This window comes from Pleurodeles waltl, chromosome 6 (genome assembly GCF_031143425.1).
Source record: "Pleurodeles waltl isolate 20211129_DDA chromosome 6, aPleWal1.hap1.20221129, whole genome shotgun sequence".
NCBI lineage: Eukaryota > Metazoa > Chordata > Amphibia > Caudata > Salamandridae > Pleurodeles > Pleurodeles waltl.
The window spans coordinates 1,026,315,321-1,026,603,678 of NC_090445.1; positions in this window are offsets into that span (position 1 = coordinate 1,026,315,321).

A 288,358-nucleotide genomic window follows, 5' to 3' on the forward strand; every position below is an offset into this window, starting at 1 on the left:
ACCACCCAGGTGGCGCCACCAGCAGCTGGGACTGTTGCGGGACCATCTACAGCAACTGCTCCTGGCTCAAGCACAGCACCACATACAGGGCAGCCCACAGCCATGGACACTACACGGCCCCATACTTCCTCGGCTGGCACCCAGACAACCCTTGCTGCAGCCATTGACCCTGCTGCTTTTGGCCAAATGCAATGGAAATTGGACAGTGTCCTTAGGAAGATGAGCCGACTGAGGCAGGGGGTGTGACAGGTCAACCGGTGGGTGCGTTCGATCAAGAGGACTCTCTGGAGGGCCAACCTGTAGACATGATTCCCTCCCCTCCCTCATCTTTCCTGGTTCTTATACTTTGTGGGTTTAGGGGGCTTAGTGTTAGGTTAGTATAGGCTGTTAGTTTAGTTAGTATTAGTTAGTGGGGGGGGTCCCTGAATATTTCTACTGTTTATTTGAAAGTGTGTCTGGGGGGCAATGTTGGTGTTCTTGTGTGTTTACAAAAAAATATATATATATATATATATTTGTTTAGTATAGGATAGGATGTGTTTAGGTTAGTATCTGTTGTCCTCCATGTGTCCCGTCTGATAAGGGGAGTGGGGGGTTGATGTTTAGAACGTTTCGTTAAATGTGATAAGTAAGTTTAGCTTAGTTTTGTTAGGGACAGTTGTGGGTAATGAGTAGTTAGAATAGATTAGTGTAAGTAAGGCTTTTCCCCGAGTTTTCACTTCTGTTTTTACTGTTTAATAAATATGTAGGGAACCTTTTACAGTATGTGTCACATGCTTGTAGATCAGGACCTTGGCATGGGTGTACAGTGTCTCTTTTGTATTACATTTTGTGTCCCATGCTGCAAACAAATCCCAACTGAGCTGTAACATTGGCAGCTACCCCAAAGCTACTTAGCTAAGATTCGGCCATTCATTGCAACCACCAATCACAGTTACTATGGATCCCAAAGTGTTGTGATGTATGTTTCAATGTCACATACTGTGCTTCCAGATTAGTATTGGGGACACTGTGTTATGTCTGACTGCAGTCTCATGTCCAAGGAAACCCTTATAAGGGGGGTGGTAGTATGCGCTCTTGTAGTATAGTGTACATAACTCACATAGATCATTTGTTTCACTGTTCAGCATGATAACTTATTTTGATGTAAACTCATACACCTCCATTCATGCAGTTGTGTGTGTGTTAGCTTATATTTGTGGGCAATGTTACATACGTTAGTTTTGCATTGAAGCAACATTTTGAAGGCACTTTTTTCTGGTTTTGACATCCCTTGAGGAAGCGTTAATCTGTCCAACACAGCATTATGGTGTATAGTTTCTCTTTTGCTCAGAAATTACCCTCAGGAAGGGCAGAGTATGGTAGAATCCAGGCCACTGTGCATAGTTATCAGCCCACATTATTTCAGGACAGTTGTATTGACAATCTATGATAATTGACAGAAGGCAAAATTCACTGATCTACTGCACAGTTGATGTGTCACATTACACAGAGACAAAGTGGTTGTGTAAGGTTATTGAAAAGTGCTGTAGTGCTATATGTACATTGTCCATGATTGTGAGTCCATTATAGTGACATTTTTTATTGTGATCCTACACAAGTGCAGAAGGACATGTCATTGGACATGCTGGGGTGAAGTGTCAGACAGTGCAGAGGACAGGACTTGCCAATGAGTTAGAGACAGACAATCACTGGGCAGGCTGACAAGATAAACAGTGGTTTGAAGAACAGTGCATGAGTACAGTTGTTGCAAGACTGGCATGTTACAAAGCGCAGGCCCTTGGTAATAGGTGGCCATGTGGCAGGGACTAGTGCTACCGGGTACTTTTATGTGTAAAGGTGATCTGTTCCTGGTCTTCATCTTCTGATGTGTGTGTTGCTTCCTCTGCCCTTGGTGGTGGTGGTTGTGAAGGGGCAACACACACCTCAGTGTGTGTAGACGTGGAGTCAGACATCCCGGTAGCTGCTACCTGTGGGGGTCTTAAGGGCAGTACTGCTGCAAGGAGGATCTGCTGGTTCTTAAGAATAGCAGCCACATCACGATGGTAGGCAGCCAGGTCGGCCCTGAGGGGTTCAATATTGCATTTGTGCACGTGTTGACAGGATTGCTGTTGTAGGTGTTGGGTCAACTGTATTACAGCTGTGCTGATTTCCTTCAGCCTTTTTTCTACTTCGGGCAAGATAATTATTCGCCCTTGCATAGCTGCTGCCTGTTCTTCAGTTGACATCATGCACGAACGCACCCCTCTATGCTGGCTGCCATATTTTGCATCCCCACCTGCACCTCCTTGGCCAGCTCCCGCTGTACTCCGACTACAGTTTTCTCAAAGCTGGTGCCAGTGTCGTCAGAGTCCTCAGCAGTATTGGAGCTGGCAGGTCGTACAATTGGGGTGGTGGGTGGATCCTCTGCGATGTCTGCTGTATCTGTGCTCCTCCTTGTGACTGAAGGTGGGGTCTGTAGGTTTCCAAGGACATCTTGGAGGGTCTGTTGGCTGATGTTTGTCAGCTCGTCATCAATGTCATCAGGGTAGTCCTGGACAGGCATATCCGCAGGAGATCCATGGTCCTCTGCAATGAAATACGATACAATTAGTGTGTCTGTGTTGTGGCATTTATGATGTGACATGCCTGCCTTGTGATGATTTTCACATTGTGATCTTGTTTCATGTTCATTGCTACAGTCTTTCAGATGGGCATTCTCCCGGGCCTATGCCCCACCTGCATGTCACATGTATTGTGGTCAGTTTGTGGACTTGTCAGCATCATCTCCTCTAGGTGTTGATTCTGGCCAAATAGTGAATTGCCACCTTCTTGTCCTACTCAACCCTCCGTCTACTTCCATTCTCATGGTGAGGCCTTTCACTGGCTGTGGGTGCTCTGATGGCACTAGCAGCACACTTAACAATTTGGACCCGCCCCAGTCTCTGATCTTTCACATCCACCTATATGTAGTTGGAATGTAGCGTATAATATGTATAGCATTCTTATGGCACAATATGTATGTCAGCATTGGTAATGTGTACTGCTGATGTTGGAGAATGTGTGGTACATTGGATTGCCCTGATAGTCGTAGCAGTGTCCTATTTCCTCCTCTGACTGTGCAGGTGTATTTCTGTGACTAGTTACATGTGTCCTCCCCCTCAATGCTGTTGTCTGAGCAGTATGACATTTGGGATGTTGCATTGTGACCCAGGCACAGGATGGACCCTGACATATGCAGCATGGGTATGACATTACTGCTGTGTACCTCCTAATGTGGATGACATTGGCTGATGTTTGCGGCAACTATGGACATTCACATTTAACAGGACTGGAACTTTTGTCTTGATTTTGGGGGATTGTTAACGTTGTCATCCTAAACCCTCTAATTTGGGTGTGTATGATCCATGGGGACGTTACTGCCATTGGCTACTTGACCAGAACACACAGCAGAGGTGGTAGTGGCAACTGTTGTCAATGTTACATTCCAGTTGTCGGTATGGCTAGAGGTTGTTAATTGGGCCCTATTTAATGTACAGAGTATAGTGGCTGACGTGTGACGGGATGTCGGTTTGACGCTATGCCCTTCCCTTCTGGCGTGGCTTTATCTTTGCAACATCGTTGGCATGGCATCATACCCCCATGGAAAGGTTGTTGGTGTTGACTAGTGGTGTGCCCCAGGTTTCCTCTGAACGGGCCATGCCCCCTGCCATGCCCCTTTACCCATGCCACTCCATGTATATGATGACTTACATGCATTGTGTAGTAGGTATTCCCCACCCGCTGGCAGTTAACATTAGTGCATTTTAATTCCCCATGCAACTTACCCTGCATGTGCATTGTCTTCTGGTAGTCTGCGCTGTCCTGTCCTTGGATCCCTGTGACGATCTCCTCAGGGATGACGGCTGCGACCATCTCCTCCATGTGGTCCAGGGCCTCCTGCAGTGCTGGACTCCCACCTCCAGTCTGCAGTGCTGTCTTCCTGTTCCTGGCCATCTTTTCCTTGGTCCTGCGCTTGCAGTCATGATAGCATTTCTTGCACTCAATGACTGTTCTGCGTACTTCTGCCACACTGTTAATCTTGTCAACAATTTGTTGCCATATTGCCTCTCTCCTACTGATTGGCAACTTTGAGGTGACAAACAGTTGGTGCTGGTGTTCCGTCACCTCTTTAACCAGAATTTCCTGCTCCACTGCACTGAAGCGACACTTTCTTTTCTTCTTCTCCCTGTCCTTGGTCTTGTGTGGGTCCTCCTGGCTGGTTCCGTGTCTGTTGTCATCTTCCTTGGGTCTGTACAGGCATCTGGGACCCATTTTGGCTCTCCTCTGCACAAATGACTGTGTTTGCGGCAAGTTTTGACGCTATTGCATAAAAAAATGCCACATGTCTGGTGTGCACTGTTGTAAATCGGCTCACAGCCATTTCTGCTGCGTTAATGTCGTTTTCCTTTACGCCGTGACGCTGTGGTGTGCGTCAAAGAAAATGACTCACACCTGTGGTTTGTGCCACCGTGCGTCAAAGTATACATTTGACGCCCGCACGGCGCACAGAAATGGCGTTAACCGGCGGTAATATTTTTTACGCTAAACTGCGTAGACGCAATTTTGCATCTAAAAGTATAAATATGGGCCTTAATCTATAGAAATTCATATCTTTACATGTGTATGTTTTCATTTTGGTCTTGTTTGCTTCAGATAAATATTGCCTATCTTTCTCAGCTGGTGTGGAGTACTTTTGGGGTGCTTTCACTGAGTTACTGTGTGTGTGTGTGTGTGTGTGTGTCTGTGTACAAATACTGTACACATTGCCTCTGAGATAAGCCTGACTATTCATGCCAAGCTATCCAGGGTGTGAGCACAGGTTATCTTAGCTGTTTGGTTCCCCTACCATGATTAGAGTGAGGATCCTTAATTGAACAGGGTGCAAACCACTGCCAACCAGAGACTCCATTTCCAACATATACATTGGTAGATGAAACATACCGTGGATGACATTGTGTAACCACCGGTGACCACGGAGAGGGATCACCCAAACATATCAAGGAAATTTCAACAGTCAGTTTGTAATAACCACCTTACCTTTGTATTAGTCATTGTCATTATTGCAATAATTAAGAAGCAATAAAACATGTGCAATAATTAATATAACCTAATAAAATACTCATCAGGAATAAACCTTGTGTATTTTGTAATCAATTAGACATCAAACTGTAATGGTAAAAACAGCCCCTAAAGGGCATCACAATGAAAAAGCATTGCATTCCAACCATGCAGGGAGCCCCTGGAGGTCATAACCACATGAACATTTCAATTATACCTTCTCAGGCTTGCAGGCCTTCTAGGATGTTACCATACACCAGGTCCCTAGAGGATATAACCACATGATCATTACAATTATACCTTCTCATGCTTTCCAGGCCTTCTGGGATGTTACCACACACCTGGCCCCTAGAGGGCAAAGCACTCCTGGCTGTGGAATAAAAGCTCCAGCCATGAGAGAGCTTGAAACAACATGTATTACCAGGGGATGTGATCATTTTGATAGTCCCCCAACCTATGGTGAGGACTCAGGAAGCATCCTTGGAAGAAAGGCTGCTTGCTTTGTTTCTTTAAGATATTATTTAGCATGCTGTAACACAATATCCTATTGTTTCAGCCAAAACAATATTTGACTTCAAAGTTTCAATAGGAAACAGACTGCTACCACCAACAGTAGTGAGTGATCATTTCATCAACTCTCAGCTGTTTTAGAAATCAATTAGTCCACAATTATATCATAGACCTTGCTCTCAATTATTCCTCCCCATTCTCAAGTGATCCAGCTTTAGATGTCTTGATTCCTAAAGTATCTCATCACGAGAAACATACATAATAAGTATGAAACTTATACTGCATTATGGCCTTGTGTATTAATGGGGAAATGTGCTAACAGACGCCCAGCACTATGTACATAGGGTAACCCAAATCAGTTACATTGTTACTAAGATGCTATGAATTAATATGTACACTTTTACTGTAATATTTGGGTATATTTACTGTGTTGCCTTGGTTACCGTTCTTTCTCCGCCTGTTCCTCTCACTTTTTCTGCTGCTCGGTGTGACCCCTTGCCCCCCCAGCGCCTCGGTTCCCCTGAGCCGTCTCCCTTTCCCGCCGCTGCATCCCTGCTGCCCGCCCCCCCTCGAGCCCCCATTCGTTCACGCCTCCTGCCTCCCAGCTGCTCCTCCCTCCCTCCTCCCCTTCTTAATGGTGGTCACGCCACGGCGCGCCAGAGGCAAGCCCGTCTGCGCCCGTTCGCACCTGGACTGCGCCCAGCGCCACCCCCCCTGGTCCACGGAACCCCGCACCTCCAGATGCCACTACACTGCCAGCGACCTCAACGCCCTCAACCCTGGCCACTCCCCTGCATGCTTCCAGTCCTCACGAGGAACACCCATGGACCCTTCTCCTGCCACAACTGCAGATTCACCTGCGACAGAACCACCAAACCTCCAAAGATCAGAACCAACCACCTCCACTGCATACTCCTTAACACCCATTCCGCACGCAAGCACGCCATCGAGCTCTGGGACTTGCTCGACACCTCTGCCCCAGACGTGGCCTTCCTTACCGAAACCTGGTGGAACGACTCCTCGGCGCCCGACATCGCCAGAGGCATCCCGGAGGGCTACAAGATCACCTGCAGGGATCGCACAAACGGAATCGGAGGAGGAATAACCATTGCCCACAAGTCCACCCTCAAGGTCCACACCCACACGGACGACACCCTCAAGACCACCGAACATCTGCACTTCCAAATACACACCGACCCCAACACCACCCTCAGAAGAACGCTCGTCTACAGACCGCCTGGACCACGGGCACCTTTCAGCGACTCCATCTCTGACCTCACCAGCACCCACGCACTCGCCTCTACGGACTACATCCTCCTCGGGGACCTGAACTTCCACCTCGAGAACAACAACAACGCCAACTCCTCCACCCTGTTGGACAACCTCGCCGACCTCAGCCTCAGACAACTCAGCACCACACCCACCCACGCAGCCGGCCACATACTTGACCCCTTCTTCTCCACACGTCACCTTCAACCACACCACTGAACTCCACTGGACCGACCACTACTGCATCCATTTCACCTTCCAGAAACAGGTCAAGCACCACCGCACCCTACAGCCACCCCGCCGCCACTGGAGCAAAGTCACCAAAGACCAGCTAACCAGCGCCCTCGCCCAGAACCCGCCTACCGACCCCACCGACCCACAATCTCAGACACTGGATCAACGACTGCACCAACTCCCTCGCACCACTCAAGAAGACCAACAACAACCAAGCCACCAAGAAAGCCACCTGGTTCACCGAAGAGCTTCAGACCTCCAAGCGCAACTGTCGGAAACTCAAGGATAAATGGCTCACCAAACACACACCTGACAGCCTCGCGGGCCACAAGGACGCCACCTGCAGACACCACCAACTAATCCGACTAGCCAAGAGATCCTCCTTCAAAGACCGCCTAGATAACAACGCACACAACAGCAAAGAGCTCTTCAGCATCGTGAAAGAACTCTCCAACCCCAGAGCCAACGTCAACGACATTCCTCCGTCTCAAGAGCTCTGCGACTCACTGGCCACCTTCTGATACCGAAAGATCACCGACATCCACGACAGCTTCAACACCACAGCAGCCCCCACCACGCCAGACACCACCCCCGCAAACACCACCCATACCAGCGGCCTGACCTCCTGGGCCAACGTCAGCATTACCGAGACACGCAAGTTCATGAACTCCATCCACTCCGGATCACCATCAGACCCATGCCCTCACCACGTGTACAACAAAGCGGACGCAGCCATCGCTCCCCAACTAAGGAAGGTCATCAACATCATCTCCGAACCAGCAACATTCCCGGAAAGCTGGAAACACGCCGAAATCAATGCCCTCCTTAAGATGCCCAAAGCAGACCCCCAGGACCTCAAGAACCTCCGACCCATCTCCCTTCTCCCGTTCCCGGCGAAGGTAATTGAGAAAATCGTCAACACACAACTGACTCGCCACCTCGCAGACAACGACATCCTGGACCCCTCCCAGTCTGGCTTCAGACAAAACCACAGCACTGAGACCGCTCTCCTCGCCGCCACAGACGACATCAGACGCCAAATGGACAATGCCAAAACATCAGCCCTCATCCTCCTGGACCTATCAGCCGCCTTCGACACGGTATGCCATCGCACTCTAAGAACACGCCTCCTCGACATCGGAATACAAGAGAAAGCCCTCGAATGGACCACATCCTTCCTCTCCAGCAGAACCCAGAGAGTCCGCCTCCCCCCCTTCCGCTCCAAAGCCACCAACATCATCTGCGGCGTACCCCAGGGCTCATCCCTCAGCCCAACATTATTCAACATCTACATGGCCCCCCTCACACAAGTAGCCCGCCAACATGACCTCAACATCATCTCCTATGCCGACGACACCCATCTCATCCTCTCCCTCACCAAGGACCCGCAAACCGCCAAAACCAACCTCCACGATGGAATGAAGGCCGTCGCCGAATGGATGAGGAACAGCCACCTGAAACTGAACTCGGACAAAACGGAAGTCCTCATCCTCGGACCCAACCCCTCCGCCTGGGACGACTCTTGGTGGCCAACACCTCTAGGAACCCCACCAACACCGACCGACCACGCGCGCAATCTGGGCTTCATCCTCGACTCCTCCCTCTCCATGTCAAAACAGGTCAACGCAGTCTCCTCCTCCTGCTACAACACTCTACGCATGCTCCGCAGGCTCTTCAAGTGGATCCCGACAGAAACAAAAAAAACAGTGACACAGGCCCTCGTCAGCAGCAGGCTAGACTACGGCAACGCACTCTACACAGGCATCCCGGCCAAACACCTTCGACGCCTCAAACGCATCCAAAACGCCTCCGCCCGACTGATCCTCAACGTACCCCGCTGCAGCCACATCACACCCCACTTGAGAGACCTTCACTGGCTCCCAGTTGACAAGAGGATCACATTCAAGCTCCTTACCAACGCACAGAAAGCACTCCACAACACTGGTCCTGCCTACCTTAACAACAGACTCAGCTTCTACACCCCCACCCGACAGCTCCGCTCCGCAGACCTCGCCCTCGCCGTCGTCCCCCGCATCCATCGAAAGACATCCGGCGGCAGATCCTTCTCTCACCTCGCTGCCAAGACTTGGAACACTCTCCCTACCAACCTACGTCAGACCCAGGACCTACTCTCCTTCAGAAGACTCCTCAAGACCTGGCTCTTTGACCAGTAGCAGCTATCCCCCTCCCCCCCTCAGCGCCTTGAAACCCTAACGGGTATGTAGTGGGCTTTATAAATATACTGATTGATTGATTAGTATCTACACTTGGTATCTGCTGAGTGCAATACGATGGCCCTCATTACAACCCTGGCGGTCGGTGTTAAAGCGGCGGTAAGACCACCAACAGGCCGCCGGCGGTAAAAAAAATGGAATTATGACCGCAGTGAAAACTGCCCACATAGACAGCCACTTTAACACTCCGACCGCCACAGCGGTACAGATAAACAGCATGGCGGTCACAGCCAACAGACAGACGGAAGACAATGTACCACCCACCCCATTATGAGAGGCCAATCCACCACCTTTTCCGGGGCGGATTCAACGCGAACAAAAACACAGTGGAAACAGGACTTTGGAGGGAAAACTCTCACCTCTACACACCCCACGAGGAACCAGGACGCCAAGGAGCCGGAACTCCATATTCTCCCTGTGATAGTCTTCCTGCTCCCCTACCAGGAGCACGACCGACGGCAGCGACAACCACGGTGAGTACTGCACCTACGACACAGGGGAGGGGGGAGGGAAAAGAGAGTGACACACATGCAACACGCAACACCTCCACCCTCACACACAACAACACACACACCAATACATGCTGAAACATTACATTTCCCCCCCAACCCCCCTTGGAAGAACGTAAGGACAAAAGGAAATGAGTTGAACGATTGTAATCAGGAAAAATCCAATACTCAAAAATATATATACACTATTAACAAATATGTGCACCAAGAATTCAAGTCCATGTACTGCACCTACATAGCGCGTGGACCACTGGGCCCAAAATGCATGGGCGAGGCCCACACTCAATACCCGATCCAAATGGAGAGAACACTGCAGGGGCGTCAGATCAAAATAAAACAGGCACCTCAGGGGGAAGGGAAGGGGGGGCACCTCAGCCGGATGAGTGCACAACACCAGCTCCACGAGGGGGCTCCATGCCCATTGAGCTATCCTTGTGAGTGCAAAGCCACAGCCTCACAAGTCTCCCCAGTGGGTGGTTTGCCCACTGCTTTATCCTCGGGAGTGCAAAGCCACAGTCTCACAAGTCTCTCCAGTGGGTGGTTTGCCCACTGCTTTATCCTGGGGAGTGCAAAGCCACAGTCTCACAAGTCTCTCCAGGGGTGGTTTGCCTACTCCTTTATCCTGGGGAGTGCAAAGCCATAGTCTCTCAAGTGGATAACATTCTCCACTGGTTCTGACGGGGGCTTTGGGCCCAGACTGCTTCATCCTGCCAATGACAGAGGTAGTGGATGCCTTTCTCCACTGGTTCTGGGGGGGGCTTTGTGCCCAGAGTGCTTCATCCTGCCAAGGACAGAGGTAGTTGATGCCTTTCTCCACTGGTTCTGGAGGGGGCTTTGTGCCCAGAGTGCTTCATCCTGCCAAGGACAGAGGTAGTGGATGCCTTTCTCCACTGGTTCTGGAGGGGGCTTTGTGCCCAGAGTGCTTCATCCTGCCAAGGACAGAGGTAGTGGATGTGATACTCCGCTGGTTCTGGAGGGGGCTTTGTGCCCAAAGTGCTTCATCCTGCCAAGGACAGCGGTAGTGGATCTGACACTCCACTGACGGTGGGGCAACATGGAAGCTGTCCAGGCCCCTGGAACTGACCACCAGCCTCGTATGAATTACCACTGGGAATGGCAGCCATGTCTGCGGTGGTGCCACTGGCACAGGATGTGGCGTGGCCGCTGGGGTTGCTTAGTAGCAGCGGTGCTTACAGCGCTCATTGGGCAGCGGTGCTAGGGGGGCTCACTGATCGTGCTGCTGGCGGCGGTGTCTTGAGCGATGGTGCTGGTGGGGGGCTCACTGAGCTAGGTGCCGGCGGCGGTGTCCTGAGCGGCGGTGCTGGTGGGGGGCTCACTGAGCTTGCTGCTGGTGGCGGTGTCCTGAGCGGCGGTGCTGGTGGCGGCATCACTGAGCTTGCTGCTGGTGGCGGTGTCCTGAGTGGCAGTGCTGGTGGGGAGCTCACTGAGCTTGCTGCTGGTGGCGGTGTCCTGAGCGGCAGTGCTGGTGGGGGCCTCACGGAGCCTGCTGCTGGCGGCTGTGTCCTGAGCGGCGGTGCTGGTGGCGGCCTCACTGAGCTTGCTGCTGGCAGCGGTTTCCTGAGCGGTTGTGCCCACGGCGGCGGTACATGTGGCGCTGCCGGTGGTGTTCTTGTCTGCCATGCAGGTTGGTGGTGACTTCCCTTTTCTTTCTCTGGCCCTTCCCCACCTTGGATGGTGGTGCAGCTGTCTTGCCACTCCCAACTGTTGTCCTGGCTGAGCCCTTGGTGGCAGGTGTTTTGGCCTTCTCCCTCTGGGGTGTGGGCAACTTCTTTTGTTTTGGAGGTGGGGGAATGTCCTTGGCCTCACTCATTGGGACACTGGCTACCCTGCTGCTTGGCGCACTCCAGAAGCCGGTTACTGCTGGCACCACTGTTCCTGGTGATGTGGTGGCTGAGGTGCTGGGTTGGGACCTGGAAAGGCAGGTCCTAGGGGAGGGAAGGAGTGGGGGAGGTGAAGGGAAGAGGTCAAGGTTTGACAGAAAACATTTTTTAGACACACTGGGACGGGTAGATGGAGGGGGTTAGGGAGTGGAGGAAGAGGTAGTGGTTGTAGGAGGTGTTCGTTTGCTGACTTTGGGTGAAGGTGCATGGGCTGGAGGCTGTCGTGAGGTGGATGGCTGTTGGGTGGGTGTGTGATTGCGTTTGTGTAGTTTGGGAGGAGGGCTCACAGACACACTGGGAGCGGACACAGGGGATGTGTGAATGGTAGTGGGGGTAGTAGTGCACATGAGCGGTGTGTGGTGATGGGCATGCTGGTGATGGACGCAGTGGCTGAAGATGTAGTGCATGCAGGCGTGAGTGGAGACGTGACAGGGAGGGAGGAGGGGTACGTGGAGAAGGGAGACACAGTGGAGGCAGTGGATGTTGGTATGTGTGCATGGGTATGATGCTTGTGTGAGTGCCTGTGGGATGTGTGGTGCTAATGTTTGCCAGAGCTACCCTTGTGTGTTGAGGTGTGTGCATGCTGGTCTGATGGTGTGCTTGGGATAGGCTGAGGTACTGGGGATTGGGTCTGGGTGGAGGAAGTTGGAGGGGGGAGGTTGGATACAGGGACAATGGCTGCCATCAGTGCTGAGGCCAGAGTCTGAAATGCTCACTGTTGGGCTGCCTGGCAAGAATGAATGCCCTCCAGTTATGCATTTGTATGTTGCAACTGCCTCTCTACAACCTGGATGGCATTCAGAATGGTAGACTGCCCAACAGTGAGGGATCTCAGGAGGTCAATGGCCTCCTCACTGAGGGCAGCAGGGCTGACTGGGCAGGGCCTGAGGTGCCTGGGGCAAAGGAGATGCCCACCCTCCTGGGTGAGCGACCACAAGGCACACGCTGAGGGGCTGCTGGGAGGGCGGTGCTGGTAGGGGGGGTGGCGGCTGTACCTGTAGATGAGGTGGGCACATAGGGGCCCGCTACCGCAAGGGAGCTCCCATCAGAAGAGGAGTTGGTGTCCCTGATCTCAGCTCCTGTCCCCGCCGTGGACCTTCCCTCGCCCTCCGTCCCACTGGTGAATTCTGAGTCCGTAGTCTCGCCCTCCAGGGCCATGTGGGATGCAGCTCTCTCCTGCTTCGTTGGCACAGCTCCTCCGCCTGATGATGCTAATGCACACAAGAACAGGGAGACCACAAAGAGGGGGGGAGAAAGTAGAAAGACATGTTCAGTGCATGCAATACCGCTACTGTTGGCGGACACTATAGACACAGCAGCCCTCTGCACTATGCCATGCACTTTGAGTACCCTAATTGATCACAGGGACATGGGGTAGGAGGCCTATGCCGATTGCTGCACACTTGCAAGTCACAGGAGCCTGACTAGGTGTAGATGGCTCTTACCACTGGTGGGGATCGGGTGCCCCTGAGCCTACCTCACAAAGGGTCCTTGCCTACAAGGCTCGCCGTAGCTAAGGGGAACCAACAGCCCACCTCCCCCACCCAGACACCTCCAATGCGTGCTGAATCAGATGGATGTGAGTGTACTCACTCCCTTGTGGCTGCTGTGAGCCCTCAAGCGCCCATCTAACTCCGGATAAGCCACCACCAGGATCTGGAACATCAAGGGGGTCATCGTGCGACGGGCACCCCTCCCACGTTGGGAGGTCATCCCCAGCTGGGCCTCCGCCGTCTTCTTGCTCCAGCGGCGAATGTCCTCCCATCTTTTCCAGCAGTGGGTGCTCCGTCTGTGGTGGACCCCCAGAGCCCGGATGTCTTTGGCGATGGCACGCCAAATATCCTTCTTCTGGTGGGCGCTGACTTACAGGAATAGTGCAGGGGAAAAGGCAAAACAATAACCGTCCGGACCATCACAGTCATTGGCCCACATTCCCGCCCTTGCCCTGACGCACATCCACTCACCATTGTTTCATGCACACCTCATTCCCCCATCTCTCATCCACACCACTCCAAACATGCATTGCCCATATAGCTTGCTCACAGTGTACTCATCTGTTTGTCTGGAGGACCGTAGAGTAGCGTGTACTTGGGGAGGACCCCATCCACTAGTTTCTCCAACTCCTCTAATGTGAAGGCAGGGGCCCTTTCCCCAGACACTTGAGCCATTGTCGTTTCTAGACTGAGGTCACAGCAGCACTTGCAGTGTAGGTCCTCTTCTGTCGAAGATCAGGTATCAAGTGAGTGAACAGAGAGAAAATGGTGGTCACGTCTGCAGCGGTGTGTACCGTCACCACCGGCGTACATCGTCATTGGCTCCTGGGACCCATAGGGTCCAATGTTAACCAATGCAGGATTGCGCCGCGGTCTTCGACCGCCTACCGCGACGGTGTAAAACGCCAGCGCAGTTACCCCATATCCCCTTGTCCCACATTATAGGTCAGGCAGCCACCATTTCAGGGGGCCACATGGCATTCATTTTAAATGCGTCACACATATATAGGCCTTGCATACACACTAAGACTGGCACATAGAGGATTGACAAATGTGTGCAATAAAGTTGTTTATTTTGTGCCTCAGTGTTGGCTGACCCTCTGATCGCTGTTCTCATCCATAGAGCACGTCCGCTGGGGCAGGCGAGGAGATGGTGGCACCCTCCGGTGTACAGACCGCTGGTGGACCTGTTGACAATGGAAGAGCGACATGAAATAGTCACCTACAGACTTGATCGTGCCACAATCCAGGAACTGTGTGCCCAGTTGGAGCCAGACCTGATTTCAGCCATCCCACAGGAATCCCCCCTCTAGTGCAGGTCCTGTCAGTACTCAATTTCCTGGCAAATGGGTCATTTCAAACAACAATGGCCATTGCATCAGGCATGTCCCAGCCAATGTTCTCTAACGTGTTGTCCAGAGTGTTGTCTGCCCTGCTGAAACACATGCGCAGCTACATCGTTTTCCCTCAGGTGGAGGATTTGCCTACAGTGAAAGGTGACTTCTATGCCCTGGGACATATCCCGAACATCACAGGTGCCATTGATGGGACACATGTGGCCTTGGTCCCCCCTGCAGGAGTGAACAGGTGTACAGAAACCGGAAGAGTTACCATTCAATGAATGTGCAGATGGTGTGTTTGGCCGACCAGTACATCTCCCATGTGAACGCCAAGTTTCCTGGCTCAGTGCATGACGCTTACATTCTGAGGAATAGCAGCATCCCTTATTTGATGGGGCAACTCCAGAGGCACCGTGTGTGGCTATTAGGTGAGGACATGGACCCTATACCGTGTGAATAGTTGTCTGGGTCTGGGGTTGTCCCTAAGGGTTAGTGTGTGTCTAACAGTTGTCCTTCGACATTTGCAGGTGACTCTGGCTACCCCAACCTGTCATGGCTACTGACTCCAGTGAGGAATCCCAGGACAAGGGCAGGGGAACGCTACAATGAAGCACATAGGCGAACTAGGAGGGTTATAGAGGACCTTTGGCCTCCTGAAGGCCAGGTTCAGGTGCCTCCATATGACAGGTGGTTCCCTATACTACTCACCAAAGAAGGTGTGCCAGATCATCATGGCCTGCTGTATGCTGCACAACTTGGCTTTGCGACGACAAGTGCCTTTTCTGCAGGAGGATGGTCCTGAAGGAGGTGCTGTGGCAGATGTGGAGCCTGTGGACAGTGAAGAAGAGGAGGCAGAAGAAGAGGACATAGACAACAGAAACACCGTGATCCATCAATACTTCCAGTGAGACACAGGTAAGAAGACATCACTGCCTCCAACATCTGATAAAATTGTTCAACCTCTCATCTGGGTGTCACTTTCACCCAGTGTATGGACCCTGATTTGTCACTTTCCCTTTTGATTTCACAGATGTGGGTCCCACTGTGTGACCTTTGCTATGTTACCTCATGGACTAAAGCTGTGTGACATAGGTATGTTGACAATACAATGGACATTGCTATTTCCCTCAGTTATTGCAAATACACAATTGTGAAAGCACAGACTGACTCCAGATTGTTTTGTGATTTAAGGGTGTTTATTTAAGTGCTAAATAGTGGAGGGCGTTGTAAAGTGGTCAGGGGTGATGGTGGAGGAATGTCCATAGCAGAGTCCAGTCTATTTGTCTCACAGGTGCATTGTCCAAAGGGGCATAGGAAGTGGAGCAAGGGCAGTTTAAGGATGAACAGGGTGACAAAGTGGGACAGAAGGATGACATTCAGGGTGGTCTCATTTCTTGGCAGGGGTCTTGGCATTGTTCTCTGTCTTTGTTCTGGATCTCAGGGACCGCTTGCGGGGTGGTTTTCCATCTGCAGGGGGTGGGGTGCTGGTGTCGTGGTCCTGTGGCAGTGCCTCCTGTCCACTAGCTCCGGTGGAGGTGGTGGGCAGTTCATCGTCCAGGCTAGTGTCAGGGGCCCCTTTGTTGTGTCACAGAGTCCCTCCTGGTGTTCACGAGGTCCTTCAGCACCCCTACAATGGTGCCCAGGGTGGTATTGATGGATTTGAGTTCCTCCCTGAATCCAAAATACTGTTCCTCCTGCAGCCTCAGGGTCTCCTGAAACTTGGCCAGTACCGTTGCCATCGTCTCCTGGGAATGATGGTAGGCTCCCATGATGTTGGAGAGGGCCTCATGGACAGTGGGTTCCCTGGGCCTGTCCTCCCTCTGTCGCACAGCAGCCCTCCCAGTTCCCTGGTTTTCCTGGGCCTCTGTCCCCTTAACCGTGTGCCCACTACCACTGCCCCCAGGTCCTTGCTGTTCTTGGGGTGGTGGGTTAGCCTGGGTTCCCTGTAGTGGTGGACACACTGCTGCTTGACGTGTCCTGGGGACAGAGGTATGGGCCCACTGGGTGGGTGCTGTGCTGGTGTTTCCGGAGGGGGGAGGCTCTGTGGTATCCTGTGACTGTGTGAGGGGAACCGACTGTCCCGAGGTCCCAGATTGGCCAAGCTGGTCATCTAGATCCAGTTGGACAGAGCTGCTGTCATCACTGTGGGCCTCTTCTGTGGGTGGAGTGGACATGTCTGGAACCTCCTGTCTGGTGACGTTGGGTAGGGGTCCTGCAGGGGTGTAAAGGCATGATTATTACATCTGTGTGTGCCATTGTGTGCAATGGGTGGGTGACCCTGTACCCCAGTGCTTCCATTCCTGTGTAGGACCTTGTGTGATAATTGTTTAGGGGTCTGTGTGGGTATGTGTAGTGGACATGCATTGGTGATGGGTGTCCATGCTTTGTTGTTGCATGCAGGGCTTGGTGTTGGGATGTGTGGTTTGTGATAGTGGGACATATGTGAGGAGATGGAGTGATGTTGTGAGGGTGAGGGTGGGGGTATGTGATAGCATGCAGGTAGAGTGTGGGATGAAGTGGTTAAAGATTTAACTTACCAGAGTCCATTCCTCCAGGTACTCCTGTGAGGCCCTCAGGATGCAGTATAGCCAAGACCTGCTCCTCCCATGTTGTTAGTTGTGGGGGAGGAGGTGGGGGTCCGCCGCCAGTCCTCTGAACCTCAATGTGGTGTCTTGAGTCCATGGAACGCACCTTCCCTCGTAGGTCTTTCCACCTCTTCCTGATGTCATCCCGTGTTCTTGGGTGCTGTCCCACTGCGTAGACCCTGTCCACGATTCAGCGCCATAGCTCCATCTTCCTAGCTATGGTGGTATGCTGCACCTGTGATCCGAATAGCTGTGGCTCTACCCGGATGATTATCTCCACCATGACCCTGAGCTCCTCCTCAGAAAACCCAAGATGTCTTTGCGGTACCATGGGGTGGTGTGGTTGATATGTGAGGTGGTGTGTGTTGTGATGTGTGGGCTGATGTTTAGGGGTGTGTTGTGTTTTGTGCATGGATGTGTATGTGTGATGGTGTTGTGTGCCTCTGTATGCTGGTGTTATCTTTGCTTTGCTGTCTCTCTGGCCTTCTTCAAAATTTTTGGTAGTAAGGTTTGGTGGGTAATGTGGGTGTGTGTTTTATATTGTATTGGGTGTGTGGGAGTGGTGTGTGTATGTGGATCAGGTGTGTGTATTTAGATTTGTCCAATGTGGTTGTGTTTTGTAAATGTGTGTGTATTTTGAGCGTGGCGGTGTGTACCGCCAATGGAATACTGCAGTTGAAAGACCGCCGTGTGGATTCGTGGGTCGTGACAGTGTGGGCGAATTACTTTTGGCATGACGGTGGAGGTTTTGTTATCGGCAGTTTATCACTGACCTTTGGTGTGGCGGACTTGTGTGGGTGTCTAGATTTTTGGCAGATTCTGAGCTGTGGGTCCTAGTAGCTGTGGCGGAATTCCGCAGCCGCGGTGGTGTGTTGGCAGTCTTCTGCACAGCGGTAAGCGGCATTTACCACCAATGTTGTAATGAGGGCCCATGTGTTTTACACAATTAATTTAATTCTAGGAAAAAGAAATGATGTTCCTTTATTTCTGTGTGGATAAAAAGGGTTGACAACCACTGAATAACGCTTTGAAAATATAGTTTTTCTATGAAACCTCTGTAGTTTTAAAGACAATACACTCTCATTTACATACGTATGTGAAACAACAACAAGGCAGCAATGCAACACAATAATTTGCATAAATGACGTTTAATCACAAAAGACGGCACATACTGTGCCTTTTCTGCACATAATTTAGTTAGACCTCTCATATAAATTGCCCCCCCAGTCCTACATATCTCAAGTGACCCTGTTTTGAAGGTATTATATGTTTGCATCAACGCAGCTTGCACTAGCCAGTGCAACTTGAATGGTTGTGAGAAACCCATCTCACTCCCATTCCCACTGTTCTCCCTAACAAACTCCTCAGTGACACACTGCCTGCCCCAGATTAACCCTGTACCCAGAAAACAGAACACCAAGGCAAACGGTGTGGTGCACACATAGGGACAGATGGTGCCCTGATGAGTGTTCCTGCTACACAAAAGTTCGGGGGGCTGCATCATTGATATAGTGTGTGCCAAACCTGCAGTAAACAAACTCTATTGTAAAATCTAATATTACCACCACTCATTCGCCTGTGTGCAACACAGCAGGCATCCAAGGTCACCTAGGGTCTTTATAGTATGGACTACAATACATATGGACCAAAAGAGATGGACTATATACACTTGGCAATCATCTTGAAAGAGTGTAATATAAGAACAAGTGCACAAAAGTGTATTGTTTTTAACTTGTGTCTGTAAATAATTTAGTGTTGTGTTGTGGCTATGGTACATGCAAAGTATATCAGCGGTTTTGATCTCTTTTTCTAAGTGTCTGTAAACAATCATGCATATAATATAAAGGAGTAATAAAAAAATAAAAACATTGATCTAGTAATAACTGAGGTAATATTGTTGATATTAATATATTTATGGAACTATCCCTCAAGAGTCATCTATCAAGTTTTCACGTGTCAGTTTTGAGGCTGAGCTACATAGCGGTTAAGATCTGGTGTAACTCGTTACCCATTTCAGTCCTGGAAGCATCCAGACCATCATCTGCCACTGCCACACTCTCATCGCAAGGCCAGGGGACTAATGCAGTTCAAATTGTAGTCTAGGCTGCATTTTGTGTGTTTTACCCATTGTGGCAAGCTGCCCCCCCAGACCACAGCAGGAGACTTGGACAGCAGGGCAGTTACCAGAACAGGATGTGAGGTACTGGGTTTTTCAGAACCGGTACTGATCCGGTAACCCAGTGGTGCCAGGGTACACCCAAAGACCTCGGGTACTTTCCTGATTCAGACCACAGAAACTCAGAGTCTTCTAGGTGAAGTCAAAGACCGAATTTATTGGCTGCAACCAAGTAACAAGCGTCCTAGAAGTACAACAGCACGGTTTGTATGTTCTCAGGAGACTGTGTGTCAATGCAAAGTCAGGTTTCCTTATATACAGTTTTTTAAGCATCAGGCAAACATTCTTGACATTTTGGTTGGTCATTCACATGTTTTCACTACAAAGGAAAAAACAGTGTCATGATGAAACCTCATATTTCATGTCATCCAACCCATAATAAATTACCCGGCAAGGCCTAGTATTTTACATCAGATAAGTGTGGACCCCCAATAAAAACGGGCACCTCCCCCTCGTAAAGTAAGAAGAAGAAAAGAGCAGGTGCAGGTGTGAGCAAGATTAGGCAGGGTGTGTGAGTGATAATAAGGGTTTTATGGCATGGTGTGCCTTGATGCTATCTATTTCGGCCACTGGGAGAGGGACTGACCAAACAGGTTTGGCCTGAGGCAATGGTTCCAGCTTGCCCAGGTCAGAGAAAAGTCAATCAAGGTGTACGTGTCCTTGGAATCAAATCTGACTGTATTATAAGCCTATGTGAGGGCAACTTTAAAAAATGGCTGCCGTGTATAAAATGGGAGCCACGAGTGCAGGACGAAAATGGCGATTTCGAGATGAAAACGCTGCTGGAATTGAGCGAAAATGCTCATGCTTAGTGTACTAGTCATTATCGGTCTTTTGATACTAAAATCGTACTGCTGTGGCAAAGTAAATTACATGGGTCCGGAATTTTTAGAACCACAAACCCTCCTTTTGCCCTTACATAGGCAATAAACCTATTCTCATGCTAATCTGAGTCCAGGTCTATGTTTCTAAAGTCGTTGAGATGTTGCTGTAACATCATCCTAGTATTTAGCTCGTCTCTTGGTGCAGGTTTCCTTATGCATGATGTAACACAGAGGCCACATATCGCAGGAGCACACTGCACGCATAGACAGAACAGGAAAAGAATGGCCAAGATCATCCCAATGACCATCAGTATCTTCCATCCCCATGCTGATATCAGTTCCCAGAACCATCCCATTAATGACCAATCTCCTATATCTAAATGAATAGATTCGGAAATTCTATGCAGTTTGGAGATGGCCTGGTATACTGTTGGAGCGTTATCTGGGACAAAAACACAGCAACTCGATTGGATCAATGTACATACTCCACCCCGGTCTGCAAGTATGACATCTAATGCGACCCTGTTCTGAAGGGTCATAAGACGATCCGACTGGAGCTCAGCAGTCAAGTTACCAAGGGCACCAGCGGTTTCAGCCACGGTGGATTCAACCACTCTTATCAATTGCCTTATGCTCCTGCTGTTACCTATTTGTCCCCAGAACGGCAGAAAACCCTTTACGAAGTCCCCAAATTCTTGTCCTGCAGTGCCTTCTTCACTGAAGACGCCTCTAACTATCCTTGTCTTGTGGTAATCTGCCGCTGCTGTGTAGGTAGGGGGCAACAGGAACGAAACGAAGCATGTGCCCGAAAAGTCAGGGGGCAACCATGTAAAGGCTCTATCATGGCAGATGAAATAGGTACCCTTAGCTGCCAAGAGCGGAGGGGAGGTCTGAGATGCGAAGACATATGTCTCAGTGCAGACGCTTTCCCCTAGCTGAGCTCTGGGATTCTTGCCAGTACCTTGCAGACACAGGTGACCCTGATGGGGTACAACCCAAATCAGGGAAGATATCTTAGCTTGCTGTTTCTCACTCATTGTGGCTTCATATCCGGTCATGTTCCATCCTATATATGCTATTGTCTCATCTCTGGGGATAGTCTCGTAGAAGATATTGTCCTTCGTCATGTCTATGATACCTTTAACTAAAGCATTTTTCTTAGGGTTGTCTTCCGCAAAACGTAGGGGGTAGTGGGCATAGATGAATATCGTTCTGAATGCCCACACGGAACCATTGTGGCTGAAAGGCAGGATCAGATAAGGGATACCTTTATCTGCTGTGTGAGGCATAAGGCCACACACCCAACAGTTAGATGTATTTATCACTAGTTGGTGTTGGTGCAAAAGCTGGATGAAGGAGTTATTAATGAACTCTAATCTCCTAGCAGATTCATGTTTAGGGAGGAGTTGAAAAGAATGTGGGGAAACAGTGGAAGGAGGAGGTGTAGACGAGGTAGTGGGTGCCAATATCACGTTAAAACAGAATAAAACATATCCTATAAAAAACATAAGTATACTAAATAACATAAAAATGCACAGCAGCAAAAACCGTTTCCTGGTTATCGTTTCACATATTCTCTTCTTGAAACTCAGTCTTTCAACATGTTCTCCATTTTGGAAAGATTCCATCCTCTAACCGTTGCCGTTCGTGGCGGTTGGTTTACTTCACTTAGGAGTGTTCTGAATGTTCCAGGCCGCCCTAGAACAAACCAGACCTGTAGACCTTGTGTCCACAGGCTACCCCCCTAAGTCTTTTCAGCCACGATCCATTAGCTGAACCCGGATGGAGGTTCGAAAAACACAAAAAAAAAAAAAAAGTCATTCAAAAATAATTTTCCATATTGGAGAACTTTGCTAAAGGGAAGAAAAGTAAACTGTTTTATTTGTCCTTTATTCTTGGTCGTAGATTATAACGGTTAGTCCCAGGTATCGTGTGGTCCTGAAAAAGGAGTTCAGGTTCTGTAGTGTCCAATCGAACTGACGGTGATACTGCTGATTGTAAAATGTCATCACTTTCTTTCTCAGTGAGTGTTCCTTTTATTCGTGCATCGCTGAAAGGCAGAAAACGTGGCACGGTTTCAGTCTCTGAGTCAGCGACACCTTCCTGGACCCACCGGTCATATGGCAGAGGTAGGGGTACCCTTTTGCAATGGGTCCCATGGATCCAGTGTTTCTTCCCTTCTACTCGAACAGCTGATCTTGTGGAGAGAAGAACGAGGTGCGGTCCGGTCCACCTGGGCTGCTCGTTTTTGGTTTGCTGAAAGTTCTTTATTAAAACCCAGGATCCAGGCTCAATGGGATGACCTGGAGATTCAGAGACCGGAGGCAGGGTGTCGTGGACCTGTTGATGTAAAACACGCAATTTAGCCGTCAATTCATACAGATAGTCAAGCAAAACAGGATGCTCTATCTCGCTAAACTTCTTGGGCCTGGGCACTCCCCATATATTGGCCGGGCGGCCAAAGACTATTTCATAAGGACTAAGTTTCACTCGTGAATGCACAGTCATTCTGGTTGATAGGAGTGCTAGGGGTAGAGCATCAGGCCATTTAAGACCAGCGCTCGCTTGTATCTTGGCCAATTTTAGCTTTAGAGTGCCATTATAGCACTCCACTAATCCAGCTGATTGGGGGTGATTTGCAGCGTGAAATTTTTGGTTTATGCCTAGCCCTTCGCATACTTTCTTCATCACTTGACCCACAAATTCACTTCCATTGTCACTCCAGATCATTCTCGGCATTCCGAATCTAGGGAAGAACTCTTTCACAAGGGCTTTGGCTGTGGATAGCGCAGTATTGTCTTTTAGGGGATAGGCTTCCACCCATCTTGAAAAGGCACAAACAACAACGAGTACGTATTTTAAGTTGTTGCACCTCTCCATGTGGATGAAATCTAGCTGCAAAACCTCAAACGGATACGTAGGAGGTGCAAAATGACCAGCTGGAGTTGGGGTTCCTCTACCAGGGTTGTGTTTCAGGCATACCATGCAATTTTTAACCACATTTTCTGCGCACTTGGGAATTCCTGCATTTTGCCATACTGGGGCCAACAACTTACAAATCCCTTTCACACTGATGTGAGCCATTCCATGAGCCATTGTAACTACTGCAAGCACATACGCATCGGGTAGCAACCATCTTTGATGTTCTGACAACTCGACCCAACAACCATTCGCATCCAATTAACCCGTACTTTCTCTCCACACACTCAATTCTCTCTCTGTGGCTTCAGCTTGAATCGATTTCACGCTTTCTATCGTGTCTTCACACATTCCAACATCACCAATCCATCTTGCAGGGCCCGCGACATACATTCGGCTCATCACATTCCTTGCCGTTTCTTTTGCGACCTCGTCAGCAAATGCATTCCCACGACCAACATCATCAGTCACCTTTTTATGTGCGCTACACTTCACAATCGCAACTTGCAACGGTAAAGTAAGTGAATCAAGGAGCTCATTTACCAACTGACCATGCTGTATTTTAGTTCCATGCGAGGTCAGGAACCCACGTTCCTTCCACAAACGCCCAAAACTATGGGCCACACCAAACGCATATTGGCTATCGGTATAGATAGTCACTTTCATTCCTTTTGATACTGTACATGCTCTTTTTAGGGCTATTACCTCAGCTGCTTGGGCTGAATTGTGTGGGATACGTGCAGCTTCAACAATCGTACACAAAGTTGTCACAGCATACGCCGCAGTCGCGTCACCATTCGTAAGCTTAAAGCATGAACCATCCACCCACAAAGTACCATCACTCTTTGCAAGGGGAGTGTCCAGAAGGTCTATTCTCCCTTTCGTTTCTTCTTCTGTTCTATGGAGACAATCATGTTGTTCAGAAGTATCTAACTCCGTCACAATTGACAATAACGTAGCTGGGTTAAGTGTAGTGCATCTTTTTATATGTACATGGCTTGCTAACAATGTCAACTCGTAACCTGACAATCGAGCACTAGTTAAATGCTGTGTCTTGGTTCTGTTTAACAACGTGTCCACTGCATGTGGAACCATTACGATTAATGTGTTATTCATCACTAAACCAGCAGACTGTCGGATAGAAACAGCAGTTGCCGCTGCCGCTCTTAAGCAGCTTGGTAGTGCCTTAGCTACTGGGTCTAAGGTTGAAGAAAAATAGGCGCATGGACGCTCCCTGTCTCCAAACTGTTGTGTCAAAACTGCTAACGCACAACCTTCTTTCTCATGGACATACAATGTAAAAGGCTTGCTGTAGTTGGGGGTACCCAACACAGGAGCTGAACATAATGCATCACGTAATTCGACAAAACTTTTCTGACAATCTTCAGACCATGGGACGGGATTTGGTGTATCTTTACAAGTTAATGCCACCAAGGGTTTGGCTATTAACGAAAAATTAGGTATCCATTGTCTGCAATATGATGTAATACCCAAGAAAGCACGCACTTCTCTCTGTGTTCTTGGCACACTCATTGCTGCAACAGCCCTGATTCTCTCTGGGGTCAGTTGCCTTCCCTCCTTCGAAAAGAGATGACCTAAATAGGTCACTTCTTTTTGACAATACTGTAACTTTGAAAGGGACACTTTGTGGTGTAAATCAGACAAATGATGCAATAATGACAATGTTGCTTCTTTGCAGATCTCCTTAGTATCTGCAGCAACTAGCAAATCATCGACATATTGAATGAGAGTGGCGCCATCAGGTAACATAAGAGTGTCAAGTTGTGCTTTCAATGCCTGACTATAGATAGATGGACTTTCACAATAGCCTTGAGGAGCTCTCTTAAATCTGAAGCTTCGTCCTCCCAAATTGAAGCCAAAAATGTCCCTGCTCTCTTCTGCAATAGGGATGCTGAAGAAAGCATTTTTCAGGTCTATCACTGAAAACCAAGTGGCTGAAGCTGGAATCATTGTCAACAATGCAGTGATATCGGGGACGACTGGAAACTGTGGCACAACTATTTTGTTCACCTCTCTAAGATCAATTACAAACCTATAAACATGTGGCTGAGTAGGGTCAGTATGCTTCAAGACAGGCAAAACAGGACTATTGCAAACGTTGCCTCTTGTCTCTTCAATTACATCCTTCTCAATCAGATCACAAATAATTGCTAACAACGCTTTTTCCCCTTCACTAGATATCTTGTATTGGGGAATACGTGGCATTTTAACATTGGCTTTTAATGTTATCACATATGGCTGAATTCCCAAAAGACCTACATCATTAGGTCCAGTAGCCCAAAGAGTATTAGGAAGAGACGAAAATTCTGGTGGAAATCTGTCCTTTGACAAATACATTGGTGAAACCACTTTCTTACCCAATGTGAGTTGCACTCCAGAAGGAGAGCAATACAATGTCGCATACAATCTCTTTAACAGATCTAATCCTAACAAGTTCTCGCCACAACCTGTCGTCAAAATAAGGGGTGTTTCAAATTTACAAGGTCCAACAGAAAGAGATCTAGGGTTAGAAATCGGATTTCTAACTGGGGCGCCGGAAAACCCTACTGATACATTTGTTTCGCCAGACAAATGTGCGCCAGGGAGTTTTGAGTGCATAATAGAACTCTTGGTAGCACCAGTATCCAACAGAAAAGGTTCTGACACACCTGATGCAATCACCTTAACATAAGGCCCACTCTGATCTACTGGAACTGAAACAACTCCCTCTCTTTGTCTATGGCTATCCTAGCAATCATTACTGTCCAAATGCTCATCCTCTGTATAGTAATCATCAGTATAGTACTGAGCCGTCCTACCAGATGCATTAACCTGTTGATCAAATCTGTTCATTGAGTTTTGAGGGAGGAATGGGCGCGCGCTCTGGGGAACATATCCACGTCCTCTTCCTCTAGGTGCTTGTGGAACACCTCGACCTCTTAAACCAGACGTACCATTTGCGCGCTGTAGCAAAGCAGGGCAACTATACTTGAAATGACCCTCTTCCTTGCAATATGAACACTGATTGGGACCTACTGGGATACGTGGTTGAGTATACTCGGCTCTTTGCGAGTTTCTCTGAAACGGTTGGGGCTGATAGTTATTCTGATAGTTGTTCTGATAGTTACTCTGTGCACCACTATTTTGACCATCACGTGGCGGGTACGCTTGTTGTAACAGAACCTTCGTTTTCAATTCTTTAGTTTTCTTCTCTACTCTATCTCTCTCATCTTTATCTCTATTTTCGTAGTACTGTGCAGTAGCCAATATCTGCGCTGAAGAGGAAACTGCCCAAGAACTTTCTGAATCTTTTAACTTTTTACACAACTCAGGAAGCAGATTATGCACAAATTTATCGACGAACAAACGTTGACCACTTTCCGTGCTCATATCTTGACCACTGTGGTCCACAAACGTTTCTTCAAACCTGGTGAAGAAATCTGATACCGTTTCTTCTTTCTTTTGCTTACATGCAGACAATTTATCCCAGTTTACACGCATCCAAGGCATTATATTTTTCATGTAATCAATAATCCTACCAGGAAGCTCTGTCACTAAAGGCTCAGGTTTAACACCACCAATTTGTCGGGCCTCTGCAGCAGCAATATTAGCCCATGTGTCACCTAACTCTTGAGCATGGTCTGTATGGTGAATCTTTCCCCATAAAGGCTGTGGAACAACATTCCCAAACAACATGTCTATGTCAGCTAAATTCATAATGCAAGACCCCGCAGTCTGTGACAATTCCTTGTAATACCCTGTAGGATTCTTACGGGGATCAGGCAATGTCTGCTTAAGGGCTAAAACTTCAGCTCGCTTCCATGGAACGTGTACCCATACACGCTGGAAATGAGGCAGGACAGGTGGATTAGCATTTGGGTCCCCTTCCCTCCATTGTGGGGGAACTTCTCTCATGGGGTACTGTTTCCTTTTCTTTTTAGCAGAAGAATCATATTTAAACAATAACCTGGAAACACCTTCAGTCCTAAACGACAATAACATCGCAACTGCTTTCTAGACATCTGAACCCACAATCAAACCTGTCGCAAAATCGAACCGTACACGACACAACTTAGGCGGATTGGGCTCCAAACCATTTTCCTCTAAATCCTCAGAAAGAAAAGTACACATTTTCTCAAAAACGTATCTCTGTTTCGGTTCTTCCCACTGATGGAAGACATCCATAACAGACTCTAGTTCATATCTCGCTGGTTCAGTAACCCATTTATGCGCCAAATAATTCAGTGTCTCTTTCTCCCTACCATCAGGCAATTGGCTATGCAATTGTTTACGCTCTGAAACTGGGGTCGTAGCTAATGACCCAAAGAGAGGGGATAAAAGACTAGTCATAGTGTTTGTCATTCTCTGACGGATAGAGGGAGAGGTTGACAAATGAACAGGAGGAAAAACAGAATGAGACAAGGCAGAGACAGAAGCAGTGTCAGAAACAATACCAGGAGTGGTAGTCGCTATAGTAGTCAAAGTTGTAGGAAGTAAAGGCAGAGCAGATGTCAAAGCCGGTGGCCCTTGAGGAGGCTGCACCGGAGGAATAGGAACCAACTGAAGAATAGCTGGTGGGTGCTGTGGAGGAGCAGGAGGCATTGCAACCACTGGTTGTGCAACTAGAGGTTGCGGAGGTGCCGTGGCATTATGCGCATAGGGTGGTGGCGAACTTAGCAAATGCGACATTAGGGGATCTTTTTCAGAGTCTTTTGCTGCATCTTGCTGAAGAGGCGGCAAAAACTGGATAGCATTTATCTACTGTCATTTTATGTCGCCTATGCAACTGCTCATTCAACTGTTCTACTTCGTTATCTTTAAACTGTATAGCAGCTTGCATAATCGAAATACCTTTTTCTCTCTTATTTTTCTTAGCTAATTTAATTTCCTTTTGCTTGGCTTCCTTACGCCATAAGCGGAAAGAATCAAACATTGCCGGCCGGGCTTTCTTCTTAAAAAGTCTAACTTCGAGGTTATCTAAGATTTCTGTGTCAAAGCTACCATTTTGGGGCCATTTTAAAACACCATCTTTTCTGGTGTAACGGATCCATACTTCATTATATGTGATGAGGCCTACTCCGTGCTTCACATATAGTTCATAGGTTGGAGTTCCAATCGGAGGAACCGGACATGAGTCCTCCAACCGGGAGTCCCTTTTACAACCAAGACAAAACAAATTTCCAAGTCTGCTAAGACCAGGCATCTTCGCTCACTAGTCTAGCTTCAAACTTCAAAGGATTATCGTTTACGATAGTCTCGTGAATACACGAGTCCTTCGGCTTTGGTACTTGCAAGTTCCAAATCAAAGTGATCCCGAAGGGATACCAAACCAAATGTCCAACTAAGGACCAAACCAAGTGTCCAACTAAGGACTGGGAGACGCTCCACTTATACTTAACTGAAAATATCGATGACGTCACTAGAAGACTCGTCTTATCATTTCGCTCTACCAAACATCAAGGGTCCAAATCAGGGCGATAGCCAGGGCAGCAGTCCTTCGTAGCCGTCGGGAAGCGGGGAACCTCGCAGCAAAGACTTTCGGACCACGTCGACATGCAGGGGTCGATGAAGTGGCGGCCTTCCTCCAGAATTTTCACACGAAGCTCCTCACGGACCTCAGGCTTGGACCGGTACCGCTGGTATCGCCCCACGTTGGGCGCCAACTGAGGTACTGGGTTTTTCAGAACCGGTACTGATCTGGTAACCCAGTGGTGCCAGGGTACACCCAAAGACCTCGGGTACTTTCCTGATTCAGACCACAGAAACTCAGAGTCTTCTAGGTGAAGTCAAAGATCGAATTTATTGGCTGCAACCAAGTAACAAGCGTCCTAGAAGTACAACAGCACGGTTTGTATGTTCTCAGGAGACTGTGTGTCAATGCAAAGTCAGGTTTCCTTATATACAGTTTTTTAAGCTTCAGGCAAACATTCTTGACATTTTGGTTGGTCATTCACATGTTTTCACTACAAAGGAAAAAACAGTGTCATGATGAAACCTCATATTTCATGTCATCCAACCCATAATAAATTACCCGGCAAGGCCTAGTATTTTACATCAGATAAGTGTGGACCCCCAATAAAAACGGGCACCTCCCCCTCGTAAAGTAAGAAGAAGAAAAGAGCAGGTGCAGTTGTGAGCAAGATTAGGCAGGGTGTGTGAGCGATAATAAGGGTTTTATGGCATGGTGTGCCATGATGCTATCTGATTCGGCCACTGGGAGAGGGACTGACCAAACAGGTTTGGCCTGAGGCAATGGTTCCAGCTTGCCCAGGTCAGAGAAAAGTCAATCAAGGTGTACGTGTCCTTGGAATCAAATCTGACTGTATTATAAGCCTATGTGAGGGCAACTTTTAAAAATGGCTGCCGTGTATAAAATGGGAGCCACGAGTGCAGGACGAAAATGGCGATTTCGAGGTGAAAACGCTGCTGGAATTGAGCGAAAATGCTCATGCTTAGTGTACTAGTCATTATCGGTCTTTTGATACTAAAATCGTACTGCTGTGGCAAAGTAAATTACATGGGTCCAGAATTTTTAGAACCACAGATGAAGGAGGGCCAATCAGAATTGCAAGGCTTTTTGTGTTGGGTTACAGGCACTAGGAGACACAGGGGCCAATCCCAGGATCTACCAGCTATTGAAAGACAGGGGCACACTGCAGGTCTTCAGGAGCCCCTGTACCGGCACCGCTGCCATAAGCAATGTCACGCCTGCCTGGGTGATATCCAGGGTCCTTCGGTCCCACCAAGTCTGTGAATGCAAATCAGGAATTCCCATTGATGTTAGGGAGTGCAGCAGTGATAATAAATGGGATTCACTTCAGATGGTAACCTGCATCCCCACTCCTCACCTCTTGATTGATCCAGCCTCATTATAGAGACCTGCAGGGGCCTGGCAGTATCTGACGCCTCCACTGTGATATATCATCTCCTGCTCACAAAGCCTCTAGGCCTCACAGCTTCCGGTGCTCCCTCAGTGGGAACAGGGAATCCCCCGGGGCCACAGAATGACTACAGAATCCCCATTGCAGCAGATAGGTGACCATGAGATTAGGCCAGCTCTCAGGCCTGCAGCAGGTCTGCTGCTATGCGATGGCCCCCACATCACTCCTCCGCATTGCTGCTGGTGAAAGTCCCAACTGGAACCAGGGGCCCAGCGATGCAGGCTCCAACGATCCCATCAGTAGAGGCCTAGTTCGCGCTCGTGTGCAGCCAGCCAGTGTATTGGAGTCCTGATTCAGGGACTGGGGTTCTGGGAGGGCGCTGGCAAGTCTCAATCCAGCTCCACAAATCTGCACATAGCCCTCTGGCCCACCCACAACGCTGACCATGCTGCAGGCCATGAAGCATAGCCCCAGGCTCTTGACCACTATTTTTGGTGGGATTTCAGCAGCAGCGCTGTCTTCATGTTTGGTCAGGGAGGCAATTAAGCTGTGAATTATGGCTATATGCCACTGGATAATGCAGGATTAAGACTCAGCTGATTAAGCTAGCCTAAATAAAGGTCATCTTCAAACCGGGCAAGTTCTGCCCCCTGGATTTTTAATAAATATTAAGGTAAAGTATTGCTTTATAATTTACCTTATCCCTGCTTGAATTTTCAGGAGGATAATTTACATTGGCTCTCAAAACTCTTGCAGGCACAGATCAGTATTTGCATAGGTGTGTAAAAGTTATATATGCTACGACAGGTCTACTGGATTTACATATAACACTTTGAGGTGCACTTGAAAGGAAGGGAAACCACATGGCAAAAATAACGTTTGCGTATCCACTATCTGGTTGCTGGAAAACCATACTTTTGTTCTACCAGAATTATGTCACTTGGTCTATTGTGGGTGCAGGAATTGCTCCATGCAGGATTTTAGTGTTACAAGTGGAGTGGGAGTACACCAGGATTACAATAGCACACTCCCCAAACACACACACAGCCTTCAGAGCAGAAGTGGAGTGTGACGGAAGACTTTTGTTCTCTTCGAGAGGCCCAAAGTTCGCAGGAGTGTCCCGGGGAACTTTTACCTCATTAGTTATGGCATGCCCAGCAGTCATTACCAACCACTAGTTCATACCAGGTATAAATGTGGCATCTCCATGCACCCACTGCAGAGCACTCCTGGAACTGAGGAAAGGCAGAAGAGGACTGGGCCTGATGTTTGTTACCTGAGAAGAGCTTTGAAGGCCTGGACCTTCCCCCTCTTGGATCCTGGACAAAAAATGGACTCTAAGGGTCATAACACTGACCTCCTGCTCAAGCAACATGAATACATAAAGCTACAAGAGGCGGCCTTTCCTGCAAGCTGACCAGTGGCAATTGGACCAGGACTGGACCCTACTGTTAGCCTCTATTTTATACCCTATGAGTCTCTAAATGCCTCCCTAAGGTCTTTGGTTGCTTTAGAAGTGTACTTCTGTGGTTGATCAGGACTTAAATGACCAGGATAGAAGGTAAATTCTTACCCATGAAGAGCCTGGTTGGTGTATCCAAACTGGGGTCTATCATGGTCTACACCAAATTGTGCCTAAATCCCAGTCCACTGTGACCATTGACTATCATTGGCACCTTATACTAAGTGGTGCTATTGCTACTTGAAATTTTAAAACATTCATTTCTTCAGTTCCACTTATTAGATTTTTGTCTTTCTACTGTCATTTCATTTATTACATTTACTCTATATTTTAACTTTGTTTGGGTTTTTATTGTGTTGCATATCAAAGTTATCACTGTCTGGAAAATGCATAAATTCTTTACACGTTCCCCAAGTTCAGCCTGGCTAGTCTGTACCATAGTTACCAGCGGGTTGAGCTCAGGTTAATTCAGTGAGTGTTGAGTTTAACCTGAAAAGGTCTGTGATTGTTCTTTGAGGGGGGTAACCATTCCCCCAAATAATATTCTGAGTTCTTACACATGCCAAATTAGTTGGGGCACTATTAAGGAAACAACCATGGCACAAATTAGAAGTATAAAAACACATCTAGTCCTAATCTAAACCTTAGCCTAAACCCTAGCCTTAAACCTTACCCAAGCTCTGAACCTATCGATAGCACTGAAACTAAACCAGCCAGAACCTAACCCAAGCAATAAACCTAATCCTAGACCTCGGCCTATCTGTAAATCGAACCACAGATTCAAATCTAATTGAATTGTGCTTCAAGGCAGCAATTCAATAAAGGCAACATACAGGAGATTGCCACCTAAATGGAGAACTTCCCAGAGTTCTCCTTTGTTTTTTGCATAATTTATGTGTCACTCTAACCCTGAAAGGGCCTTGGTTTGATTTATACTGGGTGCTCCCTAGTGTCTGGACAAAGCTATACTCCTCTGAAGAGCTCTAATGAGAGCAAAACATGAGTCAGGGGTTGCTTTACTCATTCCAGGTTGGCTTGGACGGTATTTGACCAGTCCAAAGCTGTAATACTGTGCCTGGAGTGGTAAATAGCTTTTGTCATTTTACAGCTCGGCGAGGATAACACTATGTCAATCCTAAGCTTAAAGATTTTGCTGTACAAATGGCAAAGGACTTTGTCACTATCTAGCTCGGCAAGGATAGCACTGTGCTGATCCTATGCTTAAAATCTTTGCTAGATAAGCAGACATTTGAGGTGAGCAAATCTAGAGTGTTGCTGGTGTTGCAGAGTGCTCCTTACTAGAGCAGCTCTCCACCTAAATTGAGAACTTCCCAGAGTTCTCCTTTGTTTTTTGCATAATTTATGCATCACTCTAACCCTGAAAGGGCCTTGGTTTGATATCTAAATATATATATATATATATATATATATATATATATATATCTATAGACACTTTTGTCAATGCATGTGTGGTTTCCCTTGGGTCTGTAATCGACCCCAGTAAAACCACACCCACATAAAAAAGTGATCTGTTTACACACACACACATATATATATATATATATATATATATATATATATATATGTATATATATTTATATATATATTTATATATATATATATGTATATATATGTATATATGTGTATATATATATAGGTTTTATATATATAAATATATTCACCACCAGTTCTCTTGTAGTTGCAGCTTGCATCTTCAAAAGCAATGCACATACTTTACAGACTGACCTTTACTGTTGCACGCATCTCACACACACACACCAGCAATTTTGTGGCTGTCTACATAGGCTAGTGTTTTAGGGCGACAGTTTAGCCAGTAGCAGAGATGGAGTCTCATTGGATGACTGATGTTCAAGCCCTAACTTGGGTTATAGAGGACAGCTCTGACGTAGGATCAGAGACTGAGACAGCATCTGACGGATAAGACAATGGCGCAGCCTCTGGGAGTTATTTTTCTGACAACTCCTCTTTCAGTGATTCTGAGGAAGGTGGTGAGTACAGTCCTGCTGTCCCTTTGCCAGCACAGTCTGTGCAGTGGGACAATAGCGGGTTAGCCCAACCAAGAGAACTGGTGCATGTGATGGCAAGCACAGAGAGAGTGCTCTCTTGGGAGCTCCCAAATTTAGTTCAGCCCCAAATTCCATCGCCCAAATCATATTGTGGAGACATCAAAACTATCTGTCGCAAAACAAACTGGTTTTGAAAGGCAGGCACCTGCGTTTTTGGCCCCGGGCTCGGCGGCCATATAGGGAAACCTACCAAACCCAGACATTTCTGGAAACTAGGCACCCAGGGGAGTCCACAGAGGTGTGAATTGGGTGGATTCCCCAAAGTTTCCTTACCCAGTATACCCTGCAAAGGTGAAATGTTGAATAAAAACTATTTTTCTTCTTGCATTTTTGTCACACAAACTACAGGAATATGTTGCGATCCACAACATTCCTACCACCTATTGTTTCCCCACCTGTCCTGATAAAAATGCTACCCCACTTGAGTGCCTGTACCAAGTGCCTGTGTCAGGAACGGATCACCCCAGGGTCAACAGTTGCCCTCATGTAAGGACTAACATTGACAATTGTGTTGTGCATTCCTGACACAGGCACTAGGCCTACCCACACAAGTGAGGTACCATTTTTATCGGGAGACTTGGGGAAATGCTGGGTTGGTGGAAATGTGTGACTCCTCTCAGAGTCCAGAACTTTCTGTCACCGAAATGTGAGGAAAAGGTGTTTTTTTGCCAAATGTTGAGGTTTGCAAAGGATTCTCAGTAATGGAACCTGGTGAGAGCCCCACAAGTCAACCCCATTCTGAATTCCCATTGGTGTCTAATTTTCAGAAATGTTCAGGTTTGCTAGGTTTTTCTGGGCAGTGGCTGCGCTACACACCAAAATACACAGCTAGGCCCTTTGCAAAAAGCACATCAGATTTCAATGTAAAAATGTGATGTGTCCACGTTGCATTTCGTGTCATGGGCACTAGGCCTACCCACACAAGTGAGGTATCATTTTTATCAGGAGACTTGGGGGAACACAGAATAGAAGAACAAGTGTTATTGCCCCTTGTCTTTCTCTACATTTCTTGCTTCCAAATGTAAGACAGTGTGTAAAAAACACGTCTATTTGAGAAATGCCCTGTAATTCACATGCTAGTATGGGGACCCTGGAATTCAGAGATGTGCAAATAACCACTGGTTATCAACACCTTATCTTGTGCCCATTTTGGAAATACAAAGGTTTCCTTGATACCTATTTTTCACTCTTTATATTTCACCAAATGAATTGCTGTACCCAGTATAGAATAATAACACACTGCAAGGTGCAGCTCCTTTATTGGCCCTGGGTACCTAGAGTTCTTGATAAACCTACAAGCCCTATATATCGCTGCAACCAGAAGAGCCCAGCAGATATAACAGTATATTGCTTTAAAAAATCTGAAATCACAGAAATTTTTACAGGGTAAAACGCAAGCAAAAATGGCTGCTTTTTTACCTCAATTTAATTTTTTTTTTTTTCAATTGTTATTTTCTGTAGCAAAACCTTTTTAGGATCTACACAAATTACCCTTTGCAAAATTCAGATTTATTTCTACATTTCAAAAATGTTTAGGTTTCTGGGATCCAGCATTGGTTTCACACCCATTTCTGTCACTAACTGGAAGGAGGCAAAAAGCACAAAAAATATTAAAAATGGTGTATGTTCCAGTAAAATGCCAAAACTGTGTTGAAAAATGTGGTTTTCTGATTCAAGTCTGCCTATTCCTGAAAGCTGGGAAGTTGGTGATTTTAGCACAGTAAAGCCTTTGTGTATGCCATTTTCAGGGAAATAAACACATGCTTTCTTCTGAAGCCCTTTGTTCCCATTTTTCTGGAAAAAAACTAATTTTAGCTGTATTTTGGCTAATTTCTTGGTGTCCTCCAGAGAAACCCACAAACTCTGGGTACCTTTAGAATCCCTAGGATATTGGAAGAAAAGGACGCAAATTTGTCGTGGATAGCATAGGTGGACAAAAAGTTATGAAGGCCCTGGGGAGCATTGGGGAGTGGGGGAAAGGCCCAGCAGCTAAGGGGTTAATATTGATTGTATCTCGATCCTCAGAACGTACTCTTTTCTTACAAAATATTCTATCTTTGTTGTAACATATGAGATATTCTTGCACATGTGATTTTTTCGTTTAGTTTTGATGACGCAGAAACGAAGGTTTTACATTTATTAGCGCATAAACGTAGTGCCGTAATAATCAAGTGTGACTTTAACCGAACTAATAAAGATTGTACGGGAACAAATGTGCCCTCAGAGTAGTTCGCCAACATTTATAAGCGTGCTTTATATAACGTGATGTATTAGAATTGTACTAATCTGACATAACCGTAAACGTGTGCCATGATTTGCTTGTTTGAAATGTTTTAACTTAGCATAACTTTAGTGGAGGCTTCGGCCTAGTTGCCTTGTCTCACGGTTTAGATGCTCGTGTTTTTCTAATGTGCTAATAAAACGTGTATTCCTGCTTGAAGCTGTACTTTTCCAGTGAGATCGGTTCACATGCTTATCTTTAAGGTTTCGTGCCAGCCTGGCATCTTCTTCTTTGCTCCAAGGTCAATCTGCAGGTGCAGACAATGGAAGCTCTGAAAGTGAGTTAATTGGTAAAATATGTTGCAACTTACGTTCCCGACTCCAAGGATAATGTAGGCCTAGGTAGAAGCTTGTAAATTGTTGTTTTTGATTGGACAATTTGAAGCCAACCTATGAACCCTCCAATGGAAGACCCTACTGGATTTGAACTGTTGATTATTTAAACCCGGTGCACAAGAAGAATGCGGCCATTACCCACTGCACCCATTGAGGACATTATTGCCCATTGCAGCCATTATGGCCCATCTTGCCGACCTCGTCATTTTGCCATCTTCTACGATGCCAATTGATGTTCGACGCCATTTTGAATGAGACTTTGATGCTTTCTCTAATCAAGAGAAAGAGACTTTAAGTAATTCTCGCTCTAGAGACTTTAACTTTGATCTGCCCCTTTGCATAAAGTAGTAGTTTTGTCCTTTTATCTTGCCGCTGTGAGGCAATTGCCCCGTCCACCCTGCCCCCTTTGCCCCCGTCCCATGCTGATCGAAACCGGTACCTGTGAGACGAAGACTTCCTTGAATGCTGATTGAATTTGGTAAATATGATAGGAAAATGTACAATTGCATTGTGTTTCTTTTTAGGTAACCAACTGCTGATTTTTGATAAGAGCCCTAGTTAGGAGTTTTCCAAATCAATGTTGCTAAATTGTTTTTTTGCATGAAGTCCCACATGCAGATGCTAATTTGAGGTTAGATGAGGACTCATTTGTTGCACGATGCAATTTGAGACCTTGTTATGCTGAGTAATGTATGCAATTAGCCCATTACAGATTATAGTTTTAGTGGTTTGCGTTGCTATTATCGAATGCATTGTTATTCAAATGCTGCATAGATTGCATCTTTTCGCCGTTATGGACAGCTATTAATGTTCATTTACCTATATCATTTGGTGTTGAAACACATTTATATCGTGCTAGCTTTGTTAATATAGGGAAATAAATTCATTAACTTTGAATGAACTGGTGTGGTTATTCATGGCCGAAAGGTCATGGTTCGCCGAAATGTTTTCTGGATTAATTGTGAAGTGTTATGTTGATCAGGGCATTGCTTATGTTCGTTATTGATTATTGATTTGATTAAATTGACTAATCTCGGGTGAAGAGAGCCCCACTTGGTCAAAAGATTCATCGACCCAAGAGCGTCCAAATACAGGTAATTTATTAGGACGGAACGCTCTATCAGTAGATGGTAGCAGAGGACGGTTTCGCCCTTTGGGACCCCACTCGAGAGGTAACGGTTTCGCCCTTTGGGACCCCGCTCGAGAGGTAACGGTTGCGCTCTTTGAGACCCCACTCGAGAGGTGTATGGTGTTGAATTAGATTTTTCTTGAGTAAAACAGATTGAGAGAATGATGATGCCCTAAGTCCCCCGCGACTTTCCCGGGATCTCGGAGCTTGCGAATGGAGAGAATGGAGGTGTGAAATCGGCGTTGGCGGTACTAGTGACGGTATGAGTGAAGTCAGGGTTTTGCGCTTGCACAGCTTATTGCCGCAGATTGTTTGAAAAGGTTGCGAGGATTTTTAGAGAATAGCGGAGGTGCGACTCCAAGTGTGAGAGTAGGGAAGTCGTCGAACTTCATGTGCATGTGGCGCTTTGTGCAGAAAAAGGTCCACGTGGTTGTTGTTGTTGAGACGGGCCCTGCGAGGTCAAGAGACTCCGGAGTATGTTGAAAAGTGTATGAGACACTTGTTTTATGTTGTGGTCTGGTCGGTTTAATAGGTTGACCGGGCGTGGTCAACGAGTCGGTACGTGTGTTAAGGGAGTGAAAGAAAACTTCGACTTCGGGCTTTGACAAATTCTAAGTGCACTAGAATAGATCATTGACAAGTTGAGAGCAGAGTCTGCAGGTCAGGATTTGCTTGCGAAAGTGGGGACCGAGAAAGATGGAATAACTGCCGAGGCTAGTGAAAAATCCCTAAGGTCCTGAAGCGATTGTGTTACCCTTCCTGTAGTAAACCGACAGATCTGTTTTATTATTATTTGGTTGCTCGCGATACATGCCAGAAGTTGTTACGAGAGGAGCGGAGTGAAGGAGGACAAGCCGCGAGGCTTTGTCAGCCGCAGTGTGTGAGTGTGACGTCACTAGGAGCCGCGCTGGGATAGGTTGGTTGCAAAGAAGGGCCGCGCACGGATTGGACGCAGTCCGTGGGGCTCGATTGGAAGGGGAAAGGCAAGCGAAGAGTATTCCGGGAATTAAAGTCACTTATTGATTACAAACTTTGTGAAATAAAAGACGAGAAAATGAAATTTTTTAAAGCATTAAAGAGTGCGATGAAGGGGGAGTCTTACATTAAAGCGAGCGTAGGAGAGGAGACGCCACCCGAAGGTACACCAGCTTACATTGTAATGGAGGAAAGGGGGGTAGCTCCGTGCCTTTGGCTAAAGCAATGGCACAAGCTGACAGAGAGACATGGGAGCGTAGCGTTCCCGATCCATGGGACATTCAATATAAGGATCCTAGAGAATTTGAGATTTGCGATGTACGACATCAAGGTACCTCCAAGGCCAGCACAGTTTGAGGCTCTAGCGATTTGGGAACTAATGGCTAGACAGCAACAGAAAAAGAAGTTCGAGACCAGGATAAGAAAGGTAGAAAAGACACTAGTGGACGCTAGGTGGGATAATGCACAGAAGGTGTGGAGGTCAGATATATTGCAGGGGATAAAATTGTTTACCGCAATTGCTAAGGAAGAAGAGGCGACAGGCAAGAAAGCTACCTGTAAGACAAACAGGAGGTGTTCCAAAGATAGAGAGGACGAGGAAAAGTTAAGGAGAGAAGACGAGTCAGAGGATGAGGAGTTCATCATGCAATTGCTGAACGACCGTCCACCACCTTATGCAGAGAGTGAACAAGGTCCAAGTACCAGTTCTGCCCCTCCGGCACCGGTACAGAATAATGAAACTCCGAGTTCAGAAACGCCATCGGGATCTAAGGACCCGACTTTACTGTTCACCCCGCAGATACCGCAGGTTAGGAGAATATATCCAGATGTGCCTATATTGAAAACAGCAGAAAATTATCAGCCGCAGGTCCCAAGGTACTACAGCAGTGACAACAGTACGGGAATGATTCTAGATCCAACCGTAATGGGAGTACAGAATGGTCGCAACCCAACATTGGCACAAGCTGAATCAACCCAGTTTTTGATGCCTCAAAAGCAGATGCAGGGGGGAACCGCACATGCTCAGATGACGGGGAGTCAGACGGGCATGCCGGCAATGATGACCCATAGTGTGGGAATGAACATGCCTCAGAACCTGGGGAATGGACAGAACCCAGATGCGATATCCCTACCCATTACTGTAGGTCCACCGGTACCTTTGTACATTCAGCCTAACTCAGGTATGAGCGGTCAAGGATCAATGGTGCAGAGTGGGACGGAAAGGAGGTGCATAGAAAACACTCCAGAGACAACTCCGATAGCGGCTCTGCCAACTGGATCTGGGTCCTTGATGGAGTTTAGTCCCATATGTGCTCAGTCAACAGTGGTGAGGTCGAGTTCCCCACTGATGATACCGCTATCATCGAACACTGAAAAGTTGCCGCAACCATCAATGGCAGTCGATGTGAATGCTACACTGATGGGGTTGAATGCGCAACAGCTGACACAGTGGTTCAACAGTCTGAATTCCACACAAAGCTCAGCCAGTGGGAAGGGAGAAGACTATCTGACTAAGGTCAGGTTGAACATGGAAGCAGAAGAATTGGTGGAAGGGACTATGGGTTTGAATAGGTTAGAGTCCTACTCAGAAGAAGAGCTGAGGTATCTATGTCCTAGGATTACGAGAGAAGTGAACAAGGTACATAGAAGGTTGCAAGAAATAGCTGACAAAAACGGGGTTGAGATAGACAAGACAAAACACTTGAGCAGGAGCTATAGATTGGATTTCGGGACCACAGACTTTGAACACATGAGGTCAGCAGGCATGAAAACGCACCTTAGAGAATTGCTGCAGAGTGCACAAGTGTGGAGGTGCTTAGACAAATGGGAAAGTAGATGGGCAAAGAAAAAGGAAAAGAAGAAAAATTGTGTCCCAGAGCATAAGGAGAAAAGACCGCAGAGTAGTGATGCAATAACCATGTTACCAATGAGGGAGACAGCAGGGGGGAAATTAATACATGTACCGTGGCACAGAAGCGACATTCAGTCTTTTACGGATGATTTTCCCAAACTGAGAGAGAAACCGATTGAGTGGTATCAACAGACTGATAGGTTTGTGAAGCTTGCAAAATGTCTTTGGGAAGACCTGAAGACCCTCTTTGAGATTGTGGTTCCGGCAGATTTGTGGGAAGACTGCAAAAGGGCTGTAGGTTGGCCGACAAGTGAACCAGAGAGAGACAGGGATACGGGTGCACCATCACCTATGGTAATGAGCTTGTACTATAAGGTGATTGAGCATTTGAAGACGAAGGTTGCTGCGAAAAATGTGGATTGGCAGAAGATTGATCGAACTGCCCAAGAGGCTAAAGAGTCGATTCATGGTTACTATGAGAGGTTGTTGAAGGCGTTCAAGAACTACAGTGGCACGGAAACAATAGAGGCGAAGGACATGCTCCATTTTGTGTTTAGATTTGTGGAAGGGCTGAGACCAGAGATAAGTCAGATGATAAAGACGCATTTGATTTGTTGGCAGTCGAAACCTATTGATGAGGTGTTGAATTATGCGAAATACTGTAGCGACGAAATTGAAGTGAAACAGAAAAGGTTGAAAGAGAAAGTGATGGTGATGCAACTTAAAGCAGCTCAGACAGGTCTGCAAGGGTTGCAAGGGTTCCAACAGCAGATACCGCAGCCACAGCCGCAGGGAAATATGGTGTTTCAGCCACAGGCGAGAGGCAGAGGCAGAGGAGGCTTTGGGAGTAATGGTCCGGATTTGAACACTGTTGCAATTCCGAATGGTGTGCAGGCAATGAAAAGGGTGATGCCGTGTCACGTGTGCGGAATCGTCGGGCATTGGAAACGCGAGTGCCCGATGGTGGTGCAGGAAGGTGCAGGTGTTGGTCAGCAAAACAATGATGTCAATGCATTCCAGACAATGAGGGGACCGAAAATGAGAGGTCCAAACCCAAATTTTCAGACCATAAATCAGCTGCAGGGATTACAGCCCATGCAGCTGCAGCAGATGCAGATGCCCCGTATGCAGATGACGCAAATGCAGCCAATGCAACAGCAGTTTCCCATGGTACCTAATCAGCAAATGCAAATACCTTTGGCACCAGTGAGTCAGCAGCAAGTGATGGTTTCTCCACAGGTCTCGGGTCAGGTGATGAATACAAATGGCACCGTACAACAGTTCCCATTACACAGTGAGAATGGAATAAACAATGTATGGGAGAGTGAAAGTTCAGATGAGGAGGGAAATTGTGTGCTTGCAGCATCCTTGGAAGTTTATCAAAAGGGTCCATATGTGGAGGGAAGAGTTATGGGTCATCGTGTTTCATTCTTGGTTGACACAGGAGCCACACGTTCAACTGTTAGGAGCATTGAAGTACCAAATTTGCCACTCTCAGGGAGAACAGTTCAAGTAGTGGGAGTAGCAAACAGGCACCTGACGAACCCAATCACAGATCAAGTACAAGTCAGAATTGGTAACTATCAAGGGTCACATAATTTTGTGGTATGTGACTCAAGCCCGATAGCACTGTTAGGGAGAGACCTATTGTGCAAATTGGGATGTTCGATTATGTGTTCGAACGATGGAATTAGAATTCAGACGAGCAGTGATGGGGAAGAAGAGGACAGTGTAGAAGGCGATGAGATGGAAACTGTCGATGAAGAATATCCTCTGATTAACCTTTTTCCGATGATAACTGAAGAAGATATTCCAGCTGAATTACGGGAAACAGTCGGAAAGGAAGTGTGGGATATGACAGGAAAAGAGGTGGGATTGGTGAAAGGAGTGGAACCAGTGAAAGTGACCGTAAAACCCAATGTAACCTTTCCCCAGACCCCACAATACCACATGGCACAAGACACCCTCATGAAAGTCGCCCAACTCATTGACGAGTTTGTAAAACAGGGAGTACTGAAAGAAGTGTTAAGCAGTCCATGTAATTCACCAATCATGGGACTAATAAAGCCGAGTGGAAAGGTCCGAATCGTGCAGGACTTGAGGAAAATAAATGACATCATAATTAAATGCTGCCCTGTAGTACCGAATCCAGCTGTGATAATGTTTCAAGTCCCTTGCGAGGCCGAGTGGTTCTCAGTCATTGACTTGTCACAAGCATTCTTTTCGGTGCCTCTTCATGAGGACAGCCAATTTCTCTTTTGTTTCAAATTCTTAGACAGAGTTTACAGTTGGTGTCGAATTCCTCAAGGGTTTTCGGAGTCACCGTCAATTTTCAATCAGATTCTAAAGAAAGACTTGGAAGCGTTAGAATTGCCATTCGAGTCAACCCTAGTACAGTACATCGATGACTTACTGATTGCATCTAAGACAGAAAGTGGCTTCACAGCCGACACCATTGCTCTACTGAACCATTTGGGAAGGAATGGACACAAGGTGTCTCCTTCAAAGTTGCAGTTCTGTCAGAAGAAAGTAAAATACTTAGGTCATCAAATAGAGAAAGGGTCACGGAGAATAATGAAGGAAAGAATAACAAGTGTACTTCAAATGAGTCCACCAAAGACGAGGAGGGAGGTGAGGAAGTTTTTGGGGATGGTGAGCTACTGTCGCCAGTGGATTCCCAACTTTTCAACTCTAGCAAAGCCTTTACTGAAACTGACCCAGAAGGATGCCTTGGATGAAATTGAGCTGAAAGGAGATGAGATGGATGCTTTTATTGAATTGAAAGAATGCATGTGCAGGGCTCCAGCTTTAGGTATGCCTGATTACACAAAGCCTTTCACATTGTTTTGTCATGAACGTGATGCATGTTCTTTGTCTGTCTTGACCCAAGCCCATGGTGGCATAAACAGACCAGTAGCGTATTTTTCAGCTACTTTGGATCCGGTCGCAGCAGCACTGCCAGGGTGTTTGCGCGCCGTAGCAGCAGTTGGTATCAGCCTCACTCAGAGTGAAGGAATAGTGATGGGACACCCATTAACAGTCATGGTCCCTCACTCAGTTGAGATACTTTTGACCCGCTCCCGAACGCAACACATGACTGGAGCAAGACTCACAAGGTATGAAACAATAATTCTGGGCTCACCGAATGTGCAGCTGAAAAGGTGCACTACGTTGAATCCAGCAACCTTGCTTCCCGGTGAAAATGCTGAAATTGAGAACGCTGAAGACGTCGAGCACGACTGCCTTCAGGTGACTGAATTTTGCACAAAACCCCGACCTGATATTAGGGATACTAAGCTTGATGAAAATGACCATATTATTTTTGTTGATGGTTCATGTCTAAGAGATGGGTTGGGATCTTTGAAAGCAGGATATGCTGTATGTACTGTAACAGGTGTCTTGGAAGCATCCTGGCTTCAAGGAGTCTATTCCGCACAAGTAGCAGAGCTTGTAGCCCTTACAAGAGCATGCCAACTGTCTACATTGATGAAGGTTACCATTTACACTGACAGTCAGTACGGGTTTGGAATTGTGCACGACTTTGGGCAACTATGGTCACAGAGAGGTTTCCTGACCTCTTCAGGGTCCCCAGTGAAAAACGGGGAGAGAATAAGGGAATTGTTACACGCCATTCAGATGCCAGCCGGAATTGCAGTGGTAAAGTGTAGTGCTCATACAAAAGGACAGGACTATGTTTCCCTGGGAAATGCATATGCGGATCAAGTCGCAAGATTTTGTGCCTTAAACTGTATATTGCTCAGGGATTAATGGAATTTGATAAGTGAACCAGAACTCGAACCAGCTGAAGCATTTGCCTTGAAGGTCGTGGATACAATGGATGAACTAAAAGCATTACAGAATAGCGTCAGGGAGGATGAAAGAGTTTCCTGGATTAAGTCACAATGTACAAGGAGACCAGATGAGTTATGGGTTTCAAATGAGGGAAAATTTGTTTTACCAAATAGTCTCTTATCGCAGATAGCGCGGTTCTATCATGGGCAGGCTCACCTAGGGAGAGATGCCATGATAAGATTGTTCAAAACTGATTGGTTTAACCCCAGATTCCGTCAAGTTGCAGAAGCAGTTTGCCATCGTTGTGTCATTTGTCAGCAGATGAACCCAGGAAAGGGAACGGTTGTGAACGTGAGCCACATTGGCAGGGCGGGTGGCCCGTTCAGCAGAATGCAGATGGACTTTATTGAGATGCCTGTGCATGGAGGTCTGAAGTATGTGTTGGTGATTGTGTGCATTTTTAGTCACTGGATTGAAGCATACCCCACACGTAGAAATGACAGCCTTACAGTTGCAAAACTATTGTTGAGGGAGTTGATACCACGTTTCGGATTCCCGATCTCTTTAGAATCAGATAGAGGAAGTCACTTCAATAACGAGGTGATAAAGTTACTTTGCGCAGCGCTGAACATTGAGCAAAAACTGCATTGTAGCTATCGCCCTGAAGCCTCAGGACTGGTGGAACAGATGAATGGTACACTGAAATCAAGAGTGGCGAAAATATGTGCATCGACAAATTTGAAATGGCCTGACGCATTGCCTTTGGTGTTAATGTCAATGAGAAACACCCCTGACAGAAAGACTGGATTGTCCCCGCACGAAATTCTCATGGGCAGGGCCATGAGACTTCCTGCAGTTCCCGCAAACGCGCTTTTGAATATTACAGATGATATGGTGTTAGACTACTGCAAAGGTCTGGCTGACGTGGTTCGCTCTTTCTCTCACCAGGTGGAAGCAACCACCTTGTCACCGATCCAAGGTACAGGACACACACTGAAAGCAGGTGACTGGGTCGTGATAAAGAAGCACGCGAGGAAGTCGTGTCTGGAACCCCGTTGGAAAGGCCCTTTCCAAGTGATCCTGACGACCACTACCGCTGTGAAGTGTGAGGGAGTTCCCAACTGGATTCACGCCAGTCATACAAAGAAGGTGTTGTGTCCCACAGATGAGGAAGTTGAAGCGCTGAAACTGCCAGTACCTGAAAACAAAGTGCCGAGCGCTGAGACAGAGCAAAACAGAACTAGGAGCGAACAGGCAGAAATAGAAGAGAGAGAAATATTCTCTGAGGACGAAACAACCGATTCACTTGGGGAAGAACAAGGAGAAACCTCAGACAGCGACGAAGCAGCTGAAGGTAACAAAGAGCCTGAAGCAGCTGAAGGTAACAAAGAGCCTGAAGAAAGTAACGGTGACAAAGGGCTCGAAAGAGGTGAAGAAGCAGGAGAGCCTGATCAGAGGAGGGCTTTCCCAGAAGCAGACAGTACAGAAAAAGAAAAGAAAAACCTGATTGACTCCCCAGAAGGAGGGGACAAGGCAGAACAGAACGAAACTGTTCAAACTTCCTCAGAAGAGATCGCAGGTCCATCAAGTGGACACAGTGCAAAGAGAAGACCAAGTATATCACCAGTAAAACTAAGAACTAGAGAAACGTTGAACGACAGTGAAGGGCCAAGAGTGAAAGAGAAAAGAAAGGAAGTGTCTGTCGTGGTACCAACATCAAGTGAAGAAAAAGACTTGGCCAAAGAGGAAAGTACCAGTGAGGCAGAATCGAAGAGAGATGCAAAATTGAAAAGGAAAAGGATACCAAACAGGAGATATTCCGGTCCAGAATGGGCATATGTAGTCAATGACGATTGGACCGACGAATTTGTATCTCTTAGCCTCGAGAACGAAGAAGAAGAGATACCAATAGAAAAGAAAAGTTTTATGGACACTATTGATTGAAAGGGTGATAAATGACATTGCTTGCTATAATCTAACGTGATACAACCAGCTGAGACATTGCTAAACCGGATGAGACATTTGCTAACTTGATAAGACTTTGATAACCTGATTGACTCTTAAACCCGATTTGAGACAACGTTGCTAACTGATAAAAGACTGAGTTATTGCCGAATTGAGACAAATGCTGCTAACCGATAAGTGACTGGGCTCCTGAAGAAAACTGTGTGAACATTGCGCTCGTTCAGCTTTGTAACTAATTGCTAAATCGTTTCTTTATAAGTGCTTCTAGCTCTCTGATTCTATACAGATCATGACTGAGTACGCTACACAAAACAGTAGAGTGAAATATTGTAAATATGCGTGTATAGGCTTGATAACTGCATGTGTACTAATAATAATGGCAATAGTGCTTGCAACGCGTGGTAAGGGTGAGAATGAGAAAATTGATGCTTCTACTTCTGCTCCTGTTACTGTCACTGAACTAACCGCATTGAAAAGACTAGAATTAGATGAGAGACACTTGCATGATAAGAAGGAACTTTCGTATAATGTTTTCTATCGCCTACTAACAGAATATGTTGAGACTATGGATGCGAAAGATTGTTATGTGTGTACACAGATACCGACATCGGTAACGGAAGGGGTGACTTATCACCACATGCCTCTTACATATGGGATTACATGTAGTTTAGTCACTTCTAGATTTTATGGTCAAACTAACATACAGTATTTTTATTCAAATTATGATGTTACCTTTGCATATGTTCCTATAATAACGCAACTAAGCCAGATTGCTAAAGATTGGGATGCTAAAATAATGAGGGAATTTTTCGAGCCAATGCAACCTTTTGAAACAGCTCACGCTCATAGGGAAAACCTTACCTGCTCGCTCTCTGCAGTAGAAATAAGCTTTTTAGATCGCACAGATGATAGAAGGGCACAAATGAATGCGAAATTAGAAAAAGAGCTAAGTAAGAGGACTTCAGTAGATAATTATGCTTTTGCCGCAATAAAAACACAAGGAAAAATAGCTTTAGACGCTTGGCATGTAGGGAAATTTTGTATATATCGTGGTGAATATTATTATGATAACATTTTCGTGGGAGCGAGTGAATGTAAACATACGTTTATCTTTAAGGCCAAATGGACATTCATGCTGAACGGACTTGACCATGTCATACCTGGTGTATATTACATTTGTGGGCATAATGCCTATTATCATCTTCCAAAGGGATGGTGGGGGAGATGTTATTTGGGTATAGTGTTCCCAAAGGTTTATCAACTGGATGACCTATCAGTGATTCCAAAGACGTCTGGATCTCATTGTATCCAGAAAAGAGAGACTGCAGCTGCTGTGGTAGGAGATATATTTGGAGCCATGATTCCTTCATTGGGAGTTGTGTTGAATTCCATCAAAATAAGAAAGTTGTCTACTATAGTGGATAACATGTTGACAAAGTTTTCAGGTGCTATAATCCTGATGGATGCTGAACTTGCAGCAGAAAGAGCTATGACTCTTCAAAACAGGCTTGCCCTAGACATTCTTTTAGCAAAGGATGGCGGCGTTTGCAAAATGCTTGGTGCGCGTCACTGTTGCACGTATATACCAGACAACAGTGTGAAGATTAAAACAATGCTTGCAAATCTAACAAAAGAGAGTGCAGACTTGAAGGAATTGAAAGAACCAGGAGTTTGGGAGAAGGTTGGAAAGGGAGTTGCTTCAGTGGGAAATTGGCTTGGTGGCATTTGGAATGGAATATTACTAAAAATGATACAGGGAATACTAATAGTACTAATTTGCATCTTTGGGATTTGGGGAATAAAGAGGGGAATACTAATGATCATGGCAAGAATTAAGAGAAGGAAGGAAGAGAAAATGATGAAAAGAATGGCAGAAGAATACAAGGCAAGAACAAGGGGAACTAAAAGGCAAAGAGAACTGACAGAATTTTAATGGAATAAAATTTGTGGGAATAGTTTTGTGTGATGACAAATAGTCATCAGAGGAGGGATTGATGACGCAGAAACGAAGGTTTTACATTTATTAGCGCATAAACGTAGTGCCGCAATAATCAAGTGTGACTTTAACCGAACTAATAAAGATTGTACGGGGACAAATGTGCCCTCAGAGTAGTTCGCCAACATTTATAAGCGTGCTTTATATAACATGATGTATTAGAATTGTACTAATCTGACATAACCGTAAACGTGTGCCATGATTTGCTTGTTTAAAATGTTTTAACTTAGCATAACTTTAGTGGAGGCTTCGGCCTAGTTGCCTTGTCTCACGGTTTAGATGCTCGTGTTTTTCTAATGTGCTAATAAAATGTGTATTCCTGCTTGAAGCTGTACTTTTCCAGTGAGATCGGTTCACATACTTATCTTTAAGGTTTCGTGCCAGCCTGGCATCTTCTTCTTTGCTCCAAGGTCAATCTGCAGGTGCAGACAATGGAAGCTCTGAAAGTGAGTTAATTGGTAAAATATGTTGCAACTTACGTTCCCGACTCCAAGGATAATGTAGGCCTAGGTAGAAGCTTGTAAATTGTTGTTTTTGATTGGACAATTTGAAGCCAACCTATGAACCCTCCAATGGAAGACCCTACTGGATTTGAACTGTTGATTATTTAAACCCGGTGCACAAGAAGAAAGCGGCCATTACCCACTGCACCCATTGAGGACATTATTGCCCATTGCAGCCATTATGGCCCATCTTGCCGACCTCGTCATTTTGCCATCTTCTACGATGCCAATTGATGTTCGACGCCATTTTGAATGAGACTTTGATGCTTTCTTTAATCGAGAGAAAGAGACTTTAAGTAATTCTCGCTCTAGAGACTTTAACTTTGATCTGCCCCTTTGCATAAAGTAGTAGTTTTGTCCTTTTATCTTGCCGCTGTGAGGCAATTGCCCCGTCCACCCTGCCCCCTTTGCCCCCGTCCCATGCTGATCGAAACCGGTACCTGTGAGACGAAGACTTCCTTGAATGCTGATTGAATTTGGTAAATATGAAAGGAAAATGTACAATTGCATTGTGTTTCTTTTTAGGTAACCAACTGCTGATTTTTGATAAGAGCCCTAGTTAGGAGTTTTCCAAATCAATGTTGCTAAATTGTTTTTTGCATGAAGTCCCACATGCAGATGCTAATTTGAGGTTAGATGAGGACTCATTTGTTGCACGATGCAATTTGAGACCTTGTTATGCTGACTAATGTATGCAATTAGCCCATTACAGATTATAGTTTTAGTGGTTTACGTTGCTATTATCGAATGCATTGTTATTCAAATGCTGCATAGATTGCATCTTTTCGCCGTTATGGACAGCTATTAATGTTCATTTACCTATATCATTTGGTGTTGAGACACATTTATATTGTGCTAGCTTTGTTAATATAGGGAAATAAATTCATTAACTTTGAATGAACTGGTGTGGTTATTCATGGCTGAAAGGTCATGGTTCGCCGAAATGTTTTCTGGATTAATTGTGAAGTGTTATGTTGATCAGGGCATTGCTTATGTTCGTTATTGATTATTGATTTGATTAAATTGACTAATCGCGGGTGAAGAGAGCCCCACTTGGTCAAAAGATTCATCGACCCAAGAGCGTCCAAATACAGGTAATTTATTAGGACGGAACGCTCTATCACTTTCATTTAATCTTGGACAGACCGATATGTCATGCCCAGTTTCTCATTCGTTTTGTTTGATGGCAAATTCTATGGATAGATTCTTTGGGAACACTAGTTATATTCTAGGCATTACTAAATTACTAAAATAGCTACAGACGACTATTTCACCATTGAAGTCTACACATTGGGGCATAGGGAATTGGTGAATTACCCTAAGAGTTCTACTGATAGTTGCTGACACAGCGAGCCACAATATTCCTTGATGAATTTCTGTTTCTCCATTGAGTGTTCATTATCTATAAGGGATATCTCTGTGACCCATAGTGCAACGGACCAGGAATCCATCCATGAAAACACCTATGTTGCATCTCGTATGTCGGTTTGCAGAGACAGTGTTTACACTGGCCTCTCACATCCATTTCTGTCCAAACGTATTTCTTTCTGACATAACTCAATGCAGTAGAAAGCTCCTTTTATTTTGTCTAGAGTCAGGATAGTCTAATGGTATAAACAAATCTGTAAATTAATGTAAAACACATACATGCAGACATGCATATAGGGGGGTTATGTCAGCCCCGTTTATCCATTATTGTGTCCAACTTTTATTCATATTTTGCTTCCACTCTTCAAAGAATAGGGAATTGGCAATGGGTCAACCCACTTCAGTCAGATACTTTCTCACTGTCAGTGATAACAGGCTGCCTGATCACACATGCATATACCCCACAAAAATTGGCTAAACGAAGATTATTACATTAGCAGGATTTATGAGCGAATACTTTAACAATGTTTTTTTTTATCTTTTTTTTTTCATTCTTCGTTTTTTGTCACCTTTATGTTTTTATGCTATGTACCATGTCACTGTAACCCAAAGCCAATAATAGGTTTTGTAGTCACAAATAAGAATTGTATTTTCGAGGGATGTGCATTAAAACTAACAAGTGTTTTCATACCTGCTCTAAGTGCACCTACCTACTAGAAAACATCCCTAATATAAAGTTATATACCATCGTTGTTTTTTTTTTAATTTAATTTGTATTGCAAGAATAATTTCCCCTCATTTAGATACCAAAATGTTAAAAAAAAAAAAAATTGGTGTATGCTTGCAATACAAACAAGCATTTGCAATGCAACTGGTCTCGCATTTGCTCGAGTTAGAGCTATTAGTGTTGTAAACTCCTAACCGGACTTTTCTTGCCACACAAATTACAAGAAAAAAAACACAGCACGATTGCGCTATGTAAAATGTGGTGCGATCGTGTTGCGTGGAAAATAAAAACATGCCCAGAAACCATGCTAAAAACATCGAACCTCGAATGGTTTTAGTAGTTTACCGGTGCTGTGTAGGTGCGCTAAACACTGAAAAAGGCATGACGTATGCATGCCTTCCTCAAATGAAAGCAAGTGGATTTTAAAAGGCAAGCCCACAAACCAATGAAAGTGACTAACGTGAAATGGGTGTGGCTAGACGCCCAAAGAGAGATTACAGCATGGGAAGGAGCACTTTGCGCTCGCCCATAAAAAATGAGATCACACTCGATTGCCAAGGTCAAATCCTGTGACTTTAACAATACATGTTAAAGATAGAACCCATTCAAAAAAATACTTAATGTTACTTTATGTTGGAAAGCACACCAGTATCAGAAAAAGAATATGCACGTATTGCACATGCAGAAATGTAAATATGTATAATGTACAAAAGGCCTACCTAGGTGGCTGTTAGCAGAATGGTCAGGAAAAGAGGGTTACTCCCTGCAAAGAAAAACACTTCTTGAATATTTGCAAACAGATAGTAATGCAGGACCTACACACATCAGGATACCTAAACTAAAGTAAAACAGACCGGACAGATGTAGTTTATATAGTGACAATGTCACCTCTTAGTTAACTCTTCCCAAAATGAGTGAAGGCATGAGTGTCATATACTTAGAAAAACGTTACAGAAAAAAAGTAAAGCTAAAGAGATTCTTATTGAATCCAAGTTTTATTGTCCTCCTTTCAACATGCATACTGTTGCATTCCATGATGGAAATTTCAGTTGATCTTTTATCATGTTTTTACTAGATCCAACCACTGACACATGCATTTGTGAGAGTGCTATGAATGCCTCATCTCTGGAACCCATTAAGCATTTTTCTTAAAAATCTTTCTACCGATTTCTTTCTTTCACTGACAGTTCGCTTTTTCTTTCACTCTACTGTAAACATAGTTATAGTTCAGTCAATGTTTCCATAGAAATTGTATGTTTTTGGTTTGCTTATAGCCTTGGCACTATTTAACAAATCTTCACAAAACATTTTAAAAACAAGTCCCATTCTCCTCATTTTCTTCCTGGAAAGTTTTGGGTGATCTGTCAAGCTGGGACCAAGAAAAAAGGGGGTCCCAAAACACATTTTCTCCACTCTCTACTCCATAGCAAAATTGAAGAGCGATACCACGAAAACTGTTGAATGTGATTGCACCGATTTTGCAAGAAAGGTAGATCTTAGTCCAGAAAGCATGCTTTTTGTGATTTGGTGTAAATCCAGGAAGTACTTTTTGAGATAGTAAGATTAAAAAATATTGTATGTATCACACTGTGGAAGATCCATGGAGCTGACAAATCTCAAGATGAGACCTGATTGGCTGCTATCACATGAAAAACAATGTGACAGAAGCCGTCTTACTCAAGACTTCATCTAGAAAACACCTGAAACATAGTAATAAGAGGCAGGTTAAGGATGCCCTGACCCCCTTGTGCCGGAGCGGGGGGTGGGGGGGAGTCCTTTCAAAACCAAGACACCTGGAAAACTTACTATATGTTTTAAAACACTCCTAGCTGAAGCTTTATCCTCTTCATTTGGAATGCATGGCCCTCTTGTGGTTATTTTCATGATTACATTGTGTGGGCTGAAAATGTTTAAAAGAAATATTCAGATAAATATTGGTTTTACATTTAAAAATTAATCAATACATCTATGCATTTTTATGTTTTTGCCCATGAAATGTACTTATAAAAACTATGGTAAAAAAGATTAACAGGCTTTATTAATACTTGTAGTTAATAACTCTGACTATTAGCTCAAAAAGCTAACATGGGAAGGCTTTATTTTAAAATAATAAAGCTTTACTTTTGATAGGAGCAAGCTAAAAATGTCATTCAAGATAACAAATTAATAGAATAAATCCAACAACATGTCAATGTTGGATCTATTTGAACTATTAAAGGGAAAGAATTTTAGAATTCTTTCTAAAGGTTACCTAAAATCAGCAAGGTAAGAGCCTTTCCTCATTGGCCAGCATCTGGCAGGCTGAGCCAAGCTACCTTATTAGGTGTGAAGTGGCCTGGGCTGAGATAAAGGATTTGGTGGGTGGAGATCTGCAACAGCAGATGGCAGAACAGGAAGGGGGTTGGGCGGCCAAACTGGTCTTCAAAGGAGGGAAAGGCACTTGGGATAGAAACCAGATCTCCCCTATTTCCTGCACCCCCAGCAGGATGAAAGTCCAGTAATTAGATTGAGAGAGAGGTTGAAAATGGAGTGTGAGGCAAAGTTAGCCACACCAGTGGGTAGGCTTAGCGAGACCTGCACCTCCAGGAGATATTTTCTCCATCTTGAATTTTTAGGAAACTGTACCTTTTGGGATTGAAATGTGCAACACTTCACAGGAAGTGGTGGTCACAGAAGGTGGTACCCTGCATCCCATTTGTCAGGGGTGCCCCTCTGCTTGCCAATCCAGAAAAACTGCATAAACATGGAAGAGCAGCCCAGCAACTCAGATCCCTGCTGGAAGAAAATCAGAAAGAGAAGCACTGCCTTGCTAAACCACTGGCTTGCACATGAAGGATTGCACCCACATGTAGTACACCAGCTGCACACTATGGACTTCACCTAAAAAAGGACTTTGCCTTTCTTCTAAAGATGCAGGAGTGAACTCCTTGAAAAGAACAGGTACAAGAAGCTACCAAGGGTCCCCTGCATCAAGTCCTGCAAGAAGAGTCCAGCTGGCCTGCATCCAGTGGAAGTGTGTGTACACTGAAAAACCCCAAAAAGGACTTCTGGAAGAAGATCCAGACATTTGAAGTAGTTTGGAGCAACTTTGGAAAAATCTCCATAAGGTGACTAGCTCAGGAGGTTTCCCCTGTTGACAAGACTTCCAGGAGTTGACTGGGACCTCCCACTGAGCCAAGCTGCTGATGTCTCATCGAAAGTCGGCCTTAAGAGGAGCCCCACTCGAGGGCAAGAGAAAAAGCTCAGGAAAAAAGACTAAGGTGCTCATTATGACTTTGGTGATCGGACGTGCTAATGACCAAACTCATGGGGATGAGGCGCCTGTCAACCCGGCTGCCTCACCCCCCATCGTATTATGATGTTCCCACCAGGCTGACCGGTGGGAAAATCGTATTACAACGTTCCAGCCGGTCAGACCAGCAGGAGCAATGCTCCCTAAGGGAGCTGAAGCCAATACTGTAGCACACCAGCACCCTCGCAATGCACATTCCAAGGCTGAAGGGCAGGGGGACACTGTACTGCCCATGCCATTGGCCCCCTGCTTTGTGTTTCTGCCAGCCTTTTCATGGTGGGGTCCCTGCCAATAAAAGGCTGGTGGAAACTGGACTCATGATCAACATGTCAGCTGACCATGACTCTGACCGGTCGGGAACCATGTTCCTGGTGGTGGTCAGACTGCTTGGAATGCGCAGCCTGCCCACCGCTGCGCGCCCAGCTGGAATTGGACCGCCAGACTCGTAATGAGGCTCTAAGTCCGAAGGCCAAACTTTGACCGAGGACTCCTGCTCAGTATATTTGACTTGTGCTCCTTCACGATTGGCCTTAAACTTTGACCTAAAAGCACGACCAGATGTCTGCGGCTGGCTGGCGCTTTTGCTTTTAGGTACTAGAAAGCACATTTTTACATTTATTCTTCAAAGATTCATAACTCGAGTTCCCTACATTGGATTTCTGTCACTGTGGTGTCATTTTAAAAATAAAAATATTTCTGATTTTTAGGTTGAGCAGAGCAGCATGCAAGCACTGCTTTTTTGACATGTTATGTATCTGGGTTTTTAACCACACACACCACACAACCATCACTATCACTCATTCATGGGCTTGCCCTTTCAAAAATCGTTTATTTTTGTTGGTAAATACTTTACATTTGTCCCTCCTTGGGGCAGTTTAGTGACTGCCTTGGACATAGTTTCTTTTACATGACTAACTGCACTTTTGCCGATACACTTGGCTGCGAGCAAAACATTTTTTCCTTTGTGTGCTGCTTCACACTGATGCCATGGCGTTTTGAATCGCTCGCTAATGTGAAACTGTATTACTTTTCATTTTCAATTTGTGTGGCAAGAAAAGTCCGGTTAGGAGTTTATAATGCTAAGAGCTCTAACTTGAGCAAATGTGTGACCCATTGCATTGCAAATGCATGTTATTAATTAGTTTTGAATTAGTATTGTGTGTTGTGTTTTACTTACTTACTGCTTTGTTGGTATTAAATACTTTACACACCTGCCTCCTAAGTTAAGCCTAACTGCTTGTGGGCCAAGCTACCAAGGGCTGAGCAAGGATTCATTCATTGCGACCTTGACTGGACCCTATTTGAGATTGTGGCATTATTACTAAATCTATATACCTACCTACCCTAACTAATAACACACTTTCCAACTCTATCTATCTATCTATCTATCTATCTATCTATCTATCTATCTATCTATCTATCTATCTATCTATGTATCTATCTATCTATCTATCAATTCATCTATCTATCTATCCAAAGGTTTAGGATAAGTTATAGTTAAGAAAACCTAATCTCTTCTTTCTATATAAACACAACATAAAACACAACATAAAGTACACCCCTGCATTTACATTATGTATAAACTACTTGTATAATTGATGCACCACATTTAAATTCAAATTGAACATCACATACAAATCACATACATACATACATACAAGTCGCACACCTCCATATACAGTCTGGTCACCTCCACACTACATTAACTATTCATTAATCCACTCCATCATGCACTGTAATCTTACAAATCATGTCATTTCAGTGTTTGTATGAATGATATGGTTCACATGCTATGAGTCATGTAATATACAAGGTTATAACTAATACATGACGAAGGGGTGAGTTATAGCTAATTTAGTGTGGTGAGTAAGGTGACCTGACTGTGTCTGAAGGTGTGTGATTCATTCTAATTCAAAGGTGGTGCGTAAATAATAAGTTATAACTATGAGTTGTAGTAATTTGAAGGTGGTGCATACATTACACAATTAATTTGTAACTCTAACTTTATAATTTCAAATATTGGTGTAGTTTAAATTGGTTTATTATACAAAGAGAAAATACAATTTTCTTACCTTCTTACCGAGCAAAAGAGACAGAGAAAGCGAAAGAGAGAGAAAGAAAGTGATATGTACATATATATATATATATATACTGTATATATATATATATATATATATATATATATATATATATATATATATATATATACATATATATATATATGGCCTGTGAAAGAACGAAAATGTTATCAAAGTATATACACAAGCCTTATATATTATATTCTGTTATATTACGTTTTCTCTCTTTCTCAATCAGTAGGTTAATTACGGTGTTGTACACTAAATATGTGAAAATATATATTATATATTTATATACTGAGGATATGTTGTCTATTTATTAGTATTTTCTAGCATTGTAGGAATGTTAAAATGTAAGATGAGTTTACACTATTAGGTCTGTTATTTTGGGTTCAAGCAGTCTGTTTACTTTGGTAGGTACGTTCATTGTCCTGTTTCTATGCCTCTGATTAGTTGTTATTTAAGTGATGTGGATTGGTCTTAAATTGCACGTGATCAAGGTTGCTAGACAGCCGACACGCATTTTTGTAAATAAACACTTTTGTTTTTTGAAGTCCTGAGTGTGCGTTATCTACTTGGGTTTTTTGGACTTTGTTATTTCTATAACCGGCTTGCTCTGCCGGCATTACGCACCACCCCTTGCGGGCCGTCTGGAGCCCGTGTTTGAGCATTGTTGTTGTGTATATATATATATATATATATATATATATATATATATATACACATCCTCAAACAAAGGTGGTCTAAAAGTTGCTGGGCGGCGCACTCCACTGCCAGTGCCAGTGACGGAGAGGACCAGTCTCGAAAAATACAAATCACCAAAAGTATTCACTGCACTCCACGAGGTATATATACTGAGAGAGTTTCACAGAAAATACCAAAAGGAAAAGAGATATTATAATTAGGTGAAAATGTCAGTCATTGAAGGTATAACATTTTGAACGAACAAAACCTACTGAAATTCATTAGTTGTAGTTATCTCAAGTATTTATAATTCATGTCATAATGTAACTATAACTCACATCAATGGTGGAGCCAGCTTAGACTCTATTGCCGTAACCCTGCAATACTCCACATGCCAGGGGAGCCATCAATTTGGTGCATGGGGCATTCACCATTTTCTGGGTGATGCTACGCATTTGCTAAGCTTTCTATTGCCCCAAAGTGCTTTGTTCATATCTGGTGGCATAGTGGTTTAATACATCTGCTTTAGGGGTCCATGTTTGATGTCATGATCACAGATTTGAATCCCACCAGGTCCACTAATTTTTTTATCCTTATGAGGTAAATACAATGAGTACCATTGAGTAACCAAGCATGAAGCAACTGTTCTGCGTGAATGTGCATTTTACAAAAAACAGAGGTTATGTATTAAAGTGAAGTATGCTTTATTTTGTTAGATGCACCAATGCTGTTAACAGTCTTGATTTTGTTGAGTGCAATAAAGTAAAATAAATGACTGTTTTACCCTTTTGTGGAAGTTTTCCTCATACCTCCATTCATTATGAAGTACACAGCTAATTTCATCCACCCTGTGTTGCATACACTTCTACCATCAGTGGTCTTCCCACATCCTAAGCATTTCCTTTCAAAAGAAAGGAGTTGAATCTTGCTTTTTGAAATAATCTTTTTTCTGTTGCTTCCACTGTGATTAAATGTGGTTGAGGTTTAAATCACAGTTGAACATTTGTTTCCAAATTTGAATTCAGTTTCACAAGTACTCTTTCATTTTTTTCTTGTATCAAGATAGGATTATTCTTATGATCCCATGCTGAAAATTGGACTTTGTCATTTGCACTGCCCGCTAGACCGTGCAATTGTATTGGTACAGTATATTCCACAGTATTTTTACAATGCTAACACATTTGTTCCATTGGTCCATCATTATACGAGCTCATGACATTTGCCTCTTGGATGCATACATAGCTGAATGTATCCTGCCTCTTTTGGAAAATGAGGAGAGTGCTAGTTTGAGAGTGCTAGTTTGACCTCCAGTATGACTTTCTAGGTTGCTTTTTGGATAATAATAAAAGCTCTTTTCGGGAACTTTGATCCCTTTTGAATGGGGTTGTACGCCTAATATGATATCCTTGGATTTATCTAGATAAGAAGAGGCATTGTGGCCCTAATTATAAAAAAAATGCCTTTTGTGCCTTTACTCCTGTTTTTCATTTTCTTATTGTCTGTGTTGTCCAGCATTAGTCTCATATAAGACCATGTTTTTACGAATTCCAAGACCCAACCCTGTTATCTCAAATACTGGAATGTTAGCTAATGTAGTGCTCCTCATTACTCACCAGTGTGCATCCCTTATAATAAACTCTGTTGCCATGAAGAGACATTGCAGGGATGACAGGATCCTGGAAAGCAGTACCAAATCTTGAGTACATACCAAGATTCCTATTTTGGTGCCCTTTAAATTAAGGACATTCAGTACTGCTATGTAGGACCCCCTGTTGTAATGTTCCTTTTAGTGTTTCTAATATTTGTAGAGGTTAGGAAGGGCTGGGGCCAAAAGAAATGTCTGTTTGGGTTCGATGGTTGTTTGTATCCTTTGATGTCCTAGAGCACCCAGCCATAGTTTCACCTGTAGAATGATACTGCTCCATAGACGTTTTAATTATATTTTGCACTGGTGATTCAATTTTCAGCTTTTGAGATTGCCCTTTGGGAAGGTTTGAATGATTATGTCAAATTGCTTGCTGCGATCAATAAATGGTCAAGCTTTCAGCCTATTCCTGTCCTGTGCAATACGACCATTCAAGAATGTAGGACCTTGCAATGTTTCTGGGAGAAAAGTAGGAAAGTTTGATGGGAGTACTTCGTGGGTTTCTAGAAATTCTGGAGTTTACTCTCACAGTAATCAGAAGACATTTGCGATTTGTTATGCATAACTTTACATTTGCAGCCTATTGACTGTAATAAATCCGGGTGGGATTCTTGTGAAACACATCACTCTGTATTCCGTTTGGTCTCTAGTTCTCATAAATATCTGGAATTAGTATGTTTCCCTGACTAACTCCTGGCCGAAATACAAAAGACATCCCTAATGGTATCAATAACATTTCCTTGGTGGTGGCCCTCCACAGAAAACTATTGAAAGCCCATGTCTGCATTTGGTGCCCACACTCTCAGAAGACTGTCGTTTTGGCAGATGTAGGTTGTCTTTGCAGGGATATTTGAGGATTGAGGCAGAATTATTGTATATGGTGCACTGCTCATTTGATGGCATACAAATCGCACAACTATATGAAAAGTATAGAATCTATACATTTTGCATTCGGTGGGATCAAATACATTTTATAGTGAAAGCTATGTTTCCCTTGTACTAGTTTACTGGCTGGCAGAACATGCTGAAAAGGATGTTTGTTAGATTGTAATTCCTTCCATTACTGTAGAACACATCCCTGAAAAGCTTGGCCTCTATTTATGTTCCTCTGTATCTCCTGACAATGGGAGTTGCCAGATTCTACGGGGTTTCAGTGAGTTTGAGGTGCTCACAGATGATAGACTAGATGCAGTGCCTTTGGGAAATTTGTAGACCAACTGAAAGCAAAATTCTGGTTTAGGGGACCTGTCATTTGGTTGCAATACGTTTTGTGAAACATGCTACAGTCATATACCTTCAACATCTATGGTTTCAATGACCTGATGCCAGAACTCCCTCACCCTGATTGGTGTATTTGCAGAAAGATTTGAACAAATGTTTTTCAGATGATTGGCATTTTTTAAAAAATCCAATCTTTATCATGCAGGAACATATCACTGGCAAGGTGTGCCTGTTCCTTTTAGAACAAATAAACCAGAAAATGGATATGGTATTGGAAGAAAAGGGGCTAGAGAAAAATCCCAGTCCACCACATTCTGATCCCATCTAATGGACAATATCTTCTGGAGATGGTGAGAGGGAGGAAGTTGGGATGAGCTGGGTAGAATGATCCACTCTCCTACGCACCGCTCTTCCAACCACCCAAAAAAATTAAACAAGCTGGAAAGGTGGCTAAGGACCATAGGCAGGTATACCTTAATTTAGCCCCTCCAGAAGCTTCACTGACATACCTGATCTTGTTGAAGGAACTGGAAAGAAAAGGGATTCTATCCAACTTCTTCCTATATGGATGTGACATCACATGTGATGTCACACTCGCAGCAACGATGCAACAACTTTGTTTGTGCCCAGAATTCCTTCCCATTAACTCCACCTTAACAAATAATTGTCCCCTCTTAGGGGGATAAAAAGGAACATGGGGCTTAATACTTGACTAAAAACCCATGATATGTATATATCGCAAGGGGGCGTCCTGCAGACACCATTTCATGACATGTTTAAACATCATAATGGAGGTCAAATGCTTAAATATAATGGGTGAGCAAGAATACTAGTATACTAAACCTATTTGATAAGAAGGTATTGATTATGCCCTTGACTCTGCGGAAAGGGTTGTAGGTGTAATTTAAGAGAAGTACCATATGGTATTGAAATGCTGTAGTGTTTGTAGAGCTAAATAATCTGTGGCCCTAAAATGGTTAGGAAGCACCCCTGGAAGTGTCAGGGTGGTGTGCATGTATGATAGGAGTACAGATAAATATCAATGCAAGGTACTGTAAGGGAGTAGTAGTAGAGTATTTCTGTTTATTAATTAACATATCCAATAGACAGCAGATGTTAGGAAGTCTTAGATGTGGGACTGGAAGTGGATGAGGAAGTATGAAAAGGAGAAACATAATTTGTGTGCCATCTGCATTTTACTATGATGGCATATCTTTAATTGCACAACTCTTCACAAAGACTAAATTAGGCAAATTCACGTGTTTGCTTTCCACCCACCACCTGTAAATAGTCAGGTTTTAAAAATGGAACTTTATGCCAGAAAGCCTATGTTATTCATGACGCCCGGGCAATGAAATTCCTCGCTCTTCAAGCCTACGAGGCAGCCATTTTAAGCTCCAGAAATACTGAAAGTAGTGTTTAAGGCGAGCTAAGTGAAAAGAACTAACACGTACCCCTACCCGAAAATGACCACACTGCACAAACAAAGTGAGCTTACTAAGAATGAGCAAATGATGTCGAACGTTATTGGCACAGAATTTGTAAACTCCCCGTCCTTATTTTAACATCTTTGTAGGAGTACACGACATTGTTAACGATTGTAATTAGTAGAGGTAGCAATTGAAGCACAAATATAGATTTATAGAATGTCTACTCGTAACGTGCAAATATTCATACACGGAATAGATCCTGTTGACAAACGCTTCGTACTACCTTTTTGTATTGCCAGCAAGTACAGCACTGTATAGTTTTCTGCCAATGAGAAGAATGTATTTAACCAGCCCACCAATGAGAGATTTGTAGGCTACAATAAACTGTAAATTTTTACATAGTACATACCTGTAAAACCCTCAACGGAAGTGGTAAACTATACAAGGACATGTTGTATCCTTTAATAATTACACATTTCTAAAGTACACATTTAAGTGGCATTTATCAGAACAATTCCTATACCACTGTCAGAAAGGTTAAAGGAAACAGGTGGAAAGATAACATTTGGAAATGTTTGACAACTGTCTGTTAATCTGTTTGACGTTTTTTTTAAACACGCAGATAAGCAAATAGCTTTACAAAATTAAGCTTGCCTATGAATATTTTGACTAGAGCATATTTAGTGTCAGACCTGCCAAGAAGCCCGGAAGTGGCCGGCACACGTACAAAGTATCCTGGCAGAGGGTTCTTCCACATCGCTGTCCAAATACACTGGCTCATTATACAGGCCTTGGGGCTCTCGTCGGGTTATTAATTGCCCAATCAAGTCTTGATGAGCGCAGGGATGGCTTGACGACCTTGAGGTGACCTTCCATCCACTTCAGTCAGAGATGCAGTGATGTTTAATCATCCTGGAGGCTTCATCAATATTCCATGTGTCTAAATTTAAACTCTGAGCGGGGAAGGGCTCTGTAACATTTTGATATGCCAGTTGTCGACATGAAGTAAGTTTTTTTAATGTTACCAACCTCCAGTCCCTTCCTTTCTGCCAGGCGTCAGAACCCACCCATGAGTTAAGGAATACTCAATTTTGCAGGGAAACCTGTCCTTAGAGCTTTAATAAAAACCTTTTTTAAGTACACCATCTCAAATATATCACCATTTTTGGTTTCACAATGCTTTATAATGTGATTTATTCATGGTGGTGCTAGGATGAATGTTTAGGTATCTATGCAACACGTTAGAGTGCAGGACACAGAGAAACAAACAACTTGATTAGGTTTTCGGGAAAATGTAATTTCGATGTCTAACTAAATTCGGCTCGTTTTCTCGATGCTAATACTTTGGAGTCATTATGTGATTTACCTGTGATAGTAAATGTTAAGCTGAAAGACAGGACAAAAATGAGAATATGTATAAAGTGCCAGTACTTCAAAAAGTCTCAAAGTGTTGCATATCGATGTAGTTGCTTCAGGAACCGGGCCTACGTTATTAAATTCAAACAACTTCATCCATAACAATTACAGCCACATTTTGGTGTGCGTAGCAATGTACATGGGTATGTATGATTAAATATAGTATGTATGTCTGTACGTACGTATATAGGTGTGCATTTAGAATCAGGTATATAGGGTAACCAAGCTGGGAAGCAACGAAGCGCAGAACAGAGTGTGAGAGCAGAGAAAAATGCTTCAGTTTAGTTTACACTAAGGCGGGTACTGCCAAGGGTCCAATAATGTTGGTTAGTGGTGCTCTTGGAACAGATGAGCGTTTGTTTCTGTCTAGAATGGAGGGGGGAGGAGTAGTTGTGGTTCCGTCGCTGGTTTTCAGTCCAGATTCTGTTTGTGCTCGCCCATTTTGGCTCTCAATCCAACTAGCGCAGAACCCATGTTACAAAGTTTGCTTCTCAAAGTTTTACTATTCATGAGTATTTTTCATTACCTATTTATCGGAAATTCTTGTTAATGACTAGAACATCCTAAGAAGAAAAAGACAACATTCACAGCAACAACTCTTCGAAGGATAGTCTCTGTGCAACTAGAGATTGAACCTCCTACACTACTCTGCAAGAACCTCTGAATCCTTGCATTACTAAGGTTCCATGAGACAAAGTAAGGTTATGATCCACAGCGTGTGTACATATTTTCCCCAGCCCACCCCTCTTCCATAAAGAAATGATCTATATTATAAAAGCAGCAGTTTACACATTGTTTTTTAGGTGCATTGGGGTATCTTAGAATTATAAAGATGCCCATCAATCTTGTATGCAATTTCTAATAATTGTAAGACAAAGGAGTAGTGTGATTTGAATATTTTGAGGATGTGTAAATTGAGGAATAGTTTGGTAAATTGCTAAAAGCCTGAACATTTTTGGCTATATATATATATTACGTAGTGGCGGTCACCACTAGGTAGTTATAGGTAGAAGCTAGTTTCTATATAAAAAGTGTTTTTTTACTTTCCTATATCTTTGGTGGCAATTGACGAATCTTCATGAAACTTTCCAAAAGAATTTGCCAGTCATGGCAGGTCAGCTGCTATCTGGAAGATTTTGAGGTGATCCGTCTTTTAGGAGGCTGGGGAAAAAGGTAGGTCGCAAAACACGTTTTCCCCATAAATGTTTCCATAGGGATTTTGAACAGTGATAGTGCCAAAACTACTGGATGAATTAATACAAATTTGGCAGAAAGGTAGGTCCTTTTTTTTGTTTTGGTGTGTATTTATTCAGCAGTTTTAGAATTTTTTTGGGGAAAACAAATTAGTGTACATAGGGATGCGAAAGATTCGTGACCCCTCCCGATCTTGTGCTGAGATCTGATTGGCTAACAACACTTCAACAAGGAAGCCGCTGAAGTGTTGTTAGCCATGATGGGACTCGACTTCAGCCAAGTTCCAGAAAAAAAGTAAAAAATAAACAAAAGGGGCCAGGGTACGAACACCCTTCTAAAACATTGAAGGTGGACTGTGCGGACCCCCTCGTGGAGCCATTGATGACCCTGGGGACCGCCACTCCCCTGGCATGCTCCTGCTATGTCCTGGGTTGCCCACCCCAGGACATAGATGTTTGCTGTGACTTGGCTGCAGCTTTGCACCAAAAGCTTTAATCTCTGCAGGAAACATAGATGAAATGATTCAGCAAGCAGGGAGCAGCTCATACAAGCAGCTCCCTTTTTGCCGAAGCAATGGCACCACGAGGGAAGCCTTGAGGCTTACCCCGTGGTGACAGACATCCCATAAAGGGCATTTTGAAAAATTAAAAAGAAACATACAAATACATAAATATGTGGGGAATGCAAGGGGGCCATGGAGGGCTCCCTCCCGGTCACAGATAGCCCATAAAGGCTAAAAGATTTTTTTTTTTTTCAAAGCAAGCAATAGACTTCACATTGAGCACTCAGAGTTTGACTCCAGGTGGACTACCTTCCTTTTTTTTAAAGTACAAGTTATTTTAATTTTTAAAAATTGCAGATACATTTTTTTTTAGTTGTATAGAAATATTTCATTCTAACGGTATCATACTTTAAAGCCTAAAAACTCTCTATCTCTATCTCTCTCCCTCTCACTTTCTTTCTCTGTCTTTCTTTCAATCAATTTCTCCCACTCACAGCCCCACTCAGACACTCACACACCCACTCCCAGACCCACTCAGAGCTTCGTGCACCCACTCACAGCCCCAGAGAGACCTTCCTGTACCCTCTCATAGACCCACTTAGACAGTTACACACACACACTCACAGACCCACTTAGACTCTCACACACCCACTCACAGACCCACTGACAGCCTCATGCACCAACTCACCAGCCCACCCACTGAAAAACTGATGTACGCACTCTCAAACCCAGACAGACACTCCCACAGCCACTCTCACCCCTAGATACATCCTCCCACACCTATTCTGATACCCAGAGAGGCTGTGGCGAACTTCTGCTGAGCACGGCCAAAGGGCTGTGCACAGCATGGGAATGCCTGGCGGTGGTTGGATTAACATATAGTAGTGAAAATTACTATATGTTAAATAAAAACCATATAAATTCACTGAAAAAAACAGAGGTTATAGGGAAGTTATACTTAGGCTTATATTTTAAAAGTACGAAAGCATAGAAATTGACCAGTTATAGTTAGAGTTAACTCAAGTAACTATAACCTGTGCCCTAAGGTAACTATAACTTTAAAACCTTTTTTAAGTGAATCAATCTATCTATCTATCTATCTATCTATCTATCTATCTATCTATCTATCTATCTATCTATCTATCTATCTATCACTTGGTCTCTTGCCATGCACTGCTAATTACCCCACAAATTAGGGCACTCATGACATTATTGTTAGTATAATTGATAATATCAATGTAATATTTTCAGTAACATTTTGACAAAAAATCTGGGCATGGCGGTGGTGCGTGTATATTATATTATACTATATTATATATAGATATTACCTACTGGTGGCCGCCAATAGTTAGTTATAGTTATGACCATTTTTTTCCATAGACAGAGCGTTTTTTTGTGTTGCCAATAACTCCGGCACCAATTTACGAATCTCTGTGAAATTTTCAAAACTTATACTTTAGTTGATTCAGCTGCTGTGTTGAAAGCTTTGGGGTGATCCATGAAGCAGGGACTAAGAAAAAAGGGGATCCCAAAACACTTTTTCCACATTATATGTGAATGGGATTTTTAAAATTTTTGAACAGGACTACAGCCTGAACTGCTGAATGGAATTACACCAAATTTGGACGAAAGATTGCTCTTGGTCTAGAAAGCACACTAATTGTGTGTTGCTGATATCCATTATCTGGAAATAATCCACAAAAATAAATCCATAACAAATAAATGAAAAAATACCCACCAAAAAATAAAGCCTTTAAAAACCCGAAAAAGTGAATTAGAAAAACCACTGCTTGAAAACCCAAAAAATAAAGGAACTAAAAATAATTTTAAGATAATGCATTAAAGAATGGGGAAAGTCACTTAGTCTGACGAAAACGCTGTAAAAATAAACTACAAAATACTAACCCAACCAACACAATACCCCATAAACATGACACATATCATAAAATTAACTATACATAGACATATAATAAAAAAGCAAAACCTTACATTAAAGTATGCATAACATACTAAGCCCTACCACACTACACCACAAAGCCTTACATTACCATCTAAAACATAAACACTAAACTACAACAAAACAATAACCTCGACTAACTATACTAACCACAAAGACATTCCCCCCAAGCTAGCAAAATACCCAAAAAGTAACTGAAAATGACTTTAACCTGATTCATTGAGATGCAGCACAGGACTGTAACCAACAGGAAACTGCTATGATCCAAATCTGAGGTGAATAGGCTAGAAAAGCAATGTATCAATAAAAAAGACAACTAAATGCAAATAAAAACGAGCTACAAATCTATCTATAGAAAATATCGAGAATAAAAAGTGAAAGACAACAATAATTATTATATGTATTATTGTAAAAGCCATTCATTTAAAAAAAACAAAAATAAAGAAAATGATTTAAAAAGTATATTTTGGAAGTTGCACTATATATTAGCATATAACTATGCCTATGTTGTCCACAAAATTGTAAAACTGCCCATGTAAAAAAATAAAATGTGTCTAGTAAAAAATATATTGGTTCAAAACATTCAAAACACAATACATTAAAATTCAAAATGTGCTTGTGAAAAGTTCTGTTAAAAAAGAAAAATATAAACAAGCTGCAAAAATGAAAACACAAATACAATATTGTTTATGTATTATAATGAATGTTAGAAGCAGAGTATATAAAATCTGTTGATTTAACATCCCCAATCCAATTTAAGCTACTTTGGAAAAAAACTATGAAAACACTGGAGAGCAAACGGGTTAAATTTACTATTCCAGATTAAATCAAACAACTTTAGGGAAAGTATTGGACATCAAATCAGGCAAATTTACTAATCTCTCATCAATGTAAGCTACAATGGGGAAGATGTTGGACGTTGCACCACTTTGTATCCCCTTGCACCAAAATATGCCTGCGCCAGGCATAATGTATGCAAGAGGGGTGTTCCGGAGATAGGGGGGGCCATAAAATGGTGCAAAGGAATCCATGAGATTCCTTTGTACCATTTTAATCTGCATTTTTTGAACGCCTGCTAAATGCAGACATTAAAAAGAGGCTCCCATTGATTACAATGGGCCTCTGGGTGCTTTGTAGGATTAGCGTCATAATTGTTTACGCTAATCCTGAAAAAGCACCGGAAAACGTAAAAAAGTATGATGCTACTGTCAACATCAGGGCAGTGCGTGCTCTACGGGCAACTAGAATGCAAAAACCCGGCACTCTCAAGATAACGTAATTTATGCACTGTGCTGATGTGCTGTTGTTTAACCTTTTGCATTGAGAGTTTAATCCTGAAGACTTATGTTCAAGGTGCATATAAATACTGTTCATTTGCAATGTACTGCTGCAGGCTTTCAGAGTGTGTCAGGGTGTGGTCCCTTTCCAGGGCATTCTATAAGCTTTCCCTGCAGCATGCCTGGGTGTGGTTTGTGGGCTGGGCCAAGACTCTATATAAGGGAGCCAGCCCAGCTCCACGTGCTCACTATTCAGAGGTCCCGGTGCAGAGCAGCAGCAACTTCCTGAGCTCCTGTTCCAGAGGTCTACTTTGATCTTCCAGGCCTTGCCCTTTTACTTTGTTGATGATTCTCGATCAGGGCGGTAAGATGGAGGTTGGGCTGGGCCCCTGATCCCGTTTTCAAAGGTTTTCGAGTTCTTGGGCCTAATTAGCATGATAAAGCAATTTTGCTCTTGTGCGTGTGAATGTGCGCTTGATGTTTTATGGCATTTACATGCTGACATTCGAATAGGCAAGACGCGCAATTCTTCACTTGTGTACAAATCTTGATATTCATTGTGCACTAACATTTTATGGCATTTACAAGGTAGCATTCAAATCGGCAAGAGGCGCAATTCATTTCTTGTGCTTAATTCATGTTATTCATTGTACGTTACCATTTCATGGCATTCTCATGGTGGCATTTGAATCGGCAAGACGTGCAATTCATTTTTTGTGCTTAATTCATGTTATTCATTGTACGCTACCATTTCATGGCAATCTCATGGTGGAATTCGAATCGGCAAGACGCGCAATTAATTTCTTGTGATTAATTCATGATATTCAGTGTGCGCTACCATTTCATGGCATAACCAAGGTATCATTCGAATCGGCAAGACGCGCAATTCATTTCTTGTGTTTTAATTCATGATATTCAGTGTGCGCTACCATTTTTTGGCATTCACATGGTGGCCTTCGAATCGGCAAGACGCGCAATAAATTTCTTGTGTTTTCATTCATGAATATTCAGTGTGCGCTACAATTCCATGGCATTAGCAAGTTAGTATTCGAATCAGCAAAAACGCGCGATTCATTTCTTGTGCTTAATTCATGATATTCATTGTGTGTTACCATTTCATGGCATTTACGTGGTGACATTTTCGAATCGGCATTACACGCGATTCATTTCTTGTGCTAAACTCTTGTGACTCATTGTGCGCTACCATTTCGTGACATTCACATGGTGGTATTCGAATCGGCAAGGCGCGATTCATTTCTTGTGTTTAAATCATGATGTTCATTGTGCGCTACCACTTCATAGCATTTACTTGGTGGCCTTCGAATCGGCAAGACGCGCGATTCATTTCTTGTGTCTAACTCATGTTATTCATTGTGCGCAACCATCTCATGGCATTTACAAACCCTTGTGAAAATCCGCAATGTGCGCAGTTCATGTTCCTGCATTTTAAGAAAAAACTAAAGTGTGAGAATTCTAGATGTTATATTGTATGTGCATAATTAGTCCCTTAAGTACAATTCCTATGGTGTTATAGAAATCATTCAGATTATTTCCTGGTCCTCATGCAAAAGACTACGCTTGAATTTGAAAACGTAATTCTAGAAGGTTCTGATGTTTTCTAATCCATGTGTAACATTTCCTTGAGAGGTTTATTGGAAAGTTGTATTAATCCTTCTTGATTCCTTTACAGGTATCCAGACATCTTGTGGCCTAGTTATTTAGTTCCTGCTTTAGTTATCCATGTTTCTAGTATAACAATGTTTTAGAATCATAGTCCAGTAATGATTAATCTGATATAATCTTAATATTGTGTGTTTTAACCTTTTTGCTTCCTACAGGTCTCCTTCCCAGCTGTTCCCTTCCTAATCCCCTTTTCCCCACTTGGACTCTCTTAGACTCTGTGACATTCTAATCAGAGTATTGGAGCTGTCTAGTGGTGGACGTGTTGGGAACGTGCGCAGACCCCGAGGATCTGGTGACTCTGACAGCTTGTCACTCTAAGTACCGTCATGGTGTGCCGCATTTTAAATGGGGCACTACCATGGTGGCATTAGTGGATGCTAAGGGCGCTAGAAAAGTGCTGCTGCACCAGGTGCAGCACCACGTTTCATAAACTTGTCCCCAAGGGTTACATTTAATATTCCCACTTCAATCTATGGCACATTGGGGAAGGTCTTGGATATTGAAAGGGTTAAATTTATTATTGTCGCTCCAATCCAAGCTACATTTGGGAAGTTGTTGGACATTAAAAGGGGTAGATTTATAATTTCCAGTCCAATAAGAGCTATATTGGATACATCATTGAACAATAAAGGGGTCAAATTAGCCCTTCCCACTCCAATCTAAGATTTATTGTAGTATGTATTGGACCTGAAGAGGTGTATATTTACGATTCCCAATACTACTTTGGAGAAACTTTGAACATGAAGGGAAGGGGTTACATTTCCTATTCCAGCTCAAGTCTAAGCTTCATTGGAATCATTGAACATTGAAGTTGTCATATTTACTATGTCCACTCCAATCTAACCTACATTGGGGAAAGGGTTGGATAATGAAAGGGTTACATTTGCTATTCCTGCTCCAAAATGAGGTATATCGGGAAGGTTTAAGATATTGAAGGGGTTGCATTTATTATTTCCAGTTTAATCTTAGCAAAATTGGGGCAAGGTGTAGTACTTTATGAGGAGTATATTTACCATTCTCATTCCAATCTAAGCTATAGTGGAGAAAGAATTATAACACTACTATAATATGTAAAAAACAATATCACATACAATTATATTCTACAGAATTATATTTTTAAGAACGGTATTAAAAGCAACACCAAAAAACAATATTCTTACCTGCAATATTCCTGACAATGATAATCTAATTATGTATAACCAAAGTATGCAGTTCCATCCAGGCCAGGGTCAGGAAAGGGAGGAGAAAGAAAAAGAAAGAGCTCGAACAGAAACCCAGAGAGTGGAACGCAAATTTTTAGGAAAAAGCGCCCTCACACCCCCTGTTGGGTGTCATGCTTCATCATAGGGCTTGCTCCTCACCAAGCCAGTGCTTCAATGCTGGATTGGCATGCACAAGGGGAATCTTTAATGGAGATCTTCATTCAAATGCATTAAATGAAGTATGATTATAGGGCCTATTGTACAGAATGGTGTGTAGCAGTGGACAAGTCCAAATAGGTGAAGATCTACAATGGCTAAGTAGTCCTGAAAATAGGAATTATTAGGTGAGTCTACTTGTCAGGTTAAAAGCATAGGGCCTATCAAAAGACACAATGATCAGTTATAGATGTGTAGAAAAATAAGGTCGACATGTTTCTTGCCTTAGATAAGTCAGTAATAATCAGATGGCAATTTGTCAGGACCAATAGCAGCCTAATCTACACAGTGGTTTGAATCTAAATATATCTAATAGTGTCCAATACCAGTTTACCTAAGAGTGCTGTAAGTGTTGATACCTTCACAATGATTCATTGTAAAGGACAAGCCGATCCTCGGCAGATCTGGGGTAGGTTGTCCAGTAGAGTCCACGCAATTACTTTGACACTAAATCAGCATCTTCTCTGCTCTCAATCGAGGAGGCACCCTATTTGTGTCAGCTTGTAATTTACAATGAATCATTGTGAAGGTATAAATAATTAATCCACTCTTAGGTTAACTGGGATTAGAGACTATGAGCTATACTTAGATTCCAACCACTGTGTAGATTAGGCCTTTGCACCACCGTTACATCATTTTTGTTTGACACAGCAGTGGCGCTAACTGTGCTTTACATTGCTCCAGATTTACAATGTGCCCAATGTGTCAGTTTGTAAACCCCTGAGTCACATAATACCTGCCCCAGGTATAATGTTTGCAGGGTACGCATTCTCACTGGAAAAGCCACGCAGAGCTGATGCAGTGAATTCTTAATGCCACCTTGTAATATGGTGCAGAGGATTGCACCACTGGAGCACCGCTAAAATTGATGCTCCAGTGGTGCAAGTGTATTGTAACTAAGCCCCTATGTTCTTTAGCAATATATGTCAGCGTGATTGCTGGAAAATCCGAAGCTAGACCACCCTCGCAGTCTTACTAACCAAGCTATGCCGATGCCAATAAAGGAGACCTCCAGCTGCAGAGTTCTCAAATGATGGGGCACGAGTAAGGAGAGTGCCTGAGCCCTTCCAATTTGTGAAGTGAATAGCATATGTGAGTACTTAAATCTGTACTACTGGGGTGCAACTGAGCATACTAAAACACCTCTATGAATAGGCCCATTATCTAAGGCCCATCATTTCTATTTATAATAGCCCCTCATGCAAAACCAGGAAAGCAGAAGAAAGTGAAAGATGCATCCTCAAAATGAAAAAATAGCTCAAAGTTCATTTTCAAGAAAGCAACAACAGCAGCAGCACTATTCTTGATCTGGAAAATCAAACTGCTTTAAACAAGTATGTTTTCACACAGCTGAGACATGCAGTATTGTGATGAACAAAAAAGTGTTTCTTTTCAACACATCTTTATCACCATAATTACGGAACAGCGATGAGCATTCATTTTATTTTTTTGCTCATTTTACCAATTGTACCTTCATCTATCATCTGCTCTTTATTTTGATGTTCCTGCCTGAAAGACTACGCACTTTAAAATTAAGAAACAGTTAATGGGCCCTTTTAGGAGTGAATTCTTTTTATTCTGCCAAAATAGGTATGTGTAGGCAGCGTCTCCCACAAGCAAATAAATCATTTTCCCAACTTTGGCTTTGTGTCTATTGAAGTTGTTTTACCTAGAGTGGTTCCTATTTAAGAACCGTATTACTTTTTATAAATTGTTTTTGCAGGCCAGGGATGTGACCTAGTTTAAAAAAAAAATGTACAAGGACCATTGGAGAGTGCAGAGGATTTTTCATTAATCTTAAAAAGGTATGATGGAATCAGCACAACTATGGTTTGTTTCTTCCCTGTGGTCAAGGACCGCTGATGATATTTGAAGGAGATCTCATTAACTTGACGCAGGGTCACTGAGTAAGCTGCTTTGTAGAGCATAGGGTGAAGTGACACCTGTGAGTCCCTTGTAGCAGCGGAATATGAAGATTTAAGGAAATGTTTTTGAATCTTTTTTCCCAAAATCTGGCACTGAGAGTTCCTTAAATGAGCTTATACTGCATAATTCTCAGATTAAGTAAGTATGACCGGTGGAGAAAGAACTCTTATTGCATCATTTTGGACATTCCCCACATACATATGGTGGCTCTCCTTAAATGCAAGAATTTCATTAGTGAGCGTGTGTACCACGCATAAAGCCATATTTTTAACAACTGGGTGGCTACACAAAAACTTGGAAATGGAAGAGTTTTCATGTAAACGTTAAGCACACATCCCTTCATTCTGGAAATTCCCTAAAGTGCAGGCATCAGATTCAGTCAGTGTCAGGGTAGTCGCTTGTGCGATGCAATGCCAATGGAACACAAAGGGGCAGATTTATGGAAAGTGGTGCTGCACAGGGTGCAGCACCACTTTCCCTGCAGCCCTTAGCACCCCCCTACCACCACCATGTGCGCAACACATTTAAAATACGGCACATCATGGTGCAGGGTAGGGGACAATAGCGTCATTTCTCATTACGCTATTGATGTACTCTGCAAGATTTTGGCTCTGCTCCTGTAGAGTACAGGGGGCTCCTGAGCAGGCGTTAAAAGTGCCGTAAAAAAGGACGGAGGGAAATCTCACAGCTTTCCTTATGCCATGTTTCTGGCTCCCCTAATGGGGGAACACCTCCCTTTGCATACATTATGCCTAGCGCAGGGATAATGTAGCACAAAGGGTTACAGAGTGGGGCAATGCATGCATTGCACCACTCTGTAAATACAGTGCAGGGATTTCGGCCTTGTTGGACCACATTAACGTCAAAAATAATTACATTAATCTAGTGCAAGGTGGCACTAGGGCATTATAAATATTCCCCAAAGTGCACAAACAGCAGCATTGGTCAACTTGTAGTACAAAACGGTTTGTATCGCCAAAGGTTATGAGCACAAACTCAAAATGCATTATACTGAGTTACTTGAAATACCTGATTAGAAAGTGGCCATTCTATTTCTGCCCCGGAACAATTTTTAAATCAATAGCCTTCCACGCTACCACATAACCAATGAAATTATTCAAAGTGGTGTGAATAAGCATCTTTGAAAACTGAATTAAAAAATGTGTAAAAAGGAGAAAACGTGCATTGTTTTTAAACAACATAAAGAAATATCCAACTACTCTTTCTGTAGAAAAAGTGGAGGTGGTAATACACTAGCTGGGAATGTGACTGACACCACGAGAAAGCTCTGTAGGAAAAACATCTGAAGGTTGAAACTGTTTAAAAAACGTAAGGAAAGCCAGCAAAGTCCAGTCTTGACTTCAACTACTGCAGCAATATGAGATATCCAAAGTTTTTCTGAATTGTTGAATGAGTTAGGCAAACAATGAGGAATCAGTACTTGGAAGGGGCATGTATTGGGCTTCACTTTCAAATACCCATTTCTTAAGGTATGTTTCAATGTTTTGTAACTGAAATCCAGCCCCAGAACATTAATATTATACCACCAAATGAAAAGAGGTGGAAAGCCTTTAGTGAACAGGAAGGGAGTCCAAAACGGAGCCCTTCTGCTTTGTTAATATTGTCAAAAACAGCTTTTAGAAGGAGACATTGATCCTTGGGACTTCTGCCTACTCCGAAAAAAGGTTTATGTAACTTTTCTTTTTTTTTTAATAAATGCATCCCAAAACAGGCTGCATTAATAAATGCTTTCTTTAAAAGCAGTCACTGACATGGAGGCCAAAGATCCCATCATGCCACCATCACTGTGACTATGGCGAAGCGCAGTGGGTCGCTATTTGCATGCTACCTCATGCTTCTTAATGAGGTAGGTCGAATAACAACCCACTACGATTCCGTATTGTGAGAACAGCCATATTAGTGCATTGGTTGGCTTGTAAAATAGCAACTTAGGCTATACTAGCCGGTGTGTAAATTGCGACCACTTTTACCAAATCCATTTTAGCACATTCCAAATCATTAATTGTTAATTATTAGTTGCAATTAACAATTTCTTATTTTGAATCTTTGGACATGAGAGTTTGACGGCTTTCACAGCAGGAGCTTGCTGTTTGAGACCATTTCTTTACTTTTAGTGTTGGTGAGCAGCATCAAGAGAAACCCTTGTAGAATGGTCTGTTGACTGCGGTGCCAGCTCATTTAAAGACTTCTGTGCATCCCAGTGCCTCTCATCACCATGCCCCACCAGGCAATAAAAATAAAAATCATCCCATGAAACCAGAGGATTGAGCCAAATTTACGATTGTAAAGCTGGAGCAACATAACGTGAATATGATAAAGAAACAGCAGATTCTAAAGGGAGATCTCCACCACAGTGAAAATAAAATTTACTACTACTACTAAGTTTACAATCGTAAATTTGGCTCAACCCTCTGGTTTCATGGGATGAAGACACGTATTGGTTATTGATATCTCCACAATTACGTTGTCGTTTCTGTATTTGGTTCGATCCCTCTCCTATTGACCTCGTCTAAGTTCCAGTCACACCATCTTCCCTTTGTGGTGTCACCACCCTCAATTCCTTGTGTGTTATAAAGGTGCAGTACTCACCGCCGTCGCCGCCTTCTTTCTACTTCCTGGTGTATGAGAAGATACACCAACAAGGGGAGGATCTGCAATTCGGGCTCCATGGCGTCCTGGTTCTTCGTGGACTGTCGGAAGCTATTGGATTAATACGGGCTACGGACTTCTATTGGACGCATGGTTGACCTTTTGGGCCATTTAACATGAGGATTGGATCTTTGTACTCGTACTTGACTTGGGGTAGCTACGTTGAGTGTACGGATAGGCCATTCTGTTGACACCGGTTTACGGTGTTGAATGAAGCCCTGAAGAAGTCGTTTGGGAGGAGAGAATTTCCCATGACGAAACACGTGTTGGCTTGGCTTGAAATGTTCTTTCCATGGATGAAGTATTAAGATATTGGATGATCTGATTGAATAAATTTGGACCGGATAGTAAGGAACTGTGCTTAAATGTTAATGGACTGTTTTTCAATAATATTACTCACGTAATAGTATGTTTTAATTGTCATGAGAATGAAACACTGCAAAATTCATTTTTCACTGTTGCACAGCCTATCTCTCCCATAGGCTTACATGGGGCTTTCCTTGAAATATCCTAAGTACAATTTCCCATTAGGAGCAGATGGAGATGTGGAGTTTGGGGTTTCTGAATTCACAATTTAAAAATCCATCTTTTGGGAAAGTTTTTTTAGATTGTAAGTTTAAATATGTCACTTTTAGAAAGTGGGCATTTTCTTGCTTCACCAATCTGTGCCTCTGCCTGGTTGTGGAATACACATCTTGGTCACACTGACAGTTGGGCTGTTTGTGAATTCACTCTAGACAGTCACACAAACTGAGGTGTGTTCTGCATATACTGATGAGTCTACCTGGGCTAGAGTGGAGGGAGGACCTGACACTTGCACCTGCGTGGCTGTGCCTGTCCTTACACAAAGCAGTCTCCAACCCCCTAGAGTGTGTCTGGGGCCAAGCTAGGGAAAGGAGGGTCTTGTGCCTACTTCAAAGGCAAAAATGAGTACAAGTTTTGAACTGCTGACCCCACAAATTCAGAACACTTCTGCACTGATGACATTCTGCCAGGAAGAAGAGATGGATGCGGTAAGAGGACCTGACTATTTGCTTGTTGCTTCACTGTGCTGGCCTGCTGCTTGCTGCTTCTCTCCTGGGAGTGAAAGGACTGGACTTTGCTTTCTACATCCTGCTTTCCAAGGTTCTCCAAGGGTATCAACTAATCTTGCCTTCTGTGGTGAAGTCTTAAGGACATCAAAGACTTCACCTGCCAGTGCCTGGGCTCTTCTGATGAGAGACTTGCCTGGTTCAGCGCAGGTCCATCATTGCCGTGCATCTAGATTTTTAAATCATCATCCATAGTAACCATTTTTCTTCATCGATGTTGCTGTGCAACCAGGAATCGATGCATTGCTAGTCTGGCGGGAGAAGAATTGATGCATCGCCTGCTGTGTGGGAAAAGAATTGATGCATCACCAGCTGGGTGAGAAAAGAATTCACGCATCACCTATCTAGCATGAAAATAATTGACGCATCACTTGCTTCATTCCAACGAGCTGTAACCTTACTCTCACCACGATTGTTTGCTGGTCTCGCGGTGTGTGCCTGACTTCCTCCTGGGTGCCTGACTTCCAGCAGACCCCACTTCTGGTTCCAGGGGATGCACCTGCAGCAGCGGCCGAGGACGCTGAGGCGGCCAAGTGGCGCCAGGTGGTTCTAACCTCTTACCTACCTCCTACCTACCTCCGACCTCCTCAGCTTGGACGCGCAGCCTGCCACTGCCGTCACTGCACCGGGATGACAACGGGAGTAGGAGCGGCAACAGCGACCCCTCTGCGGACCCCCGCGGAAGCAGCCCGATCGCGGGTGCGGCTTGCGGGGGTGCATGGGGGGTAGCGTGATCCGAGGGAAAGACAAAGAAAGGCAAGGGGGGACGCCCCCCAAGAACTAAGGGCACGAGGAAGCTTGCCCACTACCCCGGGTGCGGCCAGAGACTACCACCCGCGATCCCCCAGCAAGTGGCAGGTGAGCAGCAGGCAGAGGGCTAGGGGGGTAGAAAGGCGGGGGAAGAACTGGTTACTCCCACCAGGTTGCCCAGCACTCTCCAACCCCTTCCGCCCCTGTGGCAGACAGTTGGCCCTCAAACCTCCCCCCCCCCAGCCCCTAGTCCCCTCTAGCCCCTGCCTGCTGGTTTGGTCTGACTGACTTCGCCCACAGGACCAGGCAGCCCGGGACAGGAGCAGTAAGCAGTGAGGAGTGGCAGCAAGGACTGGCAACCAGGGGCTGCGCCCTTCCTGTGGCCCCCCTGGACCCAGTCCCCCAAAGACACCAAGACCCCTAGGAAGGTTAGCTTCAGTATGCCCTCAGATTCAGCGCACGGCAAGGCAAGGCACGGCAAGGCATCTTCTTAAGAGAAAGGTACCTACTAACGTTTCAAAAACAAACAAAAAAAAGAGGCTCAGTAAGCGACCCGCTGCCTCACCAACAGCCCGCCCATATTTACCCCGCTCTAAGGCCACAAGACTGACCAACCATGAGATCAGGTAAAGCACGAGGAAATCATCCTCTGAAACAAGGAAAGAGAAAAAGGAAAAGAGACATGCTGCGGACGAAGCAACCCTAAAAAAGAGATCAAGTAGCGAACTGGATCACCCCCTCCCATGTAGAAGGCAGAACTTAAGAACTTAACAAGCGACATAAGCGGCACAAGCGGGGGGGCTGACCAAAACTCCAGCATGGAAGAAATTATATGGGGAGAGCCTGGCTTTTGGAAATTGGAGACCCCAGAGGGGACACCAGGGTCCACAGTCTCCCCCAAGCATCGCAAGATAACCGATTAATTCACCGCTGCAGGACCCCACACTGCCAGAAAAAGGATCGAACCCGCAGTGCCAACCCAAACAAGCCTCAGGGAAAAACCTTCATCCAGCAAAGACCTGCGATAGCAAGGAAGCAATGAAAAGAAATTCAGAATGAATCCAGCTGTTCCTCCTCCCCTATCTCCAACAGTAGTGATTAGGAGAAATCAGCCTACAAAAGTAGTCACACCAAATGCAGCCCAGGAAGACGCGGTGCTAGGCACCCCCACAACAGGAGCCCCCTACAATCTCAGGAAATATATGATCCTGGGTAACAAACTTCCAGCTGCCATTAAGTGTCAGCGAACATCCAGCCCAGCCAAGCTACCCATCCTGGACTCAGAGTTGGTAGGAATCGCGGAATACTTAGAACAAGAATCCCAGGAAGGTGGCCCCTTCTGTCAAAGCCCAAAACTCCACTCCTTTCCGATGTACATTTGATAAGATGAAGAACAGGAGTCTTGGATTCCAGAACAGGTCTCTCCAAGCAGATCATCAAAGGCAGAAATTTTGTCAGCCGCACAGAAAGTTCCCCACAAAGTAAATATAACTGAAGGAATATCAAGTGGAAACCAAGAGCCCGTCTCACAGACACAAGTCCCGGTGTCAGTCAGGTCTGAGGACATGTGGGCTGCGATCCTAAACTCAATGCAAGCAACGGTCATGGCACTGCAATTCCATTCAAATAAAATGGACATTCAAGTTGACTTGTTAAACACATTGGCAGTATTTGTTTCTGGAATTGACAGCAAATTGGAAAAATTAAACGCCCTAATAACAAGGGCGAAAGTCAATCACTCTAATGACTTTACAATCTGCTCCTGCAAGGAGGTGGTAGATAAGATATCTCAACTGCCGCAAATCCTAGAGGGAATACTGCAAGAAATCTCCTCCATCTGGAAGGATGAACACACATGTACTAATCCTCTTGCCACCAGGCCAATATCTATACCGCGGGAGCAGAAACAAGAGGAGCAGCCCCTTACCTCCCTAACGCCGGCTTTGTCGACCACAAAAGGGAAAAGAACATTGGCTGAAAGCCGCCCACTAACAAGCCTTAGTATGGATTCTATGGAGAATCATCTTTCGCTACAATCCATCAATAAACCCGGGAACCCTGAGTTTCTCATAACCCGGGCTTTATCAAAAAGAGAACAAAAGCGGGCAAGGAAAGGAAGGAAGTCTGCACAAATCCATCGACTAACTACTCTAAAAACAGCCAATATTAGCCCAGAGGAACCAAATGAGGATCATGTGACGTCAAGTGGAAGGTACAACAGAGCCATTTCTACCCGCACAAGCACAAGCCCTAACATAACAGCAGATGTAATAACTCTCCCCGTTTCAGCAGGCTCCACTCAGTTAACAAGGTCTCCTTTGAGGCCACACGTAGCAGTTAGCACAATAATGGTCACAAGTACAAGCCCCCGAAGGGATCAGCAGAGAATAAACTCAAAACCCACCACGCCTGCGCAGTCCACCCGACTAACACTGGCAAATGTGGGCACCAAGGGTTACAAATCTGGCAACAGTCAGTGGAAGGATGGCTGTAAAGAGCAAAACCAGCACATAGAGCACATAGAGCAAATCCAGTCACCTATAACAGGTACGAATACTCAGGAGTCCACTCTTCAGCTGCTTTGGATTCCAGGATTCACCTCCAGGTCCCCCACAGACATTCTTAATCGTTATGCTATTTTAAGAATCATAAAAGCTCTACCGGACTTACAGTTTGTAGCATCGAATGACCTCGCTGCAATAACATTTATTCAAGCCAGAGGCAACAAACACTCAGATCCAACACTCACTATCTTCTCAGCACTGGATATCCCAAAGCGGATCATGGAAAGGAAGGACCTACTGAAAGCCTGGGGCATTGAGGTGGCCATCTACAAAGGAGAGCGATATCCAACCCTGTTACTAGACTCGCAACACCTGGGAAAACCTAAAGGTACATGGACAGTTTTGAAAGGAGTCCATCAGGCCAATAGACCAACCGAAGAAAGGTCTAGTGAGAGGAGACCACCTAAGCACCCACTGAGAGTCCAAATATGGAGAGAAGGAGGGAGGAAAAGAGTGGTCTTGGGTCAGCAGCTGCATCCGGAAAGGGAATGGGCTTCACCCCCAGGACTGATGGGCAACAGTTGAATAGTTAATGATCAACCTGTACAAGGGATATTATCCATTTGTTCTTGGAATGTAGGTGGCCTACGGGCAAAGGTGGAAGACCCTGTAGTAACAAAATGCTTTCGTTCATTCGACATTCTACTCTTACAGGAATCCTGGGCAATGGAATCAATACCAATAATCGGTTTCATGGAATATCTTAGCCCAGCTACAAAAACCAATAGGCCTGGTAGGTTGAAGGGAGGCCTAGCTATCTATGTTAGTACAAACATCCTAGTAAAAATAGTCTGACTACAAGGAGGAAGACCAATCCTTTCAACTACTCTGGCTGGACAATTGGGGGAAAAATACACAGGAACCACTGATCCTGGTCAATATATACATCAATCCAAAAAATACAAAAATGTAAGCAAACAAATTGTTAACTCAACTATAAAGGATAAAAAGCACAGTAAAATCGTCATTTTAGCTAATGACGGGCAACTTCAATCTCTGGCTTTTCCACAACCCCAGTGAGGACCACATTCAAACAGTGGCAAGGATGCCCAGTCAGACCCTCCCAAAAAAACACAGGAAAGACAAGTTAGGGGAGAGTTTTATATGCACCTGTCAATTGGTAGGCCTCTTTGTGCTAAATGGGTGGAAGTCGCCGGACATCCCACCGGCATGGACAAGATCCTCTGGGAAAACGGTCTCCTATCTAAACTACGCATTGGTGTCCCCTGCATTGTATACGTTGGTAAATGCCTTCAGTATCAGGGACTGTACGGAAGGCTATCGTAAGCCGCAGGTATTTGGGATCCGGGCATCACCTCAAAAGCCAGAAAAGGGGGTAGCCTTAAACGGGGCAATGGGCACCGAAAATATAAAGCGATTCAAAAGGTCCTCAGACACCATTCAAAGCCAGGCAGAAGAGGCTCTACGGAAGCTAGACTTGATGGCCACAAGTGGGACAAAGTTGACAACGGTCTGGGAGAACTTTGCCTCTGATCTCTTAAAAAAAGACTCCTGAAGCAACACAAAAAAGGCCAGTGTGCATAAGGAAAGCAGCTGTAGGTAAACTATTAAGGTTACTGCGTAAATGCCCAGACGATGGATCGATACTGGCTGCTTTGCGTGAGCAAAGGAAATTGTTCAAAAGGGATCTATGGACCTTCAAAAAACTCCAGCAGGAGTCCCTTTGGGGCAAATTACACTTTGCGACTAAAACATCCGACTCCAAAAGATTTTGGAAAATCATTAATACAATGGACAAGGGTTCAAAAGCACGTAATAATGCTAACTTAACAGAGGAATCATGGGTATCCCACTTAAAGTCCCATCTAAAAGGACTGACCATTGAAGAAGGTCCTCAAATCCAGGGGCACATCTTTAACTGGGAACCCAATGCTCCTGAAGTTTTGAAATTTACAGCAACAGAACTATTAAAAATCATTGGAAAATCACGAACAGATTGTGCCCCTGGCCCAAACGGCTTACCGCAAGCATTATTTAAACAGGAAACAGAGAGATAGGCCAATTTCCTGGCTGCAATGTTCAACTAGGTGCTTACAACAGGCTGTCCCAGCATCCTGGAAAGGCTCTATAATCCACCCCATATTTAAGGGTGGGAACGCGGCTTCCCCAAGCAACTACAGACTAATCTCTCTTCTAGATGTTGACCTCAAGTACTTCTCATCCTGTGTGCTAAAACACCTAGAAGCCAGGATCGCAGATACAAATATTTTACCCCTAAATCAAACCGGCTTCACCAAGCACCAAGGAACATTAACAAATCTTATGGCACTGGGACTGATCATCAACAGAGCAAAAGCAAAGGGGACTCCGACCTACCTATGTTTTGTTGATTTCAAAGCTGCTTTTGACTGTGTCCCCCGCAGCAGATTGTGGGCCAAATTACATCTGTGGGGGCTACCACACACTATCTTAAATGCCATCAAAATGATCTACTCTGATACTTGGGTGAAGGTTAAATTGGGGGGAGGCTCTCACCTATCCAGGGCAGTTAAAACAACAGTCAGTGTTTAGCAAGGCTATGTATTGGCCCCAACACTCTTCAACCTGTACATAGCAGATCTCTCTGCCAAATTAAATGATCAATCATCCCATCCTCCCTCATTGGCGGCCAACAATTATCTAATATGTTATATGCAGATGAACTATTACTAATTAGTAACACTAGAATAGACATGCAAAAACTACTAAACACATTAGAAGAATATTCAGGATCTAACAAATTAGAAATCAATCATAAAAAATCTAAAATGATTACCCTAACCCGCAGGCCGACTAGCCAACGTAAATGGCACTTGAATGGGAAGACCCTAGAGGAAGTAAGTTCGTATAGATACTTAGGAGTTGTGGTTGATGCCAGAGGTAATTACGCGCTACAAAAAGAAGCAATAAAAATCAAATCGCAGGCCCTTACTTACGCCTTTTGTAAGCTGCCAAACTCAATTTGTGGTCACACTCTGAACCCCCTAACAACTGTAATGAGAGTGAAACTACTTCCAACTCTTACATATGGGACCGAAATAATGAGGGGGATGGAAGTAGGTCTCTTGGATAAGCTTCTGATAAAGACCTACAAGAGTGTGTTTCGGCTCCCTGGGAGCGCATCGCCATCCCAGGTCAGACTGGAATTTAAGCTGGTCAAGCAGTCGCTAGCCCGACCCACGGCATACATTGACTGCTGTTACAAATTGAGCCACGCCTCAAAAGGGTCTTTAGCTAATTTAGTCTGGCAGGAAAGTATCCTAGAAAGAGGGAACTGCAATTGCTTAAGGTATCTAGAAGAGAGCAAAAGTCTTCTGAACTTAAATGAGGCATGGGACCAGTCTCTCCCCATCCCAGCTTTCAACAAAGCTGTGAATAAAGCAAGCAAATTACAGAGCTGGTTTGAAGACAGGGCCTCTCTGGCTAAAAGTGCGCACAGCTGGTTGATCCTCAACTCTTATAAAACGTTTAAAGAATCACTACTTATGGCTGGTGCCTATTCACGGAAAATCAAGCAATGCTTTTTTAGACTCAGGCTGGGTGAACTCCCAACACTAGACATCATGCCTAAATGGAAGAAGGAGCAACAAGTAGGATCCCAGGAGTGTCGTCTATGTCACCTAGCAGAAGAAAACTTGGTGCACGTGGTCTGCATCTGTCCAGCATTGGCGGTTGAAAGAAGACTTTTACTGAAAAAATAATAAATGGTTTAAGGATCAGATCCTGTAGACAGGCACTAATTGAAGCTTTCAACCCACCAAAATACAATACTGAACATTAGGCTGGTTCAATTCTTGGAAATTTTCTTGCTCAAAATCTCAGCTTCTTGAAACAACCCAGTCATAGGGAGGGCAACGAGGATAACAAAACCCCTTTAACTAATTCCGAACCCCTTAAAGTAGGGAAGGCTCACAGGCAGCATGGTGGGATGCTTAACCAGTGCCGTAATACAGTCTGGTAACAACAATCGGATTCAAGTAGGGGAAACAAAATCAATAGAAGGTACCACGCCACCTCTCCCAACTACTACTAATGCCTTATTGCACTATTATTGTTTTGTTAAATTTTTATGTGGAAGGGAAATTTTACATATTATTTCATTTCAAGCTCAGGACTTTATATTGCACTGTATTACCTTCTTGTATTGTTTTTGTTAAATTTGTATGTGGAAAGAAAAGTTTTTATGGTTTTAATTAACTAATAAAATAAACTTTCATTATTTCAGATCACTTGCTTCTCTGACGCATCACCTCCTTCACATTATCTTTGTTTGTGACGTATCCAAGGTACTGTGTGTTATAAGGATACAACCACTGATTTTTCAGGATTAACACTCTTCTAAACCTTTAAAGCATGATAACTTTCTTTGTGTATGTTGGATTTTTGTTGTTTTGGTCTTGCTTTACTCAGAAAAATATAGGCTATTGTTCTAAACTGGTGCTGAGTAATTTTGTTTTGTTTTCACTGTGCTACTGTCTGTGTGTGTACAAATACTTTACACATTGCCTCTGAGACAAACCTGACTGATTGTGCCAAGCTACCAAAGGGGTGAGGAGGGATTACCTTAGGTGTGTGGCTCCCTTACCTGACTAAATTGAGAGTCCCTACTTGGACAGGGTGTAAACTGACTGCCATCTAGAGACCCCATTTTTAACAGGACTCATCTGGACTGCTCTTCTGTTGTTGCCCTGTTACCTGCTACTGGTTGGGTGGCACAAAGGGCTCCCTGGTGGAGGGCTTTTCTGCTTGTGGTCCTGCTGCCAGCTCATCCCTGATCCAGGACTGTGTAGGCACTGCTGGAATGTCAGGAGGAACTGCCATTAATTGCCTATTGTACTGGCCTTTCTTTCCACTGCTGCCTGCCTTGTGTTCCCCTCAGTGTTCTCCCAGGGGCCAGCATGGGATTACTGTTGTGTATTTGCAGCCCCTGACCCTGCTACTACACCACCTGGGGAACAATATATGTATACTGGTACCTGAAAGTTGTGCCTGGAGCGCATTTGCTTTTGCTAGTACCTTATTGCTGCCCCTAGCCTAGCAGATAGAGTGCCTGGAGCACGCTGTACCTAAACCATTTATAGTGCCTAGTGAGCACTGACATTTATTGGACACAAGGGCAGGTGCCTCACCAGGGACTGGCACTGCCCTGGGCCAAGAGAAGGCGATTTTGAGCCCATGAAGTCCGTGGACCACCTAGGGCCGGTGGGTCCTGATGGTGACCTGCATTGCACCCACCATGCTGAGGCTAGCAGGAGAGCTGGTTCACTCATGACAGCGGGGCAAGACTACAAGGAAGTCCAGGGATTCCAGGTTTCAGATGACAGCTCCCCCCATGAGAAGCACCTCAGAGAGACCCCACCAGCAAACTGACACACCAAGCTCCGTGCCGTCGGAGTACAGCCCATCTTCCAGCGCACAAGGAGACTGGTTTTGCTCCAGACACAGAGTAGGTGAGATGCCGGCAGCCCAGACTCCCTACCTGGGGCTCTCTGGCCTTCCTCATGCCGCCAGGGACTGCAGACACCCTAGAGGAGGTACAGTTTCTGGGGGTAGCCACCCTGCACAGATGGAGGGAAAATATCTTGTTTTGAGCCCCCTCCACTTTGGACCTGGGGTAGGACATAGGGGGCATTATAAAATTGAGGCATACTGAATCATTACTAGCCCCAAGAGGGGGGATCCAACACCTGCACTATCTTTGGCAGGTGGTGCTGTTTGCCAGTGTGGGCCTGTTCCGGCAGAGAATTCCACCTATATAATTTTCCTGATTGGTCCACGGGGTTTTTGCCACATCCTCACAGTTGGACATCACCATGTTTCACATGCCTATTGGGCAAAGCGTTCACTGCATTCCTAGCGGTTTGGCCTTGGAATCTTGCCATGCATACCTGAAACGGTGCTTACTGCATTTCTTATGTTCCAACCTTGTTGTGGACCATGAACTTAGCTGGGGTACTGCTGTCTACATTTCTAAAGTTGTGATTGTAGTGCCTACCCTGAGAAGGACTGCTTGGTACTTACTTCTAAGAAGTTGATATTGCCACTTATGGAATTATTGCCGGCTTAACCTGGTGTTGATAAGGATAATGAGTATTAATCCAGTAACTGCCTGTAATTCTGATGTATGATTCAAGATCTGCTGCTGTTACCGGCTCATGCCTCTGATCAAGGATTGTGCGATTTGTTGTCTTGAAGTTCCAGAATACTGAATCAGAGTAAAAGAATTACAATCTATGTGCAACATTTATGAGTTATGGTGCTTTTGGTCTAAGATATATATTCACAATAAGGATACATATTTTTATATAATCCATGTGGTGTCTAGTTTGTGGTGTATTTACTGTGTTGCTGTTGTGAGTGTGTTGGGGAAAGGTTTTACACATGACCTCTGGAGATACGCCTGACTCTGTGCCAAGCTGTCAGGGGTGAACACAGGTTATCTTTGGTGTGTAACTTACTCGCCCTGACTAGAATGGTGGGTTCGGCTTGGCTGAGGTGTATACCCTAGCCGATCAGAAACCCAATTTTTAACAGCCTAGAGCAGTCAAGACCCCTAGGAAGTATAAAAAAAACACAGTGTATGAAAATCTGAAACAAGGGTCACAAAAACACAAGGAAATGAGAAAACCCAGGCCTCCAACATCCAAAAATGTCTATGAACACTTAATGTCACATGGTCTGCGCTGGCTCCCCACCACTGCCACTCCAAACTCAAGGTCATCAGCAACAAACAAACAAAATAAAAAATAAAAAGAGTACTAAAATAGCAGTGCCTGCCCATAACAAACGTTTGTAAAGTAATTCACTGAACTTACTTGATCTTTACAAAAAACAAGCATTCATAATGGAGCAGAGAGTGTAGGCCACAGATAGGTACTAACATTCAAAAAATCTAAAAAGACCAAGGACTGAACAAAGCAAAGGGCAAAGCCTTATTGACAGTTAGAGGAAATTGGTCAACTTTGTACAGAGGGTTCCCTTCAGTGCTTAATTTGTGCTTGTTGTTTCCGGTGCTGAGCACCGGCACTTAATTCTGAGGACCGGCGCTTAGTTTTGTGTCTCAATCATTTACTGTGAGCAAAAGACACGTGGGAAAGACGGAGGAAGAAAAAAAAGAAGAGTCAGAAAGGGGAAAAGCAGGGAGCTGCAAGAGTGAGCTGAAGGGGCGTGGAGTGGCTGTTAATGGATTGAAGAGGCCCGAGGTGACTTCAGGATTACTTTGCCTCAGTATTATGTACTCGCACTTTTAATTGCAGCAGCCGTGTGTTTAGGAGGAGAGATTTTAGCACCAGCACCTTTTTATTTACAAATTAAGCACTGGTTCCCTTTCTATGGCAGTTCATCTGTAAATGGAAAAAGACAGAACACGAAGATGCATTTTTGCCTTAAAAAGTACCTGAACTGTTGAGTTAATTTTATCCGTGCTTGCATTACAGAAGTGCTGCTTGCACTGGGGTCCTTTGCGTTTTTCCTGTGCATCAAGTTTTTCATATGCTTCCAGGACCTCCTGGATAGACATTTCATTTATGCAATGGAACATAATGTTGGGCATTACACATCATTTACCCAACAAGAAATTCGTAAAATGCTGCCATATTATGCCGGTGTAATGAAAATTATGCTCAAGCCTAGAAATCAGTCCAGTGTATGGACTGTGAGTATATTAAACTTGACCTCAACAAGTCAAACAAAGTCAAATCTCTTGCTTGAAGTTACGGAGTGTGAAGTTCCCTAACACAAACTGACTCAAAATGAACCTTTGCCTACTCGTACTATGGGGCATATTTACAAGAAAGTGGTGCATTATATATGACGCACCACTTTTCTTGCACCCCACGTACCCTTCCTAAAGTCACTGTGATAGCACTGTATTTACAAAACAACACACCATGGCACATGTTAGCACAATAGAGTCAACATTTTTGACACTATTGTGGCGCATTGGTTGAATAGCTCAAAAAATGATGGCGCTAGTCTAGCAATGTGTGGGGAGGCCTGCTGAAATCAATGGGAGTGTCAAAATGACGGGAAAAATGGTGCAGTGAAATCTCGTAAATTTGACTGCACTATTTTTCTGGGCCTTCTAATGGGGGAACACCCCCCTTGCATACATTATGCCTGGCACAGGCATAATGTGGTGCAAGGGGTAACAAAGACTGCATTGCGCCACATTGTAAATCTGGCGTGGGGAAAATACCTCTTTGACGCCACCTTAGCATGTAAAAAAGACGCTAGGGCAGCGCAAGGAGGCACGAGGGGCTTATAAATATGCCCCAATGTGTACTTTTCTATGTTATCACTTCTCTTGTAATGTATTTATTCCAAAAGTCACAAAGTTTATCTTCAGAGTCACCACTTCCTGGTCCTACCTAGTTTTCAATAAGTGCTTCAGGCATAGAGTGGTATTCAGGTTAACTGATGGCTTTTTGGCTCTCTATTATTAGAAACAGTATGCACCTGAAGTCGTCACTTAGGATTTTCGGTTGGCAGTTTTCTACAAAGTACTGGGGGCCTGATTTATGAAAAGTTTGTGCCGCCTTTGCATCATTTTTTGATGTAAAAGTGCACAAACTGAACTTTGCGCCTCTTTTACCTCAAAAGATTATGCAATGGTGGAGCAAACATTTAATAATTCAGGCCCGAATGCCTTTCACGCATGTGTTTTTGATGTGCCTAGGTCTAGTTGTCAGCTCTCACCACTCACGGTGGTGTGCTTGGCTGACTTATTCCAAGACAAAGTCTCTCACTCATGTTCACCTTGCTATTCTCTGACAATTGTGTGCTTGGAAGCCGTCTACCGATCATTTTGTGTTTCTCGCCAAGATTGCGTTTGCTGTGCTCTTGTCCAGTTGTCATAGCATACCACTCAGGTTTGCGTCCTTGAGAACTTGCTACCTATCAACAAGTGTTTATCACCTATGTTCCCCTGTGGCCCGCTCTGACCCAGTTGTCACAGTTCACCAGTGTTTTGTTTTGCACTACTCTATTAATCCCCAGGTATTTCTCACCCTCGTCCCCAGGTGCAGTTGTCTGAGTAGTCTACTCAGGTTTGTGCTTGGAATCTTGGGTGTATACATTCTATGCCCCCTTTGATCTGCTCAGGTCCAGTTGTCAAAACGCCCCTAATCAGTGCTGTGTGATTGGCCGTTTTTTTTTACCATGGTCTCTATCACCCAGGTTACTTGGTTGCACGGCTCAGGTCCAGTTGTAAGAGATCAGCAATTGGGTTTGTATGTTTGGTCTCATTTTCCTGATGCCTGGGTATTCCTCACCAATGTCCATAGGTCCAGTTGACAGAGGTCATCACTCAAAGTTGTAAACTTGGAGGCCGTCTAGGTATCCTTATGTCTCGCCCATGTCTTCTTTGCTCTGCCTGGGACCAATTGTTGGAGTCCGCCTCTTGCGGTTGCAGTGAATAACTTCTGACAGTCTGTCATACCACACAGCAATTTTAAAATGTTTTCGAATATAGGTCTGACAGTGATGCAGCATTTCTAAACGTCTGCCCAATAGTAATCGATTTGCGAAAAAAATAACCGATGAAATTAAAACAATTGGCTACAAAAATACCCTTAATCAAATAACTCATGGTCGATAGACATTCGGAAGATTGTCAAAAATAGATGCAGTCTTTCACGCGTCTAGGTTATTTGGAAGAGCTCTGCTGGGAAAAAAATACAATGTACTTGTTCTTTTGAGACCACATTTCATAATTGCCATTGAAGGGAAACTGACAATCGTGAGTAGGAGACTGAGGTTGTGGAAACAAATGATCTATAATGTTGAACGAGTTGGACAGCTCTTTCGCCATCAGACAGCTTGCAGGCGTTTCAAGGTTGATTGTGTCTTTAAAAATGTGCAAGACAATTGCTTTTATATGAGCAACCTTCGGAGATCTCTCGAGACACATTTTTTGTTGAAGTTCAGTTGTTGTGTTCTTTAGAAGTCAGAACTTTCAGATGTACTTGAGCAACTACTGAGTGAGTGAGCGGTTGAGAATGTTTATGTAGCGAACAACTATAAGCGTAATGCCCTATAGCAGCCTCCTGTAGTAACAGAGCCGATAGAAAAGATTCAATTTCCACATGGACAGCCAGTGATTGTCACCAAACCAACATGAACAGCTGACTCCTTTCCAGCAATTCTACCAGGATCGAGCGTTTAAAACATTTTCCCACAAAAATGTTGGCTGTCACAATTTTGTCAAGCTAGTAAGCATAAGTAAGCAAAGATTTACTATCCTTAACTCCACAAGCTTCTACCTTCACACTATGCATGTGGTCAAAGTACATAAATGTGAATTTAACAATAGTAAATCTGACTTCTATGTACTTACTTTCATGTTAGAGTGGCAGTTGAAATTGTGACTATGGGCCTTATTTACACATTGGCAGAGAGGGTACTCCATCACAATGGCAAATGTGCCCCCCCCCTCACCAATATAGTGGTCTTCCTGCCAACTTTAACTGCAGGCGGATCTTACGTTTGACCGTTGCAGAGCCTATTATGTCTCTGTCATGGTCAAACCTTCTGACAGCCCTGGGAGTAAGAGCCTTCGAAGAAATGGCTACATGTCCATCTGCCCAATTTAGGTGGCAGACATGTAGTCATTTTTTACTGTTGCTTATCACCAGGTAAAACCTTGTAGTAAAGAACAGTAAAACCGTTATTTAGAGAAGTATATTTTTTCAATTCAAACTGAAAATTCCATTTCAGGATTTCTTTTTGACAAGAAAAATGAAATGCCCTGTGTTGGAAATGACCCTTTCTGCAGGGTTGCCCCCAACCTTTTTGTGTTTCTCCTCCTATTTTTCTGACCCTCTTTGTGTTGGTTTTAGGACTCTAGGCACTTTCAGCTGCTAATCAGTGCTAAAATGTATGTACGCTCTTCTTTAAAAACTCGGTATGATTGGCTTACCCCTGTGTAGCATATTTAATTTACCTGTAAGTCTCCTGTAAACGGGTATACCATATACCCAATACCTGTAAATTAAATGCTACTAGTGGGCCTGCAGTGCTATTTTGCGCCACCCACAGTAGCCTTTCAAATTTGTTTATATATATTTATGTAACAGAGCACCATGGTAGTCGTTAGCACAATAGCATCCACATTTCTTATGCTATTGTGTTGCTTTGCTGCACTAGCGTCAACAATTTTGACAATAGTTCAGCAAAGCACAGGGAGGCTCATAGGTTACTATGGGTGCGTCGAGTCTTGGGCACATATTCAAAATGATAGAAAAATGGTGCAGTGAAATGTTGTAAATCTCACTGTGCCATTTTTTTGGGCCTACCTTGGTGGGAACGCCTCTCTTGCATACATTATGCCTTGGCCAAACATAGGGGGAGACCCCTATCAGTGCCAGGGAAATAATTCCCTGACACTGATAGTGCTTACCGCCATGGATTTCATGGCAGTTCCTACCGCTGGAAATCCACGAGACCTAGATCTCCAGCCCAGCGGTCGTCTCCCCCATGGCGGGAGGAACGGAGAAGCGGCGGATGGCCATGGCGGTAACCACCATGGTCAAAATACTAAAAAAAAGACCGCCAGCCTGTTGGCGGTCTTACCGCCGCTTTAACACCGTCCGCCAGGGTTGTAATGACCCCCATAATGTGGCGTAAGGGGATACAAATTGGCGCAGTGCATGCATTACACTACTTTGTAAATATGGCACGGGGAAATGGCCTGCTTAGTGCCACATTAGCGCAAAAATAAATTATGCTAGTGTGATGCAAGGGGCTTGTAAATATGCTGTATGTGCTTTGCAGCAAGACTCCAATCCATGCCTAGGGCAGAGTAACAGCTGCATTTGGTGCATACTTTCCAGACGCCACAGCACAGGAAGTGCTGCGTGTGACAGGAGATACATTTGCATTCATCTGCATACTGATAGCGTTCCTTGGCTGAAATACAGAGAGGTCATTCACACCTTACATGTTAATAGGTTGTGTTCTTCCCTCACACAAAGGGCTGATTTGCCTCCTCTTGCTATCTGGAGTTAGGACTTAGTTTAAAGAGGTGGTGTTACACTTAAAATGGTTCTTTTGAAGTCACTCCTACTTCAAAGACATTTATGAGTATAAGAACAAGGGCTTTGACTCCATGTTTTCAGAGCACTTTGGAACTGTGACTGAACCTCTGCCAGAAGGACTTCTGCACTGCAGCAAAGGACTCATCTGAACTGCTCTTCTATTGTCGCCCTGCTGCCTGTTGTCTGCTGGGTGGCATAAAGGACTCAAAGCATTGCTTTTTTGTGTGATGCCCTTATGCTAGCTACTCCCTGACATTCTTCTGCCCAGGTACTGTGTGGGACTTGTAGCCAGGCACTGCTTACTACATTGCTGTAGGAATCCTGGCCTGCCAGGGGACACTGCCATCAGTGTTCCCTGCTTATTTCCTGGGTCATATTCCTGTCACGCTTCTAGAACCTATCCTTCTGGTGTTCTCTGGGGAGTGCTTCCTTCCTCTTAGCATGTTGTCAACCTCTGGTGTGTGGTGAGCAATTCCCACAGGCAACACAGGAGGAGCGCTCTACATTGCCCTAGAGCAACGTGAGCCCCAATGCGCTGCCTTTTCATACAGAGCAGCATGTGCCTCAGGATTGCGATGATAGTACCCCCCGCAATGCCATAGTACCATGGACTCCGCCCATATAAACTGTGCAGAGCAAAGGAGCTTGTGGGAAGAGAGGCCACCCTTCCTGAGGAGCCGTGCGTCAATTGTGCCTGCCAAGACTGCCACAACAGGATGAAGTCAGTCCCGTACGATCTGCCTGTCTGCCTCCTGTTTTCCCAGGGTAATAGCATATAGCCCGATGTCGGATCCCTGAGCGCGTCTCACTGGATTGAGGACTGCACAGCATGATGTGGACAGGTGTCTCCTTGCCAGTTTCTTCTACTATGCGTACTACAGCTGAAGGTACGGTGTCAGCGGCCAACACGCTTGAAGTTAGAGAGAGCAGGCACACCATAGCAGGGGATCGAACAACGTCCCCTGCGTTGTATTTTGGCCTTATGTTCTTTTCCCCGTTCCTCCTTACCCTGCACAGAACCCAGGGAGCCTTATTCAGCCTTGGCAAGAGGGGAACAAAACCCCTGTATGTGATGGGACAGATTCGCCAAGGAAATACAGTAACATCAGAAGTAGGCATGCATGTAAAAGGTGTGCAAAGGCTCATTCACCCTGTTATCATAAGTTGTGGTCCCTATGATACTTTCCCCTTGGCGAAAAAGTACTGTATAATGCCTAATAGGGGTGCAGGTGCACTACAACCTAGCGTCTTACAAAGATATTTGGTGACCTAGATTGTGATGGAAATGTGCGGTACTTAATGTATTTTATCTCCGGACCTGGTGACATTACTTATACTATTGTGATGGGTTATGTACTGTCTTGTTCATGATTGGTTGCATCCTATGCCCAGCAGATTCAACGATATATGTCATTTTGCTTTACAGTGTTTGGGATAATCAATACTTTGTGGGTGACAACATAGTAAGCCCGGTGCTTATGAATAATATTGTTTTCATCAATGTGCTATGAATAATATACGCCATATATTTTTATATAACCCTGTGTAGAGTCTCTTTTGTGGTGTATTTATTGTTTCCCTGGTGTGAGTATGTTGCACAAATGCTTTACACATGACCGCTGAAAATAATCCTGAATACTATGGGCCATATTTATACTTTTTGACGCAAAACTGCGCTAACGCAGTTTTGCGCCAAAAAAATTAGCGCCGGCTAACGCCATTCTGAAGCACCATGCGGGCGCCGTATTTATTGAATGGCGTTAGCCGACCGGCGCTGCCAGGTGTGCGTGAAAAAAAACGACGTACACCAGGCAGCGCCGGCGTAGGGAAAAATGGCGTTTGGGCGTCCCAAAATGGGGCAAGTCAGGCTGAGGCAAAAAAATCGTCTTAACCCGATTTGCGCCATTTTTTTGGGGCGCCCAGGCGCCATTAACATGACTCCTGTCTTAGCAAAGACAGGAGTCATGCCCCCTTGCCCAATGGCCATGCCCAGGTGACTTATGTCCCCTGAGCATGGTCATTGGGCATAGTGGCATGTAGGGGGGCACAAATCAGGCCCCCCTATGCCACAATTTTTTTTAAAAAAAAATACTTACCACAACTTACCTTTTCTTCCCTGGGATGGGTCCCTCCATCTTTGGGTGTCCTCCTGGGGTGGGCAAGGGTGGCAGGGGGTGTCCCTGGGGGCAGGGGAGGGCACCTCTGGGCTCATTCTGAGCCCACAGGTCCCTTAACGCCTGCCCTGACCCAGGCGTTAAAAAGAGGCGCAAATGCGGGGTTTTTTGCCCCGCCCACTCCCGGGCGTCATTTTTGCCCGGGAGTATAAATACCACGCACATGCCTGGGAGTCATTTTTTAAGACGGGAACGCCTACCTTGCATCTCATTAACGCAAGGAAGGTGTTCACGCCAAAAAATGACGCTAACTCCATGAACTTTGGCGCTAGACGGGTCTAACGCCAAAGTATAAATATGGAGTTAGTTTTGCGTCGCATTTGCGTCGAAAAAAACGACGCAAATTCGGCGCAAACGGAGTAAAAATATGCCCCTATGTTCCAAGCTACCAGGCGGTGAGCACAAGTTATCTTTGTAACTTACTCGCCCTGACTAGAGTGGTGGGTTCTGTCTGGCTTAGGTGCATACCCTGGCCAACCACAAATCACATCTTACCACTCTGTGCAAAAGGGCTGCATCATGCTGATGCAGCCCCGTAGCAGAGAGTAAAATGCAGTGACAGGAACCTCTGTCACAACGGTTCCTGGCTATGCTTTTATACATGACCACATGCATTGGTAGTCGGTTATAAATCTTGTGGGCAGTCTTTCCACTAGGACAACAGAGTTATTTACTTTGTTACCCTTTAGGACCTAAGGCCCGTCCTCCAGTATCTAAATCAGGGCCTATGTTTACATTACTCACAGGAAGTCTTCATTACTCTGATTCTGCATTCCTTCTACCAGTCCTTACTAAATGCAGAGTGGAGGCACTGCCTCCCTATCACCATCCTTCCAAAAGCATTCTTCTTTTATTTTAACTCCTCCTTCAGAGTCTCATCCCCTTTGCCAGGTAAAGGAAAATGGAATCCATGGAACTTCCTGATATTTTAACGCTCCCACAGGCAGTGCAGGAGGAGTGCTCTACCTCGCTCTAGAGCAGTGTGAGCCCCAGCATGCTGCCTTTTTACATGGAACAGCATGTGCCCCAGGATTGTGACAATTGTACCACGCACTTCCATAGTACTGTGAACTCCTCCCATGCAAACTATGCCAAGCAGAGGAGCTGGTGAGGAGAGGGGCTGCCCTGCCTGAGGAGCCATGCGGTGATTACAACATCCAAGACTGCCTCAACAGGGTGAGGTTAGTCAGCCCGCCGGCCTGTCGTTTTCCCAGGAAGAGGGCTGACCGCCCAATGTCGGATCCCTGAGCGCATCCCACTGGACTGAGGACCGCCCAGCATGATCTGAACAGATGCCTCCTTGCCAGTTACTTCTACTATGCAGGCCGCGACTGACGGTACTGTGTCATTGGCCCACGTGCTCTAGGGCAGAGGGATGAAGTCCACACTAGCGGAGGATATAGTCAGGTCTCCCAAATGTTTCTCTGGACTTCTGTTCTTTCCCTTGTACTCCTTACCCTGCAAAGGACCTGGGGGGGCCTTATTCTGCCTCGACAAAGGAGGAAGGGAACCCTCTGTAAGTGACAGGGCAGATTCACCATGGAATTACCATAACATCGGTAGAAGGCGTGCAGGAGATTCCTCATGGTCCATGATTCCTGCCATACAAGATTACCACATATCATCTAGATGGCACACTGAGGCTCATGTGCCCTGTTATCATAAGTTGTGGTCCCTGTGAGACTTTCCCCACAGTGAGAAATTACCCACAAATAAGACTTTGGCAGGGATGAGGAATGTGGAATCAGGGTAATGAGGTAAAAAATGTAAGGTACTTTACTTCTTTTCCAAATTCCTGTACCCAAAGGCCAACATTTGAGCCAGGGTCAATCTAAAATAAGTAACAAATACTGCTCCAGGTGAACTAGCGTTAATGTAAAAAATGGAGATCATCCCCTATGTTTAAGAAAGTCATTTATCTCATAGAGCAAGCATGCAATACATTCAGAGGACAAAGGCCATATTTGGAATTTACTTATGTAAAAATATAAATTACTTTTAATATATCGACTGAGACTCCTAGCTTGTAACACAATATGCCCACAAAACAGAAGAATGAATTCCTGATTTCTATTTTTTTAATAAGGAGTTTACAATACAAATGAAACTTGACAATGCCAAAACCACCATGTAATTCAAAGACTGCTAAAAAAAGATTTGAAGTTCAGAAACCTCCGCCTGTCCTCCCAACGTGATCATAGGTCGAACATTGCCCTGTAGGAGCTAAAAAATATTCTGCAAGCACAATGAGTAGGAGATTAGCCAGTCTCTATACTCCGCATTACAAAAGAGATCAAATTCTTATTATATATCGTCTCAGATGATTGATTTTCAGAATCAGAAAGTTATAGTGAAAGGGAAAGATTAACACCTCTATGCTCTGCCCTCTCAATCTCCAACCTGCCGACTCTATCTGCTGGAATGAAAAATAAAAACAGTATATACAAAGAGCATGTGGCAAGTAAAAGAAACTATACGTTGAATATCAGCATTACCTTAAAAAGTGAACCTGTAGCCTTCAGTGTCAGTAATGGTCTCCTACATTATTCTCCCCTTCTCTTTCTGAAGTCTGAAGAATGAGCAATGAAACATACAGGTAACTATGGATCCGTCAATTTTTTTAGAGTCTTTAGCTCTACTGTGCACTAATTCTGTAAACAAGAAAGAAGATTTGGCAGTCATGTGTTGTGCAAACCAAAAAAAAGGTTTATTTAAGGTTTATTTCACAGATAGTAACTTCCCTTGATTATTTATTGAAAAACACCCGTCCTGGCACTCAAGGCTTCAGGATAAGGGAATATCCTGCTCCGAAGAATCCTTGCTATGTTGTAATATGTATTTCTCAGAGAGACTCCCATATTTTGCCTGCTCATATATTATTCCTTTTACCAAACTGTTCAGGAAACGTGTCTTAGGTTAGGATAGCTGATTTATGTGGGATATTGCAACATAATTGTTTTTACAACCCGCATGATTGATTATTGCAAAAGTGGCAGTGATCTCCATATTGTCCATCTCTAAATTAGAAGAGGGACTCTACTCCTAACAAATAAAGTGACTCTGAACTCTTCCTGAAATCTGAACTGCTGCCAATCCAAATGGCTAGCATTAGACCATAACCTAACGTAACTAGAGAAGAGGCAAGAAAACAAGAAAAAACGTCCAGATTACCCGGATTTGATACACCACGTAATCTGTCATCTCTGAATGAAAAGAATTATAATCCAGATTTTCAGCTTTTACAATACTGATCTTCAAAGTGCTGCTTATATGTTGAACCAGTGGAGCCACGTGAAGCCTTGTCGAAGACACCACAAAAGTGAGAAAAAATAGTAAATGCCCAAATTTATTAAGGATACTCACCATATGCTCTTGGACTTGGGCTGATGTCAGATACTGATGATATAGCCTCTGTCCCAACTTGAGTTTACGTACTATTGGTAGAGATACTGTCACCAAGATTTATCATGATTAGACACAGCACAGCGCAGCAAGACAACTTGCTGCACTACATGAAAAGTAGATTGCATTAATGTGCCATATTTACCAATATATGGAGTATTCCTGCCCTCTCACTGTGCTGGTGCACTGTATGCTGTCTAGCGCCAATGCAGGCGCACCTGCACCCTTGCAAGAGTACCTGTGTTGAAGGCAGGATTGTTTTTGTTCAGTAAAGGACATCCTCTTGCACAAAAACAATCCTTAGAGGCGTTTTCCTCTTTCAGAATGCAGCACACCTTGAAAGAGAGTGAAACGAGTAGATCTAGAGATATTTCTTCTTGTTGTGTCTCTATTAGGAAGGTGTAGTATTTTGATGCATTCCCAGGTTTGCCTCTCATGGTCAATATAGGAATATGACAAAATCCATGGGTTCTGTGACTTGCGCTGCCTTGAGTTACTCCAGTTTACCAAACAACACAGGGCTGTGCAAAGTGGCCTTGTGTGGCTTGGTAAATCTGATTTAAGGACTTATTGATTGCATTAACCTTATATCACCTAATGCAAACCGTTGAAAAATCTAGGCCTGTACCTTTAAATGTAAGAGTGAATTTACTTTAAAATCTGAGAAAGCCTTAGAGGAGATCTCTGTTCACCTATCAGATCTTTAATTTTCCCTGAATCTGAAACAGTTCATGATATGTTGCTTCTCATAAAATAATCTTGGCACTGTAACAAATCATCGAAACCTAGGCACAATTGAAAATTTTATTCATGTAGACTTACTATCACAACTATCAACACTGCCAATATTTTTATGAAAACTCTGGAGAAGGTCTGAGTCTAAACCACAATTTCTTTTTACATGTACTGTAATTTTACTACTGCTAAACTCAGGTACCACTGGAACTCCCTTACCATGTGTAGTAAGGCACTATGTAATATCCTTAATGACGGATAATCCCCAGGAATACAAAAAGTATCACCTGAAATTCGAATAACTTGATTTGAACTACCATGAGATACAATTCTGTTACTGTAGCAATATTGTGTATCATTAACAACACCATGGCCCTCATTACAACCCTGGCGGTTGGTGTTAAAGCGGCGGTAAACAAAACCGGACCACGACCGTGGCGGAAACCGCCAACATAGATGGCCACTTTAACACTCCGACCGCCACGGCGGTACAAACAAACAGCATGGCGGTCACCGCCAACAGACAGGTGGAAGACAATGTACCGCCCACAGTATCATGAGAGGCCAATCCGCCACCTTTTCCGGGGCGGATTCACTGCGAACAAAAACACGGCGGAAACAGGACTTGGAAGGGAAAACGTTCACCTCTGCACACCCCACAAAGCCATGGAGCTGGAACTCCATATTCATACCTGCCATTGTCTTCCTGCTCCTTTATCAGGGGCACGAATGCCTGCGGCAAAGACCACGGTGAGTACTGCACCTACGACACAGGGGAGGGGGGAGGGAAAAGAGAGTGACGCACACGAAACACGCAAAACCCCCACCACCCCCTCACCCACTACAACACACACACAAGTACATGTTGATACAGTACATTTACATCCCCCAACCCCCCCTGGAAGAATGCAAGGACAAAAGGAAATGAGTTGAACGATTGTAATCAATCAAAATCCATGAGTCAAAAATATATATACCCTATTAACAAATATATGTACCAAGAATTCAAGTCCATGGACTGCACATACATAGTCTGCGGACAACTGGGCCCAAAATGCATGCGCGAGGCCCACACTCAATAACCGATCAAAACAGAGAGAATACTGCAGGGGCATCAGATCGAAATAAAACAGGCACCTCAGGGGGAAGGGAAGGGGGGCACCTCAGCCGGATGAGTGCACGCCGCCAGATCCACGAGGGGGCTCCATGCCCATTGATGTATCCTGGGGAGTGGAAAGCCACAGTCTCTCAAGTCTTTCCAGTGGGTGGGTTGCCCACTGCTTTATCCTGAGGAGTGCAAAGCCACAGTCTCACAAGTCTTTCCAGTGGGTGGTTTGCCCACTGCTTCATCCTGGGGAGTGCAAAGCCACAGTCTCACAAGTCTTTCCAGTGGGTGGTTTGCCCACTGCTTTATCCTGGGGAGTGCAAAGCCACAGTCTCACAAGTCTCTCCAGTGGGTGGTGTGCCCACTGCTTCATCCTGGGGAGTGCAAAGCCACAGTCTCACAAGTCTTTCCAGTGGGTGGTTTGCCCACTGCTGCATCCTGGGGAGTGCAAAGCCACAGTCTCACAAGTGGATAACAGTCTCCACTGGTTCTGGAGGGGGCTTTGTGCCCAGAGTGCTTCATCCTGCCAAGGACTGAGGTAGTGGATTACATTCTCCACTGGTTCTGGAGGGGGCTTTTTGCCCAGAGTGCTTCATTCTGCCAAGAACTGAGGTAGCGGATGTATCTCTCCACTGGTCCTGGAGGGTGCTTTGTGCCCAGAGTGCTTCATCCTGCCAAGGACTGAGGTAGTGGATGTCTTTCTCCACTGGTCCTGGAGGGGGCTTTGTGCCCAGAGTGCTTCATCCTGCCAAGTACTGAGGTAGTGAATGTATCTCTCCACTGGTTCTGGAGGGGGCTTTGTGCACAGAGTGCTTCATCCTGCCAAGGACTGAGGTAGTGGATGTCTTTCTCCACTGGTTCTGGATGGGACTTTGTGCCCAGAGTGCTTCATCCTGCCAAGGACTGAGGTAGTGGATTTATCTCTCCACTGGTTCTAGAGGGGGCTTTGTGCCCAGAGTGCTTCATCTTGCCAAGGACTAGGGTAGTGGATGCCTTTCTCCACTGGTTCTGCAGGGGGCTTTGTGCCCAGAGTGCTTCATCCTGCCAAGGACTGAGGTAGTGGATGCCTTTCTCCACTGGTTCTGGAGGGGGCTTTGTGCCAAGGGTGCTTCATCCTGCAAAGGACTGAGGTAGTGGATGTCATTCTCCACTGACGGTGGGCCTACATGGAAGCTGTCCAGGCCCCTGAAACCTACCACCAGCTTCGTATGACTGACCACTGGGGATGGCATCCATGTCTGCGGTGGTGCCACTGGCACATGATGTGGCGTGCGGCGGTGCTTGCGGCGCTCATTGGCCTGCGGTGCTGGTGGGTGGCTTAGTGAGCGTGCTGGTGGCGGCGGTGTCCTCGGCAGCGGTGCTGGTGGCGGCGGTGTCCTGGGAAGCGGTGCTGGTGGCGGCAGTGTCCTTGGCAGCGGTGCTGGTGGCGGCGGTGTCCTAGGAAGCGGTGCTGGTGGCGGCAGTGTCATTGGCAGCGGTGCTGGTGGCGGCGGTGTCCTTGGCAGCAGTGCTGGTAGCGGTCTTGTCCGCAGTGCAGGTTGGCGGCGACTTCCCTTTCTTTCTCTGCCCCTTCCCTTCCTTGGATGGTGGCACAGATGTCTTGCCACTCCCAACTGTAGTCCTGGGAGAGCCCTTGGTGGCAGGTGGTTTGCCCTTCTCCCTCCGGGCTGTGGCTAACTCCTTATGTTTCTGAGGTGGGGGACTGTCTGTGGTCTGGCTCCTTGGCACACTGGCTGCCCTGATGCTTGGCGCACTCCAGAAGCCATTTACTGCTGGCACCACTGTTCCCGGTGATCTGGTGGCTGCGGTGCTGGGTTGGGACCTGGAAAGGAGGGCCCTAGGGGACTGAAGGGGAGGGGAGGTGAGGGGAAGAGGTCAAGGTTGGACAAGAAAAGTTTTTGTGACACACTTGGACGAGTAGATGGAGGGGGTTTGGGAGTGGAGGAAGAGGTAGTGGTTGTAGGAGGTGTACGTTTTCTGACTTTGGGTGAAGGTGCATGGGCTGGAGGCTGTTGTGAGGTGGATGGCTGTTGGGTGGGTGTGTGACTGCGTTTGTGTACTTTTGGAGGTGGGCTCACAGACACACTGGGAGAGGACACAGGGGATGTGTGAATGGTAGTGGGGGTGGTGAGTGCACTTGAGCGGTGTGCTGTGATGGGCGTGCTGGTGATGGACGTAGTGGCTGAAGATGTAGTGCATGCAGGTGTGAGTGGAGACGTGACAGGGAGGGAGGAGGGAGATGAGGAGGAGGGGGACACAGTGGAGGCAGTGGATGTTGGTATTTGTGCATGGGTATGATGCTTGTGTGAGTGCTTGTGGGATGTGTGGTGCTTATGTTTGCCTGAGCTACCCTTGTGTGTTGAGGTGTGTGCATGCTGGTCTGATGGTGTGCTTGGGATAGGCTGAGGTACAGGGGATTGGGGCTGGGTGGAGGAAGTTGGAGGGGGGAGGCTGGACACAGGGACAATGGCTGCCATCAGTGCTGAGGCCAGAGTCTGAAAAGCTCACTGTTGGGCTGCCTGACCAGAATGAATGCCCTCCAGGTATGCATTTGTCTGTTGCAACTGCCTCTCTACACCCTGGATGGCATTCAGAATGGTAGACTGCCCAACAGTGAAGGATCTGAGGAGGTCAATGGCCTCCCCACTGAGGGCAGCAGGGCTGACAGGGGCAGAGGCTGAGGTGACTGGGGCGAAGGAGATGCCCACCCTCCTAGGTGAGAGGCCACGGGGCACATGCTGAGGGGCTGCTGGGAGGGCGGTGCTGGTGGGGGGGTGGCGGCTGTACCTGTAGATGCGGGGGGCACAGAGGGGCCCGCCACAGCAAGGGAGCTCCCATCAGATGAGGAGTCCGTGTTGCTGGTCTCAGCTCCTATCCCCGCCAGGAGCTCCTCTCGCCCTCCGTCCCACTGGTGAAATCGGTGTCCGTAGTCTCACCCTCCAGGGCCATGTGGGATGCAGCTCCTTCCTGCTCCGGTGCCACTGCTCCTCCCCCTGATGATGCTGTTGCACACGAGAACAGGGAGACCACATAAAGGGGGGAAGACAGAAGAAAGACATGTTCAGTGCATGCATTACCTCTACTGTTGGCGGACACTACAGACACAGCAGCCCTCTGCACTACGCCATGCACTTAGAGTTCCCTAATTAGTCACAGGGCCATGGGGTACAAGGCCTATGCCCGATTGCTGCACACATGGAAGTCACAGGAGCCTGACTAGGTGTAGTTGGCTCTTAACACTGGTGGGTGGGGTGCCACATGGCCTGCCTTACGAAGGTACCTTGCCTACAAAACTCGCCCTGGCCTAGGAGTACCCACAACCCACCTCCCCCACCCAGACACCTCCAATGCGCGCTGATTCAGCTGAATGCGAATGTACTCACCCCCTTGTGGCTGCTGTGATGCTCTCAAGCGCCCATCTAACTCCGGGTATGCCACCACCAGGATCCGGAACATCAGGGGGGTCATGGTGCGACGGGCATCCTTCCCACGTTGGGAGGCCATCCCCAGCTGGGCCTCCGCCATCTTCTTGCTCCAGCGGCGAATGGCCTCCCATCTTTTCCAGCAGTGGGTGCTCCGTCTGTGGTGGACCCCCAGTGTCCGGACGTCCTTGGCGATGGCACGCCAAATATCCTTCTTCTGGTGGGCGCTGACCTACAGGAATATTACAGGGGAAAAGGAGAATATATAACCGTTCGGACCGTCACAGTCATTGGCCCGCGTTCCTACCCTTGCCATGATGCACATACATTCACCGTCGTTTCATGCACACCTCATTCTCCCCCGTATCTTACATCCACACCACTCCACACAGGCATTTCCCATACAGCATGCTCACAATGTACTTACCTGTTTGTCTGGAGGACCGTAGAGTAGCGTGTACTGGGGGAGGACCCCATCCACTAGTTTCTCCAACTCCTCCGTGGTGAAGGCAGGGGCCCTTTCCCCAGACACATGAGCCATTGTTGCTTCCAGACCAAGGTCACAGCAGCACTTGCAGTGTAGGTCTTCTCAGGGGGACACATGGCATTATTTTTAAATGTGTCACACATATCTAGGCCTTCCATACACACTAAGACAGGCCAATAGTGGATTGAAAAATTAGTGCAATAAAGTTGTGTTTTCGTACCTCAGTGTTGGCTGACCCTCTGCTCGCTGTTCTCCTCCGTAGAGCACGTCCACTGGGGCAGGTAAGGAGATGGCGGCATCCTCTGGTGTACAGACTGCTGGTGGACCTGTCGACAATGGAAGAGCGACATGTAATTGTCACCTACAGACTGGACGTGCCACAATCCATGAACTGTGTGCCCAGTTGGAACTGGACCTGATGTCAGCTATCCGCCATCCCACAGGAATACCCTCTCTAGTGCAGGTGCTGTCAGTACTCCATTTCCTGGCAAGTGGGTCTTTTCAGACGACAGTGGCCATAGCATCAGGGATGTCCCAGCCAATGTTCTCCAACGTGTTGTCCAGAGTGTTGTCTGCCCTGCTGAAACACAAGGGGCATAGGAAGCGGAGCTGGGGCAGTTGATGGATGGACCGGGTGACAAAGTGGGACAGAAGGATGACAATCAGGGTGGTCTCATTTCTTGGCGGGGGTCTTGCCATTGTTCTCTGTCTTTGTCCTGGATCTCAGGGACCGCTTGCGGGGTGGTTCTCCATCTGCAGGGTGTGGGGTGCTGGTGTCCTGGTCCTGTGGCAGTGCTTCGTGTCCACTAGCGCTGGCGGAGGTGTTGGGCAGTTCATCATCCAGGTTAGTGTCAGGGCCCCTTGTTGTGCTACAGTGTCCCTCCTGGTGTTCACAAGTTCCTTCAGCACCCCTACAATGGTGCCCAGGATGGTATTGATGGATTTGAGTTCCTCCATGAACCCCAAATACTGTTCCTTCTGCAGCCGCTGGGTCTCCTGAAACTTGGCCAGTACCGTTGCCATTGTCTCCTGGGAATGGTGGTAGGCTCCCATGATGTTGGTGAGGGCCTCGTGGTGAGTGGGTTCCCTGGGCCTGCCCTCCCCCTGTTGCACAGCAGCCGTCCCAGTTCCCCTGTGTTCCTGGGCCTCTGTCCCCTGAACTGTGTGCCCACTGCCACTGCCCCCAGGTCCCTGCTGTTCTTGGGGTGGTGGGTTAGCCTGGGTTCCCTGTAGTGGTGGACACAGTGCTGCTTGACGTGTCCTGAGGTACAGAGGTATGGGCCCGCTGGGTGGGTGCTGTGCTGGTGTTTCCAGAAGGTGGAGACTCTGTTGTGGCTTGTGCCAGTGTGAGGGGAACCGACTGTCCTGAGGTCCCAGATGGGCCGGGCTGGTCATCTAGATCCAGTTGGACAGAGCTGCTGTCATTATTGTGGGCCTCTTCTGTGGGGGGAGTGGACATGTCTGGACCCTCCTGTCCGGTGATGTTGGGTAGGGGTCCTGCAGGGGTGTAAAGGCATAGTTTTAGTATCTGTGTGTGCCATGGTGTGCAATGAGTGGGTGACCCCGTACCCCAGTGCTTGCATTCCTGTGTAGGACCTTGTTTGCTAATTGTTTAGGGGTCTGTGTGGGTATGTGCAGTGGACATGCATTGGTGATGGGTGTCCATGCATTGGTGTTGCATGCAGGGCTTGGTGTTGGGATGTGTGATTTGTGATAGTGGGACATATGTGAGGAGCTGGAGTGATGGGGGTGAGGGTAAGGGTGGGGGTATGTGTTAGTATGCAGGTAGGGTGGAGGATCTAATAGTTAAGATTTGACTTACCAGAGCCCATTCCTCCTGCTACTCCTGCGAGGCCCTCAGGATGCAGTATAGCCAAGACCTGCTCCTCCCATGTTGTTAGTTGTGGGGGAGGAGGTTGGGGTCAGCTGCCAGTCCTCTGAACCGCGATGTGGTGTCTGGATACCACGGAACGCACCTTCCCCATAGGTCGTTCCACCTCTTCCTGATGTCATCCTGTGTTCTTGAGTGCTGTCCCACTGCATTGACCTGTCCATGATTCTGCGCCATAGCTCCATCTTCCTAGCTATGGTGGTGTGCTGCACCTGTGATCCGAATAGCTGTGGCTCTACCCAGATGATTTCCTCCACCATGACCCTGAGCTCCTTCTCAGAAAGCCTGGGGTGTCTTTGCGGTGCGATGGGGTGTTGATTTATAGCGGTGTGGGAGTGGTGTGTGTATGTGTATCAGGTGTGTGTATTTCGATTTGTCCAATGTGGTCGTGTTTTGTAAGAGTGTGTGTATTTTGAGCGCGGCGTTGTGTACCGCCAATGGTTTACCGCGGTTGAAAGACCACTGCGTGGATTCGTGGGTTTTGATAATGTGGGCGTATTCCTGTTGGCGTAACGGTGGAGGTTAAGTTCTCGCCAGTTTATCACAGACCATTGGTGTGGCGGACTTATGTGGGTGTCCAAATTTTGCCGGATTCCGAGCTGTGGGTCGTAATAGCTGTGGTGGAATTCCGCGGCTGCGGCGGTGTGTTGGAGGTCTTCTGCACAGCGATAAGCAGGATATACCGCCAATGTTGTAATGACTCCCCATATCGCTTAAGATGCTTTCTTTGTAGACATTCTGAAGAAGAAATGTTGCCTAGTCTTGAATCTGTATCAGATGCATGAAAGCATATTGCATATATTCAAGAGCCACCACTTGACAGAAAAGACTTTTCTTTTCTGCCCATGTGTTGTTGAAATATGGACAGTTCAGTCACATTTACCCTGCAGGGTTCTACAGATTTGAAAAAAGGACCAATATCTCTCATTATTCGTAGAGAACTGTGAAGCTTCTCTTTCATCCTTTGCCTAAATAAAGAGCAAGACGTGAAAAAGAAGCATCAACTTCCTTTAATTTTCCCTTCCGTGGCAATATGTTTTCTTCACTATAAAAGAGATTGTGGCTGTTCTTTCATTAGCATGAATTAAGAGTCATTCCTTCAAATTATTTATTAAATAGTGTACAGGAACTACACGACCTATCCTGCTTGGTCCTGCTCAATAATCTGCCATCCAGGTACTAAGTAGGCCCTACCATAGTTAATTTCCAAGATCAAACAAACCAAGGGGTCTTCCTGGTAAAATTGCTGTAATGTATTCCTTTACTCTCTTCTGGTCATTATCACACTATCAATACTTGAAAATATCTTCCAAACGTTGTTTCATCTCCAGTGATTGTTATTAAATAGCACCTTCTCGAGCACATGACCTGGATATGATTGAGGTCAATGGAACAGCAATCATACCTTTGTTCATTGAAACTCACAGTTGGAGAAAATTGCTACTGTCTTGCTTACAGTAACAGTGGATTAATGATCCTTTGCTTAGGGCGTCCACACCTTCTTCTACATGTGGAAACGCCACAGTTCCAGAAATATCGCACATCCCTCTGAAGAAAAGGGCTGTCTTCACCTGTAGAGAGCTGATGGGACACAGAAAAGCAAGACCCCAAGCATAGTCCCCATCAGCCACGTTTGTTAAAGACAAGAATGAAAAGGGAAGGACATGCCTTCATTAACACTTATAGCTGCTGCACAGACCCTGTAATGGAGCAACTCTTTAAAAGTGTGCAGGATCATAGATACACCAACACTAATCCTGTTAACCTTTAGCCTGAAAGTCTAACATCTAAAACCTTTGGGCGACATGTAACTCTTTAGGAGACATCAGATCTAACCGGAAGCATCATCATCATCTGAATCACAACGTCCCCTCATGTCTTCTCTGACAACGGCATGCATGACACAGCTCTATTTTTTTAATATGGGGGCTCTCACTTTCAGTAACACTGTATAAAGGTGTATCACATAAAAAATAAAGCTGCAAAAACACACCCATTATAACCAAGAATAATGAGCCATTCTTGTAGATTTAATCATTAAAGCAGGAATTAATCAGTCCAATTCAGCTGAAAAAGCCATTTCCACAGCACGCCTTGAACATTGCTTAGTAAATACGTCGTTCCCCCAGCAGTTGCTTCTCTTCCATAAGTGGCACAGATGAATAACGCTCAGTAATTAATCTCAGTTCATTCATCCTCCATTACCAGGATTATTGTACTCATTTTTCTGTTATCTTTCAGAAATCAACACACACAAAGGAGGAGGAATAACATTCTCAACCACCAGTCATAGAAGTTAAGATATTGCTCACTATTGCATAAGGTTTTGTCAGCACAAAACAACTGAAGAGATATGAAGTGGGCTTACATATAACTGCTGCCCTTACCTGTATCCCATTTAACCTATCAGTGCTTAACATGAGCTGTTCAGCAAATCCTTCATACCAACTAAACAGCTGTGACCATGGATAGAATTTACTGCTCGGCAGGCCATCTGCACAACCTCAATCCAGTGCAACACTTGCATTCTGTTATGCTTGCTCTCTGCACCGGTACTGTCTTTTAAAAATTAGAAAGCCTCTGCATTTGCGTTTATTTTTATAAAGGACAAAACATGAATACCTGCATCTCTCTTTTCTTTAGTGCACTAGGGAGTCCCATCCTAAATTCCGAAGAACTGCCAAAACAGGGCCTCCTCCAGCATGAATCCGGGACAATTCAAATTCCAGCCCATGCCATTGTTAAAAGAGGCCTTCAAGACGAGCTTCTGAGACCCAGGCAAACCGAAGCCAAAACCATGTTATACAAGTGATTATACTAAAACTCAAATTAATTCAACGAGCCTTTTGCACCCCTAGGAACCCAGCACTGTACCTAAATATAGACCAGCATGCTCATGCCCATCTCGTAAACTCAGGTCAGTAACCTCTGCCATAACAACACACATGTCCCTTTTCCTTAACAGAAAATAAGTCAGTGAGCCAACGCACTTCTGATAATAGTTACCATGGACATCTTCATACAGTGCTGTGCGATGTAGAAAGTACAACCGGGAACGGGGCACACGAAAAAACCTGGAAGTTCTAAGGATTCCATTACCCTTTCCATGTTATAAGAGGTGGGGCTACGGAGAAGGAGCTACAATAAAAGAAGGGGGCTTTTGGAAGGGTGATCATAGGGAGGCAGTGCCTGCAGGGATGGGAGGAGAACACTGCATGAGGAGGAAATGATATTTGAGTAGGACAAGTTTTTTGTAAACAATATTGAGACACATAACCGATTTTCCGTTGTCTTGACTGTGATATTGCGTCCAGTATTGCGTCCAGTTTATCAGGTAAAGCATGCTTTTGTGATATGGAGAGCATTATGACTAGAGACCGGAAATAACTTTCAAGGGTTTGCATCTGATTTGCACTGTAAACATTCTGGAAAATCTTCCAATTTCTAAAGGAAAATACTAAACTAGAGGAGAATCTAGGATCCATGTACATGGCTAAAAGGGACATAAGGCAATTTTTGGAAAATGTCCCACATCTGCCAATCACTAAGGTAGAACGCCCATTTAGTGAACTTCATAATTACCCTCTCCCTGGTCTGTAAATGTGATGTGACGGAACCCATCAGCAGACATTACCATTACATTACATTGTATCATTGTAATAATTAGTTACACAACCAGACCTGATTGACTCGTACAACTCATTGCAGCTAATCCTGAGCTAGGGAAGAAACACTGTTATAAAGATCTACCACATAAGGTGGCATTCTTCTTCTTACCATGAGGTCATTAAAGTTCATTGGATGTCTCCAAACAATCTGCCCGCATGGCTTGTGCTGTGCAGTTCATAAGTTCACTGTTGGCTCTAGCCTTTGAAGCCAAGAGGGAAGCAATTACAATGTACATTTTGTCCTTGCACTGTGGGGCAGGATTCAAACACCTGTGCAAGAGCCCTGTCAGCCACACCACAATATATACTTTTTATTTCCTACCTAGTCGTATGTGGTTCTGTTGGTGACAACTATGCTGGCCTACCCTCCCTCGTCTTCTGGCAAGGGACTGAATGGGGTTTGCCTATAACCCACAACCTCAGGGTATGGTGGCAGGAGACAGTGATAGTTACTAAAATACCCTGGTCTGAGGCTGTAAGAGGTCAAACAAGGCGATGCCAGCCACCCGAGTCAACCAATCAATATGGAATGCAGCACAAAATCTGCAAGGCTCAACCCACTGATTTTTACCTTCCCCAAGCATCAGGCCACTTGGCCCCATTCAGAGAGAAAGGAGTTGCATGCATGCCTCCTTGGTGTCACAAGGAAGAGGTAAAAGAAGAATGGCCAGGGCACACCCGTATTGTTGATCCGGAAAATGTTCAGGAATTAAGTGGATGTCCGGTCTGGTAAGATGATGTATAGAAATTTATTGTAGATGCAGGTAGATAGTTCAAATCCCAAACACTGAGATTGCAATGTACAAAAAGTCCATGTATTCAGAAAGCCAGATGGTAATGGATGGTCAGGGTTACAATAGGAAGATCATATGTAACAAATGTGAAACCAACAGCACCTGAAAAGGCAATGACACATCCCTCAGAAAAGTCTTCAGGGGAGCCCCCGCCTTATGGACTTTATCCTATTCTGCCAGTGGTAGGGTACCAGGATCCCTTTAGAGGTGTGCCTAAAAAGGAGATACAAGAATCACAGGGAGCCCAGGCAACTTCGGACACCACCCCTACAAATCCTCAGGCCTGTCCAGAACCAGACTGAAGGGACAGACTAATAAATGAATTGCAGCATACCGTGAGACAGGCAGAACAATCTAAAAGTCCTGCCATCCTTCGACAGCATTGGGCTATGGGGCATGTTGTTCTTAGGCTGGGAGACACTTCTGCAGAGACTCTGAGAGAGACAGCTGAGGAATGGATAAGAGAAGAAGAAGGATGGGAAAGGGGTAAAGAGAACCCCCGAATGAGTTACAAGATGTAGCAGGGGCAGAGGATGATGGGGAGTGGGAAGAAAGTCCTAACAGGGGTGCAAAAGAACAGGAAAATAATTGGAGACCATATAATTTCCACCCGCGTCCTACGCAAGTGTTATTAATGGCAGGAAGAGACACCTCAGACATGGGGAGGAAGTCAATCCTAAAAATGAGTAGATCAGATTTAACACCCATAGAGATAACAGAACAAAAGGAGGCTAGTTACTATTGCCAACCGTTCTCAGATGAATTGGCAAGGTGGACTAAAAAGGAATGGAGAAAGCCATGGTCCTGACAAGGGTCTTTTCAACCCTTTCACTTAGCAACTGCAGAAGATTGTATATGGCACGGTCAGGGTGCCCCAGATTGGAACTACCCCTATATGCAAGAGTGCTTCACGGTCTGGGAGCAGTATGCTATAGACAAACCAATTAAAGTAATATGAGGTAATAGACCAGATCTGAGGTTAGAACGGAGGCTAGCAAACCCTCAACCAATAACTCAGTCACCCCTCATTTTCATGGGAGGTCAAGTACCCGCATATGTACCTTGACCACAGATGGATAAAGAAACTGTAAAGAGAGTAATACCCCCACTGTCTGAGGTAGTGGCAAACTGGATAGGATGCTTTGAGAAAACACACTGCTGGAGTGAACCTCACTTTGGGGCCTGCCCACCAAAATACAAGCTAGCCTAGACGGAGTAGTGGGAATAGAGGCTAAACCATGGCCAGAAATACCAGCCCATAAAATACATTATTTCAAGTGAAAACAAGAGAAGGAGAGGACAGAGCAGGCAGAGAGGGCCACAGCTAAGTTGGTGCAACAGAAACTTTAAAAAACAAGTACAGAAGGGGCATTTGTGACAGTACCATGAACGTCTGTCGCAAAGCCAGTGCAGGTGCAGGCACCAGGATGGCAGCCAGCAAGTAACATGGGAAAGGGACGTGGAGGTTTTTCGGAGGCCAAGGGTCAGAGCAGGGAAGAAGACAGGAGGATTTAGGGTAGGACAGCAGTGTCATAATTGTGGTAAAATGGGTAATTTTGCAGGGGAATGTAGAACAAAAATGAAAGATGAGCGAGCGCAAAGATGAATCACCCCGCAGAGGCAGATGGGGCTACAACAGATGCAATGGGCTCCCCAACAACAAGTAATACAGGAATTCCAGCCAGTCCCTAAAGTTCAGTGGACCGCACAACAGGGGCCAATCCCACAGAGTGGGCCCTAGGTTGGCTGGAACACAACAGGACAACCATCACAAATCCAGATGGGAGGAGCAAGGGTTCAAGGAGGCAATCCCTCTAATGTACAACCCCAAATGTCTAGAGGGACACCAACCAACAATTATACTTTATGAAAGAGCCCACAGGCAAACACTCTGGGCCTCATTTTGACTTTGGCAGTCTATTCCCCACCATTTTACGAGTACTGCTGGATTTCTGCCACGTTTTGGGCAGAAATCCAGCAGTAGTTGTGCTGGCAGGCGGAGGCACACAGGTGGTTCCACCACCGCCCCACCCTCCCAAAAGGACTCCAACAACCTGTAATACGGCCTGGCAGTGTCCGGATGGTGTGGGCGCTGCTGGCGGTTGAAGCACCTGTTCCCCGCCGGATGACCTCCTTGCCAGATAAGGTAAGTTGGGTGTCCCACAGGTGAAGGGAGTGGAAAGGTGGGGGTGTTGTGTTTGCGTGTGTTTCAGCGTGAGTATGTGTGTTTGTCTGCGTGTTTGTCTGCATGAGTGTTTGTGTGTTTGTCTTCATGTTTGTGTGTTTGTCTGCGTGTGTGTATACATGTTTGTCTGTGTGTGTGTATGCGTGTGTATATGCGAGTATGAACGTTGAATTGAATGCGTGTATGAGAGTTGCAGTGAGTGCGTGTATTAGTGTTGCAGTGAATGCGTCTATGGATGCATGTGAATGAATGTGTGTATGTGAGTGTTGGTGAATGAGTGTATGCGGGGTGCGTGTGGGTGTCTGTGTGTGTGTGCATGCATGCAGGGATGGGGGCGCTGTACCTGGAGGGGTGCTAGGGTGGTATTGTTCATGCTAGGGGTATGGGGGAGTCATCTGCCGATGACAGGGAAGAAATTCCCTGTCACTGGTAGCTTTTCCCTCAGGGTTTTCGTGGCAGTGCTACCGCCATGGAAACCCTGGTGGAAAGCTTCTGTGGACTACTTGGTTGGAGATGCTCATCTTCGGCCTGGTGGGTCCAACTGCCTTTGCTGTATGAGTGGGGATGTGACGAGATGGCAGAGGCCAAGGCGGACTTCGCCGCCAGCCTGCTAGCGGGGAAACCGCCACCATGGCCCTAGCGGTCAGAAGGCCATCAGGGTCATAATGAGGGCCTCTGTGTCCAATACTATTGGTAGCCCACAGATCAAAGAGAAGCTCACTGTGACGGTAGCCATAGAAGGTCATCCCTATAGTTTTTAATCCACATTAGGGCCATCAAACCGTGAATAATGGAAGGAACACTACCACTTACTCACAAGTCAATGGACACACAGCGATTTTCTAAGGCTCTCAAGAGGGTTCCTTTTACTGAATCAGTGAGAATGATTGTAGGAGACGCACAAATTTAAGGAACATTGTTATATTCTCCAGAGGCACAGGTCAACCTTATCAGAAGAGATCTAATGATTAAGTTGAATATGACCATCACTTTTCTGGAAGCTTGGTAAATGGTATGTTACACATCCGGTGTCACACCAGGTAGGCTGCTGTCACTCACAGCACATGAGGTTCTTCAACAACAGGTCAGAGCAGTTTCTACTTACAGAGAGGCCTTTTTGCGCGGCATATATGTTTCAGGAAAGACAGTGCGGATACTAAAAGAACTATTGTTCATACCTGACAGGTCTGTGGATACTTTAGCGGAACCTAATATGATATTTGAAATATCACCCCTTGAAATAAGCCAAACGGATGCATTGTTGATAGCATTTGACAGGAGACAGGAAATGTGGGCATCATTAATATTTATGGATCCAGGGGTCAAACTGAGAGATATATCAGATGAAGAAATGTTTTATGACAGCCCACCAATTGAGACACTGATATTTGAAATGTATGTGACCATTAGAGTCCACTTGAAATACAGTACAGTGCCAAAACATGCACAAGAAAGTTCAATGAGAAAAAAAGATTTGGCATTGGTACCAGAAGGTCTGTGGGCAAAGGAGTCACATGATGTGGGGCTGATGAAAGGAGCAGAGCCTGAGAAAATTAGACTGAAACCTTGGTTGATACTGCCCAGGATCCAAGAGTATCCTTTGTCCAAAGAAGCAGAAGAAGGTATAGTGCCCACAAGTCAGGCATTACTTGAGCATGAATAATATATTAGAGAACCTCACCATGCAACACCCCAATTTTTCCAATAAAGAAGGATGAGTGGGGACTTGGAGGATGATTCAAAATTTCCATCCCCTGAACAATATTGTAATAGCAGAGTATCCAGTGGTACCAGACAAGTCAGTCATACATACAAACATTCCTACAGATGCCATACACTTTTCGGTTATTGATTTGAAAAATGAATTTTTCAGCATTCCATTGCACCCAGATAGTCAATATTTAATAGGTTTCACAGGGCTATCGTGAATCCCTGAGTACCTTTAACAGGACAGTGAAAAAGGATTTAGCAAATGTAAAATGCAAAAGCACCATTCTATGGTATGTGGATGACATTGAGGTATATATCCACATTGATGACATATGTAGAAATGACACTATTGGTCTCCTTTGCATGTTTGCAGAAAAAGGATACAAAGTGGACAAAGACAAATTGCAATATGTGCAGGCAGAAGCCCACTATTTGGGGGCAGATAATATCCAAAGATGAGAGGAGGTTAAAACCTGACAGAGAACATTAGAACCATGCCTAAATCCACCACAACAAAACAAATGCAGTAGTTCCTCAGACTCTGCAATTATGTGACATTGTGGAGCAGCAGTTGTAAGAGCTGAACAGCAGGGATCATCTGGTAGATTACAAATAATGTTAGAGATGCCACTTTCTTCTCATTCTTCAGCACAGGCTGCAGAATTAGTGGCCGTTATTGAAGCATTACAGCGAGCTGAGGCACTAGAAGTTACAATTTACTCAAATTCAGCATGCTACTACCACTGTACATTCTAGCATTCACAGATGGGAAAGGAGAGGATTTTTTAAATCTGATGGGTCCCCTTTACTACACACAGATTTATTGGCATGACTGATAAAAGCTCTAACTCTTCTATCCAAAGTAGCAGTGATATATTGTGCAATAAAGTGGTAATGCTCTGGCAGATTGGGAAGCAAAAGAAGCAGATAAAGCATTCCCAATGAATATGATGATCACACATTAGGAATGATGACAAGCAGGCAACATGATGCTACTGTATTATCACCCCCATACACAGAGACAGCACAATTACATTTATGTGAATTGGAAAAACAAGCACTACCTAATGAAAGGGAGTTGTGGGAACAGCGAGGCTGCAAGCAGTCACCCACAGACTTAATTTACAAGCAAGAGAACACAGGCAAGCCAGTATTGTCACAAGCCTTGTTGTACACAGCTCTAGAGCAACTACATCTCCCAGCATACACTTCAAAAGAATGTCTTCTTGCTACACTACAGGTAGATTGGTTTATTCCACAACTATATGAAGCGATCACTATGTATTTTGCAGAATGTATATTAAAACCCTAAGCCAGTAAGTGACCACCATTTGACCCCGCATCAATTAGTGACAGGTCATCCCATGCTACCCCCGCAAAAGACAGATGCCTATAAGACAGCTGAGCTTTTGGAGAAGAAATGAGTTGTTATTTATCTCAATTATTGGAGTCTCCTAAGTTCTTTTCTAAACAGGTGTTGCAAAAGGAGAAATGTATCACCGCAGCCCAGCAGACCAGTCCAATACCCGTTGGCAAACAATTGTATATCCAACAATTTTGTGCGCAGTGGATGGACAGGAAGTTTGAAGGTCCCTTCTCAGTGACAATGAGTACTCCCACCACAGTGAAAGTGGAGAACAGAAAGCCATGGATACACTTGTTGGATGTTCAACTTGGCTTTGTGCCAAGCATCACCATCATCAGAGGGGAAATTAGAGGAGGACAGAGAGCAACAAGAATAACAATGTCTCCCTTCAAAGTGCAAGTGGAGTATTTTATTGACTCTGCTAGTGGACTGTTATGTTTTTTGTTTTGTTTTTCTTTTTATACCTTTTTATGTTGGTGGCTGCACTGCAATGGTATTTAAGCCCATGTATAGCTCTATGTCAGTATGTCAAGCGCCTCCAGAGAGCAGTATACAACCACAGAAATATATCTCATAGTATCCATGCTAGCTTATTAGATAATATGTGCTACTAGCGTATGACAGAGATAGGCATGCAGAGATCTAATGAATCATCTTTTATTTGTTCCTTTATTCCACATGCTAGTGACCCAGACAGGTTACGCTGATCCAAAGATATACCCCTGAATATTACCCAGTATCCATTTCACCTTTTCTTTTGTAGAATGTGTGTGCAGATGCAACCCCTGCAAGTAAAACAGGGGTTAGGAACACTCCTAGTAAACACAACAGAATTAGCAGACATAATGAACATCCTGACAGACTGCAATGAACTAGTCGTTGAGCTAGAAACAATGGCCAAGACAGGAGTTATGAGTCGCTGCTGTGAGGTACAAGGGTGAAACCTGGAGAGCTAAAATATTGCAGCGTGTTTGGTGTATCCTGACTTACACTGTTCTGTAAATCTACTCTGCCACACCACGACCCCACGATTGTCAAGAGAGACCATATTTCAGAGTTAATGGATCAGTATACGTTCATGGTCACTGGCACCATGGCACTATATTTAGATGCAGGGCTCTTTCCTTATGGAAGGGAAACCAGAGTGATAGTATCACACAACAAAAGTGTCAGGCAGTATGAGATGAGAACATATCTAGACTAACCTTGTTAGGAACAATGATGACTCTTCGAGTAGTTAGGAAATCCATTATTTTTTCTTTATGCTTCAGGGGGAATGGAACGATCCCAGTGGAGAACAATATCAATTGCATCACCACAAGGTAAAATGAATGCTGACATGCAATGAAGCACCTCCAGTGTAATTGCCTACTACTCTCATTGTGGAGAGTGGCTGTATGTGCAGCTTCCTTCAGGTTGAAGAGGTCACCGTGAACACCCACTCCTTGGTGATTCCAGGAGTTAACATTTCGAAGTTACATGACCTCCCCATTAGCTGTCCAACTAACTTTCTACACCATCATCACAGGAAGAGAGCACAGGTTTTTCAACAATGCCCAGTTCTTCTTTGGAAGCATATTTCCATTTGTCCAAGCAAAAGCAACTGCATGTTGGTTGCAAATAACTCACTGGGAACATATGAAGGCCATCAACACCACTGAAGATATCTTTAATGCAGTCAAAGAAGAGTTGTGAGCTATGAGAGTAATGCTCATACAGCACAGTTATGTGCTGGACTTGCTGACAGCTGGGGGGGGGGTGTTTCTGCCAAAATTGGCACTGCCTGCTGTACATATGTCCCAGCCAATGATGAGATCAATAGAACATTAACAGAGGCCATACAAACTCTGCATACCTTGCAAAAGAAGATGATAGATGAGGAGGGTGCCCGCAAAGAGTGGTTCTCAGGGTGTTTCTCTTGAATACCATCCTGGAAGTCATGACTGTTTAAGGCCTTGTTGCCTGCCCTTGTGTTGGTACTCTTGATTTATTGTATCTTCCAGTTAGTGATAGGATGTTGCAAGAGGGTTAGTCAGAATTTGGGAAGGAGGTTTACCACTAGATTGGACAATAAAATGACGTATGTTGCAGAGAACATAAACACACTGATGGACACATGCAAAAGGAAAGATTAGGAAATAGCTGAAAGATCAGCTAAAGGGGGGGATGTTACAGTATATGTAGAAAAGAGACAAGGCCTACTCTTGTTAATGCATGGATCAGCAGAAAAAAGTACAGAATTGTATGTGATCAAGGACAAACATAGACCCAAACTGTTTTCGATGTCAGAATAGAAAGCAAGAATGGAGTGGGGGGCCTGAAGGAAAGCCAGATATGAGTTGTAGTAGATAAATATAATAAGTAATACAGAAGAAATGGAAGGTCACAGCATGCATCACAGGCACGTCACTGAGAAAGAATATAGATCACAGCAATACAGGGGAGCAAGATAAGCTTTTGGTTACACATTGCAGAGCAGCAGATGTGAAGGAAAGTGGTGTGATGCTTCAGAGCATGAGAGTAAAAGACACTGTGGTTATGACTAACAAATGTGTCAATAACAGTTGCACTTCAGTCACATTTTTGTAATGTGTGGTTAGATGTTTTTGCAGAAATGATTGCTTATTGCTGAAATTATTAGAGATAACAATGTGCTAGAGCAAGTGCATCATTTAATATGCATATAGATGATTAAGAGACTACATAAGACACTGTGGGGCATATTTATACTCTGTTTGCGCCGGAATTGCGTCGTTTTTTTTTACGCAAATCCGACGTAAAGCTAACTCCATATTTATACTTTGGCGTTAGACCCGTCTAGCGCCAAAGATCTTGGAGTTTGCGTCATTTTTTAGCGTGGACACCTTCCTTGCGTTAATGATATGCAAGGTAGGCGTTCCCTTCTAAAAAATGACTCCGAGGCATGTGCGCCGTATTTACAGTCCCGGGCAAAAATGACGCCCGGGAGTGGGCAGGTCAAAAAAAATGACGTCCAGCCGCTTTAGCGTCATTTTTAACGCCTGGTCAGGGCAGGCGTTAAGGGACCTGTGGGCTCGGAAGGAGCCCAGAGGTGCCCTCCCATGCCCCCAGGGGCACCCCCTGCCACCCTTGCCCACCCCAGGAGGACGCCCAAGGATGGAGGGACCCATCCCAGGGAACTTAAGGTAAGTTCAGGTAAGTATTTTTTTTTTTAAATGTTGTGGCATAGGGGGGCCTGATTTGTGCCCCCCTACATGCCACTATGCCCAATGACCATGCCCAGGGGACAGAAGTCCCCTGCATGGCCATTGGGCAAGGGGGCATGACTCCTGTCTCTGCTAAGACAGGAGTCATGTCAATGGAGGGTGGGAGTCAAATAAAATGGCGCTAATCGGGTTGAGGCAGATTTTTTGCCTCAGACCGACTTGCCCCATTTTTTGACGCCCAAGCCCCATTTTCCCCTACGCCGGCGCTGCCTGGTGTGGGTCATTTTTTTTGACGCACACCAGTCAGCTCCGCCGGCTAACGTCATTCCATAAATAAGGCGCCCGCATGGCGCTTTGGAATGGCGTTAGCCGGCGTTAACATTTTTGATCCACAACTGCGTTGGCGCAGTTGTGCGTCAAAAAGTATAAATATGGCCCTGTCTGTTATGTTGCAGTTTGTGTTCATTTTCAGTTACAGAGCTGATCTGACCTCCTGGACAAATTTGATAAAAACATATACTATATTGCCAGGCAGAATTGTGTTGTTTCTTTATTTCTTCTCCAGCAACACTGCCAATCTAGTTAGATTGAAATTACAACAATATCTGTTTGACACCTAGACTACTCCTGCTGGAATTTGCGAATGGCAATCATGAACCACACAAAAGCAGCCTACAAGGTCACAAGATTGCCACTGACAGGGTTCATATGTTTGTAACCTACCCTGGTATTTTGTAATATTGGGAATATGTTTTACACAGGATATCTCTAGTATGTGAAACAACCATGCCCAGGAAGCCCTGTTAGTCATCCTTAATCATGGGAAAAGGCAGGGATGTGCTGTACTTAACAATGTATGGCACATTCCTGGCTTTTCCCAAAAGCTTGCAAAGAATGTGCAGGCTAGCGCCAAAACAGGCACCCTTGCATTGTTGCTTGCATTGTAAGTTTGATTGTTTTTATGCAATAAGGGGTGCCTTCCTGCACAAGAACAATCATGAGAGGCATATTTCTCTTTCCATATGTGCTGAAAAATACAGCATACATCGAAAGAGGAAGCAACAAGGAGAATAAAACTATTTTCTCCTCATTATGGGGCATATTTATAAAAAGGTTACAGAGAGACCAATGTGGTGCAAGAGCTATGGATCTCTTAAATTAGAATTATCAAGCCAGGCAAGGCCACCGGTGCGATGTGCTGTTTCGTCACCCTCCCAGAAGGCATCCACGCATGGATTTTAGTGCATTCCCAGACTTACCATTACTGGTAGACATGGGAATGAGTCAAAAACCTACACCTGCCCACGAGAGGCATAGGGCCAGATGTATCAAATAATTTTGCATTCACAAACGGTGCGAATTGCAAAATTCAGCCGTTTGCGAATGCAAAATCACCTTTCTGAATGTAAGAAAGGCATTTGCAGTGCAATTTTAAGGAATCGCTAAAATAGCGATTCCTTAAAATTGCGACCCCATTTAGAGAATCGCAATTTGTGATTCTCTAAATACAGCATTGCAAATAAGGAATCCTTATTTGCGATTTCTAAAGCACATGTATGAAGCAATTTCTTAATGCGAATTGGGCATTAAGGAATCGCTATTACCACCAAGTTGAACTTGGTGGTAACCATGTGCAAATTTTCAAAATGCATTAAAAATACATTTTTAAAATTGGCATGTAACGCCCTTTTGGCATGTGTGCACATTACATGTCTTCCAAAATTGTTTGGGGGTGCAGCAGAGGGGGCCTTAGGCCCCCAGCACCCTGGAGTTTGCATTTCCCAAATTTCGAATTCCAGTTAGGTGCGAATGGGGGCTGTATCGCAATTTGAGATTCGGTAATTGCATTTGTGATTTTTAAGAAATCGCTATTATCGAATCGCAAAATGGTTATACATAGCATTTTGCGACTCAGAAATAGAGATTTCTTAAAAATCGCTATTTCCGAATCGCAAAAGGCTTTTTTGAGACATCCGGCCCTTGATTCCTACTGGGGAGATCGACGACTTAAATGAAGATTGCACGATTTGCGTTATGAAGGTCCACATTCAAGCCTTAAAATAGATTGGTTTTACAGAAGGAACCCTTTATTATACAAAAATCACTTTCTTCGAGGTTTCTGGCTTACTGTGCCATTTGCATGGGTCACAACCTTTCTTTGATACGTCCCACCCTGTGCCTTATTCCAAACAATCAGTGCCACAAATGTTTAACAAAGTATTGAGAGTGTGCGTATGCCCGAACTGTAGCCAGTCATTTAACTGATAAGTAGCAACACTTGCGGCTTTGTTGCAGGTCTAAAGCAGAAGCTGGAAGATGAGAACACTGTTTACCTTTACAAACGGCCTGACACTGCACATCACTGCATACATCATCTTTTAGGGGCATATTAGGGACATATTTATACTCTGTTTGCGCCAGATTTGCATAATTTTTTTTAACGCAAATCCGGCGCAAACTTAACTCCTTGTTTATATTTTGGCGCTAGACATGTCGAGCACCAAAATATTGGAGTTAAAGTTATTTTTTGCCTGCGGAAAACTACCTTACATCAATAAGATGCAAGGTAGGCATTTCCGGGCAAAAAAGTGACTTTATCCTTCCATGCAAAAATGGCACACGGGAGGTTGGCGGGCCTAAATAAGGTCCCTAAGCTTGCTTAGTGCCATTATCTATCGCCTGGGTCAGGGCAGGCTTTAGGGGACCTGTGGGCACATTTCCATGTTGAACACCATGCAATAAGCCCACAGGTGCCTTCCACAGGCCCTAGGGACACCCCCACCCACACCAAAGGGACAGCAGAGGATCGGGGACCCCACCCAGGTAACTACAGGTAAGTAAAGGTAAGCATTTACCTTTTTTCCTTAAAGTGCCATAGGGGGGCCAGAAATGGGTCCCCATACATGGCACTGGGAGTAATGGCCATACCCAGGGGACCCTTGTCCCCTGTCCTGGCCCCGGTGGTGGTGGGCATGACTCCTGTCTTTTATAAGACAGGAGTCATGTGGTATGGTAGGTTTAGCGTCAATAAATGCGCTAGGCTGGTTAGAGTCATCCTTTTTTACTCTAACCAGCCTAACGTCATTTTTTAACGCTAAATCCACTACTCCCATACCTCCACCCCCACCCAGCTAACGTAATTTCCCATGATGTTAGCCCACCCTTTGCGCTGGGTTGCACCATTCCATAAATAAGATGCCCAGCAGGCATCTTGGAATGATGCTAGCCAACGGTACAATTTTGGACGCTAAACTGCGTTAGCGCAGTTTAGGGTCAAAAAGTATAAATCAGGGCCTTAGTACCTTTTGATCCATTTAAACTCAAAACAATTCACTTTTGTTTCCAAATCTGCTAATTTATGCAGCAGATGGAGGAATGTCATTAACAAAGTGCGGCATGACTTCAGAAAATTAGGATCATGGTTTTGCTTCTGTGATATACCATTTGCAAATGTTAGTGGTTTCCTTTTAATTAATATTTTGCGTGTAAATTAGGATCAAAAAGATGAACCTGGTCTATGTTTTTCATAATGCTTCTCTAAATTCAAAGGTCTTTTAGCATTATATTTGTTGATTTGCCATATTTTGCTGCTTTTAAAGCCACGTTCTATTGCAAATATTTACAGAAATACATTTAGAAGCTGTGTTAAATAGTGCAAATGAATTTAACCTTTGGTTTAGACACTGTGCAACTTTCCTAGAGTGGTGATCTCTGTTGTCCCAGTTAGACCCATAAATAATGCTGGAAAAGAGCATGCGCAGAGAGACTGGAAATCTATATACCATAAAAAAATGCATTTTAGGGTTCAGGGCCAGATTTACCATATTGCTATGTCACCCTTGTGCCATGTAAGGGGCTCCAAGGGCCATGGTACACTAAGTCGGATTTATCAAGCTGCGCAAGGGCACCTTCGTGGCCGTGCGTGGTTTGAAAATCTGGAATAATGAACAACAGCACAAATCTCTGGCTTGCATTACTCTGCCTTAGGGAGCCATTCCATAGGTGGAGCATGGGTGGTCCCACACGTCCACCCATGGATTCTGGCACATTCTGAGATTTATCAGTGGTGGTTTGTTCCTCTTTCTACATGTGCCGCTTCCACAACACACATAGAAAGAGGAAAACAACCCTGAAAATTGTTTTTGTGCAGAAAGGTGTCCCATCCTGCAAAAAAAAACAACCATGCATGCAACACAAGCACCCTTGCACCATGATGCAAGGGGCCCTGTGTTGGGGATAGGAACCAAAAGTGCACCAGTGGAAGTAAAAGGTAGGAATGAACCATATATTGTTAAATACAGTGCATTCCTGCCCTTTTCCTTTCCCACAGTGCAGCAAGGTGGCTTGCTGTGTTGTGATGCATGAAAGTTTGATAAATCTGTGTCTCAGTGTGTTTTTATTAGGGAGTAGGATTGCACTACAAAGTGTAAGATTTACTGTAATTGAGTGGGAGTTTGCTCCAGAGTGAATGCCTTACAATCATGAGCTAAGCTATGCTCCAAGATGTCAGACTGACAGACAGTGAGTAAGAAAGTGCTCAAAGTCAAGAGACAGATATTTGTATTTTTATTTTAAATCTATTTACATAAGATCCAAATTGATAGCACAGACCAAACTTTGATCAGTTTTTACAGTCCACAATACCACAACATATCCCATCAATTTTCAATGCTGATTATTACATCCACCTGAATAAAGAGTAAAAAATATATCTGCCTGTAAGTCCCTTCTTAGTTAACAGGTGTCACTGAATAAGGTTCGATATTTATGTAAATTAAGGCCCATATTTAGACTTTTTCTAAGCAAAACTGCATTTGTGCAGCTTTGCGTCAAAAAGTGCAGTGCTGGCTTGTGCCATTCCAGGATGCCAGCAGGGCGCCATATTAATGGAAAGGCGCAATCTGGCACAAAGGGTGGGATAGCATAAAAAAAAAATAGCGTTAGCCAGGTGGGGTGGCGGTTTGGGAGAAGGGGGGTTTGCACAAAAAAATGATGTTAGGCTGGTTAGAGGCAAAAAAATGCCTCTAACCAGCCTAGCATCATTTTCTGATGCAAAACCATCCATACAGCATGACTTCTGTCTTAGAAAAGACAGCAGTCATCCCACCACCCCAAAGGCCAGCACAGTGGACCAGTGTCCCCTGGGAATGGCCATTGCACCCTGTGCCCTGCAGAAGGCCCCAAGTTGGGCCCCTAATGGCACTTTAATTCAAAAAATAAAATTCCTACCTATACTTACCCTACTTACCTGGGATGGGGTCCTCTATCCTCCTGTGTCCCTCTGGTGTGGGTGGGGGTGCTCCTCGGGCTTGAGGAGAGCACCTGTGGACCCATTCCATGGTGTTGAACCATGGAAATGGGTCCACAGGTCCTCTAATGCCTGGTCTGACCCCGGCGTTAAAATGAAGGTGCATAGCAAACTTTGCATCATCATTTAGCCCCTTCTCCCACCCGTGCCTCATTTTAGCACAGGGGAAAAATATGGGGTCATGAGGTTAGCACCATGTTTTAGATGGGAATGCGTATCTTGCATCCCATTGACGTGAGGTAGATTCACACATCTAAAAAATTGATCAAACTTCAATATTTTGACGTTAGACGTGTCTAGCGTCAAAATATAAATATGGGGTTAGTTTTGTGCTGAATTTTTGTCAAAAAAATTGAAGTAACTTCAGCGCAAATGGAGTATAAATATGCTCCTAAGTTGCACAACTGAATATTGCATAGACATACTCAAGACACTCCCTCATCCTTTCATTCCACTTAGAGCGACATGTACAGATATATTCTTTCTTTTATGAGTATGTACTTGTTTTGTGTCATACACCTCTTGCTGCCAATTTTATGTATTTATTTACACATTTATTTATATGTTTATTGACTTTTTTGGCATCACTTAGGCCCTCATTACAACATTGGTGGTAAATCCCCCTTACCGCTGTGCAGAAGACCGCCAACACACCGCTGCGGCTGCGGAAATCCACCACAGCTATTACGACCCACAGGCCGTAATCCCCCAAAATCTAGACACCCACACAAGTCTGCCACACCAAAGGTCAGTGATAAACTGGCGATAACAAAATCTCCACTGTCACGCCAACAGGAATATGCCCACACTATCACGACCCACGAATCCACGCGGCGGTCTTTCAACCGCGGTAAACCATTGGCGGTACACACCGCAGCGCTCAAAATACACACACATTTACAAAACACAACCACATTGGACAATTCGAAATACACACACCTGATACACATACACACACCACTCCCACCACTATAAAACACACACCCACATCACCCACAAACCCCTACAAGAAAATCTGAGAACGAAATACAGAGAGAGACATCGCTATCAACAAACTAGCATTCACAGGCACACAACACCTCACTCACACAACATCCACGCACCTCACACAACACACACAAAGACATCCCCTCACACATCACAACACACACCACCTCACACATCACCCACACCACACCATGGCACTGCAAGGACACCCCAGGTTCTCTGAGGCGGAGCTCAGGGTCATGGTGGAGGAAATCGTCCGGGTAGAGCCACAGCTATTTGGTTCACAGGTGCAGCACACCTCCAGTGCTAGGAAGATGGAGCTATGATACAGAATCGTAGACAGGGTCAACGCAGTGGGACAGCATCCAAGAACACGGGATGACATCAGGAAGAGGTGGAACGACCTACGGGGGAAGGTACGTTCCGTGGTCTCAAGACACCAGATTGCAGTTCAGAGGACTGGCGACGGACCCCCACAACTAACAACATGTGAGGAGCATGTCCTGGCTATACTGCATCCAGAGGGCCTCGCAGGAGTAGCAGGAGGAATAGACTCTGGTAAGTCAAATCTTAACTATTACATCCCCCACCCTACCTGCATGCTATCACAAACCCCCACCCTCGCCCTCACCCCCATCACTCTAACACCTCACATATATCCCACTATCACAAAGCACACATCCCAACACCAAGCCCTGCATGCAACACCAAAGCATGGACACCCATCACCAAAGCATGTCCACTACAGATACCCACACAGATCCCCAAACCAAATAGCACACAAGGTCCTAGACAAGAATGTAAGCACTGGGTTACAGGGTCACCCACCCATTGCACACCATGGCACACACAGATGCAATAATCATGCCTTTACACCCCTGCAGGACCCCTACCCAACGTCACCGGACAGGAGGTTCCAGACATGCCCCCCCCCAACAGAAGAGGCCCACAGTGATGACAGCAGCTCTGTCCAACTGGATCTAGATCTAGATGACCAGCCCGGCCCATCTGGGACCTCAGGACTGTCGGTTCTCCACACACTGGCACATGCCACCACAGAGCCTCCCCCTCATGAAACACCAGCACAGCACCCACCCAGCGGGCCCATCCATCTGTCCCCAGGACACGTCAAGCAGCAGTGTGTCCACCACTACAGGGAACCCAGGCAAACCCACAAAGCCAAGGACATCAGGGATCTGGGGGCAGTGGCAGTGGGCAAACGGTTCAGGGGACAGAGGAACAAGAAAACAGGGGAACTGGGAGCACTGCTGTGTGACAGGGGGAGGACAGGCCCAGGGAACCCACTCTCCACGAGGCCCTCTCCAACATCATGGGAGCGTACCATAATTCCCAGGAGACGATGGCAACGGTACTGGCCAAGTTTCAGGATACCCAGCGGCTGCAGAAGGAACAGTATTTGGGGATCAGGTAGGAACTCAAGTCCATCATCACCACCCTGGTCACCATTGTAGGGGTGCTGAAGGACCTTGTGAACACCAAGAGGGACACTGTGGCACAACAAGGGGCCCCTGACACTAGCCTTGATGATGAACAGCCCACCACCTCCGCCGACGCTAGTGGACAGGAGGCCCCACCACAGGACCACAACACCAGCACCCACCCCCTGCAGATGGAGAACCACCCTGCAAACGGTCCCTGAGATCCAGGGCAAAGACAGAGAACAATGCCAAGACCCCGCCAAGAAATGAGACCACCCTGAATGTCATCCTTCTGTCCCACTTCGTCACTCTGTCCATCATTAAACTGCCCTAGCTACACTTCCTATGCCCCTTTGGACAATGCACCTGTGAGACAAATAGACTGGACTCTGCCATGGACATTCCTCTACCATCACCACTTACCATTTTACAACCCCCCTCTAATATTTTGCACTTAAATAAACACCCTTGAATCACAAAACAATCTGGAGTCAGTCTGTGCTTTCACTAATGTGTATTTGCAATAACTGAGGAAAATAGCAATGTCCATTGTATTGTCAACATACCTATGTCACACAGCTCTAGTCCATGATGTAACATAGCAGAGGTCACACAGTGGGACCCACATCTGTGAAATCGAAAGGTAAAGTGACAGGTCAGGGTCCATACACTGGGTGAAAGTGACAGACATATGATAGGTCTAACAATTGTATGAGATGTAGGAGGCAGTGACGTCTTCTTACCTGTGTCTCACTGGAAGTATTGCTGGATCACGTTGTTTCTGTTGTCGATATCCTCTTCTTCTGCCTCCTCTTCTTCACTGTCCACAGGCTCCACATCTGCCACAAGACCTCCTTCTGGACCATCCTCCTGCAGAAAAGGCACCTGTCGTCTCAAAGCCAGGTTGTGCAGCATACAGCAGGCCACGATGACCTGGCACACCTTCTTTGGTGAGTAGTAGAGAGAACCACCTGTCATATGGAGGCACCGGAACCTGGCCTTCAGGAGGCTGAAGGTCCTTTCTATCACTCTCTTAGTTCGCCCATGTGCCTCATTGTGGCGTTCCTCTGCCCTTGTCCTGGGATTTCTCACTGGGGTCAGTAGCTGTGACAGGTTGGGGTAGCCAGAGTCACCTGCAAATGTTGAGGGACAACTGTTAGACACACACTAACCTGTAGGGACAACCCCAGACCCAGACAACTATTCACACGGTATAGGGTCCTTGTCCTCACCTATTAGCCACACACGGTGCCTCTGGAGTTGCCCCATCACATAAGGGATGCTGCTAATCCTCAAAATGTAAGCGTCATGCACTGAGCCAGGAAACTTGGCCTTCACATGGGAGATGTACTGGTCTGCCAAACACACCATCTGCATATTTATTGAATGGTTACTCTTCCGGTTTCTGTACACCTGTACACTCCTGCGGGGGGTACCAAGGCCATATGTGTCCCATCAATGGCACCTATGATGTTGGGGATATGTCCCAGGGCATAGAAGTCGCCTTTCACTGTAGGCAAATCCTCCACCTGAGGGAAAACGATGTAGCTGCACATGTGTTTCAGCAGGGCAGACAACACTCTGGACAACATGTTGGATAACATAGGCTGGGACATCCCTGATGCAATGGCCACTGCTGTTTGAAAAGACCCACTTGCCAATGAAATGGAGTACAGACAGGACCTGCACTAGAGGGGGGATCCCTGTGGGATGGCGGATAGCTGAAATCAGGTCTGGCTCCAACTGGACACACAGTTCCTGGATTTTGGCACGATCAAGCCTGTAGGTGACTTTTACATGTCTCTCTTCCATTGTCAACAGGTCCACCAGCGGTCTGTACACCGAAGGGTGCCGCCATCTCCTCACCTGCCCCAGCGGACGTTCCTTATGGACGAGAACAGCGAGCACAGAGTTAGCCAACACTGAGGTAGTAAAAATATATTTAATTGAACACATTTGTCAATCCGCTATGTGCCTGTCTTTGTGTGTATGCAAAGCCTAGATATGTGTGACGCATTTACAAATAATGCCATGTGGCCACCTGAAATGGCGGCTGCCTGACCTGTAAGTTGGGACAAGGGGATATGAGGTAACTGCGCTTGGGTTCTACACCGTTGTAGTAGGCGGTCGAAGACCGCAGCGCAATGTTGCATTGGTTAACATTGGACCCTATGGGTCTGAGGAGCCAATGACGATGTACGCCGGTGGTGACGGTACGCACCGCTGCGGACGTGACCGCCATTTTCTGTCTGTTCACTCACTTGATACCTGACCTTGGACAGGAGAGGACCTACACTGTGAGTGCTGCTGTGACCTCAGTCTGGAAGCGACTATGGCTCATGTGACAGATGCCTATAAGACAGCTGAGCTTTTGGAGAAGAAATGAGTTGTTATTTATCTCAATTATTGGAGTCTCCTAAGTTCTTTTCTAAACAGGTGTTGCAAAAGGAGAAATGTATCACCGCAGCCCAGCAGACCAGTCCAATACCCGTTGGCAAACAATTGTATATCCAACAATTTTGTGCGCAGTGGATGGACAGGAAGTTTGAAGGTCCCTTCTCAGTGACAATGAGTACTCCCACCACAGTGAAAGTGGAGAACAGAAAGCCATGGATACACTTGTTGGATGTTCAACTTGGCTTTGTGCCAAGCATCACCATCATCAGAGGGGAAATTAGAGGAGGACAGAGAGCAACAAGAATAACAATGTCTCCCTTCAAAGTGCAAGTGGAGTATTTTATTGACTCTGCTAGTGGACAGTTATGTTTTTTGTTTTGTTTTTCTTTTTATACCTTTTTATGTTGGTGGCTGCGCTACACTGTGAGCATGCTGCATGGGCAATGCCTGTTTGGAGTGGTGTGGATGGAAGATAGAGGGGGTACTGAGGCCTGCATGAGTGGACAGTGAGTGTACGTACGTCAGGGCAAGGGTGGGAACGTGGGCCAATGACTGTGACGGTCCAGACGGTTAAAGTTTTTCCTTTTGCCCTGTACTATTCCTCTAGGTCAGCGCCCACCAGAAGAAGGACATTTGGCGTGCCATCGCCAAGGACCTCTGGACCCTGGGGGTCCACCACAGACGGAGCACCCACTGCCGTAAAAGATGGGAGGACATTCGCTGCTGGAGCAAGAAGACAGCGGAAGCCCAGCTGGGGATGGCCTCCCAACGTGGGAGGGATGCCTGTCGCACCATGACCCCCCTGATGTTCCGGATCCTGGCGGTGGCGTATCCGGAGTTGGATGGGCGCTTGAGGGCATCACAGCAGCCACGAGGGGGTGAGTACAGTCACATCCATCTGACTCTGCGTGCATAGGAGGTGTCTGGGTGGGGGAGGTGGGCAGTGGGTTACCCTAGGCCAGGGCGAGCTTTGTAGGCAAGGACCCTTTGTGAGGCAGGCGATGTGGCACCCGAACCCCACCAGTGGTAAGAGCCATCTCCACCTAGTCAGGCTCCTGTGACATCCATGTGTGCAGCAATCGGGCATAGGCCTTGTTCCCCATGTCCCTGTGATTAATTAGGGAACTCTAAGTGCATGGCGTAGTGCAGAGGGCTGTTGTGTCTCTTGTGTCCGCCAACGGTAGCGGTATTGCATGCACTGAACATGTCTTTCTTCTTTCTCCCCCCCCCCTTTTTGTGGTCTCCCTGTTCTTGTGTGCATTAGCATCATCAGGCGGAGGAGCATTGGCACTGGAGCAGGAGGGAGCTTCATCCCACATGGCCCTAGATGTTGGACAACGGAGTCTGAAGCCACCAGTGTGACGGAGGGCGAGGGGAGCTCCACGGCGGGGACAGGAGCAGAGACCAGCAACACCAACTCCTCTTCTGATGGGAGCTTCCTTGCAGTGGCGGGCCCCTCTGTGCCCACCGCATCTACAGATACAGCCGCCACCCCCCTACCAGCACCGCCCTCCCAGCAGCCCCTCAGCATGTGTCCCGTGGCCACTCACACAGGAGGGTGGGCATCTCCTTCACCCCAGTCACCACAGGCCCTGCCCCAGTCAGCCCTGCTGCCCTCAGTGAGGAGGCTATTGACCTCCTGAGATCCCTCACTGTTGGGCAATCTACCATTTTGAATGCTATCCAGGGTGTGGAGAGGCAGTTGCAACAAATAAATGCATACCTGGAGGGCATTCATTCTGGCCAGGCAGCCCAACAGCGAGCATTTCAGGCTCTGGCCTCAGCACTGATGGCAGCCATTGTTCCTGTGTCCAGCCTCCCCCCCAACCTCCTCCACCCAGACCCAATCCCCTGTACCTCAGCCTATCCCAAGCACACTATCAGACCAGCATGCACACAGCTCAACACACAAGGGTGGCTCAGGCAAACATAAGCACCACACATCCCACAGGCACTCACACAAGCATCATACTCATGCAGACATACCAACATCCACTGCCTCCACTGTGTCCCCCTCCTCCACGCCTCCCTCCTCCATCCCAGTCTTGTCTCCACTCACACCTGCATGCACTACATCCTCAGCCACTACCTCCATCACCAGCACGCCCATCACCACACACCGCTCACTTGCACACACACCGCTCACGTGCACTTGCACTTCCATTCACACATCCCCTGTGTCCTCTCCCAGTGTGTCTCTGAGCCCTCCTCCCAAAATACACAAACGCGGCCACACACCCACCCAACAGCCATCCACCTCACAACAGCCTCCAGCCCATGCACCTTCACTCAAAGTCAGCAAACGTACACCTCCTACAACCACTACCTCTTCCTCCGCTGACAAACCCCCTCCATCTACCCTTCCCAGTGTGTCTAAAAAGCTTTTCCTTTCAAATGTTGACTTCTCCCCTACACCTCCACCCCCCATCTGTCCCCTAGGGCCCACCTTTCCAGGTCCCAACCCAGCACCTCAGCCACCACATCACCGGGCACAGTGGTGCCAGCAATAGCAGGATTTTGGAGTGCGCCAAGCAACAGGGCTGCCAGTGTCCCAAGGAGCGAGGCCAAGGACATTCCCCCACCTCCAAAACAGAAAAAGTTGCCCACATACCGGAGGGAGAAGGCAAAAACACCTACCACCAAGGGCTCAGGAAAAACTAAAGTTGAAAGTGGCAAGACAGCTGAGCCACCATCCAAGATGGGGAAGGGCCAAAAAAACAAAGGCAGGTCCACGTTGATGCCAACCTGCACGGCGGACAAGACCGCCACCTTCACCGCCGCCACAGACACTGCCGCCAGTGCCGCAGAGACTATGCCCATCACCAGCACCGGAGATACTGTGCTCTTCACCAGCACCACAGTCAGTGAGCCCGCCACCAGCACCGCCGCTACTGACACCGCTGCCAGCACCGCAGTCAGTGAGCCCGCCACCTGCACCGCCGCTACTGACACCACAGCCAGCACCGCAGTCAGTGAGCCCGCCGACAGCATCGCCAGCGGCCCCGCGACATCCTGAGCCAGTGGCACCACCGCAGACATGGCTGGCATCCCTAGTGGTTAGTCGTACAAGGCTGGTGGTCAGTTCCAGGAGCCTGTGCAGCTTGCATTTTGCACCGCCGTCAGTGGAGTGTCGCATCCACTACCACTGTCCTTGGCAGGATGAAACACTCTGGGCACAAAGCCCCCTCCAGAACCAGTGGAGTATCACATCCACTAACTCAGTCCTTGGCAGGATGAAGCTCTCTGGGCACAAAGCCCCTTCCAGAACCAGTGAAGAATCACATCCACTACCTCAGACCTTGGCAGGATGAAACACTCTGGGCACAAAGCCCTCTCCAGAACTAGTGAAGACTGTTATCCACTTGAGAGACTGTGGCTTTGCACTTCCCAGGATAAAGCAGTGGGCAAACCACCCACTGGAGAGACTTGAGAGACTGTGGCTTTGCACTCCCCAGGATGCAGCAGTGGGCAAACCACCCACTGGAGAGCCTTGAGAGACTGTGGCTTTGCACTCCCCAGGATAAAGCAGTGGGCAAACCACCCACTGGAGAGACTTGAGAGACTGTGGCTTTGCACTCCCCAGGATGCAGCAGTGGGCAAACCACCCACTGGAGAGACTTGAGAGACTGTGGCTTTGCACTTCCCAGGATGCAGCAGTGGGCAAACCACCCACTGGAGATACTTGAGAGACTGTGGCTTTGCACTCCCCAGGATAAAGCAGTGGGCAAACCACCCACTGGAGAGACTTGAGAGACTGTGGCTTTGCACTCCCCAGGATACATCAATGGGCATGGAGCCCCCTCATGGAGCTGGCGTCGTGCACTTATCCGGCTGAGGTGCCTCCCCTTCCCTTCCCCCTGAGGTGCCTGTTTCATTTCGATCTGATACCCCAGCAGTGTTCTCTCCGTTTTGAGTCGGGTATCGAGTGTGGGCCTCGCCCATGCATTTTGGGCCCAGTGGTCCACGGACTATGAATGGTGCAGTACCCGGACTTGAATTGTTGGTGTACATAATTGTTTATACTGTATATAAATTTTTGACTAATGGATTTTTCTTGATTACATATGGTTACAATAATTTCCTTTTGTCATTGCGTTCTTCCAGGGGGGTTTGTGGGGTGTAAATGTAACATTGCAGCATGTATTTGTGTGTTTGGTGTTGTGGGTGAGGGCGGGGGTGGGGGTGTTGCGTGTTGCGTGTGTGTGTCACTCTCTTTTCCCTCTCCCCTCCCCTGTGTTGTAGGTGCAGTACTCACTGTGGTCGTCGCCGCCGTCATTCATGCTCCTGGTAGAGGAGCAGGAAGATTATCGCAGGGAGTATTTGGAGTTCTGGCTCCATGGCGTCCTGGTTCCTCGTGGGGTGTGTGGAGGTGAGTGTTTCCCCTTTCCAAGTCCTGTTTCCGGCGTGTTTTTGTTCGCGTTGAATCCGCCTCGGAAAAGGTGGCGGATTGGCCTCTCATAATAGTATGGGCGGCACATTGTCTTCCACCTGTCTGTTGGCGGTGATCACCATGCTGTTTGTTTGTACCGCCGTGGCGGTCGGAGTGTTAAAGTGGCTGTCTATGCTGGCGGTTTCCGCCATGGTCATAATCCCATTTTGTTTACCACCGGCCTGTTGGCGGTTTTACTGCCGCTTTAACACCGACCCCCAGGGTTGTAATGAGGGCCTTAGTGTTTAGAGTCAGCTACTAATTTTGGAATATAAAATATATTCTTTCTAAACTTATAATAGTGAATAACAGCAGGCATTTTCATCATTGGCTCGATTAATTGTATTTATGCAATGAGATTTCACTTTTGGTCCATAGGGTGAATGTTCCCTTCTCAAAATCAAAGACAGAATATTGAGGTATCAAAATATTAAGGAAAAAATACCAAAACCAAAATATTGAAAGGTAAATAAGTATAGATTTTCTATACCTCACTCTACATATATGTACTTTGATGATATTTGTGATAAAGCACCCCCTGCCTTACACTATTAGTATATTACAAGTCATTGAGATGTTCCATGAGCATTATAAAGTAATGGAACTCCAAGGTAACTTGTAACATTCTGATCATTAAAAAGTAATATCTAATCCTGTGCTTTTGAATGGAGATAAATTGCGTTGCCTTGGTATTGATGTTCTCCCAGACCTGGTGGAAAAGGTATCTGAAGTTTTTAATGCAACCCTCATTAGCAAGTCACTAATCCGGTTGTCTCTTACTTTTTTGGTTAGCTCCTCAGTAACTTTGTCCCCTGAAAAGGATAATAAATTGCTGGTCTCTCTGGGGAAAGAAGGCAGGAGGGTTTCTTTGCTCCCTAGGAGTCAGATGGAGGTAGATCAGCCCTTGTCCTGGGAGGGAGATGGTGAGAGTTGGAGATGGGTGGCAGAGTTGCTTAATATGAGGCATCTGACAGTGTTAAAGTCTAACAATCATTCCTAGTGTTGGCCTTAAACTAATCTCTTGGAATGCAGCTGGTTTATTGTCACATAATAACAAATTACCACTTCTGAAAGGCTTAGAGGCTGATATACTTTGCATACAGGAAACATGGTGTGCAAATAACTGGTCAACAAAATGTTATTTTGTGATAAGAGCGCCAGGTCGTCAAGCTAGTAGGGGGATAACGCAAAAGGGGCATAGCAATGTTGCTCAGTACCAATATTAGTTGGGATTATAAATATTTTCCACATGCCTCAAGTTTAATTTATGCAGTGAAAACAGAGTCAGATCGGGGTCTAAAAGGCAGGGATTCCTATTTGGTTTTAAATGAAAATATTCCACCTTATTGCAATAATATCCCCCTATTGAAGGTTATATTTGATTTTATTTCTTCTATTATTGTAGGGAAAGATTGCAGAAAAATTGTTTTGGTAGGCGATTTAAACGCCAATGTTTCTAATCACACATTAAGGACTTTTGCAAATGAAGCCAAAGAAGAGACTTTTAAAATTCCCCTTGCGTGTTTTCCGTTAGGGGTAGAGGAGATAAAAGAGGACTAATTTTGCTAAAAGGCCTAAGGGCAGCCAAACCTTTGGTTGTAAATGGCAGATTTGAAAACAACTCTCCAGCAAGGTTTACCCATTTATCTCATACTGGTGGTTCTGTTATTGACTATGTAATTACTTCATGTACTTCCTTTAATAGGTTACCTAATATGGAGGTGCTACAGAATACTCTTAGAGACCACAGGTTAATCTTTTGTGTGTTAAAAGTGGGCTTTTCTGAGGCAGGTCCCTGGAATAATAAAAATGAATCTGTGGAATTTTAAAGATGTAATGGCAGAATTTATTGGAATGCCAAAACATGCGTAAATTTGAATTAAACAATAATGGCCCTAATGGAGAATTAGTGGCTTTATTTAGATCCCCTGGTGAGACATGAGCAGTGTGTAAATTCCATGATTTTAGCTGGTACATTCAAAAACAATAATTTACCCTCTGGGCGTAGACCATGCTTGGATCCAGTGAGAAGACTAAATAGAGCAATAAATACATTTGTAAGGGCACAATTTTTATATAAATACCTTGAGCAAAGTAAATTCATTGCCGTCCTTAAGCGGAGAAGAAATAGGCTTAAATTTACCCTATCAAAGGAGAAGGAAGATAGTAATTGGGTCCAGTTAAGGGAGGCTGCCACTAATAGTGATGCTAAACAATTTTGGTAAATTATTGTGGATGGTTGTGACATCAGAACTATGTATCTGCCAGTTCCAATAGAGGGTGAAATATGGAAAGAATATCTTGAAGAGTTGTATTCTGCTAACATCGGTTCGTAACGGGTGCCTCCTCAATCAGTGGTTGTTATCGATTCTCCAACTAGTGTCTATGCTCCCTCTAGGAGTGAGATGGTAGGGCTCATTAGGAGAATGAGATCCTCAGGGACAATGGGCCCAGATGAAATCCCGATTACTCTCCTTAAAAAGGAGTCTGTGTTATGGGCTTCCTACTTATCTCCTCTCTTTTCCTATTGTTATCATCATAGGTTTACACCCCCTTCTTGGTCTGGCAGTATATTAATCCCTCTTAACAAAAAGGGCTCTAGACTCCTTCCTGGTAACTGCAGACAAAGTGCGATATTAGACACGATGTGGAAGGTGTTTGCTAGGAGTTTATTGGACCATCTTACAGATTGGGTTTTTGGAAGGAAGTATTCTCCCCATGGAGCAAGCCGGCTTTTGAGTAAAACATTGTATTATGGATAACATCTTTATGTTGGAACTCATTGTTGAAAAGTACACTACGATTAGGGGATCAATGTCTATGTGGCATTCACTGATTTTTCTACCGCCTTGAGTAGGGTGGACCACCTATTGCCTTGGAAAAGTTGCAGAAATTGGGCATTCCTGACTCCCTTCTTTAATTACTTATTGTTCTGTATTCTGCTACATGATGGCGGGTGCTGTTAGGAAGTGATGGTGATCTATCTGAGGCGGTTCCAACACAAAACGGGCTGAAGCAAGTGTGCCTGTTGTCCACATTACTCTTTTCCCTGTATATGTCAGATCTCCCTTGCTGTCCGGCAGCAGGGAGTGGAGATGCTCCAAAGAAATGTGGTCACCTTATGCCTTGTTTGATGTACTCTGATGACATTGTAATTATGGATTTAACACCTCTGGGTTGAAGAAAAGATTGTGGTCCCTCCAACAGTATGCATCGTCACATTTCTTGAAAATCAATCTTTCCATGAGTGAAATTTCAATAATGAAAGTAGAAAGTTTGGGAAGCACTACAATTTGGTTTAGGGCTTAGGTGCAGAAAGTGTGGAAATAGTAAAATCTTATCCCCATCTAGGGAAAGTGGTTTCAGGTAGCATACTGGATCAAGCCCATATTGATAATTGCATGCATAAGTCCACCTCTCATGCAAATGGCCTAAATGCCTTTTATAAAGCAATGGAGCAACAATATTTTATGTATTTGCTCTCTGTCTTTAAAGCGAAAGTCCCCCAACTTTATTGTATGCTATAGAATCCATTAATTTGGATAGATGAGGCTTTCGAAAACAAAAGGAGGGGCACATTCTACATAGGATCTGTGGGTTTAATTCAGTAGTTCTGATACCAGCAATAAGTCTGGACTGTCTAGCTCTTATGTACAAGGACTGGCCAGGGTGATTAGGTGGGGCTATCAGTTGAAGAATAGTGAAAAGGAAACTATGTGAAGTCTCCTGAACTGTGAGATCTTTGAGTCAGAGACCGAAAAATACTTGTTCTCTCTGGATTTTGCCCTGGCTCTGAGATATTCAGGCCTGCAGGAAAAGACGATGGCCTCCCTTTCCCATTCAGAAATGAAATATTTGTTAAAAAGTATTACAAGTTCTGTCATTCATCAGAGAGAATGTACGTACTGCGAGAGTAAAAAGTAGTTACAGGGGATAGCTAGGGATACTGATCCAAACCTGGCTGAGAAGTATTTGATTCAGAAGTTGGACCATGCCCTTCTCTGCTTAATGGTCTTACTCCGAATGAATCTGCTTCCATTAAACAACTTAATTGCAAATTGGCCCTCTCATGGAAAAATGGGGAAAGGATGCAATTTTTGTGATTTTGGAGTTCAAGATCTTAATCATGTACTTTTTGTCTACACTGCTCTGCTGCCTCTACGACGCAACTATTTAAGTCTAATGTTTCTACAGAATAGGGTAACATCTGGTGAGATGGCGCAAGAGTTTCTGTTTTTTCCTAAAAATGCAGTAAATTGCATGATAATTTTTTAACTTTTTTAAGGGCTTTGTGAATTTGTTGCATCTAGGAGGGGGTTTCCCATGTTTACATCTATCTAAGGTAATTTTATGAGAGCTTTATATGCTTTAAGGGATTTATGAATGTATATTAATGGATATTTGTTTGCTGCTAGGAAGGAGGTTCCATGTTTACGTTCATAGTATGCGGCTTGGCTTTTGGGAGCTTAGTGTGGGAAGATCCTGGGAGGGTTCACAGTATAAATATTACCTTCCATGTTGCACTTTAATTGCTTTATGCCCCATGTATCTATTTTATCTAGGATTTGAACTGTTCAAACATTTATTTAGTAGTTTAAATAGTGGATGCCCATTGGATATTAGATAATTGATGTCTGGCTGATATTATAAATGATCTATTCTGATGCTTTATATTGGGTGTTGCTAAATTTTATGATCACTTTACGTTTTAAGAATGATTTTGATATTGAGAATTATATTGTTTGGATCATGTGGACCACTTTGAGTGCCAAATCATGAATAAAGATTGAACTGAATTGAATTGATCATGTGCAGCAGGGGGTAGGTTACTACTTATAATACATGGTCAAATTATCACCTGTGCCAGAAACCATTTAAATCCTTGGTGCACTGCTCTTTTATGTGAAAGGGAGTGATTGCTTGCAAACATGGAGAATAAAAATAGAATGACTAGTGAAAAATTAAACACATAAAAAAATTGTTAGATAGTTGTTGCAAATAGATATTAGAAGCAGATTAATACAAGTTAGTTATTCTGCATTTGGTGCTATTTTCTTTGCCCAAAAATGCCCTCTTGGGTCTAAAATGAACCCAAGGATGCAATTTGCACTAAGAAATAGTGCTAAATGCAACAGAATACAAATAACAGCGTGACTTTTCCCCAAATTACTCCCATAATTTAGATTTATTTTCTTAGCGTAAAATGCACTCTCACATCCAATATAGAAACGAAGATGCATTTTGTGACAATAGCACTAAATGCAAAACAACATGAGCAGCCAGTCCCTAAATTAGTTGTTTCTGTGCTAGTTTTCACCTACAATTACTCTTAGTTAGGTGGGCAGGCAGGTTTAGACACAAGGATGCATTTTGCGCTGACAATAGCACTAAATGCAAAACAACATGAGCTGCAGTGTGAGCAGGCGCTGGCTAATATTAGCTGTTTCTTTGCTTAGTTCCCCCCAAAATGGCTCTTAATTACACAGGCAGGCATAATCACATAATTATTAGTAATTCCTTGTCAGAGATTAATGAAAAATTACCAAACTTATTCTGGCGTAAGTAAAATTACTCCCAGGCCCAATCTGGTATGTAACAGATAGGAGCTCCTAGAAAAAGCAGTATGTTGAGCTGGAGACTTTACCTACTGGCACACCTATTATCTTGGGATTTATGGGATATAGAAGGCCTACAGATTTTGAAAATTTGAGGCATATTTACAAGAATATGGTGCATCAGCTTTGATACACCACTTTTCTTGCGCCCTTCTAATGGCACCATGGGTGCGCCTTATTTACAGTACAGTGCACCATGGCACACAATACCGCAATAGCATCAAACTTTTTGGTGCTATTGTGGCGCTCTGCTGCACTAGCACCAACATTTTTGTAACTTGTCAGCAAAGCACAGGGAGGCCCATAAGAGATTATGGGTGGTCATTGCAAAGCGTACTCGAGCAGGCGTTATAAATGACAACAAAAATGACGTAGTGAAATGCTGTAAATTTCACTATGACATTTTTACGGGCCTCCCTGCATGGGAACGCCCCCTTTTATACATTATGCCTAGCACAGGTATAACATGGGGCAAGGTTTTGCTAACTGCATGTATTGTGCCACTTTGTAAATATGATGTGGGGAAATTGCCTCTTGAACACCACATTAGCGTAAAACAAATGATTCCAGTGTGGCATAAGGAGGCACAAGGGGCTTGTAATTACACCCCTTCGTTCTTGGGTTACTGCACAGTGGCAGTAACTGATGTTTTCAATGCTTTTCCTTTGTTGATGTCAAAGTGATGATGGGTTGCTGACAAAAGCTATCCATGCACGCCTCATCACTTGCAATGGTGTTATACTGTCAGGATGTCATTGACAAGGTGCTCCTTGGCCACCACAGGATAATTGGGATCTATGCTGAAGGACCTAGTTTATCCTAGCAAGTGCATTGGCATAGTGATGTAATCCTAAGAGATTTGTTTTAGCAATGGCTGGCAGTTTCACTGGTCTAATAAACTTGATCACAGTTCTGCTTATTCTCCAAAGAAAGTCTCTCTCATTTTCACAAATCGCTGTCTTTGTAAATTTCATTAGACCCTCATTCTCCAAATCACTAGGTTTAAACATTTCAGTAGATTTTCACTAAATTACTAATCACTTGACTTATATTTGACAAAGGAGTCTCACTTAATTTGGTCTCACTGAATTCATGTATACCTATACTCTCACTCATCTTCCAACGCTCTAAAATAATACATTAAAATAGTTTCTCTCATTCTGTATCAGTGAGGAGATACCATACACTTCAGTGAAGTCACACTAATATCCTGGTCACTGGCTTCATACGCCTTAGTGGATTCTGATTAATTCACTCACCATTAAGCTCATATCCTTTAAGAATGTTACTCAGTATCAGATCTCAGACCTCCTACAACCGAGTATCATTATTCACTCCTCATGGGTCTCGTAAATGTCAGGAATGTGGCACACCATTGGACTCATGCACTTCAGTGGAGTCCCCCTCAATACCTTTTTTCACTGCCATCAAACACTTCAGTTGGGTCTCAGTAATTAACATGACACTGGTTTGAAACATTTCAGTAGAGTCTTACTCTTTCACAGAAGTTAAGACACTTACATGTCAGAGGAGATTACTGTTGCATAGGTTCTCATTAGGGTAATGAGGCTACTGGACTTGGGCAGTAGGATTGCCTGGATTGTGGGTACCAAGTACAATTCCACACCAGGTGACACCTGTTGGCCTAATGCAGGGGTTCCGGCTAACTAGCAGCGCCCCATCTCTGACCAAGATGATTGTGGCAACCGGGCTCCTGGTAAGATAGACTCCCCAGGGAATCGTGGTATATCAGTTCACATCCCTTTCTCTCAGTTACCAAGATCTCGCTCAGGCAAAGACAACGGAGGCAGAATATATTTAAACAAGCATTTATTAAAATATCTGCATCTTAGATAACAGCATATGTGTAGAAATAACGAGGATGATAAAAAAACAATAGGAGCAGACATGTAACTAAAAGTGTAAAACACAAAAACAGTCCTTTCATGCTGACTAAACAGGGAAGTGGATCTATAGCCCCTCACCTACACTAAGTATGAGCACAGTATACTAAGCCTAATCTCCCTTCAGTTTCCCCCCTGGGAGAACATCATCCCTCATGTCTGAAGAAGCTAAAGAGACACCGTCCCCATCTAGTTCAGGGCTCGGCTGTCTGAGCAAGTAGTTGTAGTGAAGCGTGCAACAATCACCATACAGTCGTGGTGCTCTGGCTGGAATCTCCCTCTAACGTGTCTGGGACTAAGGGGTGTTTTTATATTAAAACAGCTGACATTCTAAGAAATGGTCCCCATGTATGAGTGTGTTTCAGTGAAAGCTAGAGACACAGCATACCTCGTTTGTCAGCAAACCTATCTGACTGTAGCCTTGGAGAAAGCACAAAGTGAACTACATGTCCTACCAAGAATGTGATGCTTTCCTAGGCGAAAGAACAATGTGATAGAGAAAATAAAACAGCACCACAAATGTAGCTATTGCTAGGAAAATAAAGCAATGCTGAATAAAATGTAATCGGGTTAAAGTGCACAGGTGCAGGCCTAGTTAGCTAAAACTACGTGTTTAGAACATGACTAAAATAGCTACACAACACCCTCCCCTTGCTAGTCAAAGGTGGTTCAAGGCTAAAGCAAAAATGAGGCATACAAACTCTAACCAAAAGCATCAACTAAGGTGTTAACTATGACAAGTTCAGGAAACATAAGCCGTAGGAAAGGACTATTTCAAATACCACTACGTGGCACGTGGAACCAAATTTCAAAAGTCAAAGTCAATTTGGATATCACCAATTATATCCAGGACAATAGAGGCCAGGAGACGGTCAACTTCAGCAGGTGATGAAATATCCAAGTCATGTCCAAGGAAGACCACAGAGCACTCGTGTTCTGGAGATTGAGGTGCAGCTGAGGCAGCAACATTCCGTGTCATTCCCATTTTAAAGTTAAGAGTCGCCGAATCCACAAAGGGCAACTCATAAACGGCTTTCCGTAGCAAACCCACTCTCAACGCGAATGCCTGACAATGAGCCCTCATTGGTAACATCAACAGATCAGCTTCCAATGAAAGTAAACGCTGTGTAGAAAGACAAACTTCCAGTGCACATTCAAAGAGGCACCAGAGGCATCGAAACACAGGCTGCACACAATCCAAAACCAGTTGAAATGACAAAGATCAGTCACATTCCAGCTGTTGCAGGAGGGGTGCTCCAAAATACTGCATCATGCGTTTACGACACAGTTGCGCTGGTGGTAGCACCTTCAGTCCTTGCTGTGAAGGGACAGCCATTGCACAGAAAAAGTAGCAACAACAGAATGCCACCAATTATTGCCTAAGTGATCAGGAATCCCCCAAAACCCCTCGAAAAAAGTGAATGTGTGGCTGAAGGTATTACACCAAATATAGAGGAGAAGGTGTGAACTAAACCAGAACCAACAGCCTTAAAAAAGTGGGCAATTCCACTAATACTGGATGCATTGAATATTTGTCCCACGAGTACACCAAAGTGTCTTTGAAAATTAGTATTCAAAAGGGACTGAATCTCTGCTGATGACCTCGCAACTTGAAGCGCATAGGTTTCACGGGCTCATGTAAGCACCACATTTTTTTGGAATAATAAGACCTTCAGTCTGCTCAACTTCTCAAAATCAACATCAGAAGTAGCAATATGGGGCCAGGTGTCTGTTACTCCTTTGAATTGCGTGGGAGAAAAAGGACATTCCCGCAACACACAACAATTTTGGAGATGGAAACGACATGTGGAATTCTGGCTCGCATTCCACAACAGCTCTCACTGTTAAGGAGCACCTAGCTGCCATTGAAGAGCACCTGGAATGCAGGTCTAATCAAGGATACCGGGAATCCCTTCAGGTAACAGGCTAAATTTCTTGCGGAGGCATTACATGCCCGTGCAAGGACAGCTGTTCAGGAACCATCGAATGGCTCACACAATTCTCACATTTCACTGCCGCTAAGAAAGACCTCCTTCATGCTACTGAAAAATGTGTACAAAAAGGGAAGCTCCAACACCTCATGCATGTAATTATCTCCCAGCCTTTCATATCTGCCTACTGGAATGTATTTCAAGCAGGATGTGAATTGGACTGTTGTAATAGGCAGATTAAGAACCTTATGAATTAGCCATTCGGCACAAGGTACCTCAGCCACAGTGAATGGCAACTTTTCCAATTTCTCTATTCTCAACATGATATATGTTGTTTCCTTCTTAGCCATCATTTGTTGCTGTCGCATTTAATTAGATGTTGAAAAAATCCCCCTTATACTGATGCTGCCAGGGGACGCAACCTGCCTTCAGTGTTTGTAATGTACAACCTAACTGCATGATGGATCGTAGCTGACTTTCTCTATGTTGCAGAAGCGACACATCACTCTGTACAATATCTATTGCAGGAGACACAATGTTATTTAGGGTGTAAATGCGGCCAGACAAGGTGTTAATTCCATTATCTACGACAACCAATGCTTTTTTGTAAGTTTTCCTGATCTATTTGCCTTAACTGGGCAGCCGCTTCTTGTTGGGAAAGTTTCCAAATTTCATTGTATGTTTCATATATGAAGCACTTTCTGCGTTGTCTTCGGGCGCCTAACAGGAAGTCCTGTAAATCTGTGTTATTGGGCAAGACACCAAGATGTTCCTTAACAGCATTTAGTGAGGAGACCTTCATCCATTGCTGGCATAGTTTCTCTACACTATGGCCTTCATCATGAAATTGGATGTAAATCCTGCTTAACGGTGACGGCCGCCAACATACCGCCGTGGTGGTGAATATCTGTTCCACATATTATGACACACACACACCAATCCGACAGAATACTGCCACATTCACAAATCCACCAGCCCAAAGGTCAGTGTTAAACTGTCGGTACTAACACCCATACCGTTACGCCAACAAAACAACACCCACTACATCATGACCCACAAATCACCACAGCAGATATTCAATGGCGCTAAACCATTGGAGGTACACACTGGCGCGCTCAGAATGGACACCCAAATACTAAACCACATAACATTGGCCAATACCAAAAACACACACCAGACACTGATACACACACCATACCCACCCACCCACAGCACTATAAAACACACACCCAAATTACACACAACCCCTTATTAATCAAAACAATTGCCACCAGACTGACACCAAGACGCACACACCACATACACCCATACATCCCACACGCACCCCACATCACACACCCCACCACATTACTGAATACCCTCACACCAACACAAACCACACAACACCAATGTCCCCACTAAGGCATCCCCGTTTCAATGTTGAGGAGTTAAGGGTCATAGTGAAAGAAATAGGGTAGAGCCACAGCTGTTTGGAGCACAGGTACAGCAGATATCCATTGCCAGGAAGATGGAGCTATGGTGGAGAATCATTGACAGGGTGAATGCAGTGGGATAGCATCCAAGAACAAGGGACAACATCAGGAAAAGGTGGAACGACCTACGGGGTAAGGTACGTTACATGGCAGCAAGGCAACAGCTCACCATCCAAAGGACTGGCGGTGGACACTCACCTCCTCCCCCATAGCTCACAGCATAGGAGGAGCAAGTTTTGGCAATCCTGCTTCCTAAGGGACTCATTGGAGTAGCAGGAAGACTGGACACTGGTGAGTCAATACTTACTATTTATCACCCACACACATGCATGCCATATCACACCCTCACTCCCATCAATCCACTCCATCCCACGCACTGCACCTACACATCTGACTAACCCCAATGCCAAGCCCTGCATGCTATACCAATGCAATGACAGTCCTCCCAGCCCTGCATGGACACCCATCAGCAAAGCAAGGACAGCATGGGGGAACTAATAATCCCACAAATCATCACCACACACAATCAAATGTGGCAGGGTAACAGCAACAATAGAGGGGAAGCTAGGGATGTACAGTATGTCACAGGCAAGAAGCATCATACATCACCTACATCCCCGCAGGTGCCACAGCCAATGTCAGTGGAGAAGAGGTGTCACGACTACCCAGCCCCCCAACAGAAGATGCCCCCAGTGACAACAGTAACTATGGACTTCTAGATCTGGATCAACAACCTGGCCCATCAGGGACCACTGGACAGTCGGTCACCCCAGCCCACTCCCAGTCCACCACAGAGCCTCCCCCATCAGTATCCAACACCACAGCACCCACTGTCCCCAGAACACATCAGTCAGCAGTGTGCCCACCTGTCCAGGGATCCCAGTCCACACCTCGCCCCCAAGACAATCAGAGACTAGGGGTCAGTGGCCGTGGGCACACCGTTCAGGGCCACACGGGAACAGGAACACTGGGAGGACCACTGTGCGCCAGGGGGAGGACAGGCCCAGGGAACCGACTCTCCAGGAGGCACTCACCAAGATCCTGGGGGGCCTACCAACAATCCCAGGATAGGATGGGCCAGATCCTTGACAACATGGAGGAGAACAAGCGGCTGCAGGAGGAACACCATCAAGATATCAAGGAGGACTTGCAGACCCTCAACACCACCATTATCTCCATAGCAGGGGTGCTGTCAGACACGGCCAACATTATGAGGGAATCAACAGCACAGCAGCAGGCCCCTACCACTAGCCAGTCTGTTGACCAGCCCTCTACTTCCACTGCAACTAGTGGGTAGGAGGTCCCGCCACAGAAACCACAGGCCACCAGCACCCCTCCCCCTGCAGAGGGTTAATCACCCCGTAACCGTTCCCTGCGACCCAGATAGAAGTCAGAGACAGTTGCCAAGACCAAGACCACTGCCAGGAAATGACACTCTCCTGATTGACCCCCTTGTGTCCCACCCTGTCACCTTGTCCACTTTAAACTGCCTGTGCTCCCCTTTCTTTGGCCCCTTGGACACTGGACCTGTGCAACAAACATACTGAAACAATACCCTGGACTTTCCTCTACCATCACCCAATTCCATAGCACTTTTCCATAAATTTTATAGCACTACAATAAACACCCTTGAAAACAACTTAACTGATAGTATTTTATGTGTTGAAAATGTACATTTAGGGGAACAGTCACATCTAGTGCAAATGATCTGAACACTGAGATATCATGCACTTAATGACCTGTAACTGTCTGTAGTACTCACAGCAGGACACTGTTGTCATTTCACCAACATCTGTAAAATTACAAGCCATAGGCGACAGTAAGTTGAGATGCAAATGAAGTGACTGCCATTGTTAGAAATGGGGTCTTTGGTTGCAGTCAGGTTACCCCCTGTCCAAGCAAGGACCCTCACTCTAGTCAGGGAAAGTCACACACAATCCAAATTATCCTGTGCCCACCCTCTGGTAGCTTGGCACTGAGCAGTCAGGCTTAACTTAGAAGGTGATGTGTAAAGTATGTGTGCAATAAATCATGCAATAGCACAGTAAAACACCACACAAATACACCACACAGTGTTTAGAAAAATACATAATATTTATCCGATAAGATGCAGGTCAAAACTATTAAAATGCCATAAGTAATGTTGAGATATCACTGTAAAAGTGATATGAAGTGCCTTTAGTCTTTTTAAAAGAATAAATGCCTCTTTCAAGCACAAAGTACCTGGTTCGCATTCAGAATCTCCACAAAGAACCGCAGAGGAGGAGATGCGTGGAAAACAAGGAGGTGTGCGTCGATTTCTTGGGCCACACAAAGCGATGCGTCATTTAGTTTTCCCGCAGGGACTGCTGATCATCTATTCCTGGTGCTCGGTTGTGGATCCTCTTAAGGTTGCATGGTTTTCAGACGCCCCGGGGCCGATTCGTGGATTTCTGATGCTGACAGGACGAAGTCACAGGGGCTGCGTCAATCCGGTGGGCATTGCGTGGAAATGTCTACCACCTGGCAGGCGCTGCGTCGATTCATCTCTGGAAGTTGGGCTGCGTCATTCCGGCTTGGCTGTGTATTGATCCAGTGGGCTGTGCGTCGAATTCCCGGTCGCTACGCTGGTGCTGCACCGATCTTCTCGTTGCAAAGTCAGGCTGCATCATTCCGTTCGGCTTGCAGTGAATTTTTCACTACGATGCAGGCTGCGCGACGTTTCTGGCAGGCTGTGCGTCAATTTTCGCTGCACAAGGAGTCCTTCTTATAGAGATGAAGTCTTTTTGGTCCTGAGACTTCAGGGAACAGGGGGCAAGCTCTATTCACGCCCTTGGAGAGCACTTCTCAGCACAGCCAGAGAGCAGGAAGGCAGCAGGGCAACAACAAGGCAGCAGTCCTTCACAGAAAGCAGTCAGGTGAGTCCTTTGGGCAGCCAGGCAGTTCTTCTGGGCAGGTTGCAGATTCTGGTTCAGGTTATCTACTCCAGGATGTGTCTGAGTTGGTAGGGGCAGAGGCCCTGTTTAAATACCCAAATGTGCCTTTGAAGTTTGGTAGCCTTCAAAGAGTGGCTTAGAAGTTCACAAGGTCCCCTTTCAGCTCAATCCTGTCTGCCGGGGTCCCAGTAGGGGGTGTGGCAGTCCTTTGTGTGAGGGCAGGCTACTGTCCTTTGATATGTAAGTGTCAGGCCCTCCACCCCCCAGCCCAGGAAGACCCATTCAAAATGAAGATGTATGCAAGGGAGGCTGAGTATCTTGTGTTTGGGGTATGTCTGGTGGGCGCTGTCAACTGAACCCAGCCAGACGTGGATTGTATGGCACAGAAGGATTTAAGTGCAGAGAAATGCTCACTTTCTAAAAGTGGCATTTCTATAATAGTAATATTAAATCCAACTTCACCAGTCAGCAGCATTTTGTATCACCATTCTGGCCATTCTAAATATGACCTTCCTACTCCTTTCAGATCAGCAGCTACATTATATGGGGGTTGCCCCAATGTTAGCCTATGAAGGGAGCAGGCCTCACAGCAGTTTAAAAACAAATGTAGGAGTTTTACACTACCAGGACATGTAAACTACATAGGTACATGTCATGCCTTTTGCCTACACAGCACCCTGCCCTATGGGTTACCTAGGGCTACCTTAGGGGTGACCTATGTGTAGAAAAAGGGGAGTTTTAGGCTTGGCAAGTACTTTTAAATGCCAAGTCGAATTGGCAGTGAATCTGCACACACAGGCCTTGCAATGGCAGGCCTGAGTCAAGGTTGAGGAGCTTCTTAAGTGGGTGGCACCATCAGTGCTGCAGGCCCACTAGTAACATTTAATCTACAGGCCCTGGGCACATATAGTGCACTTTACTAGGGACTTTAAGGGCAATTAAAAAGTCCAATTGGGTATCATCCAATGGTATCATGTTTAAAGGGAGAAAGCATATGCACTTTAGCACTGGTTAGCAGTGGTACAGTGTACAGGGTATTAAAACCGGCAAAAACAGTCGCAAAAAAATGGAGGGAGGCAGGCAAAAAGTTAGGGGTGACCACCCTAAGGCTGTCAGGTCTAATAACCATCATGCTACAGTCACACAGAAGAAATCAATAGTCAGAGCAATGATCAGTTCCACTGTCTCACCTGTGTGTCATTGGAAGTATTGACGTATAACTAATGTCCTGTTGTCCACATCCTCATCCTCTGCCTCTTCATCCTCACTGTCCTCAGCGTCCACTGCTGCCACAGGTGCATCTCCAGTCTCCTCCTCCTGCAGAAAAGGCACACGTTGTCTGAGGGCCAGGTTGTGCAACATGCAGCATGCCACTACTATCTGGCAGACCTTCCCGGATGAGAAGCACAGGGATCCACCTGTCAGATGGAGACACCTGAACCTGGCCTTCCAGAGGTCAAAGGGCCTTTCGATTATTCTTCTGGTTCGCCCATGTGCCTCATTATAACGGTTTTCAGCCCCTGTCCTGGCATTCCTTACAGAGGTCAGGAGCCACAATAGGTTTGGGTAGCCAGAGTCACCTGCAAGTATTGAGGGATAAACATTAGCCTTACACAATGCTATGGGGATAATACCTGAAGGCATACACGGACATACAGTGTGTGGGGACTCTGGCTCACCTATTAGCCACACCCTGTGCTTCTGTAGTTGGGCCATCACATTTGGGATGCTGCTATTTCTCAGGACAAAGGCGTCATGCACCGACCCAGTATACTTGGCAGTGACGTGGGAGATGTGCTGGTCCGCCAGGCACACCATTTTCAAATTCATTGAGTGGAAACTTCTCAGATTCCTGAACACCTGTTCATTCTGGGGGGGGTACAAACGTAATATGTGTACATTCAATCACCCCAGTAATATTGGGGCTATGCCCCATTGCATATAATCCTGCCGTCACAGTGGACGAATCTTCCACCTAGGGAAAGCAATGTAGCTGCACATGTGTTTCACCAAGGCAGACCATACCCTTGCCATAACATTGGCTGTGACATTCCTGCTGCCAAGCCCACTGTCACTTGGAAAGAACCAGTTGCCAGGAAATGGAGCACTGATAGCACTTGCACAAGAGGTGTGTTCCCAGTGGGATGATGAATAGCTGATATCAGGTCAGGCTCCAACTGGGCACACAGCTCTGTGATTGTGGCCCTGTCCAGTCTATGGGTGAGTATAATGTGCCTGTCCTCCAGTGTAGCCAAGTCCATAAGAGGTCTGCACATGGGGGGGTTGTATCTAAGGGACAAAAGAGTGAGTAGGCTGTCACAATATGAACAATGGAACCACCACCTCAGTGTACATACAGTATTTATGTGATAGGACAGTGGGAATGGCAATATATGTGCAATTCTAGGCAATGAAGCAGTTATGGATAGTCTGATCGTTGTCCACCACCATGAAATGGCGGCCTCCTGTCATGTACCTAGGGACAGGTGGAAGTGAGGTAACTCCACTGACGTTGGGTGTCATGGCGGCAGGCAGTCTTGCACGGCTGTGCGATTCCTCATTGGCTGATATGGGGCTCTATGGAGTACAGTGGCCAATGGGGATCAGGGCTGTTGGTGACGGTGCACACCTCCGCGAACGTTAGCGCCATTTTCTATCTAAATCCTCACTTGATTCCTGAATTTCCACAGGACAACACCTACACTGTGTGTGCTTCTGTGACCTGTGTCTGGAACTTACCATGGCCCGTGTGACCGGGGAAAGGGCCCCTTGCCTTCACTTCGATGGAGTCGGAGCAAATGGTGGATGGGGTCTTACCCAGTATGGACTGCTGCATGGGCCTCCAGACCAACAGGTGAGTACACCTTGGGCACGATGCATGTGGGAAGGATGCATGGAATGTGTGTGCAAGCATCGTGTCCCCAGGGGGTGAATGTCTGGTGGTAGTGTACATGGTAGGCAATGGGCGATGTGTGTGTCAATGGACATGGAAACAGGATTGGTGGGTCATATGTGTGATAGGCTGGATTGTATGTGTAATGGTGTCCTCCCGTCTGTATTACCTCTGCAGGTCAGCACCCATCAATAGAAGGGATTGTGGCGTGCCATCACCAAGGACATGCAGACCCTGGGGATCTGCAGCAGGCGGAGCACCCACTGTCGGAAAAGGTGGGAGGACCTGAGACACTGGTCACAGAAGACTTTGGAGGCCCAGCCGAGGATGCCTGTCGGAACCTGACCTCCCTGATGGCCCACATACTGGCAGTGGCCTACCCAGATCTGTATGGGAGCTTGAGGGCATCACAGCAGCCACAAGGGGGTGAATACAGTGGGTGTTACAACATTAATTGATAGGTGGCATGGGATCTATGTGGTGGGTGTGAGTTAGTGGGTGCCCCTTTCTGCCAGGTCAAACATTGCAGCGTGATCCAGCTTAAGGGTAATGGGTGTATAGCAAATCCAGGTAAATGTGGGTACTGTGTATGCCAACTGTGGTGTTTGTGCTGTAATTGACCCAGTGCTCCCTTTCTCTCCCTCCCCCTCTTTCTCCTTCTGTCATCCGGTTCATGTGTGCATTTGCATCATCAGGTGGAGGAGCAGGGGCACCGGCACCAGAGGGAGTTGCATCCCATAGGACCCAGGAGGTAGAGTCCACCGATCCCAGATGCAACAATGCAATGCATTCCTGGAGGGCATCCTCTGTGGATTAGCAGCCCAACAGAGATCGATTCAGGCTCTGGCCTCCTCTCTGATGACAGCCATTGTCCCTGTTCCTACTGTCCCCACTCCAACTACCACTTCCCAGCCCCAGTCTCCTGAACCCCAACCCATCCCATGCACACATACACACGAGCATGCACACAAGAGATCAGACAAGAGTAGCACAGTCAAACACAGTCACCACACTTCAGTCCACAAGCACTCACGCAAACAAGAGGCAGTTGCACACACAACCACATTCACTGCCTCCAATGTCTTCCCCTCCTCCTCCTCCACCTCCCTCACAGGCACGTCCACACTCACACCTGCATGCACTGCTTCAACATCCACCACCAGCATCACCACACCAAGCAGCACATACACATCACTAGTAGACACCTCCACAACATCCATCCACTTGTTCCCTGTGTCCTCCCTCACCCTGTCTGTCCCTCCTCCTAAAAGACACAAACGCAGGCACTCAGACACCCAACAGCCATCCACCTCACATCAGCACACTGTCCATGCACCTGCACCCAACTCCAGCAGACGTACACCTCCAATAAGCACTCCCTCAACCTCCACTCCCATCCCTCCTCCCTCATCCCGCCCCACCATCCCTTAGAAGCTTTTCCTTGCCCAACTTGACCTCTTCCCTGTCCCTCCCCCCGTCCTGCCCGTAAGAGCAGAGTACCAACGACCCAGCCCAGCACCTTAGCCAAACAGTCCCCGGGGACAGTGGAGGCACCTACTTGTCGTGGAGGCAAGACAGTGAAGGATAGCACTCTACCAGCCAGGAAGGGGAAGGATCCCACTCCACCAAACAGGAAGGGGAAGGGTCCCACTCCACCAGCCAGGAAGGGGAAGGATCCCACTCTACCAGCCAGGAAGGAGAAGGATCCCACTCCACCAGCCAGGAAGGAGATGGATCCCTCTCCACCAGCCAGGAAAGGGAAGAAGCCCTCACCTCCACCCAGGAAAGGGAAGAAGCTCTTACCTGCAGCTGAGACAAAGCAGCCCTCACATCCAACAGAGGCTGCCCAGGTGGCCCATTCCCCTGCTGAGACACAGAAGCCCTCATCTCCTGCAGAGGCTGGTAGGGTACCAGCACCACCACCACCACCACCACCACCACCAGTGGGCACGGGGCCCTAATCCCCTGCTGAGACACAGCAGCCCTCGCCTCCAGCAGAGGCTGACCAGGAGGCACCTTTCCCCGCTGAGATACAGCAGCCCTTACCTCCAGTAGAGGCTGGCAGGGTACCGATACCACCACCACCACCAGTGGTCAGAGAATGAAGGCCTCACCTCCAGCAGAGGCTGCCCAGGAGGCACCTTCCCCAGCTGAGACACAGAAGCCCTCACCTCCTGCAGAGGCTGCCCAGGAGGAACCTTCCCCCGCTGAGACACAGCAGTCCTTACCTCCAGCAGAGGCTGGCAGGGTACCACCAGTGGTCAGAGAGCCCTCACCTCCAGCTGAGACAATGCAGCCCTCACCTCCAGCAGAGGGCATGTAGGCCACCCTCCAGGACTGCTGTACATGGAGCCCCCTCCAGAACCAGTGGGCAAGTACCCCACCTGAGAGACTGTGACCTTCCACTCCCCCGCAATGAGTAATGAGGATGGAGTCCCCTCCAGAACCAGTGGACAATGAGTAATGGGCATGGAGCCCCCTCCAGAACCAGTGGGCAAATAGCCCACCTTAGAGACTGTGACCTTGCACTCCCCAGCAATGACTAATGGGCATGGAGCCCCCTCCAGAACCAGTGGACCATGGGTCATCGGCATAGAGTCCCCTCCAGAACCAGTTGGCAAATACCCCACCTGAGAAACTGTGACCTTGCACTCCCTAGCAATGAGTAATGGGCATGGAGCCCCCTCCAGGACCAGTGGCAAATACCCCACCAGAGAAACTGTGACCTTGCACTCCTCAGCAAGGAGTAATGGGCATGGAGCCCCTCCAGAAGTAGTTGGCAAATACCCCACCTCAGAGACTGTGACCTTGCACTCCCCAGCAAAGGATTATGGGCATGGAACTCCCTCCAGAACCAGTGGGCAAGTGCCCCACTTCAGCTGAGGTGTCCCCCACCTCCCTGCCCCCTGAAGTGCCTGCCCACTTCCAAAATGATGCCCCTACACAGTTCTGTGCAGATGTTGTCAGGAAACAAGTTGGGCCTTGGACTGTGCCCTGTGGACACGTGGGCCCTTTGTACTTTGGACTGGGCATTGGCCCTTTCTGGACAATTATACATATCTCTTTGTTATCCAATTTGTTCATATGGTGGCTGTTCGTATTCAATACATTCTCAGTACTGCCTTACTGTAGTCCTTGCATTGTTATGACTTGTGTCCTGTGCCATTGTTTTTCGTCTGCAGCTGGTTGTGTGTATGGTGTGTGTGTGTGAATGCTGTGTGTTGTGCGTATGTGTGTCACTCTCCTTTTCCTCCCTCTCTCCCTTGTGCGCTAGGCAGTTGTACTCACCATCGTTGTCTTCGTCGACGTTGTTTTTCCAGGTGGAGCAAGGTATAGAAGAGCATCGGGAAGACTTGAAGTTCCAGTTCCATAGCAGCATTGATCTTCTCTGTGTCTTTGTTGGTGAGTCTTTGGTCTTCTGTGATGTGTTTCAGACAGGCTTTTGATGGCGTTGGTATCTCCCCCCCCCCGGAAATTGTGGCGGATTGCAGTGTCATGAAATGGTGAGTGATACCTTGTCTTCCGCCTGGCTGTTGGTGGCTACCGCCATGGTGCATTGTGTTAACACCCTGACGGATGGTGTGGTACATTGGCTGTCTATGGGAGTTCCTACCACCATGATCTTAATTTGGTTTTAATTACCGTCAGTCTGTTGGTGGCATTACCAGCACTTTAACAGTCACCGCCAATGTCATAATGACCACCTATATGTTGTTACAATACATGAGCATTCTAAGGATTTATAGGATATATAGCGAGGGTCCGGCCTATTAGTTCTAAAACCCCTGAGGAGTTTACAAAACTCGTCTGGCACCCATTGGTGTCTACAGGTCACAATAACCACCCACCACGACGTGATAATGACATGTTATATGTTCCATTTTGTACCCATTCATTAAGCTGATCTTCAGATGCATTTATGTACTTTTGCTATTTGTTAAATTCTGCAGGGGCGGGAATACTGGGCGCATTCAATTCTTTGATGTTTGCTAAGCCTAAACAGCTCGTTTGTTGTACTGATTCATTTGAACATATCATCTGAACAGGAATCATACACGCTCTAAATAAAGCTTCTGTACCTCTAATTTGCCAACATTTTGTTCCCCACACACTTTTCAAATCAATCAAATTAAACCAATGTTCATAACCTTCTATGGCCAATCGGGAAACAAAAGAATCAGAATATATTATTTTTGTAGCAGTCAGTAAAACATGCAAATCTTCCATCACTGGAAATTTGAAATAAAATGACTCAGTATTCTTGACATTGTGCCCAATAAAATATGCAAATTTTACAGTATACGTTTTTGAACTGCCTATTAGCGGAGTCGGGCAGTGTTCCCATTGTGCATATTTAAAAGCAGTCTTTGGGGTACTAGCTCTGTGAATGAAATGATGTTCATAGTGATTGTAACAGAACATATCACCATAATTTCCTATAAATTGGTACACTTCATCCTTTTAAAAAACGGTATAATACTGTAGATCAGACATCATAGTATTCCATGGACGAGTGAAATAGTTAATTTTAGCCAATATATTAGCTTACGTGCTCTTGACAGTTAAGTCAAAGTTGAGGCACATGGGTCTGAAGAAAAGTCATCAGCACCGACGAAGTAATCATCATCTGTACAAACAAATGCTGGTGGTGTATTTAGAAGAGGAAAAGCTGCTGAAGATTCCCTCGGTGGTGTGTAGTATGTTACAACATCCGTTTGTGTGTAATTTGAAGAAGGCTGCTCCATATCAGCAGAAATCAGTTAAGTAGTAGTCGTCAGTGGAACCAATAAGAGCTAATTTTCCACCCTCCCCAAGCTCGGAGAGGTATCAGTATTGTTGAAAATGACTTGTAGGGGAAGATCCTCGTAGGTAATGGGAGAGATTTAGGTACTACCTTGGAGGCCCTTAGGTCTGCTGTGCAGAATCGGCCACATGGTGTAGTTTGACATTGTCGATTGAAACAAAGCGATTATCTTTCAAACCAGGCAGCGGTGATAGAATGACAATTCTGGTACTGTGTATTCCCAGGACTGGGAATGGTGCTTGATGAGAAGGACCTAATTCCTCTTTCACAGGAATCTTTGCATGCACCAGATCCCCTAGCTTGGGAATCCAGCCGGTAGATTTTACTGGTACATCCCTAATTCCAGAGGAGGCAGCACTGGCAGATTTGTTGCCATCACAGAATTGTTGTAACTCCTGCAGCACAGTGACTCATTCATTTATGTCAAAAGGTGAATCTGCCGCCTCCATGTCAGGACCATCAAGATCTGGAACATATATTTGAGTTCCAAACAGGCACTCGTATGAAGTACAACCTCCCTTCTAGGCAGATTATTAAGTGCTCTCTGAACTCCATACAGGTGTGTAAGCCAACTACGACCCGTGCATAATAGTCTAGTTGTTAAGGATTGCTTTAGATCACAGTTTCATCACTCCACAACACTATTTCCCTCAGGATGAAATGGAGACGAGTAATGCAGTTGGACCCCTAAAGAAGCCATGGTATCCCTGTAAGCCCTTAAGGCAAAAGCAGGGCTCCAGTCCGAATGGAAAGCCACACAAGGATATGTACCGACAAAGACTTGCAAATCTTTAATAACAGTTCGAGCGTCAGCCGTTGAGTGTTGTGGCCAGACCCATAGAAATTGGGAGCATGAGTCTACAGTGACTAAAATGTATTTGTATGCACTGTCTGGGTCAGGGGACCACAGTGGTCAAAGTACACACATTGTAAAGGTTTGTTGGAAATTAAGAGTGGTGCCTGTGGTGGGCGCTTAACACTGTAGTCTTTTATTTGTTGACAGATATCACAACAAAGGATATTCTGTTTGGCCTGTTTGTAAAGACCTGGCCACCAACAGCATTACTGCAATATTGAAATTGTAGCGGCCACACCAGCATATGCAGTTGCAACTCACTCATGCAGTGCTTTCACTAACTCTGGTCTCAGGTCTTTGTTTGGAATCACTCGGACCCCCACATCTGGAATTTTTACTTCTGCGCAAAACATGCCTCCCATCCGGTAGGAATATTTAGTGGGATAGGCTTTGGGCATAGGTGTGCCCTCATCCGTTGCTCCTATGCCTGCTAATGTCTCACTATCCACTCTTGTTCTAGAGACTGTTACTGCTGTGACCAAAGCCATTGCAACTGCCGACTTTGCTGCTTTATCAGACAAAGTGTTGCCTTCAATGTGTAGTCCAACACTCTGGTGTCCTAGGGTGTGTACAACTTGGACATTAGGTAGTTTTTCCTTTAGATCTGCTACCTTCCCCCACAGAAGTCTTTGTTTTATGGTGTTCCCTTTTGAATCTCTGAACACATTTTGTCACCAGTAATGCAGGTATTCATTGAATGACTGGACACAGTAGTGCGAATCACAGACAATTAGAGTCATTTGCCATGGACCGGATGTTCCAGTGCCATCATCAGAACCCTGAGCTCTGCAAGTTGTGCTGTACGGTCCCCTAGAGTCTGTGTGTATGTTTTTTCTGGATGGAACTTGCCATCCTTCATATACCCACTGACGAATGCGAAAGTAGTTGAGTATTGGTGTTTGGTGCCTACAGCAGGTTATGCTAAACCATTGGTGTACAAAATTGTTTTTTATTGTTCAATAGGTAATGTATTTGCTGGAACTGCATACTCAAGTTCATATTGTAGGAATTCTTGGGTCTGTTATTTGGAATCAAACACATAATCAACATCAGTGGCCGTCAGAGACGTTGCCCATTGAATCCAACGCAGATGTAATGCTTTCGCGTTTGACAAGCTTGCTTTGGGATTGAGGATACAACAATAATGCATTTTCCTTGGGCCAGAGGTCTCTCTTTAAGGACCGCCATCTGAACAGCAGTGAGAATTTTCTCAGTGGGAGAAAAGCATTAGCTGTTGAATATAGGTGTGATCTTTATGCAATTGGGACAGTCTCACCCTCATTGAAAGTCACATAGGTAAAACCAATGGCACTAGCAATTACTCTGATGACTAAATGTTTCTTGTTGTCCCTAGTGTGTTGATGTTTTGCTTCAAGCATGTCTTTTTGTACTGCTTTGCGAATGCATGTATGTTCGACTGTCCAGAATTTGCTGGTAAAGTCAGGTTGTATTGGGTCATATAATGGTTTAATACGTTGTGCATAGTCTGTAATGTACGTTCTGCTAAAATCCAGGAAGCCCAACACTGATTGGAGCTTTTTTATTGTATTTGGTTGTTGTATGTTTCAAAAAAATTGGGGCGCCAGCCTCTTGCCTTCATCTGACAACTCCTATCCCAGAAACAGAACACTGAGAAAAGCTATTTTTGTTTATTTTAAGTTGAATTTGTAGCCAATTTCAGCAAATCCTCCAACAATGCAGGATACCCGTCTAAATGGTGTATGAGGTCATCATCCAGGAGGTAAAAATCATCTATATAGGACAATGCCTTGGGGTGTATGTTGTGTAATATTGATGTCACGGGAGCTGAGAGCAGTCCAGGACTGTTCTTGTAGCCTTGCAGTAGTCAGCAGAATTTCTTCTGAGAGCCTAAAGCACTGAAATTTGTTAAGCCCCTACTTTCAGATACTATGTTTTGGCAGAAGAACCCATTTGATATAACCAGGGTTATTTTGTATTTTTTCCACACATTAATATTCATTAGTGCTGTACTGTGTGCGTTTTGTATAGCATATGTTTTTGTGAGACTATTTAAAAGCCTACAGTATAAGACTATTACATATGAGTAGTTGGGTTTAGCGACTGGAAATAATGGATTATTCATTAATGAGTCTGAGGGTTTAAGGACACTCTGCTACTCTAATTTTGTGACGATTTCTCTTACTGGGGCTTTTGCCTCGTATTTTATTGGATATTGAGGCTGGGTCTGACATATTTATTTGATTGGTATTATATGGTAGGGAGAATCTTTGTCCCACCCTACATGGTTGCGAGATAGTGCCCAATCGATGGCGTATTTTTCAACAAGCTTTTCGGAACGAGGGGCAAGAATTAATTTTCAACTATGCCCTCTCCGTATGGGAGATCACGGACAAATACCGGTGGCCAATCTTTTTCTGCCAGCAAAATATCATAACTAGAGGCAACGCAATCCCAAAAGATGGCGTCAATTATGCATTCAAAGTCCCCCTCTAACTGAATAGTTAATTTATACACTCTATCTGGTGTGGAGACACTCATGCCCTCTGTCTCTACTTGTAAATAGTCATCAGTTGCTTTCACCTCCAGATGCTCTAGAAGATCCAGGTGAACTATTGTGACTTCAGCTGCACTGTCTCAGTTTCACATACTCGGTCCACTGATCTGACCGCCCACCTCTCTCACTGCATTTTTCAGGTGAGTCCTGAAAGGAACGAGATTGGCATGTATCAGAATCCTGATATCTGTCAGGCGTTTTTATATTATCCCTATTTCTAACATTGTATCTATTTTGTGGGGTCTCCAAATGCACAGTGTCTCCCCTATCTTTTGTAGGTGTTTGTTGTTTTTTATTCCAGCATTTTTTAGAACCCTCAGATGTTTGTTTGGCAGCATCCTTAATGGATCTACCTTGTACTTGTGGCTAAGTAGGTCTGGCTCCCAGACTATCATGACCTCTACTCGAGTATGTTTCAGCGATAATTGTTGGCAGCTTGTGTTCCTGATCCTCTACCAGAACGTCACGGAGCTGCATGCGCAATGTCAGTGCAACTGCTTCCCCTTTAGTGTTACGCAATATGATTGAAGATACAGTGGCAAAATTACCTATCAATTGCATCCCCACATCTAGGACAGGGGCTGCCCTGTGTTCATCTTGAATTGTTTCAACACCTCTGGAAGATTGGCAAGCGTTGGTGTACCGTGTGTGGTTGTATAGAACGCAGCAATACCATGCCCCATGTATTGCAGTTTTCAATTGTGGGAACCATCCCGAAAGGCAAGCACATTGTCATAATTCTATTTTTTATACTGAGGTCCTGTATGGGGAAAGACTGTTTCCAGTGCATTTATTTTTTAAGCTAACCAAAACGGAATCTCCTCCCCTGTTTGGCAGGTACTTTACCCATGATCAAATGTATAGTTGCAGGATTAATGCCTAGCGTTGCTACATGTTCTCGTGCTGGAGCAGCTCGTGTTTAATGTTTGCATTACAAATTGTACTAACAGTCTATATATCGTTATGCTCTCTGTATATAAGCGGCAGACCTCAACTACCGCCAAAACTGCTGCATCAGGATGTGGTGTATATGTGGCCAATAAAGGCTCGGGCCAGCATTCCTCAATGGACCTAACCTAACAGGTAAAATTGTATGGGTAGGGTGCCATCAAGCCGAATATTGGGATCTTAATAAGATTAAGGTATTTCTAGATTTGAATAATCTCTGATTTGTGCAGGTGGATTTACAGGTGTATAGTTATGAAATGTATTTGTGTTCCCATCTACTGCTGGAAAGGTGACCCAAGAATAAAACATTTCTGTTCTGTAGGCTACATGTGCATCTACAACAAATGTAACTGGATCTACCTGGGCCTTTAGGCCACTTGCCCAAAAATTTGCAGTAAGGGGGCCTCTCATATTTTCTGCTATTGCTAACCGTTGATAGTTTGCCATATTACTGATTTATGCGTTCAGAGATAATGATACTAACTGGGGATCAATCCTTATATGGTTCAAGCTTGAACAACCTACAGATCAGGGTAGGTCCCACCTACCAAGCTGAGGAGGAAATCCTCAATACCACTGACATCTCTGTATATAGTATTGAGGTGTCTATTAGCCTTTAGTGAGACAGAGATACTTAGGAGGATCTGATTTTTCGTGTCTGACCATACGTTGGTGGTGCCATGTTGTGTATGTTCTCATTAGGTTAATGAGACTACTGAATTTGGGCAGTAGGATCACCTTGATTGTGGATACTAAGTACAATTCCACACCAGGGGACACCTGTTGACCTAATCCGGGGTTTCCGGCTAACTAGCAGTGCCCCATCTCTGACCGAGATGATTGTGGCAACTGGGCTCATGGTAAGATAGATTCTCCAGGGAATCGTGGTATATCAGATCGCATCTCTTTCTCTCAGTTACCAAGAGCTCACTCAAGCAAAGACAACGGAAGCTGAAAATGTTTAAATAAGCATTTATTAAATTATCTGCATCTTAGATAAAAGCATATGCGTAGAAATAACAAGGATGATAAAAAAACAATAGGAGCAGGCATGAGATAAAAATGTAAAACACCAAAACAGTCCTACCATGCTGTCTAAACAGGGGAGTGGATCTATAGCCCCTCACCTACGCTAAGTATGAGCACAGCATACTAAGCCCAATCTGCCCTTCGGGTTTCCCCCTGGGCGAACATCATCCCTCAGACCTGAAGAAGCTAAAGAAGCACGGTCCCATCTGGTTCAGGGCTCGCCCGTTTGAGCAAGTAGCTATAGTGAAGCGTGCAACAATCAGCATACATCTGTGGTCATCTGGCTTGAAACTCCCTCTAACATGTTTCGGACTAAGAGGTGTTTTTATAATAAAACAGCTGACATTCTAAGAAATGGTACCCACGTATGAGTGTGTTTCTGTGAATGCTAGAGGCATAGGTGGTCATTATGAACATGGCGGGAAGGACCGGCAACTGCTGTGGCGGCGGTGAACAGAATCCTGCCGTTGGCGGTGAATGGAAACCCGCCATATAAATAACTGAAATCTAAACCCCGCCAAAAATCACCAGTCCACCACTCCCCGCCATGACTCTGTCAGTGGGAATCTCGGAACTCCCCACCCCGCCACTGCCAAGCACACCCACATCCCGCCCTCCAAATAATGATGCACAAATCAACTTGGCGGACAGTGGAGGCTGGGTGACCATTGGCGGCTGCGACCGCCACAGGCGGCAAGTGGACTCAACAGCAAGAAGTGCACACATTGGATAGGCGTATGACCCACACACCTGACACACATCCAGAACCCCATAAAACACCCCCAGACACACCCCACAATCCCTTGCAACGAAAGCAGGACAATAAGACGGAGAGCATCAGAGCCAGACAGTGAACGTCAGCATACAGGACACGCACACTGACCCACAGAAGAGCACCCCTACCTCCTTCCCAGGGCGGACACCATTCCCCACACTCACCATGTCCCCCCCAAACATCCATGCTTCACCGAAAGGGAGTTAAGGACCATGGTGGACGAGATGTTGAAGGTGGAGCCACAAATATTCAGGGCCGAAGTTCAGCACACACTCATCGCAAGGAAAATGGAACTGTGGCAGACCATTGTCAATGCAGTGGGACACCATCCACGCACCAGGGACGACATCCGGAAGAGAGGGAACGACCTGCGGGAGATGGTCCGGGGCATGGCATCAAGACACTACATCGCAGTGCAGAAGACTGGGGGACGACCGCCACCAACACCACCCGACTACACTGACTGGGAGGAAAAGGTACTTGCCATCCTGCACCCAGAGAGACTCACTGGACTCACTGGATGAACGGACTCAGGTAAGTTATCTACAGTTACCCCATATCCACCACACCTGTAATGCATGCACCACCACCACCCACCCACACCCACCAGGACCTACACCCCACCCAGGCATCAGCCACTACATTCACCCTCCTGCATGACCACAAACCCACAAACAGGCCCACATCCCTCCCCCTGTGCACAGTCACCCACCCCTGCACGTACCCACAATGGAACAACACCCCCCACCACAATGCAAACCCACACTGGTGCAAAATGCAATGTCAACCTCACAAAGGCACCCTGGAAGGCCACTGAAAGTAACACCAGCACAAAATAGCCCAGTCCTGTACACCTCAAACGTTCATGCAGATGTAACAAACATGTCTATGTCTCCCAACAGCACCATAACCCATGCCACCCTCACGGACGGGACAAGGAGTGCCAGTGCCCCTCCTGGAGACAGAGGCACCTCACAGGACACTGGGGAAGGATCCCTGGACACCGATGAGCAGGCAGGCCCCTAACACACTCCTGGACTCTCGCCATGCAGCAGCCCCACCCAGGAAACCACTGTCACCCCTACCACCCAGTCAAGACCAGCAACCCAGGGCAGGCGTACCCACACCAGTTTACCCAGGGCACAGACTGGTCGAACACAGGTACAGAGGCCACAGTCTCCCACTCCCAACATGCAGGAAGGCGAGGGTCCCAGTACAAGTGGTACTGCCAGACCTGTGCAGGGAACACAGGCACAGGGGGCTAGGGCAAGTGCAAGGGCCGCAGTGGGCCAGTGGGGAGGCCACAGGATGAATGCAGCAGCCCAGGACCAGATCTCTGAGGTAATGGGGGCCTACCAACATACCCATGACAGGTTGGCACAGATTGTATCCACCCTGCAGCACAGTCAGAGGATGCACCAGGAACAAGACCAACAGACCATGGAGCAGTGGAAAGAGCACAATGCCATAATGGCCACCATAGCAGGAGCACTGCTGCAGCTGGTCAAAAACCAATCTGACATCCACATAGGACAAGAGGCCCACACAACAGCACCGGAGAACCAGCATCAGATTACCCCAACAGCAGAAACATCCCAGGAACTACCCACACAGGAAACACAAGGGCCTACCATGTCATCCCATGAAGCTCAACAGCAGGCGCCCAAACGGACCATCAGGCCACGATATGGCACTGGAACCCCAGGTAAGAACAAGGCCCCCTCCAACAATGTACTCTGCAAACAAATGCAAAGCAACCATCCTACCAAATCGCTAACCACACAGAGGCAAGGTGAAATACTGTTACACAAGATGGACCAATGAATACTACCAACAAGCCTGCCACCATGTTGGTCTTGAGGACACCCCACCCTTACGACTTCCCATCACTGTAAATTGCACAATTCACTCACTTCAACCAATAAAACACTTTTCACACCTGTAACACTGTCCCCTGTGTTAAATTGTGAACAAAGTGGAGCATGGATGCAACTGGCAGAGAACAATTTTATTGTTAAATCTGTGCATGATGGGAGTCCTGTGTGCCCATATGGTGGCACGGATGAAATGCGTATATTTTCAGTCAGTACCATGCAAAAGTGGGCCATGTTTCGCCTATCATTGCAAACCCCTCCCTATATGACAGAGCACACTGACAGTAATAGTAACTAACCCCAATGACAGGCCGAAGTCCCACACAGTTACTGGAAGTAGAGTTGTATCAGTTGGTTCCTGGAATTGACATCTTCCCCTTCCTCATCATCACCATCACTCTCCTCACCTCTCTGAGGTAGCTGATCAGGACCTATAGCATCCTCCACCTCCAGGAGGGGGATAGAATGTCTCACTGCCACGTTGTGCAGCATGCAGCAGGCCACCACAATTCTACACACCTTATCAGGCCCATAGGCCAGGGAACCCCCAGAGATATGTAGACACCTGATTCTAGCCTTCAGGAGACCTATAGTTCGTTCTATTACCCTCCTAGTACGTCCATGGGCCTCACTGTAATTCCTCTCTGCATCCGTCCTGGGATTCCTTACTGGTGTCAGCAGCCAACGCAAATTGGTATGACCCTTAGTCAGACAGGCTGTTTTTCTGAAATGTGTCAGTTACTGACAGGCACACTTACCTATGATCCACCCTCTGTCCTCTTGCAGTTGTTCCATCTTCTGTGGCACACTACTGTCCCTCAACACAAAGGAATCATGGACTGAACCTGGGAATATGGCATTCACATGTAAAATGTACTGGTCTGCACTGCATACCAATTGGATGTTCATGGAGTGAAAGTTCTTCCTGTTTCTGTACACCTGTTCCCTCACTCTTGGGGGGATGATCAGTATGTGGGTGCCATCTATGGTACCTATCACATGGGGTGTGTTGGCAAAGGCATAGAATTCAGACTTGATGGAAGGTAGGCCAGTACTTTGGGGAAACCTCACATAGGGCTGCAGATGTCGGACAAATGCATTCAGAAATCTTGTCAGTACCATGCTGAACATTGGCTGTGAAAAACCAGCACCCATGCCCACTGTCACTGGAAATGAGCCCGTGGCCAGGAAATGGAGTGCGGAGAGCACCTGCACTTCAGTTGGAATGGCATGCTGGTTATGATTTCCCGGAGTTAGTGCAGGATCCAGTAATGCACAAAGGTCCTGAATAGTTGCACGTGTGAGTCTGTAAGTGATTATGATCTGACGCTCCACCATGGTCCCCATATCCACAAGTGGTCTGTACATCAATGGTGCCCTTCCTTGCCACAAGGGTCGGTACCTATGAGGGGTTACAAAAAGGAGTGATGAAGACACATACATAGGCACACTTGTCATCATTTGTGCACTGCATTGTTCATTGTAGTGTCTCGACAATAACTGCTACCTGACAGATATACATGTACATCACAAGGAGGGGACGGAGTATTTCATGTGTGCTACTATACTGAATGGACAGAGGCCTAGGTGCTTCATGTGGCTATTAGGGCCTGCATTGTGAGTAGTAATTAATTCTAGATGCGTAGGTGATGGCAACAATTCGGCCCACAGTAGATCTGTGCTTTAGTTGTGGAAGTGACCTCATACCGCTAGTGGTTGATGTCACAGCTTAAGGCGGTGTTTACCGCTGTTCGCACCCACATTGGCTAACATGGATACCAATGGGGAATCCTGGTGTATCATGATCGCCGCCGGAGGTGACGGTGCATACCGCCGCAGACCGTACACGCGTTCATCATCGTTTGATCACTTGACTCCCTGATCTTGGCACAGGTACTCCACTCTGTGTACTGCTATAGCCTGCCTCTGGCTATGGATGTGCTACATGTTGCAGGGGAAAGGGCCCCGGCCTTCACATAGGAGGAACTGGAGAAGCTAGTTGATGGGGTCCTGCCCCTGTACGCAAAACTGTACGGACGGCCAGAGGTACAGGTGAGTCTGGGTTGGGGGGGCACTGTGTGTGTGTAATGGATGGTGTTGATTGACATATGTGTGCACCTCTGAGCCTGCATGGGCCATGGTGCATGGCATGCTGCGTGCGACTGTCCTGTAAGTCTGAGAGTACTGTCCATCCCATAGTGGACGATTAGCCAGCTGTTCCTATCGTGCAAGTGCCTGACCTCTGTGTTCCATTTCTGTGTCGCCCTTTTAGGTCAGCGCCCACCAGAAGAGGGCACATTGGCATGCCATCGCCAAGGAGGTGCAGACATTGGGGGTCTACAACCGGCAGAGCACCCACTGTAGAAACAGGTGGGAAGACCTGTGGTGCTGGGCACAAAAGATCAGTGAAGCCCAGCTGGGGAAGTCCTCCCAACGTGGAAGGGGTGCCCGTCAGGCACTGACCCCCCTCACGCGACGGACCCTGGCGGTGGCATACCCGTACCTGGATGGGCGCTTGAAGGCTGCACAGCAGTCACAAGGGGGTGAATACTAATTTCACATACTTCAGTCTGGAAGGATGTCTGGGCGTGCATTAGGGTTCATGCTGTTTAGAGGCAGGGACTTTCACTGGTGTCCATCTACTTTATGGTCCCCAAGTGGGGTAGGGGTGTCTTTTTTCAGGTCTCCCATACGTTGCCCCCTTAGGTAGTCCAGGGGATGGGTGTAGAGCAGTATTCTGGTCAGTAGTGAGGGGCATGGCCATGAGCAGAGTGAACGGTGCTGCCTGTTGGGTGTGTCTTCTGGGTGGGTGTAAGTCTGCCCTTTATGTACCTGCATTCAGCTATTTACAAGTGTCTCTCCTGTTTTGTCTCCCCATCCCTGTTCTCTTGTGTTGGTTTGGTACAGCATCAACATCAGGCGAGGGAGCTGAGGCACCGGCAAGTGGGGAGGCAGCGGCCCACGGATCCTCTGAGGCAGAGACAACTGACGCCGAGGGGACCAGTGGGTGGGAGGGCGAGTTCCACGGGGAGGCTACTACCACAGGCGGTAGTGACTCTGACACATCCTCAGATGGGGGCTCCCTGGCGGTGGCAGGCCCTAGTGCACACACCACTACCGTGACATCTTTTGCCACCCCCCATTCCATCACTGCCCTCCCTTCTGCTCCCCACTGAGTTGCCCGTGCCCACCCACCCAGAAAGGTGGGCGTCTCCTTCGCCCCAGGCACCTCCTCCCCTGCCCCAGTCAGCCCTGCTGCCCTCACAGAGGAGGCTATTGACCTCCTGAGAACCATCTCTGTAGGGCAGACAACCATCGTCAATGCCATCCAGGGGCTAGCATCAGAGGTGCAGCAGACTAATGCCTATCTGGATGGCATTCACAGTGCCAGTTTCCCTGCCCATTCCGTCCCCCCTCCAACCTCCTCTAGCCGTTCCAGCACCCCACTCCCTTCCCCCGTCCAAGGCACATAATCAGACACCCAGTCAAGCACATCAACACACAAGAAACACACTTCAAAACACAAGCACCACACCTCCCACCACAAGCATTCACACAGCCAACAGACACCTGCACACACAACAACGTCCACTTTCCCCAGTGTGCCCACCTCTTCCACTTCCCTGTCTGTCCCCTATACATCCACACCCTCATGCACTGCACCTTTACTCACTGTTGCTGCTCCTCTTCCTGCACTCACCACAATAGAAGACAGCCATACATGCATCCCATACACCACACCTGCACTCACCACCACTACTGTAGTCGACACATGCAGCACACTCACCAGACTTGCAGACACCCACAAAACATACATCCACACTAGCTGTCTGTCTTCTCCCACTGTGTCCAACCCCCCTCCTCCAAAAACACACAAACGCACCAAGACACCCACCCATCAGACATCCACAACACCACAGCCCTCATCCACGCCCACCCCAATTGCTCCAAAGAAACTTTTCCTCTTGTGTGCTGACCTCTTCCAACCCACTGGCCCACCCCGTCTTGTCCCCAAACGTGCACACCTCCTTTCCCTTTCCGCTCCTTCCACATCACAGCCCACCCCTGTCCGCCCTTCACATTCCCGTGCCCCTTCCCCAGATAAGAAAAAGGCCCGGACTGTGCCTAGGCCATCTAGCTCCACCCGTTCCAAACAGCCACCACCCCCTTCAAAGGACAATCCCACCCCCTCCACATTCCACACAAAAGTCAAAGGCCCACCCCGTCGAAAATCCCCACCACCCCGTGCCCCTGTTCCGTGAGGTACCTGGATGCCCATATGGTGCCCCATGCGGTGGAGTACCATGCACTTGTGGGAGTCAGTTTGGGCCCGTTGTGGCCCATGGCAATTGTCGACATACGGACTGGCCATTGGCCCTGTTTAGACTGTTTGGCTCGTTGAGCTTCATATTAAAGTTTCTGTGTGGCCTGTGTTTGGGCTGCACACCATTGAACCCAGGTCTTTTGTTTCATTTGTTATGGGTGTGGGGCATTTGTATGTACTATGGTCATGTTGGATTAGCCTTGTGTCGGGTAAGTACCTCTTGATGCGAGGGGTATGGGTTGTGCTGCTGTGAAGGGATGGGGGGCGTTACAGGGTGGGTGGAGTGGGTGGGTATGTGACTGTGCCCTTTCTTCCCTTGTTCAGAAGGTTGCGGTACTTACTGTCGTCGTCTTCGTTGGCGGTCTCGGAGGTATATGACAAGGAGCAGGGCTGGCATGATGTGCAGCTCTTTATCCATGTCTGCTGCAACGCGTTCTGTAGGACTCTGGTAAGCGTTTCCTTATATTTGGTTCGTTTCTGCCTGGCTTTGTGTGGCGGCGGAATGGTGGTTCATAATTTGATGGGCGGGTTGGGCCTTTCCGACTCTGCCATCGTCGTCGGCACTCCTCTGCTTGCGGTGGGTGGTTTGCGGGATGCCTGACTTTCGTTTGGTTCATTATTTGGCGGTCCGGCCCGCTCCTCTGTTGGCGGTTTCTGACGCCACCACCAGCGGAGAGGAACGGACCGCCATGTTCATAATGAGGGCCAGAGTGTTAGAAATGGGGTTTCTGGTTGGCTAGGCCAGGCAGAACCCACCAACTCTAGTCCGGGTAAGGGAGTTACATGTCCAAGATAACCCCTGCTCACCCCCTTGGTAACCTGGCATGAGCAGTCAGGCCTAACCTAGAGGCAATTTGTAAAGCATTTGCACAACACACACAACACTTATTATTCCTCAACATAGGCAGTAGTCAGGAATCACATTACAACACAAATGCACTTGTCATAGAAATATCATAAATGCCCATACTAGGAACATTATAAAACACATGCAACTCATGAAAAACATATTAGAATGTTATGCCCGTAAAAGGAACCTTAGCAAACATGTTTGTAACACATCATAAGAAATACCAGGAAAACATAATAATCCACAATGTCCATACAAGGAACATTTGAACTATGGATGTCCAAGAAAGTACCTGTTTTAATGATGAAAGGCACTTCCAGTACCAAGAACAGAACAAGTTGGGCCCCTAGCACTCCACTGCGTGAAAATGGGGGCCTTGCGAAGATTTGGGGGTAGGGTGCTGACACGCACCCTCTCTGGTTTACATAACCGTGGCTCCTCCTGCGGCCTGCGCCCAAACTGGGCACTTATAACATTTGCAAAACACCCAGCTCTCCCTCATGAAGCATCAGAGCTCTTGGCTTCTGTTACCATCAGGACAGTAATACTGTAAGTCATCAGGCAGACAGAACCCCTGACATTCAGGAGGGTTCCCTCGCGGGGGGATCACTGGGCAGCTGTCTGCATGCACGTGGGGTGACTACTTACTGTGGCGGCACCTCCGTGAACTGCTTCGCCTCTTCTATACCGCACCTGGAGCACTCCAAGGCTCAGTGACATGCAACCCAGCACTCCGCTAGGCCGGCTCCAGAATCCACCTCCTTTCTCTCCCGGCCAGCTTAACGGCTAGGGTCCTCTCCTGCCCTTCGCAGGCAAACACCATGCACCCCGCTCACACAATTCCTCCAGTCTCTTCACCCGGGTCGTGGAGGTGAAGCGACCCAGAAGTGGATACTGACTGGTGCCCCAGGGGAGCTCCTTGGAGCGTGCTACTCCCCGGGTGCGCCAATAGGAGCACGGTCGCTCCAATCTCCCTTTCCTCGTGCCCCTGGGGGCACAACACAAAGTGATTCACTCGAGCTTGGAACAAAGAACCAGCCTGGGCTGCAGTGGTGAAATTCCTTCACAGCAAAAGCACAAGGGGCAGTACTGATAAAGAGCTCCTTGAGGCGCTAATCAATTAAAAGAAAAGGTGCTCACTAGGCCAAAGAAGAAGCACTCCTCATGTGCTTCTGATTGTTGCAGTGGTCAGGGGCCACAGCACCCAGCCCCTGGGCGACAAAGCTCCATGGAGCACAGGGCAGCAGGGCCTAGCAGCAGGCCAGCACAAGGTGGATGCCGGCAAGTGGTAGTTCCTTACAGTGACCAGGCAGGTCACAGGTCAGCACAGCAGCAGTCCATGGTGGTTCCTGCTGAGTCCCTCCACCAGCATTGTGTCCAGTTTCAAAATGTCATTAGTGTCTCCAAATTGTGGGGGAAATTCCCCTGTACTTATACTCAGTTTTCCAGTGTGTCCACAAAGGAAGGGGAGAAGATGTTCCAACCAGTCACAACTGGTTCTGGGAGTGCCCCCTCTCTCCTACGGCACAGGCTCCAAACATCAGTTGGAGGTAAACAACCCTATTGTGTGAGGCCAGGGCACAGCCTTTACAAATGCAGATGTGCCCCTCATCTCCCTTCTCTCAGTCCAGGAAGACTATTCACTATGCAGATGCACCTCTGTGACACCTCCACCCTCCCTGTGTACAGGCTGTTTGAAAAGTATGCACAAAGCCCAATTGTCACTCTGCCCAGACGTGGATTGGAGTCAAGCTACAAAACAGCAGAGTCATAAGTACAGAAAAATGCTCACTTTCTAGAAGTAGCATTTCTGTAATAATATAAAAAAAATCCACTTACACCAGTAAGCAGCATTTCTCATGACCATTACAACCATGCCAAACATGCCTACGCTATCCCTCATAAATCAGACAATACCCCCGGCACATAAGGCAGGGCACTTCAAATGCAATCCTATGAGAAGGCAGCACTCAATGCAGTCAGAAACCAAATTGGCTGTTTGTCACTACTAGGACAGGCCACGCTACCTGGCACACATCCTGCCTTCTACATACATAGCACTCTACCCATTGGGCTAGCTAGGGCCTACCTTAGGGGTGACTTAATTGTAGTAAAAGGGGAGTTCTTGGCCTTGCAAGTAAATGTAGATGCAAGGTCCCTGTGGCAGAAAACTGCGCACACAAGCCCTGCGCTAGCAGGCCTGAGACAGGTTTGAAAGGCTACTTCAGTGAGTGGCACAAGCAGCGCTGCAGGCCCACTATTAACATGTAATTTAGTTTTTGGGTATAGAGATACCACTGTACAAGGGACGTACAGGTAAATTAAATATGCCACTTAGATATAAGCCAATCATACCAACTTTAGAAGGGAGAGCACCTGCACTTTAGCACTGATTAGCAGTGATAAAGTGCTCAGAGTCCTACAACCAACAGCGAGAGGTCAGAAAAAATAGGAGGAAGGAGGAAGGAGTCAAATAGTCAGGGGATGAACCTTCCACAAGGGCCAGGTCCAACACACAGCATACCATGTTTGTTGGCAACCCTAACTGACTGTAGCCTTGGAGAAAGCACAAAGTGAATTGCATGTTTTACCAAGAACGTGATGCTTTCCTATGCGAAGAACAATGAGATAGAGAAAATAAAACAGCACTGCAAATGTAGCTATTGCTAGGAACTTAAAGCAATGCTGAATAAAATGTAATCGGGTTAAATCTTCCCCCCATCAGGCCTAGTTAGCTATAACAAAGTTTTTAGAACATCGCTAAAATAGCTACACAACATCACCTGTTCCTCCACATCAAATTGCTTTTACATGTCAATGAGTAGGTTTTGGTAAGGGCAGATTAATAGTCTTAACAGTTTGGTGCCTTTAAAGGAATGTGCCTGGTTTTCACTTGGGCTGGTGCTTTTCAGCATTATCTTATAATGTGCCTTGATACCCCATTTTGACAAAGCTCATCCATGCCACTCCCACAAAGGGCCACACACAGGACTCTTTGCTCAGACCCTCATTGGCAAATGGGAAGAGAAGGGAAGGTGAATGTCTGCACTGGATAGAGCATGTTCTGATATCCATCACTGTTAATGACCAGTGAGTGAGTAGCAACGTGTTACCACTCTTTGCAGCACATGAGCTTGCATACCAAACTTTTGGTTTAGCCCTTAAAGGACTGAAAAAATAGTAGCAGAAGGCACAGAAAATGCAATAGACTCAGTGGAAGTCACATCAGAATAAGATCACCTGGTTGTTCTGCAACACCTACAACAAATCTAATAATGTCCTTTGGAAGGATCACACTCTTCTCATACAATTCCAGTCTCAATAGACCTACCTGTGTCTGGCTTGCATGTGAGCCCACCACCTCACTCTAGCTGCCTGCCTAGTAGCTATTGGCTGGGCTGCCATCCTTGGCATTTATAGTATAGGGAACAGGCAGCAAAGTCAGAGCAGGACTTGTACAATAGTCCAGTGGGTGGAAAATTATAAAATATTGTGAAGTGTGTGTGTTTGCGAGTGTGTGCATATGTCTGTGTCTGTGCAGGCGTAAGTGTGTTGGTGTTTTGCTCTGGCATATTTGTTGTAATTAATGGCAGTATGGACCATCCCTGGCATAATGAAGGCCACTCCAGGAAACGCACTGGCCCAAGTACACAGTTGCTAATTATTGGTATATCGGGGGCAAAAGCCATCCACTGTATAAGGATGCCCATCATTGAAAAAATACTGGTCTTCTCATATTGGCAGCAATTCTTGGCATATTTGAGGCATTCTCTGTGAGATGATGCCCAGCCTAGGTATAGTTCTGTCTCTGGTATAACTATGACACTTTGTGACACTAGGCGAATATGAATTGTGAGGATTGTGTTGTTTTATATGGTTTGGTTGTTCAATCATATTGTGTGACACACTCACACAACCACATTAGGTCCATTCAGGTTTATTTGTAAAACCTCTTGCTCAACTCTGGGTGTCTGTGGCTTTGACCAGCAAGGCTTTAACAAGTTAGTGCAAAGCATTTAGAAGCACCAAACAACGAAATAAAAAATCACATATATAAGAAATCCAACACCAATTCATACTAATAGATTATAGGGGTCATTACTACCTCGGTGGTCTTTTCAAAAGACCACTGAGGCCGCAGGAGACAGACTACCGCCATTGCCGGCGGTATTTCTGTCTCCCTATTATGACATTTCCGCTGGGCCAGCGGACGGTAACAGTGTTACCGTCCGCTGGCCCAGCGGAAATGTCACATCAACATTGCAGCCGGCTCGTAATAGAGCCGGCGGCAATGCTGATGTGACATTTGGGTGCAGTAGCACCCGTCGCGCATTTCACTGCCCAAAATTTGGGCACTGAAATGCGCGACGGGCTATGCCTGGGGGCCCCTGCACTACCCATGCCAAGTGCATGGGCAGTGCAGGGGCCCCCAGGAGCACCCCAAGCCCCCTTACTGCCGGCCTTTCCATGGCGGTGTGTACCGCCATGGACAGGCCGGCGGTCGGGGACTCATAATCCCCAGGGCAGTAGTGCTGGCACCACTGCCCTGGGGATTATGACCGCCAGGCGGAATCCTGGCGGGAAAGTGGAGGGGCCGGCGGTATGACCGTGGCAATTCCGCCACGGTCATAATTGCTGGCGGAACACCGCCAGCCTGTTGGCGGTGTTACCGCCAACATACCGCCGGCCGCCAGGGTCGTAATGACCCCCTATATTTTTTATGAATTTCTAGACACTAAGATGAGCAAAATCCACCAGAGGGCCTGAAGATATTGATTTTTCAGTAAAGTGTAAATCTCATTTTAGTCCAAAGCACAAGCAAGCATTGGTAATTGTAAAGTTTGGAAACTTTTGAAAAGTTTGAAAAGGTTGTGTTTGGCTACTGTAGACCGAACTGGTCAGGGGTGCTGTAAAGAGTATTTGTACAGTTTTTAGGCAACCAAAGTAGTCTTAAGTCCAGTTCCACACTTTTCTTCAAGGCCGCCATAGACTTCAATGGAGTGGTCCTGATGCTGGGGTTGCAGGGTTGCAGATTGATGAAGATGATGAAAGATACTCAAGGTGCTGTGTGATCAATAGGGGTCCTCCTGGGGTTTTTCCTCAGTCCACAGGCAAGATGGTGTGACTTTGGTCACAGGTGTTGGTGTCCCTCAAAGCCCTATTTCAGGTTGAGAAATTCCAGCTGGGGCTAGACTACTGATATCTTGACACAGCGGGTCCAGTGGTATCCTTTGAGGAGGACTAAAATCTTTCTTGGTGACCAAACTACACTCTGGCAGACATGGGTTCAAATTTTGAGTCTGTGTTGGAGGTCTTCTTGGCTGCAAGTCGGTGGTGAGCGGCAATTCTTTGTGAGTGGCTATTTGACTGGCCAGAACAATCTACCTCAGTTTATATGGCCATAGTGCTGGGACAGGGGTCGGCAGACTGATCTTTGGAGTCACTACTTCAGTTGTGGGCTGAGTAGTGCCTTTTCCTTGAGCCAGGCACCACAGACACAGGGGGTCATTCTGACCTCGGCGGTAAAAGGCCCTTACCGCCGGTCAGAAGACCGCCATGACACCGCCGCGGCCGCGGTTAACCGCCACGGTCATTCTGACCCACAACGGCCAAACCTCCAAAAATCCGTCCTCCACTGCAGCCCGCCACATCAGCGGGCAGCGATAAACTGGAGATGACCAAACCTCCACCGTCACGCCAACAGAAATACGCCCATGCCATTACGACCCACGAATCCACACGGCGGTCATTCAAACGCGGTATTCCATTGGCGCTACACACCGCCGCGGTCAGAATACACACACATCACCAAAACACAGCCACATTGGACAATTTGAAATACACACACCTGATACACATACACACACCACTCCCACACAATCAACCAACTATAAAACACACACCCACATCACCCACAAACCCCTGCGACCATAATTACTGAGAGAAGGAGAGAGAGACACAGCAGACAATCCATAGCAAGACACACTGAGGCACACTACACCATCACACACACCACATAGTAGCACAAAGCACCACTCACCAACATACTCCTCATCACATACACCACCCCACACCTCACCCACACCACCCCATGGCACCCCAAAGGCACCCACGCTTTTCGGACCAAGAACTCCGGGTCATGGTGGAGGAAATCCTAAGAGTGGAACCCCAGCTCTTCGGCTCACAGGTGCAGCACACCAGTATAGCCAGGAAGGCGGAGCTATGGCAGCGGATCGTGGACAGGGTCAACGCGGTGGGACAGCATCCCAGGAATAGGGAGGACATCCGCAAAAGATGGAACGACCTACGGGGGAAGGTCCGATCGATGGTCTTCAGGCACAACATCGCGGTCCAGAAGACTTGCGGCGGACCCCCACCCACCCCTCCCGAATTTACATCGTGGGAGCAAGACGTCTTGAACATCCTGCATCCTCAGGGCCTCGCTGGAGTAGCCGGAGGAATGGACTCTGGTAAGTCCAATCTCAACTACTATATCCCCCCCACCCCACCAGCATGCCAACCCACACCCCCACCCTCACCCCCAACCCCCCAGCACACATCCTCCCTGACAATGTCTCACCAGCACAACCCACCCATCCCAACACCAACTCCTGCATGCCAACACAAATCATGGGCACCCATCACCTAAGCATGACCACTGCACTAACCCCCCCCCCACTAACTACCCTCACAACACCTCCCTCAAGGGAATGCCTGCACTGGGGGACAAGGGCACCCATAACACGCACGCTATTGCACACACAGAAACAATAACCAAACTCCCTTACCCCATGCAGGACCCGAACAACAACACACCAGCCAGGAGGGTCCAGAAGTGTCCATCCCACCACCGGAACAGGCCCACACTGAGGATAGCAGCTCTGTCGACAGTGAACCTGATGACCAGCCCGGACCATCGGGGACCTCTGGGCAGTCGGTTCCCCTCAGGCAGCCACAGGCCACACCAGACCCGACCCCCTCTGCCAACACCAGCACAGCTCCCACCCAGAGGGCCCATGCCTCTGTCTCTAGGACAGCTCAATCAGCGGTGTGTCTGCCACTACAGGGCACCCAGGCTAACCCAACACCCCAACAACAACAGGGACCTGGGGGCAGTGGTAGCGGGCACACCGTCCAGGGGACAGAGGCCGGGGGAAACCGGGCAGCTCGGAGGGCTGCTGTGCGACAGGGGGGGGGAGGAGAGGCCCAGGGAACCCACTCTCCAAGAGGCCCTCACCACCCTCATGGGGGCCTACCACCACTCCCAAGAAACGATGGCGACGGTACTGGCCAGGTTCACTGAGATCCAGGCACAGCAGGAGGAACGCAACATGGGGTTCAGGGAGGAGCTGAGAATCATCGGGACCACAATGGGGACCATCGTCCTGGCCCTCAACAGGATAGAGGACGCGTTGCGGGACCATGGTGCACCACACAGGGCCCCTGTCACTAGCCCGGACCAGGAACAGCCTACCACCTCCGCCGGCGCTAGTGGACAGGAGGTCCCAACACCTCGACAGCCCCCCAGAACCCCACCTCCTGCTGAAGAACAACCACCCCGTAAGAGGAGCCTGAGACCAAAAAAAAAGACAGAGTAGGATGTCAAGACCCCCGCCAGCAGGACATACCCCCTCAAGTCTTCCCACTGTCCCACATTGCCACCCTGTCCAACCATGAACTGCCTATGCTCCATCCTTCCACAGGCAAAAGGACAATGCACCTGTGAGACTGAGAACTGGACTCTGCCATGGATATTCCTCCACCCCCACCCATCACCCTTAGAATCACATGTACCGATATCTAGCACTGTAAATAAATCACATTCTGCACACAAATCTGTTTTGAGTCATGCTGTATTATTAACAAATGTATTACATATTACTGTTCAATTTCTGTTCTGTCAATTAGTCATGACAACATACTAATGTCAATACACTGTATTTCATGGGCGAACCAAGCAGAAGTCAGGTACTGAGTCAGACAGCACTGAGAAGGGAAGGGAAAGGCAAAAATTAATGAAAAACATCTGTGGGGAACTACAGAAAGTACAGATGCAGGAGGCTATAAGCAATTGTGAAATGTCGTGGGTGATTCTTACCTGTGTGTTACTGGAAATACTGTTGTATCACTCTGTCCCTATTGTCTGTGTCGTCCTCAGAGTCTTCCTCCTCTTCACTCTCCACAGGCTCCACGGCTTCTACAACACCACCTTCTGGACCATCCTCCTGCAGGAAAGGCACCTGGCATCGCAAAGCCAGGTTGTGAAGCATACAGCACGCCACGATGATATGGCACACCTTCTTTGGTGAGTACATTAGGGATCCACCTGTCATATGCAGGCACCTAAATCTGGCCTTCAGGAGCCCAAAGGTTCGCTCAATCACCCTCCTAGTACGCCCATGGGCCTCATTGTACCGTTCCTCTGCCCTGGTCCTGGGATTCCTCACTGGGGTCAATAGCCACGGCAGGTTGGGGTAACCAGAGTCACCTATTAGCCACACACGCTGTCTCTGTAGCTGGTCCATCACATAGGGAATGCTGCTATTTCGCATAACATACGCGTCATGCACTGACCCTGGGAACTTGGCATTTACATGGGAGATGTACTGGTCAGCCAAACAGACCACCTGGATATTCATTGAATGGTAATTCTTCCTGTTCCTGTACACCTGTTCATCGTCATTTGGGGGGACTAAAGCCACATGGGTCCCATCAATTGCACCAATGATGTTGGGGATGTGTCCAAGGGCATAGAAATCAGCTTTCACTGTAGGCAAATCACCCTCCTCTTGGAAAATGATGTAGCTCCACATGAGTTTCATCAGGGCAGACAACACTCTGGATAAGATCTTGGAAAACATAGGCTGAGACATCCCAGATGACATGGCCACTGTTGTCTGGAATGAGCCAGTTGCAAAGAAATGGAGGACAGACAGAACCTGCACTAAAGGGGGAATTCCTGTGGGTTGGCGGATGGGGGACACCAGGGCTGGCTCCAGCTGGGCACACAGTTCATGGATGGAGGCTCGGTCAAGTCGGTATCGTAGTATTATATGGCGTTCTTCCATTGTCGACAGGTCCACCAGCGGCCGGTACACGCGAGGATTCCTCCTTCTCATCGCTAGTCCCAGCGGACGGTGCCTAGGAAGGAGAATATGGAGTACAGAGTCAATCCACTCACAGGTACGTACAACACTGCTTGCACAGTACAGGTTAATGTATGGTTTGATATGTTTGTATGTGTGCCATTGCAAGGCCTAGGCCTGTGTGACGCATTAGAAATTAAGCCATGTGGGCCCTTGAAATGGCCGATGCCTGACCTGTGAAGTGGGACAATGGGATGTGAGGTCACTGCCCTGGTGGGGCACACCGTGGCGGTAGGCGGTCGAAGACCGCTGTGCGAAGACGCATTGGTTAACATTGAAGCCTATGGGTTTCAGGAGCCAATGACGATGTGCGCCGGCGGTCGCGGTACGCACCGCCGCGGTACGCACCGCCGCGGGCGTGACCGCCATTTTCTATCTGCTCAATCATTCGAGACCTGGTCATCCACAGGAGAGGACCTATACTGCAAGTGCTGCTGTGAACTCGGTCTGGAAGTGACAATGGCTGCTGCTACTGGTGAAAGGGCCCCCGCCTTCAGTTCAGAAGAGTTAGAGAAGCTCGTGGACGGGGTCCTCCCCCAGTATGCGCTACTCTACGGTCCTCCAGACCAACAGGTGAGTACACTCAGTGCACATTGAATGGGTTATGCCTGTGTGGAGTGGGGGGGATGTAAGTTGGTGGGGTGTGGAGGGAATGAGGAGTGCAACGCACGACAGATGAGAGAATGGGAACCATGGCAAGGTTGGGGAGGGGGGGCATGTACTCCAAACATGCAGATATTTGACGGTTTCTCTTTCCCACCCTGTACATGTCAAACAGGTGAGCGCCCATCAGAAAATCGATATTTGGCGTGCCATCGCCAAGGAAGTCCGGAACTTGGGGGTCTACAACAGACGGGGCACCCACTGCCGCAAGAGGTGGGAGGACATCCGCCGCGGAACGAGGAAGACCGCAGAAACACTGCTGGGGATGGCCTCCCGACCTAGGAGGGGTGCCAGTCGCACCATGACCCCCCTGATGTCCCGGATCCTGGCGGTGGCCTACCCTAATTTGGATGGGCGCTTGAGGACAGCACAGCAGACACAAGGGGGTGAGTATCTGCACATTCTCCTATCTGTATGCGCAGTGGAGGCGTCTGGGTGGGGGAGGAGGGCTGTGGGTGACATTAGGCCAGGGCGCTCTCTGTAGTGTAGTCCTCTCCCTTAGGCATGGCCCTGTGCCCCCGCCCCCCACCTCTATAGGGTGCCAAGTGCAGCTACCCATGCTCCAGCATCACACATGTGCGCGTCTGTTGTCCCTAGACCTGTTTGCCTAGTCAGAAGTACTGAGTAGTGTACCCCAAGTTCGCGACTTAGTGCACGAGGCACCTGTGTCTGTCCTCTCCGCAAAGGGTATTGCTAAGGCATGCACTCAACTTTGTTTAATTTCTCCCCCCACCCTAAATCTTTGTCTTCTTGTGTTTTAGCATCATCAGGCGGAGGAGATTTGGCGTCGGAGCAGGAGGGAGCTGCAGGTCACCAGGCCCCGGTGGGCACTGACACAGACACCGAGGGCACCAGTGATCCGGAGGGCGAGGGGAGCACCACAACGGGGGCTGGTGGAGACACCAGCGACACGGACACGTCCTCGTTTGGGAGCTCCCTAGCGGTGGCGGCACCATCTGTGCCCCCCGCAACAACAGGTACAGCCGCCACCCAGCGCACCAGCACCGCCCTTCCAGCAGCCCCTCAGTCTTCGCTCCGTGGCCGCTCGGCCAGGAAGGCGCGCGTCTCCTTCGCCCCAGGCACCTCAGCCCCTGCCTCTGTTACCCCTGCTGCCCTCAGTGCGGAGCTCATTGACCTGGTGAGGACGGTCATTGTTGGGCAGACTACCCTTCTGAATGCCATCCAGGGGGTGGAAAGGGAGGTGCATCGGAGCAATGCCTACCTGGAGGGCATTCATTCGGGTCAGGCTGCCCATCAACGAGCGTTCACTGCTCTGGCCTCAGCACTGACGGCAGCCATTGTCCCTGTCTCCAGTCTCCCTCTTCTATCTGCCTCCACCCTTTCTCTGTCTCCTGTACCTCAACCTATCCCATCCACACCATCAGACCAGCCTGCACACACCTCAACACCCAAGGCCAGCTCATCCAAACATAAGCACCACAGAAAACACAAGCATTCACCGAAGCAACACACAGATGCAGACATATCAACAGTCACTACCACCTCTGTGTCCCCTTCCTCCTCGTCTCCCTCCTCCCTCCCTGTGACGTCTACACTCACACCTGCATGCACCCCAACATCAGCCAGTTCTTCCACCACCAGCAAACCCTCCACTACAGTCCGCACACCTGCAGTCACCACCCCCACTGGCATTTACACGTCCCCTGTGTCCTCTCCCACTGTGTCTGTCACCCCCTCTTCCAAGACACATAAACGCAGGCAGACACCCAAACAACAGCCAACCACCTCACCACAGCCTACGTCCCAGTCACCTGCACCCAAGGACAGCACACCTGGCTCTCATACAACCACATCCTCTTCCTCCACTTCTCTCACCACTACTCCTACCCCTTACCTTGGTCCCAAGAAATATTACCTCTCCAATTTTGACCTCTTTCCCTCCCCCGACCCACCCCCTCCAACTGGGAAAAGTCCCAAGGGCACCTCAGCCACCACCAGCCCAACTTCTACAGTGCAAGTGGTGCATGGCATGTGGAGTCCACCCTTTGGCGGCAGTAACACTTCGGTGAGCAGCAAGGGGACGGCCAGCCCCCCCCCCAGGCAAGAGGACCCGGAAATTGAAGGGCCGCCGTGAGCGGACAGAGACGGCTGCCCCCAAGGAGGTGACTCCGGCCACTTCACCGGCCACAGCAGCCAGGGGAGGCAAGGGGCCGAGAGCCCCATCTAAGGAGCGGAAGGACAGCAGGGCGGAGAGGACAACCACCAGGAGCGCGGAGCAGGAGGGCCCCACAAGCCCCATCCCGGCTGCAAGGGACGACACCAAAGGGCCCAGGACTCACTCCCCGAAGGGGCCTGACACAGCACAGTCGGAGGGCGAGTGAGCAGGGTGTCCAGGCCAGGTCTGACTCCCTTGACATACTGCAAGAGCACCGCTGAACAGGGCCCCGCCGTGAAGACAGGTACCGCTGAAGAGGGCCCCGCCGTGCAGAAGAGCGCCGCTGAACAGGGCCCCGCCGTGAAGACAGGTACCGCTGAACAGGGCCCCGCCGTGCAGAAGAGCACCGCTGAACAGGGCCCCGCCGTGAAGACAGGTACTGCTGAACAGGGCCCCGCCGTGAAGACAGGTACCGCTGAACAGGGCCCCGCCGTGCAGAAGAGCACCGCTGAACAGGGCCCGCCGTCTCAAGCACCGCTCCACTGGGCCCTTCCTCTCAAGCACCGCTCCGCTGGGCCCTTCATCTCAAGCACCGCTCCGCTGGGTCCTTCATCTCAAGCACCGCTCCGCTGGGTCCTTCATCTCAAGCACCGCTCCGCTGGGCCCTTCCTCTCAGGCACCGCTCCGCTGGGCCCTTCCTGTCAAGCACCGCTCCGCTGGGCCCTTCCTCTCAAGCACCGCTCCGCTGGGCCCTTCATCTCAAGCACCGCTCCGCTGGGCCCTTCATCTCAAGCACCGCTCCGCTGGGCCCTTCATCTCAAGCACCGCTCCGCTGGGCCCTTCCTGTCAAGCACCGCTCCGCTGGGCCCTTCCTCTCAAGCACCGCTCCGCTGGGCCCTTCATCTCAAGCACCGCTCCGCTGGGCCCTTCATCTCAAGCACCGCTCCGCTGGGCCCTTCCTCTCAGGCACCGCTCCGCTGGGCCCGTCCTGTCAAGCACCGCTCCGCTGGGCCCTTCATCTCAAGCACCGCTCCGCTGGGCCCTTCCTCTCAGGCACCGCTCCGCTGGACATCGCCATGTCATGCACCGCTGCGCTGGGTCCCGCCGTCTCAGGCACTGTTTATGGTTCACTGTGCCCACCATGCCTCCTCCTTGACCAGTGGAGACTGTCATCCACCGGATGGACTGTGGCTTTGCACTCCCCAGGATGGTGCAGTGGGCAGCCCACCCACTGTAGAGACATTGAGAGACTGTGGCTTTGCACTCCCCAGGATGGTGCAGTGGGCAGCGCAACCAATGTAGAGACATTGAGAGACTGTGGCTTTGCCCCCCCAGGATGGTGCAGTGGGCAGCCCACCCACTGTAGAGACATTGAGAGACTGTGGCTTTGCACTCCCCAGGATGGTGCAGTGGGCAGCCCACCCACTGTAGAGACATTGAGAGACTGTGGCTTTGCACTCCCCAGGATGGTGCAGTGGGCAGCCCACCCACTGTAGAGACATTGAGAGACTGTGGCTTTGCACTCCCCAGGATGGTGCAGTGGGCGTGGTGGCTCCTCGTGGATCTGGCGTCGTGGACTCATGTGGCTGTGGTGGCCCCCCTTTCCCTTCCCCCTGAGGTGCCTGTAGTTTTAACATCAGATGCCCCTGCAGTGTTCTCTCCAAAGGACTCAGGTCTCGTGTGTGGGCTTTGCCCTTGATTCGCAGAACATTGGCCCACGGACATGTTAGATTCGTAGGATGTGCAGGACTTGTTACTTCAGTGATACACTGATGTGTATATATTTTTGGTTTTTGTAAATATTTTTCACGGTTGCTCAATTATTTCCAGGTGCTTTTTTTGTACATAAATATTTATTCCAAATTTGGTTGTGTCATTGTATTTTTAAAGGGTGTTTGTGTGGTGTCACTGTGACTTCCTGCTCTGCATTGGTGTGTACATATTGGGGGGGTGGGGGGGTCGCATATGTGTATGCCCGTAACCTTTCGTCCTCCCCCCTCCCGTGTGTCGTAGGTGCAGTACTCACCGTTGACCTCTGCGCCGGAGTTCGTACTCGTGGTAGATGAGCAGGTAGACGAGAGCAGATATGATGTTCAATTCGGGTTCCATGCTGTCCGGATTCCGCGTGGAGTGTCTCCAGGTGAGCGTTTTCCATTGAAAATATCTGTTTCCGCCGTGTTTTTATCGGCGGGGCTCCCGCCCCGGAAAAGGTGGCGGATTGGTGGGTCGTGATAGGGTGGGCGGTACATTGTCTGCCGCCTGGCTGTTGGCGGTGACCGCTGCGCTGTTTGTTTGTTCCGCCGTGGCGGTCGGAGTGTTAATGCAGCGGGCTGTGTTGGCGGTTCCCGCCAGGGTCAGAATTGCATTTTTTTGACCGCCGGCCTGTTGGCGGGTTGGCCGCCGCTTTATCACCGACCGCCAGGGTTAGAATCACCCCCACAGTCCTTTCTTTGCTAGACCAAATAGCAGCAGGTGCAGTCCAGTGTTTGGTGCTGCAGCTTCTCTTACCAGGTTGAGGAGTCAGCAGGGCAGTCCTTCTTGGGTCCTTTCTCCAGTCCAAAGATGATCTGAGATTCCAGGAGATCCATATTTATGCCCAAAAAGTTTCCTGTGGGGATGCTGCGGTCAGTAGCCAATGAGCTGCAATAATTCTTCTTCCCCTGTGATGACCATGTAGCAATCCCAGAGTGCAGTATTCTGTCGACTCTTAAGAAGTCTAAACATTTCATTGAAAGTTAGGAGCTTGGTAGCCCACTCTAGAGTTGTGGCCTCATCTGGTCTACATGCCCCCGGGAAAACTGGTTTGGCCACTTGCTTCACCTCTCTGTTCCCGCCACCAGCTTGCCTGAACAAAGGGGCAGCCCTACATGAGTGTGATTGCAATTTTTGGGCCAACACCCTGTTTGGCTTCCTTCAAAGGGGGAGGCAACCAGACCTCATTTGTTCCTGAGCTGGGAGTCGTTCACTTGACTCCTCAGGAGGACATAAAGCTGTCTGGTTGTTAGCAACTGTGAAGGCCACCAGATAAACTAGGCAACAGAATGGTGACTTTCTATGAGTTGCCTTTGCTTTAAGGTGACATTAAGTTTGACCTGGGCATCAAGTTGGGTTTAATGCACTCATTATTTTGAAACCTTGAGTACCCAGTTTATTAGTTCCATTCAGAAGTTATCCAGGTTGAGCAGTAAACTCTGAACTAGCCAATAGTGCTTTGTAGGAAGTTGGCTATCTATGTAGTGTACTAGTGCAAGGGGATACTTTGCAGATAGTCCAGGGCGACTCTTAATGGATAACAGGGGTTAAAATAATAAACCCTTAAAGCTCTCTTTTGTGGAAGTGTGGGGGAGCAGTTAGGCTTCTTAGAGAACAGTGCTAAGTATTTATTACACACACAGAGCCAGTAAGTGAAACAAACACTCAATAAAGAAACCCTGCACCAATTTATAAAAATAACACTTCTTTTTATATAAGTTTAGATACCTAGATCATCAGATTCAGCTAAGTACTTTTCGAGATATGAATTTGTATTGTTTGCAAAAATTGCTATTTTTGTAGTGGTTATGTTATCCTATTGGGAAAAACATGTCTTGCAGTCAGACACTTAACAGAGACTTGCAGGGCCAGTTTTCTGGAGTTAAGTGAAGTATGGGCAAGGTCCAAGGCAGCACCCACAGATCACTTCTGAAGTGCTAGACCCGAAAGCCTTAGTGTGGTCACCCCTAACTTTTTACCTGCCTCCCTCCATCTTTTTGACACTGTTTTTGCTGGCTTTAGGACTCTGCACACTTTACCACTGCTAATCAGTGCTAAAGTGCATATGTTCTCTCCCTAAAACATGTCAATATTGGTTCACACCCAAGTGGCATATTTGATCTACTGGTAAGTCCCTCTAAAAGTGCACTACATGTGCCCAGGGCCTTTAGATTGAATGCTACAAGTGGGCCAACAGCAATGGTTGTGCCACCCAGATAAGTAGCCCCATAACCATGTCTCCAGGCCTGCCATTGCAACAAGGCCTATGTGCGTAGTTTCACTGTCACTTTGACTTGGCATTTAAAATTACTTGCTAGGCCTTAAACACTCTTTTTCCACATATAAGTCACCCCTAAGGTAGGCCCTAGGTAACCCATAAGGCAGGGTGCTGTGTAGGTAAAAGGCAGGACATATACATGTGAGTTTTATATGTCCTGGTAGTGGAAAACTCCTAAATTCATTTTCCACTGCTGTGAGGCCTGCTCCTTTCATAGGCTAATATTAGGGCTACCCTCATATACTGTTTGAGTGGTAGATTCTGATTAGAAAGACAGGTCATATTTAGTATAACCTGAATGGTAATACAAAATCCTGCTGACTGGTGAGGTTGGATTTTATATTACTATTTTAGAAATGCCACTTCTAGAAGGTGAGCATTTCTTTGCACTTAAAATCCTGTGCCTTACAGCCTGTCTCCAATCCACGTCTGGGATGATTGACAGCTCTCTTGTGCATTTCACTCAGACAACCAGAAACACAGGATGCTCAGTCACACTTGCACGCATCTGCAAACTGAATGGGTATTCCTGGGCTGGAAGGGTGGAGGGCCTGACATTTACATTACAAAGGACAGTGGCCTGCCTCCACACAAAGGACTGCCACACACCCCTACTGGGACCCTGGCAGACAGACCTTGTGCACTTCAATACCACTCTTTGAAGTCTCCCCCACTTCAAAGGCACTTATGGGTATAAAAACTGGGACCCTGACCCGACCACTTCAGACACTTACTGGGAATGAAAATCTGAACCAGAACCTGCAACCTGCCAAGAGAAGTGCCTAGATGCCCAAATGACTCACCTGGACTGTTTTGTTGCAAAGGAGTGCTGCCTTGCTGTTGACCTGCTGCCTTGCTGGCCTCTGGCTCTGCTGAGAAATGCTCTCCAAGGGCTTGGATTGAGCATGCCTCCTGTTTCATGAAGTTTCAGGGCCAAAAAGACTTCATCTCTGCAAAGAACTCCTTGTGCGGCGAAAAATCGACACACAGCCTGTCGGAAATGACACACAGCCTGCTTAGCATTGAAAGAACCCCCTCAGCACTGAACTGGAATGACACAACCCGGCTCCCCGAGTGGATATCAACGCAGCGCCAGCATTACGACCGAAACTTCGATGCCTAGCCCACTGGATCGACGCATCGCTGAGCCGGTACGACACAGCCCAACTTCCTGCGAGAGGATTCGACGCAGAGGCTGCCCTGTGACAGAAACTCCAATGCATCACCCACCAGGTCAACACAACACCTGTGACTTCCCCCTGCACACCCAGGATTTCTACGCATTGTCCCTGGTTGTCAAAAGATCCTGCATCGCAAAGAGGATGCAAGCCTGCACGCCGGAATTCGACGCTAAGCCCTTGCCGCGTGGAAAAAATCAACACATCATCTGTGTGCACCCTGAAATCTGATGCACACCTACCTTTTCAACCCATCTACTCCTCTGTGGTCTTCATGCATATAATTTTGATGCAAACCAGGTACTTTGTGCTTGCAAGAGACAATTGTTGCCTTTGAGAGCTTCAAAATCATCATATCATTACAAAACTGATATTTCATCTTGTATTTATCCAATCTTGACCGTTTTGATCTTAATCTACTCAGATAAACATTCTTTTTTTTCTAAATCTGTGTGTTGTATTTTTGTGGTGTTTTCACTGGGTTATTGCATGATTTATTGCACAAATACTTTATACATTTCCTTCTAACTTAAGCCTGACTGCTCAGAGCCAAGCTACCAATGGGTGGGCACAGGATAATTTGGATTGTGTGTGACTTACCCTGATTAAGATTGTGCTCTCTATGTGGACAAGAGTGTATACCTCTGCCAACTAGAGACTCCATTTCTAACAGGAAGGCACTGGAGTGTCTGAGTGCAGAGGTGCTTTTCAGCGAGGGGTGCCTTTATGTTATCCAATGAGAAAAGGAATGTATACTGCATTCAGACACTTAGCAATGACTTACAGGGCCAATTTTCAGGAGTTAAGGTGAGGTTGGGAAAAAGTCCAAAGGAGCACCAATAGCTCACCTCGATGAGCTCTGGTGCGTCCAGGTGCAGGGATGCCTTTTAGCATCAGGTGCCCCAATGTTATCTTATGGGAAATAAACTGATACTACATTTGGGTACTTGGCAACAACTTACAGGACTGTTCTTCTGAACTTGAGGTGAGTATGGGGCAAGGTCCAAGGCCACACCAACAGGTCATCTCGGGGGCTCCGAGGCTTAAGTTAGGTGTCTCATTCACTTCAATTGTCATTGGGGGCACTTGCGGCAGAGGGTGACTGTACAAAGAGGCCTCAGGTCACATCAGGAAGTCCACAGTGGGGAAACCTAAGGTGAGCTTCAGCTCTGGAGAGTCTGGGGACCATGCTGGCACTGTTGGTCCACTTCAAGGGAGGCATGGGTGCAGGAGAGCTGTCAGGTGTCAGGTTTTAGGGGTCTTGAGTCCTCATGAAACTTTTACTCATGGATCCTTCTTTATACAGCTCCATTTGAGAACTTGTGCCTCGGTTTTGCCTTTCGGAGGAACCAAGGACAAATGTAGGTGAAAGGTGGGTGACATCCCTTGAAGAATGTGTGATTCCAGGGCTCACCCCCTCAGAACACCCATGAAGTGAGGTCAAAAGGAGGCAAATGTTCTCAAATGGAGATGTGTTATTATTAAAGAAGGATAATTTGTGTGTGGGCCCTTTAGGGTAGCATAGGTTATGCTACAGCCCTTAGGAGCCCTCTTTAGTACCAATGCCCTAGGTACCAATGGTACCGTTTACTAGAAGCTTACAGGGGTGCCAAAGTCCTGCTCCTACTTCGTAATATACAGTTCCCTGCCTTAGTGTTCCATAGGCCTTCTTTAGGGGACACCTACATATATTGCTAAGGGAAGTGGGGGGGCTTGTTGTTGGTTTAATTGGCAAAGTTGAATTAGCAGTTTTAAAACCACTCTTAGAGGTGCAGTGGCAGGTTGGGAGACATTTTGTACTTTGTCACAAGCATGGTGGCACAAACAGCACACCCTTTAGTGCTACTGTTTGGGATAATCCAAGTGAGCTCCCTGATCCTGATCACTTATTGATAAGTTCTTACTGTGGGTAACATTTATTATAACGATTCTAATTATTGTAAGCTAGGAAGAGTCAATAAAATATGGAGCCCCTTATAATGAAAAGCTCATGACGCTTCCTGGAAACAAAGATGACTATCAGCTGGAGCATGAATTTAAAGGAAAAGTGGACTGGTGGTAAATAAGGCAAAGCAGACAAACAAGGGATTACTTCAAGAATTTCATTGAGGTGCCAAAAGGAAACGGGTAACTCTTAAGCTGCTAGAAGTCTGAGTTGTGGAAGACATGGAGGATTTGTTATCAGCTACCTGAAGTGACACATTATATGAAGTATCAGAGCAGTCGACAAATCAGCATGGACACTTAGATCCCTAGCTAGAGCACAACAGTGGTGTTGTGCCCCTATGATTGAAAATGACAATAAGCAACCAGGAATTGACTCCACAAGTCATTTCACAAAAGAACCTACCCGTATCAACAAAGTGAGATTTTGTCCTCTATCTCTGTACACAAATATGTCTCAGAAGGTGTGATTGAGGTCTGTGACATGGTACTTACTGTTTCACCATGAGCACCAGCAAACCAATGAATTTCTGGATACAGGGAAGACTTAGAAAACAATATCCCCTTTCTCAAGTAACAGAAACACTCCACAGCCTTGCAATGCTGACTCCCAACCCATTTCTTAGCAATTTCGCAAAACAGAATGTGAGAAAGTGGGTTCTTAGTTGAGGAGATGCAAACCCTTCTCAAGCAACAACCACAATCCATGCCAGGGTGAGGCAACAAAAGTCATTAAATTAACCCGGCTTAACCCTCTGGTCACTTGACACAAAAGCAGTCAGGCTTAACTTAGAGGCAATATGTAATGTGTATATGCAGCACACAAACAATAATGAAGTGATAACACAAAACAAGAAAAACCCTACACCAATTTAGAAAATAGATTAAAATTGAAAAAATTATTTGATGCCAAAATGAGAAAAAAACAACCCATAGAGCTATAGATCTGCAATTTAAACAAATTATCTATAGCAGATGAAGCTTGAAGCGCCCCTCGCGATCATCAGCTCGTGCTATACCTGGAGAAAGATACAAGTTTGGGCCAACCATGATGGACTGGATACAGGGATCAGGTTACTCCCCCTGAAAAAGGTACCTTCCCCAAGTCCGATGGAGAAGGCCACGAGGAGCATCATGGATGAGCTTTGCTGTGGTTGAGCAGCAGGATGGTGGTAGTGGACTGTCATCGCTGGAGCATGAAGATCCAGTCAGACATCATAATGATCATTGCTAGAGCTTTGTGTTGGTGCTCATCATGGGCTGTTGATTGCTGTAGTGTGCAGTACTGATCTCGCTTTGCTGGTCTTCACTGGTGGTCGCTGCAGCAAGAAGAGTGAGATCCACCAGAACCTTGCATTAGAAGTCACTGCGGGCGCTGAGATGTCGGTACGAATGGGTACATTTGTAGTTGTGAAAAACCCAAAACTTAAGGATTTCTCCTTTTCTTCACAAGAGGAGGTCAGCTGATACGATCCAAAGGTCCAGGAGCTGGGGAAGCACCTCTTGGGGATCAAGAACACACTCCAGCAGAGGCTTACAGGCCTCTGGCAGGTCCTCTTGCAGGCCCAGGCAGGTTCCAGGCAGGTTCAGTGCAGAAGGGCAACTGTGGTTGAAGGGAGGCTTCCAGAGCTTGTTGTGTCCCTGTAGCTCACAACAGGTGCTCACCCACCTGACACTTGGAGTTTCTTTTCCTCGGATGAAGGAGGCAGGTCCAGTCTTCCTTCTCATAGAGCAGGGCAGGCCTCAAGAAGCAGTGCAGTCCTCTGGCAGCAGGACAGCCCTTCTCCTGTAGTATTCACAGGTCCAGGAGTGTACTGAAGAGTGGGTCTCAAGGTCCAATATGTTTACTGGTTGCCATCTTTGAAGTGGGAGAAACCTCTAGACTTTCCTATGTATCTGGTTCTGGTTGCCATGATACAGGCTGCAGGTACCAAAGGGTGAGGACAAGAAAATGTCAAATTTTAAAGGTGGCATTTTCAGGATTGAGACTTAAAATCTAACTTTACCATTAATGAGGATTTTAAATTACAATTCCTTAAACATCAAACATGACATTTCTACTTGTTCCCACACATCCTATGGGAGAGGCAGGTCTCACAGTAGTGAAACACAAATGTAAGAGTATTCTACCACGACATGTAAAACTTAAAAGTACATGTCCTACCTTTTAAATACAATGCAGCCTGTCATACGGGTTGCGTATGGCCTACCCTAGGGGTGACTTATGTGAATTAAAAAGGGAGTTGTAGGCTTGGCCAAAGATTTATTTTGTGATCTTGAAATGGCAGTTTAAAGCTCCACACAGCCTGCAATGGCGGGCCAGCAACATGTTTTAAAGGGCTAATGAAATGGGTGGCACAATAAGTGCTGTGGGCACACTAGTAACATTTAAAAGTAATCACAAATGGCTTCAAGAAAGAGGAGGTGTGAAGGCAAAACTTTAGGGGGTGACCCTGCAGAGAGGGCCAGGTCCAACAAAGAACAAGAAACAAAGAAAAAATGAGATAAGGAAGGATATCATAGAATTCTTTGGGTGCAAACATTTTTCCCATGTTTGACTATATCAGTAGTTATTATGAATTTGGTCAAATACTAAAAGGAAATACATGAATGCAGAATCCTGTGAAGGATGAAACAGTAATGATTATAATTGGCACCTGTCATATCCAATGCAGCAAAGATCTAGTTAGAACTGGAGCAGGCTACAATAATCACATGACCTTAAGTGCAGATGTTCACAATGTCAATAATGGAATTACTATGTAGGCTCATTCAGAAAAATAAGAGAGCACTGCAAAAATCCAAGAATGGTACACATGCTATTGCTGCGTGATTTAGTTTGGTTGAGATCAACACCAGCAACAGCTATATGGTTGCCCATCAATACATGCCCCGACACAGACAGAAAAACAAATGCTGAGTCTTGACAACCAAGCTAATGTTTTAGTAGTAACAATATATGAAAACCGGCAATAGTTATGTCACTTGCAGAATCCTTCCTATTGAAGGTCGGGCACCTCAACTGAGTAGTTCTGGTGACAGGACTACCCTACCCTGCAAAGAAGAGTACACACTGATGCATAAAGAATGTACCTACTCTATAAAAAGAGGAAATCTCTGTTAGTAATTGGGCTCCTGGTTGACAAGGGTGTGAGCCCTGGCCAAGCAGTAACAACAGTCCTAGTCAAGTTAAGACACAAGCAAACCCTAAATTAACCTGCGCTTAACCTTTGGTACCTTGGCACAGAGCAGTCATGCTTAACCTAGAGGTAATGTGTAAATTATTTGTGCAACACCTCAAACAGTAAAACAGTGAAAGCACCACACAAAAAGGTTCCACATTAGGTTAGAAAATTAGAGCTTAAGTTAATAAATAAGGCAAGGCCAAAACAACAAAATCCAAGAAGTAGAAATGGAAATATGGAATTTCACAGCTTTTAAGAAAAATAAGATAAGAAGCATAAAGTGCCAACTGTGGGTATTTGTTTGCAACGGACCAGGACAAAGTCAAATGTTTAAGCCGACCATGATGGAGTGCAGGCTGGCTACAGAGACCCAGTTAAACTTGCTGAACCAAAGTAACTTAAATCCAATTTATTGACCATTATGTGGATCCGTGCTGAAGATGTGTTGCACTGCAGAGACGTTGTGTTGGTTAAACAATTGGTTGAGGCTCTGGTGCGAGGGTCCTGTCGATGGGTCCTGCGATGCCAAGATCAGTGTTGAGGATGCATGGTGCAGCAGAGTCAGTGCCTTGATTCTGATGAGCAGTGAAGCTGCAATGTGGAGGTTTCAGTATTGTTGTCAAAACTGCCATTGATAGAGGATGAGAGGAGCTTGTGCCAGTAATGATGTCATATAGTGGTGGCTCCGAAGGCCATGTGTCGGTGCCAAGATGTGGGAATATGGCATCAATGTGAGTCTTTGCAAAGGGTCCAGTGCACACAGTGGTGTTGATATGTTGGTTCTTCTTGGGATTGCACAGCACAGCACAGCAGAAGATGCATCTGTCCCAAAACGTCCACAGATGGTAATGCACCATAGGTCCACTTCCAAGGGTCAAGGACTGGGGTGGTACCAGTTGGCAGATAAGACTTACAGATGGCAGAGTCCAGGTGCAGGAGTAGGGAGGTTTGAGGTCTGTTGTTTTCCCGAGACTTCAAATCAGGAAGATAGCCAGCTAGCTCCTTGAGTCACTCTGGGTTCTGGGTTCAAAATGCAGGTCCAGTCCTACTCACCCAGGCAAGAGGGAAACCAAGTTTCCAGCAGAGTGCAATGCAGCACAGTGGCAGTCCTTTAGCAGCACAGCAGTCATTCATCCTGGCAGAGTATTCACAGGTCCAGAAGTACACCGAAGTGGTGGTGCCTGAGGTTCAGTTCTTATACCAAGTGGTGCCCTTGAAGTGGGGGAGACTTGAAGTGCACAGATGCCCTTTCCTCCCTGCCTGGCTCCAGACTAGCTATAAGGGACATGCAGCCCTTTGTGTGGGGACAGGACATATCCTATTCAGATATAAGTGGGATTGTGCCCAGTTCCTCTCACCCATCCTGCCAGGATAGCACAGGAAGTCACCCTTAAGCTCCCAATGTGTGTGGCTGTCTAGGGGGGGATACAAAATCCCAGCTGCCAACTACACCCAGCCATGTGACCAGAGACAGGCTGCAGGCACCAAAAGGCTAAAGCAGGAAAATGCCAACTTTTTTAAAGTGGCATTTTCAGAAAGGCAGTTTAAAATTCAACATCACCACTCCAAACTTGTAAGAATGAATTCCTTCCATTTGGGAATTACGCCTATAAAATGTGGTAAGGCGACTCCAATGTTATCCTATGAGAGATTTAGGCCTTGCAGTAGTGAAAAACAAATTTGTGAGTTTTTCACTGCAGGACATGTAAAACTTAAAAGAACGTGTCTTTTAAATACATTGTACCTGCCGTGTGGACTGTCCAGGGTGTTCCTTAGGGGGCGTCATATATGTATACAAAGGGAAAGTTTTGGGACTGGCAAAAGGGTTATTTTTCCCAGGTCGACATGGCAGTTTTAAAACTGCACACACAGGCTCTGCAAATGGCAGGCCTGAGTCATGGTCAGAGGGTTCCTTGAGTGAGTAGTACAATCAGTGCTGCAGGCCCACTAATAGCATTTTATTTACAGGCCCTGTGTACATGTAGTAGCACTTTATTAAGGGTTTAGGATTAAATTAAATATGCTGACTGGGGATGAACCAGTATTACTATGTTTAGGGGAGAGAGCCCAAGCACTCTAGCACTGGGCAGCTGTTGTAAAGTGCACTCAGTCCTAATGCCAGCAAAAAAAGAGGTCGGAAAAGTAGAAGAGGTAGGCAAAAAGTTGGGGGAGAGACCCCCTCAGGCTGTCAGGTCTAACAATCCTTAATCGTATTTTATACCCAGAATATCAGTCATGGAATAAAGATGATATATGGGACAGGGGAAGCCTCATCAAGGTATTCAAAGCTCTTCCAAACATACAATATATACAACTTTAAGACATGGTCGCCTTTTCCTTTAAAGTGCTGAGTGTGGGCAAAAACATTGAATCAACAGGGATTATCTTCACAAATAAATAGAGTGGAAGACTAATAAATGATGACCATATGCAATTGCTGAAACAGCATTGGAGTAAAATCGCCTCATTTGGAGAGAAAGCTACTTATGCTGAATGCAAATTTCCCTCAAAATAAGCAAACCTTTCAAACTGCACAATTGAAACAATATAAATTAAAAGACACCAGTCAGTCCTAAATGGTGCAAGGTACCTGGAGAGAGTGAAAAAAGTGCTTGAACTTCAACTAATGATAAAAAGCAACTCAGAAAATAAAGGTAGAAGTATTTGTGAAAATGAAGGTTATGAAGAAAAAGACTGGGCATGGCTACCTTCAGAAATAAAGAGGCACCACAGCTGCACATTAAGGCTTTTCAGCAATCTGTTCTCAGAACATTTAGAAATATAATGGCAAGACTCTGAACCAGAAGTGCTTAAACATACAAAATAACACAATATCATCTGCCTGCAGGAAACAGGGGCATTGACTGCCCCCCTGCTACTTAACTATTGTGCATCATTTTTTGTCAAGATTTAAAACTTTGTGGAGAAGGCATGCTTCTAGGGGCCTAGGAATCATCATGCCTAATGGCATTTCTAAAAGTGCAGCACAAATAGAACTGGATAGGACTTTCTTAATATTAGTTAGATTAAATCTTCAATCAAAATAGAACCTGTAGAACCAGGCATTTAAAAGTATGTTCATAGTCATTATATATGTTAAACTCAACTCAAATGAAAACATGAAAAAAAGAAATTGCAGAGCTATGCCAAAGCAATCTGCAGGCTGACCTTAGAAATACTATGTGGATTCCAACGGGAGCTTTTAACACAAACCTGTTCTTGGAACATGAGTACCTAGTGGCAAATAAAGGAGGATGTCAACTGGGAGATGCCTTCTTTGTCGCCCCAGTACAAAGAACAGACAATACCAGAAGCTCATTAATGAAGGGATTGCACAGGCTTGGTTTTCAGTTGTTAAATTGTAGATTTAAACTAAATGAGCCCACTGCATATACTAATATATCTCATAAAATTCATGCAACACTGTATTACACTCTGGTCTCAGTGGAGCAAGCAATTGTTCTGATATTAGGCAGTGACCAGCTACCCTAACTTCTGATCATTATTTATATATGAAAGGAATGAAACACTGCCTTGAATAGGAACTTTTAGACCTGACAGCCTTAGGGTGGTCTTCACCTCCACCTTTTGCCTGCCTCCCTGTATTTTCTGCCCCTGCGTTTTCCTGGTGTTAGGACTCTGTACACTTTACCACTACAAACCAGTGCTAAAGTGTTTGTGCTCTCTCCCCTAAGTCATTGTATAGTTGGCGTATAAATCCTTAGTAAGGTATACCACCTGTGTACTACCAGGGATTGAAATTTAAAAATGCTGCTTGTGGGCATGCAGCACTGATTGTGCCTCCCACTTAAGTAGCCCCTTAAGTAGGTCTCAGGCCTTGCACTACAGAATGCCTGTGTGTGTGGTTTTAAACTGCCATGTCAACCTAGCAAGTTAAACCTCTTGTCAGATGCAAACCTTTCCTTTTTATACATATGTCACCCATAAGGTAGGCCCTACATGACCTATGGGGCAAGGTGGCATGTATTGAAAAGGCAGGACATCTACTTTTAAGGTTTGCAAGCCCTAGTAGTTAAAAACTCCCAGATTTGTATAATTCCTAATCTGGAAGAGATGGATTTGTCAAGTTTGGCGTCTCAGACGTCACTATATAAAATCGCAATTCATGGTAAAGCAGGATTTTAAATTAGAATTATAAAATTCCACTTTTAGAAAGTTACAAAAACAACTGATGATGGATGGAATGAGGAAAAACAAAACCATTCATTCCTAGTCACAGAAGTCACAGATCTGGGTTTAATCGATCATTTATTTTTGCTCACCACACCCTTCCAGGTTGAACCCAGCCATAGCAACACAAAAGAATGATGGACGGAGCGCTGAACAATGCAAACACTCACCCCCAGTCACAGATCTGGGTTTAATCCATCGTTCGTTTGCTCACCATGTCACCCCAGTTTGGACCCAGCCATATGCAAATCAGTATTGACCCTGTTCCTCATGGGAACAGTCCAGCCTGAACTGCCAAGCCAGAACCTCACTCAACCGGAAACAAGCATCCTGGGACCGGTTTCAAGGTTTCACCCTTCATCAGCCAGGCTAGCTTGAATCCAGTGGCACAGTGAGCAAGGAACCCACGTCTGGGCATACCCTTCTCACTTAGGGCAACTTTAGCAACACAAAATGATGATGGGTGGAGCGCTGAACAATGCAAACACTCACCCCCAGTCACAGATCTGGGTTTAATCCATCGTTCTTTTGCTCACCATGCCACCCCAGTTTGGACCCAGCCATATGCAAATCAGTCTTGACCCTGTTCCTCATGGGAACAGTCCAGCCCAAACTGCCAAGCCAAGTCCTCACTGGACCGGGAACATGCATCCTAGGACCGGTTTCAGGGTTTCACCCTTCATCAGCCAGGCTAGCTTGAATCCAGTGGCACAGTGAGCAAGGAACCCACGTCTGGGAATACCCCTCCCACTTAGGGCAACTTTAGCAACACAAAAGGATGATGGACGGAGCGCTGAACAATGCAAACACTCACCCCCAGCCACAGATCTGGGTTTAATCCATCGTACTTTTGCTCACCATGCTACCCCAGTTTGGACCCAGCCATATGCAAATCAGTCTTGACCCTGTTCCTCATGGGAACAGTCCAGCCGAACTGCCAAGCCAGGTCCTCCCTGGACCGGAAACAAGCATCCCTGGACCGGTTTCAGGGTTTCACCCTTCATCAGCCAGGCTAGCCTGAATCCAGTGGTACAGTGAGCAAGGTACTGTTAGACTTTTTTTATCCTTGGTGTGGTCTCCCTCAATTTTTTGCCTCTGTTCCCCAGGTTGGTGATGTGTGCTGAACCAGTGCTAAAGTGCAAGTGCTTCCTTACAAAATGTGTATGTAATTGGTTTATCCATAATTGGCATATTTGGTTTACTAGTAAGTCCCTAGTAAAGTGCACTAGAGGTGCCAGGGCCTGTAAATCAAATGTTACTAGTGGGCCTGCAGCACTGGTTGTGCCACCCACATAAGTAGCTCTGTAATCATGTCTCAGACCTGCCACTGCAGTGTCTGTGTGTGCAGTTTTAACTGTAAATTCGACTTGGCAAGTGTACCCACTTGCCAGGCCTAACTCTTCCCTTTTCCTACATGTCAGACACCCCTAAGGTAGGCCTTAGGTAGCCCCAAGGGCAGGGTGCAGTGTATGGTTAAGGTAGGACGTATACTAATGTGTTTTATATGTCCTGACAGTGAAATATTGCTAAATTCGTTTTTCACTGTTGCAAGGCCTGTCCCTCTCATAGGTTAACATGGGGGCTACCTTTAAATGTGAATAAAGTGTAGATTCCCTATGGGAATGGATGGACATGTGGAGTTTGGGGTCTCTGAGCTCACAATTTAAAAATACATCTTTTAGTAAAGTTGATTTTAAGATTGTGTGTTTGAAAATGGCACTTTTAGAAAGTGGGCATTTTCTTGCTTATACCATTTCTGTGACTCTGCCTGTTTGTGGATTCCCTGTCTGGGTCAGTTTGACAGTTGGGCTGGTTGCACCTCACACTAGACAGTGACACAAAGGGAGCTGGGGTGTAGTCTGCATTTCCTGATGAGCCATCTGTGCTAGGAGGGAGGGGAGGAGTGGTCACTCACACCTGAAAGGGCTGTGCCTGCCCTCACACAATGCAGTCTCCAACCCCCTGGTGAGTGTCTGGGGCCTGGCCTGGGCAAGGCAGGATTTCACATTCAAAAGAGACTTTACTTTGAAGTAGGCCTACTTCAAAGGAGAAATTGGGTATAAGAAGGGTACCCAAAACCGCAGACTTTAGAAACACTTCCGGAACAAGGGGAACCTCTGCCTGGAGAAGAGCTGAGGAAGAAGAGCTGCCCTGTCTGTGACTGTGCTTTGTGGAGCTATCCTGCAGTTGCTGCTTCTGCCAGAGTAAGACAGCAAAGACTGGACTTTGTGTGCCTTCCATCTTAAGAAGAATTCTCCAAGGGCTTGATTTAGAGCTTGCTTCCTGTTGTCTGAAGTATCAGGGACAGCAAAGACTTCTCTCTGCCAGCACCTGGAGTCTCTGGAGAGACTCCTCCCCTGCCCTGTGGTGCCCATCCAGTTCCTGGGACCCTGCAAGGAGAAGCTGGCAGCCTAAAGACAAGGAAATCCACGCACAGAGCGCCGTGTGGGAAAAAAATGGACACAACTCCGATGCTGGCGCCGGCTCTGTAGCTGAGTAGCGCCGCTCGCAGGTAACGCGACTGAAGATTTGACGCACGGAGCAGGAGAAACGACGCACAGCATCACTGACGGGGGCTGGGTAATCACAACCCGTGCTGCGGGGTTTTCGGATCATCGCGCGGCTGGATTTCCGACTCAAGTACCGCTGTGCGTGGAAAAACAACGCAAGGCCTGCCTGGACCTGAGAGTGCTGACCGGATCGACGCACCGCTCTCCTGCGGAGAGAAGAAAAGACACACCCGACCCAGTGAAAGGAGATCTGACACATGGTCCTGCTCGTAAGTGGAATCAACGCCTCGCAAGCCCTTTTTGATGGGCACTCTCCCGTGCGGGGTTAGTTTTTGATACGCACCAGGTACATTTTCATGCTAGCAGTGCTAGTGTGTGTTTAAGACTACTTAAAGACTCTTTTTGCATTTTTATCGATAACTTGACTTGTGTATTGTGGATTTTTGTCGTTTTGGTCTTGTTTTGTTTAGATAAATATTTCCTATTTTTCGAAACTGGTGCTGTGTCATTCTGTAGTGTTTTCATTAAGTTACTGTGTGTGTTGGTACAAATACTTTACACCTAACACTCTGAAGTTAAGCCTACTGCTCTGCCAAGCTACCAAGGGGGTAAGCAGGGGTTAGCTGAGGGTGATTCTCTTTTACCCTGACTAGAGTGAGCAGGGGGTAACCTGACTGTCAACCAAAGACCCCATTTCTAACATTGGTGATCAGCGGTTGGGATTTGGACTTGTATTTGTACTTGACATACAGTGATTAAGTGTACACTACTATTTTGAGTGCAGACCACTACGTGACCACGTACTACTTGTCTGGTGATCTTTTGATTTTTTTCTCTTTGGGACTGTTTTTGTTCTACTTCCATTTTTTTGCTGAGTCCTTGATTGACTTTCTTTGGAACCTCATTTGGGAACTTGTTTTTCTGCCTTTGGAACTTTGCACTTGTTCTTGAATCTTCATCATGTCCCAAGCTGGAGATGCATCAGTTGGAGCTGACTTTGACCTTGAGAAATTGGAGATTTATACCAAGGCTCAGTTGAAGCAGTTCTGTAAAAGTTTTGACTGTCCCATTAAGAGCTCATCCAGGAAGGAGGAACTGCAAAAGGCGCTGAGGGCCTGGGTGACAGCCAAGAGCACTGAAGGTCACACAGAGGATGAGGGAGAAGAGGAGGAGGAGGAGGAGGAAGAGTGTTCCGTACACAATGGTATGGTGGGTGGACCTGTTATGTCCAGGGAGAAGGTCTCCAGGGCAGGTAGCAGTGTCTCATCTAAGGGTCTGGCACCTGAGGAGTTACAGGACAGACAGGCAGAAAGGGAGTACCAATTGGAGCAGAGAAGGCTAGCCCTTGAGGAGAGGAAGTTAGCGATGTCTCACGAGCTTAGCTTGAGAGAGATGGATCATAGAAGCCAGTCCAGTAGAGATGGTGGCAGCAACCCTACAGTGCAGCTTGAGAGGAGGGTGCACATTCCTAAAGACCTTGTGAAAGATTATAAGAGGGAGGATGACATATACTTGTGGTTCAACGGGTATGAGTCTGCTCTCCACATGAATCTGGTCCCTGAAGCTCATTGGGGGGGCGGGTCGGTGGAAGCACTTTGAGGTAGAGGGGAGGGATACACTGAAAGCCTTAGGGGATACTCAGAATCTCACCTACTCTAGCATGAAGGATGCCTTGCTTACAAGGTATGGTCTTACCCCTGAGCAGTACAAGGATATGTTTAGGTCCTACAAGAAGAAGGAATCCAAAACATGGTTGGAATGTGCTGATTCTTATTGCAGGTCACTGGATGGTTGGGTGAAGGGCAGTGAGGTAACTACGTATGAGGAGCTTTACAATCTGATTGCTTGGGAGCACTTGTACAGGTTACGTTTTCCAGAGCTGCACCAGCACCTGATTGACAGCAAGCTGACTGACCCCAGGAAGCTTGCGCAGGAAGCGGACCGCTGGGAGAGCAACAGGGTCCAAAAGAGGTATGGGGGAGACCACGCCAAGGGTGGGCAGGGTCCCTCTCAGAAGAAAGGAGGGGGTAAGGGTAAACAGGGGGAGTTCTCTAAAGGGCCCCAAACGAATTCCCAGGGTAAGGATTCCCAAGCCCCCAGTGAAAAGAAGCCATGGTTCTCCAAAGGGAAGCCAGTGGCAGGTGGTCCCCCACGTAAGTGCTATGCATGTGACCAGGTGGGTCATGTGAGGGGGAACCCCAAATGCCCCAAGAGGACACCGGCATCCACTGGTGCACCGTCCCAGGGTTTGGCAAGTATAGCGCCTGGGGAGAAGTTGGTTTCAGGTGGGTGGGAACCATCTGATTTGACCCTTTTCTCACTAGGGGACAGTGAGATGGTCCAGAGAACCCCAGTGCCTGAAAACACTAGGAAGTACAGGCAATGGGTGACCATTAATGGACAGAGGGTGGAGGCTCTGAGAGACACAGGTGCCAGTGTGACTACAGTAAGGAGTCAGCTGGTGTCTGAAGAGCAGATACTTCCCTGGCTACTTCACCAAGAAGTTGCAGTGGACAACTTAGAGCGCCTGTGCAGAGTGGCGCAGGTTCCCTTTGAATGGGGGGGGTTCTCAGGTTCCTTGAAGGTAGCTGCGAGTCCAACCATGCCTGTTGATTGTTTGCTAGGAAATTACCTGGAGGATTCCCCTTGGAAGGAGGTGGAACACAGGTCTCACTTGGAGATGTTGGGTATGCCTGGGTAGGTATGCGTATCCACCCGGTCAATGGCAGCCCGTCAGGGTAATCAAGAGCCCCTGGAGCCTGAAACAGTGGCCCAGGGGACCGCCAAGAAGAAGAAGGGCAGGGGGCACGGGAAACCGGCCCCAGAAGTTCCCATGGTCTGGGAGGAGGCGGAGCCTGAGGGTGACGCCCCGGAGCCTGCAGGGGAACAGGTGCCTTAACTGAGGGAGGTCCCTGAGCTGTTGCAATGGCAGCAGGAAGGGGGGCCCACCAGGGAAGCATTCTGTGCAGCACAGAAGACATGCCCTACTTTGGAAGGTTTGCAGCAGCAGGCTGCAGACCAGGCGGCTGGCAAGGAGCCAAGATCACACCTGATTTATTGGGAGGATGACCTCCTGTATAGTGAGCCTAAGGTTCCTGAGCCTGAGTCAGCCCGTGTGCTGGTGGTACCCAGTGCTTCAGGGCCTTCTTGGCTCATGATGTGCCTTTATCTGGACATTTGGGGCAGGACAAGACCTTTGAGAGGCTTGTCACCCACTTTTACTGACCCCTAATGTGCAGGCACCCAGGTGCACATTGCAGGTCTTGTCAGACTTGTCAGGCAAGGAGCAAGAGTGGGAGGAAATGTAAAGCTCCCCTCCAGCCTTTGCCTGTTGTCAGTACTCCCTTTGAGAGGGCAGGCATTGACATTGTGGGGCCTCTAAATCCCAAGACAGCCATGGACAACAGGTTAATCCTGGTCTTGGTGGACCATGCCACCCTGTACCCAGAAGCCATTCCTTTGAGATCAATCACTTCCCCTGTGATGGGTCGTGCTTTGATGAGGGTTTTTACCCGCATGTGTTTCCCCAAGGAAGTGGTATCTGATAGGGTACCAACTTCATATCCACGTACATGAAGGCTCTGTGGAAGGAATGTGGGTAACCTACAAGTTCACCACCACTTACCACCCCCAAAGTAATGGTCTGGTTGATTCAACCGCACCTTGAAAGGCATGATCATGGACCTGTCAGAGCCCTTGAGGCAGAAGTGGGACGTCCTCTTGCCATGCCTTCTGTTCGCCTACAGGGAGGTGCCTCAAAAGGGACTTGGGTTTAGTCTCTTTGAGCTGATTTATGGCCACCCTGTGAGGGGATCTTTGAGTATGGTTAAAGAAGCTTTGGAAACCCCCCCAGGATGTATTCAGTTACATGCTGGCTCTGAGAAACCAGACTGCCCGCTTAAGGAGTCTCGCTCAGGAGAACCTGGAAGCAAGCCAGGAGGACATGAAACGCTGGTATGACCAGAATGCCACTCTGGTAAAGCTTCAACCTGGACAAAAAGTGTGGGTGATGGCACCAGTGGAGCCTAGGGCGTTCCAGGATAAGTGGACTGGGCCATTTGAGGTGGTGGAGCGCAAGAGTGAAGTCACCTACCTGGTGGACTTGCGGTCTCCAGGAACCCTTTAAGGGTCCTGCATGTCAACCGCCTCAAACCTTACTTTGAGCGGACTGAACTGTCCATGCTCCTTGCGACAGATGATGGGGTAGAGGAGGAGAGTGAGCCTCTTCATGACCTCCTGTCTGCAGTGATTCTCTCCCCCTCCCTGACTGAGGAGCAGCAAGGTGACTGTCGTCATGTGTTGGGACAGTTTTCCTCACTGTTTTCCCTGATCCCAGGAGTCACACACTTGTGCACACATGATGTGGACACTGGGGACAGTACACCCATTAAACAGAAGGTTTACAGGGTGACTGACAGGGTCAGGGCATGCATTAAGGATGAGGTATCCAAAATGCTTACCCTAGGGGTTATTGAGTACTCCAGCAGTCTTTGGGCCAGCCCAGTGGTATTGGTCCCAAAGGCTGCTACACCTGGTGCCACCCCGGAACTCAGGTTCTGTGTGGACTACCGGGAACTCAATGCGGTCAGCAAGACTGATGCACACCCCATCCCCCGAGCTGATGAGCTCATTGACCGGTTAGGCACTGCCATATACCTTAGTACATTTGATTTAATATCTGGGTACTGGCAGATTGCCTTGACTGAGGGGGCCAAGGAGAGGTCAGCGTTCTCTACACCAGATGGCCACTTTCAATTTAAAGTGATGCCATTTGGGATGAAGAATGCCCCTGCCACCTTTCAGAGGTTGGTCAACCAGGTGTTGGCTGGGCTGGATGACTTCAGTGCCGCCTACCTGGATGACATTGCTGTGTTCAGTTCCACATGGGAGGAACACCTGCAACACCTCTGGAGAGTGTTAGAGGCCCTACAGAAGGCAGGCCTCACTATTAAGGCGAGCAAGTGCCAAATAGGGCAGTGTTCTGTGGTGTACTAAGGACACCAGGTGGGGAGTGGCCAGGTGGCACCCCTACAGCCTAAGATTGACACGATTCTGGCTTGGGAGCCTCACAAGACCCAGACTGAAGTGAGAGCCTTTTTAGGTATCACAGAATACTACAGGAGGTTTGTTAAGGGGTATGGTACCATTGTTACCCCCTTAACTGAGTTGACTTCTAAGAAGCAACCCAGGAAAGTGATCTGGACAGAGGCTTACCAGAACACTTTTGATGCCCTGAAGGCTGCCATGTGCACAGCACCTGTGCTGAAGGCACCTGAGTACTCCAAGGAGTTTGTTGTGCAAACAGACGCCTTAGTGCATGGTATTGGAGCAGTACTCTCACAGCTTAATGAAGAGGGCCTAGATCAACCTGTTGCCTTCATTAGCAGGAGGTTACTACCCAGGGAACGTAGGTGGAGTGCCATAGAACGTGAAGCGTTTGCTGTGGTCTGGGCACTGAAGAAGCTAAGACCCTACACATTTGGGACTCACTTCCGAGTTCAGACCGACCACAGGCCCCTCAGATGGTTAATGCAGATGAGGGGTGAGAATCCAAAACTGTTGAGGTGGTCCATTTCTCTACAGGGGATGGACTTTACGGTGGAACACTGTCCTGGTACAGAGCACACCAATGCTGATGGTCTGTCCATGTTCTTCCGTCTTAGTGATGAGAACTCCCATGAGGTTGGGTAGTTGATCCCTACTTTCAGCGGGGGGGACACGTGTTAGACTTTTTAATCCTTGGCGTGGTCCCCTTAACTTTTTGCCTCTGTTCCCCAGGTTGTTGTTGTGTGCTGGACTCTGATTTGACTGTTTTTGTTACTCTGGGCACTTTACCACTGCTAACCAGTGCTAAAGTGCAAGTGCTCCTTTACAAAATGTGTATGTAGTTGGTTTATCCATGATTGGCATATTTGGTTTACTAGTAAGTCCCTAGTAAAATGCACTAGAGGTGCCAGGGCCTGTAAATCAAATGCTACTAGGGAGCCTGCAGCAATGGTTGTGTCACCTGCATAAGTAGCTCTGTAATCATGACTCAGACCTGCCACTGCAGTGTCTGTGTGTGCAGTTTTAACTGTAAATTCGACTTGGCAAGTGTACCCACTTGCCAGGCCTACCCCTTCCCTTTTCCCAAATGCCAGACACACCTAAGGTAGGCCCTAGGTAGCCCCAAGGGCAGGGTGCTGTGTATGGGTAAGGTAAGACATATAGGGCCTCATTACAACATTGGCGGTCTGCAATATTTGACCTCCAGTCGACCGCCTATGCGGCCAGGAACCTGCCGGCCGCATTTTGACTTCCCCGCTGGGCCGTAACATTGCAGCAGGCTCCTAATGGAGCCGACCGCAATGTGGTCGTGCGGTGGGTGCAGCAGCGCCCGTTGCGCAATCCACTGCCTGTAATTCGGGCAGTGGATTGCGTGATGGGGCTGTGCCTGGGGACCCCTGCACTGTCCATGCCAAGTGCAGGGGCCCTCAGGGGCACTCTGAGTCCCCTTACCGCCAGCCTTTCCATGGCGGTAATCACCGCCACGGAAAGGCTGGCGGTAAGGGGAGTCAAAGTCTCCAGGGCAGCGCTGCTGGCAGTGCTGCCCTGGCGGATTAAGACTGCCGGGACCACCAAGGCGGTATTCCACCGGTCCCAGCGGTATGACCATGACACTTTCGCCACAGTCAAAATACGCTGTGTAGTACCGCCAGCCTGTTGGCAGTGCTACCGTCACATTTCCCCTGGCGGTCACCGACCTCCAGGGTTGAAATGAGTGCCATAGTAATGTGTTTTATATGTCCTGACAGTGAATTATAGCTAAATTCGTTTTTCACTGTTGCAAGGCCTGTCCCTCTCATAGTGTCAACATCAGGGCAGTGCGCGCTCTACGGGCGACCAGAATGCAAAAACCTAATGATTTCCAACTAACATAATTTATGCATTGTGCTGAGATAATGTTATTTAACCTTTTGCATTGCAGAGTTTCATGCTGAATACTTATGCTCAGCATGCATATAAATATTGTCCACATGTAATGTACTGCTGCAGGCTTTCAGACTGTGTCAGGGTTTGGTCCATTTCCAGGGCATTCTAGAAGCTTCCCTGCAGCATGCTTAATTGTGGTTGGTGGGCTGGACTACAACTCTATAAAAGGGAGCCAGCCCAGCTCCACATGCTCAGTATTCAGAGGTCCCGGTGCAGAGCAGCAGCAACGTCCTGAGCTCATGTTCCGGAGGCCTACTTGGATCTTCCAGACCTCGCCCTTTCACTGCGTTTGGTTATTCTTGATCAGGGCGGTAAGACGGAGGTCGGGCTGGGCCCCCGATCTCATTCTCAAAGGAGTTAGAGTTTTTGAGCCTAATTATCACGATGATATTTTTTGACCCTCGTGCGTGTGAAAGTGTGCTTGATGTTTATTGGGCATTTACATGCTGACATTTGAATCAGCAAGACGCGCGATTCCTTACTCGTGTTTTAACTCATGTTATTCAATGTGCGTTACCATTTCCAGGCATTCATGTGGTAACATTCGAATCGGCAAGACGCGCGATTCTTTCCTTTTGCTTTAACCCTTGATATTCAATGTGTGTTACCATTTCCAGGCAGTTATATGGTGACATTTGAATCAGCAAGATGCGCGATTCTTTCCTCATGCTTTAACCCTTGATATTCAATGTGTGTTACCATTTCCAGGCATTTCTATGGTGACATTCGAATTGGCAAGACACGCAATTCTTTCCTCGTGCTTTAACCCTTGATATTCAATGTGCGCTACCATTTCAAGGCATTCATATGGTGACATTCAAATCGGCAAGACGCGCAATTCTTTCCTCGTGCTTTAACCCTTGATATTCATTGTGCGCTGCCATTTCCTGGCATTTACATGGTGGCACTTGAATCGGCGAGACGTGCAATTAATTTCTCGTGTGTAACTCATGCAGTTCATCGTGCGCTACCATTTCCTGACATTTACATGGTGGCATTCGAATTGGCGAGACATGCGATTCATTTCTCGTGTGTAATTCATGCAGTTCATTGTACGCTACCATTTCCTGGCATTTACATGGTGGCATGTAAATCAGTGAGACGTGCAATTTTATTCTTGTGTGTAATTCATGTTATTCATTGTGCGCTAACTTTTTCTGGCATTTTCATGGTGACATCTGAATCAGCAGGAAGCACAATTCTTTTCTTGTGTTTAATATCACAGTGTTCATAATGTGCTACCTCTTCATGGCATTTACGAGGTGGTTTTCTAGCCAGCAAGACGTGTGATTTATTTCTCAAGCCTAGCTTATGTTATTCATGGTGCACAATCATTCTATGGTATTTACAACCTTTTGTGAAAGTATACAATGGGCACAATTCATTTTTCCTACAGTTTTTTTAGAAAACAAAATGCTAGAGTTCTAGATGTGATGTAGTGTGTATATAATAATGTTTTTTCTTTCCTTGATCCTCATGCAAAAGATAATGTTTGAATCTGAACATTGCATTTAACCATTTCTTGATTTCCTCTCAAGTGTCCAGTAATCTTGAAGCCTAGTTGTTTCAGTCCATTCATAGGTTATCTATGATTTCAGAATGACAATGCTTAGAGTTATAATCTAGTACTGAATTATATGATACAATCTTGATATTGTGTGTTTTAACCTTTTGCTTCCTACAGGTCTCCTTCCCAGCTGTTCCCTTCCTAATCCCCTTTTTCCCCTCTTGGACTCTCTTAGACTCTGTGATAATTCTAATCAGAGTATTGGAGCCGTCTTGTGGTGGAAGTGCTGGGAACGTGCACAGACTCCGAGGATCTGGTGACTATGACACATAGGTTAACATGGAGGCTACCTTTAAATCTGATTAAAGTGTAGATTCCCTTCGGGAGTGGCTGGACATATGGAGTTTGGGGTCTCTGAGCTCACAATTTAAAAATACATCTTTTAGTAAAGTTGATTTTAAGATTGTGTGTTTGAAAATGGCACTTTTAGAAAGTGGGCATTTTCTTGCTTATACCATTTCTGTGACTCTGCCTGTTTGTGGATTCCCTGTCTGGGTCAGTTTGACAGTTGGGCTGGTTGCACCTCACACTAGACAGTGACACAAAGGGAGCTGGGGTGTAGCCTGCATATCCTGATGAGCCATCTGTGCTAGGAGGGAGGGGAGGAGTGGACATTCACACCTGAAAGGGCTGTGTCTGCCCTCACACAATTCAGTCTCCAACCCCCTGGTGAGTGTCTGGGGCTTGACCTGGGCAAGGCAGGATTTCACATTCAAAAGAGACTTTACTTTGAAGTAGGCCTACTTTAAAGGAGAAATTGGGTATAAGAAGGGCACCCAAAACCACAGACTTTAGAAACACTTCTGGAACAAGGGGAACCTCTACCTGGAGAAGAGCTGAAGAGCTGAGGAAGAAGAGCTGCCCTGCCTGTGACTGTGCTTTGTGGAGCTATCCTGCAGTTGCTGCTTCTGCCAGAGTAAGACAGCAAAGACTGGACTTAGTGTGCCTTCCATCTTAAGAAGAAATCTCCAAGGGCTTGATTTAGAGCTTGCCTCCTGTTGGCTGAAGTCTCAGGGACAGCAAAGACTTCTCTCTGCAAGCACCTGGAGTCTCTGGAGAGACTCCTACTCCGCCTTGTGGTGTCCATCCAGTTCCTGGGACCCTGCAAGGAGAAGCTGGCAGTCTAAAGACAAGGAAATCCACGCACAGAGTGCCGTGCGGGGAAAAGATTGACGCAACTCCGATCTGCGACTGAAGAACCGACGCACCACCGGCGGGGTTTTTGGATCATTGTGTGTCTGGATTTCTGACTCAAGTACCGCTGTGTGTGGAAAAAGTGCTGACCGGATCGAGGCACCGCTCTCCTGCAGAGAGAAAAAACGACACGCCCAACCCGGTGAAAGGAGAAACGACGCATGTCCCGCTCGTAAGTGGAATCAACGCCTCGCAAGCCCTTTTTGACGTGCACTCGCCCGTGCTGGGTTATTTCTGAAAAGCACCAGGTACATTTTCACGCTAGCAGCGCTAGTGTGTGTTTAAAACAACTTAAAGACTCTTTTTACATTTTTATTGATAACTTGACTTGTGTATTGTGGATTTTTTTCATTTTGGTCTTGTTGTGTTTAGATAAATATTTCCTATTTTTCTAAACTGGTATTGTGTAATTTACACCTAGCACTCTGACGTTATGCCTACTGCTCTGCCAAGCCACCAAGGGGGTAAGCAGGGATCAGCTGAGGGTGATTCTCTTTTACCCTGACTAGAGTGAGGGTCCTTGCTTGAACAGGGGGTAACCTGACTGTCAATCAAAGACCCCATTTCTAACAGGAACCAATATTTTAAAATATTAAAATGGGAAGTAGAAAAATGAGTGCTTTAACTGTGCATCTGATGTATATCATAGAAGGGGAGTAACATAGTGAAAAACTATACCCCCGAGCTTGGTGCAAGTCATAGACGCCACCCTTATGGATTACCTGAAGACCATAGAATATAATAATGTTAGGAAAGAGCATGGAAAAAAGCTAGTATTGTAGGAATGGCAAGATTGTGCAGCACATGTGACACTGACATTTGAGCATCTCCACATGCAGTCAGAATGATGTCTTGATACAGTATTCCAAAACTTACACATAGCTAACCATGATGCCAGCTCCACATCTCCTACATTGGCAAGGTGGTACCAACTGATTTCCACTAGTCTACAAACATTTGTCTCCTACTACAATGTCACAGAAGCTACAGTGAGACAGAAAGCATCATACAACCAGAGCCAAGTAAGAGGAAACAGTCAGTACTTACCCACTTGTGGCTGCTGTGCTGCCCTCAAACACCCATCCACCTCAGGGTAGGCAACTGCTAAACTGGAGGCCATTAGAGGGATCAGGGTCTTATGGGCACCCCTCCGTCAATGAGAGGACATTCCCAACTGGGCCTCTGTGGTCTTCCAGGCCCAGCGTCTCAGGTCCTCCCACCGCTTGCAACAATGGGTGCTCTGCCGGCTGTGGATCCCCAAGGTCCGCACTTGCTTGGCCATGGCACACCAGTTCCCTTTCTTCTGATGGGTGATCACCTGCATGGATGACACAGACAAAAGGAGAAAGTCATGTACACATGCCCCATACCAACAGCAGTTGACACCACACAACTGTAATAGCAAGTGAGCACACATACCCATCCTCTCATCACACACGCATGTACGGTATGCCACATGCATGCATCTACTCCAACAACAGTTCACATAGCTGACTCTCTGTCACACACATCATCAATCACACATGGCAGGGGCATTGGACTCACCTGTTCCTCTGGTGCCCAATATAGCTGTTCATACAGGTGTAGGACCTGCTCCACCAGCGTCACCAGCGTCTCCAGCTCTTCCTGTGTGGTGGCAAGGGCCCTATCACCTGCAGGACATGGCATGATGGCTCCCAGTGGCAGTAAACAGCAGCTCACGTACTGGAGGTCTTGCTAGCAACAGTGTCAGAAGTCAAATGAACAAGACTGCAGAAAATGGTTGGCACTTCTGCCACATTACCGCCTACCGCCGGTGGTCATCGCCATTGGCCACAGTCCGCCATAATCAGCAATGTTAACCTATGACATGTTGCACGGAAGTTGCGACCGCCTACCAACATGACAACTTCCGCCGGTGGAATTAGGTCACATACAACTGTCCAGAACAGTAGGTCAGGCACTTGGCATTTTGGGCACATGTACTCTATGCATGTGCTTAAATAAGTGCGTCAGACGCCTAATTATCCTGATATCTGTGTCACCCAATGTTGTGATTTCATGGTTGTGCTACAGAATGCTCCAATCATGATAATATGACGGGTTGATCATACTCTGAGGTACACAGGCGTCAGATTACCATACGTTAATTTATTTACAAATGTGTGATTAGTGCAGGACTGCACAGTCACCCACACTTTCCCTCATTCACATGTGTCATATGTCCAGTCCGAATCACAGTTCTGCCAATTTGATACTATGACTGTGTATGATGTGCATTTCTGTGGACTGCATTGTTTGTGTCAACACAGCTACACAACCCCTTTACATGTTAGGTGTCTTCTACTATTCCGTGTGCTGCTGACGTGTGCCTACTGCACTGCATGACTCACTGTGCATTCTCTCCTCCATACATAGATATCTAGCCATGAGGGAAATGAGACAACCAGTATACCATCCACTGGTAGACCTGACAACCATGGAGGACAGGCATGTCATCCAGACCTATCTTCTGAATCACCAGACCATCATGGATCTATGCAGACAGTTGGAGCCAGATCTGATGCCATGCAATCGCAATCCCTATTGCATACCTCCCATCATTCAAGTATGGTCAGTGCTAAACTTGCTGGCCACAGGGTCATTCCAGAATACTGTTGCCTTAACAGCTAGCATGTCTCAGCCCATGTTCAGTCTGGTGTTGAGGGATGTACTGTGTGCTTTCTTGAAACACCTGGACAGCTACATCAGATTTCCCCAAAGAGCGGATATGGCCTAGGTGAAGGTGGACTTTTAGCGGATGGGACAGATTCCTCATGTGGTGGGGGCGATTGAGGGCACCCATGTATCCCTGGTCCTTCCCTTAGATACCGAGGGGCAGATTTAAGAAAAGCGGCGCTGCACCTAGTGCAGCACCACTTTCTTTGCGCCCCTTAGCACCGTAGTACCGCCACCATGTGTGCGCCATATTTAATATAGGGTGCACCATGGCGCAGGGTAGGGGGCAATAGGGTCATTTTTGTTTTACGGTATTGATGTACTCTGCAGGAGTAGGGCAAAAATGTTGGTGCTACTCCTGCAGAGTACTTAGGGCCCATTCTAAATAATGGTATGCCCCCTTTCAACGCCTGCTCTGAGCAGTAAAAGTACTAATCTCTTAGATTTCCTTGTGTCATTGTCTTGGCCCCCTTAACGGAGGAACCCCCCTGTGCATATATTATGCCTAGCGCAGGCATAATGTGGTACAAGGGCGCGGAGATAACGCCACTTTAGCGCCACCTTAGCATAAAAAAAATGACAGTATGGCAGCGCTAAGGTGGCACTAGGGGCTCATAAATCTACCCCCTGGTATCCTGCTTTAACCTGCGCTGCCACTGATTAACAATGGCATCATCATCAACATTATTTCCCATTGTAGGCAGGATTCACCTTAAAACGAGTTTGTCTGTAATATTTTATGTGGGAAAGCCATTGCCTCAGTGTATTTGTGAATTAAAATGAAGATCAATTTCACGCCCATGGCCTGTCCATAACTCTTTTTGGTAGACGTGATGTAAATCAACATTGTTAAAACTGTGCTAATGACACCCAGAAAAAGAAAGAAAATAATATTTAGATAGTATAAAATCTAGTCAGCAAGCATCACTGTGTTTTCAAACCAGACAGGCCCCGTGTCTGTTTCCATAGTAATCAGATTTGACTGATTTCTTGCGAGTGTTCAAAAGATGAAACAGAAAGACAGCTTTGAGATGCCAAAGAGGGCAACGATGCTTAAATGGAACCGTGCTTCACACCGGGGAGTCAAATACAGCGAATATTTCAGAGAAGCCTTCTTGTGTCAGTACAAATACAAATTCTTGTTCTTAAAACTGTTCAAATAATTTCAAGGTCGTTTGTTTTCACCAGGCACACACTGAATCATAAATATTTATTTTGTTTTTTTTACATTGCCTATTAATTTTTATCGTAAACTCTGTATCTAGTTATATCTTCCGTATGTTTAACGTTTTCATTAACATCCATCTCTAAATAATAAGGTTTTGCATCACCAATATGCCAAGGGAACGTAGGTCAATGTAAAACCTAAAATTCGATTTACTAAGCCATGCAAGTTTACCTTGCATCACCCTGCATGGCTTGGTAAATCTGGAGTAATGCAATGCAATCCAATTTACTGCCTTGCATTAATGTGCCCCATAAAGGTGCTCCATTGGTTGAACATGGATGTTTCCACATATCCACCATGAATTTTAGTGCATTCACAGATTTATCATGAGTGGTAGACCTGGGAATGCGTCAAAATGCTACACCTTCCCGGAGGAGGCCTAGCAAGGAGAAATATTTTTATTTCTCCTCTTTGTTTCCTCTTTCTACGTGTGCAAAAAGCCTCATAGGATTGTTTTTGTGTAGAAAGGTGTCCCTTACTACACAAAACCAATCCTCCCTGTAACACATGGTACATGGGTGCCTGCATTGGCACCTGGCAGCACATAGTGGACAGGACAGGAATGTGCCATAATATGTTAAATGTGGTACATTCCTGCCCCTCTCCCTGTCACGCAAAGCAGCTCCTAAGTACTTACAAGGTGAACATTATGTTGCTAATTTGAAGCCATAAACAAGGCAAACCCTCTCTCAATTAGTGTATTTTATTGGGGAACTCGGCTTCACTTAAGGTTTCTTTCACACAATGCAGCTTTCTTACGATAGAAGCAACTGATAAGCAATTTCATTATCCTATATAGGTCTACAGATATTATTGTAGAAGGTAGAAGCCAGTCATGACAGATCACAACACACATGGGCCTCATATGCAAAGCCAGGTGATACCCTGAAACCGGTCCCAGGATGCTTGTTTCTGGTTCAGGGAGGACCTGGCCTGGCTGTTCAGGCTCGGCTGTTCCACTGTTGAACAGGGGCAAGACTGATGTGTATATGGCTGGGTCCAAACTGGAATGGCATGGCAAGCAATAAAACTGATGGATTAAACCCAGATCTGTGACTAGGGGTGAATGTTTGATTTGGTCGGCATTCCTTACATCATCTGTTGTTTTTGCATTTGTTAAGCCAAGTGGGAAGGGTATTCCCACACATGGGTCTCGTGCTTGCTATGCCACCAGATTCAAGCTAGCTGGGCTGATGAAGGGTGATACACTGAAACCTGTCCCAGCCTGCTTGTTTCTGGTTCAGGGAGAACCTGGCCTGGCAGTTCGGGCTGGATTGTTCCCATGTGGAACAGGATCAAGACTGATTTGTATATGGCTGAGTCCAAACTGGAATGGCATGGCAAGCAAAAAAACTGATGGATTAAATCCAGATCTGTGACTGGGGTGACTGTTTGATTAGTTCTGCATTCTGTCCATCATCTGTTGTTTTTGCATGTGTTCCTCGACTGGGAAGGGTATGCCCAGACGTGGGTCCTGTGCTGGCTATGCCACCAGAATCAAGCTAGCCTGGCTGATGAAGGGTGATACCCTAAAACCGGTCCCAGGATACTTGTTTCTGGTTCAGGGAGGACCTGGCCTGGCAGTTCGGGCTAGAATGTTCCCATGGGAAACAGGGCCACGACTGATTTGTATGTGGCTGGGTCCAAAGTGGAATGGCATGGCAAGCAAAAAAACTGATGGATTAAACCCAGATCTGTGACTGGGGGTGAATGTTTGACTTGTTCTGCATTCCGTCCATCATCTGTTGCTTTGCATTTGCTTCTTAGAGAGGCATGGCATGTGATGACATTAAGGGCACCCGTACATGTTGCGGGACATGTTGCCTATCACAATGCTGTTGCTTCTAAGCAGTTGCAAAAGATACGCATTACATCAGCCCCTGGTAGGTGGCATTTAGTACAGTTTGAAGAGGACCTAAACATGCAAGAAAGGGAAGTGGGTGTGAGATAAACCCTATGCAATATATTGTATTGGATGTACTGGAAGTTAGCATTCCATGATAACTTCCTAGGGTATGCTATTGCCTTTTTCCACTCTTTGCTTAGCAGCTCTCGATCCAAGTCTCTTTCCCACTTTAAGGTCATGTACACTTAGTGCAGGTGCACAACTAAACCAGGTAATAAGCCTCCGGCCTCCAACCATCATGTACAGTGTGTTTATCAGAGGGTTCTGATCTGGTTCAGAGTCTGTGATGCCCCAGAGTCTCTCCAGTTCCACAAGTAAGTGCCTATGTGCCAGAAAATTACCATCTGGAAGACCATATTCCTCATGTAGCTGATCATAGGGTAAAAGCGCACCCTCCTAAAAAAGAGCACTGGTGTGAGCTTCCCATTCCTGCCGCCCATTCAGCATGTCATCAAATGAGGTTATAGAGTTTAGTGGGATTTCAGGTGAGTAGCGGGGTATTCATGGCATAAGTCACAGACTATGGTTAAAGCTCTCAAATGCAAGCTGCAGTAACCCAGTTGCTCTCTGTGGGAAATGAGCATGTGGACGGAAATTCTGTTGGACCACATATCGTGGTTGTGCCGCTGTGGGGAGTCCCAGTTCCTCTTTGTGGCATTCTGTCAGCCAGTGCACCGGCCACTATAATTGCACCACCAAATAGTAACAATCAAAGTTTGGTGTCCCGGGCCCTCCGAGATTTACGGGCAACTGCAATTTGTGGAGTGCAACTCAGCATGTGCCCTTGTTCCAAATGAATCTCCCTAATGCTGAATGTAGGGAGTGGAAGTTGGAATTTAGGCATTGGAACTGGCAAATTATGAAAATAGTAAAGCAATCGAGGCAGCATTATCATCTTAGAAAAAGACACTCTACCTTGGACGGTGAGTGGCAGAGTGCTCCATAAAGCCCTCTGGGATCGCAGTGACAACCAAATTCCTCACTTTGTGATAGACGTTTATACCAAAGTAGCGGAACATACGAGGTGCCCATCTCAATGCATGAGTATCTACAATTAAATTATGTTGGGCTCTATCTGGGTTTAATAGAAACAAGCATGATTAAGCCCAATTTACAAATAGCCCAGATGCGGTCCCGAACTCATGTAGGATAGCCTGAATATTCATTATGCCCTCTCCAATTCCTCGGACACAGATTAATACATTGTTGGCAAATAGCAAGACTGCGTGCATTTCTAGAACAATGGAATGCCCCACACCGGTCCCTGCTACTGCCTCTGGGCCAAGTGGTCCAGAGCTAAAACAGATAGTAGTAGAGACAGCGAACAACCCTACCACATACCCCTGCTCACCTGAAAAGGAGGAGACATACATTGTCTGATTTTCATTCTCGCTGAAGGTTCTACATACAGAAGGTGTATTAACTCCTGCATCCATAACACAATGTCTAAAGCAGTCAGGGTCGAAAAAACAAGTAGTCCCAATTCACCATATCAAAATCCTTTCCAAGTCCAGCAACAAACATGCAGCAAACATCCATTGGACCAGAGAGAGCTTCATGTAGGATAAGTCCCTTTGTAGGTCTGCCAACGTCCCTACCATTGCACTGATGCAGTGTCCCCTGAGCACAATTTTCATTGCCTACCAGTCAGTAAGCTCGATGTGGGTGTACTCCAGTTATCAGAGGGGCATTGAGATTGTGTTTCATTAGTTGCTTCTTGTAAAACTTGATCCTCCAGCACAGCTGATTGCAACTGACAAGTGGGACTAGAGAACTCGGTGCACCCCCCTCAAATGGTACCTGTAAAGGAGTATGATCAGAGAAGGTCTTCCCCAAGTACTCTGACCCTGTCACGAGCAGTCTGCTGGCTGGTTTACAGATTACCCAATCTAGCTGGACATGCAAATCATGTGGGGGTGAATATTAGGAAAACTCTGCAGCATCTTGAAGCCGCGATCTCCAGCAGTTCAATAAAAACCAATGGTGTAGCCACTGAAAAAGAGAAGTGAGCATAAGCTGATACCATCGGAGAGTTTAGAAGTGGAGGGTGTGACCTGTCCAACTGTGGGTCATATAGTCAAGAGACATGAGAAGAAAGCAGTTTGTGCCGTATTAGAGGCGTAAATGCTTCCCAATACTACTGTCTTTTCATCCAGTTGGCCCTCAGTAGGACATATCGGCCCTCTGGGTCGATGTCCACCCCCAGGAGTCGGAAGGGGAATCCCAGTCTTATCCAGATTAGAGTCCCTCGAGAGATTGCCCTCTTTAGGACCTCAGCAGGTGAGCATCCTCCCCATCCATGACATGAATCTCTTGTAACAGTGCTATCTGTGCACTCCTCCTTCTGAAGTATTGTTGAACCGCATGCCTCTTCCGCACGGTGGTCATATCCCGGATATTCCATGTGATTATTTACATTTTGGTCATCTCAGTGTTATAGTGAGGTCATAGCCCCTATAGAGAGTTTCACACCAAAGTACCACAAATGCACACCACAAGGCGGGTGCCACCCTTCCTGGTAAGGCATTTGTTAGTACAACATGTGACTCAACAAACTGTAAAAATAGAACTCCTTCAAATCCCTACCCAGGGAAACCCTCAAACATACAGTTGACAAACCATTGAAAGAGTGTCCCATGGATGCAATAGTCCTTTATGTGCACCCATGGGCACCAATATCGCCCAGGAGCTGGGTGAGGGGGGTAGCCAGCCTCGTTCTAGTTCTCTTAACATGGGGATAGTCTGCAGTTGTCACTAGCCAAAGTCAGTCAGGAGAACCCATTATTACACAAATCAAAGATGTGGCCCTAGAAGAAACAGCATCTCCACAGAAGTGACTTCAAGTGCAATCCACATTGATGTCTTTAGATGGCTATTACATGAGCGCATCAGCCATCTGCGGCATAACTACCAGTAGTGTTTCTGAGGTAGTGCTGCCAGTGAGTGGAGTCAATGTCAGACATTTAGCCATATGAAGATGGCCAGGTAGCCATCACTGCTCTACCCACAATGTGACCATTGTTGTCAGGGCCTGGGCCTGTTCCTATTTTGCCTGCTCCAGTGTGGCTGCTCCTTGAATCTTAGTGTCCCAGACTGTGTACCCCCTGCCCTGCTTTCAAGGTGAATTTCGGCCTCACAGTTCTGACGAGCTGGTGAGGATGATGCAGAGGTCTCATAGTGACACTGCTCCACCCAGCTCCAAGTATCTATTGGCTCTATAAAGAAGCAGCTCCTATTTCCAACTATAAGTTTGAGTTTCATCGGAAAGAGGAGGGAATGGCAAAGGTCCACCTGTTGCAGTTTGTGCTTCACCAAAGGAAAGAGGTCCTATGCAGCTGCACTGATCTGGTGTTGTCTGGGAAGATGAATACTCGGGTGTTATCATGGTGTAGTGCCATGGCCACCCTAGTTGCCTGTTGTAGAGCTTCTTTGTCTCTAGTTCATTACACGGGTCAACAAAGGCTTGGGAATGGTCCTCACTGGTGGACGCCCTGCCAGAACTCGATGACTGCTTTTATGAGAAAATGTACAAACAGCTGCCCTGGTGTTGCTTTCTGCAACAGCCAGATTTCAAAGAACTTTACAGGATCATTTCCCTCCGCTCCCTCCAGGAAGCCCACTACACTGTGAATATTATCTTGGGAGCACCCTTCTAAGTTCTCTGCTCTGGCTTCTAGGTCTGGGACCATAGTCATAAGGTAGCGTACCTGTCCCTCTAGATCTTGGAAAGTTAGGCGGATGTCATTAATCTCATGCTCGGTATGTGTTAGAAATGGGGTCTTTGGTTGGCAGTCAGCTTACCCCCCCTGTCCAAGCAAGGGCCCTCACTCTAGTCAGGGTAAAGGAGAATCACCCTCAATTAACCCCTGCTCATCCCCTTGGTAGCTTGGCACGTGCTGGCAGGCTTAACTTCAGAAGCAATGTGAAAAGTATTTGTACCAACACACACAGTAACCCAGTGAAAACACTGCAAAATGACACAACACAGGTTTAGAAAAATAGATAATATTTATCTAAACAAAACAAGACCAAAATTACAAAAATCCAAAATACACAAGTCAAGATATGAATTTTAAAAAGATTAATCACTGAGAACGCTGTTATTGCACAAAAGTACATGGGTAGCATCAAAATAACACCTCACGGGCGAATGTGTCTCAAAAAAGGCCAGTGATGAGCTGAATTCTCACTCGAAAGTGAGACCGTGCGTCACTCCTCCTCCGGTCGGGTAGGCGTGCTTCATTTCTTCTCTCCCGCAAGAGAGTGATGCGTCAATCCTGGAACGACACCTCAAGTCTGGGTACGTTTTGCGTTCATTTTCTGAGCCAAGCGATGTTGCGTTGAAATCCGATCGTACGGTGTCAAGAAACTGCACTGCATGGGGGCTTGGATCGTTAACAGCAGCGTTGCAAGTCATTGCTCCAGCTGCGTTGTGTCAATCTCCCAGCCGCGATGCAGGTGGAGCATCAATTTTAGCCACGAGGCCGGCGGTACGTCGTTTATCAGCCGTGAGGTGGGTGGTGGGTCAAAAGTTTCCTTGCACGGCGGTCTTTGCATGGATTCCTGTCCTTGTAACCAGCTGCACCTTTCAAGGGCCCAGAGGCAGGTTGGGGCACCACTTGGCAGGCAGGTCTCTTAGCAGAAAGACCAAGTGCTGGCAGAGAGAAGTCTTTGATGTCCCTGAGACTTCAACAGCAGGAGGCAAGCTCAGTTCAAGCCCTTGAAGATTCTTCACCAGTGGGAAGTCACTCAAAAGTCAGTCTTTGTCCTCTCTCAGGCAGAAGCAGCTACTGCAGGCCAACCCAGCAAAGCACAGTCACAGGCAAAGGGGCAGTACTCCTCCTCCAGCTTCTCCAGCTCTTCTCCCAGGCAGAGGTTCCTCTTGATTCCAGAAGTAATCTGATTTTCCAGGGGTTTTGGGCCCTTTTCTCATACCCCATTCTGCCTTTGAAGTAGGCCTACTTCAAAGAAAAGTCTTTGCTGTTTTCAAGATCCTGCCTTGCCCAGGCCAGGCCCCAGACACACACCAGGGGGTTGGAGACTGTATTGTGTGAGAGCAGACACAGCCCTTTCAGGTGAAAGTGACCACTCCTCTCCTCCCCCAGTCCAGATGGCCCATCAGGATATGCAGGCTACACTCCAGCTCCCTTTGTGTCACTGTCTAGAGGAGAGGTGCAAACAGCCCAACTGTCAAATTGACCCAGACAGGGAATCCACAAACAGGCAGAGTCACAGAAGGGTTTAAGCAAGAAAATGCCTATTTTCTAAAAGTGGCATTTTCAAATATACAATCTAAAAAACAACTTCACTAAAATGTGTATTTTTAAATTGTGATTTCAGAGACTCTAAAATCTACATTTCTATCTGCTCCCAAAGAGAATCTGCACTTTAATAATATTTAAAGGCAGCCCCCCCAAGTTAACCTACGAGACAGATAGGCCTTGCAACGGTGAAAACCGAATTTGGCAGCATTTCACTATTAGGACATGTAAAACACATCAGCACATGTACAGCCTTTAACATACACTGCACCAAGTCCTGAGGCTACCTAGGGCCTACCTTAGGGGTGCCTTACATGTATAAAAAGGGAAGGTTTAGGCCTGGCAAGTGGGTACACTTGCCAAATTGAATTGGCAGTTTAAAACTGCAGACACAGACACTGCAGTGGCAGGTCTTAGACATGTTTACAGGGCTACTAGTGTGGATGGCACAAATAGTGTTGCAGGCTCACTAGTAGCATTTGATTTACAGGCTCTGGTCATCTCTAGTGCACTTTACTAGAGACTTACTAGTAAATCAAATATGCCAATCATGGATAAGCCAATGTACACATATAACTTATACAGGGAACACTTACACTTTAGCACTGGACCCACCAGGCCCCCAGGTACCCTGCAGTCCATGCAGTGGGGTGGCACTAGCAGTCCTGTGGCGGAGAGGTGCCTATGTCTCAATGAAGACTCCACCTCGGCATACCTCACAGGCCCAGCATATGCTGTTCATAGTACCCTTCCTGGCTCTCAAAGCCTCAAGGCAATCCTCTTTTGCCAGAGCAATGCAATCACCACCTGCTCCTATTCCTCCAGTTCATCAATGTGAGCCACAGAACCCACCTCACCCCCACCTTCTCACAGAAGGGGGCACAAGCAGTCACAGAGTCATTTCTGTAATTCAGAAGGCTTACACCAGGGATCCTGGAGGGGCAGGGTTGAGGCCTCCCACCTGTCCTATACACTTACCACCACTCCTCAACTAGGCCACCATTGGGGGGGGGTTCCAAAGATGCACAAGGTTCAAGACCACTTCCTCAGGCCCACATCTAAATTCTCCAGTGCCAGCTGGGCTAGCAGACGGTGACCACGCCTAAGCCCCGAACTCTCTCCAGACTCTTATTCCTTTGGTTACGGCACATATGCTAGGCAATGAAGGGAGACATATGGAGAAAAAGAGTTGAAATGTCTCCATGAGGCTCAAGGGCTCATACAATTGCCCAGTTGTTACAAGGTGTAGCCAAGGCATTCCGCTTCTCCCTTTTGGGGGCATCAGTCTCTACCATAACCCTGCCAGCAGCTCAGGCCTCACACCGGCTCACACATGACCCACATCACTGTGTAAGTCAGGTGGGAGGGAGGGGAATACAGGAGGAGAGATGAGTGCGGCAGATGGCAGAGCAGCCTCCAATGATAGTTTGTGCCCTTCTTCCCTGATACATGAACTCACTGCTGGTCTGTTGCAGTTGCCACTTTCTTTTCCCAGCGCTGGAGTATTTTTCGCCCCACTTGGCACCATCCACTTCAGTCCCCGTGCCAGGTGTAGGCACCAGACAAAACAGGGTTCAAGCGATCTGGCAGTGTGTTGAAGTCAGCCTGGTGGCTGAGATGTCTGCTCCAGTCACTCCATGGCTCTCCTCACGCGGTGCGCTGGAGATCTCCTCCACAGGCCCAGGACCATGCGGCACTCAGCTTAGACTGGCAGAGGCCCAGCTCTGTAAACAGCACCCCTACAATGTGAAGAGTTGCCAAAATAGTCCCAAAAAATGCCTAGTTGAATCCTATCTCTAGGAAAGTCTTAGCATGGGCCCCGGGACTAAGTGATCCTAAATACGGCTGCAATCACGCCTTGGCTGTCCACGCCACTGATTATTGGGCCCAGTAATGTTTAAGTTTGGGCTAGGGGCTTGTGGTCAAGGAACAGAAGAGGACAAGACAGGGTAGGGCAATGCTGGAGGAAGTGCTGTCTTTTTACCCCTTGGTGCTGAAAGGTACAACATAGACTGGGTTGTGTCTTTACCCACAGCCCCTTCCCATGGGTTTAGCAGGTAGTAATCAACATCTGGTACAATCAGCCCTGTGTGTCTCAGGAGGGATTACCAGGTTAAGGGTCTGTGAACTCTGTAATGTTGTGAATGGAAACATAGGACCACTGGAAACATCAGGAATAGTCTCTGGGTGACTTGTAATGACACTAAGACTTTGGGAATCACTTTCCTACTAGTGGATTTAGTATTATTAATCATGAATATGTCTAAGAATTGGTGCCTCTTTCCATTTTATGTACAGTCAAAATCAGGGGAAGACAGAAGTGTTCTATTGGTTTATGTTGGGAAGTCTTCAATTTCTCAGCAAAAAGATGACGACGGAATGCTGAACCATAGAAATCATTCACCCCAGCCACAGATATGGGTCTAAATCCAATGTTTTTTTGTTCACCATGCCATTCCATTTTGGAGGCAGCCTTGTGCAAATCAGTCATGACCCTGCTCCCATTGGGAACAGTCCAGCCAGAACTGCCAGGGCAGGTCCTTCCTGGACCGGGAACAAGAATCCTGGGACCAGCTTTGGAGTATCACCCCATATCATCCAGGCTAACTTGAATGCAGTGGCAAAGCGAGCATGGGACCCACATCTGGGCATTCCCCTTCCAATTTAGGGTGACAAATGCAAAAAGAACAGATCTTCATCGAAATTATCTCATTGAGCACCTCAACTTCCAGATGCAAAACCAATCGCCAAGGCAATGGTAAGAGACACCCTCGTATACAGATCCCCAAGACCTTGACTGGTATTCTGTGACACATCCCCAACATTATCGCCCCTCTAACTATTTACTCCAACCACTACATCCTGCTTAGTGACCTCAATTTCCACATCAAAGACCCCAACGGCGCCAACTCTACCACTCTCCTGGAGATAATGAGCAACATCAGCCTCACCGAGCTGATCACCGAACCTACACACAAAGCCAGACACACATTCAACCCTATCTTTACCTACAGGACAACGGGGTCAAGTTGAGTCACATCACATAACTCATGCAGTCCGATCACACCATCGTCCACCTGACCATCTGCGCTGCACAGCATACCATCACCAAGTATCACATGCCCACCCACTGCAGTTGGGGTAAGGTAAAAGAAACATAGTAGATGCAGGACCTCAGCACCTCCCAACCCAAAGCCTCATCAGATCTAGAACAGGCCACCCAGAACTTTTCCAACTGAATCACCAAATGTGCTGACAGAGCAGCCTCACTGAAGCCAGCTAGAGCCAACAAAACCTCAGGACAGGTCAGCTGGTACACCCCAGAGCTCAGAACCACCAAGTGCAGTTGCTACAGACTTGAGAAACAATGGCAATCCACCAGGAACCCTTTTGACATAGCCTCCCACAAGGCAGCCCTTAGCAACTAACACAGGGAAATGAAGAAAGCCAAGAGAGCAGCCATCACAGCCTGCATCTACACAGAAGCGAATAGCAAGAAAGAACTATTCAAAATTGTCAAAAGATATTTCTACTCGAAAGCCACAGAGAACACTATCCACCCTTCCCAAGAACTCTGCAACACCCTCTAGGGCAGTGGTCTCCAAACTTTTTAATGCCGTGCCCCCCCGGTTGAAAAATAAAAAGCATTGGGCCCTCCTCAGAATTTTTGCCAATTATTTCATAAAGATGGCAATGTTTAAATATGTCTAGACCTATTTAAACATTGCAGTTCAGTACTGTTACCTTTTTAAATATGCAATAACATGATTCTGCTTAAAACAAAGGCCTGTTATCTGTGTAATGTTTATTTTAGCAAGAGTCTGGCGCCCCCCCCGGATCACTTGAGGCCCCCCAGGGGGGCCCGCCCCCCAGTTTGAAGACCTCTGCTCTACGGCTACTATCACAGCAAGATAGCCACCATCTTCTACAACTTCAACCTACAAGCCACAGTCCTCAACATCAAGCAGTCTTGACCAACCAGCCAAACCAGTTGGACAATCACTACATAGACACTTCTCAGCACACAATCCACCTCAGCATTCAGGTCAACCATCCACTTCAAAACACTTGACGACCCATGCCCCCATCGCATGTTCAACATCTGAACCAATCACATCAGCATGGAACTCACCAGCATCCACTTCATCATCACAGCAGTCTTTCTGGACAAATGGAAATGCTCAAAAATCATACCCCTCCTAAAGTAACCATCCACCGACACTAGTTAACTCAAAAATGATCAACTGATCTCTTTGCTCCCCTACCATGCCAATTTACTTGAGAAGGCCATCAATCAACAGCTCACCGAATAACTTGAATGAAACAACCTGCTTGACATCCCTAAGCCAGGTGTGCATGCCAACCACAGCACTGAGACCGCAATTATCACAGCCACAAATGACATCAGAACACTCTTCAATCACAGAGAAACCACTGCCCTGAGCCTCCTCGATCTTTTAGCTGCATTCGACACCATATCCCACCAGACCCTCTTCAACAGGCTCCACAACACTGGCATACAAGGGAACACCCTCAAAAGGATCGCCTCCTTCCTGCTACCTCCCTTCAAATTTGAATCCACAATCATCATATGCGGCTTGCCCCAAGGATCATCCTTCAGCCCTACATTGCTTAACACCTACATGACCCCCTTGCTGACATCCTCAGATCCCATGGTCTCAACATTGTCTCCTATGGAGACAATAGACAGCTCAACCTCCTGATCACCGAAGACTACTCCACCAACAGAATAAACTTCTGCAACATCATGACCAACGTGGCTAACTAGATGACAGCAAACTGCCTCAAACCCAACTCCAACAAAAAAGAAGTACTGATTTTTGGGAGTAACATCCCCATATGGGGCCACAGCTGGTAGCCAGCCAAACTCAGACCCACTTTCACACCAACAGACCACACACGTAACCTCAGGATCATCCCCTCAGCGGACTGGCCATGAAGCGACAAATCAATGGAGTCACCTCCTCTACAGAATCATCAGATGGACCCCAGTCAACACCAGGAAAACTGTCACCCAGGCCCTCATCACCAACCACCTCGATTACAGAAACACTCTCTGCGCCGGCATCTCCACATAACTCCTCAAGTAATCCAGAACATACAGAATGTGGCAGGCTGCATTCTAAGAATCTAAAGTGCTAGAGTTCTGGATGTTATATTCTATGTGCATGTAAGGTCTTTAGTACAAGTCCTATTGTTTTCCAAGGAATGTTTGGATGGCCTTTATCCTCATGTAATGAGGCCGTGTTTGTTCTGGGACATTGTTCTGGAAGGTTCTTGTATTCCTAGAACAGTATGTTTCAATTCATGAAAATTCCATATGATACATTGTACTAACCATTCTTGATTCTTTTCCAGGTACCCAGATTTATTGAGGCCTAATTAGAGTCTAGTTCTAGGCCATTCATGTTTCCTCAGTCTAGGTATTATTTCCTGGTCCGAGTATCATTGAACTCCAGATTTAACAGAGTGTTATTTTATGTTCCGAGTATCACTGAACTCCAGATTTAACAGAGTGTTATTTCATGTTTCGAGTATCACTGAACTCTAGACACAACAGAGTGTTATTTCATGTTCCGAGTCTCATAGAACTCTGGACTCAATAGAGTGTTATTTCATGTTCCAAGCATCATTGAACCCTAGATTCAACAGAGAGTTTTTATGAATCTAAATGTGGTTTTGAATCTGATGTTGTGTTGTTTAATCTTTTGCTTCCCACAGGTCTCCTTCCCAGCTGTTCCTTTCCTAGTCCCCTTTTCCCCTCTTGAATTCTCTCAGCCTCTGTGATTCATCTATCAGGGTCTTGGAGCTGTTCAGTGGTGGATGTGTTGGGAACGTGCGCAGACCCGAGGATCTGGTGACTCTGACAGTTGTGTACAATCCTGATATGTTAACAGTTTGTAGGCCTAAGAATGTAGTAGGTTGTTGGGTGAACATGAATGTGCTTTTCCTTCTGTGTCTCCCATGCAGGTCAGCGCCCATCAAAAGAAAGAGCTGTGGAAAGCCATCTCCAAGGAAGTGCGGACACTGGAGGTCCAACCCGGCACTGGACCCACTGCAGGAACCGGTGGGAGGACCTGAGACGCTGGGACCAGAAGACCACAGATGTCCAGTTGGGGACATTCTCCCAGTGAGTAAGGGGTGCCAGTCGGACCCTGAGCCCCCCATTGGCCCGCATACTGGCGATGGCTTACCCAGAGTTGGATGGGCACTTGAGGGCAACACAACAGCCACAAGGGAGTAAGGGAGTAAATTACAGAGTTTATTTCCTGTACAGTTTGCTTTAGAATGGAAAGGGTGTGTTAGCCATAGGATAAAAGATGTCTAATGTAGATATGACAGATAATGTAGGTAGGATACAGTTGTGATGCAAGTATTAGTCGCTGTGATAGGTAAGTATCTGTGCAACAGGTTGCCATGGCATATGTAAGGTGCCAAATTGTAGGATATGCCAGGGATATTCAGAATGTTAAGTTGCTTACAATATCTATCGAATCATGTCCCATGAGGGTGACACAGGTAGGTATGACACTTTACAAATGTCACTTATAGACTGACTTTTCACAGTATTAATCCTGTATACAAGAGCCATGACAGTTTAGAGTAGTACCTGAGTGTTATTGTAGGGGTTTTAAGATTGAGTATATACATTAGAGTGTATGCACAGGAGGTGTGCAAATATATCTATTGGCGTGGTAATGGGTGCATTCAGGAATTTTAAATGATTAATGTTGTTGATTTGTTCAAATGTTCAAAGGATGTTTATCTTGACTCTATGCACCTATCTTTTTCACCTCCTCCCCTCCTTTTTGTTTTATCTTATCCTTATGTGTATTAGCATCTGCAGGTGAAGGAATAGGGGCACCAGTGAGTGAGGAGGCTGCAGCCCACAGGACCCAGGAGGCAAAGACCACCAAAGCCGAGGGAGGGCACCAGTGGGTTGGAGGGTGAGGGGAGCACCACGGGGGAGAATGAAGCAGATACAACAGATACAGATTCCTCCTCCAGAAGCTCCCTGGTGGTGGTGTGACCTTCTGGGACCATTCCAGCACCATCGTTGTCCACCACCACCCCCTTACCAGCACCGCCCTCCCAGTAGCTCCCCACTCAGATGCCTCTGTCTGCTCACCCAGGAGGGTGGGAGTCTCCTTAACTGCAGGCACCTCAGCCCCTGCCCCAGTCAGCCCTGCTGCCCTCAATGCTGAGGCTATTGACCTCCAGAGGTCCATTTCTGTAGGGCATACAACCATTGTGAATGCCATCCAGGTCCTGGCATTCCAGATGCAGCAGAGTAATGCCTACCTGGAGGGCATTCACGGTGCCTTGGCTGGCTTACAGAGATCATTTCAGGCTGTGGCCTCTTCATTGACAGCATCTAGTGTCCCTAGTGCTTCTGTCCTCCCTCCTGCTGCCTTTGCCCCACACCAGGCCCCTCTCCCAACCAAGCCACACATACAGACAATCACTCACCCAAAGCAACAGACAAGGTACACAAAGACAAACACAGGCACCACACATCACATCTCAAGCATGCACATACTCAACACACAAAAGCAGACACAACATCAGCTACTACCTCCCCTGTTACCCCAGCACCTCCTCCCTTACAGTCACATCACCACTCACACCTGACACCACTGCATCCTCACTCCCAGTTTCTGTCACCACTTCTGTGTTGCCCTCAGTCACCACAACAGCAGACACTCATACATGCACCCTATGCACCAAATCCACACTCACCACAACAACCATCACTAACACTTGCAGCATACCCGCCTTACATGCAGACACCACCACAACATATATCCACACAACCTGTTTGTCCTCTGCCAGTCTCTCTCCCACCCCTCCCAAAAAACATAAATGCCCGTACTCAGACACTCAACATTCCTCCACCTCACACAAACATACTCTGCGTACATCTGCACCCATATCCACCAAGCCTACACGTCCTACAATCACTTCCTCTACCTCCACTCCCAAACCAGTTTCCCAATCCATCCCCATGTTCCGAAGAAGCTTTTCCTTGCCCGCCTTGATCTGTTCCCAGAGCCTCTCCCACCCCGTGTTGCCCCTCACCATCATGATTCCCTACCCAGGCCAAGTCCCGCCACCTCCAAGTCCTCCCATGACCCCCCTTCTACCTCTGCTGCCCCTCTACCTGCATAAAAGCTTGTCCCATCTCCAAACAATCACCTGCCCCTAAACATTCCTGTCCAAAGACCCTGCCCCTCCATCCAAATCAAAGGTAAAACTCACACCCAACCCCCTCCCAAACCAAAGCCAAAGGACCCCCCTCCCAAAACAAAGCTCAAGGACCCCCTCACAAACCCAAACCCCCACCACCACCCCCACCCACAGATCCTTGAGGTGCCTGCCTGCCCCATTGATGCCCCTACCTTGTGGAGGCCATTAGGCTGTCAGGAGTCAAGTTGGGGTCTGTGCTAGGCACACTGTGTCTTACTTTTGCACACTGGACTGGCCTAAGGGCCTTGCTTGTTTTTTTTATTATATATATATATACATATAATTTTTTTACATTTATATAAATCTGGCCAATAGAATTGCTGTTGGTATTCTCACAATACGTTTCTCGAGTCTTTTTGTTTACAGGTTAGATTCCACACATCTATTATGTTACGTACAGTGTGCGTTTCTATACATTTTTTATTCAAGATCACTGTTATTTCTTGAATTTGGCCATTGAATGTTTTGTTGTGTATTTGTATTGGTTTGTGTGTTTCAGCTCGTTAGTGATATTGGTGTGGTTGTGTAGTTTTGATCCGAGGTGTGTGTATGTGAAGTGTGTGTTTGGCGTGGCTGTATATTGTGTGTGTGTGTGTGTCTCAGAGCTGGTGTTGTGTAGCGTGTGTGTTCCTGTGTGCACGTTGGAGTCCATGCATAGTGTGTATTTTGTGTGTGGGTGTGTAACACTCCCCTTCCCATCTTGGGTGCTCTGCAGGTGTACTGGCTTCCACAGAATCGTCTGTGTCCCTGGAGGTGAGTGGGTCCTTGTTGTTTCCACCAGGTTTTCGGTGGCGGTCATATCGCCCCAGAAATTGTGGTGGTCTGCAGAGTCATAATAGGGTGGGCGGTGAAGTGGTTGCCGCCTGGCTGGAGATGGCAACTGCCATCGGGGACGGTCAGATTGCACTGTCGGTACTGCGGACAAACTGGCTAGGTTTCAGTGGGAAGACCGCCATGTTCATGATATGGTGGTCTGCACAGCCGGCCTGGCAGTAATCTGACCGCCATAGCCGGCGTGGCTGTACCGTGACCGTCAAAGTTGTAATGAGGGCTTATATATAAAATAGTACTTTGAAGCTGTCAAACGGTTACTTTAGGTTACGAGAGACTGGTGCAAGTCCAAAACCATGGCCACACATAGCATCATCGAGCCTTGTAGAGCTTTATCGTTGAGCAGCACAGGCTGTGAATTCGCTGCCATCCTGCAGCCTCTGTTGTTTGCATCGATTGAGCGAGGCATCGGAATTTCTCCTGCATTAGATTTGGTGTCATTGTTTTCAGAAATTAGCTGCACAACCTGCTTCTGAGGCCCAGGACTGGAAGGGGGCACCAGAGGAAAGGGTAGGACTCACAGATGGCAGAGTCCAGCAGCACCTGAGAGGTTTCAGAAAGTCTTTGATGTCCCTGAGCCTGCAGGAGAACACAGGGCAAGTAAACAAGCTCTTGAAAAATCTTTGGTTCAAGTATGTAGAGCACAAGAATAGTCTGTCTCACTGCAGGCAAGATGCAGCAGGCAGCAGGCCAACACAGCAAAGGAAGTAGCAAAGTGGAATTCCCTCCTACAGTAAAGCACCCAGCAAGCAATAGGCCAGCACAGCAATGCAGTTGCAGAGTGGTAGAGCCTCCTGGCAACACAGCAGTCCTTCTTCCTGGCTCCAGAACAATGTCCTTGGTTCCAGTAGAGTTCCGGTTTTATGGGGTTTGGGGTCCAGTACTTATACACAAATGTGCCTTTGAAGTGGGAGAGACTTTAAGGAGGCCTTTGAAAAATCACAAGGTCCCTGCCCTTCATTGCCTGGCTACAGACACTCAACAGGGGGTTATGCAGCCCTTAGTGTGGGGAAAGGCACACCCCTATTCATATGTAAGTGAGACAATGCTAAGCTGCACCCCCTATAAAGACTAATCAGTCTGGTGATGGGCCATCAGGATGCAAATGTTGCACCTGAACTCTCTTTCTTTGTTACTGTCTAGAGAGAATGCACAAAGCCCAGCTGCCATTTACCCCAGACATGAATTAATACATGTATACAGGCACAGAATGGTTAAAGTAAGAAAATGCCAATTTTCTAAAAGTGGCATTTTCAGGCATACAATTTAAAATTTTAAATCTGACTTCACCATATGTTGTGATTTTAAATTGTGATTCCAGAGACACCAAACTCCACATTTCTAGCTTTTGCCAATTGAAAGTTACACTTAAAGGCTGATTCAAGGTAACCCAAATGTTAACCTATAAAGAGATAGGTCCTGTAGTAGTGAAAGACAAATTTAGCAGTTTTTCACTACCTGGACATGTTGAACTTAATCAATCATGTCCAACTTTTTAAATACCTTAGGGGCGACATGTAATACAAAGGAAGATTTGGGCCTTGCAAGTGGATGCACTTGCCGGGTCGAAATGGTAGTTTTAAACTGCACACACAGCATCTGCAGTGGCAGGCCTGAGGCATGTTTGAAATACTACTGTATTGGGTGGCACAATCAGTGTTGCAGGCCCACTAGTAGCATGTAATTTACAGACCCTGGGCACATATGTTGCACTTTACTATGGACTTACAAGTACATTAAACATGCCACTTGTGTGCACACCAATGCTACCAAGTTTTAAGCAGAGAGCATGTGTACATTAGCACTGATTAACAGTGCTAAACTGCCCTGAGTCCTAAAACCAGGTTAGAAAACAAGGAGAAGGAAAGCAAAGCATCTCTGGATGACCTAGCAGAAAGGGTAATTTCCAATATTATTAATCTATCAATATTGTTCAATTTGCTAGATAGATGCGGACCCATGTAGGCATCAGGTAATGCATTACTGGTCTAGTGAATAACTCAATGACACAACTAGAGACATTTAAAGCAGGAAACTATAAAGAAAGGCACCCTATGTGGCCCTCTTTCTAGAGCGTGACACACACTCCCACTAGTACAGACACTAGTCCACCAAATGAATAAAAATGAGGGTACTATTGCATCTTCCTTCCCTAGGAATGTCCCTCTGTTATTGTTCTGTCCACTCACATGAATACTTCTGTATAGAATGTTGTCATTTGGGTTTACCTTGGGAATTCCTGGCAGTTATACTGACGAATTGGTGGTGGATTGGGTCTTTTAAATAAAGCTGTCCATTTCACTCTTTATGGGGTTCCTTCTCTTTTACATGTAGCTCGTATATTAGGGACCACAACGATGTTAAACTGTTACATACTTAAAATCTATCACGTCGGTCTCTTGTACTGGTATCTGACAGAGATGATTTCTTCAGTGCTCAAGTAAACTGACTGTTTGGCAGAATGAGGCAAACTGATCTGTCTACACTAACACTCACAGACAAGCTCGGAGCTGCAAAACACAGGTTCCTGTCACATCGCACAGAAACTGCATCTGTCTACAGCTGTGCCTCCTCGGCTTCTCATTCTCTCAACTGCTCCTGTCAGGCATTTGTTCATAACTGTCATTTTCATTTTGATTCGAAGTTGATACTCCAGTCTCACTGAAATACAAAATGTCTTCCTGTAGTAAAAAACACTGGCTGTTCTTCGAATTGAAAATTGCGGTTTTCTGTTCATTTATGCATATCACATTACCTAATCAAAGCAAGCTCATTGCTATAATTTACCCCACTATGCAGAGAGACCAGTGTTTTGTGTATATATATAGTTTTTTTTCCTTTTTTATTGGCATTTAGCGATGCAAAACATTACAACCACTGGGACCTCAATCTCACACATACAATTAATCTTTGTGCAGTACAAATGTAGTTTACATGACTTTCAGAGAAGAAAATAAGAAAGGAAGCAGCCTGGAGAAGGACTTATATCACCGCACACAGCAGTTCACATCTTAATATCCGGCACTGGGTGTGACCATCTAGCCTGACACGGGTCTATCATGTCTCTACACACATCCACTTATCTGCCCTTAAGTTCAGCATTATTACTCTTGAGAAGCTGAGGCGGATGGCTGATTGTTGTCCTGATCCGAGTGCATCCCCCAGCTGGCTCATCCGCCACTGACAGAGCAGAATCTTTTTGGTGAAGAAAGGGTAGGAAGAGCTCCCATATGTCGTTGGGGCAGGAGTGTATTGCCATTAAATCCCAGTAATTAGACAGTTGCTCCAGACAGGAGGTGACATCGCTCAACAAAGACTTAATAGTGGGAGCAGATTTCTGCCCCCAATGTATGGCCACACATCGCTTGGCTATTAGCAATAGCATGGCGGTGAGTCGGCAGCAAAAGGCTGACATGTCCAATATGTATCCTAGGAGCCCTACCATGGGGCTACAGAGAAGTAAGGGGCATATTTATACTCTGTTTGTGCCGGAATTGCGTCGTTTTTTTGACGCAATTCCGACGCAAAACTAACTCCATATTTATACTTTGGCGTTAGATGCGTCTAGCGCCAAAGTCCATGGAGTTTGCGTCATTTTTTAGCGTGGACACCTACTTTGCGTTAATGATATGCAAAGTAGGCGTTCCGGTCTAAAAAATTGACTCCGAGGCATGTGCGCCGTATTTACACTCCCGGGCAAAATTCAGGCCCGGGAGTGGGCGGGTCAAAAAAAATGACGTACGGCTGCTTTTGCGCCGTTTTTTTGCGCCTGCTCAGGGCAGGCGTTAAGGGACCTGTGGGCTCGGAAGGAGCCCAGAGGTGCCCTCCCATGCCACCAGGGACCCCCCCTGTCACCCTTGCCCACCCCAGGAGGACGCCTAAGGATGGAGGGACCCATCCCAGGGACATTAAGGTAAGTTCAGGTAAGTGTTTTTTTTTTTTTTTGTGGCATAGGGGGGCCTGATTTGTGCCCCCCTACATGCCACTATGCCCAATGACCATGCCCAGGGGACAGAAGTCCCCTGGGCATGGCCATTGGGCAAGGCGGCATGACTCCTGTCTTTGCTAAGACAGGAGTCATTTCTATGGGGGTTGGGAGTAGAAAAAAATAGCGCAAATCGGGTTGATGCGAAAAATTTGCCTCAGCCTGACTTGCCCCATTTTTTGGCGCCCAAGCTCCATATCCCTCTACGCCGGCGCTGCCTGGTGTACGTCGTTTTTTTTCACGCACACCAGGCAGCGCCGGCGGCTAACGCCGGCTAACGTCATTGAATAAATACGGCGCCCGCATGGCGCTAATTGTTTTGACGCAAAACTGCGTTAGCGCAGTTTTGCGTCAAAAAGTATAAATGTGGCCCTAAGTGTCCACTGATAGGGTGTATGGTTGAGTATACTTCTTCCCAAAACAATGCCACTCTTGGACATTGCCATGCCAGATGGATGTAGGAAGCCTTTGGGGAGCCACAGTCGAGGCAGCTAGAGTCAGAGGCCATCCATATTTTAAAGAGCTGGAGTAGGGTATGGCATAAATGGTAGAGAAAATTAAAGTGCTTGAGATGCAATTTGTAGTTTGGGGAAAAAGACACCAGCTGATCACAGCAGAACTCCCATTGCTTGTTTCTCAGAAGGGGGTGTATGTCCTCATCCAATGTCCTGTCTGCAGTTGGAGTGGTGATCGTGTAGGTAATCTGCATACTCTTATACGAACAAGTAATTAGTCTACACAGGGTGGGGAAAGGTGGGCAAGTTCCAGTGCTGGAAGTGGAGGTGGAGGTGCTGGAAAGGTGTCATGAGTTGCACGACAAGGTGCCCTGAGTTGGTAATAAAGGAGAGTGTACACAAAAGTAGCAATGGGGAAGGATGAGGCCTTGAATGGGGGAATAAACTGATCTTCGGGGTACAGGTCCACCAAAACACGCACCTCTGTCATGGATAGGCGGAATCTTCTGAGGTTTGTTGGCAAGAGGAATAGATGGGGCGTACAGACACACCGGGTCATCTCCCCTGCGCAATCCCTCCCATGCCCAGCGTGAGCATGCTACCAAGTCAATTTAGTCCCTCTGAGTTTTTAAGGTACATAGGCTCATATTTATACTTTTTTAGCGCTGCGTTTGCATAATGTTTTGAAGCAAAAGCGGCGCAAACTTACAAAATACAATTGTATAAATATGGGCCATAGAGCGCTGTGACCAGCGGCCATGGGGCTGCTCAACCCAACTCATTTGCTGTGTGGGGCTGAAATGGAGTGGGATGAAAACAGTGGAGAAATTGATCTTGGGAACACAGCAAACAGAGCTGTATATCACTCAACCACAATCTGCCCTGCACGAGCTGCAAAGTTAGGAGATCCCATAATACATGCAGGTATTTATTCACTCATACCATTGCTGTGAGGTCGGATTTAAGACACTTAAAGAACTGAACTGTCAGTAGCAGTGGAATTTAAAGGAACAAGTACAGAAATTTTGGGAGGACTTGTGAAATGCTGTGTGCACATAATACAAGGTCTTCCCCTGGCCGCTGCCTTTCCTTTTACCTTCTCTTAGCTATTGCAATCCATCCCGCTAAAGACAGTGGCAGTTTGAACCAAACATTAATTCTATCTTCGAGCCAGTCAACTGCTTGACCGTAGTTGGCACACAATAGTTCCTAGGGGCCTCAGCTGAGACAAATGCCTAGGTACCAAACCGGCTCCAACGTCCATTTGAGTGGGTATTCTGTTAGGAATGGTAGCTTTCCCATCCTTGAGGGGGTTTAGAATAGATTTGGACCAGTTGATTTGTATTCCTGGGTAGCCACCATAGCGCACTATGGCGTATAAAGTAATGTTATTGCATTGAGACCAACAGTCCTCTGGTGGGGAAAACAATGCTCCAGTTCACATGATATTGTCTGAGCGTTGCTGCCAGTGGCTCCATCGCTATCGCAAAAAGGAGCGGCGACAGCAGGCACCCCTGTTACACACAGTGAGTGATCGGGAAAGGAATCAGAGAATATTTCATTTAGCCAAACACGCAGAAAGGACTCAGTGTAAAAGAGTTGTATCTGCCTAATGAGCTGTAGCCTAAGCATGCAGGCTGGAGAAAAAGGTATGCCCATTCCAAGGAATCAAATGCCCTAGTGACGTCTAAAAGGGCAGCAATAGCGAGGATCTGGGGGTCTAGGTGATGCATGAGTGTGAAGATAGTGCATAGGTTGTGTGATGTAATGCTTCCTGAGATGAATCCCAATTGCTCAGGCCGAACTTTAATAGGCAGCAACAAGTGATTAGTGAGAATCTTAGCATGGATTTTGTTATTGACATTAATTAATAAAAAGGGCCTATAGGATTTGCATTGTTTGGCCAGACATCTAGTTTAAGGAGTGTTATTATTACTGCCTCTCTCAGCTTGGCTGGGAAGGTCTCTGCATTAAGGGAGACCTTAAACATGGTAAGCAGGTGTATGGGCAGCAGGGAGGTGAACTCCTTGTAAAAGGCAGTAGTCAGACCATCGAGCCCTGGCACCTTGTCCCCGGGTTGGTCCACCATAACCTGTTCTATTTCCTCTGTAGTGATGGGTGAGTCTAGGTAGGCTTGGTGTGCATGATATAACCAAAGCAGTTGTATAGTATCAAAATATGCAGTAACCTCATCCGGCCCCAATAACAGGGGTGGCACTTTATAACGAGGAGTAATAGGAGGACATTACCCGTAATAGGCTCAGACTCCCCAGTGAGGAGTTTCATTACATACGTGGATGCACGTGGACAACGCATAACGCCCGCAAGAGTCTTGTCCAGGCAGTTACCCTCCTCGAATCACCCACCTTCCGCGTCCCAGGGTAGGTAATGGGTTTTTCAGACCACTCCTTCATGGAACTCAGATAACGCTTCCCGAATGTGGGCCAGAATGGTGGCATCTTTGGAGTGAAAATATTCCTTCTATTCCTTCTTACACTCCAGAATGTCATCCTTGAGTTGAGAGAGGCTATCCTGAATAGCCTTCTGGTCTCCCAATTGATTAGAAATCACATGCTCCGTGGATTACCACCTTGAAGGCTTCCCATAGCACAGAGAACGATTCAACTGAGTCCACGTTATGGGCAAAAAAGTCCACTATGTCTCTGCCGATCTCCTCTTGAAACACTGCGCCACAAAGCAAATCTGGAGGTAAGCGCCAGGTGGACACACGAGGCACCACCATGGGAAACTGTAATTTCAAAAGGACTGGAGCATGGTCTGATGGGATGTGGGGGAGGTGGGCCACCCTGGTGGTTATGTCAAGACATCTTTGGAAGTTAGCCACTAATCTATCCTGGACCAAGCATTGAGGTGTGTTGATACGCATGTACCTTCCAAGGTGTTTGTGTGGGCATGCCTCCAGACATTGTGTAAGTAGTCATAGTGTATTATGATGTTGAGGGCCTGTGCCGTGCAAAAAGCTAATGTCAACTTTGTGGTGAGTAAGGTAAGCATTGCCAAACACGTCTTTCTAAACTAATTAAGGCAGCGTATATTCCATATGATGCGTATAGTGGTGGTCATGGTACCTTTGGATGCTGAGTGAAGTATCGGGCTAGCCCCTGTAGTACAGCATAGCGAAAGCGAGTGGAGTAGGTATGTGCAATGTATTGCAGCTGTGATCCCATAAGAGCAAAATACCATGACATAGGCAAACATTGAAAACAACTAACCCCACCCATCGCCTCACCCACACCAACCCGAGAACTTGGTTGAGAAAACCCATCCCACCCCCCTCCCCAACAATACCTCTGCAATTCAATGATCTGAATGGGAATCATCCCTGGTAGCAGAGAGAGTCTGGGCGAACGACCTTGCCGAACACAGCTAGGTGGCAGAGCCAGAGGTATCACAAGGGGCAACCAGTTACAAGTGAATTACAAATGACTCCCACAAAAAAAGCAGTGTGGAAAAAAAAGTGATGATGACACATTCAAGTGGGATTGCACAGCTGACACACAAACACATATGAACCAGAAACATTAATGCAAAAGAATCAGTGAGTGGGGACCCCTGGAATGACCAGGGCAATACTTGACGCACTATCAGTCATTATCTCTCAATGGTTTCTTGTTAGCCGCCTCCGCTGAGCCCTGAGGTGGGCACACATTTGGCTAATTTCAGGGTGGATTTGGCATCCATGAAAAAGTGTGGTTTGCCATCTAGTGTGACCTGCAATTTGGCTCGGTACATTAATGCGTAAGGGATTTCAACTTTATGGAGTATCTGTTTGAAATGCATACGTTCACGGCGTGGAGTTTGCACAGATACCGGGAAATTGGGGTAGAATGACAGACTATTTTCTTACTACTGGATGAAGTCCCGCTCACATGCGAGACGTAGGACCACATCCTGGTCTCTGTAGTTCAAGAGGCATGCAACTATGAGGTGGGCTGGAGTGCTCGGGGGGCACGGGCCCTGCGAGTGGTGCACACGCTCAACAATAAAGACAGTGGACAGGCCATCCCTGAACAGTTTGCGCAGCATGGTCCCCACAAAGTCTTCCATCTTGGTTCGCACAGTGGACTCTGGAATATCAGTGAGCCACAGGTTGTTGCACCAAGAGACCCCGTCCACCCTCAATAGTTGTTCCTTGGAGTCTGTTTGTGCATTTTCCATGTCTGACATGTAGATGATCCAGTCAGTCCTCATGCTTGTCCATCTGGTGTTTGACGTGGTCTAGGTAAGGGGTGAGAACGTCCAGTTTAGCACCAATAGCCTTCAGGCTCAACTTCACATACACTAGTCGCTCTTTTATGCCAATGTCTTGCAGACTGTTCTGTTTTGATCGCTCCGGAAAGGCCTCGGATTGCCCCCCATTGTCCACTTGCTGGTTGAGGCTCATGCTCCTGAACAACAATTTTGATTGTTTGGTATCGTGTTAGCCAATGTTGCAGCAGTCCCGGAGGGGCTCCTCGGACCGTGTGGTAGCAGCATGTACTGGGCCAGTTAGGTAGCTACAAGAAGCCAGGCAGTGCAGGTGGACCCGATGACAGAGGCCCAGGGAACCGGTGACTGCGATAGTGCCTTTTGGGCCCCACTATGCCCTGGCACACTACTCTAGTGAGGAGGCACGAGCAGGCCCCGTCCCAAATACAGTCCAGGGGCTTCTTGCGTTGTAGATTACCAAGGCGGCCATGTTAGGTGTGGTGCACTCAGAGCTCAGGGGTCGCCAGCATCTTTGTAAGTTCAGCAACCAGGCCCCCCTACCCAATGCCAGGCCAGTCCCAACCCTACAGCAGGACACACCCCAAGCACATTCACAATGTTTTTGGTAGACACAGCTCACAGCAGAGAAACAGTTCAGTGGTGCGCAGTGGGGCGATGCACCAAGTGTTACAACAGGGCCTGACAGCCACACTCACTGCAGATCTGGGCAGAAGGTCATGGCCTGTATACCATCTGCCAGCCGGGGCACTGAGGTTCCCCTTGCCAGGCTAAAAGATTCTTGCTCACACAGGCCCCCTGTCTAGTCCACTGGCCCTGGGGTCCCAGAGTACCAGAGCGGGCTGCTACTCAGGTCAGATATGCTGCACCACAGGTGGGCCCACGGTCCACAACATGGCCAGCAGGGAGATGCCCTGGGACACTGCAGTTGATACCCCAGAGCAGGCCCCACAGCAGGCACCCTCCACTGGCAGACCTCCGCTCTCATCCTCGCATAGCGACTGGCAGGAGTCAGCGATCACGGCCAAACCGGCTAAAGAGTTGCACCAAAGGTGGGGGCCACTTCAAGTGGACATCTTGTAGGTGGGCAGCCTTCTATGAAACAGATGTTGCCCTGATTTTGGGCTCTGTTGGCTGAGCCTCTCTAGAGAGCGGCCATCTAGTAGCCAGGCCAAGTTCTATCCCTTTTGGATTTATATGTTGAATTGATTTCATGCAGTCTCCACATGCATGTTGTTTGAGATTCTAGCATTATGTACTGCTATATTAAAAAAACTCAGGCATTTGTGGACAGAACTAAAACGATATAGAAGAGTGCATGAAAATAATCAAGTTGGATTCATGATTTTTGATCTGGAATTAATTATATAAGGTGATACAGGTTTGCTCTGCTCTTGACATTTGGAGGCATAAAGGTGCAGACACCAGTATAGCATAACATCTTTCTGAGCCTTGAGCACAGTGAGGGCTCGGGGCATGTGCTAACATAATAACCATGGCTCACTTTGTGGCCCTGTCACACCCAAATAGACTTTTCCTACCCATTTTTGCAACTGCACTAAAGGTACAACAGTGCACAGCTACTCACAGTAGGTTTCAGTAGCTACTCAGAGCAGCTACTCACAATAGAGCTTGGCAACACTGTGTCCGAAGCACATACCAGGAGGAAGGTGAAATATCTACCCTGTGGCCTGCCACTAACACATTATATTTCAAGTCCCTGAGGGAAATGTCATCTTATGGATTATTTTCACCCCAGGCAAGACCTTTTTAAGGCCCCTCTATTTGGAATAACTTTTATTTTATCACACAATTCCAGCTTACTCAAGTCAATCATGATGCCAAACAATAATGAATTATAGAATTTAGATGGGGGCATGAAATAATACAGTTGAAAAATCAAGCTGCCAGGTCTCTGCTAATCAAATTGTGACAAGTGAAAGCTTGAACATTCATGAAGCTCCTCCATTTAGTGCTTAAATCTATATTATATTTTTATCTTGGCATAACAATATCTTAGGGGGAATTTAGGGCCTCATTTACAAGTGACCTGTGCCACCAGTGTGTCACATTTTTGGTGGTGCAGGCTGCAGGACTATATCCACAAAGCCACTCAAAGCCACTTTTCATGGCTTTACATGGCCTTGTAGATATGGCCCCCCTTTCACGCATTGCTTTGGGTGAAAGGGGCATTCCATGGGTGTTGCAGTGGATGTTCCCACAAAACATCCATGGAATCTGATGCATTCTCAGATTTACAGGGTTTTGTAAACCTGGGAGTGCATCAGTTTCCTATGCCACCCCTGGAGTGGAGTAAGGGTGGCACAAAGGGGAGAAATAACATTTTTTAACCTCCTTTTTTCCTCTTTCTGCGTGTGCTGAGGAGAAAAATGCCTCTTGTGATTGTTTTTGTGCAGGAAGGTGTCCCTTCCTACACAAAAATAATCATCCTGCAATGCAGGCATCCCTGCATCATGGTGCAAGGGTGCCTGCATTGATGCATGGCAGCAATTTGTGCACCAGCACAGGGGACAAGGACAGGAATGTGCAGTATCTTGTAGATATTGCCAATTCCTGCCCTTTCATTTTGACGCAGGGCAGTGCAGTAAAAATGCTTGTGACGCTGCGCTAAGGACAAACATTTGTAAATGTGGCCCTTAGATCCAGATTTATACTTTTTGCTGCAAAACTGCGCAAACTCAGTTTTGAAGCAAAAAGTATTGCTTCGGCTTGTGCCATTCCACAGCGCCAGCTGGGTGCCGTTTTCATTGAATGGCGCAAGCCGGCACTAAACTTGGACTAGCGTCATCAAAAAGGCCCTAGCTGGGTGGGGGTGACGGTAGGGAAGGAGGGGGTTGTGTGCCAGGAAATGGCGCTAGCCTGGTTTGAGGCAAAAAAACATGTCTCTAACCAGACTAATGCCATTTCCTGGTGCACAAGCACCAAAAACATGACTCCTGTCTTAGGAAAGACAGGAATCATGCCCAACACCCCAATGGCCAGCACAGGGGACAACTATCCCCTGGGCATGGCCATTGCACCTTGTGCCATGCAGGGGGCACACTTTAATAAAAAATAAAAAAATACTTACCGATACTTACCCTACTTACCTGGGATGGGGTTCCCCATCTTCCGGTGTCCCTCTGGTGGGGGTGTTCCTGGGGCTTGGGGAAGGCACCTGTGGACGCATTCCATGGTGTTTAAACATGTAAATGGGTTCACAGGTGCCCTAACGCCTGGTCTGCCCCAGGCATAAAAGAGTGATGCAAAGCAAGCTTTGCACCATTATTTGGCCCCTCCTCCCACCTGTGCGTCATTTTAGTATGGGGGGATAAATATGGAGTTATGGTGTTTGCACCAGTTTTTAGATGGGAACACCTACCTTGCATCTCATTGACGCAAGGTAGGTTCACGCATCTAAAAAATGGTGAAAACTCCATTATTTTGATGTTAGACGTGTCTAACGTCAAAACATAAGTATGGAGTTAGGTTTGTGCCGAATTTGTGTAAAACATGTGATGTAAAGTCCACGCAAAAGGATTATAAATGTGTCCCTTACTGTCTACCCAACACATTGTCCAATTGTATGAAAGTCTTGTTAAGTGTGACCTGCTGGATGTTTAGAGGACTGGTAAACATTACAGAATACTCTTAAGCACAATGCAGCATTGAAAATCAAAGCACTACTCTGAGCATTTCCACCATTCTAATAGATGACATCTGATGATTTTATCATTTATTCTCTTACCTTGTGTTGTACCTGTCTATTGACGAATAAATGTGTGAAATTCCACTTTAGACTGTGCTAGGCATAAAACTCTGGGTGCTGGCATGTTGGGGAAAGAGGTTGGGAGGAACTTGACCTGTTCACATCACTTTGTATGTGATCCTGTTTTCCTGGCATAAATCAAAAATACTTTCACATCCTTGTTTGTGTACTATTGACCTTTCGAACACAACACCCTGTCTTTCCTTCCTCTTCTCTTTCTTTGCATGCACTTCTTTGGCTAGAAAGGGAGTCAAGTTCTGCTGACTCAGAGAATTAAAGGAATGAAAAACAGGCGCAGGACAGCGAGGAAGTTGAATGGAATAGTGAATGCGGTGAAGGACAATGAGCATGGCGGTAGGTGTAGTCTTGAGGTAGATGTACAGGTGAAGAAGGAAAAGATATGAAGTAAAGGGAGAAAGGTGGGGTAACCAGACAGAAAGATATAAAGAGGTCACAATGGAAGGAGGTATTTACAGAAAGACGGATAGATAGCTATGGTATTACACTGAGCTACAGTGAGCCTAAGTTAAGAATAAGGAAATTTACAGAGAGAGAGAGGGGTGGAAGTATTCAAAGAGGTAAGGTGGTGAGAAAGGCAAAGCAGAGAGGAAGGCTTGGTACAAAAAGAGGTGAGTTAGAGCGAGGCAGCTGCAGAGAAGGGCGCAGTACAGATGTAGAGTAGAGATGCAGAGTAGAGAGAACGTAGTAAGGTAGAAAGAGGCAGCTATTGAAAAGTGAGTTATAGAACTACAAATCGGGCACAAAGAGTAGGAAAGCAGGGAGAAAGATGGAGAGAGATGGGGGAAAGAGCTGAAGCAGTAAGACAGGTGAGAATGATGGGTGAGATTGATAAAGATTTAAAGAGAATAGGTGCGAGCTAGAGAGAACGTTATCAAATGGAGAGGGATGAGGAGATAGAGAGAGATGAAGTAGAAAGAAGTATCAATATAGATAGGTAGAATGGAGATGTGTGGAAAAATGAAGTAGAGATGTGTGGTATGGTCACTGTGTCAGTGTTGTGATGCCATGTACCTTCTTGTGTCTTCTGACATGAGGAATTCATGTACATAGATTCTACATTATCAGCTGATGGCAGAACACACTCTCCTGTGAACATTATTCCTTGCTGAATAAATCTTTATAGCTTCCTGGATCTTCTCATCATTTTAAGCGTGTGAGTTGTAATAGTAAAGGGGGTGAAGATTGAGATGAGAGAGATGGCAGGTAATGAAATGTAGAGAAAGAGAGGTAGTAAGAAAGGGTTAAGGTAATGAGAACAGAGACAGAAATCGAGGGCAGGTAGAGACGTGCAGAAGCATACTAAGGTCGACGTAAACTGGTGAGTTAGGCAGTGAGAAATATAGATGAAATAGTGGGAGATAAGTGAGGTAGAGAGAGAAATGAGGTGGAAACAGAGAGGTAATGTAGAGAATGGTGAGGAAAAGAGAGCGCTTAGAGAAAGTTAGAGAGATGCAAGGCATAGGGAGTTTTATAAAGATATAGGCTCTCATTATGACCCTGGCGGATTGGGGAGAAGTGGCAGTAAAACCGCCAACAGGCCGGCTGAAAAAAGAAATGGAATTATGACCATGGCGGTTACCACCATGGTCATCTGTCACTTCTCCACTCCGACCGCCAGGGCGCTGCATACCGCCATGGATTTCGGGTGGTTTGGAACAGCCACAAAATCCATGGCGGTAGCACTATCAGTGCCAGGGAATTCCTTCCCTGGCACTGATGGGGTATCCACCACCCCCCTCCCCCACCCCTGAGTCCTCCCCCCACCCCCCCACCGCCCTGCCGCCCCCAAAGGTGGCAGAACTCCCCTTCCCACCCCTACCCCCAACATGCACAGACACACACCCCCTCCCCACCCCTACCCCCAACATGCACAGACACACACCCCTACACGCACACATACACTAGAACAACACGTACCCACACACATATAAACAGACATGCACACAGACCGACCCGCACACATTTCCCATACACACAAACCCCCCGCATGCATAACGCACTCACACCCCTCCTCTACATACTCACACACACACACCCATGCACGCACACAACACACAACACCCCCCCCTAACGGATGATCAACTTACCTTGTCCGTTGATCCTCCGGAAGGGGAAGGGGATCCATGGGGGCTGCTCCGCCGCCAGCTACCCATCACCAGAACACCGCCACACAGAATCACGGAACGTGATTCGGTGGGCGGTGTACTGATGACGGGGTGGTGGAGGTGGAGCAGCCTCCACTTCCCTGCCGACCGCCAGTATGGCTGCTGGTGGCTCTCCGTCTGAAAAAGGACAGAGGGCTGCCAGCAGTCATAATACGCCGTGCGGAAAACCGCCTGTAGTGGCGCTCTTCAGCACGGCAGTACCTCAGCGGTCTTTGAAAAAGACCACTGAGGTCGAAATGAGGGCCATAGAGATGTAATGTGCAAAGAGATGAGTTTGAAACAGAGAACTGGTGTTAATAGGGGAGATAGAGAAGTGGCAATGTAGAGGTTGGTACAGAGGGATAATATAGTAAGAGAGAGGTTAGTCTTAAGATATGGAGTGATAAAGAGGTGAAGTGCAAAGACAGATGAGGTTGAAAGAGAATCATTGAGGTAGAGATGCAGAGGTATAGAGTGATAGAAAGAAAGATGAAGTAATGGAAGAAGGTAAACGGATGAGGGTAGAGGAATGCATTGAGTTCATTGACTTAGAAAGAGCTGAGTCAGACATAAGGAGAGCTGAGTGAAGTGGAGGAGGTGATGTGAATTAAGGAGAGAGACTTGCAACCCAAGGGTGTGAGTGTTAAGTGGACAGAGACCCAAGTGTCAAACTTAAAAATAATCTGTTTTCTACGCATATCATTACCGGAGGGATTTTATCTGTCCCAAATGAATACCTAGGGGCCCATTGAAAGGTGAGATGAGCGTGCCTACTTTCTGTGTTTTTTATATTGCTCCTTACCCAATTGATTTAAGTTGAGGCGATAATATGTTCCCCTTTCCTATTAAACATTAGTATATATGACAGATAGAGGAAAGCTGAACTCTGTCACTTCAGCCTTTCTTCATATTTACACTAAGGGCCTGATTACGATCTTGGTGGATGGGGCAGGATGCCATACTCCATCACAAACGTGACGGACATCCCATCCGCTGTATTACAAGTTCCATTATATCCTATGTAACTTGTAAAACAACGGGCGGGATATTTATCACGTTTGTGACGGAGTATCCCATCAGCCAAGGTCGTAATCAGGCCCTCAATCTATTATTCTGTTTGCTTTATTTGTGACCAGCAGCACAACACATTCTTTGCTTTTTTTTAAAGCAATAGCAAAAACTTCCTCGGCAATGGCACCAGATGGAACAAAGTCAAACAGAAGAAACACCATCTTTCAGTGGTCTCCTGTGCTATCTCCTAAATGTCTGAAATAAACACAGGAAGAGTGCAATGCTGCCCTGGGGCTCTGGTAGTGTCAGGGCAGGTAGGGCATGTGCCCCAGCTACAGTTCTCCTGCCCTCCTTCATTCCCCATCACTTTTTACTATTTTACTTTGGGCGGCAAATCAAAGGAGCAGTCTGTTTCACAGCATGAGTTACTGAGTGATGTAACCTGAGCATGAGCTTATGAAACATGATGCCTGCTGTAATGCAGGGACCTTAGTCCCTCGTGCTACTGTAATTAATGACATGGACACATGGTTGCAATTATATCAACTGGCCTCGGACACGTGCCCCCGGAACCTTTTATTTGTAGGTTCGCCTGGCCGATGACACCTGTGATGGATGGGTGTTGAGTGAGTTTGAAACCAGCCCTCGAGAAGCGGCTCGTGGAAGCAAGTCATACTCAAACACCAGTATGAATACAGCTGGACTCTACATCCCTCCCAGACTTAATAAAAAAAAAAAAAAAAATCAAAACTGTGAGAAAGAAATAAACAGTAAAATAAACACCACTGAGTCTCTTCAGGCCGTCCACCGGTAATGCTGCACCTGGGGCACTCAGCATCACGGCACACCTTTTTAGATTAACCAGACTACTCTGAGCATGAATGGCAGTGTTGAAGTTCAGATCCCTCAATTCCTTGTCCATGACATTGCAGTTCACTCTGGCACTGTTGGTCCTGTCCCGTCTGAGCTCATGGTGTTGGAGTCTTTTTTCACAGTCCACTGGGATGTTCCATCCTGAGCAGTGGTGAAGCTTATGTACAAAGTTCAATGTGAGTGCATCATGAGTGGTGGGGGGTGAGGATAGTCTTTGTGTGCTCAGCCTCCACCTGTGACCTCATTGCTTCCCGGTGCCTGTTGTGGAGCTGCCTCTGATGCATATCTCTGGTCAGGATTCCCCTCTCAGCAGAATTCCCTTGAGGCTCTTGCCCCTGGATTGCTACAGGACTGCATGGGGTGTGTGGGCATCTCATAGATCATACCAAGGAGGTCACTGGGGAACTCCCAACAGGGCTACACCAAAACCTTGTGCAACCCCAAGGGTGGATGGTCCAATGCTCGAATATGCTCTCTCCGGAAGGTCTTAGGGTCAAGGGGGCTCACAGCAGGTTTCTGGGTGGTCCGCCTGCCACGATGCCAGGGATGTCTTGTCAACATCTGGTCTTTTCACTGACATTAGCTTTACTTTGGTGATGCAGCGCTCCTTAGGTAGTTCGGGTGCTGCACCTGGTAATGATGACAATCTTACAGAGTAATAGTTAGATCAACAGGTGGCAGTGTCTTGCTTGGAGAAGGGATGACTTGAGGGACTTTGTAGCCATTTGCGGTTGTCATTCAGCATGTGCAGTTACCAGCAGGGATGCCATCTGTGTCAAGCAGCTGGTGAGAGGTGGTTGGACGGTCGCACTGAGAAGTGTGGGACCTGGACGCAGTTCACGTGTGCTGCCAGCTTACAGTTGGTTCACCTGCGGAGCTGTCTCCAGTGACGCCTGTTCACCTCTGTGGCTGGCTTGTGTTGATGGATGCCCTCTCTGATACTGGTACAATTCCTCAGTCCTACCACTCTTTTCCCTTTCTCTTGCACACCTATGGTCTTCCTGATCTTCTGTGTGACAGTCCGTCACACACCTCTCTTCTTCGATTCTTCATGACATGGCATCATGCCATGTTCTTCTCTCCTCTCCTTTCTGTTCTTGAGGTGGCGTTGGGCCACGGGTAGCATGTTGCATCACATGAACCACCTGCTTGTTGTGTGCTGCACCTCAGACAGTGCATTGTCTTCTGTTGCTGACTGTAGGACTTGATTCCTTCTCCTTGAGGACCTCTCGCAGGTCCTGTCCCTTCCAGAATCTTCCTGGTGTCCCGCTCCCTGACTGGAGGGTCAGCGTTCCCTTTTTCCTGTATTTACTCAGCACTTGCGACTCGAGACTGTACTGGTGCAGTTGCAGTGCTTGCTCCTGCCTTTGTTCCGGTTTGCAAGGCAGGGTCGGTCACTCCTTGAGTCATGCTCAATAATGGGCCAACTGTGGCCATCTGTGGTCATCTGATGCTGCAGTGTGTGGTCCGCTGGTGTGGCTTCTTCTTAATGGCATTCCTGTGGGCCTCTCACTCTCTCTCGGGCTCTCGCCTGTGTCATCCGATTGCCAGGTGCAGGCGTCTGCGCACCTCTGAGGCCTCTCTGTCTTTCTGCCGGTGGTGGCCATTCACCACTGGGGGATTGCAGCACCATCTTCTCGACTATGGTTGCAAGTAGCAACCACTAGGGGGTATGCATGCAGCACAACGTGTTGTTCAATACTTGTGCTGTCCTTGGCTGGACACTTGGTAGCTTTCATTGGGGCTGGTTTGGGATTCTTGTGGGGTTCTTTATGCAGTTAACGGTCTCCGTGTGTGGCAGTCAATGCCAGTGCTGGTGCCATTTTAAGCATGGGCCATGGCAGAGTTCTTGGGTCTCTCACTGTATTATTTCACAGGGGTGCAGTAACCACCAATGCTGTGCTGTTCTTTACAGTGGTGGCAATCTTTTCTCCAACTGTGGGCCTCAACGGTAGATGCAGATTCCCCTGCTGCTGGTGAGTCGTGTATGGAGGTAGTTGTGGCTGTTTTCTTCTGGGCAGTGGTTTAAGCTGGGAGCCTCCTGCCCGGTCTATTTGTCCCCGTAACTGAGGCAGTGGGTGTGGGTGAAAGAAGCTTGTGTGATGCTCCATTTTCCTTCAGGTGGTGGGCATTGCAGGCGTCTCTCTTGTCAGGCCAAGGAAGTCTCTCCTACGACTGCTGTCCCCGTCAATCACTAGATATGCAGGTGCGGTGCGCCATCGCTAGGTGGCACTGGTATGGCTTCTTATGGCCGTGGCAGCCTTCCTAAAGCTGAGGGCTGTGTCTTGCTGGAGACGCTGCTGCTGGAGGGGAGTGCCACTCAGCACCGGTGACACGGGGTGGCTTGTCGGCCTGTAAGTTCCACGTTTTTGTCGGGTTCACCATGCCCAAGTAGGTAAGCAGATGAGGGATGGAAAGCGCTTTTCTGTCTCTTGTGGGCTCATCTTCTCTCTCATCAGGTCAGACCTTGTTCTCCACCCCCATGCCATGCTCTGGCCCAGTGCAGTTCCATCATCTTGGGTGCTATAGAGGCAGGTGCTGAGGGCTGCGGTGTCTGGCAGTAAGTGCTCTGTTTTGGTGCACTTCTCACTGGGGACACAGCTGGCACGGACCAGTTAGGTGCACTCTCTGTTGCCTGCGTGAGCGCTGGAGTTGAGAATGGGGTGGTTTACAGTTTCAAGGAGGCAGGACTGCCTATCTTTTCTCCCCCCAAGGCAGGTGGGGCTAGGGTTGCTCTCGTCAGTGCCTCAGCCCTTCTCAGGGGTGGCAGCAGGACATTCTGTGCTAGACCTATTTCAGAGCCTTGCCTCACCTTGAGGGGGTTCGGGGAGCATTTGGTTCTTGCTGGCTCTTTGCCATCTCCATATTATGCTGGCTGCTGATTCATAACAGTCACTCAGCAGACTGATGCAGCGGTGGCATTGGTCTGTTGCTGGTGAACAGTTTCTTCTCACTCCTCTTTCCTGGCAAGGATTCCCCTTCTCTGCATGAGAGACTATGGGGGCTCTGCATACTTTCCCCCCCACTACCAACAGCAGAGGTGCGGCAGCATGCATACAGGGTTGGACCCGCTCATCGCCAATATTATGTTGGAGCCTTAGGCCCTCATGCTATTATAATTAGTGACAAAGAAACATGGTCGCACTTATAAGAACTGGCCTCGGACATATGTGCCCGGATCCTTTTATTTACAGGGTTACCTGACCGGTGACACCTGTGATGAATGTGGGTGGGGTGAGTGTGAAATTAGCCCTCAAGGAGAGGCTGGTGGAAACACGTCATACTCAAACACTAGTATGAGTCCAACCAGACTCTACATCTGCCACTGCTTCCATGTACCACATTTCCATGCATGCTGCTGCACTGCTGCACTGAGGCTGCCCCTGGAATTCTAGCAAGTGGTTTCCTACTCCCAGAATTTGTGTTGGATGGCACAAGCAATGGCTTTAAACTGTTCATGCGCTTTCCGTTACTTTCTGATCAGCAACAAGGTAATGTCCCAGCTCGCTCGATTCACTCCCAGTGCTAAAATATCAGTGCTGGGGAGTGACTGTAGGAGTTTGACTCTCTATGTACTATACTAAAATGATGTGCGGTGTGCAGAGAGTCCAAGCAACCCCATCTTGGTTTGCAGAGGTAAAACTAAACCACCTAATTCTCTAACTTTTATAGTAGTTTGGTTGAGCAGTTAGGCCAATCTTGCTAAGCATTTGTTGTACTCACAGTATCAATACAAATGTGGACACACCCTCAAAAGAATAATTTACAATAATACTTCACGTTGTTATAACATTTTTAAGACCAAGATCATCAAAACTGGGCAAATACCTTAAGTTATGATTTTTCAAAGTTTATCAAAGATAGGGGGTCATTATGACCCTGGCGGAAGGCGGAGAAGCGGCGGTAAGACCGCCAACAGGCTGGCGGTTTTACTTTGTGGAATTATGACCATGGCGGTTACCGCCATGGTCATCCGCCGGTTCTCCATTCCGCCCACCAGGGCGGAGACGACCGCCGGGCTGGAGACCAGGGTCTCCAGCCCAGCAGCTGTCCCTATACCGCCGGCGGTATTTGGACCCGGCTGACCGCCATGGATTTCATGGGGTTTGAAACCGCCATGAAATCCATGGCGGTAAGCACTATGAGTGCCAGGGAATTCCTTCCCTGGCACTGATAGGGGTCGAGCTCACCCCCCACCCCCACCCCGACTCCCTCCCCTACACCCCCACCACCCCTGCCACCCCCCAAAGGTGGCAGGGCCCCCCTCCCCACCCCGACCCCCAACATAACATCACTCATACACACACGACACGCGCGCAGGCACCACCACCACACATACATGCACACACACCAACAAACATGCAAACATCCTCACACACAGTCAGACACGCACATCCACATTCAAACATACACGCACACATCCATACAGACATACAGGCACTCATTCCCAAACACACAACACCCCCGCAAGCATACACGCACTCACACACCCCCTCTACATACACACAGGCACACCCCCATGCACGCACACAACACACAACATCCCCCCACCCCCTCCCCTCACGGACGATCGACTTACCTGGTCCGACGATCCTCCGGGAGGGGACAGGAGCCATGGGGGCTGCTCTGCCGACACCACACCGCCAACAGAACACCGCCACGCCGAATCACAGGACGTGATTCGCTGGGCGGGGTTCTGTTGGCGTGGCGGTGGAGGTGGAGCAACCTCCACTTCCCCGCCGCCCACCAGTATGGCTGTTGGCGGCTCTCCGTCCGTAAAAGGACAGAGAGCTGCCAACGGTCATAATAGGCCGAGCGGCAAACCGCCAACACTGGCCAAAATGACCCCCATAGTCTTTGTACAGAATCACCCATCATAGGAATCAATGGGAGAAAAATGTAAAAACGCATATAAAATCAGGCAATGTTTTTACCAATGTCTCCTTTTGTTTATAGGTCCAGGCATTTGGGGAAGTTCGGCCACCTCCTGGTTTTGGCTGGAGCAGCTTCTGAAAATTCCTTCAAGCTGGTACAGGACCACATGAAGGGGGACCACTTGGAAAAGCAACACACAGACATACTTCAAGGTTAGTCCGATGGACCCCCTTGGACTGTAGAGGTCGGAAGGGGTGGGGGACTCTTAGAACACAGCTGGTTCTCTAGTTCAGGGCCCAGGGATACCAGGTATAAAGCAGATAGTTTAGCCAGGAGGTTTGTGCAAAGGTGCCCTGAGAAGCAGGAGGCAGGTCACTTTTAGGGTGGATTGTAGGTCAGCAGGGCCACTTTGGATGGTATTTCTTATGTGTCCTGAAGACCCTTGACAAGAGCTTGCTCCTAATCCTGTGAGAGTTCGGAGTTAATTTTCTTCCTTGGTGTCTGATGGTGGATGACCAGTAGCCCAGGCTATTGTCTGGTTCAGCCACAGGAGGTTGCAGTGCCACCAAACTATGCACACTTTCAGAACTTGTCCTCTAGGTCAGTTGGGTGAAATTTGGTTGAGCTGCTGTGTCCAGTTCCTTGGTCAGTGGCAGGTCAGTAAACAAGACTTTGCTGGTCTTTTGCTTCTTTGCTGCAGCGAGTGATGCCTTCACTCTGAAGGGAGATATTTGGAATTTTTAGAAAGGTGAAGGTGCTCTGGAGGTTTGTAGAGTCTGACTGATGTTGATTCAACCCCTCAGCGGCAGTTGTCGAGTCCCGGGTGCAGCAGGCAGGGTTTAGCACCTTTTTGTTTGTGCAGCAAAAATGCATTTCTCGAGTCTTGGGTCTTCTTTGTTGCAGACCTTCTGGTATCCTTGGAATCTGATCTGCAGGTTTCGGGGTGCCCACTAAATATTGCATTTAGTGGGCATTTAGGGGAGTCCCTAGTAGTGACCAATTGGTCACCTGCCTTATGGTGGCTACACCCACTATGTGAGCACTTCCTGTGGGCAGAGGTCACTTTTTCCTACCATGCAAGGTAGAGGAAAATTAAATGAAGATGTCACATCGCATGCAACACCTTAGGGGTGGTGCAAGCAGGGGTTGGCTACTCCTCCTGTCCTCTGTGATTTTTCCTGGCATTGCTCCCACTAAAATTGGGGGTTTGCAATGGGGGCGGCCATCTGCTGCTAGCAGCAGGGCTGTGGTATGAGTTTCAAAGGCAGCAAGCACTTTGAAGCTCGCTGGCAGGACATTGCACATTCCTGGGGGAGAAGGTGTAACACTTATTCCCAGGGAGGGCTTTGTCTTCTGAACCCAGAGAGCACAGACACTTACCCCATGGTTCCAGAATCTTGTCTGGTGGCAGCAGGCGGGCCGCAACTGGCCAGCAACCATGCCAGAGTTAGTTAGCTTTTGCAGAGTGCACCTCTAAGATGGCCCCTGGATACATTTAGCAATAAATCCAATACTGGTACCAGTTTGGATTTATTGTTCTGAGTAGAGTGGTACAAAACAACCCAGGGTTCGGAGTGGCCATCAGGTAGTGGAGAAACTCGTACTGATCAGTGTCCAGCACATGCATTTAAAATGGCTGCTGTTTTCACTTACTATTCCCCAGGTTTGGCAAGGAGACAGGGGGAGCATACTGCTCATGCATCTATGCCCACACATGCATTATAGTGTAACTTGCCTTAGAGCTAGAAGGCCTGCCAGAGGGGTGGCTTGCCTATATTGCATGAAATGTGTAGTGGACAGGTCCCACAGGCTGTTTGCCATGTCGAGTTTGCATTTTGAGATTGCACCAAGACACTTAGGCCCTCATTACAACTTTGGCGGTAACTGCCGCCTACTGCCACGGACGCCAACATACCGTCGCCGTGGCTACCAGCTGGCCAAGCATATTATGACCGTCGATGGAATTCCACCAGAAGGCTGGCGGAACACCGTTGACGGTCATGGCGGCGGATGACAGTAAGGTGGCGCTGCTGTCAGCCGCACCGCCACACCAGCAAAACACCGCCGACCATATAATGAGCAATGATATGGCCTGGCAGTGTTTTGCTGGTGGATGCTGCTGATGACAGCAGCGCTGCGTCCTGTCTCCAGCCGGAGGACCCCCTGCAAGCAGGTAAGTTGGGTTCTCCAACAGGAGAGGGGGTGGGGGGTGTTGTGTGAGTGTGAAGGGGTGCTGTGTGTGTGTGGGTGTGTGTGTGTGTGTATGTTTTGGTATGAGTGCATGTAGGTGTGAGTTACATTGAATGAGTGCGTGAATGACTGAATGTAAGTGTACGTGTATGTTGTGTGTAGTGAATGCATGTGTGGCCAAAGTATGTTGGTGTGTGTTACTGTGTGTGGGAATGTATGTGTGCATGCGTGGGTGGATGTGGGTATGTGTGCGTGTATATGTGTATATGTGTGGGTGTGTAAATGTGTGGGGGCAGGAGGGGGAGGCTGGGGCAGGGCTCTGGGGTGGGGGAAGGGGGTGGGGGAGACCCTATCATTGCCAGGGAAGGAATTCCCTGGCACTGATAGGACCTACCGCCATGGTTTTCATGGCCGCAGGCTTGCCACGAAAACCATGGTGGTAGGGGGGGGTCATAATCCTGAGGGTGGGATTGTGACGGACGCCTGGCTGGAGACCAAAGTCTCCAGCCCAGCGGCCCTTACCAGCTGGTGGTCGGTGTGAGTGAGCGGTTTGCACCATGGTCATAATTCCATTTTTTTTACCGCCGGCCTGTTGGCGGCATTACCGCTGCTTTATCACCAACCGCCAGGGTTGTAATGAGGGCCTTAGCCTGCAATGGCAGTACTGGATACACTTGGATGCATCATCCCTGATGGTGGCACAATCTGTGCTGTTGTCCTCAGGGTCCTGCCCTTAGAACCCCATGCTTTGGGTACCTAAGTACTGTCTAATAGGGACTTATATTGGCAGCTAAAGGTGTTGCCAATTGTGCCTATGCATCACAACAGTTTTGGGAAAGAGATCTGGCCCAGACAGCCTGTTTATCAGGGGCCCTGGGCCCTATCAACTTTGAAACCACATCAAATACCAGACAAAAAGTGGGGGACAAACCATCACAAAAAAGGCCCCTTCGCACATTACTCCCCCCAAGCAAAAGAGCATAAGACTACCCTTTTCCCAGTGAGTCTTCATTATCTAAATAGTAGAACCTTCAAAGGCCATCTGCATTATCATGGGCAGTAAGAGGTCTTTGTTCCACATTAAAAAGGCAATTCCCTGTACGGATATAGACAACCTAAGTTTGGGATTTTCACGTGTTGTAACCATTTGAGAGGCCTGTGGTCTGTTTGAATTATGAAGCGAAAGCCAACCAAGTATGGCATCAGCTTCTTCAAGGCCCAGACAACAGCAAAGGCTTCCCTCTCTGTGCCATCCCATTTTTGTTCCCTAGGGATTAGTCTTCTGCTTATAAAAGCAACAGGCAGGTATGTCCCTATTCATTTTTCTGGACTAGGGCCACTTCCACCCCCAGCTCTGAGGCATCTGTTTGGACAATAAACTGCATGGAGTAGTCTGGAGCTTGTAGGATTGGAGCAGAGCACATAGCATTCTTCAGAGTGTCAAAGGCCCTTTGACAACTCACTGTCCAGTTAACTTTTTTGGGGCAATTTCTTGGAGGTCAATTCTGTGCGGTGGGCCACTATGGTGCCATAATCCTTTACAAATCTTCTATAATACCCAGTCAACACAAGGAAGGACCTGGCATGAGTCTGGGTTGTGGGAGCTTCCCAAGCCAGAATGGCCTGGATCTGGGGTTGGAGGGGTTGGACTTGCCTTCACCTAACAGGTGGCCCAAATAAACAACTTTACCCTGCCGTATCTGGCACTTACCTTGATAGTGAGGTCTGTCTGTTGCTGGGCCTCAGGGACATTTCCCAGGTGGATCAGATGATGCTGCCAGGTGAAACTGTAGACAGCTACGTCATCCAAATAAGCTGCAATAAAGAATTCCGGCCCAGCAAGGACTTGGATCACCATCCTTTAGAAGGTGGCAGGGGCATTCTTCAATACAAAAGGCAAAAAAGTGAAATGATAATGCCCACTTGAAGGTGAGAATGCAGACCTCTCTTTTGCTCCTAGGGTGAGGCCAATCTGCTGGTACCCGGATGTCAAATCAAAAGTACTCAGATATTTGGCTGCCCCTAGTCTACCAATGAGCTCATCAGCACTTGGGTATGCATCTGTCTTGTTTACTGAGTTGAGACCCTCTAATCCACAGAGAACCTTATTTCCCTTTTCTCTCCTTTGGAGTGAGGTTTAGAGTCTAAAACTACCAGGCTAGCCTTGAGGATCTCTGAGGGTTCAAAGAAACCCAAATCCAATATTTTTGTGAATTCTGTCTGGATCCTCTACCTGACATGGTCTGACTGTCTGTAAATTTTGCTCTTGACAAGCAAGCTGTCACCAGTGTCCATATCATGGAAACACCTATCAATCTTAACAGGGGTCACTGAGAAAAAGTCAGAATACTGGTTGAGGGCTTGCCAGCAATCAATCTGCTGTTGTTCTATGAGGGTGTCTGACAAGACCACTCCATCCACAGAACCATCTTGTGGGTCACTGGAGAAAAGATTAGGGAGAGGTTCACTCTCTTCTTCCTGTCCCTCATCTGTACCCGTGAGCATGGTCACATCCACTCTGTCATAGTAGCGTTTTAGGCGGTTTATTCTTTTGGGGTTATTGCAACTGCCTAGGTCAAGAAGATAAGTGACCTCCCCTTTCATTTCAAGTATGGAATTGGGCCCAGACCACTTGTCTTGGAGAGCCCTAGGAGCCACAAGCTCCAACACCCAAACTTTCTGCCCTGGTTCGAATTCCACCATAGCAGCTTTTGGTTATACTAGTGCTTTGCGGCTCTTGGCTGGCCTGAAGATTTTGCCTTGCTTTTTCCATCTACTCTGCCATCCTTGAATATAGGCCAAGTACACAGTCCACTATGTCTTTCTTGGGCTCTTTGAGAGGCTTCTCCCAGCCTTCCCTTACAAGACTCGTTGGTCCCCTAACAGACTGCCCAAACAAAAGTTCAAATGGATATAATCCTACTCACTTTTGTGGCACTTCCCTGTAGGCAAAAAGCAAACATGGATGTAAACATCCCATCTCCTACTGAGATTTTCAGGGAGTCCGCAAATCATGTCTTTTAGGGTATGGTTAAATCTTTCAACCAACCCACTTGTCTGTAGGAGTAACCCAAACACAGGTAGTGGAATTAAGGGGGGCTTTATGCGGTCGCCTGCTTTGCCACCAGCTTGGCAGGTGACACAGGGCTGGCAAAAGTCTTTCAGCTTCTGGGACATTTCAGGTGAGTAAAAATTATTCACCAGCCTGCTCCAAGTTTTATTTTGACCCAAATGCCCAGCCAGGAGAATATTATGGGAAAGAGTGAGAAGAAACTATCTGTACTGTTGAGACACTACCACATTCCTGGTTGCACCAGGCTTGAGTTCTCTGACCTCAGTGAATAGGAGTCCATCCTCCTAATAAACCTTGTGGGCACCACTGACATTACCCATTTCTTCCTGTGCAGCTTGCTGCCTCAGGCCTTCAGGAGTGGGACAGACTCTATATTCCTGGCACAGATCTTCCTTGGAAGGTCCCCCTGGGCCTAAGACCTTTAGGTGGTAAGGTCCAAGCTCTCCAGGCTCAGTTCCCATTGGGAATAACAAGTCATCTCCCTGAGAAGAGTGGTTCTGACTTCAGATCTGTTTTGGAGCCAGCTCCCCTGTCTTCTTGCCTTTTCTCTCAAGAGGTTGGTCCACTGTTCAGGATTAAGGTCTCCTTTATCTCTCTGAAGTTTGCCCTAATCTTAACACAGGCTCCTTCTGGGATCCCAAACATGGTTGCATTGGTCCCCAGTTCTGCTTCAGCACTGGGGAATGCTCCAGGTCATTTCCAAGCAGAAAATGTACTGGGATGGATGGGGGCACAACCACTTCTTTTTGAACTATTAGTCCCCTACCAATCAAATGTTACCATAGCCATATGATGGAACTTTGTCTCATTGTCAGCACTGGCGACAGGATCAGACTTTCCTACCAGTAGCTGATTGGAGTAGACCAAGTGCTGGGTCGCCATGGTGACACTAGCTCCTGTATCCTTCAGGGCTTCAACTTGTTCCCCATTTATCCTTGGATGTTGTCTGTATTTTTGCATACTGCAAGGCCAGGCAGCACAGGGTAATGCTACCTCTTCCTCTGTGAATAGCGTTGCCTCTGTGAGTTAACTGACTTGGTCAGGCCACATCTGAGATCCCATCTGGAGATTAGCAACTGCATTTACTGCAGGTTGACTATAGGCATTTTTCTTGTTTTTATAACTAAAGTCTTCAGTTTGGTGTCCTCTATTGTTACAATCATAGCACCAAGCCTTGTTGAATCAAAGGTATTTCCTTTGTACCCTCCCCTAGACTGTGAGGAGTTTCTGGGGCCACCCTCCTGTGCAGGTTTTTGGGGGCCTTGATAGAGTCTTTATTTGTATTCTGGGCCCCTTTTTTCCCTTGAGGAGGGGGGACTTTTTGGCCTCTTTCTTTTAGTCTCCCCTACCAGTGGTACTTTTGGTCACTCTTGTCTTGATCCAATGGTCTGCCTTCTTCCCCAAGTCTGGAGGAGAAAGTGAACCTAAGTCTACCAGGTATTGATGTAGCTTCTCATTGTAACAATTACTTAGCAGATGTTCTTTCATGAATAGATTATACAGCCCATCATAATCTTGTGCCTTGCTACCGGCTAACCAACCACCCAGCAGTTTTAATGAATAGTCCACAGACTCTACCCAAGTTTGGCTCTGGGTCTTTCAAGCCCTCCTGAACTTTATGTGGTCAAAAGAGGCCTTCTCTCACAGTGACTGTGAGTCTGCTCTGTGACTATAACACACCACACAACAGAAAAATCCACTCAGGTATTCTCAGTGGCCCCACATCTGCACATGCATTGTGCTCCTGTAGTTAAGCAGCAGCACCGAGGAGGCTGCCAGACTAGGAGATCCAGTCTGTTGCTTGCTGCCGACAGGATCCCACAGTCCCAACAACCAAATGTATGAGAAATTAAAAAATAATTATTGAGGGCTGCTGCCGAAAATCATCACCAAACATATATACCACTCTGCAATTATATTTAGGGTTACTAGAGAAAGTGATTTATTTGATTTTCACTAATATGTTCTACCACTGCATGAGACCAGGCAGTCGATGTTGTAAACATTAAGATTTTCTGAGAGATATCACTTGATGGTGCTACCAATGGCAGAGCATCGCAGAACAGCCTAGAAAGGCTAAGGGCTTCATTTTGAGGCTGGCGGTCTCCCTATCCCCAACTCCCCCGGACCCATTATGAGGTTTCCACTGTGCTGACCGGTAGAAACTTCTAAAATTAGAGGTTTCCACCAGTCAGCCAAGTCAAAACCATGCAGCAGCATTGGCCTCAGCTCCCTTTGGAGCCAAGGTCAATCCCATCCCACAGAGGGTGCACTCAGCACCCTAGGAATGATCATTGACTGTCACAGTAGACAGTGTGCTTTCCAAGGGTGCTAGGTGGGTTGCCACTGCACTGTCCATGACATGGTCGTGAGCAGTACAGTACCACCCCCTGTGGCCCCAGCATTGGGTGTCCACCAGCCTTTTCATGGCAGGGTCACTCATCGGGAACCTTGTTCCTGGCCGGCACTGTGGTTCCCTGGTTGTCTGACTGTCAGGTTTGTAATGCACTGGTTGGACCACACAGGTTGGACCACACAGAGGAAAAAGCGACCATGTAAGTGTGCTTCAAAAAGATGGACAATATGCAGTCTTTCAATATAATCAGAGAAGCTCTAAAACAAGTAGGTATTGGATATATGTGTGGCACTGTCGTGTTACCTATGCTGCCCTTGGAAAAAGTTGTTGAGATATTTACCCCTCAGCATTGAGCCAGATGGTGAAACCCTGGACTAGAAGGATAATCCACAAACATAAAATGGTGGCTACTTTATGTTCATATAGAGGCCATCTTGCATGAAGAAACTCTCAACATGATTCAACAGGATACCCTGTCCTTACAATGCTCGGACCTCTATTTTTCCTTATGCTTCAGTATGCTTCACTCATAATGTGGAGGACTCATTCACTGTGCTGTAGCATGTACTCCTCATGGTTGTCTGACGGTTCACTACTGTCAATTGGGTTGATTCCAAATGGATGAAGGGGACAGTAGCTCACCCTTATGCATTGTGCATAACACAAAGGAATAGAAAACAAAAGTGTTGGCTTCTAGACTCTTTAAAGTTGAACTAATACAACTGCTTGTCAGTTTCAGCTACTGTATAGATGCATAACTAAATACATCAATTATTGATACTTTCACAATCAAATGTCTCGCTTGAGGAATGTGACAAGTTGTGACTGACACTTCCAACAATGCAAATAGCAAGGAGGGTGATACAAAGCCCCTTTCTGTACATAATCTTCATGTTTTGTTAAGATTATTATTTTGTCCATACAATAGTTTGGTGCATACTGAAGAACTACCCAGGTTGACTTAAAAAAACAGTGCATGCTAAGATATAAATAGGTAAACGTAGGACAGATGAGTGTGGCAGTCTTTCCCACTTTTTGAGAATTGTAATTACACTTGGGAAATGCACGAACAACACAAAAAAGTTTAAGGTTCTGATTACGAGTTTGGTGGTCTTGGTACCACCTTTGAGGCAGCGGCGGAATCACAGCTGCAGTGTTGGCATTCTGACAGCCACTTTACACTGCATGCAGTTACGTAGACAAAAGACGACGCATTCCAGCCACAACTACCAACCTCTCACCACTTGCATCGATGACGGTAACAGGCTTAAGCGGGTGAGGGCTGGAGTCCAGCCCCTGTTCCCACCAGTGACATTACAATGTGGTTCACAGCACAGCCACCTGTGGCAGAAAAAACCCATATTCAACTTGGTGGAAGCAAGAGAAATAAGGTCACTACTCTCCTTATGTCCAGTTTCCACTCCTCTTCCGATCACAGGGCACCTCGTCAAAGTCCTCTCTTTGCTGCAGACACTTGTCCACAAATAAAATAAACACCATCGGTTTCAACTCCTTAGGTAAGCCACACATACACGCCATCATTTTTACAATGGCTGTGGACCCGTGCTGTTGGACAAAGTATGTTTTCTAGTGGTGATATATATCTTTGTGTATTTTTAGACTTGCTTGGTATACATACACACATATGTATTTGCACTGTGGAAAAATACCTGCAAAAAGTGGGGTTCCTAGCAAAATGGTCCAATCCGTGGGAGGACTGCCACCACAGGACCGCAAGCACAACTGAAGCATTGTAATACAGCTGGCTGATGACCATTGGGCTGAAATGTGTCCTCCATCCAACTTGGAGGCAAGGGCAAATTTTGCACTACAAGTGCTTAATTTATAAAACAAAAATACTGCAGTCTGTACTGCCAAATGCTGGAGTTACCAAAGACCAAAACTGCTTAGCCTTTATTCCATCTCATGCCTCTGGCTTCCACCACCTTTCACCCACATGTCTTTATCTCACTCTTGCTGTTTTTTTCATTTCTGATTTTTTATCTGCTACTGTTTAGCTAGTTTTCCCTTCTCCTTCTTTCTCCCTTTTCTATCTCTTCCTGCTTACTCTGGGTCAAAGTCTGATGGCAAATCAATACCTGTCCCCATAAATGAGTGCCTGCGCGCACCACCTGTAACCACTGGCACATATTAGGCACTGGCCTAAATAATGTTCAATCTGTCTGGAATAGATGTTTGACAGTTTTTGAGATAGTCAAAGAAATGTGTTTATCTCCTTCATAGTAGGTTATAGGATTTACTGACAAGAAAAGTATTAGTTAGTGAAGAGGATATTGTTTGGTAGCCATTGTTTTGGGCCGAGTTACCATAAGGGTTAAGTACAGGTTAATTTAGTGACTTTTGTAGGGCAAAGGAAAACATATGTTTATGATTCATTTTGGAGATGGAATAACCAACAAAGAGAGTGAGAATAAAATGCTCATTATCTTCCTAGGTATCATCTAAATCATGAAAAGTGAGCAAATAACCTTGTAATCTAATGGGTCCTACCCTTGACACCTAATATGTCAAGGGTGTGCTACAACACCTGTTTGTAGTGGAGCTGGACTTTGCTGAGATAAAAAGTGAAGTTAAAATTGTCTTGCTGTTACCCTGCCAGATTAGTATGGTTTAATTAAGGTATATGTGGACAAAGATAAAAACACTGATGGATGTGTGTTGTGGAAATCATGACCTCTTACATCCATATCGGGTCTTTTGTTCCACTCCATTCGAACTCCGAAGGCTGAGAGTAGGTAACTTTATGGGCGATTCCCCTTGACAAATGTGTGACTATAGGGCTCACCCTATCATAGTATCCATGTTGTAATACTCGATCTACAAGGAAGGACTCAAATGGAGTGGAACTAAAGACCCAATACTACTCAAATGAAGGCAAGGTTGTAAGTGACACTGTGAGTGGTTATCGCGTGCCTTAGCATGTATGCGACTAATTGGTCCTGAAGAAAAGCCATTCTGACCTTCGGCAGATAAGAGAACATGGCTGAAACATGTTGAACCATATCACTGTGGGTGAGCAGTCATTTACTAAAATTGAAGGGGTTGCTTAAAAAACAAAACCCAAGAGGGGTGTAATAGAAACCTGCACCCCCCTTCGGTTTTTCATGCCAGGGGAGCACAGAGCAGCAACATTACTTGGTAATGTGCTTGCCTTTCATTATGTTAGATCATTTTGGAGATGGCCACTGTTGTTTCATCCCTAACGATGATTGCAAGTTTTCCCAATGCAAAGGCTGAGTGCACAATGAGCATTTTCAACCACAGATATTATGTTGGCTCTTTGAAACATGGACGATTTTTTATGAAGCTAATTGGAATTTATTAAGGGATAATTTATCATCAGATGCAAATGAGGATGGTTGATATTATTGCAGTGTATAGCAACATGGTCTACTAAATTAGAATTATGATCTTTGGTCTCACTGAAATATGATCCCATTGTTGATCCTTCAATGTAGCTTAATTGGTTATCAAAGTGCCCCACTATTGATTGGGTACTTGAATGCTGAAATTTTAGGATTCTTTAATGAGCTTCTTTGATGGTCCGACTTAAAAATTGCCAATTGAATAATTAAGGTGACTTGGAAAATGTAGGATGCACCAATAGTTTGGCAAATATTTAGAGAGACTTTTTGATCCAGTTATGAGTGGCTCAAAGCCAATGAAACAGCAGGCTTCTTAAAGACAGGGACTCAAATTTGGGAACAAGCTGGATCATTTCCAGGTAGCACAACACAACTATCTGTGCTTCAGAAAAACCCAGAAAGGGAGCTTTTCAAAGTATATTTTAACTAAAAATCATTCAATAAGGATTGTGCTTGAAGTCTTCAGGTAAGAGATTCCCTCACACCTTTGTAGACTGACATTGTCCAGCTTCATTTATCTTTGTTGTATTGTTTTTTATCTATATTGTCCAATACCTTGAATAAGTGGCATTGTAGTGCTTTACAAAGAGCTATAAATGATTACATAAATACATACATTGATACATACATAAATGTCCTACAAAAACGATGTCAATGTCGTTACCTTGGGTAAGATCCCCATGAATAGGCTGTCATTATATGTTTCACTAGAATTATAATATAGATATATGTTAGAATTTTTAGTCCACTTGCATGAATTTGACATATACTGGTAGGTACTGCTACCCACAATTCAATATTCATTTAGCTTCTGATGGGTGATCCCTAAATCAATATAGTTGTTAACACTTGCGTATACTTATTTTGTTCTGTCCTTGTTAGTTCGGCACATTCTGTTTAATGCGTGGATAAATGTCCAACAGAGGTGTACATGATCCACTGTCTAGGTTGGCCACCCCCGAAAGCATTTCCTGGATTACTTCCATAAACACAAATGAATGGATGGTCTCACATTTGATGGGGGATGATAAAGCATCATCATTAAATATTTGCAGTGATGACTCGAGCGCAGTAGATGCTGGATGCACAATCGTGGCGATAAACCAAGATAAATGTACGTTAGAACTTATGTCATGGAACGTTGCCGGCCTGGCAAAGAAACTAGATGATGGTGAATGGGCCTCTTTTATTAAAAAAAATAGACATATGTTTGTTTCAGGAAACTTGGGCGGAGGATGCTACTAATATAGATGGATTTCTCTCATTTAGTGCACCTGCTATACCTCCAGAGAAGGGGAGGGGCCGGGCAAAAGGTGGGCTCTTATTACTTGTTAACAAGAATCTGCAGTGTGACTATAAGCCTTTGGAAATTGATTCTGTAGATCTAAAAGCCATGTGTATTACGTTCAACAGAAGATTATCAATTGTTATTGTTAATGCTTATATACGATCGGTCCCATATGGCTCCGAGTCCCACACCCTGGCTATTCTGTCCGAATTTGTGGGAAGCCTCCACCCCTCAACTATTCTAATCATAGCTGGAGATTTTAACTGTACCTTCGAGCCTTCTATTCTCATAAGTGATTTAACTGACGAAGAAGATGAGCAGTGGGGGATCCCACAATTATCTATTACCCGGCCTTGCAAAAAATCTTGGGTGGCCATGCAACTAGCCACATTATGTTTAAACCATGGCCTTAGGGCCTGTAATGGTACAACTCCATCCGATATGAACAGCGCACCTACTTTTAAAAGGGGCATGTCGATAAGCACTGTTGATTACTTCTTGGTCGATGTTAGGTTGTGGCCCCATTTGGTAGACATGAAAGTAGAAGTTAGATGTGATAGTGACCATTTCCCCTTGCTCCTTACCCTTTCTGGAGAAATGTTCAGGAGAACACTTAACAACTATGCTACAACAATTCCGCCACCTTGCTGGAACAATAAATTCACCAAGATTACTTGGCCAAAAGTGATGTCCAACCCTCACCATATTAGAGCAATATATCAGATTTTCTTAAACAGTTTGGCTGAGTATGAAGATCAGGCAGTGGGGAATATTCTGATTCTCAAAATACACGACAGCATGACTACTCAGCTACGGGGGTTCTTTTATAAAACAAGGCGGTCAAAGTCACATGAAGGGAAAGGGGCACGCAAGGGATGGTTTGACGAGAGGTGCTCAAAGGCCAAGTGTGGGTTAAGAGTAGCAGTAATGTCTGGCTCCCAGGGGGAAATTAAACAAGCTAGGTCCCTATACAAGGTAACTTTGTCTAACGCAAAAAAGCGGTGGGAGGATTCCCTGTGGCAGGAATTATTAGACGCTTCCAGAGAGAAGAATAACAAGCGTTTCTGGGAACTCCTGTCTAAAAGAGAAAATGGAGGTAGGAGTTGTCCCAGCAACCATATTCAACCAGAAAGCTGGGTAGAGCATTTTACTACTCTTTACGCCCTACCAGAGGGCCCAATGGACACCAATGTGGTCCACTCTCCAACAAAATTGTTGGAATCAAATTCCAGCATGGCCCTCCAAGTGGAGGCCCAGTGTGTTCCTGAGGGTTGCCTCATCTTTAAAGTAGAAGAGACCCTTGAGGCTATAAATAGCCTAAAACCTGGCAAAGCACCTGGACCAGACAAGCTTCCTGGAGATCTTTATAGATCGGAACAATACATCTGGTCCTGGTATATTAATGCCATTTCAAATAGCATAGCTGCAGGGGGGCAAATTCCAGGTACATGGAAGGGGGCAGAGATCATACCCATTTATAAAAAAGGAAATGCTAATCTTCCAGCTAACTATAGGCCAATTAGCCTTATAGACAACCTACAAAAGATCTTTGCTAAACAAATTTTGCAGAGGCTAATCAATTGGGTTGAGGAGTATCAAATCCTTTCCCATTTACAGGCAGGGTTTCGTGCAAAAACTAGCACGATAGACCAGGTCTTCCGATTGGCCATATTGCATTGGAAATATGTTCTTGTGGCCAAGCAATGCCTGTATGTGGTATTTATAGACCTGCGATCGGCTTTTGATCTGGTCCCGAGAGCCAAACTGTGGGAAGTGCTGGGTAGATTGGGAGTCCCAGAGGATCTATTACTCCTGTTAAAACGACTACATGAGAACACTTATGCCCAAGTGAGGTGGGGTGAACAAGGCGAACTGACAGAGCGGATCCCAATCAGAAGGGGAGTTCGCCAAGGTCGTGTGCTAGCCCCCCTACTGTTTACCATATTTATCAACGAAGTAGTAAAGGCTGTGTCCATAGGCCAGAATGATGCCCCTTCCCTGAATACACAAAAAATCCCCATCCTGCTCTTTGCTGATGATTCACTCCTCATTTCTAAGGCACCAATGGGGTTGCAAACCCTTGTTGACCGGTTTAACCAATTTTGTAGCGATCATGGGTTGGAGGTTAATATTAACAAAACCAAACTGATGGTGTTATCCAAGGGACCTATGAAAAAATGTTCCATTCATATTGAGGGAGTACCGTTGAAGGAAGTAAGCTCTATAGATTACCTGGGAGTTAGGCTAAGCAGCAAACTATTATGGGAAGAGCAGATTACAAAAAGTGCAGGGCTCCTACAACACAGAGCCTCATCTATATTGCGTTTCTATCAAAGCACCTCTACCAAAGTTGTTTCCCCAGCAATAAAAATTCATACAGCTAAGGCTCAAAGTGCAGCCCTGTACGGAGCGGAGGTATGGGGTTGCGCTAACTGTAACAAGATCAGTGTGGGGGAAAACAACTTTGCAAGGGCCTTAACTGCATGTCCACGCACTACACCCTTGCTTCCATTATTTCTAGATCTGGGGTTAAGCCGAGTAGCAGATCTAGCTACTCTAAGACCCCTCCTTTATTGGATCAGGTTATGGATAACCCCCAAACTAGATATATATAAAACCGCATTACTCGATCTATTGAAATGCCAGAACGCTAATACTCTACCCTGGATTCGCCACGTGGCCCATTGGCTTCGGCTATTGGGTCTGGGTGATTATTGGGAAAATCCCCATAAATTAGAGAGACGGCATAAAAACGTTTTAAAGTTAACCTATTGGTCTTATCTTAAGGACAACTACATAACCCACAAATCCCACGGCCGCTTAACTAATTCCTTTATTGATATTAAATGGTCCCCAAAGTTTGAATCTTATTTGGATGTTATACCGGATTTGCAGGGCAAGAGCTTATATGCAAGGTTTCGTTTTGGCTCTCTGCCCCTGATGTCATTGATTCATAGGTGGGGGTCGATTAATCTTCCCGATATATGGCCTGCCTGTGGCAGTACTTTCGAAACCATTGAGCATTTCATGTTCTTTTGCCCAGCCTATGCGATTCCGCGACTAAAATTGATCCGCAATATTTGCAGGGACATGGGATTCAAGAACTGCTCTTTGGCTCTACGTGTAGCTTGGCGCATACGATGCCATCTCCAAAAAGTAATTTAAGGTCTCATCTCTTCTATAGATAAGTTTTAGGGTCATATGTGCAATTTAAGTTATTGTTCTAATGTTTCTACACCAATTTATAGATGTGTATTTATTTATTTGCTTAAGAATTATTTATTATCTTGTTTTATGTGTTTTATGGTCATTGATCGAACAAAGTTGATGATGATGATGATGATGATGATGAATTATTGACCATGTGGTTTGGACAGGGCTTGGAATAGATTTCTCTCAGACAAATATGTGGGTAATCATCCTGTGTTTCTGCTATTTTTTTCACTAGTGTTAGCCGCAAAGAGTTATTTTTATGCACCTGTCTGGTATTCGTGCCATCTTAACATGAATCCGATATCCATTTTAAGTTATTATATAAGCTTTTTATTTCACTGTGCTTGTGTCTCTAATGACTTGACAGTGCCTAAATTTGCCTATATGATGATTGTGCCGGGAGCAGGCTCTTCATGTCAAAGTATGCTATCTAAATTATCAAGAAACTGTATCACTATGTAACATCAACCTAGCACTTTAAATTTTTAAATCTTGGGTCGGATTCTGAAGGTTTTAGAGAAGCTATTTTTATTCTAAAATTTATTTTAAGCCAGTGTGAAAGCATAATGGAACAAACGCTCCCTTTTTGTACGATTTAATGTGTAACTTTTATGACCTATGGTGGAATAAAGTATATGATGATGATGGTGAAATGGATGGTCACAGAGAAGGGAAAAAGACTGTCATTGTAAATTATTTTCATTATAACATAACAGCTTTTAATTTAGGTTTATATTTTTACTTTTTTTTTTTTTGAAAACTGAACTTTCATGAAAATCTAACCACACATGGCAAAGAAGTGAACACCTCCTGATATTTTGCAAATGCTCCTTCGATTTCTGGAACTCTGTTATGATGTGAGACACCCCAAAAGAATTTCACACATTGTTAAATTGCACTTGAACTGTAACCTCTAGTGTCAATGTTTTAAAATAGTGTCTACTGGGTAAGAATCTCTGATCAGGCTGCATCAAAATATTCTGTGTGAGGGAGACCATGCGCATCTGGGCAGAGATAGTACTATTGTAGATTACACCCAGACTAAGGGCCTGATTATGAGTGTGGCAGTCCTCAGACCACCACACTCGCAGTGGCAGTCGGCCCGCCACGGTTGTGGCTGTGTGACCACCACATTACGAGGTTGGCGGACATCCCCACAAACCCTACTGCCATATACATCAGAATCTTCGATCCCGACAAGCTGGCAGAGTTCAGAATCAGCCAGGGTGCCGCCCTGCTGATTACTACCTGGTTTTTGCCAGCCTTTTCATGGTGGTTTCAAAGCCATGAGAAGGCTGACGGAGAATAGGTTTAGGGGGCCACAGGGAAACCTTAGTTTCCTGCTCATCATCCCAGCGGGAAAGTCGTAATAGGCACTGCGTGGCCGTAGCCAGTAAGGCAGCAGCCTCCCCGTCAAAAGTTCGGCGGACAGCTCATCCCTTCCACCAAACTCAAAATCAGGCCCTAAATTGAATGTGGCATGATAAGACCTTACAATTCAGTTTTCAATCCAAAAAGAAAGGCTCAATTTCTATTTGGCTGAAATGTAAATCTGAAGTTTCCAAACTTGCCTCCACTTTGAATAACGTCTGCCTAAGTCTAACTTTTGATTGGGATGAGAAAGTAATGTTATTTAAGTGCCCTCGTATATAGATTAATGTGTGACAAAATCACTTCATTATTCATTTTTTCTCTATATTAAATTGTTCTTATGTTTCGTAATTGGGCACATTTCTCTGAGGAAGCCTTGCTGGGATTCATACATTCAGCTGACCTAATGGTAAAGTTAATTTCTCTGATGCCTAGCTGGCATTTCAAAGCCTGCTGACCACAATTCAACCTTCTCCTATCAGAGAAAGGCGAAGACGGCAAAATCTTGATAAATGTTATTATCACTTCCTTGTCAAGTAGCTTAAAGGAAGTGTTTGCATGGCACAAAGACAGGACAGACAGACATCTCACTTTAGTGAAGAAACAAGCATGGGCCGATGGAAATTGATTCACAATCGAAATATGCTGTAAGTGTGATGCAAGTTATCATTCTGCATTCTTTCCAGAGTACTCTGTAAGTGGTTGGACACCTATTAGTCTGATTCTTGGAAAAGGCAGACTGGTATGGGGCAGTGATGTGGCATCACAAGATTGGGTGGACTATTCCTAGTCTCCTATGTATTCATAGATAGATAAACATATTTTTTTTTCAATCATTTTTAGTTAATTTCTGGATTTTACAAATTTCATGTTTAATTAGGTTGGTATTTTAGATAATATTTTGCAGATGATTATAATATGTTTTATGTTTCACACACACACACACACACACACACACACACATATATGATTTGTAGGATAGAACATTTAAAAGATATAATCCACAAAATGTAGTATAATGTTACATATATATTTTTAATGATAGTGTTGCTTTATATATGTGTGTGTGTATATTAAAACATACACACACACATAAATCTATGTGTGTTTATATAAGTATATAATTACATATTCATATATAGTATTAAATATTATTTAATTCATTGAATTTACGCTATAATAATGTTACATATTAAAATAATTAAAAAATATTATTTTAAACTATGAACAAAAATTTAATTTGTGTATGTTTCTAAGGGTATTAGTGTGAAATTATATTGTTTTCAATATTTTTGTACTTAACATTATCAACGCATTTTACATGATATTTCTGTACCTTGATATTGGTGTTTTCGATATTGTGTCAGTGAACCCATTCTGCACCTGTATTCCGGCATTCTTTTGATCTCCCTCTTTCTGACTTCCTCTAAAGACCAGTGGAAAGTGGATGTCCTGTGGAAGATGAAGGAAGGAGAGAGCCAGTACTTTTTGTGGTTATCCCTGCACTGTAAACTAAAGTCTTCTTCTGGACATACAAGCAGTCTTCAAGTAGAGGAAAGCTAGAGTGCTGGGAAAGTACAGGAAGAGAGAGTGGGCTATCATGGATGATCCTAGGATGCTGCTGCCAGGAAGATCCACAGTCAAGATGATATGAGGGATGGACATCAAGGCAGCTTCAGGGTCCTGTTGCCAAGCTGTTGTGATGAATGCAGCAGTGCCACAGGCTTCAAAACATCACCAGAAGGAGGAGCCAAGATGGCGGCCGGGACGGTCGCTTGATCAGTGCGCTCCGCTCCCGGCTCCATCAGAATATCCTGGCAGGCGCCCCCCGCGGCCTGGGAGCGGCGGCCGGAGCGGCAATTTAGCTGGGGGCGACTGGGGCGGCCGGCTCGTGCCGCGGGCGTCCCTCGGATCGGGAGAGGGGCGGTGCAGTGTCCGGGCCGTGCGGGGCGCGGACCGAGTGGACCTGCGACGGCAGTCCCGGCCGCGCTCTCGCCGGGCGCGGCCGCCCCCGAAATTGGGCCTGATTGGGGCCAAGGGGGCCGTACACGCGCGTCCGCTAGGCGAGAGCGGACCGCGCGACTGGTGGTGATCGGCGCCTGGGGCCGAGCGGGGACGGCCTGAGGCGCTGGGGCGCCATTTTGTGGCTCGCTTCCAGGGAAGCACAAGGAAGACAAGCAGAGGAGGCAGCGGCGGCCCAATAGTCGGCAGGGACCCCCGGAGCAGGAGAAATCTCTCCATTGTAAACAAAAGAGAGGAAGGAAGGAAAGGAAAAGAAAAAGGAAGGAAAAAAAGAAAAAAAAAAAACGAGGTGAGGAGGGCATCCATGAGGGGGGAGACCATTACAATCAAGTAGAAGGGGGGATCCCCTGATAAGGCAAGCACCCTCCCCCCTCTTCACCTCACCTTTCCCTCCACGCACAAGGGCAAAATAAACAGGGAACGTGTGCCATTGGGGGCTCGGACTGCTGAAGAGTGGATGGCTAGGTTGGACGGTGGATATGCGGCCTGCCTTGGACTTCCCTGTAATGGGCCCCTGCCGCAGCTGTCTTTAGCTGCGCGTGCTTCGTCTGTGGCGCACCGCAATCGCCCCGGCTTGTGATTTCTCCCCTGCGCCGACGCCTTTCTCCGACTGCCCAGCATTTCTCCCCTTTCTCCTGAGGGAACCTCTGGCGCCAGGCCCCCATCGCCACACCAGAAGCAACGAGGGTTCTCCTCCAGTGCGTACATCCTCCGCACACTCCAATAGACCCGGGGGTCAGCCCTGCAGGAACTAGCAGCTAGAGTATTGCACTCGGCGCAGTATGCAGCATTTGTAGTTGAGCTTCCATGCTATAAAAAGCCAAAATAAGACTAAGTCCCTTTGCTTTGCTGCATAAATTAGCGCTATCAACGCCGGATGTGCGCTTCACGCTCAGGCAACTCAGTAAAAGCTCAGAACAAACGAACCAGGAGGATCAACAGTGCGTAATCGTTGCAGGCTGGAAGGCAATCTCAAAACAGCCAAAATGGCCGGCAGAGTCAAGACAACTAAAAACCCAGACCGAACCACCCAAGCAATAACGCCTACAGATCAACAGTCCGGCCCATCCCTACAGTCATTGGAAAGCACACTCCTAGCACATTCCGCTCAGTTCGAGAAAGTTTTACAGGCAATATTGGATACTAAGTCATCCTTGGAAGGTAGAATTGATGCAGTTGCGCAGGATTTGAATCTCTTACGAGTGGATCACCAGAGCCTAGCTGGAAAAGTGAAAACAGCCGAAGCAGAAATATCTGATCTAACTCCAATAGCGCAATGAAATCAAAAACAGATTCAGCGCATGGAAGAGGAGCTGAAGATACTTTGGAGAAGATCGGAGGAAACGGAGAGTAGGGCTCGCCGGAACAATGTAAGATTCTTGGGCTTTCCGGAAAGTATGCGTCAATCGGAATCAGAAATCACCCTAGAGCAGTGGTTAATCAAGGAGGTGTTAAATGGGGCTCCATCTAAGTTTTTTTCAGTTGAAAGGGCTTACAGAATCCCGGGCAGACCCCCAGCTCCCGGCCAGTCCCCCAGGCCATTGATCGCTAAGTTCTTGAACTATAGAGACCGAGACGTAATATTGCAACAATTCCGAAATAAGGGCCCGTTCAAATACAAAGATGCGAATATTAACGCTTACCCAGACTTTACACAGGAGGTGCAGAACCAACGTAATTCTTTTTTAAAAGTCAAGCAACGCTTACGAGAACAGAACATAAAATATGCCTTGCTATTCCCAGCCAAGCTAAGGGTTGTGATGGAGGACCGAACCCACATGTTCACCAACCCTGAGGATGCCTGGACGTGGCTCCACGCTAATGGCCTTGCGCACCCCCGGGAAGATGCAGAGGAGGACGGGAAATGGCAAAAATCTGTCGTAAGGAAGCGACCCAAAAGGCGCATCAGAGGCCAGCCCAATGTCTGGCAAGCAGCGGAGGAAAGAGCAAAAGTGCTAAAAGAGACACCACTGCATACGCAAAGCTGCAGCACAACGGCCAGCGGCCTCGAGGAGCCGGGATCGGACTCAGACACAGCCAGCTCTGTCTCCACGATAACAGGAGAATTAGGTGGGCCGAAGATCACCCCAAGGACTGCTGACGAGTTATAATCCATTTATCCAGGCCCAGATAGACTATCAGGAACGATGACTGGAACACGATAATTTGCTGATGTTCTGAGACTCTGCCGAGACGTGGGGATAAATTGCCTTAAACAACATGCATCTTTATTACAAACACTAAGCTAAGTGACTGGAGGCATAAGTAGGTGGTATGTGGCGGGGGGCGGGACCAGGGGGAACAGACTTATGCCAAGGGGGGCGCCTGAAGATACTGGCAGACTTGGTCTGCGGCAAGATGTGAGCCCCTTACAAGAGCCACATCTGCACGATATGAGAATCCCACAAAGCAAATCCAACAGGATAAGATTTATGTTACACACTTTTAAGTTTGGTAGTTTCACCATAGTTGTAAGTAGTAAAGGGGGTTTAATTAGGGGGGGAGGGATCGATAGTTTAGTAGAAATGCAAGAATCGGAATTACTGAACGCACATAACATAGACCTGCACCCGCTATATTCAAATACCAGCAACAGTAAGGCAGAGACCAGGTGGGCTAACACTAAGGCCCAGAGCCATAGCACAGCAATATATCCACAGCGACACAGGTGATGCCTTCCCGAACTAACACGAAAAACCAGTATAGTATAATAACATGGAACATCAGGGGCCTGGGGAAGCTGAGCAAACGGGCTAGAGTGCATGCTCGACTTAAAAGATTAGGAGTGCATATTGCAATTCTACAAGAGACGCATATGCTAGAGGGGGACTTGCGAGACCTGCGCATGAAGTGGGGGGGCCAGTTGATAGGCACAACATACTCGGCCTTTGCTAGAGGGGTGTTGATCTGGATAGCGGCTGGTGTCCCATTCCTCATGTCCGCACACAAAATAGATCAGGGAGGGAGGTACGTAGTTGTGGAGGGCAGGCTAGACGGCAGGCAAATGGCTGTGATTGGGGTATACGCCCCCAACAGTGGCATCTCGGGCTTTCTCACCACTCTCACCCCAGCGTTGTTGTCCCACCCTATGCCCCTAGCCATCTGGGGAGGGGATTTTAATAGTACCCCATCAGCAACATTGGACAGATCCAGAGCTCACCCAGGTGCTTCAACCGGTGGGAAGCCCGTAAGTCCCCTACAAGGATGGGCAAATGTTATGGGTCTATATGATGTATGGCGATTAGGACATCCAGAGCAAAAAGAATATTCATTTTATTCGGTCCCACACAACACCCACACCAGAATAGACATAATGTGGGGCCCCCGAGAGATAGGGACGCTGATTACTGAATCTGAATATTTAGCAAAAACACTCTCGGACCATGCGCCTCTGAGAGTAACACTGAATTGGGGCAGGACACGTCAGGCAATTCCCACTTGGAGATTCCAGGCGGAGGCTCTACAAGATCAAGCATTTGCCACATCACTGAGAGAATCTATAAACCAATATTGGGAAGCAAATGCTATGTCTACAACAGCCCGGGCGATAGAGTGGGATGCACACAAGGTAGTGACGTGCGGAGTATGCATATCCACCACGTGGGGAGTGAGACGCTCTTTGCAAGCGGAAATTAGCAAGCTAGAGAAGGAGTTAAGGAATGTGGAAAAAGCGGTGGCACGGGGGGAACTCGCTAGTACTGCCCTCAAAGAAATGCGCTCAAAGTATAATGAGGTGGATGGCAGGCTCCGCTGCCATGACTACAACTATTACTTAACCAGGCTGCAAACGGAAGGAGATAGATCAAGTAGAATGCTAGCGTGGTTACTTCGCGAGGATAGACAGCAAGCTCCGATAGGTGCCATTAGGGTGGGCACGCACGAGATGGCTACCACACAACTAGAAATGAATGAAGCGTTTAGGAATTATTATTTAAACTTATATACTAAACGTACATCGTGCACAGCTACTCAACTCGAGGATTTCCTGGCGGGCTCCTCTTTGCCCCAACTACCACAAAATGATAGAGATGGAATGGAAATCCCCATAACAACAGAAGAAATAGAGATAGCTCTTGCGCAGCTGCCTAGGAACAAAGCGCCTGGTACGGATGGCCTCCCGTCGGAGTATTATAAAGCCTATTTGCCCAGTCTAAAATCCCATTTGCTAGGAGTGTTCCAGGAGGCCTGGATTAAAGAGAGCTTACCTATGTCTCAAAGGGAAGCTATGATGGTGGTACTCCCCAAGCAGGGCCGAGACCACACGGATGTTAAATCTTACAGACCACTGTCATTATTAAACACAGATTGCAAAATATTAGGCAGAATATTGGCTAACAGGCTAGCCCCCCTCATGCACTTATTAATTCATGCAGACCAAAATGGCTTCATTCCAAAGCGTAACACCTTCCTAAATATTCGCAGATTGTTGAGCATAATGGGTGACACCCCCAAGAATGCACAGGAGGAAATGGTGCTCTCACTAGACATAGAGAAGGCTTTTGACACGCTGGAATGGGACTTCTTGATGGTCACAATGGCCCGCATGGGGATAGGCCCTAACTATATTCGGTGGATCCGGACATTGTATTCTAATCCAAGTGCAAGGGTGAAATCAGGTGGGGTGATTTCCGATGGTTTCCAGATATCCAGGGGTACGCGGCAGGGATGTCCTTTATCCCCACTACTGTTTGCTATAGCAATGGAGCCGTTAGCGGCAAAAGTACGCCTTATGGAGCAAGAATGGGGAATTATTAGAAATGGGATGCACCATGCGATTTCATTATATGCAGATGATGCTTTGATATATGTTAGGAATGGCTGCGCAGTTATCCCGCCTGTAATATCACTATTGGCTGAATTCAGAGGCTTATCTGGCCTTGTGGTAAACTGGGAGAAGTCCTGTGTGTTCCCCCTGGCAGAAAGGGCTCCCAATAACCAAGACCCCCCAAAGGTAGGGCGCCTAAAGTGGTGCCCGACAACGTTTAAATATCTTGGGATAAACATATATCATGCCACAGAGGACTTAAGGGATGGGAACCTGGGGAAGGCACTAACTTCCATAAAAGGCTCACTACAATTCTGGAACAGGCTTCCGCTCTCGCCACCCGGCATGGTGGCGATTGCTAATATGTTGATTCTACCTAGGCTCTTATATTACTTTGCGGCCTTGCCGATAACCATTCCCAAAAGCTTCTTTGGCAACTTAAACTCAGCATTAGTGCGGCTTATCTGGGGAGGTGGTAGAGCGCGAGTGGCACTATCCGCGATGCAATGTCCGCTAGACAACGGTGGCCTAGGAACCCCGAATTTTGAAAGATATTATGCTGCTGCACAACTACAGTGGGTCCAATATTGGATCCATAGTCCAGAACAAGCGGAACCTATGAGCCTAGAGCACCAGCTGAACAGGACCCCTCTTTTAAATTGGCTGACGTCAAAACCCTCCAAGCTGGTACTGGTTAATCCATTACTTGCAACTGCACACGCGTGCTGGGTTAAATATGTGCAAAAAGGAGCGGATACGCTCCCCTACTCCCCACATGTACCACTAAATTATCTATTGGCAGGGACTGTTGCTGGCATGCAAGTTGGGAAGCTGTGGAATGAAGCAGGAATACAAGTAGTAGGAGACTGTTTTGAAGACGGCAAATTAATGACGTTCGAGGCTCTCCAGGCCCTCACGGAGATAAATCCGGGCCAGTTCCTGACATATCATGCCGTATACCATGAAATCAGGAAAATATGGGGAACAGGCTCCTCGGAACCAGAGATCTCCCCAGTAATTCATCAACTTCTACAACACAGCGATCAAACAAAAATAATATCCAATTTATATAGAATCCTCAACAAGGCTCCTGATACACAGGCAGGGAAAGCATGGGGTAGATGGAATGCAGTACTCCCCAACCCTATCCCATTGGAGGACTGGTCCAAGGCCTTGTCCCATATCAGAGGCGTGTCAAGGAATCCAAGATTTAGATATACCCAATTTAATTACACGCACCAAACATATCTTTCTCCAGCCAGAATAAAGCGCATGTTTCCTGACTCAGCACCAACATGCCCTAGATGCAGAACACCGTCAGCACCCTTTTACCACATGGTATGGGATTGCCCCAATATACAAATGGCCTGGGCGGAGGTGGTGGGGGAGGTATCTGGGCTAACGGGACTCCTATTGGTGGCAGAACCCGGGTCTTGCCTGCTGGGATTGAGGAAAAGACCAAAGAAACAAAGACACCTGCACAAATTTGTAGATTTGGCCTTTTTAATGTATAAAAGATTAATAGCAATGCACTGGAAGGCCCCTAAAGCTCCCGAGCTGAAATCCTGGTACCCTTTAATTATCCGCTGGGCTCGCACTGAATACAAGGTACTTAAAAGAATGGTGCGTGAGGGGCTGCAACACACAGGATGCTCTACTTGGGAGGATTTGGTAACAAAACTGGAGGCTAAAAACGACGAGAAGCCTCCCTGAAAAGGGGCACACATTAACGTGATAAACACAGCATAAACTCCCCTGCATCCCCCAATCCGAAATAAACTCACAGGGCACCTAGGTACCAGAGTGCGTACACATAAATTCTTCCTATCTCTTTAGGAATAGCTGCCCTTAGATCTTCTTCATCATAGCTTCAGTGCCATGGGAGGAGTGGAGAATTAGGGTAGATGTCTTCATATAATAATTCGGATGATGCCCTCGTCGGGCACCAAGGGAACCCACACTGGTTTCAAGCGTATGCCTTTATAAAATAAACAATAAAGGATAAACCCATGGAGGGTGCATCCAGAAATGATAATGCAAAACTAGAAGTGTCCCGTGTAGTGCATTTTGGGGGGGGGGTGATTGTTACATGATTTAGAATTAGTTATTGTATTGATTTATTCTGAGGTTGCAAATTGGACAATTTGTATTATATATTGAAATATAAAATCAATAAAAATATTTAAAAATAAATAATAACATCACCAGAAATCAAGTGACATTTTGGTGTTCAGGAGGCCCCAGAACATTTTCCCTGGTGGCTAGAATGAGTCACAAGACCTGCAAAGCTACAAACCCTATTCCAGTTGGCAAACCAGGGCATGGGATAATGGTATCTTTATCGGCTGCTCAGATGTTCCATTTAACATATTGGGCATCATTATGACATTGGCGGGAAGTACCGCCTACTGCCACGGCGATGGCGGCCAAAAGACTGTTGCTGCGGCTAAGAGCCGTCCAACAAATAATGACCACAGCCAGATTTCTGCCACAAGAATAAAAATAATACGGTCTGCCGGTGTTCTGCTGGAGGTAGCAGCGCCCCATCACGTCGCCTGCCAGAAGACCCCCTGGATCCAGGTCAGTCGGGTTTCTGACAGGGAAGAGGGGTGAGGGGTGTTGTGTGTGTGTGTGTGGGTGTGTGTGTGTGAGTGTGTGCGTGAATGTGAATGTATGTGTAGTGTTGTTTGTGTGCATGTATGCATGTGTGAGAATGCGTGTAAGTATGGATATGTGAATGAGTGTCTGCGTGTCTGTGTCAATGTGGTGCGGATGTGTGCATGAATGAATGGATGCATGCATTTATGTATGCGTGTAAGCCTGTGTGAGTGATTGCGATTATGCGTGGTGCGTGTCTGCATGTGTGTGTGTAGGTGGTTGGGAGATTGGAAGGAGAAAGTGTGGATAGAGTGGGAGTGGGGGCATCAGGGTAGTTGTTGGGGGCTTCCTATCAGTGACAGGGAAGGAATTCCCTGTCACTGATACAGCCTACCACCATGGTTTTAGTGCGGTTACGAATGCCATGAAAACCATGGCGGGAGGCAGGAGTCAAAATGCCTGAGGTGGTACAATAGCGGCCGCCGGGCTGGAGATTCTTATCTCCAGCCCGGCAGCTACTACTGCTGTGAAGGTCAGAGTGGTACATTGGTGGATTGGCTTCACCAACTTTATGCCCCTGCACCATATTCAAGAAGGATGAGCGATTCTAGGCACATTCTAGCCTTTGTTTATTCTGTAAGTCATCAGAACCTGTTGTCTAAACACATTCTTAAATGGAAAGAAGTAGTGGTGGGGTTGTAGTGGAATCTGTTTACCCTTTGAGGGACATATATTAGCTGCAGAGTTTGCATGGCTAGACTGTGCAATAGGTTTGCCCACCAGAAGTGCCTTGGTGCCTGTTTCTCAGAACTTTGAAGTGTTATTTTAGAAAAATATGAGATTGATTTCAAAAGACTGAAGTGAACCCCAGTGAGGGACAAGAAATGTGGTGATTATGAAAAGAGAATTTTTCTAGACTCAATTGCAAGAGCATCCTTTCTCTTACCCTGTAGAACTGGTTTGGGATGGGTCTCCTTTCAAATGTCTTTCTGGGTTCCTCCACAGACACAGTGCCTGATTACGAGTTTGTCAGTCTGACTTCCAGACTGGCCGTTGTGGTGGTCAGGAGAAAGGTGCCAAGCTGGCTCTATCCTTAAAACTGCATTACGACACTACCGCCTTGCTGGCTGGGTGTCTGCGGTGGTGTGTCTGTGTCAGTGACACTGCAATAGAATGCTTTGGTTTATAAAGTGAGCCTGAAGCACATGCCGCCATAGTGCCAGTTGTACCTTGGGCGCACTGCTGTTATGAATGGCAAACAGTGTGCATCAATAGTGCAGGCATAGGGGGGCACAACATATGCCCTCAGCCACACCGCCCAAGGGGTAAAGTTTCCCTGGGACATGGTTTGAAGCCCCTTTCATGCCTTTCTGATGAGCTTTTTATGGTGGGTCCTCGTTGTGATCAACACGGTGGTGCCACCATTGGCACAGTTACGATTGATCTTGGTTTTCCTTACAGCCGTCGCAGAATCCGAAATCCTGGTTGTTACGGTGGTCTTGTGGTCTTTCGACCACCATCTTCCTAATCCGACAGTCAGACCACCGAGGATACAGCAGGCGGATAACAACTGTACTTGTGATCAGGCCCACAGACTTTGTTTAGAAGTGTCTTTCTCAGCAGAGTGGTCTCCGGCATGAAGCACCCACAACAAAGGTAATTCTGATTGTCCTGGGTCCTCCCATTTAGATTTTTCAGGAACATGAAATCTTCAAGAAAGGACAGCAAAACCACCTCTAAAACATTATAGTTTACATGTGGTTCAATCAGTTGGCTTCAAGCAGATCTCTTCAATTGGAAGAGTTTTATTAAGCACTTATGTGCAAAATGGGGTTAACCGATGGTATGTTTTTATGTTATGCACTTTCACATTTTGTTCAGGAGAAAAACTTGAAAATACCTCAAAATACTTGTAAAAAATAACCAGTTCATCAAAGGTCTATTTATGCATCTCATCCATGACATAGGGCCTAATTATGAGTCTGGTGGTCCAAGGACCGCCAGACTTGCGGTGCTGGTCGAACTGCCCCACTCCAGGTGATCTGACTGCCACATTACAACCCTGGCAGGCAGACCCACCAGGGGACCATCTTCACCTCCATGAATGTGATTCCTGATAGGTAAATAGCGGTCTGAGTTGTGCCATGGCTGCACTGAACTCAGAGTTGCCGTGTTGCTTACAACTCAGCTTTCTGCCAGCCTTTCCATGTGGGTGACCCCGTCATGGAAAGACTCGTGGAAAGCCAGTGCCGGGTGCCACTGGGGGGCCCTGCACTGACCATGCCATGCCCATGGCAGTGCAGGGGCCCCCCTGCCCAGCACTCTTGGAATGTGCACTGTCTGAAGACCTGGACAAGCAAAGAGGAACTTCCACTTGGGAATGGAAGCCGTCACTGCCTTGATGAGATAGAGCTGCCTCAAGATGAACTCAGACAAGACTGACCTTATCTTCTTCAGAAACTCCACTTCAGCCTGTGACTACTCCTGGTGGCCCACTTTGCTCGGTGCCCTGCCTTCTCCGACTGACCACGCCCACAACCTAGGAATCAGCCTCGACTCTTCCCTATCAACGACCCGACAGGTTAACGCAGTCACCTCTTTCTGCTAGCACACCCTCCGCCAACTCCACAAAATCTTCAAATGGATCCCGATTGACTGCCGCACGACAGTCACCCACGCCTTGGTCACAAGCAAGCTCGACTACGGCAACACACTCTACGACGGCACCGCAGCAAAAAACATCAGGAAACCGCAAATCATCTAAAACGTCACCTCCAGATTCGTCCTGAACCTGCCCTGCCAGGAACACATTAACCAACACCCGAGGACCCTCCATTGCCTCCCAGTGGAGAAGCAAATCACCTTCAAACTACTGACACACACCTACAAGGCTATTCACAACATCAGACTAGCCTACCTGAAACATTGCACCTCCTTCGATAATCCCGCCAAATCCCTCCTCTCAGCCCAGCAGGCACTAGCCACCATACGGAAATCCACTGCTGGGGGAAGACCTTTCACCTACCTCGCAGCTAAGAGCTGGAACAACCTGCCCATGCACCTCAGACAAAGCCCATCACTCACCATCTTCAGGAAGAACCTCAAGACTTGGTTCTTCAGATGACACCCAGACCCTACCACAGCTCCAATAATCCTTATTATTTGTATTTGATCTTTTAAGTGCAATTAAAACATGTGTGTTGATTTATTGAGCTATACATTTGAAGCATCTTTTTCAATTTCCTTTATTGTTTTATTTATGTTTAAATAAATTTTATTGTTTTTGGAAATGTTTATAATCTGTTTCTGGGAGATGTAATATTTTCAGGGAAACAGTGTGGGGGGTATTTTTAAATTGTATTAGTTAGTTAAAAATGGAGATTATTTTATAATGTATTTATCAAAATGCATTTATATTTATTCAAGTTTAGATGTTAATGTGGATTTATTTTCAACTTCGGTAAAGTTTTTTGACTTGATTCAATAAATGTTCATTATTCATTTCTGAATAAAATGTATTGTACAATTTTAAAAATGTTTGTATTTAAATTGCATCTTCATAAATGTTTGACTATGGTGTAGCCTCTTTTTGTTTACCTAGAGTCTATGGGGTTTTTATATTATGTGGATGGATATTATCTTTTCTGTTAGAGGGGTTTTATTTGAGTCCTAGATATTTTCCCATTTAATATGCAGTTTATCATTAACCCTATCGCTGCCAGGCCTTTTCCCCCTCCTGTATCTAGCCTTTTTTTGGCTATTTTGGGTAGTTTGCGCTTAGACCCTTATAACTTTTTGTCCACATAAGATACACACACCAAATTTACGTCCTTTTTTTCAACTATCTGGGTTTCCTATTACCCAGAGTTTGTGGGTTCCCCTGGAGGAAAACAAGAAATTAGCCAAAATACGGCTACAATTTGGGCTTTTTGGGAAAGAAAGGAAAAAAAGTGGTGCAAAAGAAAGCATCTGTTTTTCCCTGCTAATGGTATCAACAAAGGGTTTACGGTGCTAAAATCACCATCTTCCAGGCTTTCAGAAACAGGCAGACTTGAATCAGAAAAACACATTTTTCAACAGAGGTTTTGGCACTTTACTGGAAAAAAACCCTATTTCTACTGTGTTTTGTGCTTTCAACCTCCTTCCAGTTAGTGACGTAAATGGATGTGGAACCAATGGTGGGTTCTGGACAGCTAAACATTTGTGAAAGTTAGACAAAATCTTAAATTCAGCAAGCGGTCACTTGAGTAGATCCTTCAAGGTTTTCCTTTAGAAAGTAACAGTTGAAATTACAAATGTTAAAGTTCAGGTGAAAATAAACAACCAGTTCTATCTACATTTTCGTTTGTAACTTTTCTAGCTATGGTAGATGTTTGAAAGCAATATACAATTACGTCTGCATAGGCTCTTCTGGTTATGAGGATATATAGGGTTTGTATGTTCATCAAGAACCCGGGTTACCCAGAGCCAATAAATGAGCTGCACCTTACAATGGGTTTTCATTGTTTACTGGGTATACAGTAATTCATTTGTTAAAATATAAATGAAACCTATGTATTTCCAAAATGGGCACAAGATAAAGAGTTTAGAAGCAGTAGTTATTTGTACATCTCTGAATTCAGGGGTCCCCATACTAGCATGTGAATTACAGGGCATTTCTGAAAATGACTTCTTTCTTACACAATGGGGGTGATTCTAACTTCGGCGGGCGGCGGAGGCCGCCCGCCGAAGTTCCCCCACCAAAATACCGCTCCGCGGTCGAAAGACCGCTGAGGGTATTTTGGGATTTGCCCTGGGCTGGCGGGCGGCCGCCAAAAGGCCGCCCGCCAGCCCAGGGCAAATCAACCTTCCCACTAAGATGCCGGCTCAGAATTGAGCCGGCGGAGTGGGAAGGTGCGACGGGTGCAGTTGCACCCGTCGCGTATTTCAGTGTCTGCTAGGCAGACACTGAAATACTTTGTGGGGCCCTCTTACGGGGGCCCCTGCCGTGCCCATGCCAATGGCATGGGCACGGCAGGGGCCCCCGGGGGCCCTGCGGCACCCCCTACCGCCATCCTGTTCCTGGCGGGCGAAACACCAGGAACAGGATGGCGGTAGGGCGTGTCAGAATCCCCCATGGCGGCGCAGCAAGCTGCGCCGCCATGGGGGATTCTAAGGGCAGCGGTAAACCGGCGGGAGACCGCCGGTTTACCCTTTCTGACCGTGGCCAAACCGCCGCGGTCAGAATGCCCTGCGGGGCACCGCCGGCCTGTCGGCGGTGCTCCCGCCGACCCTGGCCCCGGCGGTCTGAGACCGCCGGGGTTAGAATGAGGGCCAATGTCTTACATTTGGAAGGAAAAAATGCAGAGAAAGACAATTGGCAATAACACTTGTTCTTCTATTCTGTATCTCCACAAGTCTCCCGATAAAAATGGTACTTCACTTGTGTGGGTAGGACTAGTGCCCGCAACAGGAAATGGCCCAAAACTCAACATGGCACATCACATTTCTTCTTATGAAAACGGATATGTTTTTTGTAAAGTGCCTCAACCTCAAAATTGGGCTTAAAAACACTCTTTCTTCACATTTCAGTGCTGCAAAGTTATGGAATCTGAGGGAAGCCACAAGTTTCCATCCACCCAGCATTTTCCCAAGTCTCCCGATAAAAATTGAACCTCACTTGTGTGGATTTCGGCCTCTAGCTCAGCCGGCACCTAGGGAAACTAAGCAAGCCTATTCATTTTTTAAAACTAGACACCTAGGGAAATCTGTGTTGGTGACTTGTGGTGCTCTCACTGGTTTCTGTCACCCAAAATCCTTTGCAAACTTCAAACTTTGGGTAAAAAACTATTTTTCCTAAACCTTTGGTTCTACAGAGTTCTTGAATCTGAAGGGAGCCATAAACTTTCTCCTACCCAGCATTCCTCCAAGTCTCCGAATAGAAATGGTACCTCACCTGTTTGGGTAGGCCTAGTGCCTGCTACAGGAAATGCCCCAAACACAACATGGACACTTCACATTTTTCCAGTTAAAATTGATGTGTTTTTTGCGAAGTGCCTAACTGTGGATTTTTGCCTCTAGCTCAGCCAGCACCTAAGAAACCTAAAAAAAAAAACTATATATTTTTGGAAAGTAGACACCTAGGGAAATCCAGAATGGGTTGACTTTTAGGGCTCTCACTGGGTTCTGTCACCCAGAATCCTTTGCAAACCTCACAACTGGGGTAAAAAACACTTTTTCTTCACATTTCGGTGTTGCAATGTTCTGGAATCTGAGGGGAGCCACAAACTTCCCTGCACCCTCTATTTCCCAAGTCTCCGGATAAAAATGGTACCTCACTTGTGTGGGTCAGCCTAGTGCCCCAGCAGGAAATGCCCCAAAACACATGGTGGACTGCAAAGTGCCTAGCTGTGGATTTTGGCCTGTAGCTCAGCTGTCACTAAGGGAAACCTACCAAACTTGTACATTGTTAGATAGTAGACACATGGGGAAATCCAAGATGGGGTGACTTGTGGGGCTCGCACTGGGTTCTGCCACCCAGAATGCTTTTAAAACCTCAAAATTGGGCTAAAAACACCTTTTCCTCAAATTTTGGTGCTGTTCATTTCTGGAATCTGAGGGAAGCCACAAACTTCCTTCCAACCAGTATTCCCCCAAGTCTCCTGATAACAATGGTACCTCACTTACGTGGGTAGGCCTAGTGCCCAAAATAGGAAATGCGGGCACTAACATGGACACATCACATGTTTCCAATGAAAATGTACATGTTTTTTGCAAAGTGTCTCAACTTCAAATTTGGGCTAAAATCACTTTTTCGTCACATTTTGGTGCTGCAAAGTTCTGAAATCTGAGGGGAGCCACAAACTTCCTTCCACACAGCATTTCCTCAAATGTCCTGATAAAAATGGTACCTCACTTGTGTGGATTTTGGCCTCTATCTCTGCTGGCCCCTAGAGAAACCTAGCAAGACTATACATTTTTTTTTAAGTAGACACCTAGGAAATCCAGGATGGGGTGGCTTGTGGGGCTCTCACTGGTTTCTATCATCCGTAATCCTTTGCAAACCTCAAAATATGGATAAAAACACCTTTTCCTCTTATTTCGGTGCTACAAAGTTCTGGAATCTGAGGGGAGTCACACATGTCCTTCCACCCATCATTCCCCCAAGCCTCCCGATAAAAATGGTACCTTACTTGTGTGGGTACGCCTAGTGCCCCTGATGGGAAATTCCCCATAACACAACATGAACACAACACATTTTTTCAATGAAAACGGACATGTTTTCTGGAAGGTGTCTAGCTGTGGATTTTAGCCTCTAGCTCCGGTGGCACCTAGGGAAACCTACCAAACCTGTACATTTTGAGAAAGTAGACACCTAGGGGAATCCACGATGGGTTGACTTGTTGGGCTCTCACTATGTTCTGTCACCCAGAATCCTTGGCTAACCTCAAAATTGAGCTAAAACACTTTTTCATCAGATTTTGGTGCTGCAAAGTTCTGGAACCTGAAGGGAGCCACAAACGTTCTTCCACCCATCATTCCTCCAAGTCTCCCAATAAAAACGGTACCTCACTTGTGTGGGTAGGCCTAGTGCCTGCGGCAGGGAATGCCCCAAAACACAATGTGGACACATCATATTTTTCCAGTGAAAACGGATGTGTTTTTTGCAAAGTGCCTACATTTGGATTTTTGCTAGCTGAGCCAGAACCTAAATAAACCTAAAAAAAATCCTATATATTTTTGGAAAGTAGACACCTAGGGAAATCCAGAATGGGGTGACTTTTGGGGCTCCCACTGGGTTCTGTCACTCAGAATCCTTGGCAAAACTCAAAATTGGGCTAAAAAAACACTTTTTCTCACATTTCGGTGCTGCAAAGTTCTTGAATCTAAGGGGTGCCACAAACTTCCTTCCACATAGCATTTTCCTAAGAATCCCGATAAAAATGGTACTTCACTTGTGTGGGTAGGCCTAGTGCCCCCAAAAGGAAATGCCCCAAAACACATTGTGGACTGCAAAGTGCCTAGCTGTGGATTTTGGCCTCTAGCTCAGCTGGCACCTAGGGAAACCTACCAAATCTATACATTTTTAGAAAGTAGACATGTAGGAAAGCCCGGAATGGGATGACTTGTGGGGCTCGCACTGAGTGCTGTCACCCAGAATCCTTAGTAAACCTCACAATTGGGCTAAAAAAATGCTTTTTCTCAGACATTTTTGAAAATTAGACATTGGGTAGAGTGCAGGGAAGTGTGACTAGCAGTCTTTCCAGTCCCTCAAGTGCGTGGTTTGCCCACTGCTTGGTCCTGGGGAGTGCAAAGCCAGTCTTTCAAGTCCCTCAAGTGGGTGGTGCCCACTGCTTGGTCCAGGGAGTGCAAAGCCACAGTCTTTCAAGTCCCTTAAGTGGGTGGTTTGCCCACTGCTTGGTCCTGGGGAGTGTAAGGCTACAGTGTCTCAAGTGGATGGCTTCTCCACTGGTTCTGGAGGGGGCTTTGTGCCCAGTGTGCTTCATCCTGCCAAGGAGGGTGTGAGTGGATGCATATCTCCACTGGTTCTGGAGGGGGCTTGGTGCTCAGTGGTGCAGTACTTGGGGTGTGCCAGTACTCATTCCCTCACCTGGGTGTCTGAGGCATGAGATTTGCAGGAAACAGGTGGCATGATAGTTCATGGAGGCAGGGCTAGACTCCATCCTGTGGCGGCTAAGGCTGCTAAGTGGTGGTAGTGCCGGTGCTGGTGGGGGTGCTGCCAGTGGTAGTGGTAGGCTCCAGCTCGCCCCCTGCAGCCTCGGATGGCCGCCCACTGGGGCTGCTGGTGCTGGTAGTGTTCCTACTGTCAGCGGTGCAGGTGGCGGTCCTTGTGGTGGTGCTTGCGGTGGGGATGCTGGGGGTGCTGGCCGTGGTGCAGGTGCGGGTGCTGCCAGTGGTGGAGGGAGGCTTGAGCCCTCTCTTGCAGCCTCGGACGGCTGCCCACTGGGGACGCTGCTGCTGACAGTAGTGGTGGCAGCAGCGATGCGGGTGGCGGTGCAGGTGGTGGTGCTTGCAGCGGGGCTGCTGGAGGGGCTTCTAGAGGTGCTGCACATGGTGCAGGTGTCCGGGCTGGCAGTTCTGCTGGTGGGCACCAGGCCCTCACCTGCATCCTCCGTCGGTTGAAGTGCCTTGCCTTCGATTTTCTTCCCCTTCCTCACATTGGCAGATGTTGTTGGGCCCTTGGCTCTGTCAGCTGGAGGTTTGGAGGAAGCCTTGCTGGGTGGGTCGTGCTCCTTGCCCTTGCTGCATGCTGGCCCCTTCTTCACCTTGGCATGTGGCGGAATGGTTTGATCCATTGCAGGGGTAAACTGACTTTCCTGACAGGTGCCCCCTTTGAGCCTCTGGGAGTTGCAGGTTACACATTGGACGGGGACTTGGTGGCTAAGGTGCTGGGCTGGGTCTTGGACACCCTGGCATGGGGGAAGGACGGGGGGAGGGGTAGGGAACAGGTCAAAGTTTGCCAGGAAAAGTTTTTAGACACACTGGGGTGGGAAGATGGAGAAGGTTTCGGAGTGGAGGAAGAGGGAGTGGTTGTCGGAGTCTTTCTGCTGAGCCTTGGTGAAGGGGCATTGTGAGAAAGTAGCCTCTTTCTAGCCTTGTTACCCCCACTTTTGGCCTGTTTGTGAGTGTATGTCAGGGTGTTTTCACTGTCTCACTGGGATCCTGCTAGCCAGGGCCCAGTGTTCATAGTGAAAACCCTGTGTTTTCAGTATGTTTGTTATGTGTCACTGGGACCCTGCTAGTCAGGACCCCAGTGCTCATAAGTTTGTGGCCTATATGTATGTGTTCCCTGTGTGATGCCTAACTGTCTCACTGAGGCTCTGCTAATCAGAACCTCAGTGGTTATGCTCTCTCATTTCTTTCAAAATTGTCACTAACAGGCTAGTGACCAATTTTACCAATTTACATTGGCTTACTGGAACACCCTTATAACTCCCTAGTACATGGTACTGAGGTACCCAGGGTATTGGGGTTCCAGGAGATCCCTATGGGCTGCAGCATTTCTTTTGCCACCCATAGGGAGCTCTGACAATTCTTACACAGGCCTGCCACTGCAGCCTGAGTGAAATAACGTCCACGTTATTTCACAGCCATTTTACACTGCACTTAAGTAACTTATAAGTCACCTATATGTCTAACCTTTACCTGGTAAAGGTTAGGTGCAAAGTTACTTAGTGTGAGGGCACCCTGGCACTAGCCAAGGTGCCCCCACATTGTTCAGGGCCAATTCCCCGGACTTTGTGAGTGCGGGGACACCATTACACGCGTGTACTACATATAGGTCACTACCTATATGTAGCTTCACAATGGTAACTCCGAATAATGGCCATGTAACATGTCTAAGATCATGGAATTGCCCCCTCTATGCCATCCTGGCATTGTTGGTACAATTCCATGATCCCAGTGGTCTGTAGCACAGACCCTGGTACTGCCAAACTGCCTTTCCTGGGGTTTCACTGCAGCTGCTGCTGCTGCCAACCCCTCAGACAGGTTTCTGCCCCCCTGGGGTCAAGCCAGGCTTGTCCCAGGATGGCAGAACAAAGGACTTCCTCTGAGAGAGGGTGTTACACCCTCTCCCTTTGGAAAATGGTGTGAAGGCAGGGGAGGAGTAGCCTCCCCCAGCCTCTGGAAATGCTTTGTTGGGCACAGATGTGCCCAATTCTGCATAAGCCAGTCTACACCGGTTCAGGGGACCCCTTAGCCCTGCTCTGGCGCGAAACTGGACAAAGGAAAGGGGAGTGACCACTCCCCTGACCTGCACCTCCCCTGGGAGGTGTCCAGAGCTCCTCCAGTGTGCTCCAGACCTCTGCCATCTTGGAAACAGAGGTGCTGCTGGCACACTGGACTGCTCTGAGTGGCCAGTGCCACCAGGTGACGTCAGAGACTCCTTCTGATAGGCTCCTTCAGGTGTTAGTAGCCTATCCTCTCTCCTAGGTAGCCAAACCCTCTTTTCTGGCTATTTAGGGTCTCTGTCTCTGGGGAAACTTTAGATAACGAATGCAAGAGCTCATCCGAGTTCCTCTGCATCTCTCTCTTCACCTTCTGCCAAGGAATCGACTGCTGACCGCGCTGGAAGCCTGCAAACCTGCAACATAGTAGCAAAGACGACTACTGCAACTCTGTAACGCTGAACCTGCCGCCTTCTCGACTGTTTTCCTGGTGGTGCATGCTGTGGGGGTAGTCTGCCTCCTCTCTGCACTAGAAGCTCCGAAGAAATCTCCCGTGGGTCGACGGAATCTTCCCCCTGCAACCGCAGGCACCAAAAAGCTGCATTACCGGTCCCTTGGGTCTCCTCTCAGCACAACGAGCGAGGTCCCTCGAATCCAGCAACTCTGTCTAAGTGACTCCCACAGTCCAGTGACTCTTCAGTCCAAGTTTGGTGGAGGTAAGTCCTTGCCTCACCTCGCTGGGCTGCATTGCTGGGAACCGCGACTTTTGCAGCTACTCCGGCCCCTGTGCACTTCCGGCGGAAATCCTTCATGCACAGCCAAGCCTGGGTCCACGGCACTCTAACCTGCATTGCACGACTTTCTAAGTTGGTCTCCGGCGACGTGGGACTCCTTTGTGCGACTTCGGGTGAGCACCGTTTCACGCATCCTCGTAGTGCCTGTTTCTGGCCCTTCTCCGGGTGCTACCTGCTGCTGAGAGGACTCCTTGTCTTTCTCGACGTCCCTTCTCTCTCCTGGTCCAATTTGCGACCTCCTGGTCCCTCCAGGGCCACAGCAGTGTCCAAAAACGCTAACCATATGATTTGCAGCTAGCAAGGCTTGTTGGCATTCTTTCGGCGGGAAAATACTTCTGCACGACTCTACAAGGCGAGAGGGATCCGTCCTCCAAAGGGGAAGTCTCTAGCCCTTTGCGTTCCGGCAGAAACCGCAGCTTCTTCTGTCCAGTAGAAGCTTCTTTGCACCCGCAGCTGGCATTTCCTGGGCATCTGCCCATCTCCGACTTGCTTGTGACTTTTGGACTTGGTCCCCTTGTTCCACAGGTACCACAGATTGGAAATCCAGCGTTGTTGCATTGTTGGTTTGTGTCTTTCCTGCATTATTCCTCTAACACGACTTCTTTGTCCTTAGGGGAACTTTAGTGCACTTTGCACTCACTTTTCAGGGTCTTGGGGAGGGTTATTTTTCTAACTCTCACTATTTTCTAATAGTCCCGGCGACCCTCTACAAGGTCACATAGGTTTGGGGTCCATTCGTGGTTCGCATTCCACTTTTGGAGTATATGGTTTGTGTTGCCCCTATCCCTATGTTTCCCCATTGCATCCTATTGTAACTATACATTGTTTGCACTGTTTTCTAAGACTATACTGCATATTTTTGCTATTGTGTATATATATCTTGTGTATATTTCCTATCCTCTCACTGAGGGTACACTCTAAGATACTTTGGCATATTGTCATAAAAATAAAGTACCTTTATTTTTAGTATAACTGTGTATTGTGTTTTCTTATGATATTGTGCATATGACACTAAGTGGTACTGTAGTAGCTTCACACGTCTCCTAGTTCAGCCTAAGCTGCTCTGCTAAGCTACCATTACCTATCAGCCTAAGCTGCTAGACACCCTATACACTAATAAGGGATAACTGGGCCTGGTGCAAGGTGCAAGTACCCCTTGGTACTCACTACAAGCCAGTCCAGCCTCCTACATTGGTTGTGCAGTGGTGGGATAAGTGCTTTGAGACTACTTACCACTCTTGTCATTGTACTTTTCATAAGAGAAAAATATACAAAACAAGGTCAGTGTATATACACATAGCCAAAAAGTTTTGCATTTCCTCTTTTCACTCTTTTCTAAAGTGCTGAAAAGTACTTCTAAACTTTCAAAAAGTTCTTAAAAGTTTAAAAAGTTTTTTTTCTGTCTTTCTAAAAAGTTCTGAAAACTTTTTTCTCTTTTTCTATCACTTTAACTCTCTCTAAAAATGTCTGGCACAGGCCAAAATGTTGATCTGTCCAAACTTGCATATTATCACCTTAGCTGGAAAGGAGCAAGGAGTCTCTGCATAGAGAGAGGTTTGAGTGTAGGGAAGAATCCTTCCTTGGAACTGTTACTTAACATGCTTAGAGAACAAGATAAGGCTATAAGTGCCCCATCTGTTGAAAAAGTACCTAATAGTTCCCAATCTGATTCAGGGACTCCCCCAGGAAAAGATTCAGGAAAGAAACTTCCTAGCCTGCCCATTACTAGACAGTCTAGCATAGTTGGTAATGATGGAGAGCCACACCATACAAATAGTGTTGTCTCACATCATAGCAAAAGCATTTATTCTCACCATACTGGTAGTGATGTTTCTGTTAGCCAAGCTGTTAGGGTGGCTTCTGTAAGGGACAGGTCTCCTTCTGTTCATTCCCATCATACCTCTGTATCTAGGAATGTCCCTCCCACTAACCCTGATGACAGAATGTTAGAGAGGGAACTCAATAAGTTGAGGGTGGAACAAACCAGACTGAAGCTTAAAAAGCAACAGCTGGATTTGGATAGACAGTCTTTTGAACTAGAGAAGGAAAGACAGAAGTTGGGTTTAGAAACCCATGGTGGCAGTAGCAGTATTCCCCATAGTCATCCTGCAAAAGAGCATGATTCCAGGAATCTGCACAAGATAGTTCCCCCTTATAAGGAGGGGGATGACATTAAAAAGTGGTTTGCTGCACTTGAGAGGGCCTGTGTTGTACAGGATGTCCCTCAAAGGTAGTGGGCTGCTATCCTATGGCTATCATTTAGTGGAAAAGGTAGGGATAGGCTCCTTACTGTGAAAGAAAGTGATGCCAATAATTTTACAGTACTTAAGAATGCACTCCTGGATGGTTATGGCTTAACCACTGAACAATACAGGATACAGTTCAGAGAGACCAAAAAGGAGTCTTCACAAGACTGGGTGGATTTAATTGACCATTCAGTGAAGGCCTTGGAGGGGTGGTTACATGGCAGTAAAGTTACTGATTATGACAGCCTGTATAACTTGATCCTGAGAGAGCATATTCTTAATAATTGTGTGTCTGATTTGTTGCACCAGTACTTAGTGGACTCAGATCTGACCTCTCCCCAAGAATTGGGAAAGAAGGCAGACAAATGGGTCAGAACAAGGGTGAACAGAAAAGTTCATACAGGTGCTGACAAAGAGAACATTAAGAAGAAAGATGGTGAAAAATCTCAAGATAAGCATGGGGATAAGGATAAAACCAAAGATCCCACTTCAAATCTTAAACACTCTTCAGGGGGTGGGGATAAAACAAATTCTTCCTCTTCTTCTCAACCTACACAATTTAAAAAGCCTTGGTGCTTTGTGTGTAAAAATAGAGGCCATAGGCCAGGGGATAAGTCCTGTCCAGGTAAACCCCCTGAGCCTACCACCACTAATACATCAAGCTCTAGTGCCCCTAGCAGTAGTGGTACTAGTGGTGGGACTGCTGGCAACAGTCAAGTTAAGGGTGTAGTTGGGTTCACTTATGGGTCCATAGTAGAAACTGGGGTAGTCAGTCCCAAGACAGTTTCTGTCACACCTAGTGGCATTGGCCTTGCCACACTGGCTGCTTGTCCCCTTACAATGGATAAGTACAGGCAGACAGTTTCAATAAATGGTGTTGAGGCCTTGGCCTACAGGGACACAGGTGCCAGTATCACTTTGGTGACTGAAAACCTAGTGCACCCTGATCAACACATCATTGGACAACAGTATAAGATTATTGATGTCCATAACTCCACTAAGTTTCTTCCCTTAGCTATAATTCAGTTTAGTTGGGGTGGAGTTACTGGCCCTAAGCAGGTGGTGGTATCACCTAGCTTACCTGTAGACTGTCTCTTAGGTAATGACCTAGAGGCCTCAGGTTGGGCTGATGTAGAGTTTTATGCCCATGCAGCCATGCTGGGCATCCCTGAGGAATTGTTCCCTCTCATTTCTACTGAAATGAAAAAGCAAAGGAGAGAAGGCCTGAAAACTCAGGATCCCTCTCCATCAACAGGTAAAAAGGGTATCACAGTATCCCCTAACCACCCTACCATTCAGGATACCATTCCTGTGGTGGGAGAAACCTCTCCTGGGGTGGCACCTGTTCCAAGGGAAACATCAGCTGGCAAAGCTGTAGTCCCTGAGGTAGAAGTACCTCTCTGTGGGATAACTAACATTGGTGAGAAAAAGAGCACCATTTTAGTTAACATGGAGCATCCCTCCAACCCT